The sequence below is a fragment of the Dryobates pubescens genome, chromosome 17, assembly GCF_014839835.1.
Source record: "Dryobates pubescens isolate bDryPub1 chromosome 17, bDryPub1.pri, whole genome shotgun sequence".
NCBI classification, from domain to species: Eukaryota; Metazoa; Chordata; class Aves; order Piciformes; family Picidae; genus Dryobates; species Dryobates pubescens.
In genome coordinates, this window is record NC_071628.1 from 9,044,843 (window position 1) to 9,313,874 (window position 269,032).

Sequence of the window (269,032 nt, forward strand, 5' to 3'; positions counted from 1 at the left end):
AGTTCCCAGCCTGGACATATCAGTCAAGTGCATGAGGGATCTGTGAGAACTGTTTTTAGAGCCACCAGACCATTCTTTGGTTATGGCTGTTGTCCAGTGCTTCACATTAAGGTTGGAAGAAAAGGGGGTTAATCATAATGGAAGGAACTGCATTGGTGTTTGGAGATTGAGGTGTGATGTGTGGACAGTTCTTCTTCAAGTTAAGCTTTTGCGGTTTAAATTCAGCTGTTCTTCCTCTCGGTCCATCCATTACGCTTGGGAACTGCCGATACTTGAAGGCAAATCCTGTGAACTTCAGCAGAATTGTGGTGCCTCAACAAAAACTGCTAAAGCAGCCAAAAATCACTTGCAATTAACTTTGTCCTATAAAAAGCACAAGTGCATTGGTAAAAGTTAATCCTCAAATAGATAAACAATAGGGAAAAGAGGGAGGAAAAAAACCCCAACCAGCCCCCACAAGAGGACTCAAAAGCCGAACAAAAAATACAGCTTCAAGACTTCACTGCTTAATAGCGTCATCCATTTATCTTTGATACATTTCTTCTCTTCTCTTCACTATCTCAGATATCATCAGAGGGATAAAATCATTAGTGTGCTAATCTAGATAGCTGGAGTTCTAACACTGACCTAGGCTAATCTGCCTTTGCAATTTCAAGAACTATGTTTGACTCCTCTGAAAGTAACCTTAAATTGTAGTCTTGTAAGAATTCCAGAGCTGTATCCTTCACTCCTTCTCCTAATGAGGTTATGACCAAATGCTCATTATAATTGCTTTAGACTCCTTTTAATTTTCAAGCTTATTAATCATAAGAAGAGTTATTTAAAATTGCATAAATTAATCTTAGATTAAAAGCCCATCAAAGCCTCGAAACAATTAAGAATAAGTAGGATTTCCCTGGGGCAGCAAGTTTTATTTTAATAGTGTAGTCAGGTGGATATCAGAACATTGAAGTATGGTAGTGATTAATGTATGCAAAATTTAAATGAGAGTTTTTTAAATGGCAAATCTAAATCACATATTGACCTAACTGTAGGCTTTAACTGCATTGTCTGTCATATATTTAAACTGTTTAGTAATCAAGGTTTTAATTACAGCGTGTGTTAGGGAGGCCGCGCCACAAACAAAACTCGCCACTTCCCGGCACGCTGCGTGGAACTCTTCAGCAAGGCTGGGGCCGTGCTGTGAGCTGCAAGGAATGAGGAAAGAGAGCAGAAACTTCAAGGAGACTAATGATACTTGATTTTGCTTGTTGTGGATCTTGTTCTTGTCCCTGTTTCGTCTCTGCCCAGAAAACGCCACCGATGGATGTGGTTTTCTGGCCCTCCTTGCTGCCCGCCCCCCCGCCATCTTCCATGCTAATTGGTCCTTTCCACACTCTGAGCTGGCAGAAGCTACAGGTGATGTCCTCGTGGGGATGGGGGATTCTGTGGAGATGTGACTTTCTGGGTGCTGAGAAAGACTTGAGGGTCTTAGTGGGTGAAAAAATGGAGATTAGCCAACACTGAGTGCTGAGCAGAGTCAGTTGTGCCCTGGGCTGATCCCCAGCAGTGTGGGCAGCTGGTGGAGGGAGGGGATTCTGCCCCTCTGCTCCACTCTACTGAGACCCCCACCTGCAGTGCTGGGGCCAACTCTGGAGTCCTCAGCACAGCACAGACAGGGACCTGTTGGAGCAGAGCCAGAGAAGGCCACAGCAATGATGGGGAGGGCTAGAAGACCTCTACTGTGAGACCAGGCTGAAAGAGTTGGGCGCCAGCAAGATCTTCTGGTGGCCTTTCAGTACTTAAAGGGGCTGGTAAGAAAGCTGGGGACAGGCTTTTGAGCAGGGCCTGTTGTGACAGTACAAGAGGTGATGGTTTAAACTAAAAGAGGGAGATTCAGGCTGGAAATGAGATTTTTGACACTGAGGGTGATGAAACTCTGGCCCAGGTTTCCCAGAGAGGTGAGAGATGTGCCATCCCTGGACCCATTCCAGGTCAGTTTCTTTGGGGCTCTGAGCAACCTGCTCTGGTTGCAGCTGTCCCTGCTTACTGCAGCAGGTCAGACTAGATGACCTCTAAGGGTCCCTTTCCACCCAAACCAGTCTATAACTGTATGATTCTTTCGTCTGTGCCCTCCGTCCCCCTGTGCCACCCACAGCTTTGCAGGCTCCTGCAGATCTGCTGGTGCACTGTGCCTTTGGCCCCTGCTATGGGAAACTGCACTCCAGCAGCCAGCGGGGAAGAGGCTCTCGGGGATGCTGAATTCCTCACCAAGCGCAGCGAGAGGCAGTCCTTGCCCTCAATAGTCGCTGTTCTGAGGATAAGAACTGGGGGAGAGAACTGGGCCAGTAAACACTTGGTCCCAGATCAAACACAGCCATCCAAGTACATAGGAGAAGTTGGTACTTCACGGCTAGACTTGCTGTGAGCTGACGCCTGCAGTCCCACCACTGCGTGTGCCTCATGGAAGAGACAAGCAGGCTTCATTCAAGGTCAGGTTGGCCAAGGCTCTGAGCAACCTGCTCTGGTTGCAGATGTCCCTGCTCACTGCAGGAAGCTTGGACTAGATGACCTTTAAAGGCCCCTCCCAACCTAAGCCAGACTGTGATTCTCTGGTTTCTGGCAGAGAGCATCTCTCAAAGCAAGTGTTGATCTTGCTGGTGCAGCGTGACACGAGGGACCCACATTCCAGGCACACATGCTGGGCCTCCTGGTCACTGCTGTTTCAAGCACTTCAGGCACTAACTCTTTTCTTTAAAGGGTCACCTCCCACGGTCAAGACATCCTAAAACTGCAAAAAGAGATGCACCAGCCAGATCACACTTAAATAATGTCTTGCAGTCTTTTCACCCATGTGTATATTCTGTGTCTCCACAGATCAGCACAGGTGTTTAAAGCCCTCAGACTTTTTACCCCACCTAAAGCCTTAGACATGAGCGATGGAGGAAAGCCCCTGAGGAGGACTCTGACACCTTCTGTGCCTGTGAATTAACAGTATTTGGGGAGTCAGCAAGAGAGTATTGGCCTGAGGATTCCTCACTGCTATTCCTGGCTGTGGGAGCAGAAATGGGCCTTGTGGATAGCTGGCACAGATAATTAGAGCAGCATTTTGTTTGGCTTGTCCTTGGAGGCAGGAGCTCTAGATGTAAAATTCTCCACTACTGGAGGCAGTGGTAGTGTGATGAAATCTTCTCTATGCTGAGGTGACTAGAGTGGGACACAGGGTCAGTCTGGCAGTAATTTGGGTTACTCAGCACTTTGCCTTTCCAGGGGTCCTGGGAAGATAGTACAGCACCAGAGCTGAGATTAATGTTTGTCCTTTTGGAGGGCTGACTTGTGCTCTCACTAAACACATGAATGGGCAAGAACTTCCCCTCATGTTGATTACAAGAGCTGCAAATAGCACAGAACATATCTAGCAGTGGGAAAACTATCTGGGATGGTGACTGTGGTGGGCTGCTTTACAGCCAAGTCCTTATTTTCCAGAATCTCAGGGCTTGTGCTCCTTCAGCCAGCTAGGGATGAGTTGCCACCCAGGGTCTTCTGATTTAACATGTGCCCTGTGGCCATCAAAGAGAGCTCCTGCAGTGGAGGAAGGCATGGGACATCCCAGCTGATCCAGAAGTGTAAGAATTGTCATAATGCATATCCAGAAGCATAAGAACTGTCACAATTTTGGTCATGTTTTTCACTGAGTTACTTCAGGCCCAGGCTGAGGTTCTGACAAATGGCTCTCAGATGTGGTGGGGTGGAAATGGGTGTAGCAAGCAGACAGGTCCCAGGTGTCCTGCAGGCAGTGATGGGGCTATGCAAAGCTGAGTCAGAGGATGCTGACCCAGTACCTGAAGAGGGCCTACAAGAAAGCTGAGGAGGGACTTTTTACAAGGGCTTGTAGTGATAGGATATGGGGGAATGGATTGGACCTGGAAGAATAGAGATTTAGAGTGGAGAATAGGAAGAAATTCTTTCCAGTGAGCGTGGTGAGACACTGGAACAGGTTGCCCAGGGAGGCTGTGGATGCCCCCTGTGGATGCCAGGTTGGATGAGGCTTTGAGCACCCTGGTCTACTGAAAGGTATCTCTGCCCATGGCAGGGGGTTGGAACTAGATGATCACAGAATCACATAGATTGGAAGAGACCTCCAAGATCATCAAGTCCAACCAATCACCCAGCCCTAACTAATCAACTAGACCATGGCACTAAGTGCCTTATCCAGTCTTAAACACCTCCAGGGACGCTGACCCCACCACCTCCCTGAGCAGCCCATTCCAATGGGCAATCTCTCTTTCTGTGAAGAACTTCTTTCCAAGATCAAGCCTGCACAGCTTGAGACTGTGCCCTCTCTTTCTTTCTGTTGCTGATTGCCGGGGAGAAGAGACCAACCCCCACCTGGCTACAACCTCCCTTCAGGTCTGTAAGGCCCCTTCCCAAACCATTCTGTGATTCTATGATTTCATGCTCTTCCTCGATCTCGACTCCTACTGCCAGAGAAGCCTTGCCAGTGTTGTTAGGGATTCAGGAATGGCAGGGAAGGGGAGCAGGCTTCCTGGTTTTGTTCTGTTCTTAGAAGGTGCCCCAGTGCTCAGAGGTGCCACATTTCATGCAGGAAAAGCTCTGTGTGGCTGCATGTGACGTGCCACGAAGATGTTCCATGCTACAGAGCAGTGATGTGCCGTTTCTAACGTTGCCTAATGAACTGCTGCATTGTCTTCTCCCTTCCCCCCTTTAAAAAATGGCCTCAGAATCTTGTGTTAAGCAGAGAGTGAGCTTCCCTTAAAGCAGCCTGTAGCCATCAGTAATATTTATTTTCTCTATTTGTTTTAAGCCTGTGAAGACTGTGGTTTCCTCCATACTGTCCTGATGGAGCCCTGACCAGCAAGCGTGCAATGCCCCTAGCCCTAATGTGCCATTAATGATAGGTTAATGTAGAGTATAATGTTTTTTGGACTCTGGGTTCATTACACTTCTGAGTGCAAGGTCCTTCTGCCGAGCGCCCAAGGTCCCACTGCATTATATCATGCAATAAAAATACCCTTTTCATATCACAGGCTAATAAACTGTATTTGAAACGCTGTCTGAGGGTACCGCCACCGTCTCCATCGGCGCCGGCTGCAACAGTTGGGATCTTTTTACTGTGGTTTTTGTTAGGCTGAGTTCAAGTTTGTAAAGGCAGGGCATTGTTTGGCTGTGCTCCTGTGTAATAAATCACAGAATGTTTTTGTCAGTTGGAAAGGGACAACAAAACACCACCGTGGCCGTTAAACCGTGTCCCCAGGTGCCATGGCCACAGGTTTCTTGAACACCTGCACAGGGGTGGTGAGTCCTGTGTCCAGTTCTGGGCCCCTCAGTTTAAGAAGGACATTGAGACACTTGAACGTGTCCAGAGAAGGGCAACAGGGCTGGGGAGAGGCCTTGAGCACAAGCCCTATGAGGAGAGGCTGAGGGAGCTGGGGTTGTTTAGCCTGGAGAAGAGGAGGCTCAGGGGAGACCTCATTGCTCTCTACAACTACCTGAAAGGTGGTTGTGGCCAGGAAGGGGTTGGTCTCTTCTCCCAGGCAACCAGCACCAGAACAAGAGGACACAGTCTCAAGCTGTGCCAGGGGAAGTTTAGGCTTGAGGTGAGGAGAAAGTTCTTCACTGAGAGAGTCTTTCATCATTGGAATGTGCTGCCCAGGGAGGTGGTGGAGTCCACATCCCTGGAGGTGTTCAAGAGGTGACTGGATGTGACACTTGGTGCCATGCTCTAGTCATGAAGTCTGTGGTGATAGGTTGGACTCGATGATCCTCGAGGTCTCTTCCACCCTTGCTGATACTGTGACTCCACCACCTCCCTTGGACAGCCTGTTGCAGGAAAGAATTTTTTCCTTATATCCAACCTAACCTTCCCCTGGCAAAGTTTCAGGCCAAAACAAGTAAGTTTTTATTGTGAGGCTGGGTTAAAGGGCCAATGAAACAGGCAGCTACTGACATTAGCCAGGATGGTGACATGCTACATTCCAAACCTGAAGTACTGGTCAGTCACCAATTCCTTTTTAGATCTGGAGGAGTGACAGGGTGGTGATTCCTGGCACAGAGAAGAGTGTGGCCAACAGGTAAGGCAGGTTCTCCTCCCCCTCTATTTTACACTAGTGAGTCCAATGGAGGCTATGAGATTGGTTAAGGGACTGGAACATCTGTCTGATGAGGAAAGGTTGAGACACCTGAGGCTGTTTAGTTTGGAGAAGACTTAAAAGAGATATTAGTAATATGAATATCTGAAAGGTGGGGGACAAGAAAGCAGCACCCAGGCTCTTTGCAGTGGTGCTCTGAGATAGGACCAGGGACAGTGGATACAAACTGGAACACAGAAAGTTCCACCTCAATGTGAGGAAAAACTTTTTTGCTGTGTGGGTGCTGGAGTACTGCAGCAGGCTGCCCAGGGAGGTTGTAGAGTCTCCTTCTATAGAGACTTTCAAGACCTGTCTGGGTGCATTCCTGTGTGACCTGCCCTAGGTGATCCTACTTTGGCAGTGGGGTTGGACTGGATGATCTGAAGAGGTCCCTTCTGACCCCCTCCATTCTCTGATTCTATGATTCCCTGGACCTGTGTGTGGGAGGCAGCATAAACTTTTACATCTGTATTACACTAAATAGCTAAAAGGGTTCAGGTAGCCAAGATCTGGGGCTGTGAGTGATGCACAGACCTTGTGTTAAGGCTGTGTCCAAGAGGACTTTCATCTCCCCTGGGCATCTCACCATCATTCCTACCTCAGTGCTGGTGAGCAGATCCAGAGCAGAGCTGCATGTGGTGCTGGAAAGGGCCCATGGGTCTGCAGTCCTACCAAGGATGCAATGCAGAGTCTGTTTTAATAAGCTCTGGCTGGGTTCTTACCAGAAATGAAGATTCCTCAGGCTGGAGGAGAAGACCACGAAAGCAAAATGTTGAATTTTATGGCTAGGTTAAATTAGTGAACTTTTACCCTTGAATAATGGCAATTTAATTGACTGGGCTAAATGATTGATGGTTTGTGAGCACTGAGTTTGAATTAGCAGGGCTGCATGTGCAGGGGAGGGCACTGCCCTTTTAATTTCATGTCAGATATTTAAATCATTTACATCACCCTCTGCAGGGTACTCCCCTTGGAAAAGAGTTAACCTGTCTGGTGGGACAGTGCAACGTGAGCAGTGTAGCCTTTATCAGGAGAACAAGATGAGACAAGTTCATTTTAAAAGCCTGGTTTGTCATTGTTTATCTCACTTTCAGAGTTGACAGACAAAATTAGGCTGCCTGACACTCACTCCAGGGCTATCCCTGGGCCTGTCCTGCCTGACCTTTTCAGCTCCCAGCTGTTGTGTGCTTGCTGGCTCACAAGGAAAGCAGTGCACAAGGAGTGGTGGCTTTTCAATGTCTTTTTCTGCTGCTTGAGCCTGCTGGATGGAGTGCTGGCCAGGTATTTTCAAGGCTGAGTATTTCAAAATCACAGAATCCCAGCATGGTGGGGATTGGAAAGGACCTCTGGAGATCATCCAGTCCAACCTCTGTTCTAAAGCAGGAGCACCCACAGCAGCTTGCCCAGGCTCACAATGGCCACATGGGTTTGGAATCTCCCCAGAGAAAGATACTCAACCTCCCTGGGCAGCCTGCTCCAGGGCTCCAGCACCCTCACACCAAAGAATTTTCTCCTCATCTTCAGATGGAGCCTCCTAGGTGCCAATTTGTAACCTTTACCTCTTGTCCTGTCACTGGGCACCGCTGACAAGAATCTGGCTCCATCCTCTTGCCCTCCACTCTTTAGCTCTTGCTGAATATTTAGAAGATGCCCTCTCAGGCTGCTCCTCTCCAGGCTCAACAGCCCCAGGGCTCTCAGCCTTTCCTCCTCACAGAGATGCCCCAGGCCCCTCAGCATCTTTACAGCCTCCACTGGACTCTCCAGTAGTTCCCTGTCTCTCTTGAACTGAGGATCCTACAACTGGACCAAATACTCCAGATGTGGCCTCAGCAGGAGAAAGTAGAAGGGGAGGAGAACCTCCTCACTAGCAATATAATCTAACCCTTGGGAAATCTGAGGAGTCATATTCCTAGGGAGAAAAGTGAGCATGTGAAACCCCAGGGTTTGGTGGAATCGCCTCACAAAACAAAGCAAACATGGCCAGCAGCATGGCTGGATGGTGTTTGCATCCTGGCAGAGCCTGCAGTTTCCCTCTGTGGGTTGTGAGGAGCATAAATGCAAGGATATATCCTGGGTGTGAGACATCTTCCTCTGCGGGGAGCCTCTCCATCGTAAAGGAGATTCATGGGAGGAGCGGCCTGGCTTTAATAGCTGCCTTTTAATTGCCCCAATGCATCTGCTCTTCCTTGTCTGGGGGCTCTGCCTTGTTTTTCCCTAGTTCTCACTCGTGTCCTTGACTGGTTTTTTGTTTTAGAGACAAAACAGCTACTTCTGTGCCATCTTGTTCATAATAAGCCTTTCACAGAATCCCACCATCCCAGCATGGTGGATGTCGGAAGGGACCCCTTGAGATCATCCAGTCCAACCCACTGCTGAGGCAGGGGCACCTGCAGCAAGTTGCCCAGGACTGCAGTATCCAGGTGGGTTTGGAATCTCTGCAGAGAAGGAGCCTCCACAACCTCTTTTTGGGCAACACAGCTGGAACCTCTTGAGTGCCAGTTTGTGCCCATTGCCCACTGAAAAGAGTCTGACCCATCCTCTCGCCCCCCACCCTTTAGCTCTTGCTGGTCCAGGCCTTGACAACCCTTCCACTGAAGAAGGACTCTCAAGATCTCAGACTTCTCCCTGAGAAGTTCTGGCTGAGATTTCCAGCCATCCCAAAGAGCTGAAGCCAAAGCCCCTCACTCTTCCTCCGTAACTCCTGTAGCTAATGATGTATTTGATTCCTGTGGCTCCCACCTTTGCCGGCCCTGGCCCGTGGGATTTTTTATTGCCTGGAGCCGATGCCGTGAGGATTTGCTGTGCTCTGTTTAGCCTGGGGCTGCTTCATTGCTCCACTCAGTGCCACCCTCACCCAGTCACCCACCAGCCTTGCAGGCCCCGCGTCAGCCCCGTGCTGGCTCGCTCTCGGTGTGCCGCTTGCCGTCATTCGCCGCTGCGCCGGGCCGCCTGCGCTGGCAATTCACACCACTACGTCACCCTCCCCAAAGGCTCCTCAGCAGATCTGCTCTGATTCCTGTCAGGCATTGTTTGCAAGAGCTATGAAGTTTAGTGTTGCAAAAAGTGAGCTGCTTCTGAGTGATTTGGAGTGGGGGTTTTCATCATCCGTGATGGTTTCTCCTGGCGATTGCTTTCTCTCAGTCATTTCTGTAATTGCGGTACTTGGGTTCCTGTGGATTTTTATACTTCATTTGAGATTCATCTGAAGATGGCATGTTCCCATCTCTAGGAATGTGGCCAGATTGAGGCATGAGCTGCTGAAGCCAGATGCTGAAATTGCAGGCCATATATTTCTTTCATCCTGAGCTGCTGTTTTGATTTTCCGAGGTGGCTAAGACACAGTCTTCCAGCACCTGCAGCTGCTGTTTCATTCATGACCAGGGATATTTTGTAGTTGCCCCTCTTTCCATCATACTTAATTCCCACAGGAGCTTCTCATGGAGACCTGTCTATTTTCATTTCTTTATCAGCTGATCCACAGTGTGCTCAGAAGGCAGCTAAGAAGGCCACCAGCATCTTGGCCTATGTCAGGAACAGCATGGCCAGCAGGAGTAGGGAAGTGATTGTAGCCCTGTAGTGGGCACTGGTGAGGCCACACCTCAGATCCTGGCTTCAGGTTTGGGCCCCTCACTACCAGGACATTGAGGAGCTGGAGCATGTCCAAAGCAGAGCAACAGAGCTGGTGAGTGGTCTGGAGCACAAGTCTTACACGGATAATATGGATCCAAGAAGGAGTTCACTGGTTCAGTTCACTGGTTTGTTGTGTCTTCTGTGACCCTGACCAGAGGGTGTTTCAATGTGGTTAAAAAAACAAAGAAACACAACTTTAAAACCCCAAATGTTGGGGGGGTTGCACAGGGAGGTTGTGTTATCTTGGCTAACTCTGCCTTTTCCCCTTCCCAGGGCCACCCCTTCATCGTGCAGTACAACGATGGGAATGCTGAGGTGGTGTCCATGTGGGTGTGCAGGATGCTTGAGGAACGGCGCTCAACCCAAGGACCACAGTGAGCTGGGCTGGCTCACAGCAGCCCACAAAGCAGCAGCTCCCCCTGGACTGGCAGCACCAGCCCCACACTTTGGACTCCTGGTCTCTCCAGATCGTATTTTTACTTCAACAAAACCATTTTCCAAGAAGCATCAACAAAATCTTTCAGGATATTGGTTGCTGCTTTTCCCCTCACTACCACATTACGGAATCTTCTGCCCACCTTTTGTTGCTGAGCAATTTAATGTCCTCAGATTATCTCCAGTTAAACTGTACACAGCCTTAAAGCAAGTATTTTATAGCTCTATTTTTTTGGTTATTGAATGTATTGTATATTTCCTGCCTCCAGAGTATTTTTTAACTGTTAGGTCTTTTGCTATTCTACAGATGACACAGAAGATTTGGTAAGGAGTTGTTGGCAAGTTGGCCCGCTCAAAGGTGGGTCTTTAAGTGCAGACAGCCAGAAAATGCTGAGTTTAAAGGTGAAACAAAACCAACCACCACACTGTTGTGTGCCAGGAGCCTCCATGCTCAAGCAGTGCAGGCTGACCCGTGAATACAGAAGGGTTCTGCAGGAATAGGGCTGGGATCAGCACTGGCGAGGCCACACCTTGAATACTGGGTTCAGTTTTGGGCCCCTCACTCCAAGAAGAACATTAAGGTCCTGGAGCAGGTCCAGAGAAGGGCAGTGAAGCTGATGAAGGGTCTAGAGCACAAGTCTTGTGAGGAGTAGCTGAGGGACCTGGGATTGTTCAGCCTAGAGAAAAGGAGATTTGAGGGGAGACCTTCTGGCTCTCTACAACTCACTGAAAGGGGGTTGGAGCCAGGTGGGGGTCAGGCTTTTCTCCCAAGGAACAAGTGAGGGGACAAGAGGAAAGAGCCTCAAGTAGCCCCAGGGGAGGTCTAGGTTGGACATGAGGAACAATTTCTTACCCCTGAGACTTGTCAAGGCCTGGTCCAGGCTGCCCAGGGCAGTGGTGGAGTCACCATCCCTGGAGGGGTTTAAAGCCATGGAGATGTGGTGCTGAGGGATGTGGTTTGGTGGTGATCTGGCAGTGATGGGTTAAGAGTTGGACTCAATGATCTTAAAGGTCTCTTCCAACCAAAATGATTCTGAGCTTTTAAGGTTTTGCTGAGGTGGAAGGAGGTGAAGTGAAAGAGGACAGTGCTGTCCCAGAAGTAGGGGTGCTGCAGGGTGAGTATGAGCCAGAACTGAAATGGACTGTTGGCTTCTGACCACAAAGAGAGAGCAGCCCTGTGCACAGGGAGCTGGCAAACAGCAGCTACACAGAGGGATGAGGTTCTGCTCATGCCACACCTGGAAACTGAGGACCACAACACAAGCTTACGCAGCACCTCACAAGCTTGTGGGGGAGCAGAGCCTGCTCAGAGAGGCCCAAGCCAAGCTGTGCTCTCATGGGGCAGAGAACAGGCTGCAGGACTTTAATTATCACAGCAATGCATGGCTTGCTTGGAAGCATCTTGCTTTTCCCAGTTCTACCTTGATTCTGATGTTGGAGTTGCTGCAGGATGGGTGCAGCTGAGCCACGCCAAGGCTTCCAGGGTCGCTGTCACCACGGAGGAATGAATGCTGCAAGGTCCCTGTTGAGTGGTTGCTACTCCTGCCATTTCTGTGCACTTCTGCACCACAGACTGACACAGACTTGATCAGTCCTTGGGTTAAGATGTGGATGAAAACCCACAGAAGAGAGGAGAAGGGTGAAAGGGCAAGGCTGGAGTGTGTGACAAGGGTGGAGGAGGAGGTTGGGGCTTCTGTTTGATTGTCTTTGCATTAGAAATAAACTTTTGCTAATGAAACACCCAACACAGCTCAGGTGGTTTGTTACATACCAGCAGCTTAAGAAAAAAATAACAGCAAACAAAACACAATTTGGTGAAAAATTCCTCCTGAACCACTGCAAATCCAAAATGTTCTTCTGGAAGCAGGCTGGAAAAGACTTTGTTTCCTTCCTTGGAGGGATCGTTTGTCTTCTTTTGAAGTACAGAGGTTGCAGGCATGAACTTATAGACTAAAGTTTGTCTTAATTGCTCTGATGTCACAACCTCCCTGGCAGATAACAGTGCAATGAATGAGTCAACAGCCCTCATACCTCCAGGTCCTGTTTCTAAAGTGAGACAAATTCCTTCCCTGTGAGCCAGCCAGACTGTAGGCAGCTCTTCCATTTATTTATCTCCAGCAGCTTGCGTTAGCTTGCTCTGGCTAAAAAGTCTCTCCCCTGGATTTAGTTAAAAAGTCAGTAAAGCAGAATCACAGAATGGCAGGGCTTGGAGGGGACCTCTGGAGATCATCTAATCCAACCCTTCTGCTAGAGAAGGTTCACCTAGAGCAGGTTGCACAGGATGGTGTCCAGGGGGATGTTGAGTAACTCCAGAGATGGAGACTCCACCACCCCTCTGGGCAGCCTGCTCCAGTGCTCTACCACCCTCAGTGTCAAGAACTTCCTCCTCAGGGTTAGATGGAACTTCCTGTGTTCAGGTTTGTGCCCACTCCCTCTTGTCCTGACAGTGGGCACCAATGAACAAAACCTGGTCCCATCTTCCCTGGCCCCCAACCTTGAAGTATTTGTTAGCATTGAGATTCCCCTCTCAGTCTTCCCTTCTCTGAGCTAAAAAGCCCCAAATTCCTCAGCTTTTCTTCATAAAACTAAGGCTTTCCACCTCATTTTACCTGGCAGAGAGGTTAGGAGGGGAAGACATCACCCTGAGGCTGTGTAGGACACCAGCTGATGGGGAGGTGACAAATCTGGCTAAGGGGCTGGCAGTGTCATCACTGGCACATGGATCAACCCTGCTTTCTTCACTGGTACACTCAATCCAGCAATCAAGGGCCAGCTTTGGGGCCTTTGGGGTCTTTCCTTCCCCAAGTCCTTAAATCTGGTGTGGAGAAGAGGAGGATAAGCAACCAGAGATTCTGCTGGTGGCACTTTTTCTGCCCCACTGCATTCCCAATGCTGAGTTAGCACCATTTGAGGGAAGATTAGGGCTGGATGAGAGGGTGGAGTGGGCTGGTTGGAGAAAACACTGCTTTTCCCCCATCCTGAGTGGCAGAGTCTCCCCAGATTGCCACCTCCTGCCTTGGAGATGGTGGTTCTGTGTGGTGAGTCCCCATGGGACCAATGCTGCATTGGGAGCTACTGGGGTTCTCCCAGCACAGCACCTCATTCTCCTTCCAACCCACATCCTGGCCCTGTGTGCAAACCTCTGGTGCCCACAGAGCTCATTTCAAGTATTTCAGCCCAATTCTCACCACCACCAATCAGCAGCAAGGGGCAAAAGCATGGGGAAGGGGGGAAGGCACTAAAATTGGGCCGAGATTTGAGCAGATTGGGCTCCACTGGGTATCCCCCACCCTCATCCAGCAGCTCCCTGGGCTTAGTGTCTATGGAGTAGGGACAGCAATGAGCAGCAGTGGGTTGGTGTCAACTAGGAAATCACTGGAAACAGCTTTGCTTGATCCTTTTGACTGCCAAGAGCATTAGGTCCCCTTTCCTAATGAGTGTGGGAGAGGTGTTTGTGTTTTCCTGCCTCACAGAGCTCTCTGGCCCTGCAGGGAACGTTTACCTGGAGGCATCAATAGAAAAAGGATGGACCACAGGGACCCTCTGGAGGCCTCTGCCATGCAGGAAGCATGCAAAGTAAAACCTGGAAATTTGGATCTTAGCTGGAAAAACAAATCCCTAATCTCACAAGGAGCAAACTCCACTGATGGAGAGCTCTGGGAGCCCACTGTTTGGTGACTGAGGGACTGCAGGGGGTGATGCCACGAGGGGGGACACAAGGCTTGCTCAGCTCTCTGGCTCTGATTGTGCTCTCTCAACTCAGAGCTGCCTCTGGGCAGGACAGTCCAGGGAGGCCATCAGCATCCAGCCGCACAGGAGATCCACCTAGGACCTCCCAGGAAGCTTGCAGCCTCGGTGAGTAAGGAAAAGGAGGGAGAAGGCAGGTCAGGGGGCTGCAGGAGCTGAGACTCTCCTCAGCTCAGAGAGAAGCCATCAGTGACTTTTCCACACCCTTGGTTTCTTTGTGCAGGGAATGGGAGCAGCAAATTCTTCACTTTCACAGGAATTTAGAATCATTGTGGTTGGAAAAGACCTTTAAGATCATCAGGTCCAACCATTTGAAGCAGGAGGCCATTTCACTGCTCCCTATGAAAGACTTCAATGCTGATGGGGACAAAGCATCTTTGTGCAGAGGCTCTTCTTCCTGTTCCCATTAAGATGCTCAACTAGAAGAGGTAAACACCTAAGAGAGCCTTGGGGGATAAAATGCCCCCTAAGGAAACCTGTCTTTGCTCAGCTGCCAGGTGTCAGCCCATGCAGACCTGGGTTGAGTTAACACATCACAGCTTCACAGCTGACCCCAGTTCTTGGAGAGCTGCAGAAGAAGCAGTTCTGGCCCTTGAGCTTCTCCAGAACATGCTCAGGAGACTCTCTTCAGCCATGTGAGGTTATTTGTGGGTGGCTCCTGTCCCACACATCCCAGTCTCTGCCCCACTGCTGTCGAAGGGCTGCCCCCTGTCCTGCAGGGCACTAAGTAGGAAACAGCCTGGGGCATGGTGTCCCTGTGGTGAGAGCTCCTGGGGGAGCAGAGGACCTCTCTGATGTGATGGAGGAGACACAGCCCGTTCCATGATGGTGAGATCTGGAGCTTCAGCAGTTATTTTGGAGTAAGCCATCTTCAGCTTTCCTTGGGGGATCCCTCAGGATGGAGGAAGGTGGGGGACTAGGAAGGGGCGCACAGTCACCATGGGGTAGAAACCCAGAGAGATGGAGGGGTCCATCCCCTGACCTCATCTGGCTCCTCCAGCTCTCCAGACCTGCCCAGCCTGGTCTGGGGAAGCCTAAAAGGGGGTGGGGGTTTAAAAAAAAATCTGTAACTATTGAAGTATTTTGGTCACGTTGAATAAATGGAAGGCTGTGCTTGAAGAAAAGCCAAGCTGAGATGTCTGTGCCTTGGAAGCTGCAGCAGGGAGGCTGCTGAGGAGCTGGGCTGACCCAGGGCTGCTTTACCTTCACAAAAGGGTCTGGCCATAAACTACAAGTGTGCACTAAGGAGAGGATTTATAGATTGAGCCTTACCAGCTCCTGGAGCAGCTCCTGCTCCACCAGTTCCCCGCTGTGGCTGCTCTCGCCGCCGAGTCCTGCTGTGAAAGTTCAAGGTTTATATGGAGCTGGGCAGCCTGCAAGATGTTTAATGGCAAATGGATGTCTGGGGCTTTGCAGGCATGAGGAGAAAAACTTCTCGGCAGCCACAAGCTCCACCATCCTGGAGGGCTAAAGTGCCCAGCTCTCCCCAGCACAGCCTGGCAGGAATTGCTGCCCCCAGCTCATCCTACTCCATCTCCATGAAGATGCTGGTTGAACTTAATCAATAAAGTCATGTCCATTGATTGTGGGCACTGTGGTGCTCCACGGCTGCTCTGAGAGATCAGGCAGATTTAGAGTGGGCAGGGAGGGCTTGGGTGGAAAGGGGAGCGGGGAGCCAGCACTGCTGTGGGAGGCAAAGGGGACAGGGGACAAGGTGGCAGCAAGAGGCGGATTGGGTAGTGGGGAACGTGAGGTATATTGAGGGGTGCAGGTGGGGGAGGGCCAAGATGTGTGCTGTGGGGACAGATGGTGCATGGTGGGACCTGGTGAGAGAGCCAGGGAACGCTGACATAGGGTGTGGAAGGGCACAGTGGGAGAGCTGGGGTGCATAAGCTGGGGGGAGTCTAGGGGGAGAACTGGGGTGTATAGATGGGGGGTTGCACAGTGGGGAAGTGGAGTGCATAGATGGATGGGGTGCAGGATGGGAAAGCTGGGGTTCACAGAGGCGGGTGTATTGCAGTGAGGGGCAGGCATGCGCATGCACTGCGAGGGCACCCCAAGAGGACCTCAAGGGATCCCTGGGGGGTCTCAGGGCAGGAAATCCTTTCCCCCACCACCTCGCCCTGCCCCTGCCCACCCTCCATGGAAGCTCAGCAGGCTGGGTCAGGCAGCGTGTGCCCAGCCTGCAGAGAAGCCACCACCCCACTCCCTTTGTCAATGTCCAGTAATTAAAATGTCACCGTTTAATTTTCAGGCCTCTCGGAGCAATCTTTTCCTAATAAAGAGTCTAATCGAAACACTTCTTCCTCCCCCCACCCCTCCCTCTTCCTCCTCCTCCTCCTCCTCCTCCCCGGGAAGGGCTGCAGCAGAGGCAGTGCAGGCGCAGAGGATCGATAGAGAGAAGCCCGGATTGATCGGCCTCTAAAATTAAATTTATTGGGGTCATGGTTTTATATGGTGCTGATACAACTGTTAAATGGGGAACATTCATTTCCAATAGGAGCCGTTTATTAAACTTCCACTGAATTAGACCAACGTGATTTATGTGGCAATCTCAGCACAGCCCTCCAGGAGAGAGGGGCCCTTTTGCTGCGCCCCCCCCCCCCCCCAAGCCTGATTATTTATTTATACACCCGTGACACGGCTTCTTAAGTTTTAACCTAAATTATCTGCCGGCCTTGTTTCCAGCGGCACCGGCCTGGGGTGCAGGGGCTTGGGATGGGTAGGCGGTGGTGGGTTCCCTTGGGATGGGTAGGTGGTGGTGAATGGGTAGGGGCGGGGAGTGTCCCGTCGGGGCGAACAGCTCTGCCCGACAACTGCAGGTCCTCCGGGATGATGCTCCGGGATGTTTCGGGATGCTCTGAGATGCTCTTGGCTCCTCTGCACCCTTCCGGAATGCTCGAGATGCTTAGGGATGCTCTAGGTTCCACCGCATCCCTTCGCTGTTCTCCGCACCCCACCCCACCCCCGGCTCCTCCGCGATCCTCTGGGTTCCTTCTCACCCCTCCGCGCTGCTCCAGGCTCCTCCACACCCCTCCGCGATCCTCCCGTCCCCTCCGTGTCCCTTCCGCGGCCGCGCAGCCCCAGAACGGTTCATTCGGTAGCTCCCCCCGGGGTAATGGGGGGGTGGGCTTGAAGGGGGTGGGGGTGGGGGTGGGCGGCTGTGGATCCCGCAAACGTCCCGGCTCTCACATGCGGCGATCGTTGAGCGTTAATTAGAAATTCATTACAATTAAAAGCCGCGCGCACACGCCTTAATTACATCTGATTTTTTAATTCCGAATCCGTGTTTACACAGTAAGCGAGACGTACCTCCTGATTATCCCCAATACTCTTTATACTGTACTAATTATGTAAATTAAACCTAATTAACTGACAAAAACTGCAGTCAATTCAACTGTTAAAAGCTGAGAGGATGCGGGAAGAGAGGGCCGGTTCGCGGTGCAGTCGGTACTCGCCCCGGGGTTCCGCGGTACCACTCCCGCCGTCGGGGAGAACCGGGCACACCGGGGGCACCGGCATAGCCCGGCCCGGCGAAGGGCACGGTAGAGAGGACTGGGGTGAGGGTCTCGGTGCTGAGTTGCATCCTTACAGTGCTTCCACACCACCACATTCCCGAGGAGCCGGGAAAGGGAATTTTGGGGGTGGGGGGAGACACACCGGTTCCTGGTGCTTCGCATCCCGCCGGTTCCGCAGCCGCTGTGAGTATTTAACGGGTTGGGATCAGCCCATTAAATGCCGTTAAATGCTCCGAAAGGGGCAGTGGGGGTTTTGTGTGTCCCCACTCAGCCGCTACACCGGCTTTAGCACGGGAGGGGCAGATCAATAATTAAAAGGCGAGGGATAATTAGCGGTGATCATTACGTGAAGGCCTCGCCGCAAGGCTCGGCCGGTAGTACCCCGGCTCCCTGGTTCCCGTGTCCTATTTCCCCTCCCCAAGACTTCGATGGGACGGTCCCAGGCTGGGGGGAACTGAGGCCACTTTCCTGCGTGGGTCCGTGAACTGGTTAAACCGGGAAGCACGGAGATGATGGATGGTTCCGCACCTGCGTTACTCTCCGCGCCCGTTCAGCCGCATCTTCCCGTGACGGGGAGAGGAGGGTGGGAGGGGTGGAGGAAAGGAGGGGATGGAGAAGGGGACTGGGGCGGGGGGGGACACACAAAAGTGATAGCTGGGGGCGATCCGCGCCGTTATTAACTTCTGTTTGATCAGTGTAATTGCGCCGATCGCGGCCGGACGCGATGATTAATTACAGTTTAATTAATGTGGCCGTGACGAAGGTTCCATGCAGGAACCCAACCAGGCCAGCGGACGCGGTTATTGGGCCCCCACCACGGCGACAAAACCGGTGCACACTGGAGCGGAGGGAAGACACACCCGCCCCGCTCCGGGGTCCGCCGGTCCTGTCGCCGTGGCGGGGTCCCCCGTGAGGAACGAAAAAACACGGCTAACCCGCCCCCAACCCTTTCCTCCGGGCGATTTCGTTGCCATCCCTATGTATGTGCCCCCCGTCTCACCCCTATTGCTTCTCCCTCCCCGAGAACGCGCATCCCGGTGTGGCGAATAGTGCACGGTAACAACGCACCCCCAATTTCGTTAAAACCTCTCAACCAGCCGCCCTGGGGGCTCCCTTTTTCGTTACCTCCTTTTCCCTCTTAAACTTTCCAACGAGCATCGTTCCCCAGCCCCCCCGGAAAAAAAAAAAGAAAGAACCTTAACGCCCCCTAATCTCTCCCCAGTGATTCCCACACCGCGATGGGGAGGGGGGGCGGGATGCGGAGGGGTGCGGAGCCCCTCGCAAAGTGCAACCCGGGGTTGATCCTTGCTCTTACCTCAGGTGGGTCCCTGCTCGGTAACGGTACACCCCCTTCTCGCCCCCCCAGACCAACCCCCCCTTTCTTTTTCCCAAACTCCCCTCCCTTTTCTTTCCCTCCCCGTTCTGCCGTTGCCTTAAAGCCGCGCCGTGATTGACTGGAGCGCGTCGGTGATTGACGGCGGCGGGGTCCCGGCGGCCGTTAATGTAAATATGCTGGTGCTAAGTGGGTGTGTCTTCCCGTTATTTTAGCTGTCACCGGATCAATGTGCAACGTCTCCCAAGTACGGATCCGGATCCTCCCTCGGTAACGCGCGGCTTGGTCATTCGCTCTTGTTGCATTTCAACCGGGAAGACGCGGCTGCCGTTACCGGGCGCTGGCAACGAAGGCGTCGGGTGAAGGGTACGGACTCTGCCCACCTGCCTCTGAATCCCGGTGGGTTGCCCACGGGGAAAGGGGCTGGTGGGGACGGACCACCCCCCATCCCCCATAACCCATCCCCGGAGCTGATGGCGGCCCCGGTACCGGGCTGCGGGCCCTAACCCCGAGGAAAGCCTGCACGTCCAGCCGGCCTCCTGGCGCGGTAAGTGGGAACGGGAGGAGGATGGAGGGGATGGGGATAGAGGGGAGGGGATGATCGAGGCGCATTTTCGGGATAAGCTCCCCGTTATTTTGTGTAATTACCACGGAAGCGGCTTATCACCGGGAGCCCCCCCTCACCGCTAAGCCAATTTGCCCGGCTCGCTGCTGCCCTTCTGCTGCGGGTCCTGCCCGCCCCGGCCCCTCTAATCCGCCCGCTCCTAATCGCCTACCAGCGACACGACAAAAGGGCTCCCGGCCGACCGCGCCCGACAACGGGCACCGAAAGGCAAGTTTCTCCTGGCCCGGCCCCAGGTTCGGTCCCCCCACCCCGGCCTCGCCGCTCCGGGACGCGCCGGTCGTATCCTCCGGTGCGTTTCGTTGAAGCCCGCCTGGGGCTCGTCGCAACCGGAGGTCCGGCACGGCTCGGCGAGCCGGCACAAAGGGAAAGGACGCGGCACCTCCCGGTGTCAGCCCCCCGCACCTTCCCGGGACGTCCTTGTCCCGAGGCCGCCCAGCTCCGGATCGGCCGATGCGGTGGGGCTCGGTACCGGCGGCCGCGGCGGGGAGGGATGCGCAACGGCTCCGACAAATCTCTCCGGCCGGAGTGGTCCTGCGGCATCGCTGGGGGTTGTGGGGTGGGGGTAATGGTTGGCTCCCTGCCGGGATTGGCAAGCGGAGACCAGCCGGGCCCCGGGAACGGCGGCGGGGTTCTGGGAAGGCTTCTAACCCGCGTCTTTCCCCGATTTTGTTTTTGCAGGGGCGTTTTGGGGGGGAATGGAGGCGATCGCCAGTCAGATGGGAAATGGGAGAGATGCAAGCTCCTCCCCAAATTCAAAGCAAGAGCTGCAGCCCTACCAGGGCTCCAATACCCTCAAGCCCAACCAAGTGGGTGAGACCTCTCTGTACGGCGTGCCCATCGTGTCCCTGGTCATCGACGGGCAGGAGCGGCTGTGCCTGGCGCAGATCTCCAACACACTGCTCAAGAACTACAGCTACAATGAGATCCACAACCGGCGGGTGGCCCTGGGCATCACCTGCGTGCAGTGCACCCCGGTGCAGCTGGAGATCCTCCGGCGGGCCGGGGCCATGCCCATTTCCTCCCGCCGCTGCGGCATGATCACCAAACGGGAGGCGGAGCGGCTGTGCAAGTCCTTTCTGGGCGAGCACAAACCCCCCAAACTGCCCGAGAACTTCGCTTTCGACGTGGTGCACGAATGCGCTTGGGGCTCCCGGGGCAGCTTCATCCCGGCCCGGTACAACAGCTCCCGAGCCAAGTGCATCAAGTGCAGCTACTGCAGCATGTACTTCTCCCCCAACAAGTTCATCTTCCACTCCCACCGCACCCCGGACTCCAAATACACCCAACCTGACGCCGCCAACTTCAACTCCTGGCGCCGTCACCTCAAGCTCAGCGACAAAACAGCCACCGAGGAGCTGTCCCACGCCTGGGAGGATGTCAAGGCCATGTTCAACGGTGGCACCCGCAAGCGGACCTTCTCCCTGCAAGGGGCGGCCGCCGGCGGGCCCGGGGCCGGCTCTCCGGCCGCCAAAACCTCTCTGCACCCTCCTCCTCCCGCCGGGCCAGAGCTGGCCCCGGCTCACAAAAGCCTCCGTTGCAGCGGGCAGGAGCCGGCGGGCGAGCGGGGGGCCTTGGGGCTACCGGCGGCTCACGGCGGGGCGACGGGCGGGCACGGTGGGGCGGGCGCGGTGCGCAGTTACCCGGTGATTCCAGTGCCCAGCAAAGGCTTCGGGATGCTGCAGAAGCTGCCACCACCTCTTTTCCCTCATCCTTACGGTTTTCCCGCCGCCGCTTTCGGACTATGCCCCAAAAAGCAGGAGGACGCGCTGGGGGGTGCGGGAGGCGGTGAGGCGGGCAAGGGTGGTGCGTTACCGCCCGGCATGTTTTGGGGACCCCCCCATCCACACCCGCACCAACCGACCCAACCTCCCCACCAGCCCGGAGCCACCAAGGACACAGGGGTCTACCCGTCCTTCCCCGTCTTCTGGCCGGCCGCCGGCAGCCTGCCCGTGCCGCCCTACCCGGCGCAGAGCCAGGCCAAGGCGGCGGCCACGGCCGTGGTGGTGGCGGCGGCGGCAGCGGCGGCAGCTGCGGCCGCGGAACCGCCCGGTTTGTCGGGCCGGCACGGAGAGCTGGAGGGCTCGGAGCCGTCGGGGAGCGGGAGGAGCAGCGCTACTCCCCAGGAGGGAGCCGGGCCGGAGGGAGAGCGTTGTCCCAGCGCCTTATCCCGGGCGGCGGGTGAAGAGGAGCGCTCCGGGGATGAAGCGCTGCTCCCCCCACTGCCCCTGCCCAGAAAGGGCAACTACCTCTCCGCTTTCCGTCCGGTGGTGAAGGACGCCGAGAGCATCGCCAAGCTCTACGGAACCCGGGAGGCGTACGGCGGCGCCGGCCCCCGCGGCCCCGGTTATCTCTCCCCGGACTTCCTCAGCGAGGGCAGCTCCAGCTACCGGTCGCTCTCACCCGGGGGGGACACGGCCGAGGAGCCAGAAGTGGATGTGGAGTCCAACCGCTTCCCGGAAGATGAAGAAGAGGATGCTGCCCCCGCCGCTGCCCCTGCCGAGGGACGGGAGCCGCCGCCGCCCCGGCTGCTGGACGGTACCGAGGAGCCCCCGCCGCCCTCCGCGTCCGATGGACCCGAGGAGAAGGGGGGCGAGCCAGCGGTGCAGGAGGGAGGGCAGAACCCCGACGGTAGCCCAGAGCGGAGCAGCAGCAGGGGAGCCTACGAGGTACCGGGGCGAGGGATAAGGGGGCTCTGCCCTCGGGGGGTAGGTCCACGGTGGGGGGGTTTATTGGCTCGGCTTTTGTAGGTGTATGCGCCGGAGAGGGGGGAGCACCTGCAGCCATTGAAGACCACGGCCTCGCTGGGACCCCCGCTCCCGTTCCTGTGCACCCCTGAGGCGAAGGGTAAATGGGGCCGGAGGGAGTGGGAGGTCGGTGCACGGCCCTGAGCGCTGACCCCCCCCCCGCCTGCTCAGCACCGGTGGGGTTCCCGGGTCGCCGCTTTCGTTTGTGGCATTTGGGGAGAAAAGGGAATGTTAACGGTTTCTTGATGGAGAAAGGGGACAGGGCCTCCGCCGGGCCCAGGGATGCCGCCACGGGCCGGGGCCGGTGTGGCGGGGATGGGCTGGCAGGGCCACACACAAGCACCGTGGGGCAAAGCTCTTGCCAGCAAGCTACTTTCCACCGGCAAAGCGATTAGGATGTCCGCTAAGAAGGTTTTAACGAGGGCTTTGTCCCTAATTATGTAATTAAGGATATATCAGGACCATACTTTCGTTGCTTATGGTTGAAAATCGGTTTATTAACTTTAAGAGCAAGATAAAGAAGACAATCACTCCGCGGCAGAGGATTTAGAGACCAGAAAATCCTATCAGGACCAAAGGAATGTCTCTCATCCCAGCCCTGTAAATACCGACAGAGGTAAGAGCCGATCCGTGCTCTTCAGCGGGTTGCTGCTCTGTCCCTGCGCGGGATGGTGCTCGTTCCTTCCACGAAAGGATTCTCGGTCCTTCCGTGGGATGATGCTTGGTCCCTCCACGGAAGGATGCTCAGACCCTCCGTGGGAGGATGCTTGGTCCTTGCATGAGGATCCTCAGTCCTTCCACGGGATGATGCGCGGCCCCGTTGCAGTCCCTGCTCCGGGCAAATGCGGGGTCCCTCCACGGGATGATGCGTGGCCCTTCCGCTCACCACGGAGCCCCCGCGGCCCGGCTGACAGCTCTGTCCTCCCCACCTCACCCCACAGCAGAAGACGGCCTCGGCATGGATGTCGCCGCGACGCAGCTGGTGGAAAAGGACATCGAAAATTTGGCTCGAGGTGAGGTTGGGGGGCTGCAGAGGGGGAAGGGAGGCTTTGCTGGCGGGCCACCACCCCCTCCGCCCCTCGGCCTCTCCCCGCGGCTGGAGGTATTTGTGTTGTGTGCAGGAGTGATTAACTCCTGTGATTAATGTAACGTAATGCGATTAGCGCCGCGCTCCAGATGGAAAAGTGCGGGCTCCCCCCAAACCCGCCGTGTATTTTTAAACAGATGAGTTACAAAAACTGGTCCTGGAGCAAATGGAGTTAAGGAAAAAGCTGGAGAGGGACTTCCAGAGCCTGAAAGGTAACGGACATCATCCCCGCCCCAACCGCCTTCCCCCGCCCTGCCCCACAGCGGGGAACGGTGCTGACCCCCCCTTCGCCCCCGCAGATAACTTCCAGGACCAGATGAAGCGGGAGCTGGCGTACCGGGAGGAGATGGTGCAGCAGCTGCAGATCGTCCGAGGTGAGGCGGCACCGGCCGGTCGAGATTCTGCGGCTGGGTTTTGTCTCCTTTAGATCTACCCTTGCTCATCCTCTCATTCTCCTTTTTTTTCTTTTTCTTTTTTTCCTTTTATTTTATTTTTTTTTAACTTAACCGCTCTTTCTTCTTTTTTTTTTTTTCCCTCACTCTCTTAAAAATTCTCTCTTCTCTCTTTTTTCCTCCCTCGCCTTCCTTAACTTTTCTCTGTTTCTTGCTCTCATTTGTTTTCTCACGCTTTCTTTTTTTTCTTCTCCTTTTTCTTCTCTCCCCCTTTTCCCTCTAATTTATTTTTTTTCTGTACCCCTTTCCTTCTCTCTTTTTTTTCTCTCCCTCCCCCACCTTTTCCTTTTTTCCTTTCTTAATTCTTTCCTTCATTTCTTTCTTCTCTTCCAACTCATTTCTTTCTCTCCGACTCTCTCCGTTCCCACCCTCCCCGCCGCTGCCTCTTTTGCGAAAGCAAATCCACATTCCCCGCCTCTCGCATCATTTTCCATCGGGTCTAAATTAAAAACTGAGCCGTAAAATAACCCCGGCAAAGCCGTGACCCGCTTTACCCTCCCCGTGCCCATTGTCCCAGCGCATATCCTCCCCCAGCGGCACGATGTGATGCTCTCCCCCTATCCCAGACACTCTGTGCAACGAGCTGGACCAGGAGAGGAAAGCGCGCTACGCCATCCAGCAGAAATTGAAAGGTACCGGGGCAGGACGGGATGGGGGGAGGCACAGATGTTTAAGGGGTGCCTGACCCCACCTCCCTGCATGGGAGGGGTCCTGTGGAACCGGAGAGTGCGATAGTAGCTCCATCACTTTGCAGAAGCCCACGACGCGCTGCATCATTTCTCCTGCAAAATGCTGACCCCGCGGCACTGCACCGGGAACTGCTCCTTCAAGCCGCCGCTGCTGCCCCAGTGAGACCCTCCCTGGACCCGCCCTGGGACCCTTCCCTCTATCCTCCATCCCCCGAAGCCATGCGGGCAGAGCCCACATAAGCCATTTCCACGAGGAGACAACTTGTACATAGAGGATTCGGAGCCCGGTTTTCCTCGGACTGGCAATAGGGCGGGGAGGGGGAGCCGGGACCCCCCCAAACTGCTCCCTAAGCCCCCCACCCCGCTCCGCCTACCGTTCTCTTCACTCCCCTCGCCCCCCCAGTCCCTGTGTGTCCACTTCTTCATCCCTTGTCCAGACTGGAAACAAAAGTGGCTATGTGCAATGGATATAAATGTACTGTGATTCTCTTGGTACAGTATTTGTTGGATTTTTATTTATTTATGATGTATATTTATTCCCCCCTCCCCTCTCCCCCCGGGCCCCCCCCTCCCTCACCACCTTCCCCCCCTCCCTCCCCCCCCTTGTACATTTCTGGATGTAACAGCACTTTAACGGGGCTTTATCGCGACTCTGGAGCCATCCCAACGCTCAGCCCGCTCCTGGGGAGAGACCCATGTACGGGATTTTGGTTCTTTAATAAAAAACGACTTTAAGAAGCTGCCTACTCCATGGAGCTGTCCCGGGGTGGGGGTGCTCCCCACTTTCCCAGCCCCGGGGTTGAGCCACAGCAGGGCGAGGGCTGCCTGCTCCCCTGCGAAGTTCCCCTTTTTTTCCCCCTCCCCTTCTTCCTCGCCGCAGCCGGGAGCTCATTAATGCCCATTTATATGCTCGTTTCACACATGAAACGAGCTCACACTAATGAGCTCCGGGAGTGGGTGTGGAGGTGCTCGCACACCTATTAGCCCGAAATACCTGTTTACAGCCCAGGATTAACCTAGCACAACAGGCCGGAGGGAACCTGGGGTGAGAGGGGTGGGAGGCAGCTTGCACTGGGGTCCCGAGACGCTATGGGACGACGGGAGGGACCAGTGGAGGGGGGAGCTGCACGGCTCACCGGGAGCTGGGGGTGTGGGTATGCACTTTGAACGGGGTTCCGGCGATGCTTTGGTGACCGGAGTGACTAGGAAAAGGGGAAGATGCACCTTGGACCGGGAGCTGAGGGTGGGAATGCCCCTTGCACCGGGGTCCTGAAGGGCTACGGAGCTGTGGGTACCGGGAACTGGCGGAGATACACGTTGCACAGCGGTCCTGCAGCAAAGTGGGGTTGCAGGGACCGGGAGCATTTCCGGGTACCAGGAACGATGCGGGATGGGGGGGTGTATGGGGGGTGTGTGTGTGTGGGAAGGCACTCGGGGGGCTGCCGTGAGAACCATCCGGGGGTCCCGCAGCGCTGACCAGGCGTAATCACTTTCTGGGACTCGCTAGCGGAGGAGCACCGACGGTTTCGCGGCCTCGGCCGCCACCTTGTGGACATAGCCGGGAGTGCAGCAACCCCCCACCAGCGGCCCCTCCTCTTCACCCCCCAGGCAGCAATGTGCAGTCCCCGGTCAGGCAAAATACTACAGACTGGGTCGGGTGGGAAAGGACCTCTACACGTAATCTAGACTAACACCCCTGCAGTCAGGAGGGACATCCGAAACTAGAGCAGGTTGCTCAGAACCTGAATCAGACTACAACGTTTCCAGGATGGGGCATCTCCCATCACTCTGGGCAACCTGCACCAGGGTCTCAACACCCTCAGGGTCAAGTCTGAATTTCCCTCTTTTAGGTCAACCCATTCAACCCATGACCGCTTCTCCTGTCACAACAGGACCTGCTCAAAAGTCTGTCCCCTGCTTTTGAGCCCCTTGAAGTCCTGAAAGGGTCTCCCTGAAGCCTTCTCTTCTCCAGGCTGAAGAACCCCTGCTCTGGAATAAAGAAGTTGAGTCGAGCTCTGCAGGCTGAGAGGTGGGTCACTTGAGGGAATGGGCCTCTCTGTAGCTTGTTGGGGAGCCTCTTCCCTTGCTTGTTTCTCTGTGCTTTACTGACTGGGTCGTTGCTGGCTCAATGGTGGGCTGGAGGTGACAGAGGATGACTGATGTGGAGAAGCTTGGCCTGGTTCTGGAACTGGCTGTTGGCACTGCTACAGCTCAGAGGGGTTCCCTCTCTGGTTCCCATCCTTTGGTCAGGACTCACATTCAGTCTCTGGTTCATTCCCAGCTCTGGTTTTCTGTACGCTGTGCTGCTTGGGCACCTCCCCAGCGCCTTGTTCAACCTCCACCATGCCCACCTGCTTGGGCACACCATGCACAGTGGCTGGGCTTACCAACATGTGGGTGCAAAAATGAACTATGATGTTGTATTAATATTTTCACCCTGCTTAGCTCTCATTAAAATGTACTTTGCTGAATTGAACAGGCGCCTTCGAATGACACAACGTATTAAGTGCTTAATATACTAGAAATTATGAAACTATTATAGTCAAAGTAATATGAAACAATTAGAGTGAATTAAACTTCAACAGCAGAATGAGAGAAAGGCTTCAAATTTCTTCTTCTGAAGGCGTGGTTAGTTTTTCCCCTTCCCTTCCCTTTCTCCCCTTCCCTTCCCTTTCTCCCCTTCCCTTCCCTTTCTCCCCTTCCCTTCCCTTTCTCCCCTTCCCTTCCCTTTCTCCCCTTCCCTGAAAATAAACAACCAGAGTTAGGATTTTTAGGCCTGGATTTTCTGCATTTGAGGCTGTGGTGGATTTGGAACTGGGAGAAGCAGAAGGTCTGTTTGCTCTAGCTGATGGAGTTGTTCTTTCAGGCCAGTGGCAGAGCAGCTCCAAAGAGCTGCTCACCAGACCTTCAGCCTTGCCAAGGCTTCTCCCCATATGCTGCTGTCCTCATACACAACAGGCTGGTGATTTGGAGGCAAGCAGACGTGGTGGTTCCCAGTGATGGAGTGGGGTCAGCTCTGGGTGTTGCTGCTGCACTGCCTTGGAGCTGGGATTCCCCTTTGCAGAGCAGCTTCCCTCTTAATGGGGGTGCAATCCCCTGTGACCTGCCCTGTGTTAAAATCACAGTGACCAGATGGAGCCTGGGTCTTGTTCTGAGAAATGCTTTGAGCCACCGCACTGAGGTTGGGATTGAATTGTGGGCAGCAGGGGGAAGGAAGGGGATTTTGCCCCTCTTTCCACTCTGCTGAGATCCCACCTGCAGTGCTGGGGCCAGCTCTGGGGTCCTCAGCACAGCAGAGACATAGACCTGCTGGAGTGGGGCCAGAGGAGGCCACAGCAGTGATGGGAGGGCTGGAAGCCCTCTGCTGTGAGGCCAGGCTAAGAGAGTTGGGGTTGTTCAGCCTGGAGGAGAAAAGGGTCCAGGGAGACTTTCTGGTGGCCTGTAAGAAAGTCTGGGACAGACTTTTGAGCAGGACCTGTTGTGAGAGAACAAGAGGCAATGGTTTGAACTAAAAGAGGGAGATTCATATTAGAGAAAAGGAAGAGCTTTTTGACACAGGGTGGTGAAACCCTAGCCCAGATTGCCCAGAGAGGTGGGAGATGTCCCATCCTGGGACCTATTCCAGGTCAGATTCTTAGGGGCTCTGAGCAACTTGCTCTAGTTGCAGATGTCCCTTCTGACTGCAGGGGCACTTGGGCTAGATGACCTTGAAAGTTCCTTTCCCATCCAAACTGTTTTATGATTGCATGTTTCTATGCATTGGAGGTGCTTTCCTGGCAGCACTGGGATGGTCCTGGAATGTGGGTGGGCTCAGGGGTAGCGGATGTTCTCTGGCAGGTCTGCAGCAGCGATGCAGGGTCCAGGCAGGGTATTTTGTGATGTGGATGCATGGGACCGTGTGGGACTGCACCACTAGAGCACAGAACAGAGACTTGCTCCATCAGCCTCCAAACCTCCACCCTGTCGGCTTGGATGGGGGTTGTCTTTTCAGCAGCAGCGTGGCTGGATTCAGAGGACGCCAGGAGATGGCGTTCCCAGCACCACTCTGCACAGTTCGCTGGAGTTCGTCTGGCTTTGAGCAGAGGTTCTGTGCAACTTCCACAGAAACTACCAAAATTACCTCTTGGGAAAGCAGATCTGAGCCTGGCCTTTCTCCAGCCTGCTGCAGTCTCTCCACATCGCAGCCCTACACTCCCCAGCGTGGACTGCTTCTCCCAGTTTGATGCCATCTGCCAACGCTCTGTCCCACCACCCAGGTAGCTAATAAGGACAATATTGATCCCGAGGGATGACACTTCCCCAGCTGGCTGCCAGTTGGACTTTGTACCCCCAGCACAGTGCCCAAGCCTGGCCAATTTTCCTGCCGGTTCGTATCTCGCCATTCTGGCTGTGAGGATGCCACAGGAAGCCATGCCAAAGGCCTTGCTAAAGTCAAGGTAAATAAAGCTCTTCCTTCCCTGTTTTCCCCAGAGCCAGCCCTTTCATCACAGAGGGCATCCGGGATGATTTGTGCCTGGGGACCCTGTGCTGGCTGTTCCTAATCACCATTACTTGACCCTCATGGAAATGCCTTCTAGCAGGATTTGCTCCTCAGCTTCTCGAGGTGATGCTGCTGGGACCAGCTGTTCTGTGCTGCTTTGGGTCCTTCCCCCTCAGATTGAAGGTGGGTGTCATCTTTGCTTTCCCCCAGACATCATCATTGCTGTGTCCTTTTGGAGATGATTCAGAGTGGCCTCACAGTGACACCAGTCAGTTCCTTGGGTGCTGCCCACCTGGCTCCAAGTATGTTTGTTTGTCTGGGTGGCCGAAGCGTGCCGTTATGACCAGGATGTGCTGTTGTCTGCCTCAGCCTCACCTGAGCAAACTCAAAACACTCTTTTTAGGGGAAAAATTGCAGTTGTTTCAGGATCTGCCTGGCTGCAAGGGGCTGGGGATGAGGTGAATGTCTTGTCCTTGCCTGGCTGGAGGATCCTGCTGCCTTCATCGGAAGCAGCTCGTGTAAATCAGTTTAATTTGTGCCATGAACTGGTGTCCTTTGGGTTTTATCTGAGTATCACAGAATGGTTTGGGATGGAAGGGGCCTTGAAGATCAGCTAGTTCCAACCCCCCTGCCATGGTTGGAACATGGTTGGAACTGGGGACACCTTCTACTAGCCCAGCTCTCTCAATGCCCAGTGCAGGCTGACTTTGAGCACTGCCAGGCTTGGAGCCTTCACAGCTTCTCTGGGCAACCTGCTCCAGTGCCTCACCACCATGGGGAAGAATGTATAATCAAAATAGAGATCCTTAAGAGCCTGAAGCTGGCACCCCTTGTCCTGTCACTCCATGCCTTTGTAACAAGTCCTTCTCCAGATCTCCTGCAGCCCCCTTCAAATCTGGCTGCTCTAAGGTCTCCCTGAAGCCTTCTGTTCTCCAGGCTGAACAACCTCCACTCTCATAAGAGAGATGCTCCAACTCTTGGATCCTCTTTGTGGCCTCCTCTGGACCCTCTTCTCCAGGCTGAACAACTCTCCACACTCATAAGAGAGATGCTCCAACCCCTTGTGGCGTCCTCTGGACCCAATGCTAGGGACAAGTGTGGGCAGAACAGCAAGGTATGTGAACAAGCTGGAGTGTCCACATGAAGGGGCTATGGGTTTAATTAAATTGGTGGAGGTCTGGGTGTCAGGAAGCCTTTCTGCACAAGCACAGCATATGCAGGGTAGCTCTGCCACCCTCATTTATTTTCATGTAGCAAAGTGAACTCTGTGGGCTTCTTGGAAACTTAAAACATGTTTTCCCTTTTTATTGTTGTTGGGTTTGTTTGTTTGTTTATTTATTTATTAAGCTGAGAATGCCTTCCTTTGATCTTCTTTCTGACTCTTAATGAAGTTGTGGGGTTTGACTTCCCCCCTCACTCCTGTTGTTTTTGCTTTGCTTCGCTGCCTGACTGCGGCGGAGCTGGCAAGCGTGGCCAGATCTCCTCTCCAGAGCTCTTCACACCTCCTAACACCAGCCCAGCTTCAAAGCATGCTACAAACAAGGAAGGTCCACATCCGCCTGCGTGAAGGCCAGGCTTCCACTGAAGTCCCCAAGAGCTGAATGTGTACATCCAAAGGGATAATTTGACACTAACAAATTAATTCTCACTCTTGTGCTGCGGAGGAATGAAGCTGCTGTTGCCACAGCGCAGGTGGATTAATTGGGGAGGGGGTGGGGTGGGGGAACCAGTGTCTGTGATGGAGGAGAGACATTTTCCAGGCTGCTGTGTATTGGAGGCAGGGGTGGGATGATGGATCCCCAAGAGGCTTTGCCCAGAGTCACTTCTTGTGTTGCAGTCTAACTGGTAGCTGAGGAAGGGGGTGGTGGGCACTATGCAAAGCAGAGCTTGGAGTAACAGTGTTGGTCCTGCTCTGCTTCTGGCCAACGAGTCCTACAGAGGGTCTTGAAGTCCCTGAGGCATGTTTGTCCTCATCCCCAGCATGTCTTGGTGCTTAGTGCCTTGTCACAAACCCATCCTGGTTGCCACCAGTGAGTTCTGAAGGGCTGTGCCAGCTGGGAGGACATGGGTGGGCAGTGCCACAGAAGCTCTTGCACCCAATCAGAGAATGGTTTATGTTAGAAGGCACCTTTCAAGCTCATCTAGTCCACCCCTGATGCAGTCATCATGGACTGCATGTGGTGCTCAGAGCACCACATAACCTGACCTGCAGTGGGTCCAGGGATGGGGCATCTCCCACTTCTTTTGGCAACCTGCACCAGGGTCTCACCACCCTTGCTGTCAAAAATCTTTTCCTTCTCTCCAGTCTGAATCTCCCTCTTTTAGTTTAAACCATCACCCCTCATCCTGTCACAACAGGCCCTGCTCAAATGATTGTCCCTGCAGTGCTTACAGGCAAAGCCCTTCTGGGAAGAGGTGGGAGCACCTTTAGGGAAGCCTTTGCCGCTCCTGCTTGTGCTCTCTTGGAAGAAAGAGCGAGCATCCTTCAGCTGCTAGGGCCATTAATGTCACCTTTCCCCATGCTTGCAAAGGAAGCTGCCAAGTGTAGCACATTTTAATTTGCTCTTTTCCCAAGCATTCCAGGATTTATGGCTTTGCTCAGTCTGGTTACTGCTTCTTGCAGGGATGTAAAGCTCCCTCCAGAGGGTCTCTCCACACCACGAGCTGTGTGGATCCACTGGAGGAAGCTGATGTGCTAGTCCCCGAGACTCATCCACCTAAAGAAGGGGTTTATGGTGGATTTTGCTGGAATTCGAGCTTTGAAAGCTGGTGAGGAGATTTGTCTGCTCAGTAGTTACATCTAGCAGGCTTCTGTCTGAACACTGGTGTGTTACTGTCTGTTACAGACAGGTAGGGGTTGAAAGGGGCCTCTGGAGGTCATCTAGTCCAACCCCCACTCCATGTCTTTAAATGCTAAGTTGCTTTCAGGTAGTTTGGATTTGAGCAGATATTAATTGGGTAAAAATTAACAAAAGACAAGAGAAAGTAAAAAAAAAGAAAGCAACTTAGAGACAAATGGATTTTCAGTGATGCCTGCACCAGGTTGAGAAGAATGTTTGCAGTTTCTTGCCATCTGTAGCAACTTGTCCAAAGCAAACATTACCATTTGGTCCAGCTTTGGCTGCATAATTGCCATAAACCATTGCAAGGGCATCCAGAATAGCACAGCCCTGGAACTACTTCTAGGATTAGGTCCTGCTCCTTTAAAAAAATAAACCTTGGCAAGAGCTTACTTCTCCCTAATAAAAATTCCATTTTCACAGCCCTAATCAAGTTTTCCAGAGCTCTGGTCCAAATTAGAAACTGCATGCAGGATATCTGACCCCGGAGAACAAGATGGAGCTTTGCATTTCAAGCAGTGCCAGGCTGGAAATTTCCAAAGTTCTCAGTGGCTCACCCATGGCAGAACTTGGGAGAGTGTCCCAAGAAATCTGTCCCTTTCGTGGCAAGGCTCCATCAGACCTAATCCGCTCGTCCCTGCTCACAGGTGGAAGAGTCTTCTTTGTAGGATTCTTCCAGAGGTGGCATCTCTCTTCACAGACCTGTAGATATTTCTGGACTGATTTCATGGCCAACCATTAATTATTGTTTAACTGGGGAAGGTGGTGGGGAAAAGGAGGCACGGAGGAGCTGAAGCCATCTTGCTTGGTGGGCATCGGGAGTGCCACTGGTCTCCTTAATGAACCTTCCCTGCCTGGATGGCACCTCACATCTGCCAACTTTTTTGAGATCCTCCAAAACTGTTACCTGAACAGTCTTGGCAGGGAGATGCTGTGGTTCCTTTAGGCTCCTTTCTTGAGTGGCCTTGGCAGGGGGATGCTGTGGTTCCTTTAGGCTCCTTTCTTGAGTGGCCTTGGCAGGGAGACGCTGTGGTTCCTTTAGGCTCCTTTCTTGAGTGGCCTTGGCAGGGAGATGCTGTGGTTCCTTTAGGCTCCTTTCTTGAGTGGCCTTGGCAGGGGGATGCTGTGGTTCCTTTAGGATCCTTTCTTGAGTGGCCTTGGCAGGGAGATGCTGTGGTTCCTTTAGGATCCTTTCTGGAGTGGCCTTGGCAGGTAGATGCTGTGGTTCCTTTAGGATCCTTTCTTGAGTGGCCTTGGCAGGGGGATGCTGTGGTTCCTTTAGGATCCTTTCTTGAGTGGCCTTGGCAGGGGGATGCTGTGGTTCCTTTAGGATCCTTTCTTGTGTGGCCTTGGCAGGGAGATGCTGTGGTTCCTTTAGGATCCTTTCTGGAGTGGCCTTGGCAGGTAGATGCTGTGGTTCCTTTAGGATCCTTTCTTGAGTGGCCTTGGCAGGGAGATGCTGTGGTTCCTTTAGGATCCTTTCTTGAGTGGCCTTGGCAGGGGGATGCTGTGTTCCTTTAGGATCCTTTCTGGAGTGGCCTTGGCAGGGGGATGCTGTGGTTCCTTTAGGATCCTTTCTTGAGTGGCCTTGGCAGGGAGATGCTGTGGTTCCTTTAGGATCCTTTCTGGAGTGGCCTTGGCAGGGAGATGCTGTGGTTCCTTTAGGATCCTTTCTTGTGTGGCCTTGGCAGGGGGATGCTGTGGTTCCTTTAGGATCCTTTCTGGAGTGGCCTTGGCAGGGAGATGCTGTGGTTCCTTTAGGATCCTTTCTGGAGTGGCCTTGGCAGGGAGATGCTGTGGTTCCTTTAGGATCCTTTCTTGTGTGGCCTTGGCAGGGGGATGCTGTGGTTCCTTTAGGATCCTTTCTTGTGTGGCCTTGGCAGGGGGATGCTGTGGTTCCTTTAGGATCCTTTCTGGAGTGGCCTTGGCAGGGAGATGCTGTGGTTCCTTTAGGCTCCTTCCTCAAGTGTTACTTACCTGTCCTCCTCACTAATGTTCGGACCTGAGGTGTGATTGGTGATGATTGTGCAGGTTTAGCACCACTTTCCAACCTCTCCCAATGTTGCAGCCTATTTCTGTCTTTACAAGGAGGAAATCTCAGAAGTATGAGGCTGTCCCCAGGAGTATATGAAGATCAATGGTGGATCACAGATCAGTTGGGAAAGACCTGTAAGATCATTGAGTCCAACTGTCAACCTAACACTACTGTGGCCATTAAACCATGTCCTAAAGTGCCATGTCCACATGTTTTCTGAACACCTCCAGGGATGGTGACTCCTCCAGTTCCCTGGACAGCCTGTTCCAATGCCTGACCACTCTTGCAGGGAAGAAATGATTTCTAATATCCAAACTAAACCTCCCTGGCACAATTTCAGGTCATTTCCTCTCATTCTATCACCTGATACTAGGGAGAAGAGACCAACTCCCACCTCACTCTAACCTGCATTCAGTGTGAGTCAGATGGAGTTCAGTGCTGTTAGAAGAGAGCTTCTCCTCAAGAGAACAGCAAAAGGGTTTTATGTTTGATCATTTAAACAGTTTTCTGCCATTGCCTTCCCACCTTTAGATCCAGCTGTCCATCAGGAATTCTGGGGGCAAATGGATTTTTTTCTGAAAGGAGGTGGGAGTGAGGTGAAGCTTGGTCTCTTCTCCCAAGTAACTAGTGACAGGATGAGAGGAAATAATGAAATAACCTGAAGTTGCACCAGGGGAGGTTTAGGTTGGATATTAGGAAGAATTTCTTTCCTGCAAGAGTGGTCAGGCACTGGGACAGCCTGCCCAGGGAGGTGGTGGAGTCACCGTCCCGGAAGGTGTTCAAGAAACATGTGGACATGGCACTTGGGGACACAGTTTAATGGCCATGGTGGTGTTGAGGTGATGGTTGGACTCAACCTTAGAGGTCTTTTCCAACCAAAAAAATCCAGTGGTTCTCTTCCTGTGATAAACACTCACCTCACAGAGTCTGGGGAAAAAAATCATAGAATCAATAAGGTTGGAAGAGACCTCAAAGATCATCAAGTCCAACCTGTCACCCAACACCTCATGACTACTAAACCATGGCACCAAGTGCCACATCCAGTCCCCTCTTGAACACCTCCAGGGATGGCAACTCCACCACCTCCCTGGGCAGCACATTCCAATGGCTAACAACTCTCTCTGGGAAGAACTTTCTCCTCACTTCAAGCCTAAACTTCCCCTGGCGCAGCTTGAGACTGTGTCTTCTTGTTCTGGTGCTGGTTGCCTGGGAGAAGAGACCAACCCCCTCCTGGCTACAACCTCCCTTCAGGTAGTTGTAGACAGCAAGAAGGTCTCCCCTGAGCCTCCCCTTCTCCAGGTTGAACAACCCCAGCTCCCTCAGCCTCTCCTCATAGGGCTTGTGCTCCAGACCTCTCCCCAGCCTCTTTTGCCCTTCTCTGGACACCTTCGAGTGTCTCAATGTCCTTCTTAAACTGAGGGGCCCAGAAGTGGACACAGTACTCAAGGTGTGGGCTCTTAATGTCTTAAAGAGACATAACCCAGCTAGGTGTAACCAGGGGACGAACCTCTGCTGGCTGCCACAGCACACAGGACTCCAGCACCAGATGTTGCTTTTGTAAAGGCAAAGGCAGCAGCGATCCCTGCAGCGTGGATCTAGAGGCACTTGGCCATCAGTTAAACGATGGAGGAAAACCACAGGCAGAGTTTATCTTGGTATCTCTGGCTGCCTGGGTTAAAAAGGTGTGGAGAAATATTAAAAAAAAAAAAAGAAAAGAAAAAGAAAAAACCCAAACCCCCCACCCCCCAAATCTGGGTAAAATGGTTGCTGAAAGGGTCACGTGGGCTCCTAATTGCGGCAGCATGTTGAATGATGTGATAGGATGGGGTTATATAACACCTTTTATGAAACTCTTGGCACACAAACAATGCATAAAAATAACAGATGTGGCAAATCACAACCACGTTCTGAGAGCTTGCTGTGGTTCAGCTGAGGGAAAACAATGGACTGGAGTTAAATTGGGACCTTTTTATTTGGTATTATTTCTCCTTGCCCTCTCCTCCCTCCCCCTGCCTCTAAATATCCCCAGGCGAAGAAATGTTTGAAGGAACAGTAAAAAGGCTGAAAGTGCAAATAGGTTTGCTCCTAAAGAAATCTGCAAGTGCTTGGTAGCTCCAGGGGAGGGTCCAGTCCTGCTCCTGTGACTCTTGCTACCTTCAGTGAGACTTTTCTTGCAAGTATGACATGGTCCTGAGATGAGCCCTAAGGGAATGATGGTGAATCGGTGTCCTGATTAACAGTGTGTGCAACTGCCCACAATTATCCTTCCCTAGTGAGGCCACATCTAGAGTCCTGGGTCCAGTTCTGGGCTCCCCAGTTCAAGAGAAACAGGAAACTAGTGGAGTGAGTCTGGTGGAGGCTACAAAGATGCTGAGGGGCCTGGAGCATCTCTGTGAGGAGGAAAGGCTGAGAGCCCTGGGGCTGATGAGCCTGGAGAAGAGCAGCCTGAGAGGGGATCTGATCAGTGCTCAGCAAGAGATAAAGGGTGGGAGGGCAAGAGGATGGGGCCAGACTCTTGTCAGTGGTGCCCAGTGACAGGGCAAGGGTCAACAGGCATGAAGTGCAACCCAGGAGGTTCCATCTGAAGATGAAGAGAAACTTCTTTGGTGTGAGGGTGCTGGAGCCCTGGATCAGGCTGCCCAGAGAGGTTGTGGAGTCTCCTTCTCTGCAGAGATTCCAACCCCCCCCTGGCCATTGTGATCCTGGGCAAGCTGCTGTGGGTGCCCTGCTTTAGCAGTGGGGTTGGACTGGATGATTTCCAGGGGTCCCTTCCAGCTCCCATCATGCTGGGATTCTGTGACTGTCTTTCTAGGACCATCACCTCAGCAAAACCTGAAGGGATGCCCAAGGTGAACTACAAACACACAAGGACCTCTGCAAGGGAATAACCAGGTGGGTGCCTGCCCATCTTCTCCAGGTCTCACCATCTCCAGAGTTCTCCAGGGTACTGGCACATGAAAGATTGTTTCCAGTGCTCTGCTGGAGAGGTCTGGCTGGTGGGAACATGGCTTTTCCCATGCTCTTGTGAGGCTGCAATGCTGATAGCAGACCTCTCTCTCACAGCCTGTAATCGGGGCAGGATCTGCAGGCCAGCAAATGCTCCATGACTTCACAGGCTGATAAAGGGCAGCAGGCTCCAATTAAGCACCCACAACTGACTTCTGTTTGTGGTGGTACACGGTGTCCTGGACATGGGCAGTCCATAGCTTGGAGCACCTAAAACCAGACCCAGAGCTTTAAATCATCAGGGGAAGCCATGGAAGCCATTTCTTCATGGAAGAAGAAATGGGACATTTGTGGAGGTTTTGTGGTTTGGGGTTTTTGTTTATGGTTTAAATCCCTTTCTGGCTGAAAACCAGAAGGAGTTAGAAACCAGGTGGGGGTCAGCCTCTTCTGCCACTTAAGTCCATTTTCTACCACTTGTTAAGTTGCAGCAGGTTGGATATTAGGGGAAATGTCTTTACCAAAAGGGATCACTGGGCACTGGAACAGGCTGCCTAGGGCAGTGGTGGAGTCACCATCCCTGGAGGTGTTTAAGGATTGTCTGGATGAGGTGCTTAGGGATATGGTCTAACAGGTGTGTGGAGGGATGTGTCAGGTTAGGGTTGGACTCGATGACCTATGATCTTAAGGACTACAAGTCATATGAGGAGACCTGGGATTGTCTCCTGGTTTTGTCTGTGGAAGAGGCTGAGGGGAGACCTCATTGCTCTCTACAGCTCACCAAAAGGAGGCTGGAGTGAGGTAAGGGTTGGTATCCTCTTCCTAGTATCAAGTGATAGAGAGAGAGGAAATAGCCTGAAATTGTGCCTGGGTAGTTTTAGGTTGGAGACTGGGAACAATTTCTTTCATGTAAGAGTGGTCAGACATTGGAACAGGCTGCCCAGGGAGGTGGTGGAGTTGCTGTCCCTGGAGGTGTCCAAGAAATGTGTGGCCATGGCACTTTAGGACATGGTTTAATGGCCATGGTGGTGTTAGGTTGAAGGTTGGACTCAATGATCTTAGAGGTCTTTGTCAACCCAGACAATTCTCTGATTCTAAGGTCCTTCCCACCCAGGCCTTTTACACAGCTGATTCCTCCATCAGCTCAAGCCCTGGTCCTGGTCGGCATACGGAACCATCCCTGCTATGATAGCTCCATCATAATTATGCTTCCCAGAAGTGAATTTGGCCTCCATTCTGCTCCATGATGTCCCATTAATTCTTTATTCATTGTTTGAGAGAGCCCAGATGTGAGCAGAGGAGCGACCGCTCCATCCTTTCGGAGCCGTTTAACTACGAGGTGCCAATTATTTCTCGGTATCGGTTGAAAAAGAGCTTCGGATCCCAGATGGAAGAGAGCTGCAGGACATCTCCAATGAAAAAGAGGGGGGAAAAAAAAATATATAAAATAATCTGAACAGCCTATTTTTATGAGTAGAGAAAAGAAAAAAAAAAACCTTTCAGTAAAGGGCTTCCAACTTTCAAAAATAAAAGAGGAAATTTCGACTGAAAAAAAAAAGAGAACTTACTGTTTTGAAAGAGTTTACTGGGTGGAGATGTCAAGCTGAAAGGATCTTGTGCAACTTTGCTTTTTAGGTCTAATACTACATTCACCCATTTGTTCTTTTTTTTTTTTGCTTTACCACAGGAAAATCACAGGGGAATGCTGAGGGGGGAAAAAAAAGTGACTAGCTGAAGGCATGTGAGGACACTGAACTGCTGGAGCGAGTCCAGAGGAGGTCAGAAAGATGATTAGAGGGCTTGGAGTGCCTCCCCTGTGGGGACAGGCTGCAAGAGTTGGGGTTCTTCAGGCTGGAGAAGAGAGGGCTCCAGGGAGACCTTATTATGGCCTTCTAGTACCAGAAGTGGGGCTCCAGGAGAACTGGTGAGGGACTTTTTCCAGGGGCTTGGAGTGATAGGATGAGGAGCAATGGCTTTGAGCTGGAAGAGAGGAGATTTAGGCTGGAGATTAGGAAGAAATTCTTTCCAGTGAGGCTGGTGAGACACTGGAACAGGTTGCCCAGGGAGACTGAGGATATCCCATACCTGGAAGGTCAGGCTGGATGGAGCCTTGATTAATCTGGGCTAGTGGAAAAATTCAGGAAGGATCCAGCACATCTTGTGTACAGGGTGCAGCTGTACACAGCTTTCTCTCGGCACCAAGGAGAGCTATGACTACCTCAGGACACTGGCTGGGGACAGCTGTGTGGTTAGTAGGCACTCTGAGAGCTGGAATTACCCTGAAAAGAAGGTTGTAACTGTTTGGCAGTTCAGGATTGGGCTGATTCATGGTCATCAGATTATTCCTTGGGGTGATTAAGGACATGGACCTAATGGAGCAGGTGCAGAGAAGTGCCACAGAGATGATCAGAGGGCTGGAGCAACTCCTCAATGAGGACAGAGTTGGGATTGTTCAGTCTGGAGAAAAGAAGGCTCCAGGGAGACCTTAGAGCAGCCTTCCAGTACCTGAAGGGGGCTACAGGAGAGCTGGAGAGGGACTTTTTATAGGGGTTTGTAGTGATAGGACCAGGGGGAATGGATTGAAACTAGAGCAGGGGAGGTTTACGTTGGGCATCAGGAGGAAGTTCTTCACAATGAAGGTAGTGAAACACTGGTACAGGTTGCCCAGAGAGGTGGTGGAGGCCCCATCCCTGGAGACATTCAAGGTCAAACTTGATGGGACCCTAAGCAACCTGATTTAGTTGGAGGTGTCCCTGCTCACAGCACGGAGGCTGGGCAAGATGACCGTTCAGAGTCCCTTGCACCCTGACGCATTCTGTGTGACGTGGCCAGCCTGGCGCTGCCGCAGAGGCAGCCGGGTGCGGACACTGTCATCCTGGGGGACACGCAGAGGTTTGACACCTTTGAACACTACATCGACCCAGGATCAGCTACAGGAGCCTGGAGTGCTTTGGAAATGAACATCAGCCTTTCCTTTGTACTGATGGATATCCAGGCTTCCACCCCTGTGGCTGCTGGATGCCAGCTAATTGAAAACGGCATGGAAGCAGAAAGAGTTGAGTTCAAGAAGGACGAGAGCTGGACGTTTCTGTCTCTGTTTTGTGCCTGGAGAGCTGGTATTTCTCTAGCTCCTTCCCATCCTCCAAGTCCTCTGGAAGTGTGAAGGATTTTTTGCATCCAGCAGACGGAACAATAAGGGACGACTCAATTTTCCCCATCTGTCAACAAGTCCCGAACAAACTGTACATCTTTCTCTTTGGAAAGCAGGCTTAGGTAAATGAAAATCTCCAGTGCTCATGTCCGTGGAGCAGAGGTTCTGAAAGCAATTCTGTCATCACCTTTCTGCCTGAGTTATTAACATTATGTTTTTAAAACAGATTACAAATTGCAGACAACTCGTCGTGGGCTCTCGGAGACGGTGGAGCGCAGGCTGTGCTTGCAGGCCAGGAAGCCAACTGCATCCTGAGCTGCCTGAAAAGCAGTGTGATCAGTAGGAGGAGGGAGGTGATTCTCCCCCTCTACTCTGCTCTGGTGAGATCTCACCCACGGTACTGCATCCAGTTCTGGGGGCCTCAGCACAGGAAGGACATGGATCTGTTGGAGTGGGTCCAGAGGAGGTCATGAAGATGATCAGAAGGCTGGAGGACCTCCCCTATGTGAACAGGCTGAGAGTTGGGGCTGTTCAGCCTAGAGAAGGCTCTGGGGAGACCTTAGAGCAGCCTTTCAGTACCTGAAGTGGGCCTACAAGAAAGATGGGGAGGAATTTTTGACAAAGGCTTGCAGTGACAGGATGAGGAGCAATGGCTTTGAGCTGGAAGAGGGGAAATTGAGCCTGGAGATGAGGAAGAAATTCTTTCCAGTGAGGGTGGTGAGATACTGGAACAGGTTGCCCAGGGGGGTTGTGGATGCCCACTCCCTGGAGCTGTTCAAGGCTAAGTTGGATGAAGTCTTGAGCAGCCTGGTGTAGTGGAAGGTGTCCCTGTCCATGGCAGGGGGATTGGAACTGGATGATTTTTAAGGTGCCTTCCAAACCAAACCATTCTATGATTACCTAAGGTAGTCTTGGCTCATGTCAAGAATGCTCATCATCAAAGCCCCAATTCTGGGGGAGTTGATGCCCTTCATTAAGGATGGTTAGTGGTGTCAGCAAGGGAAATTTGCATCCCAGAGGCTTCAGGGAGCTTGCTTGGCTGGTGGAAATCTTGAAGGTCAGGAGTGTGTGGTGGTGTTGCATGCTTTGCTCTGCTGTTCTGAGGATGACTTTGGTGGGTCCCAGCCTGCCAAACTGCATATGGTATAATGCTGTTTGTCTGGGCTTGACCCTCCAAGGCTGTGCTTCAGTGAGCAACATGACTGACTTTGGTTGGTTTCTGCAGGTGTGTGTGCAGACATATCATTTGAAACCACGTTGAGGTGCTGGAGCTGGTCCAGAGAAGGGCAACAGAAGCAGTGAAGCATCTGGAGAACAGGTCTTGTGAGGAGGGGCTGAGGGGACTGGAGTTGTGCAGCCAGGAGAGGAGGAGGTTTAAGGGGAGACCTTCTGGCTCTCCTACAGCTCCCTGGAAGGAGGTTAGAGCCAGGTGGGCACTGGTCTCTTCACTTTACTATCAAGTGTTAGAACAGGGGGAAATGGCCTCAAGTTGCCCCAGGGGAGGTTTAGGCTGAATATCAGAAGCCATTCACTGAAAGGATTCTTAAAGACTGCCCCAGGCTGTCCAGGGATGTGGTTGAACCTCCATTCCTGGAGGTGTTTAAAAGAGGCAGAGATGTGATGCTAAGGAACATGGTTTAGCACCAGACTTAGCAGAGTTAGATAGTGGTTGAACTCAACGATCTTAAAGATCTTTCCCAACTAAAATGACTCTCTGTTGGTGGGCTCTTGCACTTGCAGGACTCAGTGTTAACCCTGTGCAGGCAACAGAAGCTCCAGGCCACACTCTACTGATCTTCTCCCATCAAACATGTGCCTGGAGCAGTTTATAAACTAAGAGGTGCTTTTGAGTGCAGGTTTCCCTCTTATGTAGCTATAGTTTGTCCTCCCCCTCCCCCTTCCCCGGGAGTGACCCAGCTGGCAGGCTGAGATAAGAGCTGCAAGGGGAGATAAGAAGCTCCTTTCCTTCCCCTCCTTCATCTGGAGCGCCAGCAGATGGTGAGGCTCCATTTCCCAAATCCCACAAGCTCTGTTAAACACCTGGGAAAGTGGCTCCAAAACCAAGCCAGTCACACCTCCCCCTGCCAGGGTTTCTTGAGAGTCATCATGTACAAATCTTTGGTGGAAGAAGTGAATTTGGGGGGTGGGGGAATTAGAACCAGGTTGCACTTCACCTGAGCCCCACACCCTGTTTCTGAAGAAGCCATCCTTGAAGCTCCAGGATAGTTGAGCAAAACCATACAATGTGATGTGCTGTGGACACACCCTGAGATAGGCAGGTAGGAATTTGGCTCTGGAGCTATTTCCACTGGAAAACAAAAGGGTTTCTGTGATGGTTGGGAAGAGGTGCCAGTTACAGGCTGCAAACTCCCTTCGTGTTGTGCTAGCTGCAGAATGTTAGCAGCAATGCTCATACAAACCACCAGTAGCTTTTCCCACCCTTCTTAATCACCTCAGTGTGGTGTGAGGTAGTGCAGAAAATTGAGAAAACAGGGTAAATTTTTTTTTTCATGTTGTCTGCTGGCTTCTCCCTCAGTAATCCTGGCCAAGTTGTCAGCCCATGACTTGGACAGCAGCACTCTGCACTGAGTTAGGAACTGGCTGGAGGGCTGTGCCCAGAGAGTGGTGGTGAATGCTGCCACATCCAGCTGGCAGCCAGGCACTAGTGGTGTTCCCCAGGGATCAGTGCTGGGCCCTATGCTCTTTAATATCTTCACTGACGATCTGGATGAGGGGATTGAGCCCATCATCAATAAATTTATGGATGACACCAAGTTGGGAGCAGGAGTTGATCAGTTAGAGGGCAGAAGGGCTCTCTGGAGGGACCTTGACTGGCTGGAGAGATGAGCAGAGTCCAACAGGATGGCATTCAACAAATCCAAGTGCCAGGTGCTGCACTTTGGCCACAACAACCCCATGCAGAGCTACAGGCTGGGGTTGGAGTGGCTGGAGAGCGGCCAAACAGAGAGGGACCTGGGGGTGCTGATTGACATCTGGCTGAACATGAGCCAGCAGTGTGCCCAGGTGGCCAAGAAGGCCAAGGGCATCCTGGCCTGCATCAAGAATAGTGTGGCCAGCAGGAGCAGGGAAGTCATTGTGCCCCTGTACTCAGACACCCCTTGAGTACTGTGTCCACTTCTGGGCCCCTCAGTTTAAGAAGGACATTAAGACTCTTGAACGTGTCCAGAGAAGGGCAACGAGGCTGGGGAGAGGTCTGGAGCACAGCCCTGTGAGGAGAGGCTGAGGGAGCTGGGGTTGCTTAGCCTGGAGAAGAGGAGGCTCAGGGGAGACCTTATTGCTGCCTACAGCTACCTGAAGGGAGGTTGTAGCCAGGTGGGGGTTGGTCTCTTCTCCCAGGCAATCAACACCAGAACAAGAGGACACAGTCTCAAGCTGCACCAGGGGAGGTTTAGGCTGGAGGTGAGGAGAAAGTGCTTCCCAGAGAGAGTTGTTAGCCACTGGAATGTGCTGCCCAGGGAGGTGGTAGAGTTGCCATCCCTGAAGGTGTTCAAGAGGGGATTGGAGGTGGCACTTGGTGCCATGGTTTAGTAGTCATGAGGTGTTGGGTGACAGGTTGGACTTGATGATCTTTGAGGTCTTTTCTAATCTTGTGATTCTAATGCATGTTTAGAGTGACATCACTAGAACTTAAGGAGAAACTTCAGTGGTGTGAGGGTGCTGGAGCCCTGGAGCAGGCTGCCCAGAGAGGCTGTGGAGTCCCCTTCTCTGGAGAGATTCCAAACCTGCCTGGACATTGTGATCCTGGGCAACCTGCTGTGAGTGTCTCTGCTTTAGGAGGGAGGATTGGGCTGGATGATGTCCAGAGATCTCTTCCAGCCCCCACCATTTTGTGATTATATCATTCTACAACATCCATGGATGCAGCAACACATCCATAATGGGACTATAAATACTGGAGCACAAGGAAATTGTGGCGGGAATCCTTTGGGATTCATGGCTAGTGTGAGTTCTGCTGCAACACCTGCTCCCTTACAAAGGGATAGCTTCATCCCACCAGTGATAATGAAGTAGAAGAGGCCATAAAAAGGCAGCTGTCGACTGTTTTGGGTCTTCCCTGCTCTGAGCCTGGGCATCAGAAGCTGCTGCCACCACAGTTCCAGGGTCAGTATCCATAGGAAGAGCCTTAGAGCAGATCAGGTTCAAGTATTTTTGCTGGGTTGTGCTGCCTACTCAGCAGCTCGTGCTGGCAGCAGGGATAAATTATGATGTCAAAACAGAGAGAGATGTTGTCACACAACCATCTCCCCTTCTGGGGTCAAGGTTCCGCTTTATAGCCTGGAAAGCCATTAGTCCAGTTGAAAGCATATGGTCAAGAATGGACAAACAACAACAACAAAAAAAGAGGTCTTGTGTGTTTGGGTCAGAGCTGCAGACAAAAGGCTCTTTGTGCTAAGAGCTGACAGTGACAAATAAAGAGGAACCTGTTGATCTAGGAGAGAAATGGAGGATTATGGAAAGATCACATGGGGAGGGAAAAAACCTTGGCCGTTTGTCTGGGTGTCAGTCTTGCCTGTTGTTAAAATCCTTTCTGCAGATATATATATATATGTATGTTAATAGAAATTACCTCTCCTGCTCACATGGGGAGTTTTCCTAGCCTACAAAATGTTACCTGTGCCTAAATGTGCCACACTTGTGAGACCACACAAGAGAGGTGATGTGCTCTTAACTGGTTCCTCACCATGTCTTAGGTGTTATGTAGAGTAATTTCAGTACCTGAAAAGGGCCTACAAGAAAGCTGGAAAGGGACTTCTTACAAGGGTTTGTAGTGATAGGACAAGGGGGGAACTGATTGAAGCTTGAGGAGAGGAGACTTAGACTGGATAATTAGACAGAAATTCTTTCCAGTGAGGGTGGTGAGACACTGGAACAGGTTGCCCAGGGAGGCTGTGGACGTCTCTCCCTGGAGCTGTTCAAGGCCAGGATGGATGAAGCCTTGAGCAACCTGGTCTAACGGAAGGTATCCCTGCCCATGGCAGGGGGTTGGAACTAGATGATCTTCAAGTTCCCTTCCAACACAACCATTCTATTAATCTATGAGTTAATGTTTGCAGCTCTCCCCAATAGCACAAGAAACAGAGAATGCTAAAAAAAAGCAAATACTCATGTCTGTCCAGCCACACTACATAAATACAGGACACAGAGAAATAAACCAATAACAACACCTCCCCCTTATAATTCAACAAAGCTATTGGAAGGAACCCAAAATCTATGTCTAATGCTAATATTAAAGCATATTTCCCAAAGGTAACGTTTGATTTCCATCCAAACCCAAACATATTTGAAGCTCTGCCTCAGCATCGTAGAGCAGATTAACTGGAGACAGCTTAATCTGCAAATAACTTTCTGAAGCCTCCAGCCAAATCTTAAGGAGCAGCAATGGTCATCTGAATAAGACTTGGCTGGAGGCTTCAGAAAGTTAAGGAGCAGCAATGGTCTTCACAAGACTGGGCTACAAAAGACTTCCCAGATAATGTGGGGTGCTCACAGCTGGTCCGGAGAAAAGAGCGCGAAGGCTGTGGGATTGGAGCGTGCACATCTGGTGAGTACTTCTGATGGGTGTGCTGAGCAGAAATATTGGTATTGAACATTGATGGGCTGCCTAAAATGACCTCCAGAGTCTACAAAGTGCTCTATAGATTAAAAAAGAGAAAGAAAAAAAAAAAAATCTATTATAGCCCATTATGTTCTGGAATGTATCCGAGTCCCTCATCAGAGGGAGTGCCAGCAACCCTCTGTTTGCTGGAGTGAAGGAGACCTCTGGAAAGGTGTTTAATTCAGAATAAAGGGGATGTGCATGTGTGTGTTTGTGGGGAACACCAGAATGCTTTCTCTCTGTGGTGCTTTGGGTTTTTTTCTTTTTTAAAACCTTCCAGCTGTGATGGAGAAGGTGAGTGGCAAATGGAACACAAAGGGAAAGGTCCCCGGCTGTTCTTGAAGCGCTGGGTGGAAATCAATGCAGATAATGCACTTGGAAGGACTGTCTCATTTACTGGTTTGCAGTAAATTGCTGGGCTGTGCTTCCCAGTGCTAATGTGATAGTCATGCCTGTGCCAGGAAGAACACACCTTAAAGGGAAAAAAAAAAAAGAGGGGGAAAAAAAGAAGTGTAGGATTCCTTACATGCATTGCTTGGATAGTTTAGTCTGGGATGCTCTGAATTCTATAGCTGACTGAGAAATATCTAGGGCTGCTGGGTACCTCTCCTGCTGATACAGAGAGTTTCTCTGTAGCTTATTCTAAAGGCACAACAAACTCTACTTCAACACAATATCCCCCTGCAGAGAGGAATGTCATCTCCTGCTCACTACAGCCTGGCACAACCAAGGTATTTCCTAAGCACTGCTCTTCCTTCTTCTTTTGCTGTCTCGTGTTTTTTCCCCACCCCTGGTAGTCAGCGATATGTTCCCTGTGACTTCAGTGCTGCTGGATCAGGCTTAAGGTCCAATTATCCTTGTTTAAAGTACAAACTAATCATTCCTAGTTCAAAGCAGGCTTGTTGTGGACAGCACCACCAGGGATTTAGTGCCTGGTGCTGGAGTTGGTGCTTAGGTTTTTCTCCTAATAATATTTTTTAACTGGAGGCAGATCTATTTATACATGCTTTGGGAGACTAATTTTATGGGTAAATAGGATCTTTATTAATATTTTCTTTGTTAATTCATTGGTGTTAGTAAAGAGCTTTGAAGATGAAAGTGCTGTATGCAATAAATATTAAGATGATTCCAACTTATTTTAATGTTGCCAGCATTCCAGCTCCAGCATCTTTCACCCAAGAATCTCAAAGTACTTTCCAAATGTTAATTAATTTCCTCCTCTCAACAGGCCAGGGAGATATTTGTTATTATCATCTCTGCTTCACAAAGGAGCCATTCTGAGCACGTTTCACCCCATGACTTGGTCAGAAGCGGGTAATATGGCAGGAGTCTGTTTGGAACTGATCCAGAAAAATTCCTGACTCCCATTCTTGCTGCTAGACAGCATTCCCTTCTTGGGAGTGGGGTGTGACACTCACCTTCACAGCACTTGCCTGCCCTTCCTCTGGTGCTTTTATTGGTGGCTCTTCAAACAAAAAAGCCAGACAACGATAACATGACACACCCAGGGCAGGCGAGGAAATGAAACTCCTCAAAATCAGGAGCTCTGAGTTGGCTTAGGGTGGATTTTCAGTCTCTTTCAATGTGCAAGAGTACGTTTTATTTAGAGGCTGGTTTAGAGTCCTGCTGTAGAGTCAGAATCCTATAATCCATGCTCAAAAGGCGACTCGCATGGAACCATCTGCTCCAATGCAGCCCAGGTAAGGACAGAGCGTTGGTGGAGGGTGCAAGCGAGCTGCAAAGGTCTGAGCTGAGCAGCTCATGCTGCAGCTGAATCTTCTGAAACACTCTCACCAAAAGCAGAGGTTAAGTTAATGATGAGACAAGAAGACCATGTAGAGACAGCGTGACTCCGGCAATCCATGAGAACAATGCAAAGTTCAAAAATAGCAGTATTGACTGGTGGAAAAACAACATACATATAATTTTCAGGTAATTACTACAGTATAATTATCTCTGTTGTTTTCATATGAGCCATCTGAAGTGAACTCTGCTTGCTACTGGAGCTCAGTTTTATTTACAGTGTTCCCATGACTAAAGTGGTTCTTTAGAAACAGCGATTAGGTAAAAGAGAAAGACAGGAGGATTTCAGACCAGATACTGCCTCTGTGCCAGTGGGCAGAGCCCAGCTGCTGGCTTTTTCTTCAGTGCTCTATCCACCTGGACTCTGAACCCCACTGTAGGCAAGATGAGAGTTAAAATACTGGAGAAGACAGTGTAGCATCTCTCTTGTCTACATTACTTCCATGAGTAATAATCTACACCTATACTTGTCTACGTTACTTCTGTGAAACTACCTCCATGCTGTCTGTGTTACACAGAGGCCCAGCATGGTGGGGTTGGAAGGGACCTCTGGAGATTACCCAGTCCAACCCCCCCTGCTAAAGCAGGGGCAGCCACAGCAGCTTGCCCAGGATCGCAATGGCCAGGGGGATTTGGAAGCTCTCCAGAGGAGACTCCCCAACCTCTCTGTGCAGCCTGCTCCAGCACCCTTACACTAAAGAATTTTCTCCTTCTCTTCAGATGGAACCTCCTGGGTTCCACTTTGTGCTTGTCCTGTCACCCTCCTCCTGGGTTCCACATTGTCCCTTGTCCTGTCACTGGGCACCACTGACAAGAGTCTAAACACATCCTCTTGTCCCCCATTCTTTAGCTCTCAATGAGTATTGAGAAGCTGCCCCCTTGGGCTGCTCTTCTCCAGGCTCAAGAGCCCTAGGGCTCTCAGCCCCTCCTTGCAAGCCTCTCCTCATGCATTACTTCCATGTGTGGGTCCATAATGGAAACTGTAGGACAGGGAGGAGGAAAGAGACTGAAATGGTAACAAGGATTTTTCTAGATCTCTGCATGATGCAAATTTGTTATAAAATAAGCTTGTATGAAAATGTTGATATGTTAAATGTACTGTGGGAGTGGATGAAGTGGGGGAGTAACACAAAGCATCAGAACCAAGACTTACTCTCAACCAAAGTTCTGGAAAATGCAGCACTTTATGACTATCAAGGTTTCAGTTTTCAGCAGAGTTCTATTTATTAGGGATTAGTCAGTATTTGTAGAAAGCAGCTCCTAAAGCACTGAGGCCTTGAAGTTTTAGATACAATCACTATTAACTGGAATGAAGGGGTTTATGGCAGTTGAAACCTGGTTTTGTTGATGCTCTGAGTCTGTAGAGCTTAATTAAAATTCTGCCTCACCTCCTGGAAGATACTTTGGAGATAGATGTAGCTTTCTGTGATTTTTCTGCCCTTGCATCTGAATGGGTTTTGACCAATTTAAAGCATCTGAAGCATCTGTCTCTCGAGGTATTGGCTTCGATATGGCACCACGGACTCCTCTCACTGTGGATCAACAAAGGTCTGTTGCAGCTGGTTTTGGCTCTTTCTTACTGTATCCCAACATTAGAAAAATGGGTGCTAGTGACAAAAAAAAATAATTGTGATTCAGCCAAGTGGAATTTTGTTGACAAAAATGTCTGGATTTGACTCAGCCAAAGGAAATGCTTTTTAAAAAGTGTAGATAAGTATCTCAGGAATGACCATTTCTCAGGGAAATAAATATTCTAGCTATAATTGATAAAAATATAACAATTCAACTAAAAACCCAGAGAGAAGTGAACATTCAGAACTGGAGTTGTTGAACACTGGCAGTTTTCCTGGGGTAAAAGTTACAGAGATTAATTTTAGGGAGGTTAAACTACATGCTGCAAGGCCGGTGGGATGCTGCTGGCTTCATAGCTGGGACTGGCTGTAGTGAAAGCAGTGCCCTGTGACATAAACTCCTCTGGTGTAAATGAGCTCTGCTCTCAGTGCATAAAAGACGAAACAAGGCTCTGTGGAGGCATTTTGTGTGATACTTGGCCAGGAGGTTGAGGGAGGTTATCCTACTCTGCCCTAGTGAGGCAACAGCTGGAGTCCTGGGTTCAGCTCTAGGCTCCCCTGCTCGGAAGAGACTGGGAACTACTGGACAGAGTGCAGTGGAGGCTACAAAGATGTTGAGGGGAATTGAGCATCTCTGTGAGGAGGAAAGGCTGAGACACCTGGAGCTGTTGAGCCTGGAGAAGAGCAGCCTGGGAGAGGATCTACTCAGTGCTCAGCAAGGTATAAAAGGGCCTGTGGGGGGCAAGAGGATGGGGCCAGACTCTTTCCAGTGGTATCCAGTGAGAGGACAAGGAGCAGCAGGCACAAACTGGAACCCAAGAGGTTCCACCTGAACAGGAGGAGAAAATTCTTTGGTGTGAGGGTGCTAGAGCCCTGGAACAGGCTGTCCAGAGAAGTTGTGATGTCTCTTTCTTTGGAGAGCTTCCAAACCCACCTGGTGATTGTAATCCTGGACAAGCTGCTGTGGGTGCCCCTGCTTTAGCAGGGGAGTTGGAAAGGATGATCTCCAGAGGTCCCTTCCAACCCCACCATGCTGGGATTCTGGGATACCTCTGTGACTGGTTCAGAGGCAATCCAGGCACTTTTCCTTTCCTGCACCTGTGCTGTAGGAAGGTTCAAAGCCTGAAGGGCACTGTGGAGAAAGCAAATGATGGCTGCGATCCGTAGACTGTGTGGTGTGGTCATGCAGCCACAGCAGGCTGATCCTGAAGGAAGTGGGAAGACCTCGTTCTGGTCATCCTCACCTTAAAACCTTGTGTTCATCTGACATGAGTGCTACTTTATTTGACATGGTCCAAATATAGAATAGCTTAATTATGAAGGACATTAGAGGAGTGCCATGAGCAAGCAAATATCATCCATTGACAGCGGAACGGAAAAGGCAAAGCAAATAGCTGCAAAGAATGGACTAATTGTTGTGCCTATTACTATTGTCTTGCAGCTGCAACTCTTTGTGTAGCTGTGAAGTACGTAGGGAGCAGGGCTTGACTGGGAATGTGTAATTCCAGGCTGGGAATACAACACACAGGGCACTCAAAAAATCAAGGGGAAAGAGTTTGTGGCACGGCGGCGGTCGGCTTGGAGTACTGGGTGTTGTAAACCACAGTGGTGTGTGTAGAGCAGCCAGGCAAGCTGATATTTCAGAACTGAAAAAACAGGAACTAGGCAAATGAAGCTGGGATGTGTCAGGCTGTAACGCTGCATGTGTAATTAAAGATTAGAGTAACTCATTTACATATGCTTTCCATACTGCAATAGCATTGTTGTACCAGGAGATCTAAGGATAGAAAAGTGGTGACACTAGCAAAACGGTCCAGGGTCTTTCCCTCGTTTAGGGCCTCAGGTGATTAACTCCCCCTCTGTTTATTTTACTAAGGTACCAGCAAAGGTGTAAGGAATCTTCCTTTTGTGAGCAGCAGCCCTTGCTTTGGGCCAAATTTCAGATACAATATGCAATTAGTATAATTAAAAGGGCCAATAAGAAAGACGGGGACAGACTTTTGAGCAGAGCCTTTTGTGACAGGACAAGGGGTGATGGTTTAAACTAAATGAGATTCAGACTGGAGAGAAGGAAGAAATGTTTGCCTCTGAGGGTGATGAGACACTGGCTCGGGTTGCCCAGAGAGTTGGGAGATTGCCCCTTCCCTGGACCCTTTGCAGGTCAGGCTGTTTGGGGCTCTGAGCAACCTGTTCTAGTTGCAGATGTCCTTGCTGTCTGCAGGAGGGTTGGACTGGATGGCCTTTAAAGGTCCCTTCCCACCCAAACCAGTCTAGGCTTCTATGAATTTAATATAGTACTGCATGTGGATGTGTATTTAGGGGGAGATGTGTACACCAGCCAAGTCTCACTCAGTGCTGAACACACACACTGAGCAAGGCCACATACGAAATGGACTTATCTCATGTACTAGCTACCCCATTTTCTTCACATACAGTTAAGCAGTTGTCCCCAAAACGTACCTCTAGGTATTTTTCCCCCCTGGAAAAGGTTATTTTGGTGACACATCTAAATATTTTTTGTGCTTCAAACAATCTCAGGAATAAAAGATGTTTTTTAGGACTTTGCCATATTTTCCTATCAAGAAATAGAGTCCTTGTGCCTCTATCATTAAATAATATTCAAAAGCACCTCCCCCACTACTTTTGAGCAGAGATTAAGTTTGGACTATTAGCCAAAGAGGGAAAAAAAATCTTGGAGACTTGGGACTAATGAAAACAGCATGTTAGCTGAAAAAATGCATATGCTTAAAAAATGTTATTGTGTCTGAACAGGGTTTGGAGCAAATGAGTTACGTGACAGGATGCATTTTTGGGGAGGTTAAAGAATAGGAAAATAGAGGAGAAGATAGAAGGTTGGTGGTCTTAGAGATCTTTTTCCAGCCTTGATGATTCTCTGGTTCTGGAAGCTGTGCATCTCTTTGCAACATGGCAAAAAGGGACAAATGAACTTTTGAAAATGGGGAACTGAAAATATCCAAACTTTGAGTGGTTGAAGAAAATCTCCATCTTTATTTCTCTTTCTCTCCAGCAAAAGTAAAAAAACCCCACAATCTTGTAGTTGTACCTGAGAAACAAAAGTGATGCCAACTGGAAGGGTTTTTTTTGAAGGTATTCTTACCTGTTTGATTGCACCCCAGTTGCACTCCTTGATGGGCAAGTCCTGTTGAACCGAAGGCAGAATCGTGACAGATCTGAGCGTTGCCATCGCTGGCAGAGCTGCAGCAGAGCTAGAGAAACTGAGAGCACCTTGGAAAATTACTTTGTGTTGACAAAATCTTTTCTTGGCAAAGAAACCATTTTCTAAGTCTTGGGAGCAGAGAGGAACAAAATTTCATTACATGTAAATAATTGCCTAAAAATAGAAGCACAGATTGCTTTTCACATGAAATTCCTTCTTCATGCTGCAGTATACACCACACTCAAATAAAAAGGCAAAGAAGTGACTATCAGAAGTCCAGACTGAAAAACAGAAGGGTTTTATCTGCAAAAGCACTTGGGAGTGTTTAGGGTGACTTTTGAATTGAATATTCTGCACCCTCTCTTTTAGTTCACTTCCTTATTTTGATGTATCTGAAGGCATTCTTAGCCTGTGTTATTTAAAGCAAGGTTTGAAAGAGGACGCTGTGGTTTATGGCCATGTGTCAGGTTTGATAGTGTTATGCCATGATTTAGCAAAGCACTTAAGCACATGTCCACATCCCACTGAATTTGGTAGGAAGTGAAGAAGCAGAGGGAAAACTGTTTGCTATGCAGCAAGCTTCTTTCAGGGGAGAGGGGGAAAAAAAAATAATTAAAAAAAAAAAAAAAGGATTTATCTTTATACTATTATAGATCTTTTCACCAAATCCTTTCAACTAGACACAAACTCACAGATCAGATTAGATGATGATTATTAAACATATGCAAGCATTGAAAAAAGAAGTGCTCTAAACTGGGCTGGTTCAGACCACTGAAATAGATCAGCTAATTATGGTGCATGTGGGTGTACTGGGTAGTCATCTGACTTTTTTTTTTTTTTTTTCCCTTTAGATATCTTGCCTAGCACCCTGCCCCCTCCCCAAACCAGCATTTTAGGCACTATGATAAGTCTTCATTACACGCAGTATTAAGCCAGAGTATCGGAGTATTACTTATCAGCCCGTTCTAATTGCTCCTCATTTTCTGAATGCTCCATTTGCTATGCCAGTGCTGAGCACTGAGAACTGTAAAAGGAATCAATGAGAAGAGTGGCGTGTCTGCAACAGAAATGGGATGTACCCACGACCTGGAGAAGAAGGAGGAGTCCCAGAGAAAAGACGCGCCCGAGTTTTGAGTCACTACCATCCTGAGACCGAGAGAGGGAAATGTCTCTGAAAGATCCGCCTGAGTTTTCTATCACACCTTGAGCCCAAGCTAGGGAATGTTTCTGGGTGAAATGCTTTGAAATGAAATGTTTGGGAAGAGGTGTGGGTTGTTTCCCTTTGGTTAGAGGATAGACTTTTAGATAGACTTTGTCTATCTTCTGACTGATAAACAGGATGGTATCAAAAAGCTACTTACTAGAAAGATACTTTATTCCACTATCATATTCTTCCCCTCAGTGGAAACTACCTGATTTTAAATTGTGGCCAACTATTCAAATCCAATGGGAGGCATAAATTATAATTCAGTAATAATCATGAGTGGTAATCTTTTTACTGCTGATTCCCTGTGTGGCCTCAAGCACGCTTCCTTTAATCTGTAGAGCGGAGATAATAATGCTTTTTTGTCTTGCAATGCAGATAATAGAAGTGCTTGCTGAATGTGGGATGATTAATGTTACACCAGGTGTGGAAACATTACAAATTCTGTCTCTCTTGTGCTTAAAAGGGGGTACAATATTGGTCATGTTCAACAATTTTTTTTCCATTTTGTGCAGTAAGGTGGTGGGGAAAGTCTATAATCTGTAATTATGGAGTAGCACACAGGCAAAAGGAAGCTGAATCAAGCTAAGGTGTTGGGACTTAAATATTTGTATTTAAGCTGGTCAGCTTCACAGCTGATGCAGTCATCTTGCCAGGTAGCATTTTTGGCATGTTTTTCCACCCTGCTGTTGCAAGAACCCACATTTGACTCTAACATGAAACGACACTGGCCAGCTTGGATCTAATAGCTCTCTGCAGGCCCTCCTAAGAACGCTTACATTGCTTTTCCTAAAAGAAAAACCTGAACGAACTCACACCGACTGCCTGAACTTCTCCTGCAGTAGCTGAGGAAAATAAAACGTCTAATTTCCAGCTTCGTACAGGTAAGGAGCTGGAGGATGGCTGACGGCAGGACCTTGTCCCAGCTGGTCCCGCAGCCGCGGTGCCACCTGCCGGGGCCCAGCACAACGGGTGGGCCGGGCCGGGCCCCCAGCTTCGCCTCGTACTTTTCACTCCTAAGGCACTCAACGCTGCGAATTAAGTAGCAGGAAGCAGAGTTGCAAATTCCAATTTTAATCAACTTATTGAGCACAGGAATGCGTATCCACTTCTTTCCTCTGACGATCCTCTTCGAGAGGGCTCCCAGCATGCCGGCGGGGCTGAGGAGAGCCAGGGCGCGGACACCCTCAGCGGCCCGGCCTCCGGAGAGCTGCCCGCTCTCTCTTCAGGGAGCGAGCAGCAGGGAAGGCACCGAGAAGGGCCGTGCTGTCAGGACTGGGGAGGAAACTTTCCAAGTAGGGCGGATCGATGATCCCCGCGCCGGAGGCCCGGAACTCCCCGCAGCGCCGGGCAAGAATCCCACGGAGCTGCGGCCGGCAGAGAGCCCCGGCCGGGCTGAGCGAAGAGGGACAAAATGGCGCCGCGATTCAAACGCTGCGCGCTGCGTGCCGGCGGGGGGGCGGCGGGGGGGCGGTGTCCCGGCGGGGTTCACTGCGCCTGCGCCCGGAGTTGCAAGATGGCGGACAGTGCGGAACTAAAGGTAAAGCGCAGCTTCAATTCCCTTCGCGATGCCCCTCGCTGCTGCGCTCGGGGCCGCCGGGGCTGTGCTCCCTTCCGCGCTGGGGGCGAGCCAAACCGCTGCCGGAGCCTTGAGACGCTCCGCGCCGTTGCCTCGTCGGGGTGGCTGCGGCGGCGCCCCGCCGGCAGCGGGGGCTGAGGGACGGAGCGGGGCGGGGAGGGGAGCTGTCCTCCCCTCGCCTCCCGCCCGGCCGCTCTCTGCCGGGCAGCCCCACCGGGTGGCAGCGGGGGCGGGCGGGGAGGGCTCCCCTCAGCGCCCGGAGGAGGGGGGGAGGTTGGGCTCGGGCCGGGCCGGCGCAGGGGTGAGGGCGGCGGCGGCCGGGGGGAGCCCCCGGGAGTTGTCGGCGCTAGGCAGCGGGTCTCGGCCGCCCCCGAGGCGGGGGACGATTTATCGGGCTTCCCGCAAAGTTTCCAGGGGACTCTGCTGGCGGCTGCGGGCGGGAGGGGGCCCGGAGGACCGGCTCTGCCCGCCGGTGACAGGCGGCCGGCTCCGAACGAGCGCCCTCGCTGCCCGGTGGAGGGGTTGGGGGGGCACACCGGCGGGGGAGCCCCGCTTGCCTCGGCTCCTTCCCACCCCGGTGAATAAAGGACTTCAGAAGCAGATGTTGAGGAGTTGGAAGGTGTTCAACTTGCGGTTGTCCCTGTCACCCTGCGAAACGCATCGAAACCTGGTGCTGTGAAGCACCCTGGAGCGAAGTTGCAGCTCCCCGAGTGGGTCAGACTGGGCGGTGGGGGTTGGATCTTGCTGGGTTGATGTGGAGAGGGTTTAGGTTGGATTCTGCCCGGGGAGGAGCAGAAGGAGCGACTGCAAAGTGCTTTCTGTCACATATTTTGGGAGCTAGTAGTGGTGCTGTGGGGGGGTGATGAGGTGTGCACGTTGTGTACACACACACACAAAATGCTACCAAAAAAGACCTTGCCCAAAGTGATTGGAAAGTTTTTTTGGGGGGTGCAAACTGTGCCTTGCACACCCAGCAGTGCAGTTGGAGGATTTAATTGCGGTTGTCATAGGGTCGTTATTCATCAGGAGGGCTCCTGTCTCCTTTAATACAGTGGAAGACCTCAATCAGAAGTATGTTAAATGCATAATGTAAACTACAGAGTATCTAAAGTACGACTAGGGAAATACTTTATTTTGCCTTACCCTAGAGTTTCAGTGGGGCTCAGTTTTCTGTGTATCAGAGGTTTCTTGCACTTTCATTTTTTGATGCTTTTAAAGAGCTGTCAGGATGTAAAGAACTAGAAAGTCTTGTCTGTGTTCCAACTTCTTGGGGTCTCTCCCTGCCAGGCCAGGAAAAAAAAAATAGAGCTTCCTTGAAATCTTTCTGTGGCTTTTGGTTTTCTGGGTATCTTGGAGAATGTATTGCTTGAGTTGTGTTGTCCCCAGGTATTTTCCCCCCCCTCCCCAAATTCTGCTTCCTACATAATGAGATGAAGGGTTAAGATGTGATTCCAGTGTTAAACTTTTGTTAATCCTAGTGACTGACTTTGTAAGAGTTTTTGGTGCAGAGTAGCTGGCTTGGGTTTATGTGATGCCTTTATAAGCAAAATGACTCAAGTGGACTTAAAAAAAAACCCCAAAAGGTCTGACCTATGGAATAAAGTGTTCTGGGTTTTTGATGTGTATTAAGATGACAGGATGGTGGTCAAGGGACAGTGCTGCAAGGCATGATTTCGCTATGAAAATTAACAATTTATTGATCTTGGGAGCTTTGAAACCTGAAGCCTGTTGTCCATCACAGAGCCTCCAGGCTCTGGGTAAGGATACACGTGTTGGAGTACTGTTGGTCTGCACCAGCCTAGCTTAGAGGCTTCTTCTTTTCTCCTTCTCTGCAGCTTTACAGGTGGAGCTTTTGTGGAAGTGTGTTTGTGTCTGCTTGTCACCCTGGACTTCTTTATTGATCCTGAAACCTGCTTCTTGAGAACTGCTAGACAGATACTATGATGATCTTATTTTTAAAGCAGTGTTGCTGCCTCAGGGATCTGACCAATTTATTTTGAATTTCACTTTGCTGCTCAGGATACCTCCAAGCTGGGACTGTAGGATAGTTGCACAGAATGCCCGTGAAGATTTGTGGGGTGAGGTTTATTTTTGGTAGCTGTGAGAGCTTGGCAGTTTACATTAAAAGAGAAACAACCACCCCATTCACTTCCTAAGTTCATACTTTGAAAACTTCCATTTTATTTTTCTTTTCTCTAGACTGTGCAAAGAAAAAGAGGTGTGTGGGTGTGTCCTCCTCTGTCGGGAGGGAAAGACAAGGGGGGGGGGGGGCACGAAATTTCTCCTTAGGGTTGTAGCTGTCACATACTGCTTTTCCAGAAGTAGTACAGCTCGGTTGTTAGGTCCTGGATGAGGTGAGTGCTCCTTGGAAAAACGTGGCTAATGGAAAGCTGCTGGGTGCAGCGGTTTTGAGCAGTACATCCTCAGAAAGCCTGCCTTTAAATTCTTCCTGCCTTTGAGAGCTGAAAGGTAGCTAAGGGGAGACTCTGCGATGAGGACTCTGCTGTTTGAAGAATGAACGGTGAATTCCTTTCGTTAATTTCAATGTTTCGTAGGTAAAAGTTTTGTTGTGTTTCTCCTCTGATTAATTAGCAGGCGGCATCGATTTCAGATTTGGTGACCTTTAAAAACTGAAAGCCAGTGTAATGGCTGTGCAGCAGCTCGCTCGCTCACTCACTTTGCCGGATAAAGTTTGTCAGAAAAAAATGTGTTCAAGTCCTTAAAACTTCCTCTCCTTCTGTGTGAAGAACCCTGGGGTTAGGCATGGGCAGCGTGCACGCGTGTCGGTTGGGGTTTGTGATAGGACGGGCGGTGTTGCGTCAGTAAAGTCAAATTAAAGAGCTTGCTTCCCCCAGAAAAACAGTGGTCATTCTTGCTCGCCATTATTTTCTTACAGAGGTCTAAATCATGAAGGAGCACTTCCTGTGATGTGTTTTCTTACCACAGTTGAGCATTTCAGGACTTTTGCCCGTTTGGTCTGTTGGAGGGAGTGGGGTGGAAATCGGATAAGGTCAAACATACTTTGCAGACCTGAGGTGAGTAAGGATGCTGAATTCTGTGGTACCCTCGAAGGTTTGGGTGAATTGAACCAGCCTGCTTTCATTTATTGATGAAGCAAGGTAACTGGAAAGTCTGTCTGGCTGTGGGTTACCTCCCAAACTCCATAGGCTGAGGCATATGTGAATTTTCCTGAGCTTAATTACTATTCCTGTATAATTGCATACAGACTCTTAATTTATCTCAAGGTAAGCTATTTAAAGCTCTTTCTAATTGGAAGGAGTATACTTGAGTGATTAAATCTTTCCTTCAATATTTCTTACATCTCTTTAAATTGGTTATTAGATTGTTGTGATCTTTGCCTTCTACTGGAGTCTTTTGGAAATCATTACACAGTTTGCAATAATCAATTCAATTACACATGGATCAAAGAATGAAAAAGAAAAAGCTTATGTTCTAGTATTGTCATTCTTGATACTGTCCTAAGAAGCTGGTTTGGAAAGCACATGCTGGGAGGTTTTCTCCTTTGTTCTCTCTCCTTTTAAGAAAGTGCCTTTGGGGATTGAAGAGATCCCTGGTGTGTTTCTTGTTAGACACAATTTATACTTTAAAAAAAAAAAAAAGAAAAAGTGAGCCCAGAGTTTGAATGAAAATTCATAATAGCATTTCCACACAATGGTGATGAAAACAAACCATTAAAAAAAATAAATAAATACTCAGTTGGGAAATAGCCCTCCCCTAAATAGGGGGAAGCATGTATTTTGGTTTGTTGTCTGTCTGAGGGAGGGGGGAAAGCAAAGCGGCGCAGCGTTCAGGTGCTGCTGGTAATAGTGACAAATGGATCTCCGGGATGGCAGCAGGGTTGGGTTAAATTGCATCGTCAGTGCTAATAAGCATAAGCTACCTATTTCAGTGTTCAATTAGAATTTTACTCCTCTATATTATGAGCTATTTTGGCATAATCCTTTTAGAAGTTGCTGGGGTTGCATGTTTCTGTGATTGAATTCAATGTAATCTACTTTTCATTGTTATCCGAGTCCAAGGATTACGTTATTTTCATGCCTGTAATTTTGTGCATGTCAGTGTAATTGTATTTTTAACTGTATTTGGGGCTCAATACCTTTTTTCTTTTTTTTTTTTTGTGAGCTTTTGGTCTTCAGCACTGGCATTGCAGCTTATCAAATGAATAAAATTGGCAGCTGTGCATCACTGCTTAGCTGTCAAAGCCCCGATCCATAAGACTTCTTTATTGCCAATAAAACCCGACTGCACACTGTGTACACGTCAATATGGTGTCAGCACACTTCTGATGTGAGCCCCTCACGAGCGTCAGGGGCCATCCTGGAAGTGTTTGTAGCCTGGGCAAGTGGAATTCTTACTCATTACCCCATCTGAGAAGAAATGAAGGAGGGTAGAAGAACCAGTAGTTCGTAGTAGGTATCTTAATGGGTTGAATAATTGGTTTCTCTTTTGGTTATAAAGGTATTTAGAAATGGAAGTGAAAAGATTTATAAGATAAGCAGGTAGAAGATGCATCTTGCTTAGCTTTGTTCCATGAGAATAAGAGAAAAGTGCTACCCCAGGGAAGGGAAGAACTCGGGGCTGCTTGGCCATTGATAAGAATGTGGATGGATTTGAGCCACCATATTTAAAAAGCATCCCATGGAGCAGGGTGTAGGTAGTTAATGATAGAATCCTAGAATGGTTTGGGTTGGAAGATCAGCTAGATCTAACCCTGTGGTGTAGGCAGGGACCTCTCCTACTAGACCAGCTTGCTCAAAGTCCCATCCAACCTGGCTTTGAACACTTCCAGGCTTGGAGCCTCCACAGCTCCTCTGGCCAGCCTGTTCCAGTGCCTCACCACCCTCATGGGGAAGAATTTCTTCCTAATGTCTAATCCAAACTGATTGCCTTCCATTTTGGAGCCATTACCTCTCATCCTGTCAGTCCATGCTTTTGTAACAAGTGCCTCTCCAGCTCCCCTGTAGCTGCCTTTGAATACTGGAAGGCTGCTCTAAGGTCTCTCTGGAGCCTTCTCCAGGGTGGACAACCCCAACTCTCTCAGCCTGTCTTCAGAGGCGAGGTGCTCCAATAAGAGATCTTTAGATGCTGAAGTTATTTTTAGGTTCCTGGGCTGGTTTATGCTCTCAGCTGCCTTCATCTAGAGCACAAAGGAGGTGCAGACTTTGTCACTAATGTGTTTGGCAGGGTGGATTTTAGTTGCTGTAATCCGTTCTAGTAGAAGTCAACATCTGATAATTTATCTCTTTAGTGCCATTATAGTGAAAAACAAAAGAGAACTTCCAAACACTTGAGAGTCAAGTGCTCTCTGTAATTGTTCTGAGATACCCCCAGCCCTCTCCGACCCTGAGAGTTGAGCTGCTGCAGTTCTCTGAAGCATCTCTTGTAATCCTTGTTGATTGTGGTAATGCTGATGAGTGAATCTGCAGCTGAACGCCAGGGTGAGTTGGCTGGTGGACTCCATTAGCGTGGAGCATCTTGGTCTCTGCTGAAGCTACTGAATTTGAAGCAGCAGTACTTCCTTGCTGTCAGTCAGTGTTTCAGAAGGGTTACTTCCTGTGCCTTGGGACCCAGTGTCCCAGAGGACTTGTGGCTGGAAATTGGTTTAATGTTGCAGCTTTCCTCTTACATGGTGGCGTTTGCCCCTCTGGTTCCACAAGGAGAGAATTCTGTCGACGAACCTGAAGTTATCTCAGAAATGTCTGTTTACTGTTGCTGTAAAAAACTTTGGCTTTGGTGACAGATGTTACAGGTGCCCTTCTGATGGAAGGCTCTGCTCCATCACCCTCCACAAAAAAGGAGTAAAACCCTTCCTAGAGCCACAATTTTACTCAAGAATGCAAACATGGGGCTTACTCTAAAAACTGGTTGCTGTATACATTTAGAGTCTTTTTCAGTCCACCCCCAGCTTGTGCTGTCCCCTGTAAGCAGGAACTTCATCTCTGCTTGACACACAGATGTGCCTGCCACAATCACCGAGAAATGTTTGTCTTGTTCTTAAGAGGGGAGAAAAGGGGAAATGTGTTGTTTGGATGACTGCTTTGACACATGCTTGGACAGCTGAATTTCAGAATCCTCTTGATCCAGCTCAGGTATTGATTGTCTCATTGCTCTGTCACTATTCCAGCTCTGTGTAGACCAATAAACGCTAGAAGCATTGGTTTGGGCTTTCTAAAATGAAGATGATTGGATTTTTCTGGTACAAGAATTGCATGTAGTCCCTTCAGTGGCAGTCTGTTCATGAAAATAAGTGCCTTGCTTAAAAGTAGATTATTTTGCTAGTTAAAGGGGGAGATGAGGAGAAGAAAGGAGCTCCAGTAGCTTACAAAAGGGTGCTTATTTCTGTAATTTCACTCAGTGCTATCAAAGCCATTTTGAACAACTAGTCACTGCTGTAAAATGTGGCTGTTTCAAAGTGAATTTGAAGCTTTGGGGCTACAACAACACATAGAAGATGTTAAGACTTGGAAAATGAGACTATATGGAGTTGATGATGGGAGATATTTCTTTATCTGGCCTTATTCTGATATTCCATATTTTCCACAGCAGCCAGACCTAAACTAAACCAGATACCATTACATTATGTTTCTCTGTGTGCTGTGGCAGAGACCTTTCTGTGTAATTTCTTTTTTTTTCTGATTGTTTTGTGAGGCTCCTGTCTCTGTTGCAGCTGTATTGATCCAGGAGTTTGTCAGCAATCTGCTTAATCTCATTCTCCTGTTGGGATTAGGGTTGGCTATAGATTCACTGCTGTGTCCCTGCTGCTGTATTCTGTTCCTTAGCTTATATAGGACTGCAGAAAGGTAGGCATGAGCAGAAGGTGGGTTTTCTGGGGCTTGTCTAGAATATGTGAAACAAAGAAATGAAAACCTAGTGTACAATTAGACCAAAGGTCAACCTAAGCATGACCTTTATGTCTACAGGAGATGATATACAAGAGATTTATATAGGAAGTGGCATGATAATTAATGGAGAAGGAAAAGGAGCCTTTGAAAGCCATTGCTTGGTAAGGATAGAGGCAGCTCTGCAGCAGAGCAAAGACACTGAGGGTAGGCTAAAGTTTATTTAGCACAGAGGACAGAAAGATAAGTGTTACTCACTTGATGTGCATCACTGAAGATTGCTCTGTAGTGAACTTCACTTGTTTTGTTTAGGAAATGGTAATGAGCTTTCTGGATACGTGCTAATAAACATGTATGAGTTCTGCCTCCTCTCTGCTTCTGCCAGGACCTCATGGGCTGGAGGTAATGCTTCACTTGCCAGTTTCTATCCTAGAAGTACGTCTAGCAGCAGGAGAGAGCAAGGAAGGCAGAGTTTCAATCTCTACCCTGCTTTGGGGCTGATAAACAACAGCTTTCCTGGGATAGTGAACTGTGAAGCATCCTTTTATCTCTGTAGATGTTTTCCTCCCTCTGCCTTGCATGGTTTTTGTGTATACTACAAGTGCTTTTTCCCAGTTTCCAGCCCAGATACCATTTATTGTGCTGAATTCTTCAGGGGTTCAGCAGGACTCTCCTGTTAGCTTTTCTTGGTGGTGTTTTCACTTTGACACCTGGTTGCTCCCTTGATCCTGGCCCTAGATTGTTTGGTAATGTTGATTGGAAGGGACCTTGAGAAATCTCCAGTCCAACCTCCTGCTCTCAAAGCAGGATCAGCTATGAGGTCAGAACAGGTTACTCAGGACTTTATCCAGTCTGGTCTTTAAAACCTCTAAGGATGGGGACTGTACAATGTCTGTGGGCAACCTCTTTCCCTTCTTAGCTGTTCTCATGGTGAAAACAGGTGTGGTGGTTTTTTGTTGTTGCTGGGTTTTTTTCCTTGTTAATACCCAACCTGAACCTCTTATCAGGCACAAGCTGAAATGTCTCACATCTTTCTGCTGTGTGCCTCTGCTGTGCTGTGTGAAGATCATGGCTCTGTTTTCTTGGTGACCTCCTTTACGTGCTGGAAGGTTGCTATTAGGTTCCTCTTCAACAGGCTGAATGAGCCCCATTCTCCCAGCCTCTTGCCAGATCATCTTGCTGAACCTCACATCTTTGACAGTAAGATACCAGGAGCTTGTTTAGGGATGGGATTTAGGCAGATGATTCTATGCCACCAGTGTAGTTCTTGAGGAATTTTGATTCCTCTGGTTTTCTGTTAGCAGAGATGTTACAGAATCCTTGACATCCTTAGAAATGTTCCTGACACTGTCCACTGCTATCACTGGAAACAGTGAAGGTTGCTTCAAGAACTGGATCTCAAAGCAGTGAACTTGCTGAGGAGAGATAATGGCAGATGACAGGCAGAAGGTAGACAGCTTTTCACCACGAAGCTCCGCAGCTCCAGAGTCAGACTCTGCCACTGCTCTTGGCAGCCTGTTTCACTGCTCCACCAACCTCAATGTAAAGGAAGTTTCTCCTCATGTTTAGATGGAACTTCCTATATTCAAGTTTGTTCCCATTACCTTTTGTCCTGTCTCTGGGCACCACTGAAGAAAAACTGTTCCCATCCTCCTGACAATGTCTGGAGATGGAAGGGACTGGTTTGGGTTGGAAGTGACCTCCGAAGGTCATCCAGTCCAACCCCATCTGCAATAAGCAGAGGCATCCTCAACTAGATCAGGTTGTCCAGAGCCCTGTCAAGCCTTACCTTGAATATCTCCAGGGATGGTGCCTCAGCTACCTCCCTGGGCAACCTGTTCTAGTGTTCCACTACCCTCATGGTAAAGAAGTTGTTCCTAGCACCCAATCTAAATCTCCCCTTCTCTAGTTTGAAGCCAGTGCCCCTCATCCTGTTACAGTCTCTCTCCATCCTTCTAATGGGACAACCAGTGGAGAATCAGAGCTGAAACTTCATGCTTACCTTCACTTACAGCCTTCTGCAAGATGTTCTTTCTACCCCTTGGTAGAGCAGAGTCTGGCCTTGGGCTTCTCCTTTCAGCTTTTCAAATGAAAACACGATTAGTTCGCACGCACAACAGAATATAGGATGGAAATAGCAGCGAAGATAGTTTTGCTTGGCAGTTCAGCAGAGGTGCAGCTCACCAGTGTTTATTTTTTTTAAAAGCAGAGGCCAAATGCAATAGAGATAATGTGCTTGGTTCAGGTGAAACCTGTAATCTGAGCTGCAGGATCTGCTGCAAAAAGTTGTGTGGATAGGAATGTTTTCTGATACTTTTTGTCCCTCGTATTGTTTCTTTGAGTCTCCCTTGACAAAATGATCTCACTTTTTTTTGTGTGTGTGTGTGCAGATGTCGGATCTTGTTTCCCCAGTGCAAAATAAGAGCCTTTTGAAACAGTCCCAAGCATTTATGTGGATTTTTTAGCTTATTGAAAAGCCTGTTCGAGGCAAGCTCTGCTCTGCTGTCTGCAGAGCTGTTAGTGCACCTCCGAATATCTTAGTATCATAGTATCAGTCAGGGTTGGAAGGGACCACAAGGATCATCTAGTTCCAACCCCCCTGCCATGGGCAGGGACACCCCACACTAGATCAGGCTGGCCAGAGCCTCATCTAGCCTGGGCTTAAACGCCTCCAGGGATGGGGCCCCAACCACCTCCCTGGACAACAGGGCTTCACCACTCTTATGGTGAAGAACTTCCTGCTCACCTCCAGCCTGAATCTCCCCACCTCCAGCTTCATTCCATTCCCCCTGGTCCTATCACTACCTGATACCCTGAGAAGTCCCTCCCCAGCCTTCCTGTAGCCCCCTTCAGATACTGGAAGGCCACAATTAGGTCAGCTCAGAGCCTTCTCTTCTCCAGACTGAACAGCCCCAAATACCTTGCACCAAGATGCAAACGGTGGAAGCTCAGCAGAAACAAAGCTCTGTTCAGTTTCCTAGGGTCTGTGTTGCTTTAGCAGTATCTCGTCAGGGAATCTGCAGAGGCCACTCTGTGGCAGGGCTTCAGAATGATTATATATATATATATTTTTTTTTTTTTTTTTAAATCAAGTATCAGAACTGCTGTTGGCTTGGATTACAAGAGTCTCAGATAATATTTTTCTAGAGGGTGTACACCCAGGTTTTTCTCTGGCTTAATTTACCTCTTTTTGGTGTTCAAATTTGACTCTTTCAGTTGAGAGGTAATATTTTTCACGAGAGGCTCTCGACGGTGTCGCTTGGGTTTCTGAGGAAATGGCTAAAAATAAACATGCTTTATAAAGTGTAGAATGTGAAAGTAGCAGCAGTGGTAGAGACCAAGGGTCCATCTGGCCCCTAATTATCTCCTGCAGCTCTCAAAAGTGAGCATGTACAGAAAAGCAAAGCCAGGAGAAATACTTGTCGCCTCCCTGCAACATCCTCCTGATCTTCAATCCTCTGAACCTGTTGGACAAGCCACAATAAATCTGGTTTCCATTGACTCTCTGGGTTCCTCTTGACCCTCTATAAACACTTTTTGTTCACAGTATTTTGTAGGGATTTCTGTTGATCTACAGCTTCTTGCTTTATTCTAAGCCTGGTTCCATCCAGCTTCATCCACATGCTGTTCAGAGTCTGAACAGCTGACCCTTGTCTACTCTCCTTGAGCTGTTCATGATTTTCTAGGTTGCTACCATACCTGTCCCCATGTTCTGTGGTTTTCAGTTTGGGAACTCTTACCTTTTGCTCTTTCTGAATTAGGAAAGTCCTGCTGGACTTCTGTTGTCCTTCTGTGAACATTGCCACTTACTTCTATTTCATTTGTGAAGATGAGACTGCCAAACTCACCCACACTTTGGAGACCTGGGTGAACCAGGGCTTCCTAGTGTATAATGATTTCTCATTTGCTCACTGCTCCCTTCCTAATGATTTCTCACAGTGATTTGTGTGTTTGACTGCTACCGAGCTGATGTTTTCCTATGTCTGTTTATCTTGGGCCCAGGAACTTGCCCCAGTGTGGTAAAGGTCAGCTCAGAGCCCATCACTTTACATGTAAAGTGAGGTCTGACTGGTCTGCTTTTCCCCATAGACATCACTTTACATTTATACACATGGAATTGCTCAGTCACTGAGGTCTTTCAGCGATTCTTCAGTTTACCTTCATCCTTTTTTCCATGTCCTGTCTCAGCAACTTGGTCACCTCACCGATAGCTTCGTTTTCTCAGTCATTAACAAATAGGTTAAGCTTCATGTGCTAGTGTAGTGACACAGAACTCCATGCATGACCTTCCTCTATTGTTTGGGCTTGGGACAGCTTGGACACATTGGTAACAGAAGAACTTTGAACAGCAAGCTAAGGATCTGTGGCGTCTTTTTAAAGCCCCCCCATTATTAACGCTGTAAGAATCCCCAGCTTGTGTGTGTGGGCTGGATTTTCTTCCTTTCCTTTGACCTGTGCTCTTCTGTTGTTTTTAAACATATGTAGAACTCTTGAGGTGGTGCCAAGCTGGTTTAAGGGGAAGCAGAGATCTGTTGAAACTTGTTTCCTCTGTTCAGTTAACTCAAAATATTTTTTTAGAACTCTGCCTTTGTTTTTCGGAGTAGATTTGCATAACTTAGTAAAGGCCTTGAGCTAAATATTGGGTGATGGACTCCATTGACTCCTTCCTTCCTCAAGCCTGTGCATGACTGATGTCTTGATTTCTCCCCAAATATTAGACTGTCCTTTGCTTTTGATACAGAGGCTGAGTGAGGCTGTGAAGTAACACCATGGTTACAACATTCTTACCTGGAAGTAGAAGCTGTATGTTATCTCCTGAGAGCATTGGAGGAGGCAAAAGGGTGAAGACAATTCATACTAAAATGACACAGCACAAAATGAACCACTGCTTCAGCAGCAGAGAAACAGGAATCCTGTCACTTAGGGCTTGAAATTTAGAGGGTGTATTCAGGAGGATGGGACCAGGCTTTTTTCAGTGGTACCCAGTGACAGGACAAGGGGTAATGGGCACAAATTTGAGCAGAAGGAACTCCAACTGAACATATGGAGGAACTTGTTTAATTTAAAGGTGATGGAGTACTGGAGCAGGCTGCCCAGAGAGGTGGTGGGGTCTCCATCATGGGAGACAATCAAACCCCACCTGGACTTGTTCCTGGGTGATCTTCTTTAGATGAACCTACCTTGGCAGGGAGGTTGGACTCAATGGTCTTCAGAGGTCCCTTCCAGCCTCTACCATCCTGTGATGCTTTGATGCTTTGTTTGTTTGTCATGAGATCCTAAATAATCTTTATTCCCCCACTCCCCCCCAATATGTAAAAAGAGAGAGGCAGAATAAATTCATCAGTCAAAGGACATGAATGAGTTGCAGAAGGCTTGTATTCTCACACATCCTCATTCAGAGTGGGACTTGGATGAGTGGGGTTAATGAGGTGGGGCAATAGTTTGGGCAGTGGAGATGAAAAGGAGCAGTGAGCAGGGCAGCATTTTCCCTCTGCCCTGCTAGGGGGCTGGGATTCTAGGGAAGGCAGGGTAGGAAAAGCGAGGGAGGGTTTGTCTCTGCAGCCAGTGCCGCAGAACTGCTGCACATCCTTGGTCAGGATTTCCACGTGGAAGTTTTAACTTTGCTATCAAAGTTTTTTTGGGCAGCTCCCTCAGCTTGGGTTGTTCTTGTGGCTGAAGCCAAGTTAAATGCAGTATCATTTTTGGAGGTTACTCGCAATCAGTTTTGTGTATTTTAAATCATAGGTGTGGCTGCAATTTGGCTTCTAAAAACCTTCATTCCATCAAGCAGTTTGTTTCCAGGCAGGGCAGGGGTTATTGTGTGGATAGATGAAGCAAATTCAGTCTGATTGTAAGAAGAAAATACAGTGCTCAGATGGTGAGGTGGTGGAGAGGGGGACAACGGTGTGGTCAGATCGATGGCCCTGGGAAATGAAATATTGCTCTTCCCATTGAGCAAACATCATTAGTATCTTTCCCTAATGTGTGCCAGCATGACTGTGAAGGAAATATTTCTATAGGTCTTGTCTCTGCTATATGTTGGCCAGGAAAATATTGCATAGAGGATGTGCTCTGAGTTTCCTAACCTGCTGCTGAGTGTGCTGCCCTGGGATTAATCACTGTGAGCTAAGGGGTTCTTCAGCACTGCACTGTCTTTGAGCCTATAGGTAACACAGTGCAGCTAATGCATCTGAAAAAAACAAAAACATTTTCTGGTGTGGACAGTACTGGAAGGACAGAGCAGCCCAAACTCTGAGGGATGAGGGAGGACTGTGGGATGAGGATCAGCTTTGTCATGAGTCTGGTGCCTAAGATGCATCTTCTCAGCCTGGCTGCATGTTGTCATTTGAGACTGTTTTCTTTCTCCTCTTTTGAATGCTGAAGAAAAGCAGGAAGGTCTGCTTCCTCTCCTATTATTCCATCATCTTTCTGCATTTTTACATAGTGGGAAGAAACCAGGCGTTGTGGGCGATATGAAAAACTGAGCTTCCTGCTCTGCCTTTCTTTGTCCCCTTGCCTCCTTTCGATGTCTTCCCCCCAGGATGCGCATTCAGCGCTTGGCACCGCTGCTGCCCTGTTGCTCCCTTTCCAAGCTGTGCTGGTGCTTGGAATGGAATCAGTGTGATTCCTCACAGACTTGCTGATGCTTTAGTGCCCTGAGTAGCAGCCAAAGAAGTCATCCATGTCTCGTTAACTTGGCTGGCCTGGGATCCTGAATCTTCCTTGGTGGGAACTAGGTTAAGTATCATGGAATGGTGGGGGTTGGGAGTGACCTCTGGACATCATCCAGCCCCCCTGCCAGATCAGGTTCACCTAAAGAAGATCACACAAGAATACATCCAGGCAGGATTTTAAAGTCTCCAGAGATGGAGACTCTACCACCTCTCTGAGCAGCCTGCTCCAGTGATGTCATCCTTTAATTCAAGAAGTGTCTCTTCATGTTTAGGTGGAACTTGCATTCAAGTTTGTGATCGTTACTCCTTGTCCTGACAGTGGGCACCACTGAAAAAAAGCCTGGCCCCATCCTCCTGACACTCACCCTTGAAGTACTTATCAGCAGTGAAGAGACCCCCCCCACTACTTAGTCTTGTCTTTTCCACACTAAAAAGACCCAGTTCTCTCAGTCTTTCCTCATAAGAGGAGTGACATCATAAACTTTTTTAACTGGGAGATGAACTTCTGACTGTCATTATTTTCACCTGGATTTGGACAAGTAACATAACAGAAGTTACTTTCACCCACCTTTTGATTTCCAGAATAATAAATGTATTTTGGCACTTGAAAATGGATCTGTCTCAATGTGTGATGTAAATATTAATTCTATGTCATATTGTTGCATGCAGTAAGTAATTCCATTTTTACAGTTAGGAATAAATTAGGCTTTAGTGTACATTTAACTGCTCTATAAATAGTCAGACCTATAATTTGTGTTCCCTATTGTGCCATGACAGACAATAGCTCTTCAGAGTTTGAAAAACTGCTTTTTTCCTAAGTTACTGGGTGGCCACATTTGGTTCACATATAGTTTCCTTGCTGGCAGTTTGTGGCTACTCTCTACCCTAGATGCCTTGTTGAAAGTGAAAAGGTGCTAGGGGAGGTAAGAGTGATTTGACAAGGTGATGTTCTGGGTGGTTGCATAGCTCTTTCTGTTCCTAGAACAGTCATAGGTATTCATAATCCACTGACAAAACATTCCCACATTGATGCCCTCTTCTGTCCACCTCTGCCCATGTTTCTGAGGTTTACAGTGTGGATTTTGAAATTCCTTACATCCTTTTGTTTATGGCCACTGCAGTACTGATAGATAAAATAAGGGTATCAGAGAAGTGGCTCCAAGATAAGTGGTGATGCTTAAAGAATAAGTATTCAATAGTTACGGAACAGAGAAAGGACTCTTAGTCCTGCTTTGGTCTTCAGCAAACAAGCATGCTATAGGAAGGACTAGGGCTAAGGAAACAGTCAGAAGAGCTTGGATTATCTCTGCTTTGTGATGATGGCTCTGTTTCAGCAATAAGTAGAGGAAAGGCAAGAGCATGGGTGTCATCTCCTGAGAGAGGAGGAAGGCTTGAGCAAACAGAGTCCTTATCTTGCCTGAACTGTGTGAAGACCTAAAAAAAAACTGCACTGAAGGAGTGGTTTTGAAGAGCTTCCCTAGAACATGCTGGAAACCAATACTTTAGCAAAGCAGAGGCCAGCCTCAAATAATCTGTGCTATGATAAAACAGACAATCTCTCAGGAGCTGGAGAGCGGGTAGTTGATTTGTGCGGAGCATCTTACCCGATACTCTGAGGAACAGTCATGTACAAGGAAAATTTTAGTGTTGTTCAGGCTTTTAATTTGTCTTGATGACTTACAGCTATAGGACTGCTTACAAAGTGTGTACTTGGGCTTCCTTCTCTGGTTTCTATACATGAATTCGAAGACCTGATGAACTCAGTTCTGTGCAGAACGTCCAGCTTTGTTTAAACCCAGCCTCTCCAGGTGCCAGTCTGATTGTTTGATGGAATATTTGTTTTCAGCTTATTGACACCGTGGGAACCTTTGGCTCTATTGCTTATCTCTCTGATAACAATTCAGACTAATTGTTAATAATAAATTATTTTTCTCAGTGGACCAGTGTTAGGAGGGAGTAGGCTGTTTGGCCAGCGTATTTCATAGGTGTTTGTTGTCAGCAGATTTATTTCATCTGTGTTCTGTTTCTTCCTTTGGAAAGGGAAATCTTTTAATGATAAATTATTCAGCACTTCCCACACTTGAAGTTTTGTCTGCTTTCTTAATTTTCCTGTTCTCTCTTCCTTCCTCCTTTCCTTCCTGCCTGGTTTGTGTTCTAGATGTTGTGTTTTGTTGTTGTGTTTTGTATCTTCCCCTGGTTACAGATAAAAGCACTGCCTAATGCTCCTGTTGCATCTTTTGAGATGGTGTCTGAACAAGGTGATACTGGTAGCCAGTGACAAAGATGGTGGCAATGGTGGCCTGATCTGAGTCCCAGCTCTGTGCATGGATCTTTCTTTGTGTGATGGAGCTCAGCATCTTAGAATCACTCTTTTTAGGTGTAATTCCCCAAGCCTGGGGATACATGTCTCAAAATTTTGTGAGAAGAGTTGCTTCAAAGTCTAAGAGAAAACCCTAATTTTATCAGAAACCATTTGGGCTTAGCCTCCCTCCCCCCTTATTTTAAAGAGAATTGTGCACAGGTAACTTCAGTTTTCTCCTTTGCCTTCTCTCGGGGCACTAACACAGCAACTGGTTACTTTTTAAGGGAAACGAGATTCAATTAGAGACTGGCTTCTGCTCTTCAGTGCTTTGCAAGTTGGTATCCAGCTTTAATATGATTCTTAATTAAAACTTTTTGAGGTACCAGAGTAATAGTCAGTGGTGATGTAGCCTGTCTCCCGTGCTGCGTCCTACAACATGGGAGAAAGGAGGGGAAAGCAAGCTGAACATTGAAGTGTTCATAGAATCATGGAATGGTTTGGGTGGGAAGGGACCTTTCAAGGTCAGCTAGTCCAACCCCTCTGCAGTCAGCAGCGACATCAGCAACTAGATCAGGTTGCTCAGAGCCCCAAACAACCTGACCTACAGTGGTTCCTGGCATGGGGCATCTCCCAGCTATCCGGGCAACCTGGGCCAGGGTCTCAGCACCCTCAATGGCAAACATTTCTTCCTTCTCTCCAGTCTGAATCTCCCTTTTTTAGTTCAAACCATCACCCTTTGTCCTGTCACAACAGGCCCTGCCCAGAAAGTAATGCTGGGGGGAAACTTCAACCCACCACACCATCTTATATGCCCCCTTTAAGTACGTCTGACTGTGTAATCTCATATGCTGCAGTATTGTCTCATTTGAAGGTAATTAAATAGCAAAAGTTTGTTTTTAGTGGACAACTAAGCTCTTCAGCAGCAGGTGCTAACTTAGAGCATGTGGAGAATAGATCACTTTACAGTTCTGTTAAGGTACAGAAATAGAATTAAAAGGAAAAAAAAAGAATCTTTGAGGAAAGCATGCATCTATTTTCCACCTAAATTAAAGAAAAAAAACTTCTTTGGTGTTGGAGCCCATGAGTAGGCTGCCTGGAGAGGTTGTGGAGTCTCCTCTGGAGAGATTCCAAACCTGCCTGGCCATTGTGACCCTGGGCAGCCTGCTGTGGGTGCCCCTGCTTTAGCAGGGAGATTGAACTGAATGATCCCCACAGGTCCCTTCCAACCCCCACTGTGCTGGGATTCTGGGATTGTGACAATAATTGGTTTTAATCAAGCAGTGCTGAAGTTGGCTGAAACATAGGAAGAAATAATGCCTGTTGATGCAGTAGAGTATTAAAATTGCTGCAAGCAAACATCAAACACTGGATGTAAGAATGTAGGTCTTGAAATTATGTCCCCTGCTGTTAAGAGGTTCTGTAAGCTGCTCCTGGAAGCTGCTGCTTTATCCGTGTTGCAATGTGAGTACATTCATTGAATTCCAGGTGCATTCTTCTCCAGCTTTCCTTCAAAACTGACTTCCAAAAGCTACATGTGCTTCATGCAGGTATTTCAGATGTTTCAAAAGTAAGTAGAGCTTCATTCTCTGGGTTGCTGCTGGAAGAGAATGGCTGAAAGGATTCTTATTTAGTGAACTCCCAATTTAGAAATCCCTAATCAAATGATTTATGTAACCATTGCTTTTTTTCCTCCTCCCCCTCCCCCCCCCTTATTTATTTAAAAACATGTTTTCTTTTTAAAATCACTGGGGGAGGGGAAATATGAAGCTTCCAGATGCTGAGTCCTCTTGATCCTAATTTCCACCCCCCCTTTTTTTTTTTAATACAAAGAACCAATCTTTCAGACTATTACTGAGTGCTCTTTAAGTTGTTATATTTTGATTATAATGAAGTAGAGCTTTTGTGTTGCTTGTTGGAGAGATGCTAACAGGACATACTGTGTTTAGCAAGCTCCTTGGCCAGCTGTGTCTTGTGGCTGGCTTGGGCTGTGCTGAAGCTTATTGCATAGGAATTAGCTCTTCTGTCAGCCAGTTGAAAGGCTTAGTTAAGGATAAGGACATTCCTAATAAAAAGTAAATTTGTCTGGCAATGACCCTCTCCCAAATAGCTGAAAAGAATTGTTTTTGTTATTAGCCTTAGGTATAAGCTGTTTGTCTTCAGAGAGGCAGATTGTTTTGTACCCAGAGATTGTCTAAACTGGTATTTCTGCAATTACCTGTCATAAGAATCATGCTGCTGCATAGCTCTGTAAAAATAATTCCCATCTGCAAAGATAAATCCACCAGGGACAATTAAGTTTGAGCGTGGCTGCAAAAAATCTTGAGGTTCCAAGAACCAAAAAAGAAGATTACTCCTGTGTCAGCAACCTTATTTAATACCAAAAGCAATAATTCCATTCACCTAGTGAATAGAAATTCTCTTGAGAATGGTGAAACTTTTGTTATGGATTAAGATAAAAATGGGACTTACTTTAAATCAAGTACAGTGCAGCTGTGACTAAAGTCCTGGCAGACTTTCTCCAACAAATTAGTTAGATAATGGTTGGACTCAATGATCTTTAAGGTCTTGTCCAACCAAAACAATTCTCTGACTCCAAGTCTAGCTGTTGCTGGAGGAGCAGGTTCCTGCCCCAGCTGCCCACCCCACTTCTCTGCTGTATGACAGTGTAATGATGTGCAGCCAGGGCAGGACACAAGCATGGTTAAAAACAAGTAAAATCAGTAAATCCCCCAGATTGCAGTGTTCCAGCACCAAAGTGCCATTCTGGGTAGATGGGCACACGGTCTGCTCTGCTGAATCTCTCTGCCAGAGGAAATAACCTCTAGGGAAAAGGGTGGAGTGGTCTTGGAGGGCAACTGCCTACGCTAATTAGCCAGGTTAGATGTGTCAAGGCTTTGGGGAGATATTTCCCATGTATGATAGCAGAGCAAAATACCACAGGCATCTGCAAAAACCATAAGACAACTTTTAACACATGGGGTTTCTATTAAACATTCCAAACTCTGCCTGTTGTTAGGAGCAGCCAGTTCAGTGGGGCTCGAGCTGTCTCACTGTTTGCTTTTGCATTAGCCTTTCACTCTCCAGTGAATTTTGTTACGGTGCATTTTCTTGTCTCCAGTAAGCAACAGACATCTCTAAGAGCTTGGTGCAGGATTAGGTGGAGGCTTCAGAACTGTGGGCTGGAAGGACAGTTTGGATTTAGTAGTGCTCATGTGTGAAACAACATGCTCTGACCTTACTAAAACATTAAATTTGAAGATGATCAAGTTTCACCGGCACAGCAGATAGAAGCAAGCAGTGTTTGCCAAGAACAGATAAGAAGACTCTTCTTTGTGCTAGCTGATCTGTGGAATTAAGAATGAAATGGTTATGGGATACTTGGTAAGTTGGTACATGAGCTGAGTGCAGAAGGGTGGTAGGAGGAAAGTCACAGATTTGTTTCAGTTGGAAAAAACCTCCAAGATCATTAAGTCCAACTGTCAACTCAACATGACTATGGCTATTAAATCATGTCCCAAAATGCCATGGCCACATGTTTCTTGAACACCTCCAGGGATGGTGGCTCCACTACCTCCCTGGGCAGCCTGTTCCAATGCCTGGCCCCTCTTGCAGGAAAGAAATTTTTCCTGATATCTGACCTAAACCCCCCCTACCATGCTTTAGGCCGTTTCCTCTTGTTCTGTCACCTGATACTAAGGAGAAGAGAGTGACCCTCACCTCAATCCAGCTGCCTGTCAGGGAGTTGTAGAGAGCAATGAGGTCTCCCCTCAGCCTCCTCCTCTTCATAATAAACAATCCCAGTTCCCTCAGCCTCTCCTTAGCTGACCCGTTCTCCAGACCCTTCACCAGGTTCGTTGCCCTTCTCTGGACATGCTCCAGCCCCTCAATGTCTTTCTTGCAGGGAGGGGCCCAAGACTGAACACAAGATTCCAGATGTTACCTCACCAGTGGTACAGGAGCACTGTCACTTTTCTGCTTCTGCTGGTCACACTATCCCTGATGCAGGCCAGGATGCTGTTGGCTGCCTTGGCCACCTGGGCACACACTATCTCATTTAAATGGCTGTCAACCAGCAACTCCTGGTCCTTTTCCACCAGACAACTTTCTAGCAGGACCTCCTGCCCAGAAGCCCTTTAGACTCAACTGTTGCAATGTTTAGATGATCCTGAAGGTGTTTAAAAAGCTGTGTAGATGTGATGCTTGGGGATGTTGCTTGGTGGTGGACTTGGTAGAGTAGGGTTAATGCTTGAACTCCACGATCTTGAAGGCCTTTTCCATGTGTGGTTCGTCACTCCCAGAGATTCCGAGTGTTAGCAAGTGCTTGAATGTGAGCTTCATCACTTGGGGAGGTAGGTTCAAGGGTCACAATGTTTTTATTAACAGATAGGCAGCCATATCATTCACAAGGAAGTGTATTGTTTGTGAGCATGCTAAAGTAAATAACACCTGATGACTTCATCTTGATAGCACACGTTCTCTGCTGCCGTGGGAAGAGGTATGTTACCTGGTGGAAAATCAGGAACACAGTGTGGGCTTCCTTAAGGTCAAACATCCATGAAGATAGCAGCAGTTGGTCAGTCCAGGCTATTTTTGATGCTTACAATATTTGGACATCATTTTGTTGACATCTTTTTAATGGATTCAAGTAATCTTTTTGTTGCTGGTCAAATGAAGGTGTAGATTTGGCTTTACAAATCCAACATGTTCTTTATGAGCGCTGATACACTGTGTAAATAGAGGGGTTCTTTGAGTAAGAAAAATTCTATCTCCTCACTTGGATATCAAAAGGCAAATAAGATTTGTACCTGCTGTTGGTTTGTGCCTGTTCTTTTAGTGCTTCCCTGCTTGCCAAAGATCACAGAATCACAGAATGGTAGGGGTTGGAAAGGAACTCTACAAATCAGAGTCCAACCCCCCTGCCAAGGCAGGTCTGCCTAGAGAAGGTCACACAGGTGGAGTCCCTGTCCCTGGAGGTGTTCAAGAAGCTTATGGATGTGGCACTTTGGGACATGATTTAATGGCTGTGGTGGTGCTGGGTTGATGGTTGGACTTGATGATCTTCCAACACAAACAGTTCTGTGTTTCTATGATATTGTCAATATATGACTTTGTATTCATCTAGCTGGAAGTCAAAGAATTTATTGCCATTAGGGATGCCCACAGAGCAGTCATCGGTAAATAGTTGTGTTTACAAGCTTGACTTTGTACTGGCAACTTGTTCTTCTCCCAGTTTTAACCCCTTCAGCACTGCTGTCCTGAGCTGTGTATGGCAAATGGTAAATCTACAGAATGGGGGGGTGGGAGAGGGTTGGAAGTGCCATCTGCAGATCGAGTCCAACTCCTCTGCCAAGGCAACTTGTTCCTCTCCCACTTTTAACCCCTTCAGTATTGCTATCCTAAGCTATGTATGGCAAATGGTAAATCCACAGAATGGGGGGTGGGAGAGGGTTGGAAGTGCCCTCTGCAGATCACTGAGTCCAACTCCTCTGCCAAGGCAACTTGTTCCTCTCCCAGTTTTAACCCCTTCAGTATTGCTGTCCTGAGCTATGTATGGCAAATGGTAAATCTACAAAATGGGGGGTGGGAGAGGGTTGGAAGTGCCATCTGCAGATTGAGTCCAATTCCTCTGCCAAGGCAGGTCCATCTAAAGAAGGCCACACAGGAACACTTGCTGCAGGTGTGTTTTGAATGTGTACAGAGATGGAGACTCCACCATCTCTCTGGTCAGCCTGCTCCAGTGCTCCATCACCCTTAAATTAAAGAAGTTCCTCCTCATGTTGAGATGGAACTTCTTGTGTTCACATTTGTGTCCATTGCCTCTTATCCCGTTGCAGGGCACCACTGAAAAAAAGGCCCTGGTCTTATCCTCCTGACCCCCACCCTTAAGTATTGATCAGCATTGATGAGATCCCTTAACAAAAAAGCCCCAATTTTCCCAGCCTTTCCTCATAGGAGAGATGTTCCAGTCCCCTCAGCATCTTTTTGGCCGCTCTGGGAGACAGATGAGTTTTTCACTACGAATAGCAGTAGCCCCCTTAGAGCTTGTAAGCATGTTGCATATTTATGAGCGTTCTCCTGTGCCTTTGCCTCCCCCTCCATTTTGAGTTACAGTGACTTCAACCTTTGAGTGTTTTGGTTGCGTTAGACAAACGCAGGAAGTTACAGCCTGTCATCAAACCGCTTGAGCTGCCATGAATTGGGCCTTTCACTCCCTCTCGCAGGGCTCTTTTTATGCGCTAAACCGATTTCAATTTTTATCGTTTAGCCTTGATAGCTTCCTGGTGTGAGCCTTGCAGATAGGATTTAGGAGCAGGGGCATGTGCCTTTCATAAATGATGGGAATATTTGGACCTCCGTGATTTCCTAGTCTCACAAACCTCAAACGTCTGCGCACCCCAGAGTTTAGTCTGCATCGTTTGGAGAGCTCCTGGAGCTCAGGTCCAGCTTTCTTCTCCAGGAGATTTATAGCAGGGGTTAAAGAGGCTGCTCGTAGCGTGCAAGAACTCTCCTGTATTTTTACAGCTGGGTGTTGGAGGCATACTGAGATTAATTCAAACCCATTTCCATACTAATGTAATACTTCCTAGTTGCTTTCAGTAGGAAAAAAAAAACCACCCAGAACAACTTAGATTTTATTTGATTTTATTTATTTTTTCAAACTGTCCTTTGGAAGTGCATTCTGGAATTCCTCACATAGTAGTGTCTTTGTTTTGTGAGGGGCATGTTTCCACTTGCGTTGTCCTTGAGAGCAGCATTAGAACTTGGCCAGGGTGAATGTGTCCACACCGTCAGAGCAGACTGCGGCCAAAGCTCAGCCCTCCGGAGAGTCCCAAAGGTGCTGGACAGGGTGTCAGCGTGAAGGCTTCTTTGGTGGAGTGTTCAGAAGAGCACAAGAGTGTAGACAGGAGGATTTTCTGTCTCATGCAGTATCACAGTATCACCAAGGTGGGAAGAGACCTCAAAGATCATCGAGTCCAACCTGTCACCCAAGACCTCATGACTAGACCGTGGCACCAAGTGCCACGTCCAATCCCCTCTTGAACACCTCCAGGGATGGTGACTCCACCACCTCCCTGGGCAGCACATTCCAATGACGAACAACTCTCTTAGTGAAGAACTTTCTCCTCACCTCGAGCCTAAACTTCCCCTGGTGCAGCTTGAGACTGTGTCCTCTTGTTCTGGTGATGCTTCACCTTTGAAGTGACTTGTTGCAGTGCTTGACCTCTTCCCTAATAATGAGTCTTAATTTCAGAGACTGTTAGCAGATTATTGTAGCTTGAAATTGTGCCAGGGGAGGTTTAGGTTGGATACCAGGAAAAATTAGGAAGAGTGGTCAGGCATTGGAACAGGCTGCCCAGGGAGGTGGTGGAATCACCATCCCTGGAGGTGTTCAAGAGATGTGTGGCCCTGGCACTTTGGGACATGGTTTAATGGCCATGGTGGTGTTGGGTTGATGGTTGGACTCAATGATCTTAGAGGGCTTTTCCAATCGAAGCAATTCTGTGATTCTATTTCTAATCATTGTATTTCTGATACCAGAAGAAACTTCCTGTCAGGGTCTTAAACTGCTGAATATAAATGAGTGACCAACCCTCCAGTATCTGTTTTCATTTCTTCTTCTTTCTCCTTTTTCTCTCTTCATCTTTGAACCAAAATTTGAGGTGACTTTCTTTTCTCTTTTTCTTCCCCCCCTCCCCCTTAAGTTTCATGTTAATGGTTAAGAGAATTATGAAGGCCCTGTTGTCTAGCTCTAGGCAGTAAATGCGGTGTGGTACCTAGCCAAACACTCCTTGTTGTGCTGGCAGAGCTTCTGAATGTGTTTTGGAGCTTATTCACAGCTTCTAGTTATCATAAACAGCCGGAAAGAACTTGTTAAATTCGCCAGATAGATCCCGGGGCTGATTACTGGAGACGGAGAAATACCCTTTCTAGAAAGCATTCATCACGTTGTGGGGACTGTTCAAGCTGCTGTTGATGGATGAGTGTGCTGCTCTGAAGACACTATCTTGTGGTGCTGGTGCTTGAGATAAATTCTCAGTGTTGTCCATCATGCTTTCCTGGGGGACACCGCACAATTTCTTGTAAAAAATAAACAGAAGTCACAGTCTCCCACCGTCCCTGCATGGTGGGGCTTGGAACAGACCTCAGGAGATCATTCAGTCCAACCCCCTGCTAAAGCAGGGCCACCCACAGCAGCTTGCACAGGCTCACAGTGTCTAGGTGGGTTTGGAATCTCTCTAGAAAAGGAGACTCCACGACCTCTCTGGGCAGCCTGCTCCAGGGCTCCAGCACCCTCACACCAAAGAATTTTCTCCTCGTCTTCATCTGGAACCTCCTGGGTTCCAATTTGTGCCTGTTGCTCCTTGTCCTGTCACTGGGCACCACTGACAAGATTCTGGCCTCATCCTCTTGCCCCCTACCCTTTATCTCTTGCTGAGCACTGAGCAGATCCCCTCTCAAGCTGCTCTTCTCCAGGCTCAACAGCCCCAGGGCTCTCAGCCTTTCTTCCTCACAGAGATGTTCCAAGCCTCACTTTGTAGCCTCCACTGGACTCTCTCCAGTAGTCCCTGGTCTCTCTTGAACTGGGGAGCCCAGAACTGGACCCAGAATTCCAGGTATGACTGATTGTAACTATCTGCTGCCTGGTTTTTACCTCTCAGCAAGTCCTCCCCTTCAAAAACTGGGACAAAAAGGTGAAGGCTCACGGTCTGTAGTGTTGGATATCAGCAGATAACCTGTATCTGATCCTTTCTTGAGCAGCTGGACTTAGAGTTCATCTTCTGCATTCCAAACCAGTGTTTTAGCCCCCATGTATTTTTCTACTCTAGAAATGATACTCTCGGCCTGAATCCACTTAGCTTTCCAGTTGCACTTCTCTAAATGATGTGCCAGTGACACCAATCACACAGGGTTGTTGGAGGGATTTCTTACTCAGAGACACCACCACACAGATTTTATTTGTTTTTAAACTGAATTCCCAACCTTTGTAGATGAGTGAGACAAGGTCCAGTTCCTGAAAGCCCTTTTCTTTGGTCTGACCTGTTAACCTGTGCTGAGGACTGGACTCCTCTATGCAGGAGTCTGCCAGACCTGACCATCTTTCCTTGATGAGTGACATGACTGGGCTGGGGTGGGAATCCATTCATTAGATATAAAGACTTATCTCTGCTGGTTTCTTTGCAGAGAGAAATCAAAGTAAATGGTACTTCAGTTGGCTGCTTTGTTAGAAGTTCAGGTTCCAGGTAAAGTATTTATTCTGGATGCTTCAGAGCATTCAGGGAGCAGAATGGTCCTGTTGTGTGGCACAGACACATGTCTCCAACCAAACCTGCTTGTTTATTGAGAGAACTTGGTGAGTCAGGAGCTACAGAACATTCATTGAAGTTGCAGCCTGGTGGTTTTTATTTAATGGTTCTTTTGTGGATGTCTTTGAGAAAACCCTTGTTCTTTCCTTACCTCCTAAGTGTCTACATGCAATTTTTTTTTTTCTTTGAGGAACTTGAGCAATTTTTATTTCTGTTGGCTTGTAAAAAAAGTGCAGCAACTTCTTGGAAAGACAAAGCTGTAGGTAGAACATCCTTCCCTATTGGTAGGCACCAGAGAGAAGTAGGATGATGTACGATGCCACACGTAGACTCCTTTTGCATGCTTAAGCTGTTTCCTTCCCAACTTCATTGGTTGTCTGAGGTAGGTGTAGAGCAGGAAGCCATCCTTATTTCCAGGTGAGTTGCTCAAGAATGTTTCCTCAACACACAGAAAAAGGGCATGCACCTTTTTGTGTGGCTGCCGCATGAGCCCATCAAATGGTTTGGTTCATGCAACCTGGCAGGAGAAGAGTGGTGCAGATTTTGGAACAAGCAGCTGGGAGGTGGGAAAAGAAGCTGATCTCTTTGCTTTCATGAACCTTCTGCCTCCAGCCCCACCTTGAGACAGCAAAATGCCCTGATGGCTTTGGAGAGGGAGAGGCTGTGGTCAGCATCCTTGGGTGGGAGGCCCTGGGCTGAAGGAGGAGCATACATCAGGAGCCAGACAATCCCCATGACTAATGCAGCTTCTTGGGAGGAACACGTGGCTGTGTTGTGGAGCAGGAAATGTCAGATCTGTGTTTATAGATTACAGTTACCTTCTAAACTCTGAAGGTCTTTAGGGTGAGTCAAAATAGAAATACTCTCTGTTAAACTGAGATAAGGTGAGTTTCTGTAAAGCTTGTTCTTACTCTTCTGCACCTTGAACAGGTTCTCTGCTGTCCTCATCTTCTCTCTGCATTTTAAGTGTTTCCTCAGTGTGGCAGGTACCAAAATGCACAACATCTGAACGCGTGAACTCTTGGTCCTGGGCTTTGCTGGATCTGAAACTGGCTTGCAGTCAGCTTGCTGTGTTCCTCAAGCAAAGTTAGGCAGGGTGGAAGTAGCTCAACTTTTTTATAGACTCATGGAATTGTTTTGATTGTAAAAAAACCTCTAAGATCATCAAGTCCAACCTTCAACCCACCCCCACACCTACTAAACCATGGCCCAGTGTGCCATGTCCACATGTTTCTTGAACACCTCCAGGGATGGGAACTCCGCCACCTCCCTGGGCAGCCTGTTCCAATGCCTGACCACTCTTGCAGGAAAGACATTTTTCCTAGTATCCAACCTAACCCTCCCCAGGCACAGTTCCAGGCCATTTCCTCTCATTCTATCACTTGAGACTAGGGAGAAGAGACCAATCCCCACCTCACTCCAGCCTTCTTTCAGGGAGTTGTAGAGAGCAATCAGGTCTCCTCTCAACCTCCTCTTCTCCAGATTAAACGACCCCAGTTCCCTCAGCTGCTTCTCTTAAGACTGATTCTTAGAACCTTCACAAGCTTTGTTGCCCTTCTGGAGTTTTTGTAGCTAAATACCATCCATTTCTTGTACACCAGCATGATGTTTGTTGGAAGATGTAGCTGAGCACACAACTAAGCACCGTCTTGCCTGTAGCTGCAGTTTCCAAGCTCCCTTTCAGTCTGTCTTGCAGCTGTGTACATCCTCTTAGTTTTGTTTGCTTGAGATCACTTTTTTTTCCCCTTTTCTTTTTCTTTTTTTTTTTTTTTGATGTTATCTCTTTGTTTTGTTTTGTTACTTCTTTTGTGCTAGGAAGGAAAACCCCAAACATTTTGCCAGCTCTGGTAAACAACCAGAGGCAGGGGCAGTTATTTGCCTTGTGGATATTTGCTGTTGTTGGGAGCCAGGCTCTTTGTGGAAGGTTTTGTAGCTCGCTGCAGCTGCAGGTGTACTGCTGTGAGTGATCTTTTTTACTTCTCCACTTCAGGCAACAGAGGGAAAAAGAAAGAGAGCCAGAAAAAAACCCAAGACTTGTGCCCAAAGGCTTTGTGCCTTTGCCCTTCAGCTTTGCTGGTGGAACTGAGCCAGCAAAGGGTTTGAATTGTGACGAGGTGAGATGTGACAGGGGCCCAAAAAAAAAGATAAATTGGAGCGTTTTGGTGTGTATTTACTGTGTGTTTGACAGTACTCGGGTTGTTTCCCTGCTATAATTATCCCCCCCATTCTAAGATTAGGGTAACAGTGTGACACAGGCCAAAGGCTTGTAGCCTGGGTAGCGCTTGTAGAAGCTGGTGGCACTTCTGCTGGTGGAGCTGGGTTGTGGCCTCAAATAAAACACAACTGGGGTGGAGGAGGGGAGAGGAATTTCCACGTTCAGATTGCAGTGACGTGGTGCCAGCACGGCTGTCTGTTGGGCTCTGCTTCCCCCTGCCACTGATTGACATGATCCACTGGCACAAGCCTAGGGATGGGGGGGTGTCCTTGTCAGGAATTACTTCTTTTTTGTTTGTGGAAGAAAGATTTATCAATGAAGGATGAAATTGTAATAAACTCACAAGCCTTTATTACTGGGTTTTTGCCTGACTGCGTTTTTGATCTGTGTAAATTCGTGCCCTTAACGCTGCAAACAAAAACAGAATCACAGAATTGTTTTAGTTGGAAAAGACCTCTAAGATTGTTGAATCCAGCCTTCAGCCTGTGACTGCCATGGCCACTAAGCTATGTCCCCGTGTGCCATATCCACACATTTCTTTGGCACCTCCAGGGATGAGGTGAGGCATTCGCCAGGGTGGGGTTTTGGTGGTTTAGTTCCAGTTTTGGGCTACATGATGGACCCTGCTTGCTTTGTGCTTATTTCTACCTTGCCTATACCTTCAACAAATGGAAAACACCTAACATGTAGCAGGAGCTTTGCTGGTAGATCAAATATTTCTCAGTCCTCTGTGTTTTGTGCACTGTGGGTCTAGGAGTTTATTGCAAAACAAGAAGAGAGTGAAGTTCTCAGAGGTTCTGGCTGGTCAGGAAGTGACTTTTAATGGTGATAGTGGCAGGCATGAAAGCTTTCAGCTCTAACTACTCATTCCATTGAAGGAATGTTTGTAAAACATTATAAATAGTGTTGTTCCATGTTTCAGATCTATTTGTTTCACTTTCCTTTCAGCTGTCAACACTTCAGATTGTAGCTGAGATGCCTTATTCTTTTAAGACGTCTCTGTTTCTCACGAAGTACCTCATCTGTTCTCATTAGTAGCTCTGTGACAGTCCCCTAGTTAAAAGTGTGAAGCAGGTTCTTGGGATATTCAGAGAAACAAATGCCAGCAAACTCCTGTTAAATCCAAAATGTTTGTGGTGATCTGCAGCTAGTTTTGACTAAGGTTTGCAACAAGTTCTGTTGGAATGATTCAAGAGAGCAGAAATCTTGTGGCAAATGTAGTTAAATCTATCTGGGTGCCACATTAAATAGATGAATCATCTAATTTGGGGCTTTTAAATGACAGGACTTATTTCAGCAGGGGGAAGTACCCCTCGTGGATACCTCTGCATAGAAGATCTCTTGCAGGTGCTGGAGGTTTGAGGAAGCAGCAGGAGGTTTGGGCTGGCTTTGCTAAAGCCAGAGATAACCTTCTAATAGTAGCACTTCTTATAGTGCCTTCTAATATTAGCACTTCAGGTTCAAGAATTAATGTGAAAATAACTGGACTAATGTGTGAGAGTGAAAACTTTGCCCAGCTCAAAGAGCTGGAGAGGGTGGGAGCATTTGTACTCTGGCAAATAGTAAGTCATAGTTTGGTTATTCCCCCTTTGGTGGTTAGGATATTGCAGAGCCCTGGCATGCTGAATTAGCTGGTTTAGTTCCAATTGTCATAGAAGAACAAACTGGTTTGGATGGGAAGGGCTCTGTAAAGGTCATCTAGCCCAATCCCCCTGCAGTCAGCAGGGACATCTGCAACTAGAGGAGGTTGCTTAGATCCCCAACCAACCTGACCCGGAATGGTTTCAGGTGTGGGACATCTCCTAGCTCTCAGGGCATCCTGGGCCAGAGTCTCACTACCCTCGGTGTCCAGCATTTCTCCCTTCTCTCCAGTCTGAATCTCCCCCTTTTAGTTTAAGCCCCTTGTCCTGCCACAACAGGCCCTAATAAAAAGTCTGTCCCCAGCTTTGTTCTCAGCGCCTTTAAGCACTGAAAGGCCATCAGAAAGTCTCCTTGGAGCCTTCTCCAGCCCTCCCATCATTTCTGTGGCCTCCTCTGGTCCCATTCCAACAGGTCCATGTCTCTGCTGTGCTGAGGACTCCAGAGCTCGCCCCAGCACTGCAGGTGGGATCTCAGCAGAGCAGGAGGGGAGAATCTTGTCCCTCCCCCTGCTGCCCATGGTGCTGGGGATCAGCCCAGGACACAGCCAGGGCTGGGCTGGGAGTGCTTGGTGCCAGCTCATGTCCAGCTTTGCACTCCCAGCACCCCTAATTCCTTCTCCACAGAGCTGCTTTCCATCCCTTCATCTTCCAATGTGGCTTGATACTGGAGTTGTCCCAACCAAGGTGCAAAGCCTTGCACTTGGCCTTGTTGAACCTCATGAGGTTCATGTGGGCCCACTTCTCAAGCTTGTCCAGATCCCCCTGGGTGACATCCTCATGCATGTCAGCTGCACCACTCAGCCTGGTGTCACCTGCAAACTTCACATGTATATACATATATACTTAAAAAGTGATTTAGAATTTGAGCTTTGAGGTTGACTACAAAATGTTCAGGGTGGTTAATGGTTTCCTACAGAAGATCTTGATAACCAGTTGTGGCAGTGGGTTCCAGCCATGTCACTTGCTTGTGATTTCTTGGGAATGCCAAATTCTGCAGTGGTATCATTTCAGCTGCTGTCACAGGCCTTGTGATGGTGAAGGAGCTGCTGTCAAGCCCTGAAATCAGTGGAAATCAGGCTTGTGAGTTGATTTTCTGGCTCCTCCTTGACTGATGGGGCTGTACTTGGTGCACACCAGCTGGTTTCACTGCTTTGCATGGTGTTTTTCTCCCTTCCTGAAGAGGTGAAACCATTTACAAGTCTTACCAGTTTAATTCATGAGACCATATTGGGAGAGTAAAAGACTGTGTAAATGAAGGTGCTAATTAATAGAAGGCAAAGCCCTACTCCCCCATCCAAAACAGAACATGCAGCTGTGATATGAGAAGGGAGGAAGTGGAAGCAGAAGTTTCCTTTAACTCATTCATGGTCATATAGGGTTGAACACAGGTGGTAATTTTTCAGTCTCTTGTTAACATTAGTCATTTCTCTCCTTTTCTTTCAAACTGTGGGGATTAGTTATGCTGCAAAAAGTGAGGCAGAAGCTTGAAGTGAAGAGGGTTCTACAGTCAAGCATTGACACAGCTTTGACATGAGCCAGCAAGGTGCTCAGGTGGCCAGGAAGGCCAACAGCATGCTGGCATGGATCAGGAGTAGTCTGGCCAGCAGGACCAGGGAAGAGATTGTACCCTTGTGCTCTGCACTGGTGAGGCCACAGCTTGAATCCTGGGTTTAGTTTTGGTCCCCTCACTCCAAGGTGGACATTGAGTTGCTGGAGCAGGTCCAGAGAAGGGCAGCAAAGCTGGTGAAGGATCTGGAAAACAGGTCTGGTGAGGGAACCAGAGTTGTTTAGTCTGGAGAAGAGAAGGCTGAGGGGAGACCTCGGTGCTCTCTGCAACTCCCTGAAAGACAGTTGGAGTGAGGTGGGAGTTGGTCTCAGAGAGGAAATGGTCTCAAGCTGCACCATGGGAGGTTTAGGTTGGGTATTACAAATAATTTCTTTCCTGCAGGAGTGATCAGGCATTGGAACAGGCTGCCCAGGGTGGTGGTAGAATCACCATCTCAGGAAGTGTTCAGGAAATGTGTGGATGTGGCAGCTGGGGACGCATTTCAATGGCCATGGTTGTCTTAGGTTGAGGGTTGGACTTGATGATCTTAGAGGTCTTTTCCAACCCAAACAATTCTGTGATTCTATGACATTGTCAGTAAGAAGTCACTTATTCATCTAGCTGGAAGTCAAAGAATTTATTGCTGTTAGAGATGCCCACAGAGAAGCCATCAGTAAACAGTGTGTTTGTGAGCTTGACTTTGCACTGGCAACTTGTTCTTCTCCCAGTATTAACCCACTCATTACTGCTGTCCTGGGTTGTGTATGGCAAATGGTAAATCCCCCAAGTCAGAGAATGGTGGGGGTTGGAAAGGCCCTCTACAAGTCATGTTGAATCTCCCTGCCAAGGCAGGTCCATCTAAAGGTCACACAGGAACATTTCCAGGTGGGCTTTGAATGTCTCCCATGATGGAGACTCCACCACCTTTCTGAGCATCCTGGTCCAGTGCTCCATCACCCTTCCATTAAAGAAGTTCCTCATGTTTAGATAGAACTTCTGATCTTCAAGGTTGTGCCCATTACTACTTCTCCTGTCTCTGAGCACCACTATAAAAAAAAGCCTGGTCTCATCCTCCTGACACTCACCTTTGAAGTATTGATCAACATTGATGAGATCTCCCTACTTAGTCTTCTCCTCCCTTGAACAATAGTTCGTTGCAGCGTTCGGAAGCCGCTCCATCTCTCTGAACTGGTACTGGTTTTACTGTAGAGACCAGATAATCAGTGGGGCAAGAGGGGTGGCGGATGGTGTGCCTTTAAAAACCGTATGCTTAATGGGATTTAGCTAGTTTCTAATGTTAGTGGTTAAGATGCTGCCTCTGGAATACTAATTATGATATTTTTTCCCCCGCTTTGTTTCTTTCAAGCAAATGGTTATGAGCCTTCGAGTTTCCGAACTGCAAGTGCTGCTGGGCTACGCGGGGAGGAACAAGCACGGCCGAAAACACGAACTGCTGACGAAAGCACTGCATTTGTTAAAGGCTGGCTGCAGCCCTGCTGTCCAAATGAAAATCAAAGAACTCTACAGGCGAAGGTTCCCCCAGAAAATCATGACACCTGCAGACTTATCTATCCCCAGCGTACACTCGAGCTCCATGCCAGCAGCTTTGTCTCCGTCTACCATTCCACAGCTCAGTTACGATGGCCACCCAGCCACGTCACCATTGCTTCCTGTTTCACTTCTGGGACCTAAACATGAACTGGAACTCCCCCATCTCACATCTGCGCTCCACCCTGTCCATCCTGACATCAAACTGCAGAAATTACCTTTTTATGACTTGTTGGATGAGCTGATCAAACCCACCAGCCTAGGTAAGGCTGCAAACCTTCTGATGACATTTCAGCTCTTTTGGGTTTAAAGAGTAACGGATGAATTCAGCTGCTAATGCAGCAACTGGTTAAATATTGCATCACAGCAGTGTTTAGAGAATTGCTATTTTTGGTAACTTTTGGAACAGATTGTTCTAGATGGAGAGACATCTTACGTAACACTCATTAGTTGCTTTAGCTGAGCCACTAAATATGCCTCAAAGATCCTTTATATTGAAGGGGTGAGTTTGACAAGAAACAAACTACACCTTAGAAAGAGGAGAAAACTTGTCTGCTTTTAGTAGTTCTTATAACCCTTATAGAGTTTAATGACTTAAATACCAAACAAAACCCATCCCTAAATCCCTCAAGCCCCTACAAAAGCTTCTCATACATGCTGGGAAAGAATGCCGGGCTGGATATTTGCTGTGCTGAATGCTATGAAGTTGAGGAAAGACTTGTGGTTCTCTTGCAGTTGTGGCTACTTGTCTTTTAAACTGTCTTTTTGTGTTGAAGGTTTAAATCACTTGTGTAGCTGCTGAGAATAATCTGCTGCTTACAGAGCATTATGTAAGAGTGCGTGAGTTTGCTGGCTCTGACTCCATGCAGCACTTAACAGCGTGGTTAACTTTTAATACTCTTAAAGACTGCCAGAATACAATAGTCCTGTTGATTTCTGGAGGGGCTGCTTGTATGTTGAAACCTTCTGTTGTCTTGAAAGCCTGGGAGAGATTCACTGTGTGAGAATTAGCTGGGAGGTGGAGATTTGTGAGAGTAGATAGGAGGAGATGGTGGGTGAGTGAAAACAACTCCTTTGCAAAAGAGATCTCCTGTAAACAAAAATGAGCAGGTATTACACACCAAGAGTCTGAACAGCTACAGGAGTGGAGGAGGCTGGTACAGAATCATAGAATTGTTTTGGTCTGAAAAGACCTTTAAGATCATCAAGTTCAACCATTCTGTAGCTCTACCAAGACTGGTGCTAAACCATGTCCCTCAGCACCACCTCTCTCTGGCTTTTAAACACCTCCAGGAATGGGGATTCAACTGCCTCCATAGGGAGCCTGCTCCAGGGTTTGAGAACCTACCTTTTCAGTGAAGAATTTTCTTCTATTATCCAACCTAAACCTCCCCTGGTACACCTTGAGGCTGTTTCCTCTTGTCTTGCTACTTGTTACTAGGGAGATGATACCAACCCCCACCTGGCTCCAACCTCCTCTCAGGCAGTTGTAGAGAGCCAGAAGGTCTCCCCACTATGTGAGTAGTGATGGTGGTCTACAGATGTCTGAAGCATGCTGCAGAGTTGTTTGCATATATTTTTTGGTTGGTTTAGCTGTTATAACTGAGACATTGAGGGAAAACCAGCTTTTGGCAATCCCATCTTCTGGTTCAGGTATTTTTAAGAGGTATTTTCTGTCTGTTTCGCTTTAATTTAAGCCTTAATTGATTAATAAGCATTCCATGCAATGCTGGTGGTATAGGATAATTAGGTACTTGGGATGTATCTCATCACTTTTACATGATAAATACTTAACAATAATGCTGCAATTTCACTAAGACATTCCAATGCAGGAATTATGGGATGCATTTATCCCTAGATGTGGTAAGAACCCTTTGCTGTCAGTTCCGTGCCTGACAAACTGGCCCCTAGTGAAGAGATCATAAGTCACAGTCTGTCATGTCTTGTTGCTTGAGGAGTTTATATACAATGGGATGGTTTTTTATTCCCCTCTTTGTGGATTTGGAATGTCAGGGTAAGAAAATAGAAGTGGATGAAATTCCAACCAGATTAATTTTTAAGCAATTTTTGTCCTTTCAGGGTAGGTGGAATGGGGGGAGGGGGTATGTTGTTTTGCATGTGAACCCTGTCTGAAGATGACTTTCTGTTTGTCTGAAGCAGTGCTATTAAAAAGCTATTTTTCTTGTGCTTTTTGGGTGAAGACAGAGCTTCAGTGTCCGTGCATATGAGAAATAGAACAGAATAGAATAGAATAAACCAGGTTGGAAGAGACCTTCAAGATCATTGAGTCCAACCTGTTATCCAACACCACCTCCAACCTGGTCTGGTCTATTCTGTTCTATTCTATTCTATTCTAATCAACTAAACCAAGCACCCTATCAAGTCTTCTCCTCAACACCTCCAACAATGGTGACTCTACCACCTCCCTGGGCAGCCCATTCCAATGGGCAATCTCTCTCTCTCTGTAGAACTTCTTCCTAACATCCAGCCTAAACCTCCCCTGGCACAGCTTGGGACTGTGTCCTCTTGTTCTGCTGCTGATTGCCTGGGAGAAGAGACCAACCTCTGCCTATCTACAGCCTCCCTTCAGGTAGTTGTAGAGAGCAATGAGGTCACCCCTGAGTCTCCTCTTCTCCAGGCTAAGCAACCCCAGCTCCCTCAGCCTCTCCTCATAGGGCTGGTGTTCCAAACCCCTCCCCAGCTTGTTGCCCTTCTGTGGACACACTCCAGCAAGTCAACATCCTTCCTAAACTGAGGGGCCCAGAACTGGACACAGGACTCAAGGTGTGGCCTAACCAGTGCTGAGCACAGGGGCAGAATGACCTCCCTGCTCCTGCTGGCCACACTGCTGCTGATGCAGGCCAGGATGCCACTGGCCCCGTTGGCCACCTGGGCACACTGCAGGCTCATGTTCAGCCTACCATTGACCAGTACCCCCAGGTCTCTCTCTGCCTGGCCGCTCTCCAGCCACTCTGACCCCAGCCTGTAGCACTGCATGGGGTTGCTGTGGCCACTGTGCAGAACCTGGCACTTGGATGTGTTCAATCTCCTGCCCTTGGATTCTGCCCATCTGCCCAGCCTGTCTAGGTCCCTCTGCAGAGCCTCTCTACCCTCCAGCAGATCAACTCCTGCCCCCAGCTTGGTGTTGTCAGCAAATTTACTGATGATAGTTTGTTGTTTCCTTTTGTAGTGGAAAATAATGTTGCTACAGTGCAAAACTTCTGGCTATAAATGTCATGGAAGTATTTGAGAGTAATAAAGATATGTACATATGTTAACAGAAAAACTCTTGTGCACTGGCAGTGATACACAGCTTTATACGCTGCCAAAACAACGTGGAGCAGTTGTGCATACAGCTTAAGAGTTTTAAATGCAGGTATGGGGCAGACTTGGGTTCATTTTCTCCATTTATGCAGTTACTCATACTCTTAACTAAAAATAATCTGAGGGGATTTGGTGAATCTGTGCCCCAAGTGGTCTGAGCATCCTAGTTACGGCTGCAAACCGTGTGGGTTTCCTCAAACGTCAAGTTTCTAGGTTCCCTGGCTTTGTTTTCAAGGGCAGATGCATGTTGCAAACACTCAGAACTTCTCCTTGGCATCTGGCCAGCCTTCAAGCGTCTCCTGTGTGCTTTTTCCCATCAGATTCTTCATGGGGTAGGGATAAGAAACTTTGGCATTTACTCTGGTTGTCTCCACCACAAGAATGAACTGATGACCTGATCTGGGGCTTTGAGCAGTGATCTCCCTGCTTAAAATGGAACTTACTGTAACAGGAAAAAATGGGTGTGAGAGAGAGAGGATAAATGTGATCTCCACTGATTTGAGGATCTTTAGCTGCTTCTGATTGTCATTACTACAGTAAAAGTTGGGCCCAGCATATCTTTGGATGTGTTTCTCCTCAGTCTTTTGTACGTCATAGCATCACAGAATGTTTTATGTTGGAAGGGACCTTTAAAGCTCATCTATCTAGTCCAAAACCCCTGCAGCCAGCAGAGATATCTTCATTTAGAGCAGGTTGCTCAGAACCCACCCTGACCTGGAGCAGTTCAAGGGATGGGGCATCCACCAACTCTATGGGCAACCTAGACCAGAGTGTCACTACCTTCAGTGCTAACAATTTCTTCCTTCTATCCAGCTGCTCAGGTCAAGGTGGGATTGGTTGGGAGGTTTGCTACATTAGACTCCTGTCCCATCAAGATGTGATCATTAATTAAAAACCCAGTAATTTAAGCAAGCCTCGGGGCAGGGAGTTGCTGCTCAGCAGGGCACTTGAACACACATTCTGTACCCAAATATCTTGTGTAGGTGGGTAGCATACAAGCTAATGTGAATAACAGCCAAGGAAATTAAAGTTGCTAAATCTTATTTTTAATGTCAGGAACAAAAGCAGGAAATGGATGTTACCTTCTTACACTTGCTTCCTCAGAATGTAGCTCTCTGATTAAACTCCACACGCTGACTGCTGCCTGGGCAGGATTCGTGGTGAGGGCAGAAGGCAGTGCTTTACCCATCCCTACCCTTCTCACTGGCAGCTATGGAGGATCTTTGTTGAGCATGGCTGGTTCAGCATGCTTCAGCATGTGTCCTGTGTCCAGCTATGGGACTCCAAGCACAAGAGAGACATAGGTCTGCTGGAGTGGGTCCAGAGGAGAGCCACAAAGATGATCAGAGGGCTGGAGCACCTCTCCTGTGAGGACAGGCTGAAAGATTTGAGGCTGTTCAGTCTGGATAAGAGAAGGCTCCAGAGAGACCTTAAAGCTGCATTTCAATATCTGAAGGGGAGCAAGGCTGGGGGGGGACTGTTTAGAAGGTCCTGTGGTGATAGGACAAGGGGCAGTGGTTTGAAACTGGAACAGGGGAGATTTAGGTTGGACGTTAGAAGGAAGTTCTTCACAATGACAGTGGTGAAACACTGGAACAGGTTGCCCAGGGAGCCCCCATCCTTGGAGACATTCAAGATTAGACTTGATGTGGCCCTAAGCAGCCTGATCTAGTTGGAGATGTCCCTGCTGACTGCAAGGGGAGTTGGACAAGATGAGCTTTGAGGGCCCCTTCCAACCTGATGCAATCTGTGAGGAGCTAAGGTTAGATGGCATGTAACTAACTTCTTAATTTTATTACCTATCCGTGGCTCACAGCAGCTCCTACAGCTTGTAGCAGTGAGTAGGATGCTTACGGAAGAGCAGACTTGCCTAGCTAGTTGAACTTGTAAACTCAGCCTGTGCTACCTCAACCTGCTCTTGTTTGAAGAACTGAAAATAGCAGCCAGGCCCTGCTGACGGCTGGACTCTTCTCCTGCTGTTCCTCTGCTCAGATTGCAGAGTCTCTCGCTTCCTTCTGAGTGTTTCAAGTACTCAACTCCTGTAGCTCTCTCAGAGCCCTGTGGCTACTACTGACAATTACAGTTAAGCTGGCTGGGTTGTCAGCCTTTTCCATACTCCCAAGAAAACTGTCAGTGGGCTTGTTTAGCTGAGGCTAAGAGCTATCTGTCCTTGTTCAGTGGAGCTGTCGAATTTGATCCATATTTTATTAGTCATCCTCATTGCAAAATCAAGAAAAGCATCTATATTGGATGTTTTTGTGTATGAGCCAACTGGGAGGGCTCTGTGTTCTGAAAATGGCTCGTGGTGGATGAGTCTGTGCACTGAGCTCTTGCAGCACCAGTGAGAAGTCTGAGCCCCCTGCCCCATGGTTAACCACAGCTTGATGTACCTTGAATATTGTGTCCAACTCTGGGGCCCTCAACGTAAGAAGGACACAGATCTGCTGGAGCAGGTGCAGAGGAGGGCCATGAAGATGATCAGAGGGCTGGAGCACATCTCCTACAAGGCCAGGCTGAGAGAGTTGTGGGGGCATTGAGCCCAAGAGAAGAGAAGGCCCCAGGGAGACCTTGTGACCACATTTCAATATCTGAAGGGGACGTACAAGAAGGCTGAGGAAGGAGTGTTTACAAGGTCTTGTAGTGACAGAACAAGGGGCAGTGGTTTGAAACTGGAGCAGGGGAGATTTAGATTGGACATCAGAAGGAACTTCTTCATGATGGGAGAGGTAAATTACTGGAACAGGTTGCCCAGAGATATGGTTGTAGCCCCATCCCTGGAGACATTCGAGATCAGACTTGATGTGGCCCTGGACAGCTTGATCTACTTTCAGTGTCCCTGCTGACTGCAGGGGGATGGGATGAGATGACCTCTGAGGGCCCCTTCCAATCTGATGCAGTCTGTGAGTCTGTGATGTGGTTCTGTGACTGAGTTTTTTGGAGGAAAAGCTGTCCAGTTTGGCTGGAATGGATCAAAGTTGCTTTATTATTGTGAGTGTTGTTTTTTCACTCTTTTAAATAGGAGAATTTGGGTTGTCGGTTTCTCAAGTGAAGCTGCAGCTTTCACTTGATTTCCTCCCCCCACCCCCTGTTGTCAGCCCCTGGTGCACAGGCACTAATTGGTTGTTTTTTAACCATAGGGGCAACTTTCTGAAAGTGCAAGATAAGATCTGTTTTGTGTGGTGAAATGTTTACTATGAGATGAGTAACAGATACCAGGAGCCCTCCAGATTATTCTGAAAAGAGCATCAGATAGTTAAGCAACATCTTAAAAATACTTCTCCTTACAGCCTATGTCATTCCTAAGTGCTTGAGCTGTGCTGTTGTTTCCAAACCACCCATTTTTAACTAGATTACGGGTCTTTACTGACCTGTAGTAGGAAATTAACCTCTTCCATTTAAAGGGCTAAAGAGGCTGTGGGTTAGGCTGTTCTCTAACACTCTCATAGTGGTGTATGGATAATCACCCTACAATTTATTTGCTCTGCTTCAGGGTTAAGCAGTATGGAACACAACTCTGAAATGCACATTTGAGCCATGGAAATGAGGATTATTACCTTCAGGTGTCACCCTCTTGGAAGGAAGAGACAAACATCCAGCTTTTGGGGAGCCATAGTATCACCTAGAGGTCTCTGTGTGCTGCCAGAGTCCTGATACTGGCTCCATCAGGAGTTTCCAGACAAGCTACTGAGGCTTAGTTTAATTTCTTCATCTGTGGACTCTAATGACAGGGCTTCCCCAAACAGCAGAATTTCACTCCCTCAAGATTTATGTGCTTACAAACCAGCATTTGCACATCTGACTTTCAGTGGAGAGGGACTGTTTATAAGGGCATGTGGTGATAAGGACAGGGGGCAATGGATTTGAACTAGAGCAGGGTAGAAGTGAACATTAGGAAGAAGTTCCTTACAGCGAGGGTGGTGTGACACCAGGATGGGTTGTCCAGAGAAGTTGTGAATGCCTCATCTCTGGAAGCATTTAAGACCAGGTGAGATGAGGCTTTTTGCAACCTGGCCTAGTGGAAGGTGTCCCTGCCCATGGCAGAGGGGGATTTCAGCTGGGTGATCTTTAAGGTCACTTCCAACTCAAACCATTCTGTGATTTACCTTGAAATTTTCTGTCTGACTGTGACTGCTCGTGGGGCCATATGATCCTTGGGGGTCCCTTCTAGCCAGGCATTCTGTGATTCTGTGTGCTGCCTGCTTGAAAACACAACTTGCAGCTGATCTGGCTAAAATCTTGAGGTTGCCTGTAGTTCAGGGTACAGCTATTAAATAATGAAACAACTCCCCGCACTTAGAAATCTAGGTTGGAAACTGGAGAAGTTTTGTTTGGCAAGTGTTTCTCCCTTTCATGTATCAGCAAGCTGATCTGTTGCTCTGTGCAGTCAGTGCCATGGTTGATATGAAAGTCACGCTTTTACTGTCTCCTCTGTTTGTTATTTTTTTCCTTTGTGGGAGGAAGTTCAACAAAATGCTTTATTCTCAGCTCAGGCTTCAGCTTTCTGACTTCCGCCTTGACAGCTTCTAATTGTGCAAGAATAAGCTGAAATATTTGCTCTGTGCTGCTCATGTGCTGGAGCTGAACTAGGATTACAGTGCACTTTAAGTGTCTGTTTTTGGCTTCAATTTGTATTTGCATGTGGTTTGCCTGGAGTTCATCTATAGAGAGTCTTTCCAGAGTCGCTTGAAGTATAAGAGAGCTTTAACCAGCCGGGTAGCTCCTGTGCTGCGAGGGAAGGACTGCAGTTTATTCCTGCTCTCTTCAGCTGATTGCTCAATCCCCTCATGTGTACAACTGAGATCACCCAAACTCCAAGGTTCTACAGGGTTTGGATATTTTCAGACACTGCCTCTCTGATGTGAATGGGAGCCACTTTGCTTCCCAGTATCAAGTTAGGATGTCTTTTTGATGATTGTAGGCAGCAGGCTGAGGGAGGGAGTTCTGCCCCTCTCCTCTGCTGAGACCCCACCTGCAGGTTTGGTGCCAGCTCTGGAGTCCTCAGCACAGCAGAGGCATGGACCTGTTGGAGTGGGGCCAGAGGAGGCCACTGCAATAATGGGAGGGCTGGAAGCCCTCTGCTGTGAGGCCAGGCTGAGAGAGTTGGGGGTGTTCGGGGTGGAGAAGAGCAGGCTCCAAGGAGACCTTTTGATGGCCTTTCAGTGCTTCAAGGGGCTGATCAGCAAACTGGGGGCAGGCTTTTGGGCAGGGTCTGTTGTGGCTGGACAAGGGATGATGGTTGAAAACTAAAAGACAGAGATTGAGACTGGAGGAAAGGGAGAAATGTTTTGACACTGAGGGTGGTAAAAGCCTGGCCCAGGCTGGCCAGAATAGTGGGAGATGCCCCATCCCTGAACCCGTTCTAAGCCAGGCTGTGTGGGGCTCTGAGCAACCTCCTCTAGTTGCACATGTCCCTGCTGACCTAGAGTTGAACTAGATGATCTTGGTCCCTTCCAACCCAAACTATTGCATGGTTGGTGATTTGATCAGGAGTTGGGCTCGGTGATTCTCATGGGTCCTTTCTAACTCAGGATATTCTACAATTCTAATTAAAGCTTTTAGTAGAAGGAATTATGGCAAACCATGTGGCTGACTCAGAGCATGTGAGTAATCCATTAACGCTTGGTGAGCCAAGCTAAACTCAGAGTGGTGTCCCTTGTAGTGCTGGGAGAGCTCGAGGCCTGCCTGTGGAGCTTGCAGAGCATGAGGGAGGAAGCTCTGCTATTGCAATATGTATTTTTTTAAGATTTCCTCTTGCAACCAAGACACTGAGTTCACTTAGTAGTTGTTGGCAATGCTGCTGGAAGTCTTCAGTACCTTGGAGTCTTTTAGAGATACTTTTCTCCATCTTTCTAATGGCTTCTAGAAAAGGATGGCCTGGGTTGTGCTGATCCTGGTAGAAAGCTTGCTAGGGACTCTAATCATGAACTTTAAACTTATTTTTTTTGCCTTTCCTGTTAGCCTTGTAAAACCTGTTGCTTTCTTGGTGAAAGTAAAAATACACTAGAAGCAGCATGGCCCGTGTAGGGATATAGCAGTACTGGCTCTTCAGCACTGCTCATTTCAAGTGCTGCCCAGGGAGGTCATGGATGCCCCCTCCCTGGAGGTGTTCAGTGCTAGCTTGGTTGGTATTGCCTTGAGCAACTTGGTCTAGTGGAAGGTATCCCTGACCCTGGCAGAGGGGATGGAAGTAAATGAGCTTTAAGGTCTCTTCCAACCCAGACCATTCTGTGATTCTGTGCAGTTATGCTCCTTCCCTCCGGCAAAATGGAGTGTAGTGGAGGGCTTGTGGGCTCAGGATGGGCAGTGCAAGAAGAGGTCTGGAGTAGGTGGGGTGGTTACCCCACAGAGGTAGGTTGGGAGGGCAGAGAGTTGTGGCATGAAAATGTCTCTTCAGAAATCCTCGTGGCTCAGAAATGCTCTTAATACAGGTTACAAAAAAGAACCCAGCTCTAAATGTCTGTCCAATTGCACAGAATTTCCAGCTGATCTGTTTATACTATGCATCACAGAGTTATAAAATACGTAATATTTATGAATTAATTGTAGCCCTTGGAAGATTTCCAGGCTATTTTCAGATATATATTTAGGCACTATTTCAAATGAGCTCCTTCGTGTCTCTTCTGCTTCCCGCCTTTCCCACCCCCACTGTAGCTCTGCCTCTTCTTTCTGAGCATTCATTTAACCGTTTAAAGCTTAAATGGAACAGAGTCTAGAACTGATCTGAAGTGATGAACGCTGCAAACTGACCAGAAAACGACCAGTTTTTCATCTGGTTGAGGCTGAAGGGGCCTGGCAGTGGCACTTTGCAGCACCCCAGTGTATTTTAGGGTGTAGTTCGGTTGTAACCTGGGGAGAGGTGGGTTCAGAACTAGCCACCACAGGCAAGGAAGGAGTGAGTTGTATGTTTACTAAAAGGCTTCCCTTCAAGTAGTTTTGAAGTAGTTTTGGCCTTCCAGTATCTGAAAGGGGCCTACAGGAAGGCTGGGGAGGGACTTCCCAGGATCTCAGGTAGTGATAGGACTAGGGGGAATGGAATGAAGCTGGAGGTGGGGAGATTCAGGCTGGATGTGAGGAGGAAGGTCTTCCCCATGAGAGTGGTGAAGCCCTGGAATGGGTTGTCCAGGGAGGTGGTTGGGGCGCCATCCCTGGAGGCTTTTAAGACCAGGCTGGATGAGGCTGTGGCCAGCCTGATCTAATGTGGGGTGTCCCTGCCCATGGCAGGGGGGTTGGAACTAGATGATCCTTGTGGTCCCTTCCAACCCTGACTGATACTGTGAAGTGCTTTGAAATGCTAAGTTTATACAACATCCATTGGGATCAGGGATTGAAGTGAAATTAAATGGCCAAGGTGTCACAGCCAGTGACAAAACAGAAATGGGAGATTCCAGAGTTTGTCTTGGTGTTGGACATGAGCTGGGTATGGATGAGCTCCTGAAGCCCATGGCTTGTGCAGGGCACAGCATTCAGCCCTGCTTTTAGAGGTCACTCAGGGTGAAGAGTCCAGCTTTGGCTTTGTCTGACAAGAGGGCCTACAGCATCCTGGCTTGGATCAGCAGCAGTGTGGCCAGCAGGAGCAGAGGCAGGGATTATCATCCCTGTACTGGGCACTGGTGAGGCCACACCTTGAATACTGGCTTCTGTTTTGGTCTCCTCTCTGCAAGAAGCACATTAAGATGCTGGAGCAGGTTCAGAGAAGGGCAGTGAAGCTGGTGAAGGGTCTGGTGCACAAGTCTTGTGAGGAGTGGCTGAGGGACCTGGGATTATTCAGCTTGGAGAAAGGGAGGGTGAAAGGGAGACCTCATTGCTCTCTACAGCTCCCTGAAATGAGGTTGGAGTGAGGTGAGGGGTTGGTCTCCCTAGTGACAAGTGATAGGACAAGAAGAAATGGCCCCAGGTTGCCCCAGTGGAGGTTTAGGTTGGACATGAGGAACAATTTATCCCCCAAAAGGGTTGTCAAGGCCTGGCCCAAGCTGTCCAGTGCCGTGGTGGAGTCCCCAACACTGGACTCCACAGTGAGATGTGGTGCTGAGGGACATGGTTTAGTGGTGGTCTTGCAGTGCTGGGTTAGTGGTTGGACTCAATGATCTCGATGGTGTCTTCCAACCAAAACAATTCTGTAAGAAGAAATGTTGGAGGCCTTTGTGTTTGTAGTTCAGAGTGTGTTGAAGGCAACTAACCAGTGTCCTCTCAGCCCCAAAGCCTTCCTCCTGGCCTTTTTCATCTCCTGTTTCTATGACCTGGCTCTAGCAATTAGAAAGAGACTTTTCCTTCTTTGCAGGGGAGAGGGTGATTGAGGAGGGGTCTGGCTGGGACTGACCTAATATTCACACTGAAATGCATTAATGGGCAGCGGGAAATGAAGGATATGACAGGCTGTCCTTTAAAAGGTCCTGCTACATGAATCCAGAAGAAAGGAGGAACTTGGTGCTAAGAGGTTGTGGTTAAGAGAAAGGAAGTGTTTATGTGTAAACATTTGCTTTACCCAGGAGCTTCATCAATTGTGGTGGCTTTAAAAGGGCTAATGATCCATCGGTGGTGGTGTAGATCTCCCATTAAGGTGCAGCCTCTCTCGGGTAGCTGCTTGGTTTCTGCTAACATACAGATGTTGCAGAGCACTGTACACAGGCTTTTGACCTCACATCCAAAAGCAGTTGGATAAATGAACCCAGCTGAGGATTGATAGAAGAGGGTTTTGGCCAAATGACATTGTGAGGAGCTGTGTGGATGTAGTATTGTGTGACACATGGCCTGGCTTCTGCTGCAGCTGCACATAATTCAAAGCCTGTCTGAATGTTACCTTTTGAAAAGGTAAATGTTTTCTGTGCCTTCATCTAAATGCAGTAAATTTGGTCTAGCTTGGAGGCAGAGTATTAAATCTCCAGCAGTGATATTTGAAAGAGGATTGAACGTAAATTGATACAATGCCTTCTGTTGTTCAAAAGCAAAAAGCAAAATGCCTGTGCTGCAACAAAATGAGGTGTCTTCCCTATGCAGGAAAGATAAGCAACAATTACTTATGTGTTGGGTTGACAACTTCTACAGTGTTTAGGTTTTCCTGGTTAATATTTTGACAAATTGAAATCCCAGAAAACCCTCCTGAAACCGCAGCTGAGCCAGCTCCCAAGGAAGGACCATCCTCACCCACCCCTGGGCAGGGGATGCAGGGCATGGATGTGGCTAAACCTTCTGGGTTCCAGTTTGTGCCCATTGCCCCTTGTCCTGTCACTGGGCACCACTGATGAGAGTCTGCTCCCATCCTCTTGCACTTTATTTCTTGCTGAGCATTGAGCAGGTTCCCTCTCAGGCTGCTCTTCTCCAGGCTCAACAGCCCCAGATCACAGAATCACAGATCCCTCAGCCTTTCCTTCTCCCGGGGGTGTTCCAGGCCCCTCAGCATCTTTGTAGCCTCCACTTTGTCCAGTAGTTCCCTGTCTCTCTTGAACTGGGGAGCCCAGAACTGGACCCAGTGCTCCAGCTGTGGCCTCACTCTGCACTGCCCTAGGTTAGTGAATAATCAGTTAGATATCTCTTGTTTATCTTACACCATGTAGCAAAAATGTGCTATAGTCTTGCTACTCTCACTTAACTGTTTCTGCCTTCAGAAATAAAGATACTGTTACAGGAAACCATTGGTACTAGGCCAGGTCACTGATAGCTTTACTCATGGCCTGAACATGGGTAGTTACTGCAGTCTAAAGTGCAAGTTTAATTTTAGTCTGCATTTAATTTTAGTCCATGTATAATTTTAGTCTAAGTTTAATTTTAGTCCATGTATCTTTCTTTGTTAGAAGGTAATATGTTCCTGTCACTATTTAATAAGCCGGGTTTGGAAGGACATGGAACTGTTGGAGTGGGTCCGGAGGAGGGCCACAAAGATGGGCTGGAGCACCTCTGCTGTGAGGACAAGATGAGGGAGAAGAGAAGATTCTGAGGGGACCTTAGGGCTGCCTTGCAGTACCTGAAGGGATCCTACATGAAAGCTGGAGAGGGACTTTTCATAAGAGTGTCTAGGGAGAATGATTTTAAGCTGAGGAGAGAGTAGATTTAGACTGGATCTTAGGAGGAAGCTCTTCAGCATGAGGGTGGTGAGACTCCAGAATGGGTCACCCAGGGATGTTGTGGATGCTTCTTCCCTGGGGGTGTTTGAGGCCAGGTTGAATGAGGCCTTGAACAACCAAGTCCAGTTGAGAGGCATCCTTGCCCGTAGCAGGGAAGCTGGAGTAGGTGCTCTCTAAGGTCCCCTCCAACATAAGTCATTCTATGATGGTTCTGTGATGATGATGATGATGAAGATGGATGGAAAAGATCAACCTTCGAGTTTGGGCAGTGTGATGGTCAACTGCTGCTGGGTTAGGAAACATCACCCCCTCTACAGTGCGATAACTTCAGATTCATTAAAGATTTTCAGGTGTCTCTTTTTGAATGGAAATTGGAGAGACCAGCTCTTTCTCAAGACAGCAAGAGGTATTTTACTGCAGAAAGATTGTGTGGCTATTTTTAGCCCTGGGTACTGGTGAGGTGGAACAGAGTATTTTTAGAGCTGTAGAGAATGCAGCCACTCAGAGCTGGGTTTTGTTGTTTGGTTTTTATTTCTTTTTTCCCCCCACTTTAAGTGCTGTAGGGTTTTTCCAAAATAAAGAACAAAAAGTGGTAACAAATGGGTTTTATCTGTCATTATTATTACTTATAGAAGAATATATTTGTCATCTCTCTCTCTCTGTATACACATTTATGTAGACATTCAGCTAGAAATGGAAGTGTTTTGGGCTTCTGAATGATACTGTCAGGGATTAAAAGAATTTGTACTAAAATGCTGACAACTCAGGTGGAATGTTTAAAAAAAGAAACAACCAGCAAGGCAGAAATGGGTGATTCTAACAATATATACCAAACCCATAGGCTGTTTGGATCACTGCTTGAATGAGGTAAGCATCAGTTGGGGCTGTTCAGCCTGGAGAAGAGAAGGCTTCTGGGAGACCTTAGAGCAGCCTTCCAGTACCTGAAGAGGGCTACAGGAGAGTTGGGGAGGGACTTTTATCAAGGGCTTGTAGTGATAGGATGAGGGGCAATGGCTTTGGGCTGGAAAAGGGGAGATTTAGACTGGAGATTAGGAAGAAATTCTTTCCATTGAGGGTGGTGAGACACTGGAACAGGTTGCCCAGGGAAGTTGTGGATGCCCCCTCCCTGGAGGTGTTGAAGGCCAGCTTGGTTGAGACCTTGAGCAACTTGGTCTGGTGGGAGGTGTCCCTGGCCATGGCAGGGGGATTGGAACTAAATGATCTTTCAAGTGCCTTCCAACCCAAACCATTCTATGATTCTGTGAAATAATTCAGGAAACTGTGGTGATTGTGACTTGGTCAAAATAAGAGTTTTGATGAAGCTACTCTGCTCTGTAACAGTTTTGTGATGTTTTAAAGCATTTTAATGTGTGTTGTGCTAATGTTGGGGACTTGAGGAGCAATGGACCTGAGCTTGTGCTGCTGTATCTATGTCTTCACAAGAAAATGTGGGGTTTTCTCATTGCCTTTCCTGATTTAAGCTGGATGAATGAAAAAGTAGTAAATTCTCCCCTCTACCCCTGTACCCCCCTCTTCAGCCCCCCCCCCCCCCCCAAAAAAAAAAAGGTGAGATTCTGGTAAAATGAGAAGTAGATTTTAGGCAGCTTGCCTGAAAATGTCTTGTTGACACTCATTTAACTACATAAATCTGCTTGAAAAGCTTTTCATTGTGCTTTCAAAACCTGCTCTTTCAGATTTGTGAATTATTCAGGGAATTTTTTAGAAGCAAGGTAAAGCCAAGCTTCTAACTCATGCAATATTTTCTTTAATTACTGTGCCTTTGTTCTTAATGTGTAAATTAAAACCAAACTAAAAGTCACTGTATGTCTTCTCTGAGATTGCAAAGAGGACGAGCCCTGTGAACCACTCTTGACTGATCCTTCAAGCTCTTTATAGAATCCCAGCATGCTGGGGTTGCTAGGGACCTCTGGAGTTCAGTCCCTTTACTGAAGTAGGGGCAGCTTGCCTAGGATCACAATGTCTAGGTGGGTTTAGAAGGTCTTCAGAGAAAGAGACTCCTCAACCTCTCTGGGCAGCTGGCTCCAGCACCCTCACACCAAAGAGTTTTCTCCTCATCTTTAGATCGAAACTCCTGGGTTCCAGTTTGTGCCCATTGCCCCTTGTCCTGTTGCTGGGCACCACTGAGAAGAGTTTGGCCCTATCCTCTTGTCCCACATGGGCCCTTTAGGTCTTGCTGAGCATGGAGCAGATCCCTTCGCAGACTGCTCTTCTCCAGGCTCAACAGCCCCAGGGCTCTCAGCTTTTCCTCCTCACAGACATGCTTCAGACCCTTCAGCATCTTTGTAGCCTCCACTTGACTCTCTCCAGTTATTCCCTGTCTCTCTTGAACTGGGCAACTCAGAACTGGACAGAGCACCCCAGCCCTGGCTTCACTGTGGCAGAGCAGAGCAGGAGGAGAGCCTCCCCTGACCTGCTGGTCACACTCTCCTTAATGTACTCCAGGATGCCACTGGACCCTTGGCTGTGAGGGCACATTGCTGGCTCATGGGGAATTTTTTTCACCAGCACTCTGAGGTCCTTCTCCATGCCTTCCAACCTATATTGGTGCAGGAAATAACCATTCAGAGTGTGTTAAAGAAAAGGTCTAATCATTCAGAGTTATGAAAAAAACACCCCAAACCCCACCCCCCGAAACCATTCCTGGACTCTGCTGTCCTGGCACGATTCCAGTTTATAAATGATGTATAAATCCACTCAGTTTTCAGTTGGATATCTGGGGTTTGGGTGGTTTTTTTTTTTGGCTGTTGTTAAATGATACTGGTTATTTGCAGGGCATGGTTGCATGTTTCTAGCCATCAGAATGAATGCTTTTTTCCCCCCTCCTTGTATAAAATGATGTATTTGCATATTTCTGGTTTTAATCATACCCCGGACCTTGAGCAGGAGATGATGTGCTTGACTTGCCAGGATCTGGTTGGTGTTCTTAAACCCACCAGATGAATTAGTACAAATCTCTTTGCTTTCTAAACTCTGAAATTCCAGATTTCCCATGTCTGTTCCTTGAGAAATCTGAACTCCTTAGGAACAGAGGAGTTTGTGTGGTCACAAATGAGCTTGGGAGCTTGGTGTTTCGTAGTAAAGCTGCTCAATTAGCTCCCTTTCATGTGTTTTGTGGAAGTTTTTCATGCATTGTTTGTAGGATAAAAGGAGCTAGAAGGGATAGATATGGGTGTAAAAAGATTGTGGGGAAACATATGGAAGAAGATTAGAGAAAGGCAGAAAGGGAAAAAGCATTTCTCATCTCCCTTCCAGGGGATGCTTTTGGGCTTGCTGCATTTTTCCTAGGCAAGCCCTAGACACACAAAGCCCTTGTCCCTAACTTGCTGCTTCTCCATCTCCTGTCCCTGTATTGCTGATCAATAGCTAAAGGCTTCAGGGCAAGATGATGTGGCCAGAATGTTCTCAGTGGTGCCCAAGGACAGGACAAAGGGCAATGGGCAGAAACTAGAAACTTGGAGAGGAGAAATTTCTTTAGTGTGAGGGCATTGGAGCCCTGGAGCAGGCTGCCCAGAGAGCTTGTGGAGTCTCCTTGTCTGGAGAGATTCCCACCTGGCTATTGTGATCCTGGGCAAGCTTGTGTAGGTGCCTCTCCTTTAGCAGGGGGGTTGGACTTGCATGATCTCCAGAGGTCCCTTCCAAGGGCCACCACGCGAGGATTCTGGCATTCAAATTGTCTTTATGAGCAGCTGAATCATGCCTGATCATAAAGTTTAGACTTCCATATGGTAGCACACACTGAACTGGGCAGCTGGTGATGAAATTTGCTCATTCCCCTGTTGGTAGTTACACATCAAAGAGGCAGATCTGTATCCTAGGGGTGGCTGAAGAGCCTGACCGTAACTCTCCTGTACTCTAGAGTAATGGAGCTTCTTGTCTGTCTTCCTCTGCACTGTTCAATCTGTCAAGAGTTTGGATGTCTTCTGACTGGCTTTTGGATCATCTTTGCCTAATTGACACGTTCCTTCTCTGGCAATTTGGCCGGGCTCCCGTGGTAATCACAGTGATTGCTGCTTGTACACAAAGGCAACGTATTGACAGCGTGTTCTGTGGGTGTCAGTGCTGCTTTACAACTAAGAAGGCACTGAGCAGCATGGTCATCTCCTATCACTGGGGACCAGTGATCTGTCTGTTAATAGCCTTTAGGTTATTAGGTGGGTTATTAGTTATTAAAGTGAGTACATCTGAAGTTAATAGCCAGCTCCAGGAGGGACACTGAGGTGCTGGAGCAGGTCCAAAGAACAACAGTGCAGCTGGTGAAGTGTCTAGAGCTGAAGTCTTTCCTGGCCTGCATGAGGAACAGTGAGGCCAGCAGGAGCAGGGAGGTGATTCTCCCTCTGTACGCTGCACTGGTTAGGCCACGCCTTGAGTACTGTGCTCAGTTCTGGGCCCCTCAGTTTAGGAAGGATGTTGACTTGCTGGAAGGTGTCCACAGAAGGGCAATAAAGCTGGGGAGGGGTTTAGAACACCAGCCCTATGAGGAGAGGCTGAGGGAGCTGGGGTTGCTTATCCTGGAGAAGAGGAGACTCAGGGGTGACCGTATTGCTCTCTACAATTGCCTTAAGGGAGGTTGTAGACAGGCAGAGGCTGGTCTCTTCTCCCAGGCAACCAGCACCAGAACAAGAGGACACAGTCTCAAGCTGTGCCAGGGAAGGTTTAGCCTGGATGTTAGGAAGAAGTTCTACACAGAGAGAGTGATTGCCCATTAGAATGGGCTGCCCAGGGAGGTGGTGGAGTCACCATCACTGGAGGTGTTTAGGAGGAGACTTGATAGGGTGCTTGGTGCCATGGTTTAGTTGATTAGGTGGTGTTGGATGATAGGTTGGACACGATCTTGAAGGTCTCTTCCAACCTGGTTTAATCTATTCTGTTCTTGCGAGGAGCACCTGAGGTGTCTGGGGGTGGGGAAGAAAAGGAAACCCAACAGATGAAGTCCACATTGAACCATGTGAATATACAGAGTGACTTGAATTCATCCATCTCTCTGAGCTGCTTCGCTAATTCCTCTTACATTGATTGCAGTGTGTAGTTGCAGTGTTTCCATTTATACCTAAAAATAGCTGTAAAATTGTCTTAAAGACCAAATACTGCAACAAGTTTTCATTGTTAATTGTAAACATTGTGTTTCAATATCCTTACATTGTGATAACATGGCTGGCTCCCATCTGAGGCTCTGTGTGTTCCTCCTTTGACCAAATGTAACTGAAAAATGTATTAGAATTAAAATAGATGCTGGGTTCTGTAGGCACAAGTGTTTAAAACATGAGTTTGAGGCTGCATCCCAGCCCAGATGGTGCTTTTGGGGCTGCACCCCAGCCCAGATGGTTCTTTTGGACATTACAATCAAACTTGTTATGGGAAGAAAAGGAAATGTGTGAAATGGCTCCTCAACACAAGAAAAGGAAATATGGGCTAAATCTCTTCAACACAAGAAGGACATGGAACTATTAGGGTCCAGAGGAGGTCATCAAGGTGATCAGAAGGCTGGAGCACCTCTGGTGTGGAGACAGGCTGAGAGAGTTGGGATTGTTCAGACTGGAGAAGAGTAGGATCCAAGGAGACCTTAGAGCAGCCTTCCAGGATTTGGAGGGGGGGGGCTACAGAAGAACCGGAGAGGGACTTGTTACAGAGGCATGGAGTGACAGGACATGGAGTAATGGCTTCAAACTGGAAGAAGCTGGATTTAGATCAGACATTAGGAAAAAATTCTTCCCTGTGAGGGTGGTAATGCACTGGAATAGGTTGTTCAGAGAAGCTGTGGAGGCTTCAAGCCTTGAAGTGTTCAAAGCCAGGTTGGATAGGGCCTTGAGCAACCTGGCCTAGTAGGAAGTATCCTTACCCATGGCTTGGGGGTTGGAACTAGATGGTCTTAACAGTCCCTTCCAAGCCAAACCATTCTATGATAAAAAAAATGATTTATATGATTTAATGCTTTAAAAAGGTTGTCTGTTGGTAGTGCTTGACAAAAGCTGCTCCTCGGTGTGCGCTAGCTCCTTCTGGCCCACCTAGCTGTGCAGCAGCTGATAACGAGCTGTGTGTGCTTGTTGCATCTAGTGTCATAAACTGCAGAGATTCCTGCAGCATCCTCAGAGGAGAAAGCTCTAAATGTGATTTAGTGAGATGGCTGCTGTTAATATTTATACTACCTCAATGTCTATTCTATTGTTGGTTCCAACCTACCACATGCTGGTTTTAACACAATATCGGAGGTATCACCCTGAAGTGTTCACTCATCTGTCACTCAAGGATGAGTCAGGAAGTGTGGTGGAGTAAAACAAAAAATGATAAATTTATTGAGTGTTTAACACACAATATAGTTATTCATAACCTTCTAAAACCACAAAGAATAATGAAATTGAACAGCAGGCCTCTTTACAACTTTCACTTCAGTGCACGTGTTGATGAGCATGTTGAACAGTTCTCTGGGGAGAGGTTTCTCTCTTTTATTTAAATTTAATCTTATTTCCTTTTTCCAAGCCATTTTCATTGCTGTTGTGTGTGGTTCTGCACTGCAGTGCTGCCTGTAGCCCTGCTGAAGGGATGTGCTTGTGATAGAGGTGTTGTTTCGGAGGTGTTTAACATAGAATCTTAGAATCATTAAGGTTGGGGAAGATTTTTAAGATCATAAAGTCCAACCCTTACCCCAGCACTGCCCTGGTCACCACCAAACCATGGCCCTCAGCACCACATGTCCTTTCAAACCCCTCCAGGGGTGGGAACTCCACCACTGTCCTGGGCAGCCTGGGGCAGGCCTTGTTAGCCTTTTCCATGAAGAAATTGTTCCTCCTGTCCAACCTAAACCTCCCCAGGGGCAACTTGAGGCCATTTCCTCTTGTTTCTTGGGAGAAGAGACCAACCCCCATGTGGCTCCAACCTGCTTACAAGGAGTTGGAGAGGTCTCCCCTCAGCCTCCTTTTCTCCAGGCTAAACAACCTCAGGTCTCTCAGCTGCTTCTGTTCGCCGGACTTTTCTTTCCATCAGGTACATTCATTCTTCCATTGTGTTTTTGTTGTGGACCACTATGGCACAGGGTCCATGGACTTCAGAACCAGATTTCACACTTGAGTATCTCATGAGTTGTGTTTTGTATGTTTGGTGCATTTAACTCCATAAATTACGATAGGATAGGATAGACCAGACCAGGTTGGAAGAGAACTTCAAGATCATCGCGTCCAACCTATCAACTAATCCAACACCACCTAATCAACTAAACCACGCAACCAGGCACCCTATCAAGTGTCCTCCTGAACACCTCCAGTGATGGTGACTCCACCACCTCCCTGGGCAGCCCATTCCAATGGGCAATCACTCTGTGTAGAACTTCTTCCTAACATCCAGGCTAAACCTTCCCTGGCGCAGCTTGAGACTGTGTCCTCTTCTTCTGGTGCTGGTTGCCTGGGAGAAGAGACCAACCTCTGCCTGTCTACAGCCTCCCTTAAGGTAGTTGTTGAGAGCAATAAGGTCACCCCTGAGTCTCCTCTTCTCCAGGCTAAGCAACCCCAGCTCCCTCAGCCTCTCCTCATAGGTCTTGTGTTCCAAACCCCTCCCTAGCTTCATTGCCCTTCTCTGGACACATTCCAGCAAGTCTCTGACAGGTGAGAAGTTCCATGTGTCATAGTGCTCAGTCACTCTGTGTACTTTTACAGGCCATGAGCTTGTTTCAGAAAGGAAATACAAAAGTGATTGATGAGAGTTCTTATTTTTTTTCTTTGATATCAAAGAACATTCAGCCATGAAGTTACCATGGCTGATAGAAAAACCTCTCCAGCTCCAGTCTCAACTTTGCTGTTCTCTGGAGCACTTTGGTTTTCTTTTTGCAGTGTATAATTTATGTTTCAGTGCATAATTTATATTTCAGTGTGTACTTTATATTCCAGGGTATAGTTTGTGTATTTTTTAACAGTTTATAATTCATATTCCAGTGTATACTTTCTATTCCAGGGTGTACTTTACTTGCATATAAAGCTTGTTTATTACATTTTTATTTACAGAAGGGTTTAGACGACGACTTTTCTTGGCTCCAAAATTGTTTACAGCACCAGACATGCGTGGGGCTGTTGGGCTTGCTATAAAAATGTGTGTATTTATGTGTAGACACTTTAGTGAAATGAGCTGGTTCTGTTAATGGTTCTCTGTTTGCTGGTTTTAAAGTGATGATCTCTTGTTCTCTTCTAGCATCAGATAATAGTCAGCGATTTCGAGAAACCTGCTTTGCATTTGCACTGACGCCACAGCAAGTGCAGCAAATCAGCAGTTCCATGTGAGTGAGTTTGATCACTAATCTAAAGTATTGCCATCAAATGAATCAACAGGGAAACTAGTTTATCATAGCCTCCCGTTTGAAATGTCATCTGGAGGGATACAGTTGTGTGTGTAGCGCCTCAGAGAATAGTTTCCTGGGGAATGTTCTCCTTTGTGTGCGTGCTGATTGAGAGGAGCAAGGTGAATCACAGAAAACATCTGCTTGGGAGAGACCTCAAAGATCATCCGGTCCAACCCTCAAGCCAGTTTAGGGTCAATCCTAAACCATGTCCCTAAGCACCAGCTCCACACACTGCTTAAACACCCCCAGGGACGGTGACTCCACCACTGCCCTGGGCAGACCATTCCCATGTTTCAGAACCCTCTATGAAAGAAATATTTCCTAACATCTAGCCTGAAGCTCCTCTGGCACAGCCAGAGACCATCTCGTCTCGCCCTCTCACTTGCCACCAAAGAGAGGAGGCTGCCCCTTCCTTGCTCTAACCTCCCTTCAGGGAGTTGTAGAGGGCAATGAGGTCTCCCCTCAGCCTCCTCTTCTCCAGACTGAACAACCCCGGCCTGTCCAGGTCCCTCTGGATGATACCCCAGCCCTTCCCATCATTCCAATCCTGTGTCAGGTTCTGTGTTGATTCATTGTGAAGGCAGAATCATAGAAATGTTTTGGTTGGAAAAGACTTCTAAGATCATCGAATCCAACCTTCATTCGTAGTACTTCATAGTGACCCATCAGAATTTCCTTAATAGTAGACAAAAAAGGGAATGATAGAGTTCAGCTGAGAAGAGAATTGATTTATTTCCCTTAAAAAATGCAGAGTGTGTCTTGAGAGAGTGGTGGTTTGACTGACCAGAAAGAGAAGAGTGTGGTCTAGACTATATACACCACAAAGTGTGGTTTGCATACATTGAATTAACAGCAGACTGAGGTAATATTGATGAAGTTGTTGTGCAAACAATACGTTTCAACCTGTGTTCTCTTGTTTCCAGGGATATTTCTGGGACCAAATGTGACTTCACAGTACAGGTCCAGCTAAGGTAAGTGTTTGTATCACCTGTTCTTGATGCTGCCGCTGTTTGAAATACATCAGCTATACGTTACCCGCTAGGTCAGGCTTTCCTTCATGGAGAAGATTCTCATCCTGTTGTTTTCTTGTAAAAAGCAAGCTGTTGGCTGCTTTGAAAAGGGCAGATTAACTTCTTGTCCTTGTTACATGCAGCTTTCCTGAAGTTTCTGGTGGCCTGATGTCTGATGTGTCAAAATCCTGCGAGTATTTAGCTCTAGCCAGCTGGTTTTCTTCAAGTGGTTATTTCAGTGTATGCTCCTTTCTTTAACTCTACACCTGTCATATTCCAGGGGCCTGCACCTTCAACATGTATTTGTAGGGAGAGTTGTTTTTCCTAGCAGAGATGTCAAACACAGAGATGTCCTGGGCATGGCAACCCAAGGTCTATTCTTTTGTGGGCAATGGGAGGCAAGACTTTATGGGAATCATTGGCCTGTTGGTTATTTTAGAAGGTTTGATAAATGCATCATCTGTTGATTAAATTCTGTATATATCTCTGTAATTCTGCAGGGTTGTGAGCAGAGCTGGCTTAAGAGCTTGCTTCTGTCAAAAATGGCTGTCTTGCCTTTATCCCCCTGGTCATAGAGTAGTTTGGGTTGGGAGAGACCTTAAAGATCTTTAACCCAGCACTGCCAGGTCTCTACTAAACCATGTCCCTCAGCACATCTCTATGGCTCTGAAACCTTTCCAGAGATAGGACTCCACCACTGCCCTGGGCAGCCTGTTCCAGGCCTTTGCAACCCTTTTGGGGAACAAACTGTTCCTCATGTCCAATCTAAACTTACCCTGACCCTGTTAACTCACCAGACAGAAAGCAATTGCTTTTGGCTCTTCCTTGTTGGGACACCTGCTGATCAACAAGTTGCATTGGCTTGGTGTGGGGTCAGGTGGACAAAGGGATGAGGGGAGCATGAGGACAGAAGGTAGCTCCCTCCTGTTAGGTTCATCCCAATGTGATGGTGCATTCATGTGGATGGAGCAGGTCCCTTGGAAGAAATCCAGTGGAGCTGAGAGGCTCTTTCTGGTCCTTTGAATGCCTATTGTCCACACGCTTGACCTACACACATTTTATAGCACAAGGAAGGGTGTGTCTTATTTTGGTTCCAGAAGCAAATAAACCTGTCTGTACTTGAGGAAATAAAACTCTCTGAACTTAGGAAAGAGGCTTGACATAGACATGAGGGTAGCATTTGATTCTGTGGCTGAACAGCTCTCTGGTTTGATGGAGGAGGGACAATTCAAGAGACTTGTCCTCTGTGAAACCCTGGTCGTGTTTCGAGAGGTCAGGCTGGAGAAACGGTGGGCAAGACATTCAGGTCTGTCTTCTGAAAGAGAAACCTGCACATCTCAATGAGTCAGAGTTGGTCTGAGGGATTCAGGAAACCTGAGGAGGAATCTACAGACATCTTGTTCCAAACCTGTCACTTGGGGGGAGGCCTTTCCTGCTTAATGACCTGTACAGCTAATTTGAGCACTGAGTTTAGCAAGATCTGTCATGCTTTCATAACTCAGTGGGGAGAGAAAGAATCCTTCTAGGAAGAGATGATCTTTAAATCACTTTAGAAGTGAAAGGTGATGGAAGCTCTTTGCTTTCAGGTTTTGTTTATCAGAAACCAGTTGTCCACAAGAAGATCACTTCCCACCCAATCTGTGTGTGAAAGTAAATGGGAAACCATGCAGCCTTCCAGTAAGTAAGATGTTACTTTGATATGTGTATTTGGATAGCATTATTTGGAGCTGTCTGTCAGAAAGTAGCGTGAGAATTTCTCCTAACCTTTGTTTTGGATTGTTTGAATGAAGATGGATAGATGCCTGGAAAAGATGGTAGAGTAAATAGATGCCTGAAAAAGGTGGCAAATTGTTTCTCAGGACACCAAGCAATATAGAATCATGGAGTCATTAAGGTTGGAAAAGATCTCTGAGGTCAAGTCCAACCTTCTACCCAGCACCTCCATGACCACTAGACTGTATCCCAAAGTGCCACATCTACTAGTTGTTCCAACACCTCCAGGGAGGAGAGATCCAGAAGATCCAGAAGATTAGTTTTCAAAGCATGTGGCAATAAATTGCTATGTTTGACAAAGATTTTTGTGGTCTGGCTGTAGTTGGGACTCATTTGGAAGTCCTTTCTGCAGGGAATAAACCATCACTGACCATCAGGCCTAGGGAGCCAAAAAGCTTGGTGAACTGGGGCAATGCACAGGGTTAGGCTGGGTGATATAAGGCAGGCAGGGGAGACAGGAAAGGTGACAAAGGTGCCTTTCAATATTCCTTGGAAAAGGTGAGGCTGTGTGTAAGGAGAGGGGGCTTGTAAAACACCCACTCTTTTATTGCCTGCTAGATAGCTAGATAGGAGCCTGGTTCAGGTGAGACACAGCTTCTACTGGGGCGAGGTTGTGATGAGAGGGGAAGGAGGCAAAAGCAGTGTGTCTGTTTCTTTCTTACTGAGGGGACAAATACATTGATTTCTAGGGCTATCTTCCACCAACCAAAAATGGTGTTGAACCAAAGCGACCTAGCAGACCAATCAACATTACCTCACTCGTCAGACTCTCTACGACGGTACCAAACACAATCGTTGTTTCGTGGACTGCAGAGATTGGAAGAGTAAGTAACTTTGGTACAAAATGCTGTCTAAAGCTTCTTAGCTTCTGCTTTGGCATCTGTTTGGAAGATCTGAAAGATAAGTGAGTTGAATTGTGCAGAAAACACTTCCTGGTTTAGCAGTAAACTGCTCCTTCTTTTGATTGTATCTGCTCGGCAGATACGCTGTGGCATCTAGGGCAGGTATGCTCCATTAGATCACTAGCTCTCACTTCTTTTTGGTGTGATCTCTCTCACTTGATCCCCCCCCACCATTGATACATTGAGGGCCCAGATAATAAGATCAAGACATCCCATAAAACTTTTTTGTCTGTCACAACTTCAGACTTCAAACTCCACCCCTGATTTTAGGGTCTTGACAAACCCTATCTTGGCTTCAACTTGTAACTAGCATGTGACATGCAGAACAGAGTGGGCTTTTACCACAGCAAATGTGGGCATGCTCAGCAGGCAGGGCCCAGGAGATTTAATTTGCCTTTTATTACACTTCTATCCTCACAACTGCTGTCCTTATACTTAATATTTTAGAAGTCATGTGTTTGTAACTTCTTTCTGTCTGTGGGGAGAACATTACAGTTGGTATTACAAAGTTGCTGCTGTTCCACTGGGCTAATTAAATCTGGAACATGCTGCAAAAAGATACTTCAATAAATTAGCCTCTGAATTAGTGCACTGCTTTCTGATGGCAAAGAATCCTATTGGATGCACGTTACAGAGTCAACATGTGCTTGGAAAACGGTGGCTATGCCACTGCAACCAGCCAGCCTGCTTTCAGAAGCCCTGAAAATTGTCCTGAGGTGAAACCTCGTCCAAGAATTTGTCAGTGTGCAAATCCTGGGATTCCTGAGCCAGGGTGGAAAAATGCTTACAGCCCAATCATGCACAATAGCTGGTGATAAAGCATCACGACGCTGTTTCACGATGGATTTCTTGTGGAGCGTAAAACAGCCTCCATCCAGGTTATGGAATAAATGATGGCTGAGTGATTGCTTTCAAACCTCCTTTTATCTAATGAGAACTGCAGGTATCGGAAATAAGTGTTGAAAAATGAACCTGGTTTGGGTTATGTTGCTGAAGTGCCTGTGTGCAAGCTGATGATTCATAGAATCCCTGAATCCCAGCATGGTGGGGGTTGGAAAGGACATCTGGAGATCAGATGCAGGGACACCCACAGCAGGTTGACCAGGATCACAGTGTCCACGTGGGTCTGGAATTTCTGCAGAGAAGGAGAACCTCTCTGGGCAGCCTGCTCCAGGACTCCAGCACCCTCACATCAAAGGCATTTCTCTTCCTGTTCAGGTGGAACCTCCTGGTTTCCAGTTTGTGCCCTTTGCCCCTTGTCCTGGGCACCACTGACAAAGGTCTGGCCCCATGCTCTTGACCCCAGCCTTTAGCTGTTGAGCAGATCCCCTCTTAGCCTGCTCTTCTCCAGGCTCAACAGCCCCAGGGCTCTCAGCCTTTCCTCCTCACAGAGATGGTGCAGGCCCCTCAGCATCTTTGTAGCCTTCACTGGACTCTCTCCAGTAGTACTTCAGTTATAAACCCATATTGGCTTGCAGCTTACAATACAGAACTGAAGAGAGTGGCAGATTCTTCATGCATTTCATACAAATCAGATGCCAGTCAGGACTTCCCTGCTTGTGTACTGCTTTCCTAAAGTGATTGTTTGAGACCTTGACAGTTAAACGTGAGCGATTGGATATCCCATACACCATTTGAATTGCCCTCCTCCCCTTCCCTTCAGAGTCAGTTGCATGTCCCAACTGGTTTACTCTACCTTTCCTCAAGTCATACTTGTCATTTATTTTTATTTTATATATATATATATAATTTTTTTTAACACAATCTGTTTCCAGAGCCTTCTGTACGAGCTGCCTTGGGCAAGTTCCTAGCTTTGTAGATTCAAGCTGTCGGTAAATAATTTCACAATGTTAATTAGCATTTTTCTAACTTCTCTCCTAATTGAGGCATTAAACAAACAAGTTAAAGCAGTGTAGTGGCTTTTAACGACGGGAGAAGCCTTCCTGGTAAGAAGGAAATGTTTCAAATGTGGCATTTTTGGATGCTGCTGTCTTCGATTTGGGTAATATTCTGAGAAGATACACGACTGAAATCCCATCTTGGGATCCTGGTGGCATCCTAAATAAAAGATGGAAGATGTCACAATGGTGTGGATTAATTTTGCTTTGCTTTGCTTTGCTTTGCTAGTGGAAACACACATGGCAGTTGTTAGGGGAAGCCTTTCATTTTTCAGAGTGTATGAAAGCAGCTACAGGTTTAGGAAATGCTGCTTATATCCAAATATAATTGATGTACCCTGGTGTGAGAGCACAAATCTTGTCCTTTCCATTTTGAAGGTGGAAGGGAGAGAGGAGTGTTGCTGCTGGATGTCACATTTTTAGAAAGACAGTTACTACCTGCTGCTGATAGTAGCTAACAAGAGAAAAAGAAAAAGAAGAGAGAGCTTCAGGAGTCTCAGGCCCTGGTTTGAAAGCAGTTAGTGATGCCAGGAAGAGCTCTGCCGTTCCTACTTGTCCCTTGAGGGAAGGCTTACCCTGCATACAGGGGAGCTGGCAGAGTTCTTCACTCTGCATCTGACCTGCTTGTACACCAGGTTATTTTCTGTAGTGGCAGAAGTGAACGTTCCTGGCTTCTGGCTGAACGTTGATGGGGAGAAGTGACCTAACCTCTTCCAGCAGGGAGAAGTGACCTAACCTCTTCCAGAAGGGAAGAACAAGACAGTTGGGAGTGGTGACTTCTTGCCTGCTCTGGTTAGATTCACTAGAGTACACCTCAGCTTTGCTGAACTCTTGAACTGCCTTACTTCTGGTAAGCCTTGGCAGTGAAGTTTGCATTTCAGAGACAGCAAGGGCAGGAAGATAAGGAAAAGTGCATCCAGGCTGAGTGGGGAATGCTGCAAGCAAGGCATCTCTTCATGTGTTGCTTTTGAAGAGGCATTGCTGCTGATTGTCCTCTTTTAAAAACAAAAGAGACTTCTATTTAAAAAACAAACCCAAAGAGTTTGATCACATTTGACTTGACAGCTTCCCTTAAATGTAGAATCTGAAAATCATAGAATCTTAGAATCAGTTCAATTGCAAAAGACCTCTAAGATCACTGAGGCCAACTGTTGACCTAACACCACCTTGGCCACTAAATCGTGTCCCCAAAGTGCCATGTCCACAGGTTTCTTGAACGCTTCCAGGGATTGTGACTCCCCCACCTCCTTGGGCACCCTGTTCCAATTCCTGACTACTCTTCCAGTAAATAAATTTTCCCTAATATCCACCTTAACCCTCCCCTGGCACAATTTCAGGCCATTTCCTCTTGTTCTATCACCTGATACTAGGGAGAAAAGACCAACATCTGTGACTGACGTAAAATTACCTTTCTGACATGAACTGGAGGCTGCATGTCCCAAGTCAGACATAAAACTTCCAGAGGTGTCCTAAATGCTGTTTTAATCCCTTGATTTACAGCTAAATCTACCCTCAGTGAAGCGTGGTGTCACTTTTGTTGCCTCTCTCAAACTCCAGCCCGGGTGAAGCGCGATGGTTTTTTTTCCCTAGGCTGAAAACTTTGCCATCTAAAGTCTTGTAACTGCTTTGGGAACAGAGTGCCCTGTAATCACACAAATTGCATAAGCAGTGTATAAAATGAAAGCTGCCTTTTTGGTTAACCCAGTGCTGACTTGAATTTTTGTTGTGTTTTCTAGACCTATTCCATGGCAGTCTATCTCGTCAAGCAGCTGTCCTCCACGGTGTTGCTGCAGAGGTTGCGAGCGAAAGGAATACGGAACCCCGATCACTCTAGAGCTCTGAGTATGTCTGATGTGCTGCTTGCTTAAAAAAAAAAAAAAGAAAAGGGAAAACAGCTTTTGTAAAAGGAGATTTGAAATAGGACTGTACTGACTGAGGTTTGGACTTCCTACAATTCTCTGGGTTTGGAGAATCTGATAGTGGTGTGCTTTGTATTCAGTTCCAATTCAAAGACTCAGAGGCCTTTGTTTGTACTAGGAGCCAGTCCAGGAACCCTGTTGACACTGTGAAGGGGAAAAATGCAAGAGAATCTCTTTTCAGTTCAGCCATACTGGCTTTGTTTCCTCAGAACAGAACAACTGTATTTATATAGTTAACTGAGTAATTCAGTACCTCAAGCAAGCTGACCTAAATGCCTGATACTGAACCTTTATGCTGACATGCTGGAGGAAAGTCTCCATCAACACAGTTTTTTGTTTCTTTGGCACAGTATTGTGGAGTGAGCTCCTGGAGAGAGAGTGTCTAGCACAATCCTCCTCCCAACCCCCTTCAAACTGAAGTGTGAGCTTTGCTGCTTTATTGTTTTCTCTGACAAGCACATGTTGGTATAAGTTTGTAAGCTGAAACGGCTGCATGTTTCTTTATCGAGGAAAGGGGTGAAAATACCAACACCTGATAGCTGTTGGTCATCCTCTTCAGTGCTCAGATGATGTGTGTTGTAGCCAGCACAGGACCTTCTCCAAATGGGGAGAAATTAGTCCACCAGTAAAAGCTCCAAAGCCAGTGGCATTAGCTTGTGCTAATGCAGTATGATGATTTTAATGCCCAGAAATCTAGATTGCTTTTAGGTGAATCGTGCTCTGCGTGTACAAGGTGAGACTGAGGGTGTATCACAGATTCATAGAAGGGTGTGGGTTGGAAGGGACCTTAAAGATCATCTAGTTCCAACCCCCCTGCCATGGGCAGGGACACCTTCCACTAGACCAGGTTGCTCAAGGCCTCATCCAGCCTGGCAGTAAACACTTCTGGGGAGAGGGCATCCACAGCCTCCCTGGGAAACCTGTTCCAGTGTCTCCCCACCCTCATTGGAAAGAATTTCTAACTAATCTCCAGTATAAATCTCCCCTCTTCTATCTCAAAGCCATTGCCCCTCATCCTATCACTACAAGCCCTTGTAAAAAGTCCCTCTCCAGTTCTCCCATAGCCTCCCTTTAGGTACTGGAAGGCTGCTATAATGTCTCCCTGGAGCCGCCTTCCCTTGAGGCTGAACAGCCCCAGTTGTAGGTCCAGCTCATAGAGCAGGAAGAACATGGAACTGACTCATTCATTTAACCAGTGACTTCTTCTAAAACAGTCCTTATGAGTAAAAGTAGAGGATGGGTAAAGGTGAAAGCCTTCTGAAGTTCTAATATTTCACAGCAGTTGTTGAAAACTCAGATTTTTCTTGGGGTACTTCTGATTTCTGCTGTTCAGTGTTGAATCACAGGATGGCTTGAGGAGTATTTCAGAGGGTTGCAGTGGTGCTTGTCCATCTGAGAGTCCCTCACCCATTTTTTTAATGTGCTTGAAGTTAACAGTCAAGTCAATGTGGCTCATCTTGTCTGTAGCTTTGAAATGACTGTCAGGTACAAAGTTGCATGTGAATGAAAAGAGACATTCCTGTATAAATACATTTTTAGTTTCAGATGAGCTTATCCCACTTTCCACTTTGTTAAATCTTGTCATCATTTATGAGCTTTCTAGAGGGTAAAGACTGCTTTGTGTTACGTGTTTATTGTGTGAGTCTGAAACAATAGTCTCTGCTGCTTGCTTCCAGTGGATGTGGCAAACTGAGTTTAACACACAGTTTCAGGCTTGTTTTATTTCTCTATCATCCAGTTTGTGATTAAAATCAACTCTAAAATGAACCTTTTCTTCTTCCAGTTAAAGAGAAACTGACCGCTGATCCAGACAGTGAAATTGCAACAACCAGCTTAAGAGTGTCTCTTCTTTGTCCAGTAAGTTTGGGGTTTTTATTCCCTCAAAACTGACTCTGATCAAAATGTAGCTGTTCTCATAGAGGTTAGCTTGTGCTTACCTGTGTATTAACGTTATGGGGCTAGGATCCAGTGCAGAAGTTAGCTGTCACTGTGCTTAAGTGTGTGATACAGCCCTGAGAACAGCACTGTTTCATGAGCTTGAAAACACTATTCAGAATTACTGTAGATTCACAGAATCATTTTGGTTGGATAAGTGCTTTAAGATCATTGAGTCCAACCATTCTATAGCTCTACCAAGGCTGGTGCTGGGCTATGTCACTCAGCACTACATCTCTGCCTCTTTGAAGCATCTCCAGGGCTGGGGATTTAGTCACCTTCCTGGAGAGCCTGTTCCAGTCTTTGGGAGCCCTTTCAGTGAAGAAGTTTCTTCTGATATCCAACTTAAACCTCCCCTGGTGCAACTTGAGGCTGTTTCTTCTCATCCTATTGCATGTTCTCTGGGAGAAGATACCAGCCCCCACCTTGCTCCAGCCTCCTTTTGGGGAGTTGTAGAGAGCCTCCTTTTCTCCAAGCCAAACAACCCCAGTTCTCTCATCTGCTCCTCACCAGGTCTGTTCTCCAGACCCTTCACCAGCTTCATTGCCTTTCTCTGGACCCACTCCAGCCCCTCAATGTCCTTCTTGGAGTAAGTGCCCCAAACTGACCCCATGATTCAAGGTGTGGCCTCAGCAGCGCTGAGTACAATGTTGATTATATGTAATCATTCACTGAAATATGTCAGTAGGTTTTCTGAGTGTGCAGTTTGGGTCCTTGAGTGTGGTACAACCACTCTCAGTGGAAAGGTAGGTGAATCTGATAATCAAAAAAGCATTTCAGCCCTTGTCTGCAGTCAGAGCACTGAGCATCTTTTAACTGAAGTTGGCTGTAGGCTTCTGTACGCTCGGAGCATTTAGCAATCACAGATTGTATCGAGTTGGAAGGGACCCTCAAAGGTCATCTTGTCCCTTCAGCCAGCAGGGATATCCCCAACTAGATCAGGCTGCTCAGGGCCCCATCAAGTTTGACCAGTGTCTCCAGGGATGGGGCCTTCACCACATCTCTGCACAACCTGTTGCAGTATTTCACCACCCTCACTGTGAGGAACTTCCTGCTGTCCAGCCCTGCTGCGGTTTAAAAGCTATTGCCCCTCGTCCTATCACTACAAGCCCTTTCAAACAGTCTCAGCTAATCTCAGATTAATGTAATAATTTTAGATTCAAAACAATGCAGTGTGCTGGAGGTTGTTAGAACAGAATTTATTCCAGTTTTGAAGTGGGAGAAGACAGTTGTAGTTTATGTGGTAGTGGCAGGGATGTGCCTTATTTTGACCCACTCATTGTTTTTCAACCAAGCATACGCAGAAATAGTTCAGACCTGGGTTTCTTATCATTGTTATGTGACTCAGCCTTAATATTTGTGCTCTTGTTTTAATTCTGAGGACTTGGTGCTCTTGTTTCAAGTACCACCAACCTTCTCTGTATTGATTGAAGCAGTATCTTTATTGCAGTGTAACTTTTTAACCTCTTTTCACCATTAAGGATACATCTGTTTCCTGCTTTGGCTCAATCTGCTCAAGCTTGTCAGGAAACTTGCAGTGTTGAAATCTACAGAAGAGAACTGCCTTCATCCTTTCAAAACTGCAGTTTATTTCTCAAGTTATTCACTGTGTTCTTAAACCCTACCAATGTAAAGATCAACTTTTTTAACAGATAAGCTTTGCTTCCTAAGGAAAAACAAGGCACAGTTGACATTGTGGTTCCTTTTTGTATGTGCATGAGGTTACTGTAAATCTTTTAAATGTCTTTTCATCATCTTCAGTCTGAAGCCTTTCTCCTTATCAACACTGATGCTGACTAACTAATAACACATTTATAAGGAAGATAAAACCCATCTGTAAGAAAGATGTAGAGATTACACTGACACCATAAAATCCTGCTCTGTAAACTTAGAACCTCATAACCTGTAATCTTACAAATCTCTGAACTTCTGTATGACATCAAAACACTGAAGGATTTGGGGTCCACACCTGCTGAGTTGAATTTTTGTTGTGCTCTTAGTACTTTTATTATTCTAGAAAGCACAACAGTCCTGTTGGGGTTTTGGGTTGTTCCTTCAGGCACAATATCCTTACCTCTTAAAATTAGTTTCCAGTACAGACAAAAATAAGCATCCCTCAGCAGGAATGAAATGGCTGTCAGAGATTAGATGTGCCTCTGTGTTAATTCATTAGTTGGAGTTAATCTTCATGCATTCCCTGGACTTAGAAATTTTTACTTGATTTGTCAAAACCACCTTTTGGGGCAGTTCTGTTGCTTTATAGACCATTCCATGGCAATTTTCTGACCTGCTTCTTTTTGCCCTGCTTGCCTCCACTGCTGATAAAAGTCCTACAGTGCTTTTAGATACATTTTTTTTTTCCTTGATGATTGTGGTTCAGATGAGTTGATGTTACAGTAGGAATATTTTCTACAGCAGAGCTTTTATATCTGCAGGTTTGCTGTACCTAGAGATGTCACATTCTTTTCTTCTTTCTCAGGGTTCTGCCAAGGGTAGAACCAAAACAACAATCAGGTATTAGGTTGCAGCTCCTCAGAACTCCTACCTTTGCCAGTATTTCCTCTTTAAAATCACTGTCCTGACTGACACACAAAACAAAGTCTACAGCAAAATTATTTGGAGTGTCTTTGCCTGTGTCATTTGAACAGTGTCTGCAAAACCTACAGACTTGACTTCTTCTCCAGTGTGTTCCTCATTCAGTGCTGTCTGATTTCACTGGAGCTCTTGGAATAATCCAAAGGTTTGTTGGGGCAGAGGCTGCACCTTTCAGCCTCTCCTGTGAACGAGAAAGGTTATTAGCACGATTCAAACAATCTTCAGGTCAGAATGTGATTTTTATTATTACAGCCTCCATGTTTTTTCCTTGCTAGCTTGTAAGCATTTGGCTCAGGGAGAATTCTTTTTTCTTGTAAGTATTTTGTGCTTACTCTCTAATGCTTGGAAGTACACATTGCAAATGCAGAGCCAAAACCGCAGGAAGGCTGCCTCTTCAGCTCTGCTACTGTGAAGGTGCTGTTCTCCCATCTCATTCATGTCATGGGGACGATTCTCTCCTGTGTCCACTTCACTGAAATAGATGGAATTGGCTGTTGGGGTGAGGGTGGCAGGTTTAAACCTGATCACCTTTCTTTCACCCTCCCAACAGTGCAGAGCAAGGCAGCTTCCTCTGCATTTGTTTTGGATTGCTGCTGAGCTTTTTTTAGCACAGAGGCTTGCTCTCCCTCCGAGATGATGGAGTACAGAGGGAAAAAAAAAATGCTCTCCTTAACTATTGGCTGAATCTAGCCAAGATACAGCAGGCAAATGGGCTGGACTGAGCCTGGGTTTCAGGAAGAGGCTTAGGGTTTTTTTCTTCTTATTTATTTATTTTATTTTTATTTTATTTCCCCCCTGAAAAGAAAAATAAATAAATCCTCAGGCTCTGCAGCCAGACCAAATGTTTAACTGAACAAAAATTCCAAGTGTAGCCTTTTACTTGTAGGTATTGCAGCTTTGTTTACAAATCCTTCCCTCCTGGTTTGGGTGCATAATTAGCATGAGGAGATAGGGAAGGGTTGTGTGCTTGCAAGAAGAAATTAATGCAGCGTTTCTTTGGCTGCCAACGAGCAGCAATCGAAGCAGTAAGTGCTGGGAAACAGAGTTTTCCCCAAAGTTAGGATGCATCCTTTTCTTCTATGACCTTTTCACTTGTCAGCTCTGCCACAGCTTGGCCAGTATGGCAGAGCTGATCCAGGAGGTTCAGTGCCAAAAACGGGAACGGAGACATCAAGTTGTTATCGCTGAGCCTCGCTGGGTCTGTCTGCATGCGTGTGGCAATCCTACTGCTGTGTAGAAATCAGAGCCCCAGTTTTTATACCAAAAGCCTGTCAAAATGTTTCTGCTTTAAATCTGCCTCTTTTTTTGACTCAGGGGATAGGTATTTATGTGCTTCCTGCAGCACGTGTCTTCAACCTTCCTTACTTTGATTTTGCATCACGCAGAATCATCCCAGGTTTTCTTTCCAGTACCTTTACTTAGAGCTAGGAGAATCTCATTGTGCCCAAAAGACAAATGAGCCATTGACCTACCATCTGGGAGATAAGAATTCATAACAGACATGGATCAGGGGGCCTTGCTTTGTTGGGGGTTGATTATGTGACAGAAATAATGTGCTTGGTCATGGATTTGGGGGGGAGGGGGTGCCAAACACATGGCACAGCCAGCACCCCCTGCAGTCTGAGCTCCCCAGCACCATTACTGCAGGCTCCCCAGGGAGTTCTTTGCTCCCCTCCCATCTGGTGGTGAGTTTTGTGACAGTGACTGAGGGTCAGAGGGAAGAAAAACAAGCAAGATCCTGCAGTCTAGCTGTGAATTCACGGGGGATGGGGTGGAGGGATTTCTGCTTACGGGGGATGCAACAACAACAACAAAAAAGCATCATGGAGGAAGTAGTGGACTGTGAGTAGAGCCTTTGTTCTTCATACTGTTTTTAGTTTTCTGATATTCTGAGATTGAGTGCCATCCTGTGGCACCCATCTTGTACTGCTCAGAATCAGTATGCATGACCACAGTGCTGGCTTAAGCCCTACTAAACCCAGTTCTTCCTACTACCCACTGGAAAACCTTCAGCCAATGCTAGCAGTGAAATAATTGTGCATGTTTTAGTCAGATTTATCTTAACTTCAAAATACTCAATATAAATAGTCCTTAGATTGAAGACACTTAATAAATAATTGTTTTGTTGGTTTTCAATGTGGGAAAGGTCTTGCTTAGACATCCCTGCTTTTTACCTCTAGTGTGGTCAGTCAGAGCCTCTCCTAAACTCCAGCATAAGCACTTTGCCAGAAAACAACTGCTTGGGATTTTTGAGGAGAGGAAACTTTTAAATTTTAATTTCAGGTGAACATGAAACACCTTTCACTGTCTAATCAGCTTTGCTTTCATCATACCTTCATGTTTCATGGTCTGGCTTAGCATTGATTTATTGAATCTGAACTAAGGTGTTGCCGTTCCACAGTTTAGCCTGAACGCTCACTGTATTGAGCTCTCCTATGTTATCTGCTCCACTTAAGCACTCAGCTATGATTTCTTGTGTTAAACTTGTGGAAGCTTTATGCTGGCCTGCAAAACCTCACTGTCCTGACCTTGTACTCTTGAAAGAAGGGATGGTCCCCTTCAGAGCTCATCCTCTGTCTTATCTTCCATGAACATTTGCAGACCCTTTGCAGTCTTGGAAAGGAGTAGTGGTATTGTAGGAGATGGTCAGATAGAGAAATGCATCAGGAAATTATCTGCAGTCCTGCAAATTAATTTTCTGTGTGCTTGCTTCTGTGGCTGTAAAGTTAAAGTAGCAGCTCTGGTAGTGCCCTGATGAGATTTAGACAGCAGGTTGAACTGTGAGTAGATAGGAGAGGACTGACCCACATTCATCAGCCTTTCAGATATTAATGAAGAAGAATTCTTTTTTGTGGTTCATCCAGGAAACTTATATGCTACAGGTGCTTAGTGGAGTGTGGAAGGATGTAGTCTTCAGCTTCCTTGATCAGATGTAGCTAAACATGTGATTTATAGTAACTTACACAATAATCAAGCCTACAGGAAGGAGGAAGCAGTGTTTGTGGAATGTGTTTTAATCAAAGCATGAATTTATGAGAGTTCTTCTTAGAGTAAAATTCACCCTGTTGTGGTCTCTTTTCAGACTTGGGGAAGCTCTGTTAATATCATACCAAGATGATGTAATCTTGTCTTGTTTTTGTTGTTTGTTTTTTCCTTTCCTTCTCTTGAAGCTTGGCAAAATGAGGCTAACTATACCATGCAGGGCCTTGACTTGTTCACACCTGCAATGTTTTGATGCCACTCTGTATATTCAAATGAATGAGAAGAAACCAACTTGGGTTTGCCCTGTCTGTGATAAGAAGGCTCCCTATGAACACCTCATTATCGATGGGTAAGTCAAACCTGCAGTCAAAAAGGATGTACCTTCCACACTCTGCTTACTGTCCTGGTGCTGCACAGAAGAGAGTGCTCTGAAATCTTGGCTCTCTGGCTGTGATGTCTTTCAAGTTACACTGTCATTGAATTTCCCCACTGTGGGTGAGGAGTTACTAAACAGGTACCTCTTCATCCAGTATTTAGAATTGTGGTCATCAAACTACTAAAGTTAATGACGACAGAAGGGATTCCTTCAATCCTAAGTAAATTTTTGAGCTGTCTTGCCTGAAATGGTTGTGTTTTTTTAGTTGCTTTTTCTCTTTTCTTCAATATTACATAGTGCTGGATCCTCAAGTGAGAACAGCACCTCTTGGCCTGTCTTTTTATGAAGCCACTACACAACCCTGGCATAGTTGATGGCAGACAGTCATGATGGGTCAAATAAATACTGCCCATCCTCCAAATACTTGTGACATTCCATGTACAATTCCACTCTTGGGGAGCTGGTGTATATAGAAAGGGATAGGAACTGATTCCCTGGTTCTGCCTACCTGCAAAACATTCAAAAACTAAGGAACTCTGGGGTTAGTTCCCATTAAGAAATGCCAAATATGTGTTCCTGGCCTTGCATTTTAATTCCTTCTATAGGAATCTTTCCGAAGTGTGATAAAAAGGTAGAAAGCAAATAGAGTCTTCTGCAAATGCCCTCAGAATGTTTTACTCGGCCAACAAACAAAATGCCCAACCAACCAAACCACCAGAAAAAGCAAAACTGAACCCCTTGAACTAAACAGAACCCCAGAAAACCACCTCACAAATGACTGAGTCTTTTTCCAGTGAGTGTCTGCTTCATTTTGGTGAGCTGTCAGTGAAGCACTGTGAAGGATGGAAAAGACCTCTATGAATATCAAATCCAGCCTCCTACCCAGCTCCATGGCTGTAAGACTGCTCAGGATCACCTTTAAGACCTTACAAAAGGCACTTAAGGAGGCACTCAGGGCTCGTAAAGGCTGCTTTGGAGACCTGGACCCTAAGATTTCCACATCTTCTGCTTTGGATCAAAGAACTGGGGTTTCTTGTTCTGGGTTTCAGCCTGCAATAGGAAAGATTAAGAGAAGTCTTAATTAAACCAACACATTATCCTTCTTTCTTCTTGTGTTGCCAGGTGCGGATGTTGGAGGTTAGGTGATACAATTATAGCATCCCATAGAAAGAAAGTTGTTTCTAGCAAATGTCTCATTCTGGGAAAGAGTGAACTTTCTCACTAATTAAAGCAAAGCTCTTTCCTACACAGAACCACATGAATAGTCTTGGTCAAAAGCTGGAATTCCCACTGGGAGTGATGTGGTGCCAGGATCCTTAAAGGTTTAGGAGGCGCAGCTAGGAGGAGAGGCTGTAAGTTTAGATTCCCATGCTCAGCTTTTCTTAGGAAGTTTTGTGCTTCTAAAGAGGTTTCAGACCATACCTACTTACATGCTCAGCTGTATGGGCTCCTTTAGGGACAGGAGTTTTCTCCCTTAAATGTTGCCAAAGATACATATGGAGACGGAGGAGAGTTAAGTAAAGTTTTTGAACAATTCTTTCTTTGTTTTGGAATGAAAGGGAGAATGCTCACATTCTTCCTTTGTTTTGGGAAATGGAGATTTCATCAGCTCTGCAGGATTCCACTCTCTAGTTGTTTTAAGTGAATGTGCAGGCATTTATTTTAGATATTTTACATTTTTCACAGATTCCTTTTTATTAAGGAAACACATGAGGGAAGGGTGGAACAAGGAAAGCTTTCAACTCTGAAAGCACTAATTCCAACTTACACCGAATAATAAAGGTTGTGGAGGGGGGTGGAAAAAGGAGTTAAGCTCTGAGGAGTGATGTTCAGTGTTTTTGATTGCCAGGTTGTTCATGGAAATCCTGAAGTATTGTACAGATTGTGATGAAATTCAGTTTAAAGAGGATGGGTCCTGGGCTCCCATGAGATCGAAGAAGGAAGTGCAGGAAGTAACTGCATCTTACAATGGAGTTGATGGTGAGTTTTGTTTTGAGGTGGATGGCCTGAGTGTCACACTGCCAAACTATTCAGTAGTGATGTGTCTCTAACTTAAAAGGTTTATTTTTGCATGGATCTTGTAGCTTTTAAAGACTTTTTGTGAAAAAGATTAATTGAGTTATAGTATCCCCAAATCTCAGCGTGGAAGGGGTTGGAAGGGACTTCTGGAGCTCATCCAATCCAGCCATCCTGCTAAAGCAGGGTCACTCACAGCAGGCTGCCCAGGATCACAATGTCCAGGCAGGTTTGGAGTATCTCCAGAGGAGGAGTCTCCACAATCTCTCTGGGCAGCCTGCTCCAGGGCTCCAACACCCTTACACCAAAGAAATTTCCCTTCATGTTCAAATGAAGCCTCCTGTCACCACTGAAAAGTGTCAGACGTTCATAGAATGGTTTGGTTTGGAAGAGACCTTAAAGATCATCTTTTTCCAACCCTCTTGCCATGGGCAAGGACACTTTCCACTAGATCTGATTGCCTAAGGCCTTGTCCAGCCTGGCCTTGAACAGCTCCAGGGAGGGTGAATCCACAGCTTCCCTGGGTGACCTGTTCCAGTGTCTCACCACTCTGACTGTAAATTATCTTGTCTCTCCTCAAGCTTCAATCCATTCCCTATTCTCCTATCACTACAAGCCCTTGTAAAAAGTCCCTGTTAGGTTTGTTTGGGGCTGATGGCACTTTTTCAGTTGCCATTATGTGGTTCTGTTGTTTTTTATTTTAAGCTGTAAGCTTTGTAAAGGTGTGTAATAAGCTTTGATGTTATGGTGATTGTAGTGTAGTGCTACAGCTTATAATGTTGACTTATTTTGTACAGGATGCATAAGCTCTTCCTTGGAACATCAGGTGTCTTCTCACCAACAGTCAAATAAAAACAAGAAAGTGGAAGTGATTGATTTAACCATTGATAGCTCATCAGATGAAGAGGAGGAGGAACCATCTGCAAAGAGAAGCTGTCCTTCCATATCTCCAGCATCACCATTAAATAATAAAGGGTGAGAAGAAATACACAGGCCAATGCAGAGAGAATACACCCATGGTGGGGAGTAGTAACACACTTCAAAAGAAGTAGTATCTAGAAAGTTGTGTGTGTGGTTTATATCCTGTTTTATTAGCTTGCAGCAAATGGATTTGATCTCAGGTCACAGGGCCTGAGAAGGCTGGCATAACAACTTTGACTTAAGTGTGTAAAAACAAGGGGGGTTTTCAGCTGTGCTTGTGAACATGAGTATCAAAAAGGCTTGGTCTTCTGCAAATCAGGAAATGTTTTACTTCCATAGAGAAATATAAACACAGCATGTGGAGTGAGAAAGAGAGAGCAAGGGGAAACATGAGTGTGCTTTGGGAGTGTGTGGGGTTTGCTGGTGCTTGCTGCCGGGAGTGGAGTAATCAAGAGTGCCAGAATAACCTGATCACACCCAGGCAGCCAGGCTGTTAATAGCACCCTGCTTGCATAAACATGTGGGGATGAAAGCTGAGGCTGAACCCAAGGGATCCTGGTTTTGAAGTGACTACACCTCCAGTGATGTAACTTTAAGTGATCACCTGAAGCTCCTCAAGACCTTTTTAGCTTGTCTTCCATGGCTGATTCCTTGTAGAGCATAAATACTGTGTTATTATGCAGATTTGCACCTTTTTGAGGGATTTAGGGTACCTTTAGGATTGTCTGGCCCTGCTTTAGGAGTATTTGTAACATTTTTATAGCAGAGATTCCAATCCCATTTGTAGACAGAGTCCTCAGGTTCTGTTGTTTGAGGCTGAACTTGCCTTTGCTTTCAGTTTTGTTAAAGTTCAGTTTCTTGGACCGAATTAACTTCTCTGATAAAATGTTATTGTGAGAAGAAAGCTTGGGGAACATGTGATGGCTTTTCCTCTTACCTCTTCCAGTTCCTTTGAGACATTGTGGCATTGCAATGCTTTGTGATGCTTTGAAATCTAGTTGCATACCCATCATCACAAAGTGCTTAATGTGTATTGAGAGGCTGACTTGTGTTAAATGTGAAAACAGGCAAATCCTGCATGGAGCAGAGCTAGAATCATGCAATTATAGAATTGGGCTGGAAAAGACCTAGACCAACCTTCAATCTAAGACTGCCATGGGCTCTAAACCATGTCCCCAGGTGCCATGTCCACATGCATCTTGAACACCTCCAGGGATGGTGACTCCACTCCCACCCTGGGCAGCCTCTTCCAATGTCTGACCACTCTTGCAGGAAAAATTGTTTCTCATGTCCAACCTAAACCTCCCTTGGGGTAATTTCAGGCCATTTCCTCTTGTTCTATCACCTAACACTAGGGAGAAGAGACCAAGCCCCACTTCACTACCACCTTCTTTCAGGGAGCTGTAGAGAGCAATGAGGTCTCTCCTCAGTCTCATGTTCTCCAAACTAAACACTCCCAGTTCCCTCAGCTTCCCATAAGAGTTATTCTGTTGACACTTCACCAGCTTTGCTGCCCTTAGCACCCTTCAAATGCAGTTCTTTTAGCCTTACTCTTCTAACAAGCCTTTGTTTCTTCCAGCATTTTGAATCTACCCCATCAAGCATCTCCTGTGTCAAGAACACCCAGCCTTCCTGCTGTAGACACCAGCTACATCAACACATCACTTATCCAAGACTACAGGCATCCATTCCATATGACACCTATGCCTTATGACTTGCAAGGTGAGCTTCTGACTGCTCACGGCTGTAAGTACAGCTTTCCAAGCACTGCTCATAGAATCATAGAACAGGAGGGCTTGGAAGGGACCTCCAGAGATCATTGAGTCCAAGTCCCCTGCCAAAGGAGGATCACCTAGTGCAGATCACACAGGAACACGTATTAAATAGGCCTTGAAAGTCTCCAGAGAGGGAAACTCTATAACCTCTCTGGGTAGCCTGCTCCAGGGACCAGAAAAGGATTTAAACCCACAGTTACTTGACAATCCAGTAGTGCAAAATAGTATTTGGTATCAATAGAGGATGAGATGGTATTAAACAAGAGGAAAATTTACATTGACACTGTAAGTCTTTTAAAGATGGATGTTTTTCAAGCTCCAGTAGAGAAGAGAAAAGTCATCAGTGTTATACTGGGTTTATTTCAAACTAAATAGTGGGAAAGTTGAGAGCTGTTTCTTGTGGTTTGAGAAGTTTAATTTTTTTCTTTGCCTCTTCACAGGTTTAGATTTCTTCCCTTTCCTGTCAGGAGACAATCAGGTAAGTCAAGGAAAATCAAGTCATATGGCAGATAGTCTTTTCTGAGGACTTGCTGATGTGGCTGTGTAGGCAAGGAAGCAGCAGATGTATGTTGGAGCTGTAAATGCAGGCAGGCTGCAGCTTTCTTCTCTACACACACAAAGTCTGACTGAACATAAGCATTCTTTAAATATGGTTGTAGGACAGGACATAACAAGTGGTAAACACTGAAGTCTCCAGGGGTTAGGTGCAGGCAGCCACTGTTATACTGTGGAGTGGCCCTTGGTTGTAGCTGAAGGTCCACCAGCCACCTCCTTAGTTTTTTAGTCCTAAGGTCTGACTTGGGCCATCTGACTGGGCTAGGCCCCACCACTGGGACTCTTGACAGTTCTTTACACAGTTGGTTTGGTGGGAAGGGACCTTTAAAGGTCACCTAGTCCAAGCCCTGTGCAGTCAGCAGGGACTCCTGCAACTAGAGCAGGTTGCTCAGAGCCCCAAACAGCCTGATTTGGAGTGTTTCCAGGGTTGGAGCTTCTCTGGCTAACCAGTTGAAAGTTTTGGGAACTAAGGAGGTCATTCTCAAGAGGAATCTGGGTTGGCAAGGCCTCCCCCTTGACCACTTTTGCTCTTGTGCATCCAAGAAAAGCAGGGGGCTGTAATGGCTCTCCTGGCCTTTGTCTCTTCATGTTTGTTGTGCAGTCTCAAGGAGGAGAGTTGCACTAATTGTAGAGGGATACTTCTGTATCATAATTAAGACCAGATCCTGCACTGGAGAGTTTGGATTCAGAAAAGCTCTCTGGATATTCAGTAAAACATAAAAAGGAGAACTAGTGTGAAACAGATAGCATGGAAGTCTTCTGCTGCACTCCTTAGTTAACTCCATAGTTAACTCCATAGTTAATACCAGCACACAGATACTGGGTAGCAAGGACTACCTTGCATATGTGATTCATCACAGCAGAAAGAACCATCAAGAGCAAAATTTCCCTACAGAGAGATTATATTTAAAATCTGATCCTGGAGAGAGGGAGTTGTTGCCTTTTTAGGGACTGCCCAGCAGAGCCTAACTCAGGACAGCCCTTGCTGCCACCTGATGGGACTAAGCTTGCTGGTTCTAGATATGCTTTCCACAGAAGTCTACTTTTCTCTGCTAGCAGTGGTTATTAGCACATAGTTTCCCCAGCTTTGGTTGCTCTTTTGAGCAAAGGAGAGGGATGGCAAAATGTTCCTTTGAATTTGGGCGGGGGGGAGAGGGGAGGAAATTTTTCCAGCCAAGAAATTTCTGGGAAGAGGTAAAAGTGCTGCTCCTTACCATTCCTCACTGGTTTGGTACTGTTTGCTGTCACTAATAATTAGTATTTCCAATTTCTTTTGGCTTCAGAACTCAGGGGGCCGCAGAGGTAAAAGTAGTATCTGAAGGGGGCCTACAAGAAGGCCGGGGAGGGACTTTTCAGGATATCAGGTAGTGATAGGACTAGGGGGAATGGAATGAAGCTGGAGGTGGGGAGGAAGTTCTTCACCATGAGAGTGGTGAAGCCCTGGAATGGGTTGTCCAGGGAGGTGGTTGGGGCGCTGTCCCTGGAGGTGTTTAAGCCCAGGCTGGATGAGGCTCTGACCAGCCTGATCTAGTGTGGGGTGTCCCTGCCCATGGCAGGGGGGTTGGAACTAGATGATCCTTGTGGTCCCTTCCAACCCTGACTGATACTATGATACTATGACTGCATCTGTCCACTTACCTTACAGAGAGGTTGAGTAGACAAGCTGGTGGAAAAACCACAAGCTGTCAGAGCTTTAGCTTACAAATACCTTCTTTTCTTTTTTTTTTTAATCTTCTAATTTTTAATTATTTTTTTGTGTGTGTGCTGCACTGAATCAAAAGTCTGAAATGTAACTTGCAAATGTTGTTTTTCCCCCCCCAGCATTACAACACCTCCCTTCTTGCCGCTGCAGCCGCGGCAGTTTCCGCCTCAGATGATCAAGAACTCTTACACTCTCGTTTTTTCCCATACACTTCATCTCAGATGTTTCTCGATCAGCTAAATGCAGGAGGAAGCAGTTCTCTGCCAGCCACAAATGGTAGCAATAGTGGCAGTAACAGCAGTCTTGTTTCCTCCAACAGCCTGCGAGAGAATCATGGTCATCCAGTTGCAAGTAGGAGCAGCACGGACACGGCGTCTATCTTTGGTATCATACCAGACATTATTTCCTTGGACTGATTTTGTTGGGGTTGGTTTTTTTTTTTGGTTGGTTTTGCTGGTTTTTTGTTGGTTGGTTTTTTGTTTTTTTTTTCTTCTTCCTCTGTTTTTTTTTTTTTCCCCCCTTCTCTTTTTCTCGAAGCAAACGAACTCAGCAGGAGGAAATCTTTGTGCTTGGTTTTACTTTCTGTTAGAAAACGTTAGAGGAGTCGGTTGTCGATTTCTTTTTTGCCCCTTTGTCGTTGTCGTCGTTTTGGTTTTGGTTTTCTTTTGGTTCCCTTTTTTTTTTTTTTTGGTTCCCCTTCCTTTTTTTTTTTTTTTTTTAAAGGGGGAAAACAACAAAAAAACCACAAAACAAAAAAAAAAGAAACAAACTTTATGTGTACAGAGAACAAAAGTATATTTTCAGTTTTACTTTTGTATATAAACTTAAGATGGCCTCGCTGGTAAAAATTAAGAAAAAAAAAAAAAAAAAAGGTTAAAAAAAAAAAAAAGACACAAAACAAAGACAAAAAAAAAAAAAAGAAGAAAAACAAGGAGCTTCAGTTGGTTTTTATGGATGCTGAAGATTTTACACCTGTGCATTTGTCATGTGAGTTACTTTTGGTTTCCTCTCCCCCCCCACCCAACCCCACTCCCCGCTCTCCTTGCCCTCTAGTTTGGACACAAGTGGCATTTTTGTTTTATTTTTTTTGAATTATTTTTTTTTCTTCACAGTGACATAAACAGGAAAGGAGCTGAACTTTGCAAAGTTCAAACTTGTGAGAGGGTTTTTGTCTCCTCTTGGAGGCATTTAAAGTCTTTTTAAGTGGTGGAATCTTGACTCCCCACCCCCCCCACCCCGTCCCGTGTTTAGTGCTTAAAGCGGACTAAACCCCACCCGAACTGTTCACAGCACCCCCTCTGTTTGCAGGACAGAGCCTTGCAGGAGTGGGTTTGGTTTTTTTCAGGGTTTCTTTGGTCATTTCTGGGTCTCTGTGACCCTCTCAGCAGACGATGTGTGTTGGTTTTTTTTCTGTTCCATGCTTTACTCAAGCATGTGGCACAAGCTCATTAGCACACCAATTACTCTCGAGGGCCAGACTCAATCAAATCTCAGGCTGAGGAATCACTCAGCTGTGCTTATGTGCGGGGACAAGACAGAGAAGTTTTAGAGCCTTTAGCCCCAAGTGAAAGCATCACCACATTGGAGTGCAGGGTTTTGTTTTGAAGAACTTACTGTAAAATCCTTTTAAAATAACTTCAGATCCTAATCAGCAAAAATATTAAGCATGTGTCAGCTTTAAATCCGTGGAAGTGCTTGTGCTTTCAAGTTAGCCACGTGTGTATAAACAGCCTGTTGAATCCAGGCCTGTCTTCTTCTGTCTGGGGAAAACCTACTTTCAGCAGCAGATCAAATACCTGCTTCAGTTTCTGCTTGGGGTTCACACTTCCAAGTGTGAACTTGTCAACAAAAACAAGGAAGAAAATCCGAACACCAACATGTCGCTCTTGCATGGTTTGTGCAGCTGGTAGCAGCCTTGGTACGTTGTCTTCTGACTTCACAGTCCTCCAAATCAATAGCAAATGTTCAGTGTGAGTCTCTGAAAACCAAAAACCAGCCCAATCACCAAGCCCCCACCATGCAGCCCTTGTACTCAACCCTGTTGCTACCTCCTCTTAGGGGTAGTGGGTTTCAAAATCCAGTTTCCTCTTTTTGGCCTTGGAATGAGTTTGATTTCCCTGATTAGTGTTTTGGATTCAGTACACTTCTGTTGAACTTTGAGCCATACTGACTTCCTGGTTTCTTTTTCTCTGTTTATATTGAGATTGTGCATGACATAGGAAAATCTTCTCTTTTTTTTTTTATTATTATTTTTTTTTGTAAGAACTGATGAGTCATTTGGGCTGATCTGTTCTTTTCTTGCAGTGTGTAAATAGCTGGAATGCAGTTTTTCAGGAGATTAACCTTTAAGAGAAAAGGGGGGGAGGGAAGGAAGTGATTCTCACGTGTCCCAAAGTCCATGTCAGAGAGAGTAAATATTTCCTCTGGCGTGAAAAATATTTTTCTAACTGGTTGAAAGTGCAGGTAACAAGTTTTATCAGGAAAGAGTGTTAAGGAATACTAAAATTAACAGATTCTTGTCTTGAATTTTTTTTTTCATGTCCAAGACTGTCTGACTGCAGCTAAGTTGCTTTGAGCATTGACGAGGGCCACCTTTTGCCTATGAAGTTGTCTCCGAATCGTGCTTTGATTTAAAAAAAAACAAAACACATAAAAAAAAAAGAGGAAAAAAAAAGAAAAAAGAGGAAAAAAAAAGGAAAAAAATAAAAAAACCACAAACAAAATATGGGAGAAAAAAAAAAAAAGGAAAAAAAAAATATAAATCTTTAATCCAAGTAGCATTAGGTATTGCTGTATGATCAGTCGTATGGTTATTTGAGAGGTTCACATTACGTGGCATCAAAATTGTTTTTAGTGTTTTTACAGCATCCCTCTGCCACTAAATAGTTGACTTGAATTTTGACAAACAGCTGTTTTGTGTTTATATGTATATGTGTGTGTATATATGTATTTATAGATCTGTGTGTGTGAGTTCAAAAGTGAGTTAAATAGTTTTTTTTCCCCCCTCCCTCCCCTCCTCCCTCCCCTCTTCCCCCCCCCCCTTCCCCCATGCATGTGTATTTCATACATATCTGGCTGATATATATATATAAATATATATATTTCACCATACACCAATTTTATAATTTATTAAATGTCAGTTAAAAAAAAAAAAAAAAAAAAAAGGAGAGAGAAAAAAAAAAAGGAAAAAAAAAAAAAAAGAAAAAGACAATAAAATAAAAAAGGCTAGAAATGGGGAAATAGTTATTTTTTAAACTCAGTCTGATTTTGGAAGCGATTAAACCTACACTTAGGGAATATATCTCAGACCTTTTTAGTCATGGATACTAACCTGGTAACTTCAGAGCGTACCCTTTGCTGTACTACTCCTCCTCCACCACCTCCTCCTCCTCCTCCTCCTCCTCCTCCTCCCACCCTTTGTAAACCTGGAGTCCAGCTGCCCGTCGGTGTAACGGGGAAGCTTCTGAACCCCCCCCCGGAGAAGGGCTGGGAGAGCTCGCGGTGGCTGTTCTATCAACGATTGTGGCAACGGTTTGTTTTTTTTCCATTGACTGTGTTGTTCAAGATGACCTTGAAGAGCCTCATTTGTGTCACTTCTGACAATGGTATTAAAATCTTGTTTAATTCACGTCGAAACTGACATCTGGCCAGTGTCTGGTAACACCCAACCAACCCGGCAACTTTTCTTGCCTCTCCTAGCTTTCGGAGAGTGAGGTCAGCTGATGGCGTCTTCCATTTCCTCACCAGTTACCCTGAAGGGGGAGGAAGGCTGTGCAGTTCACCACTGTCCTTTGGGTTCTGGGTTTCTTTTTTGGTGTTTAACCTCATTGCTCTGCAAAGAAGGGACAGAAATGTTCTGGAGGCCTCCTTTGTGGTGTTGCGCTCCCATGTGCTTTGTGAGTATTCCTGTTTCACGCTCGGGTGTTCTTTAGAGCTGACGAATCTCTGTGCCTCTGACCACAGTTAACATTGCTTGGTAGAAGTCTCAGTCTGAGTTCTCAACAGGTTCCCTGCAACTGTCACTCCAAAACTCAAACCTCCGTTAGTTGGCACACGCGTTCTCCGAGATGCAGTAAGAGCGGCCAAAGGTGGCCTGGTCTGTGGTACTTCTCCATCTGCTCCTGTAATCCTTACACTATGGTCTCTTGTCCTCCAGTTCTTCCAGCAGGGGAGTGGGGTGTGCACACACGCGTGTCCGTGCTGCACGTGGTGCTGCGCGCTTTAGGTACACACAGGGGTATGAGTACAGAGTATTGGAGCAGCAGGGTGGAAGTGGCTTTGCTTCGCCATTGACGGCGATACAATTGACTGATACATCCTTTAGAAGATGAAAACCCACCCTAAGCTATAATCTTTATGTGTTTAAAGCCTTGTAGCACTTCCATAACATAGCTGTAACAGCGGCTCCAGGCTTGCCCCTTCCTCTCATGGCAAGGATTCCCAAAAAGCCTTTCAAAGGAGGAGATGACCAATAGATTTTTCTTTGGACTCTCTTGGACCTGCCTCCCACCGCAGAGCTTAAGGACTGCGAGGAGAACATTCTGGAAGCAAATCCTCCATGGCAGTTTAACAGTTTGTAAGCACATTGGCAACAGAACAGATTTTTGGGTTGTCCATAGAACTTCCTTTTTTTTTTCCTTTTTTCTTCTTTTTTTTTTTCTTCCTTTTCTTTTTCCCTTCTTTTTTTCCTTCTTTTTTTTCCTTCTTTTTTTTTCCTTCTTTTTTTTTCCTTCTTTTTTTTCCTTCTTTTTTTTCCTTCTTTTTTTTCCTTGTTTTCCTTCTTTTTTTCTCCTTTTTTCCTTCTTCTTTTTCCTTCTTTTTTCCTTCTTTTTTCCTTCTTTTTTCCTTCTTTTTTCCTTCTTTTTTCCTTCTTTTTTCCTTCTTTTTTCCTTCTTTTTTCCTTCTTTTTTCCTTCTTTTTTCCTTCTTTTTTACTTCTTTTTTCCTTCTTTTTTCCTTCTTTTTTCCTTCTTTTTTCCTTCTTTTTTCCTTCTTTTTTCCTTCTTTTTTCCTTCTTTTTTCCTTCTTTTTTCCTTCTTTTTTCCTTCTTTTTTCCTTCTTTTTTCCTTCTTTTTTCCTTCTTTTTTCCTTCTTTTTTCCTTCTTTTTTCCTTCTTTTTTCCTTCTTTTTTCCTTCTTTTTTCCTTCTTTTTTCCTTCTTTTTTCCTTCTTTTTTCCTTCTTTTTTCCTTCTTTTTTCCTTCTTTTTTCCTTCTTTTTTCCTTCTTTTTTCCTTCTTTTTTCCTTCTTTTTTCCTTCTTTTTTCCTTCTTTTTTCCTTCTTTTTTCCTTCTTTTTTCCTTCTTTTTTCCTTCTTTTTCCTTCTTTTTTCCTTCTTTTTTCCTTCTTTTTTCCTTCTTTTTTCCTTCTTTTTTCCTTCTTTTTTTCCCTCTTTTTTTCCCTCTTTTTTTCCTTCTTTTTTTTTCTTCTTTTTTTCTTCTTTTTTTTTCTTCTTTTTTTTTCCTGCTTTTTTTTTCCTTCTTTTTTTTTCCTTCTTTTTTTTTTCCTTCTTTTTTTTCCTTCTTTTTTTGTCCTTCTTTTTTTTCCTTCTTTTTTGTCCTTCTTTTTTTTCCTTCTTTTTTTGTCCTTTTTTTTGTCCTTCTTTTTTTTTGTCCTTCTTTTTTTTTGTCCTTCTTTTTTCTCTCCTTCTTTTTTTTCTCCTTCTTTTTTTTCTCCTTCTTTTTTTTCTCCTTCTTTTTTTTCTCCTTCTTTTTTTTCTCCTTCTTTTTTTTCTCCTTCTTTTTTTTCTCCTTCTTTTTTTTCTCCTTCTTTTTTTTCTCCTTCTTTTTTTTCTCCTTCTTTTTTTTCTCCTTTTTTTTTTTTCCTTTTTTTTTTTTTCCTTCTTTTGTCCTTTTTTAAAACAACAGAGCTTAGATTTCTAACAAGGGAAAATTGCTGGTGGTCCCCGAAAGTGCTGCTGTTAATTGTTTTAATTAACAAAGGGGAAAAAAAAAAACCACAAGGAAAAAAAAATTTAAAAAAAAAAAAGTACAACTGTATATAAGCAGAATATTAAAATTACCATTAATTCCATGAATTTTAAAAAGATGTCATTCATTGCCTTAAAAAAATTTTCTTAAAGGTCTCCACACGGCATGCCAAACCAGTAAATGGCTTTTAAAAATGTATAGTAGACCAATGTCAGTTTGTATAAAAGTACCTAAGTGAAAATATTTATTATATGCATTGGGGGAGGGGGGGGGGGAACAAACAAACAAACCCAAACAAACAAAAAACACCACCACCCCCCCAAAAATAACCACCCCAACAACAACAACCACAACAACCACCCCCCGACAAACAACAAATGGTTTAACCTATTGAATGTTACCTGTTTCTGTAGAAATCTTTAGATGTAATAAAAAGCATTCAGTTATGTTGTGTTTCCTGAGGTGGGACAAAACATCAAGGGGAAGGGAGGAGGAGGGGCTTGGGGTTTGTGGTTGTTTTTTTTAGCCTAGAGAAGAACCAAGGGAGGTTTGTGGATGCCCCCTGCTGTATGTTGTTGTTGTGAGGGTCGGTCTCTTCTCCCAAGGAACAAGCAGTAGGACAAGAGGGAACAGCCTCAAGTTGTAGCAGGAGAGGTTGAGGTTGGAATTTCTTCCCCCAAATGGTTGTCAAGGCCTGGCACAGGCTGCCCAGGGCAGTGGTGGAGTTCCCATCCCTGGAGGGGTTTCAAAGCTGTGGAGATGCGGTGCTGAAGGATGTGGTTTGGTAGAGACCTGACAGTGCTGAGTTGATGGTTGAAGTCAATCTTAGAAGTCTTTTCCAAGCAAAACAATTCAGTGATTCTAAATTCCTCACCGAAGGACCTCAGCTAGGGTGGCTATGGGCATTGAGGTGCTGCAGCGTGTCCAGAGAAGGGCAGCAAGGCTGGTGAAGGGCCTGGAGCACTTAGCCTGTGAGGAGCATCTGAGGGAGCTGGGGTTTTTCAGTCTGGAGAAGAAGAGGCTGAGGGGAGACCTTGTTGCTCTCTAAAACTATGTGAAAGGAGGTTAGAGCAAGCAGGGGACAGCCTCTTCTCCTTGGTGTCAAGTGTCAGGACCAGAAGAAATGGTTCCAAGCTGTGCCAGGGGAGGTTCAGGCTGGATGCTAGGAAATAACTTCTTCACAGAGAGGGTTCTCAAACACTGAAATGGTCTGTCCAGGGTAGTGGTGGAGTCACCATCCCTGGGGGTGTTCAAATGTGAGGACATGGTTTAGTGTTGACCCTTCAGTGCTGGGTTGGACTGGATGATGTTGGAGGTTTCTTCCAACCAGGTATATTCTGTGGTTCTGTGAAAGTGGTTTTGGTCAGAGATGGAATGTGTTTTTCCTGTTGAAGAGAAGCTTCATTTTCCTGCTCCTGTTTTGTTTTCTCTGCCAGGCTGTCTCTAGGAATGTCTTCTGGGCAGCCATCCCAGAGCCTGGTGGCAGAGCCATTTACCCAGCACAGCATTTTCAGTGTCTTGCCTTGAAATGCAGACACAGCTGAACTGCACAGAGGCCTGAGGTTGAAGATGTTGCACCTTAATAAATAATGTGACAGAAGTGCCACAGTGCAGAGATCTTGTACTTTGGAGGAGCAGAAGAGGAGGAGAAATGAGTGAGCACAGCCTCTTCCTGTGCTTGGAGACTGGGAATTGTCTGCAGCCAGTGAGCATCACTAATTGGGGGGAGCTGGAGATTTCCTGACTGCTTGTCTGCTGTCCCTTTGGGTAGTCAGCAGGGATACAGCCACTGTGCAAGTGGAGCTGTTGACTTTACAGCTTCATGACAGAGGACCATCTGGTTGGGATCACACCAGAGATCCAGGGAATACTGTGGGGCTGTGGACAGTTACATGAAATTTGCCATTGTTATGACATAGTCAAGCTTCCCAAGGAGCCTGTTTCTACACAAAGAGATGTGTCTGGGCTCAGGGGTGTGGAGGCAGCAGATCATAAAATGGTTTGAATTGGAAGGCACCCTAAAGGTCACCCAGTTCCAAGCCCCCCTGCCTTGGGCAGGGTCACCTCCCACTAGCCCAGCTTGATCAAAGCCTTATCCAGCCTGGTCTTAACACTTCCAGGGATGACATGTCCACAAGTTCTCTGAGCAGCCCATTCCAGTATCTCATCACCCTCATTGTAAAGAACTTCTTCTGAAGTCCAATCTAAACCTGCCCTGCTCTAGTTTGAAACCATTGCCCTTTGTCCTGTCACTGCAAGCCCTCGCCAGCTTTCTTGTAGTCCCCTTTAGGTACTGGAAGGCTGCTATAAGGTCTGCCTGGAGCCCTCTCCAGGCTGAAAATCCCCAACTCTCTCAGCCTGTCCCCATAGGAGAGGTCTTCCAGGCCTCTGATCATCTTTGTGGCCTCCTCTGAACCCTCTCCAACAGATCCATGTCCATCTAGTGCTGGGGGCACCAGAGCTGGACACAGTACTGCAGATGGGGTGTGACGAGAGCAGAGTTATGGGTGATGCTTAACTAGAAGTGAAACCCTAACTACAAGTTGTCATTTATGGCACAGTCTGCAGACTGAAATGCAATTTTTGAGGTTAGAGTTGGGTTTTTAAGCAGGACACATTACACAGGGGGATGTTACATTCAGTTTATTGAATTAACAGAGAGCTCAAGTTCTGTGGCAGCGGTTCTCCAGACGCGAGGTGAGCACCTGCATAACCATGGTGTAGGAAGGCAAAATTAAGGCTTTTTGAAGGCAAACGATGATTTCCATGAGTATGAGTGGCAAGCAGGGAAAACAAGTCAAAGTTTCAAGTCCTGCTCCTACCAAATCTCTTGGGTCGAATCTTAGTAGTCAGCAGGAGGAAGACAAATGCTGCGGACAAACTCTTCATATTTGATCGTTCCCTTTGGTCCCACTTTGGCTTCTTTCAGCAGGTCATCAACTGAAAGAAAGAGTAAAAGGTAAACCAGGAGTTTGAGTGGTAAAAGAAAAAGATTGAGTGGTTGATTGAGTAGGGATGTTGTGATCTTCAAAATGCAGAATTGGAGTTTTCCGGTCATTTTTGTTGGGAGCAAGAACTTCTGGGCTCACTTGGAGGCCCCAGCTGGATTGTTGTTGTAAATTAGCATCCTCTAACACTTTGATTTTGAGTTCCATGCCTAACTTCTGGAGCATAGGTGGTCATCTCTTTTGAGTTGTGCGTGGCAAAGATCCACACATTTAGTCCAAACTGGCTTTTGATGGCTCGTGGTAGGGCCTGTCCTGATTCAAGCAGGACAAAACTATGTGCCCATGCAAAACTATGTGTGCCTGATTTTAAGTAGATTTGTGTAGCTCTTGTTAATACTGGTGTTGGAAAATGAAGAAGACCACCTCAGGCAGGGCTCTAAGGGCTGGAAGTACTTGCACAGAAGTGGTCACCCTGCAGTAGTGATGGCTGTCCCTCCAGCTTTGGGAACAGCTTGGCAGGGACAGCAGTTGCCTAACTCAAAAGTCTCTGGCTAAACCATTAAAAGGGATTTTTTCCTGTTGAGTAACGTCACTAAAACAGAAGGAATGACATGTGAAGAGATGTTAGATGTTGCTGAAGGAAGCTGCTGCTGGGAATTACATGGCATCTTCCTTCGGGAGACAGGAGAGGAGGCAAATCCTTCTTTACTCGTAACAGAGAGAGGGTTGGTGCTAAAGCAAAGACCAGAGAAACCCAGCAGCTTCTGTCTATTGTTTTGGGCAGCAGTGTCCTTCAGTAAGGCTTCTAATACAGCCCAGGAGAGGGTTTCCTGGTGTGCTTGCTGGTGTTGGGGGGCTGTGTCCAGTTTCATGAGCATGTTGGGGGGGAATGGGGTAGGTGGGCTGTGGGAGTGAAAGGTGTTGTGCTGTGGACCTCCATTTATCATTTGGTAACGCAGGATCATAGAATCCTTAAGGTTAGAGAAGACCTTTAGGCTCATGAAATCCAACTGTAACCCAACACCACCATGGGCATTAAACTGTGTCCCCAGGTGCCCTGTCTACACATTTTCTTAACACTTCCAGGGGTGGTGACTTCACCACCTCCCTGGGCAGCCTGTTCCAATGCCTGACCATTCTTGCAGGAGAGAAATGTTTCCTAATATCCAACCTAAACCTCTCCTGGCACAACTTGAGGCTGTTTACTCTCATCCTATCATTTCTTGGGAGAGGAGACCAACCCCCACCTGATCTAACCTTCTTTCAGGGAATTGTAGAGAGCAATGAGGTCTCCCCCTCAGTCTCTTTTTCTCCAGACTAAACAACCCCAGGTCCCTCAGCTGCTCCTAAGCAGCCCTGTTCTCCAGATTCTTCAGCAGCTTCATTGCCCTTCTCTGGAACTGCCTCAGCTCCTCCATGTCTGCCTTGGAGTGAGGGCCCAAAACTGACCCCAGGATTTGAGGTGCGGCCTCACCAGTGCCCAGTACAGGGGAGCAATCAGCTGGAAGAGCCTAGATTCAACAACAGAGGAAGATCAGGAGGGGAGTAAGAAGGTGGGAAACATTTGGTTCATCTTTGGTTTGCAGAGTACCTTCTTCCTCAGAAAGCTTTTCTCCTAGTCTGGTGAGTTTAGCTCTCAGCTCGGAAACCGCGATGACACCTTCCTTCTGCCTGTCTATCATGGACAACGCCGTGAGGATCTCGCTCTCGGGCTCCTCCTGCTTCATCTGCCTGTACATGATGTTGAGGAACGTGGAGAAATCCAACTCTGCATTCCTGTCTGCAGAAATAAGAGCAGATTCCTTAGGGAGGGCTTGGGTTTTAGTCTGGATCCAGACCTCAGTATCCTCCTCTCCCAACCAGTTCCCCTTTCCAAGGGCTCCTTCTCCTTTTTGCCTGACTCTGGTGTGGACCACGATGGACCCACTGCTGGGGGCTTTCTCCTGGCCACAAAGCCCATGTAGAGCTTTGCTAGACTGATAGAATCATGGAATTGCTTGGGTTGAAAAAGATCTCTAAGATCATTGAGTCCAACCTTCAACCTAAGACCACTGTGGCCATTAAACCGTGTCCCCAAGTGCCATGTTCACGTGTCTTGAACACCCCCAATGGACCACGACTCCACCACCTCCCTGGGCAGCCTGTTCCACTGCCTGACCACTCTTGGAGGAAAGACATTGTTCCTAATAGCCAACCTAAACCTCCCCTGGCACTATTCCAGGCCATTTCCTTTGTGTCCAAAATTTTTAGCCCAGGCCACCCTTCTCTCCTGAATCTTTGGTCTTTGTGCTGTGAATTCATTTGTACAGGCCTGTAGAGGACTATCTGGTGGTGGTGTTCTGCCTCTCTGGGTGGACTGCTCAGTCCCCTAGCCTCCAAATCCATAATCAACCTCCCTTTCTGCTTTTGAAGTTTTTCTGGTTTGACTTTGGATTGACTTTATTCAAAGCACATCAGACTAGTTTTGGTGACTGCTCCTGGTTATAGAATCATAGAAGTATAGACTGGGTTGGAGTGGAAGGGACCTTCAAAGTCATCCTCTTCAAGGGCTTGTGATGATAGGATGAAGGTCAATGGATTGAAGTTTGAAGAGGGCAGATTTAGACTGGAGATTAGGAAGAAGTTCTTCCCAGTGAGGGTGGTGAGGCACTGGAACAGGTCACCCAGGGAGGTTGTGGCTGCCCCCTCACTGATGTGTTCAAGGCCAGGCTGGATGAGGCCTTGAGCAACTTGATCTATGGGAGGTGTCCCACTAGGGAGTTGGAACTAGGTGATCTTTAAGGTCCCTTCCAGACCAAGCCATTCTATGAATCTGGTTCCTGCTGCTTTGTCTGAGTGAGTATTGTCTCCTGGGCTCCAAGCAGCCTCCTTGTCTTGGCACGTGGTCTCCTGACCGTGGAAAGGTTGAATTTCTCCCTCCCTAACCCAGAGTGGGTTATTTAAGGGCTGCCACTGCTCTTTGCTCACCGATCTTGTGCAAGTGCAGGTGCCTCTGCACCTCTCCTGGCGTTGGGCTGGCTCCCAGGCACCTCATCACTACCATCAGGTCAGAGGCTTTGATCTTCCCTTTTTGTTTCTTGTCGTAGAGGGAGAAACATTCCTTGAACTCTAATTAAAAACCGACACTCCGTTAGGCCATGTAAGCTCACATTCAGCTACCAGGGAGGTTTTCTTCTCCTGCTGCCCGCTTGGGCGGCGTTGGGAGAGTTCCAGCAGGGATATTGTGTCTGCTTCGGAGTGTCTCCTTTCAAGGAGGATGATGGACAGTGGGGGAGGACCCTGGGTAAAGTGCCAAAGGCAATTAAAATCCAGGCTTGTGAATAGCGAAGCTAATTGGGGTCCTTCAGGCTGATGAAGCGAGTCTGAAATGGGGGTCAGGCTTCTGAGGGTGTTAGAGCACTGTGAAAAGGGCTTTTCTCTGCTTCCTGGAGTCACAGGATCGTTGGGGCTGGAAGAGATCTTTGAGATCATCGAGTCTAACCATTAACCCAGATCACCACTAAACCATGGCCCTCAGCTCCGCATCCCCACGGCTTTGAAACCCCTCCAGGGATGGGGACTCCACCACTGCCCCGGGCAGCTTGGGACAGGGCTTGACAACCCTCAAGGGGAGCAAATTGTTCCTCATGTCCAACCTAAACCTCTTCTGGTACAATTTGAGGCCATTTCCAGTTGCCCTGCCGCTTGTTCCCTGGGAGAAGAGACCAACCCCCACCTGACTGCAACCTCCTTTCAGGGAGCTGTGGAGAGACAGCAGGTCTCCCCTCAGCCTCCTTTTCTCGAGGCTGAACACCCCCAGCTCCCTCAGCTGCTCCTCACAAGACTTGATGGGGTGTGAGAGAGCATGCTGAAGGGCTGAGCTGCGGGGAGAGGTGCAGGACTCTGGGTTGGCCCCTGCCATGATCCTTGCAGCCACCGACTGGGTTTTGATGAGACCGAGCAGCTGAAAATGTCACATATGATGTCTGTGCTGGGACAGGAGGTGAGATCAGGTGAGTCCAGCAGAGGCTGTGCCTGCCCTGCCACCCTCCCACTGCAACATCTCTGCATCCTCACCTCCCTCACCCTCTCCCTTCCCCCCACAAACAGTTCCCAGTTCTCAGATAACCAGCCGAGGCTGGGAGCTGACCTAGATAAAGCTGCCATCTCCCAGCCTCTTACTGGGCACACTGAGTGCCCTGGATGCAGGGCAGGAGGGGAAAGAGAAACGAGTTTGTGCTGGTGCCACCACCCTCTGCCACCTCCTCATCCTCTCTGTCCCTAGGACTTGCTGCACTGGGAGTGCTGGGTGTCCTATGGGTGCTGTGGTGGGTGCTGTGTGCTCTCTGGGTACCATGGTGGGTGCTGGGCACTCTCTGGGTGTCCTGGTGGGTGCTAACTGCCCCGTGGGTGCTGTAGTGGGCACTGGGTGCTCCATGGGTGCTGTGGTGAGTGCTGGGTGCCCCATGGGTATCATGGTGGATACTGGATGCTCTCTGGGCAGCATGGTGGTGCTGGCTGCCTCGTGGGTGTTCTATTGGACACTGGGTGTCCTATGAGAGCTGTGGTGGGTGCTGCCTGCCATATAAGTACCATGGTTAGTGCTGGGTGCCCTGTGGGTGCTGTCCTGGGTGCCCCACGTGTACCATGGTGGGTGCTGTGTGCTGTGGTGGGTGCTGGGCATCCCAGGGGTCAGCACCCCACGGGTGCCATGTCCTCCCCGTGCCCCAGCCGCCACCCCCGCCCTGCTCCAGCGCTGCCGAGCTGCTGAGCCCCGGGCTGCAGATTAACAGATTTCAGTAATACTCTTATTTCAGCTTTCTTCTGCCCTTCTCCCAGCAAACCCTGCCAGCCCCAGCCCTTCTCTTCCCCTGAAGGACTTTATTCTTCCTTCACCCTCCTCTTCCCCCTTCACCTTCCCCCATCCTCACTGCTGAAACCTCCAGCACTGCCAAGGGGCACCTGAAATGTCTCCTGGCCCCAGGGCTGCTGTGGGACCCCCTGAAATACCTCCTGCTGTGGTGGTGGGACTGGGAGGTTACTGGTTAACCTCTGCTGGTCTCCATGCAGTCCAGTTTGAGGGGCTGGGGTAGGGAGGGGTTCAGCTCCTTGCCCGTGCCCATCAACTGCTTAATGAAGTTGGGGAGAATTCTCTGGGTTTAGGGCAAGGAGATGCCCTGGAGGGCTGGGAGGAGGGGAAGGGGTTGGGGGGGTGGGGTGGGGGGGTGGGTGGAATACAAGCCCAGCTTGGGAGGTTGGGGAGAAATCCCATTTGTTTAAATAGAGATGGGAATAAAACCCCATCTAGAAGTGTCAACAGCTAAATACAAATACAGGTAGATAGTAAAAAAAATAACACCTTTAAAGATGTCTAAAAACAAGAATGTAGCTAAAATTAAACGTGTAGGAACCCAAATATAGAGAGACCCAGATACAGAGAAACCCAAATATATAGAAGCTAAAATATATAGAAGAATAAATACATAGGAACATAAATATATAGACACTTAAATATATAGAAAAACAACTATATAGGAACCCAAATATGTAGAAGGTAAAATAGATAGACAAATAAATATATAGGAACCCAAATATGTAGAAGGTAAAATAGACAAATAAATGTATAGGAACCCAAATATGTAGAAGCTGAAATAGATAGACAAATAAATGTATAGGAACCCAAATATGTAGAAGGTAAAATAGATAGACAAATAAATATATAGGAACCCAAATATGTAGAAGCTGAAATAGATAGACAAATAAATGTATAGGAACCCAAATATGTAGAAGCTGAAATAGATAGACAAATAAATGTATAGGAACCCAAATATGTAGAAGCTGAAATAGATAGACAAATAAATGTATAGGAACCCAAATATGTAGAATGTAAAATAGACAAATAAATGTATAGGAACCCAAATATGTAGAAGGTAAAATAGACAGACAAATAAATGTATAGGAACCCAAATATGTAGAAGGTAAAATAGATAGACAAATAAATGTATAGGAACCCAAATATGTAGAAGGTAAAATAGATAGACAAATAAATGTATAGGAACCCAAATATGTAGAAGGTAAAATAGACAAATAAATGTATAGGAACCCAAATATGTAGAAGGTAAAATAGATAGACAAATAAATATATAGGAACCCAAATATGTAGAAGGTAAAATAGATAGACAAATAAGTGTATAGGAACCCAAATATACAGAAAAATAAATATGTGGAAACCCAAATATATATGAAAATAAATAAACAGACACTAAAATATATAGAAAAATAAATACATAGGAACCCAAATATATAGAAACTTAAATATGTGGAAAACCAAATATATAGAACCCCAAATATATAGAAAAATAAATATATAGAACCCCAAATGTTTAGAAGCTAAAATATATAGAAAAATGAATATATGGAAACTAAAATGTATGGAAAACCAAATGTATAGGAACCCAAATATATAGAACCCCAAATACATTAAAAATATATATAGAGAGAAAAATAAATATATAGAACCCCAAAGAATAGAAAAATAAATGCATGGAAACCTATCCCCACAGCTAAATAAAAATCTTCCCAACATCTAAATGAGAAAAATAAAGTTCCCCCAAATAAAAATATATCTGAAATGAAATCTGTAGGAAAAATGAAGGCCTAAAAATAAAGACAGAGAAAAATAGACATATAGAGAGATCTAGCAACATCTGGGGTAAAATATATATATATCAGCAGGTAAATCAGATGTCAGCATCTCAAATAAGCCCAGGCTGGATGAGGCTCTGGCCAGCCTGATCTAGTGTGGGGTGTCCCTGCCCACGGCAGGGGGGTTGGAACTGGATGATCCTCGTGGTCCCTTCCAACCCTGACTGCTACCATGAACGATCTCTATGTGTATAAATATCAAAATACCTAAAGTTCTAAAAATAGATCTAAAGTATATGAAGACAAATAGGCCAAGAAGCATCTCTGTAAAATATGTATCAACATATGAACAGAATATATATCAACATCTCAAAGTATGTCAGTAGCAACCCCAACCCCCTTAAATTAGAAAGAGAGCTATAATTAAATCCATCAATAAATCTGGAGAAGGGAACACCTGTGGAAAAAGAGATGTGAAAGGAGCTCAACATGCAGGTGAAAATGCACAGCAGCACCTCAGACTAGTAAGTGAAAATACAGAGAGAGCAGCATCTGGAACTAGGCATCTGTAGGTGTAAAAATAGAAATGAGATGCAAAACTTAAGAGTAAAAATAGAGCTTAAATTAAAAGTATAGATATGTATGATAAATATAGGGAGAAATACATGTGTATATGTACATATATATATATATATAAATGAACATGGAGAAAATGAAACAGAAAAAAATAAACAGCTGGAAAAATAACCATGTATTGAAACAGGTTAAAAACAAGGCATATAAAAATCTACATAACATGGAAGAGAGGAATAATAAACATATGTAATAATAAACCTATGTCAATTATCTGTATAAATAAATATATATATAAAAGCAGAGGCATGTGTTTAACTAAAGTGTATATCAATACAGGGATATATATAAATGAATATATAGAGACACAGATATATATATATATATATAAAAACACAGATCTATATATATATATATGAGGTGTTTAAGCCCAGGCTGGATGAGGCTCTGGCCAGCCTGATCTAGTGTGGGGTGTCTCTGCCCGTGGCAGGGGGGTTGGAACTAGGTGATCCTTGTGGTCCCTTCCAACCCTGACTGATACTACTATGATAAAAGCACAGATATATATAAACACACACACATATATATCTCTATATATAAATTAGCTAAGCTACTTTTGCTAATTAACCCCCACCCCAAGCCAGACCCCAACTCTCCTTACCATTAATTTGATCCTGGGACAGAAATTTTGCCTGGTTCGTGGAAGCAGGGAAGGAAAAGGAGATTGGGGGCGGGGGGGGGAAGAAAGAAATATTCAGCTTGAAAATCAGGAGGTGGGGAGCAGAAGGGAGCAGTTTTCTATCAACCCAGCCCCTTTCCCTCACCATTGTTTTGGGGCCTTCCTGGTGCTTGGTGCTGCTGGTTGGGTTGGAAGGTGTCTGGAGCTACTTTTCTTCTCGATTAAGGGCTAAAGTCCTGCAGCGTGGGGTGGAGCGTGGCCAGGCTGTAATAAATACCCCGCTGCCATGGCTACCAGACCTGATCCCTGCCAGGGCTGGATCCTGCTGCCAGGGCTGGATCCTGCTGCCAGGGCTGGATCCTGCTGCCAGGGCTGGATCCTGCTGCCAGCACAGCTCCTGCTCCCACGCCCTGCTGCGAAGGGCTCTTCCCAGCCTGCACAAAGCCTTGGGACGCTCTCAGCAGGACTCCAAGCAGTGATGTGGACATGGTTTAATGGGCATAGAATTGCAGAATCACAGAAACATTCAGGTTGGAAAAGACCCTCAGGATCACCAAGTCCAACCCAGAACCCTACTCTGCAAGGCTCACCCCTAAACCATATCCCCAAGCACCACATCCAAACCACCTTTAAACACATCAGGGGTTGGCGACTCAACCACCTCCCTGGGCAGCACATTCCAAAGCCTGACCACTCTTGCTGTGAAAAACTTCTTCCTTATGTACAGTCTAAACTTACCCAGTCACAGCTTGAGGCTGTTCCCTCTTGTTCTGTCACTAATTACCTGTGAGAAGAGATCAGCACCAACCTCTCTGCAGTTCAGGTAGTTGTGGAGAGCAATGAGATCTCCCCTCAGCCTTCTCTTTTCCAAACTAAACAGCCCCAGCTCCTTCAGTTGCTCCTCACAAGATTTATTCTCCAGGGCCTTCACAACTTCATTGCCCTCCTCTGCACTGCCAGGGTGGTGTTGGACTTGATGATCATAGAGGTTTTTTTCCAACCAAAACAAGTCTATGGTTCTATGATGCTGTCTGAAAGGAGTGGAGCGTGAGATTCCTGTGGTTGGAGTTCAGGGGGTTTTGGAGTCATTTCGAGTCTCATTTTGGGTCATTTCAGGTCAACCAGATGAGCTGGTTGAGCAGAAAATGTTTGATCATAATACCATAAACATCATTGAACGGTTTGGGTTGGAAGGGACCTCCAAAGGTCATTCAGTCCAACCCCCTCTGCAGTCAGCACTAGATCAGGTTGCCCAGAGCCCTGTTGAGCCTCACCTTGAATATCTCCATGGGGCCTCAACCACCTCCCTGGGCAACCTCTTCTCAAAGAGCTGCACACCTCTCACAAAGCTTTGTTGCTGGAAGACAAATGTGAGGAGACTTCATTTCTCTCTACAACTCCCTGACAGGAGGTTGGAGTGAGGTAGGGACTGCTCCCTTCTCCCTGGTATCAGGTGATAGAATGAGAGGTGCTAGAACATGTCCAGAGACGAGCAACAAAGCTGGTGAAGGGTCTGGAGAAACAGGTCTGGTGAGGAGCAGCTGAGAAAACTGGGGTGGTTTAGTCTGGAGAAGAGGAGGCCTCAAGTTGCACCAAGGGAGGTTTAGGTTGGACATGAGGAACCATTTCTTTCCTGCAAGAGTGGTCAGGCATTGGAACAGGCTGCCCAGGGAGGTGGTGGAGCCACCATATCCCTGGAGACATTCAAGAAACCTGTGGCCATGGCACTTTGGGGCACGGTTTAGTGGGCATGGTGGTGTTGGGTTGATGGTTGGACTGGATGATTTTAGAGATCTTCTCCACCCCTAATGATTCTGTGATTCTAAATCCACTCTGGCTGGCATCTGCTGAGGGTGCAGCTTTGATGTTCCCTGCTGGACAGGGGGGGGTTACTGGAGGCAAAGCAGTAGAAGTGAATCAAGGCTTGGCATGATCCTGACTGAGCTTGGTGCAGGGTGATGGGCACCACTGGCATCATCACTGTGGGGGTTGGCAGGGGAAATGGGGGTGTTAGATGTGCCCACTGCAGATGTGGAGGTGAGACACAGATGGGGGTTATGGGGTGGTTTAAAAGCTCCCTAGGGCCTGAGTTTTCATTGGTTACCATTGGGGACACTGGTAGGGGTTTGGGATCCCCCAGGTCTGAGTTTTCATTGGTTACCCTTGGGGACACTGGTGGGGGTTTGGGATCCCCCAGGTCTGAGTTTTCATTGGTTACCCTTGGGGACACTGGTGGGGGTTTGGGATCCCCCAGGTCTGAGTTTTCATTGGTTACCATTGGGGACACTGGTAGGGGTTTGGGATCCCCCAGGTCTGAGTTTTCATTGGCTACCATTGGGGACACTGGTGGGGGTTTGGGATCCCCCAGGTCTGAGTTTTCATTGGCTACCATTGGGGACACTGGTGGGGGTTTGGGATCCCCCAGGTCTGAGTTTTCACTGGTTACCATTGGGGACACTGGTAGGGGTTTGGGATCCCCCAGGTCTGAGTTTTCACTGGTTACCATTGGGGACACTGGTGGGGGTTTGGGATCCCCCAGGTCTGAGTTTTCACTGGTTACCATTGGGGACACTGGTAGGGGTTTGGGATCCCCCAGGTCTGACTTTTCATTTGTTAGCATTTATTGAGCTAATCTGCTTGGGAACAAATGGCCTCCAGAACTGCCAGGTCTTGTTGCAGCCCTCAGAAAGAGGATGCCAAGGAAATTATGCTGAGGAATAGGGAAGGCTGCAGTGAGCCAGAGAGCTTCTGAGGTTTGAACTGGGGGGGGGGGGAAGAAGAGCCTCCAGTTGTTGTGGAGTAGCTCAGCCAGCCATGTGTGCTCATGTCTTCTGCTCCCTTCCAGCACTACGCTCAGCTGACCTTCAAGGCCCATGAATCTAGAGTTTTATCCCATCCTGTCCTCTACAAAAAGATCAGAGAATCCCAGACTGGTTTGGGCTGGAAGGAACCTTAAAAAGGTCATCTAGCCCAACCCCCCTGCAGGGACATCTGCAACTAGAGCAGGTTGCTCAGAGCCCCAACCAACCTGACCTGGAATGGTTCCAGGGATGGGGCAGCTCCCACCTCTCTGAGCAACCTCACCAATTTCTCACCACCCTCAGTGTCAAACACTTCTTCCTTTTCTCTTGTTGAAAGAGCTGAGCCAGCAGCTTGGCTGGGGGGGTTGGGTGTGGAACAGGTGATGTTCTGCCTCTCCAGATCCACCAGTGCTTGAGTATCCTGAAAAGAAACCCAGCATCTGTGTAGCCAGGGCTGGCACGTGTGTGTGAGACGAAGCACCTGATGCCAGGCTGTGCTGGAGAGCCAGACCCAAGAACAAAATACTTAATGGCTGCAGTGACTATAGCATGGACCAGACCTTTCCCAGGATAGGTCCTGCCCTGTGACAGTGACACAGTCAGGATCCTTCAACAAGGAGCTGCTTGGGGAAGCAATGTGAGTCACTTGTTTTTTGCCAGATGTCTTTCTTCAGCCACCTGGATTCCATCACGCTGGGCTTCCATACACATTTTACAGCACAAACCATCACAGGGCTGCAGGTGCAGGAGCTCAGCACCATCACCTAAAGCTGGAGAAGTGGTGAGTGGGAGCAGCAGCCCACACAGAACCTATGTGAATGAGGCTGGCCCGGGAGTTCACCCCCAGCCTGATGCTCTTTTTGGGGTGTTTTGAGGGGATTTGGCCCTGCCTGCACTCCACAGTGAGGGCTCAACCCCAGTGCTGATGACCAGGACCACAAGACTCTGTGAGGAGTCACAGCTGAGCAGAGCTGTGGTGAAGATCCAAGGTAAGGAGGCTTAGCCCCTTCCCAGCATGTTTACTGGGCTGAGAGCAGCGTGGGAAGAGCAGAGAAAGCTCTCCCTGCCAAGACATGGGGAGGGTGAGAGCTCTCAGACTGCCTGGCAAACCACTCCTGTTAAAGGCTGGGATGTTTTCCAGGATGCTGCTGGTGGGATGGGGGTTCAACAATGGTGTAAGTCTAGAGTGCTGCAGCCAGCTCCAGTACAGGAGGGGTTTGGTGCTGTCCTGTAAGCACCTGAAAAAGTCCAACATGGAACTGTGCAGGTGTCAGGGCTGGTGGGTGGAAAGGAGTCTTGTGTCCAGTTCTGGGCTTCCCAGTTCAAAAGAAGCAGGGAACTACTGGACAGAGCCCAGTGGAGGCTACAAAGAGGCTGAAGGGCCTGGAGCATTTCTGTAAGGAGGAAAGGCTGAGAGCCCTGGGGCTGTTGAGCCTGGGGAAGAGCAGCCTGAGAGGGGGTCTGCTAAATGCTCAGCAAGAGATAAAGGGTGGGGGCAAGAGGATGGGGACAGACTCTTCCTGTTGGTATCCAGTGAGAGGACAAGGGGCAACAGGCACGAAGTGGAACCCAGGAGGCTTCCCCTGAACAGGAGGAGAAAGTTCTTTGGTGTGAGGGTGCTGGAGCCCTGCAGCAGACTGGCCAGAGAAGCTGTGGGGTCTCCTTCTCTGGAGAGCTTCCAAACCCCCCTGGCCATTGTGACGCTGGGCAAGCTGCTGTGGGTGCCCTGCTTTAGCATGGTGGGGTTGGACTGGATGATCTCCAGAGGTCCTGTCCAACCTCACCATGCTGGGAGGAAAACCAGACTAGAAGCAGTAAACCCAGAGGAGACAGCCTTCCCACAAGCCTGGCTTTAAAGTGTTAAGCCACAAAGACTATTTCCCCCTGGGGCTGGAACACCCCCTGGCTAGGTGGGGTGTAGCTAACAGCTGACACCTCTTGCAGCTGATGTTGGTCAGGAATTTATTTGAAATACATCTACATTAGAAAAACTAGATAGATATATATATATTTACTCTTCTTTTTGCTTCTTCTTTAAATCACTCTAAAGTATCAAAACTTAGAAACTTTCCTTTGCTGCATGGAGGTTGCTCATGTGCAGGGTGTAAAATGCCCAGGGCTCAGGGATATAGATGACACCAGGGTACTTCTTCCTGAGGATTTTGTCATTCCATAGCCAAACCACCCAGAGAGCAATGAGGACCAATGTGATGATGAAGGAGTAGAAGAGAAAGAGCCCATTGCTGTCCAGGACAAGTCCTTTGCGTTTCTGGTGCATCACTAAAGCCATCATAGCAAAGAAGGTGAAGATGTAGAGGATGAAGATCTGACCCTCTGTCACCAGATACCTACAAAGCAAAAAAAGCACCCATCTGTTAGTGCCCACCCTGGGAGACAGTATGGAGTTCAGCACTGATTAGGCCACACCTTGGGTACTGTGCCCAGTTCTGGGTTCCTCAATTTAAGGAGGACATTGAGACTCTGGAATGTGTCCAGAGAAGGGCAACGAGGCTGGGGAGAGGTCTGGAGCACAGCCCTGTGAGGAGAGGCTGAGGGAGCTGGGGTTGCTTAGCCTGGAGAAGAGGAGGCTCAGGGGAGACCTTCTTGCTGTCTACAACTACCTGAAGGGAGGTTGTAGCCAGGTGGGGGTTGGTCTCTTCTCCCAGGCAAGCAGCACCAGAACAAGAGGACACAGTCTCAAGCTGTGCCAGGGGAGGTTTAGGCTGGAGGTGAGGAGAAAGGTTTTCCCAGAGAGAGAGAGTGGCCATTGGAATGTGCTGCTCAGGGAGGTGGTGGAGTCACTGTCCCTGGAGGTGTTCAAAAAAGGATTGGATGTGGCACTTGGAGCCATGGTTTAGTTGTCAGGAGGTGTTAGGTATTGGGTAATAGGTTGGACTTGATGATCTCTGAGGTCTTTTCCAAGCTGGTTAATGCTGTGATTCTGTGAGTGAGGGCAGCTCCCAGCACTTCCAGCTTCAGCCGTGGGGAGCATCTCAACATCCAAATAATCTCTGCTGCTTTCTCCTGCCAGCTCTGAAGCTGTGATTTGTTTTCATGTTTCTTATCAGTAATTTAACTGCTGAGCTATGGGGAGAATGGCTAAAGAGATACATGCCCAGTATGGGACTGGAAAGGTGCTTGGGCTCAGGTTGTGACTGGGATGCTTCAAGGCAGAACCAAAGCCAGAATCTGGCTCTGGTCTGTGGATTTGTGCTCATTTAGCCCCCAAAATCCACTGTTCTCCCCATGCTGTGCCAGGCAGTGGGTAGGTGTTAGCAGGGAGGAGGAGGAATCACACTCTATGCTTCTTAAATCTCAGAGACTCAGAGCTGGAAAGGGAGTGCAGTAACTGGGAACTGACCAAATCATCTTGATGATTTTGATGATCAAAAATTAATTTACTGTGTAAAAATGGTCTCAGCAGGGGGGGGCAAAGCCATGGGCAAAAGAGAGAACATCCCTGCAGAGGAATGAAAGAGTTGTTTGGCTGCCATCAGGGAAAGCATTTGGGAAGATGGAGCTAATGAAAATGGGAAATAAATAAGACCTCTCTCAAAAGGCCATTTGGAGCTGCAGGGCAAGCTGAGGAGGCAGCTTCTGAGCATCAGGCAGGCCTGGGCTCTGTGTAAAAGGCCTGGGCAACTGGTGAGTGCATCCTCATTGTCACCAACAAGCTGAGACCTGGTGGAGGAGCTGCAAGCACCTGGTGACCAATCCAAAATTGTCAAGGAACAGTGCAAGGAACAGCAGCCTTGGAAGGGATGCACATGGCAAGGGAAGGCTGGAAGCTGGAGCTCTGGCAGTAACAATATGGAATCCCAGACTTGTTTGGGTGGGAAGGGACCTCCAAAGGTCATCTAGTCCTACCCCTCCCTGCAGTCAGCAGGGACATTTGCAACTAGAGCAGGCTGCTCAGAGCCCCAAACCTGGCCTGGACTTGTTCCAGGCATGGGGCTTCTACCACCTTCCTCTCTCTTCCCTTGCCATCACTTATTTAAGGTGGAGAACCTGGGGGCAAAGCTGTGGAGGTCTCATGGGGAAGCCTTTGAGGAGATACCCTTGAGACAAGGACTGCTGTGATGTACTGGTGTGAGTAACTGGTACCAAGCAACCTGGACCAGGGTCTCACAACCCGCAGACATTTCTTCCTTCTCTCCATTCTAAACTTCCCTTTTAGTTTAAACCATCACCCCTTGGTCTGGCTATGGATGCAGAAACACCCCAGGCAGGGAGAGGAGTGCTGTGGGGTGCCCCTCAAGTTGTCCCACCTTGCAAAGGCTGCAAATTTCAATGGGATTTGATTTGATTCTCCAGACCTGCTCTGGGGACTGGAGAACCCCTTGGCTGCTTGGGCTGCTTGTGGTTCTCCCTCTTCATCCCTCACCCACCCACACTGGCAGAAGCCACTTACCAGTAATAAAGGCTGCTGGGCCCCATTAGAAGCAAGGCAGCCACTGGCATCCTGCTCTCCTCTTCAACAGGGGTGAAGCAGCCAGTGAAATAGATAAAGAGTATCAGGAAAAAAGGGATATACCTGGAAACAAACAACTCCAATGGGTGGTGTGACCTTGGAAGGTGTTTAACCCCCCCCCTCCAAATCCAAAATAGGTTCCTAGACAATTCCTGTGCTGAGCTGGGAATTAATTTGGTGACCTACCCTGGCCACACATCCTCAGGCAGGTGAAGCAGCAAGTAACTGGGGTGCTGTGAGATCACAGCTCTGGCCATGCAACACAAGAAGGGCTGGTGGTGCCTTGTGCAGGGCTAGGGCACGTCCTGGCTGCACCAAGTGCTCCTGCAGAGCATGAGTCCTCTGGGATCTCACAGGAAGAGCCCAAGTTTGCTGATGAGGTCACACACTGGAGCTCAAGTGCTCCATCAACCAATTGTGTTTGTTACACACCCAGGCTCCGAGAGGCTGCGTGGGAGCACTGGGTTGTGTCACAAGCTGCACTGCAGGAAAGCAGGATGTGGACCAGCATTTCAGTGACCTAACAGAGGCCTTATTTTTATTTAGAGTCACAGAATAGTTTGGGTTGGAAGGAACCTTTAAAGGTCATCTAGTCCAACCACCCTGCAGGGGAAAAAGAACAGGATTTGCTTGCTTCTTGGTGCTCAAGGGAGGGGATTCTGCCCCTCTGCTCTGCTGAGACCCCACCTGCAGTGCTGGGGCCAGCTCTGGAGTCCTCAGTACAGGAGACATGGACTAGCTGGAGCATCCAGAGGAGACCAGGTCCCTTCCAAGCTGGTATTCCATGGTAATGTGAATCTAGCCCTTTATATGCTGCCAGATAACCTTGAGCAGAGGGAAGGCTCTCCCCTGCTGGGCTTTCCTGGTTTATTTGCTGTTATGGCACCACAGAACCCCACACTGGTTTGGGTTGGAAGGGACCTTTAAAGGTCACATCTAGTCCAACCTTGCTGTAGATAGCAGGGGCAGCTGCAACTAGAGCAGGTTGCTCAGAGCCCCAAACAACCTGACCTGCTATGGTTCCAGGAACAAAGCAGCTCCCACCTCTCTGGGCAACCTGGGCCAGGCTCTCACCACCCTCAGTGTCAAACATTTCTCCCTTCTCTCCAGTCTGAATCTCCCTCTTTTAGTTTCAACCATCACCCCTTGTCCTGTCACAAGAGGCCCTGCTCAAAACTCTGACCCCAGCTTTATCAGCACTGAAAGGCCACAAGAAGGTCTCCCTGAGACAGAGACACATCGAGGGGGACCCAGTGGCTTCCCAGGGAGAAGATCACTCTAATCTCTCTGGCTATCAGAACTTTATCCCCTGCCAGCTTTCCTCAGCTGTGCTGTATTTTTTCCCTAGCTATTAAGCTCAGATCAGATCTGCTCTGCCTTTCCTTGTGCTCTGCTCTGAGGCTGCACATGGGCTGCCAATTGCTTACCACATGGAGTGACCTAAATATTCATCGTAGTAGTAGAGGAGCTCAAAGGAATCAATCTGCAAGGCAACCAGAAGAGATTTAAAAGGGCAGAGGGAACAGGAAGTTATTAAATGAGAACATGCAATTACTGTGGGAGGTTTAAGTGCTTGTATAGAGAGATAAATAAAAGCCTCTTTACCAGGGTCTCTGGCTTCAGGTTCTTGATGATGGGATTCTCTCTCACAGACAGGTGATGCTGGTAGCCGCTGAAAATCAGGCGATGGTTCACCGAGTCTCCCACCAGGTGGATGCTGGCTCCCATGACAAACATGATGATGCTGACATAGATCATGGATCTTGGTAAGGTCTTGGGGGATCTCTCAATGAGCTAAAAACACAGAGATGGAAGCTCTTCACAGAAAGAGAGATTGGCCACTGGAATGTGCTGCCCAGGGAGGTGGTGGAGTCGCCATCAGTGGAGGTGCTTAGGAAGAAACTGGATGGGGTGCTTGGTGCCATGGTTGAGTTGATTAGATGGTGTTGGGTGATAGGTTGGACTTGATGATCTCAAAGGTCTTTTCCAGCCTGGTTTGTTCTATTCTATTCTATTTTATTCTATTTCTTATTCCATTCCATTCCATTCCTTTCCATTCCATTCCATCATCATCGAATTGTACAATGGGTTGGGTTGGAAGGGACCTTAAAGATCATCTAGTTCCAACCCCCCTGCCGTGGGCAGGGACACCTCTACCAGACCAGGTTGCTCAAGGCCTCATCCAGCCTGGCCTTGAACACCTCCAGGGTTGAAGCCTCCACAATTTCTACCCTCACAGTAAAGAATTTCTTCTTTATATCTAATCTGAATCTATCCACTTCCAGTTTAAACTGTTACCCTTTGCCCCATCACTACACTCCCTGATAAAACAGTCCCTCCTCTCTCTCCTGTAGGCTCCTTTTGAGTACTGGAAAGCTGCTTTAAGGACGTCAGGCTGAACACCCGCAACTCTCTCTAAGCACATCCTCATAGGGGAACAGTAGCAAGACAAGAGGTAAATGGCATAAATTTGAACATAGGAAGCTCCACCTAAACATGAGATAGAACTTCTTTATTTAGAGGGTGGCAGAGCCCTGGAGCAGTCTGCCCAGAGAGGTGGTGGAGTCTCTGGAGACTTTCGAGGCCCACCTGGATGTGTTCCTGTGTGAGCTGCTTTAGGTGACCCTGCTTTGGCAGGGGGAGGTTGGACTCAATGATCTTCAGAGGTCCTTTCCAACCCCTGCCATGCTGGGATTCCCTAAATGCATCTCAGGTGCATTTCCCCCAGCCTACCTGGCTTCCAGGTTTGAGCACACACTTTTGTCCCTGCTTACAACACTCCAGGCTTGGGGCAGAGTGGCTGGAAAACTGCCCAGCAGTAAAGGACCTAGTGGGGGTTGGTCAACAGTCAGCTGAACATAAACCACTGTGTGCCCAGGTGGCCAAGAAGGCCAAAAGCCATCCTGGTCTGGATCAGCAATGGTGTGACCAGGAGGAGTAGGAAGTGATTGTGCCCCTGCACTGGGCACTGGTGAGGCCACAGCTCGAGTACTGGGTTGTTTTGGGCCTCTTGCTCCAAGAAGGACATTGAGGTGCTGCAGTGTGTCCAGAGGAGGGCAACAAAGATGGTAAAAGGTCTGGAGACCAGGTCTGGTGAGGAGCAGCTGAGAGAACTTGGTTTCTTCAGGAAAGGAGGCTGAGGGGAGACCTTCTGGCTCTCGCCAACTCCCTGAAAGGAGGTGGGAACCAGGTGGGGGTCAGTCTCTTCTCCCAAGGAACAAGTGATAGAATGAGAGAAACCAGGCTCAAGTTGCACCAGGGGAGATTCAAGTTAGACCTTAGGGGGAAAAAAATCTCTTTCCTGCAAGAGTGGTCAGGCAGTGGAACAGGCTGCCCAGGGAGGTGGTGGAGTCACCAGCTCTGGAGGGGTTCAAAAAGTATGTGTGGCCATGGTACTCTGGGACATGGCTTAGTGAGCATGGAGTTGTTGGGCTGACAGTTGGACTTGGATGATCTCAGAGGTCTTTTCCAACCTCAACAGTGCTATGATTCTATGAAACCCACCATTTCTTCCCTTGTTAAACCTCCCTGCAAAGCAGCACCCTGCCCTGCGTCGGTGTTTGGACCTAGTCAGTGATCTGCTCCAGAACTGCTTCATGTGCTCAGAAAGGGTGAATGAGAAACCAGAAGGCTGCAGCCTTCTCTGCTGAGCAGATCTGCAGGGCTGGCTGTGCCCTCCAGTGGTGGGAGAGCCTCCAGCAGCATCCAGCCCAGCACAGGCACTTCACTCCCTGGCCAAGAGACCCCTGCTTCTTTCTAGCTCTCTGCTGGGTGATTTGCAGAAGGCTCTGGTTGAACTGGTTAGGCTTTTCTTCTTTCTTTCCTCCTCAAGGAACCAGACTCACCTCACTGTGTCCTTGCTTCTGAGAAGGAAGCTGCATTTAACCCCCTGTCTAGAAATATCTCCTGGCCAGCAGAACCGGTTGAGGCAACCTTTGGAACACCAGCTTCAGTTACAAGCTCTCCCTATCCCTTCTCATGGTCTCCTCAGGTCTGGGTGGAGGCATAGAGGTAAGGTTGGCAGGGAGCCTGGTGTTACTCAGAGCCTGGAGCAAGCTCCTGCAAGCCTGGCTGGGGATGAGGAGCAGGAGTTCTCTCCAGCAAGATGCTCCTCACTCTGCTTGCAAAGCTGGGAAGACCTCAGAAGTAAATCTCCTCTCCAGCAGTTCAGGGCTTGGAGATGACTCCAAGCCAGGCAGGCTTGGGAATCACAGGTCAGGGGGGGACACATCAGCCCAGCCTGAGGATCAGCTGGGGCCACCTTCACCTCCCTCCTGCCTCTGCTGCCAAATCAGCTTTGCAGCTCTTCATAAAACAACGAAAAGCTCCTTATTTGTGTTTAATTTTGAGGCTTAACTTTCCCTTTCTCTGTGACTGCCAGAGGAGGCAGAGAAGACAAGGACAGCTCTCATCTGATGGAAAAGGAGGGTGGGACATGCCCTTTGAGAGGACACTGGGCAAGAGCAACACACCCTGAGTAACAAATGGCTTTGGTTATTTTTTGCTGTGGACCAACTCCTTTGTGCTGTCCACACACCACTCCTTAGTGCTGTGCTGCCAGGGAAGGCCAAGCCAGCAGATTTGAAGCTGATGAGATCCCAGCCTGCAGTAATGGGCTGTCAGATGGTGAGGGGGCAAACCAAGCTTCAGAGCTTCCACACTCCCCAAAGGACCAGATCACAATCACAGCATCACAGAACGTTAGGGGTTGGAAGGGACCTCGAAAGATCATCCACTCCAACCCCCCTGCCAGAGCAGGACCACCTACAGTAGGTCACACAGGAATGCATCCAGGCAGGTTTTGAATGTCTCCAGAGAGGAGGAGACTCCACTTCCTCTCTGGGCAGCCTGCTCCAGGGCTCTGTCACCCTCACAGTGAAAAAGATTTTCCTTATGTCCACGTGGAGCCTCCTCTGCTCCAGCTGGCACCCATTCCTCTTTGTGCTGTCAGTGGACATCACTGAGCAAAGCCTGGCTCTGTCCTCCTGACACCCACCCTTCACATCTGTATCAACATGAATGAGGTCACCCCTCAGGCTCCTCTCTTCCAAGCTAAAGAGACCTGGCTCTCTCAGCCTTTGCTCAGCAGGTTCCACTCCCTTCACCATCTTTGAATATTCCTTTTTGGCCACACCAGCATTTATAAAAGCACAGAACCAGTACTGTTGGAAAAAACCTCTAAGACCATCAAGTCCAACCTTGTACCTGCCATCTCCATGACCACTAGACCATGTCCTGAAGTGCCACATCTACTTGTTTTTTGAACACCCCCAGAGGTGGTGACTCCACCACTTCCCTGGGCAGCTTGTTCCAAGGCCTGACCACTATCTAAAATCTCCCAGACAGACTCAGGAGAGGGAGAATCATTTACATCTTGGGCCATAATACAGTTTCTAGCTGATGAGGGTTAAAATCTAATTGCTTTCTCCTATCTTCTGGCAGCAAAGTATTTAATAGAAGACTTCTGATGATGTGTGAATCCTTAACCTCATCAATAGTTTACACCATCCAGCAGCTGACAGCTGAAGCAAGGTAAATTCAAGCTAAAGACACAATTCAAATGTCAAAGAGCAAATGTAATTAAGCTCTGAATGATTTAGAATGTCTACTAAAGTTCCAGCTGGCTCAGGAGGTCCATGGGTGGATGTTGTCTTAAAAACACCACACTGGGCATTGGTGAGGCCATACCTTGAATACTGTGCTCAGTTTTGGGCTCCTCACTCCAAGAAGAGCATGGGGTGCTGGAGCAGGTCCAGAGAAGGGCAATGAATCTGGTGAAGGGTCTGGAGAACAGGGCTGGGGAGGGACCTGGGGTTGTTTAGTCTGGAGAAAAGGAGGCTGAGGGGAGACCTTCTGGCTCTCTACAACTCCCTGAAAGGAGGTTGGAGGCAGGTGGGGATTCTCCCAAGGAACAAGTGATAGGACAAGAGGAAATGGCCTCAAGTTGCCCCATGGGTGAGGAACAGCTTCTTTACTGGAAGAGTGGTCAGGCATTGGAACAGGCTGCTCAGGGAGGTGGTGAAGTGACCACTCTGCAGGTGCTCAAGAAACGTGTGGACATGGCACCTGGGGACATGGTTTAGTGGCCATGGTGGTCCTACAAACAAATAGTTGGAGTCAGTGATTTTAGAGATCTTTTCCAACTGAAAGAGTTCTGTGATTCTATGAAATAGGGTCCTGACTCCTCCTGATTTCAGAGTTCCCATGGGAAGCAATTTGCTTTGTAGATGGAGCAAATTGAGTTGTACAAAGATGGTTGCTGGGTGCTCTTCAAAATATGGCCCCAGATGGCTGGGGCTGGCTCACTTGTAGGGGCTTGTGCCCAACCAACATTAGGTCTCCAAGTTCCCAACCTCCATGCCTTTACAAACCTCTATTTTCTGCCCTGCTTTAACACCCATCATCACCTCCAGCTTTTACCTTTAGCAGAAGAAACGGTGTGATCACGTTGTAAGCCATGTGGAAATAGTCTCCAGCGCTTGGTTTGTTCAGAGGAAACCACTCCAAAGGTAGGATGATCTGAGGGAAAAGAAGGCACATCAGTGTCTCTTCATCAGTGACACAGACAATGGGATCAAGGGTACCCTCAGCAAGTTTGTAGGTGACACCAAGCTGAGAGTTGAGATGTCAGCCAGAGGGACCTGGAGAAGCTGGATGGCCCAGGTGAACCTCATGAGGTTCAACAAGGCCAAGTGCAAGGTGCTCCTCAAAGGCATCCCTTTGGGGTAGAAACCAGCCTAGGGGTCTACCCCATGGGACCACCACAGCTTTGCCCCCCCTCTATCTTCTACCCTAAATAAGCTGATTGCAAGCAAAGAGAGGTGGTAGAAGCCCTACCCTGGAACCATTCCAGGTCATGGAGTCATAGAATCACTAAGGCTGGAAAAGACCTCTAAGATCATCGAGCCCAACCATAACCAACATGTCACGTTGGACAAGGCTCTGAACAACCTGCTGTAGGCTGGTTGGCCTAGATGAGCTTTCAAAGTCCCTTCCCACCCAAACCTGCCTGTGATTCTATGATCCTAAAGCACTGGGCCTGCCTCTGCCCCACTGACCATTGCAATGGGACGTCCAAAGTCCAGCACCCAGTTCTGCAGGGTGAAGTAGAACCACAGATCCAAATGAAACGGGGAGGTCTTGAAGGTGTCCTCATTCTTGACTGCTCCATGCCTAGAGATGACAGAAGTGACAGTGTCAAGCCTTGTGTCATGTAACAGGTTTCTGAGGAGGCAAGGAGCAGACTCCAGGTGTGTATCCCCACCCAGAACCTGCGCTCCCCTGGATGCCATCGCATCTCCAGGCTTTGGGATCTGTGGAATAAGCGCAAAGTCGAGAGGAGGAGGCAGCAGAGCAGTAAGGAGGCTCTTCCTGGCTGAGAAGTGAGCACAAAAGTGAGCTGGAAAGCTTAAGTGATGAATTAAGTGCAACTATTTTTAACTTTTGCATGACAAAGCAAAATTCAACTCCCGTGGTACCTCTGCCGAGCACTAAAACTGCGCCGGTGCCTGGTGGCACTCCAGCACAGCCTGCTCTGGAGGCACTATCACCTTCATCTTCCACGCTGAAGAGCTTCTGCCTCTGCAGAGCAAGGCCTGATCCAACCCCCTGCTGAAGCCTTTCCATCAAATAACCTTCCAGCACCACCAGACCATCACCTCCCTATGGGAAGAGTGGGTGAATCCATCTCCTGTGGTGCCCAGACCAGCATCAGCTGGATCAACCATGAGCTTGTGCTACCTGAGCCCCAGGTCCAGACACAGTGGATGGAGGAAGAGGATGGTGGAACCCCTGGACAAGTCAGGGTGTCCTGGATGAAGCTGGGAGAACTGCAGCTGTCAAACCCTGGACCAGCTGAGGTAAACCAGGATGCTGTGGACAAGGGCAAGTGAGGGAACCCTGTATGAGGCTGAGAGATCCCAACCCCCCAGGATACTCTGGACAGCTGCAGCATCCAGGATATGGGGCTGGTAACCAAGATGGGGCTGGGGAGCATGGGATAGGGTGGTGGTGCCTGGCATGGGGCTGAGGGGCATGGTACTTGAGGATGGGGATGGGGGGGATGGGGGGGATGGGGTGGGATGAGGTGGTGTTACCTGGGATGGGGCTGGAGGGCATGGGATAGGGTGGTGGCACCCAGGATGGGGCTCGGGGGCATGAGATGGGGCTGAGGTACCTGGAATAAGGTGATAGTGCCCAAGGGGGGGTCTCGGGGGCACAGGATGGGGTAGTGATACCTGCGGTGGTGTAGTGGTAGCCAGAATGGGGTTGGAGGAGCACAGGATGGGGTGGCAGTACCTGAGTTGAGGTGGTGGGAAGCTAGGATGGGGACTGGGGGTACAGGATGGAACTGGGGGGCACGGGATAGGGTGGTGGTACCCAGGATTGGATTCGGGAGCGCGGGATGAGCTGGGGGGCTGGATGGCGCCGGAATATCCTGGGGGATCTTGGGGCAGGATGAGCCTGGGGCTCAGTGGATGCGTCGGGGACCCCCGGGGAAATGGGGAGGGGGTTGTCGGTGGCGGCGTCCCAGTCTCATTCCCGTACCCATTCCCATTCCAACCCTCCCCGCTCCCTTCTCCCGCCGCTCACCTGCCCGGGTAGAGCGTCCCGGCGGGCTGGGGGGCACCCGGGGCCACCGCCGGGAACGGCCGCCGCCGTGCCGTACCCTGCATGTGCCCGGCCCGGCTCGTCCCGGCCCGCTCGATCCCGGCCCCACTTCTCCCGGCTCGGCTCCGCCCGCGCCCCGCCTCGGAGCCGGGGAGCCAGCAGCGGCTGCGCGGCCGCGGGCTCCGGGACCGCCCCGGGAGAGGCGGCGTGTACGTGTGTGTGAACGTGTGGGGGGGGTTGGTGGCTCGGGTCGGCCCTGCACGGCTCGGACTAGCCCAGCACGGCTCGGGACGGTCTAGCGCATCTCGGATCGGCCCACTATGGTTTAGCACGGCTCGGATTAGCCCAGCACGGCTCGGGTCCGTCTAGCACATCTCGGATCGGCCCACTATGGTTTAGCACGGCTCGGCTCAGCCCGCCCCTGTATGGCTCCGCTCAGCTCGCGTCGTCCCTGCATGGTCCAGATCAGACCAGCTCGGGTCAGCCCAGCCCAGCGCGGGTCAGCCCGGTTTTCCCACCCCCGCACCCAGTCCAAATCCTTCTGCAGAGGAGCGGAGGATAATCCTGGCTGGGTTTAAAATAGAGGGACAGGAGAAGGCAGATTTTAACTCTTTCGTTGCTCTTGGCCCTGCTGGGCAACCAATCTCAGAGTCAGAGAATCCCAGGTTAGAAGAGCCCTCAAGGATCATCTGCTCCAAGTTTTCTTGGGAAACACACAATCTGAACAGGATGTCCCAACACCCTGGAATCCCAGAATCCCAGCATGGTGGGGGTTGGAGATCACCCAGTCCAACCCCCCCTGCTAAAGCAGGGCACCCACAGCAGCGTGCCCAGGATCACAATGGCCAGGAGGGTTTGGAAGCTCTCCAGAGGAGACTCCACAACCTCTCTGGGCAGCCTGCTCCAGGGCTCCAGCACCTTCACACCGAAGAAGTTTCTCCTCATCTTCAGAAGGAAGCTCCTGGGTTCCAGTTTGTGCTCATTGCCCCTTGTCCTGTCACTGGGCACTAATGAGAAGAATCTGTCCCCATCCTCTTGCCCTCCACCCTTTAGCTCTTGCTGAGCACTGAGCAGATCCCCTCTGGGGCTGTTCTTCTCCAGGCTCAACAGCCCCAGGGCTCTCAGCCTTTCCTCCTCGCAGAGATGCTCCAGGCCCCTCAGCATCTTGGTGGCATCTGCTGGACTCTCTCCAGGAGTTCCCTGTCTCTCTTGAACTGAGGAGCCCAAAACTGGACCAAATGTTCCAGCTGTGGCCTCACTAGGGCAGAGCAGAGTTGAGCCTCACTGAACCTGCTGGCCACACTCTTCTAACTGCACCCCAGGAGAACATTGGCCTTTGATATGAGGGCACATCACTGATCATGGTGAACCTGTCCAGACTTCACTTAGTGATAGCTTTGGCTGCAGTGAGCACTATAGGGTAGAGTTTGGGATCTATCTCAATACCAGTCAGGTTTATCTCAATACCAGGCCTCACCTGGCCAAGAAAATGAGATTCAGAAGCAAGGAAAGGCCAGCAGAGAACGAGATGGAAAGTAGAGCTCATTGCATGCAATCACTGCAGCATTCTAAGCCCGAGGTTGAATGGAAATGAGGTGTTGAAGCACAGCTCTGCCACAGCTTTGGCTTGTGGCCATGGGCAGATCACTATGTGTGGCAGGACTTGCATGCGTTCCCCTGGCGAGAAAGAACTCATGTTCTGCACCCACATGGTGTATAGCAAATGGACTCTGAGGAGTCAGGAGATGTGGATTCTCTGCTCTGCTGCCTCTCTGCCATTTTGCCTGGATAAAAGCCACCAAGTTGGCGTAACTTGTGGGCAATTAAGGTGTGAGGCCAAGGATTTGCACTCCCTGGGACTTGTAGTTTAGGGTCTAAATCAGGAGATACATCTTATTTGAAACATGCAGAGCTCCTCAACTGGAGATACAACTTCAGATGTGCTCCTGGACAGGGGAAATGGGCATTTAATAGACTTGGTGGATTGATGCACTGAAACCCTTCTGATCCTGCTGTTGGGTGGCTTCAGGATGCTGATGATGAATATGGTGGAGCTCAGGGGCTTACACACACTCAGGTACCCTCAGGATTGGCACTAACAGGTTCAAGGCCAGGCTGGATGAGACCTTGAGCAACCTGGTCCAGTAGGAGGTGCCCCTGCCCATGGCAGGGGGGTTGGAACTAGATGATCTTTAAGGTCCCTTCCAATTCAAGCCATTAAGAGCTATGTGTTGAGAAGGTAACTGGGGATAATAACTTGAAGTTTCACCATAGCTTTCCACCCAGAAATCATGGTCCAGACTGCAGTGACCTGGATCCACCAAAGGTTCAAGAAGCTGCAGAATAAAGGCTTTAGTCTCTCTGCTCAGTGGTGCTGCCAGAAGGGATGGTGACAGCATCAGTACTTCCTCAAGTGACCTCTGCACTGCCCATGTTAACATATGAGGGAGCACCTGGGCACCATTTGCTGGACAAAACCCCATCCTTGAAAAGCAGAGGAGATCACTGAGGTAATGGAGACAGGTTCCACTTAAACCTACCATGACTCCTACGTGTTGCACTCCACCTTACACGTGTACATGGCTGTTAAAAGCTGACCCTCACTGACTGAACACCATCAAGCTGACCATGGCCTGACTTGTGTCCCTCTTGCTTCTCCAGGGCTCCCTTTGGCCACAGTGACCATGTGGCCAGGCTGCTGCTCCCATACATAATGCACAGGCCAGCCTGCTTGAAACTTTCCACAAAGAGCTGGAGCTCCAGTTGCATGATTTTGAATTAACTATTCATATGGCTGACACTGGATCCCCTTGAAAAGAGCGGCACACAACAGCCGGCGCTGCGAGTCGGGCATCACGTTTCGCACAGTGACCTTTATGGGTCTCAGGTAACTGGTCACAGAGTGGGACAGCTCCTGAAGATCTCTGGGAGACGATCTGTCAGAGGAAAGGAGAGGCGACCAAGCAGGTGGGTTGTGTTTAGTTCTTGGTTAAGCTGATACGTGCGCAGCAAGGCTGGTAATGATGTTGCTGAAAGCAGGGATGAAGCTCCTGCGTGTGCTGAGACTGGGCACGACAGGTTTGTTGGGGTGGAGTCACGGCTGAGGTGATGAAAGCTGCTGGTGCATTCATTGAAATAAGAACAGAGCCAAACAAAGCCAAACCCAGCCCAACTGAACCGACACAGCCTAACCCCGCCTGAGCCAGCTAACCAAATCTAACTAATCCAGTCCCATCTGACTAAACTGAACCCAATCCAAACTAATCCAATGCAATCCAACTGAGCCACACCCAACTGAGCCTAACTCAACCCAAACCTAACTAATCCAACCCAGTCCAGTTGCACCAGACCCAACCCACCCCACCTGAACCCAGTCCAAACTAACCCAGCCCAGCCAATCCAGGCCAACTGAACCAGACCCAACCCAGCCCAGGCCAACTGAAGCCAACCCGATTTAACCCAAGCAACCCAATCTAACTGAATCAGACCCAAACCAACTCAGTCCAAATGAATCCAACCCAACTGATTCCAACCCAACCCATCCCCTCAGCCCAATCCACTTCAGCCCGACCCAACCAAAGCCAGGAGGGCGCAGCCTAGCACCAGCCCCTTCGAGGAAGCCAGGCCAGGCCAGGGCAGACGAGCCCGAGCTGGCCGGTGTCCCCGGGCCCCTGTGCCCCTCGCCTCCTGGAACGTCCGTGCGCCGGCGCCGATTGCCGGGGGGACGCGGGGAAGGACGCGGCGCTTCCGGTTTCGCTTCCGGAGTGGGCGGGAGGGGAGGAGCGGCGCCCGGCAGGGCCCTTCCGGCGACCCGTAGCGGTGCCCCCGCGCGCCGTGCCGGGCCCTCTCCGTCCGTTGCCGCTCTCCGGGTTTCCCCCTTCCCAGCCCAACAGGGTGGGCCCGGGGCGGCCGGAGCCGCGGGTTCGCGTCCCTTCGTCCCCCGCGCTGCGGCGCCGGGGATGGGCCGCGGGCCCGGGGCGGGCGGCAGGGATTCGCGGGGCTGGTGAAGGCGGAGGTGGGCGCTGGGGCTGCCCCGTCTCGCCGCTGGCCCGCAGGGGCTGGCAGGACCCGGGGGGCAGCTGGCCCCGAGGGGGCCGCATGTGCCCTCCGCCGGGCACCGAGGCAGGACGGAGGAGGAGGCGGAGGGAGAGGCCGCCCCGGCGGCGGGGCAGGCCGGTAGGCCCGAACGCGGCCGTCTCGGTCGTCGGGGCCGAAGTCGGGAGGAGGAGGAGGCGGCGATGGAAGGCCTGGCCGGGTACGTGTACAAAGCGGCGAGCGAGGGGCGAGTGCTGACCCTGGCCGCGCTGCTCCTCAACCGCTCCGAGAGTGACATCAAGTACCTGCTGGGCTACGTCAGTCAGCACGGCGGGCAGCGCTCCACCCCGCTCATCATCGCCGCCCGCAACGGCCACACCAAGGTGGTCCGGCTGCTCCTCGAGCACTACCGTGTGCAGACCCAGCAGACCGGCACGGTCCGCTTCGACGGGTATGTAGAGCTCTGTGCTGCCCCACCAGAATCGAGCAAGAGGATGGTCTGGTGGGAAGGGACCTCTAAAGGTCATCTAGTCCAGCCTCTCTCAGCAGGGACACCTGGAACTAGAGCAGGTGGCTCAGAGCTCTAAACAGCCTGACCTAGAATGGTTCCAGGAATGGGGCATCTCTTGCTTCTGCAGGTAACCTGGGCCAGGCTCTCACCATCCTCAGGCATCAAACATTTCTTCCCTGTCTCTAATCTTTTAGTTTAGACCATCACCCCTTGTCCTGTCACAACAGGCCCTGCTCAGAAGTCTGTCCCCAGTTTGCTTCTCAGCCCCCTGAAGTCGTGAAAGGCCAGCAGAAGGTCTCCTGGGGGCCTTTTCTCCATGCTGAATAACCCCAGCTCATCCTGGCAGAGGGTTTGCAGCCCTCCCATGACTGCCGTGGCCTCCTCTGTCCCTGCTCCGACAGGTCCATGTCTCTGCTGTGCTGAGGACTCCAGAGCTGACCCTAGCACTGCAGGTGGGGTCTCAGCAGAGAGGAGTAGAGGGGCAGAATCCCCACAGTGTTGGTGAACAGTCCAGGACACAGGGGGCCAGAAAGCAGAGGTGTTGGTACCTGTGTGATGCAGGGACTTGGGTCCCCACCTCTCCCCCAGCTGGTGCTGGGACAGTTGCTTTATTAGCCATAAAAATGCCTTGTCTGACATCTCCCACCTGAGGCTTTCTGAGTCGTAAATGCTTTTGCCCTTCTGAGATTCCCCCACCTGAAACTGGAGACAAGATTCTTTACAGTCTAGAGAGCTCCTCACTGAACAGGTCACCTTGCTCTCTCTTGCTGTGCCAGAATGGCCTTTTCTGTGATGTCCTTTGCTGCCATGAGTGACAGGCATCAGATGAGGGTAGGGTGATACCTGACTGCTGGAACCAGGCCTTGCTTTACTTAAATTGAGGGTTTTCCAGTGTCCAGTCCAGACACCCTGAGGAACATCCCTTCCTCGCTGCTGGGAGGCGACATGGGATGGCTGGGGGTGAAATGTGACATCTTAGGATCGGAAGAAAGGGATGGAAGGGGCTGGGATCTGGTTGGGGTAGTGGAGCTGATGCCTCTGTTGATGTCCAGATCCTTGGGTGATGTGTTGCCACAGCAGAATCCCAGCATGGTGGGGGTTGGAAAGGACCTCTGGAGATCATCCAGTCCAACCCCACCCTGCTAAAGCAGGGGCACCCACAGCAGCTTGCCCAGGAGCACAATGGCCAGGCAGGTTTGGAATCTCTCCAGAGGAGGAGATGCCACAACCTCTCTGGGCAGCCTGCTCCAGGGAAAGAAGGAAGGAAGAAGGTTGTTTTTCAAATTCCTTAAGCAGCTCTTGCCTGTGTGTCACTCTTGAACGTCAGGCTGACTAATGGTGAAGGCAGATGGCTCTTTTGAACAGCTTCAGGTTTTGCAGGTAGCTTGTGCAGAGGGAAGAGCTCACATCAGATGCCAGGAGGGATGGTAATGGGTCCCCAACTGATATCTTTCATCTGGTTCCTGCTTGATGAGCTGGAGTTCTGCCTTGTGCAGCTCCACCTGGCCCAGGGAAAGATTGTCTCAGCTCTTCTGTGTCGAAATAATGGGGAGGAACCAACTTCCCTGTGTGCTTTGTGGTTTTCTTGTCATCTTCCAGCCCTTTTTTCCTACAGGTAAGAACTGGTTGAGAGAACCTAGGGTGAGACCTGCCCCAAATTCAGTTAGAGGAAGTGTCTGTGTTGTCAGACAGTAACAGGAGGGGACTGTCACCCCGCCTCTGCTGCTGCATTTTCTTGTGCTGTGCTTTGATAGGGTGGTGCCAGAGCCTCTGCCTGGGGCAGATTAAAGGAGGTGTTGTGTGAGGGACAATGGGCACAGTGGAAGTCACAGTCTGGAGAGGAGGAGCGTGACCCTGCGTAACTCTCATTCCTCTGGAGATAAGGTGGCACAGCAGCTCCCCTTGTTTGGCCTCCAGGCTTTTGACTTCAATGTCATAGATTCACAGAATGGTCTGGGTTGGAAGGGACCTTAAAGCTCATCCAGTTCCAAAAACCCTGTCATGGGCAGGGACACCTTCCACTAGACCAGGGTGCTTAAGGCCTCAACTCAGCCTGACCTTGAACACCTCCAGGGAGGAGGCATCCACACCTCCCTGGGCAACCTGTTCCAGTGTCTCACCACCCTCACTGGAAAGAATTTCCTCCTAATCTTCAGTCTAAATCTCCCCTCTAGTTCAGCAATCAATTGCCTGCTGCTCACTAACAAATCCTAGCCCCTGTGTTTATACAAAACCATTTACATGTAAGAAGGTCCTTCATCACTCTGAATAAAGGTGGAGATGTCTCTGCACCCCACAGCTCTTAGGCAGCCTCCAAAATGTTGTCTGGAGGTGCTGGGTTTGCAAACAGTCAAGCAAGTTGTTTGTGTTTGTTATAAAATGATAAAAATGGCTGTTCAAGTTAAAATGAAGCCAGTGTTTTATGTGGGTTTTTACACTGGGACCAAAACATGGGTTTTTCCTTCAGGAAGGAGGCTGAGGGGAGACCTCATGGGCCTTTTTCCTTTGGGAAGGGAGTGTAACAGCTTTGAGGAGGTCTGGAGAACAGGTCTTGTGAAGAGCAGCTGAGGGAACTGGGGGTGTTCAGCGTGAAGAAAAAGAAACTGAGGGGAGACCTTCTGGCTCTCCACAACTCCCTGAAATGAGACTGGAGCCAGGTGGGGGTTGGTCTCCCAAGGAACAAGCAACAGGACAAGAATAAATGGCCTCAAGTTGCCCCAGAGGAGGTTTAGGTTGGAAATGAGGAGCAATTTCTTCAGTGAAGGAGTGGACAGGCATTGGAACAGGCTGCTCAGGGAGGTGGTGGAGTTGCCATCCCCTGAGCTGTTCAAAAAGTGTAGATATGGCACTTCAGGGCTTGGCTTAGTGGGCAGGGTGGGTTGACAGTTGGACTATGATGATCTTAGAGGTCTTTTCCAGGCCTAATAGTCCTATGATTGTATGAAAACCGTTGTATTAGGAGAAGCTTCTTCACTGAAGGGGTTCTCAAACCCTGGAACAGGCTGCCCAGGGAGGTGGTTGAATCCCCATCCTTGGAGGTGTTTCAGAGAGGCAGAGATGTGGTGCTGAGGGACTCCAGACTTGGCAGAGTTGGAGAATGGTTTGACTTGATCTTAAAGATCTTTTCCAACCAATCCCATTCTGTGATTCTGTATGTAACTCTCTTTGAATTGTTACTTACCTGGGAAGTGTGGCTGTTTGGACACAGGGAAATCAGATTCATGGCCCCCAGGCGATCTGAGTGTGCATCAGATGCCTGTTTCTCCATTGAAGTGCCTCTTGGAAAGCCAGGGAAGGATCTCAGCTTTGTCTTTGCAGTCACACACAACATGCTGGCTTTGGGAATGATTTTTAGGAATGGAAACATGTCATGAAGCTCCCACTCTGCTTTGCTGAAGTTAACTGTCCCCTCTTCTACGAGCGCCAGCAAGCTGTCTGCGAGGGCTGCGATGGAAACCAGACCTCTGAAACAGGCCAGCTCAGCGCTCGTTCTGCTTTAGAGAGCTTTGATTTTATTCCTGGAGTTCCCTCAGTGGAACCAGGCTGCTGCTCTGGAGGCTTTGGAAGGAGAAGGATCGGTGCAGCGGAAGCAGGAGCAGTTTTGCGGCTCTTAGGAGAGGACGGGATGTGAAATTCTTAAGCCAGCTTTAGTATTCAGCTGGAGGTTTTTGTGTCACTCTGCTCCTTTTAACTTTTCTGCCTTTCTTCAATGTGCCAGTTTCTGGCACGAGGCATCAAAGGAGACGTAACCCTTGTAACAATTCTTCCCCAGACCTCCCCAGGCTGAGGGCTGGAGCTTGCAGGTGGCATCTTCAAAGCATGTTCTAGTGCACAAGGTGGCTAACTCCCCAGGCTGCTTTGAAGTTTCACCTTCCAGTGCTTCTCTGGGAGGTCAGTGTGCCTGAGAAGTCTCATTCTTTTGCCTTGGTCATCCCAGGAGGTTCTTTCAAGTGCAAAAATAGGATGGATGGATAGAAACCAGCTTTTGCTGGCTGGGTATGTATGTGCCTGCTGTAGGCAGCATGGGTCACAACCATTAAGACTTCAGGCTTGGAGCAGAGTGGCTGGAACCTGCTCGGTGGAAAAGGACCAGGGATGGTCGTCAGCAGCTGAAGATGAGCCAAGGTGTGCACTCAGGTGGCCAAAAAGGCCATCAGTGTCCTGGCCTGGATCATGAAGAGTGTGGCCAGCAGGAGTAGGGAAGTGAATGTCTCCCTGTACTCAGCACTGGTGAGGCCACACCTTGAATCTTGGGTTCACTTTTGGTCCCTTCACTCCGAGGAGACTGAGGTGTTAGATCAGGTCCAGAGAAGTGCAACAAAGCTGGTGAAGGGTCTGGAGAACAGGTCTGGTGAGGAGCAGCTGAAGGAGATGGGGATGTTTAGTGTGGAGAAGAGGAAGCTGAGGGGAGACCTCATTGTTCTCTGCAGCTCCTTGAAGGCAGGTTGGAGCCGGGTGGGGGTTGGTCTCTTCTCCAAGGAACAAGTGACAGGACAAGGGGAAATGGCCTCAAACTGTACCGGGGGAGGTTTAGGTTGGACATGAGGAATAATTTCTTCACAGAAGGGGTTGTCAATGCCTGGCCCAGGCTGCCCAGGGTGGTGGTGGAGTTCCCATCCCTGGAGGTGTGTCAGAGCTGTGTAGATGTGTTGCTGAGGGATATGATGATGTAGTGGTGCCGTGGCAGTGCTGGGGTAATGGTTGGACTCAATGATCTTGAAAGTCTTTTCCAACCCAAACGACTCTGTGGTTCTGTGCTGGTGTGGTTTCTGACTGCACGAGCCTACGATTCATGCTGCTTGGCTGTCTGTAGCAGACCCCTCTGGCTGGACCTGGTGATCTCTTGAGGTCCTTTCCAACCGCTAGTGTAGCGATACTGTGCAGGCAGGTTGGTTTAACTGCTTCTCCCTGCCTTGCCCTTTCCAGCTTCGTGATTGACGGAGCCACGGCCCTCTGGTGCGCGGCGGGGGCCGGCCACTTCGAGGTGGTCAAGCTGCTGGTGAGCCACGGTGCCAACGTCAACCACACCACGGTGACCAACTCCACCCCTCTGCGGGCCGCCTGCTTCGACGGCCGGCTGGACATCGTCAAGTACCTGGTGGAGAACAACGCCAACATCAGCATCGCTAACAAGTACGACAACACCTGCCTCATGATCGCCGCCTACAAAGGCCACACCGAGGTGGTCAGGTACCTGCTGGAGCAGCGCGCCGACCCCAATGCCAAAGCGCACTGCGGCGCCACCGCCCTGCACTTCGCGGCCGAGGCAGGGCACCTGGAGATCGTCAGGGAGCTGGTCAAGTGGAAGGCCGCCATGATGGTCAACGGCCACGGCATGACGCCCCTCAAGGTGGCCGCCGAGAGCTGCAAGGCCGACGTGGTGGAGCTGCTGCTGGCTCACGCTGACTGTGACAGGAGAAGCAGGATCGAAGCGCTGGAGCTGCTGGGTGCCTCGTTTGCGAACGACAGGGAGAACTATGACATCATGAAGACCTACCACTATTTGTATTTAGCCATGCTGGAGAGGTACCGAGACAGCCAGGACATCGTCGAGAAAGAAGTTCTTCCGCAGATAGAGGCGTATGGAAACAGGACTGAGTGCAGGACTCCTCAGGAACTAGAGGCTATCAGGCAGGACAGAGATGCCCTGCACATGGAAGGTCTCATCGTGAGGGAAAGGATTCTGGGCTCGGACAATATCGACGTTTCTCACCCCATCATTTACCGGGGGGCTGTCTATGCCGATAACATGGAGTTTGAACAGTGTATCAAGTTATGGCTCCACGCCCTGCACCTAAGGCAGAAGGGCAACAGGAACACTCACAAGGACCTCCTGAGGTTTGCTCAGGTCTTTTCTCAGATGATCCACCTAAACGAGCCGGTTAAGGCCAAGGACATCGAGAGCGTTTTGAGGTGCAGCGTCCTGGAGATAGAGCAAGGCATGTCCCGCATCAAAACCACCCCGGACTCCGATATCCACACGGCCATGGACAACTACGAATGCAACATTTTCACCTTCCTCTACTTGGTCTGCATCTCCACCAAGACCCAGTGCAGCGAGGAGGATCAGTCCCGGATCAACAAGCAGATCTACAACCTGATTCACCTGGATCCCCGCACGCGGGACGGCTCCAGCCTGCTGCACCACGCCGTCAACTCCGGCACGCCGGTCGACGACTTCCACACCAACGACGTCTGCAGCTTCCCCAACGCCCTGGTCACGAAGCTCCTGCTGGACTGCGGCGCCGACGTCAACGCCGTGGACGGCGAAGGCAACAGCCCTCTCCACATCATCGTCCAGTACCACAGGCCCATCAGTGACTTCTTGACGTTGCATTCCATCATCAACAGCCTGGTGGAGGCTGGTGCTCACACGGACATGACGAACAAGCAGAAGAAGACCCCTCTTGATAAGAGTACGACTGGGGTGTCTGAAATCCTCATTAAAACTCAAATGAAGCTGAGTCTCAAGTGCCTGGCTGCCCGAGCGGTACGGATCTATAACATCAGCTACCAAAACCAGATCCCCAGAACTCTGGAAGAGTTTGTCAAGTTTCACTGAGCTAGGTGAAAACTTTTCGTGGCGGTGCTAATCCCGGGACAACGTCAGACAGCAGGGTGCAGATGGATATGTGGAGGTGTTTGCCTCTCTTCTTTTGGTTTTGGGTTCCTCTGGGTGCAATCTGCAGCCTCAGTTCTCATCTTGGGAGATGAGGTCTTGGGGGCAGGTCTTTGGGGGTAGGTGGGGAGGGAGGAGGGGGAGGGAAAAAGCTCCCTAAACCTAAGCCACATTGTTTTCCTGTCGTCAAAATGAGTTTGGTCATTTCTTTTGATTAAAAGAAATTGCTTTCTTATCTCTTTGTTTTTGTAACCAAAATGGAAAAGAGTCTCCGCTGTAACTGGTGCAGGATGGTTTTGTTGCCACTCCACATCCCCACTGGTTTGCAGCTAAGTGCTTGAGGCGGTGGTTTTCCCTCTACAAAAGCTCCTCCCTCCCCGCCTCCCCCCTCCCCCCTTCTATTTTTTCACCAGTAGCTTTGCAAATTTGAGAACCTGTTGGGAGTGAGGTGGGGGAAGAACAGTTGGAAATCATGTGGTGGCTGGTTGGGAGTCATGTCTTGACATACAGAGCAGTCTGTTGCTCTCATACCTCACTGTCTGCTTTTTTCCTAATGCCTCTCAGTTGATGCTGAAGATGTTGGTAACCCTTGAAGAGTTTTAGGTCTGTTTTGTTTTGTTTTGTTTTCAATTCCATGTTGAACAGCAGCTATCAGCAGCTCCAGATGTATGGAATGCTCTGTTAGGAAATGCAGGTTTCAGTTCAGCTGTGGTATGGCCATCCAGTGATAGCTGAGCTGTCAAGCTCTTCATTTACACTACTCTGGGAAAGCAGGAATAAAGATGCTGAAAGAAAAGGGGAATGCTCTGTTAGGAGGAACAGGTTTAAACTCAGCTGTGCTGTCACAGAGTCACAGAATGTTAGGGGTTGGAAGGGATCTCAAAAGATCATCCAGTCCAACCGCCCTGCCAGAGCAGGTTCACCTAGGGCAGGTCACACAGGAATGCATCCAGGCAGGTTTTGAATGTCTCCAGAGCAGGAGACTCCACAACCTCTCTGGGCAGCCTGCTCCAGTGTTCTATCACTCTTACAGTAAAGAAGTTTTTCCTTATGTTCACATGGCCTCTTCTCTGCTCCAGCTGGCACCCACTGCCCCTTGTCCTGCCATTGGACATCACTGAGCAGAGGCTGGCTCTGCTCTCCTGACACTCACCCTTCACATATTTATCAACATTCTGTGATTCTGATGAGCTCACCCCTGAGTCTTCTCCAAGCTAAAGAGCCCCAGCTCCCTCAGCCTTTCCTCACAAGGGAAATGTCCCACTCCCTTCATCTTTGTGGCTCTGTGCTGCACTCTTTCAGGAAAAGGTCCTTCTTGAACTGAGGGGCCCAGAACTGGACACAGCAGGGCAGAGTAGAGGGGGAGGAGACCCTCTCCCCACCTACTATCCACACACCTTCTAATGCACTCCAGGATGCCATTGGCCTTCTTGGTCACAAAGGCACGCTGCTGGCTCATGGTTATCCTTCTGTCCACCAAGACCCTCAGATCTCTTTCTGCTACACTGCTCTCCAACAGATACCCCCCAGTCTAGCTGGTCCCATGGGGTTGTTCTGTCCCAGATGCAAGACTGCACACTTGTCCTTGTTGGAGTTCATTCACTTTCTCCCTGCCCAATTCTCCAGCCTCTTCAGGTCTCTGTGAATGGCAGCACAGCCTTCTGGTATGGCCATCTACTGAGAGCTGAGATATCAAGCTCTTTATTTATGCTGTTCCAGGAAACATGGAATAAAACTTCTGGGGAGGGGAAAGGAACTTGCACATTGCCAGAAGTGAACCATGGTTTGTTTTTCTGTAGCTGAGTCACTCCTATGTAAAGCCCATGCATGGATACCTGGGGGGGGGGGGGGGGGGGAAATGGGTAGGGCCTTTGTGGTTGTGTTTGTGTGTGTGTGTCCCAACATTTCAAACCTGCTTTTTAACTTTTCCTTTTCTTTCTTTCTTTTTTCTTTTTTAATCCCTGTTGTTACAAACATGTACCTTTTTAAACTCAGAAAAAAAAACCCCAAAAGTATGTCAGACCTGCACTCTGGAATTCCAACTGCTGTCTCTTCCTGATGGAGTAGGCTGCCACCAAAGAGAGTCTTCCTTCAAACTGCTTGCAAATGGCTTTGCCGATGAGCGGTGGGGGTGGGGGTGTCTGTGCCTCCCTGCTTTGACCTCGAGGATATTTTTGTTTTGTTTTGTTTGTTGTGATTTTTACTCCTTTTTATTTTTGAGACTCTCCTACAAACCCCTTGAGTTTGTCAAGAAAACCAAACCCCAACCCCCACAGTGATCCTAGCATCAGCTCTTCTGTGCTGAGCCGCTGATTGTACCCTAACACCGTTGCTTCAGAGAGCGCTTCTCCTTGGTAGAAGTGGCAGGTACTCCTGGCAGTGAAAAACACATGTCACTTCTTTTGACAGGCTACTGAAAAGAAAACCAACCCCAACAAACCTCTCTCTCTCTCTCTCTGATGTGCTTTTTTAACTGTCAGATGATGAAAAGAATGTTCTGTAGGTCTTCTCTTTTTTGGTTGTTTCTAAACGAGCTGGGTAAAACTTTTAAGGCAAGGTTTTTTTTGGGGCACACCTTTCTATTTGTATTACAAAGAAATAAACATTGAATGTGGAATTAAGTAGCTTGGAGCTCTCCAGTTTTGGTGTGGTGTTTTTTTTTCCTCCACCCCCCCCCCCCCCCCCCCCCCCACCCCGGTCTGGTGGCAAGCAGGACAATGCTGCTTAGGTTAGCTGGTGTCAAAAGTTATGGTAGTGGCTGTTGGGTCTCCTGGTTTGGTTGGAAGGGACCTTAAAGAGCTTAAGACCTTAAGTTCTTAATATTTTTGACTGGATAGTAAGAAGAAATTCTTTCCAGTGAGGGGAGGGTGAGACACTGAACCAGGTTGCCCAGGGAGGTTGTGGCTGCTCCCTCCCTGGAAGTGTTCAAGACCATACTGGATGGGGCCTTGAGCAACCTGGGCTAGTGGGAGGTGTCCCTGCCCATGGACAGAAGAGGTTTGAAAGTAAATGTTCTTTAAGGTCCCTTCCTTGTATGTTTCTGGGGTCATCAAAGTGGGAATAATGTGACCATCAGGACCAGGGATTGGAAGAGACATTAAAGATCACCAAATTGTGACTGCTGTGACCAGCAGGACTGAGGAAGGGATTTTCACCTCTATTGGGCACTAGTGAGGCCACACCTCAAATACTGGGTTCCATTTTGTGACCCTCACCATCAGAAGGACATTGAGGTGCTGGAGTGGCTCTAGAGGAGGGCAACCAAGCTGATGAAAGGTCTGGTGAAGAGCAGCTGAAGCACCTGGGGTTGTTCAGCCTGCAAAAAAGGAGACTAAGGGGTGACCTGCTCTCTACCATTCCCTGAAAGGAGGCTGGAGTCAGGTGGGGGTTGGTCTCTTCTCCTAGGGAACAAGTGATAGGACAACAGCACATGGCCAGAAACTGCTGCAGGGGAGGTATAGTTTGGACATGAGGAACAATTTCTTCATGGAAAGGGTTGTCAAGTCCTGGCCCAGGCTGCCCAGGGTAGTGGTGGAGTCCCCATCCCTGGAGGGGTTTCAAAGCTGTGTAGATGTGATGCTGAGGTTTAGTGGTGACCTGGCAGTGCTGGGTTTACAGGTGGACTCAAGAAAATTCTTGACTGAAAGGGTTCTCAAAGCCTGGAACAGGCTGCCCAGGGAGGTGGTTGAATCCCCATCTCTGGAGGCGTTTCAAAGAGGCACAGATGTGTTGCTGAGAGATACGGTTTAGCACCAGCCTTGCTGGTCTCTTCTCTCAGGCAAACCAGCACCAGAACAAGAGGACAGAGTCTCAAACTGCACCAGGGGAAGTTTAGGCTGGAGGTGAGGAGAAAGCTCTTCACAGAGAGAGCTGTTAGCCATTGGAATGTGCTGCCCAGGGAGGTGGTGGAGTCCCCATCCCTGGAGGTGTTCAAGAGGGGATTGGAGGTGGCACTTGGTGCCGTGGTTTAGTAGTCATGAGGTGTGTGGTGACAGCTTGGACTTGACGTTCTTCGAGGTCTCTTCCGAGCTTGGTGATTCTGTAAAGCTCTCAGCCACACCCCAGAGGGGAGTGAGCTGCCCACCCCCCACCCCCTCCATCCCACAGCTTTATGCCAGCAGAGCCAAGCAGCAGAGCCCGTTCCTTCGTAAAATACTTTTATTTTCAATCCTTTAAAAAAAAAACAACCCCAAACCAACCCCAAAACATCCCAGCACAGTATTTACCAAACACCCCTGGCGGGCAGACCCCTTCCTTTGGCCTCCACAGCAATTAACATTAGCATAAATAAAGTTCTGCTGATGCAAATGAGGAAAGATTCTTGTCCAGAAACAACAGCACCGACCGGCCGGGTTTGCTCTATGTACATCTATCATACACGACCCACGGCCCCTTGCTGGCCACCAGCTCCTCCCAACTGCTCTGGGGGGGGGGGCAGAAAGCACTTCCAAAAGTAGGGGTGAAATTGATTAGTTTTTACCACTTCTGAGTTTGTTGTTGTGTTGTTTTTTTTCCTCTGTGTGTTCTCCTTTAGTTCAACAAGTTTAGAGTAAGTATGTACAGCTGGACACTGGAGAGTTGCAGTTAAGGTGCTTTAATTTGCTTATTTCAGTGCATTGAGAAGGTCCCTGGAGGTCTTTGAGAAATGTGTGGGCCATGGCACTTGGGGACGTGGTTTAGTGGCCATGGATTTAAGGGCTTAGATTGGTTCATAGAGTCATAGCATGATTTGGGGTTGGAAAAAGGACCCTAGAGCTCATCTAGTTCCAACACTGCCCCATCCCCTACCCCCCCACCCCCATGGGCTGGGACACCTCCCACTAGAGCAGGTTGCTCAAGGCAATGGTTGACTGTGTCCAGTTCTGGGCCCCTCAGTTTAAGAAGGACATTGAGACACTTGAATGTGTCCAGAGAAGGCCAACAAGGCTGGGGAGAGGCCTTGAGCACAGCCTTACGAGGAGAGGCTGAGGGAGCTGGGGTTGTTTAGCCTGGAGAAGAGGAGGCTCAGGGGAGACCTCATTGCTCTCTACAACTACTTGAAAGGTGGTTGTAGCCAGGAGGGGTTGGTCTCTTCTCCCAGGCAACCAGCACCAGAACAAGAGGTCACAGTCTCAAGCTGCACCAGGGGAGGTTTAGACTCAAGGTGAGGAGAAAGTTCTTCACCGAGAGAGTCATTTGCCATTGGAATGTGCTGCCCAGGGAGGTGGTGGAGTCCCCATCCCTGGAGGTGTTCAAGAGGAGATTGGACATGGCACTTGGAGCCATGGTCTAGTCATGAGGTCTGTGGTGACAGGTTGGACTCAGTGGTCCTCGAGGTCTCTTCCAACCTTGGTGATACTGTGACTTGATGATCTCAGAGGTCTCTTCCAACCAAACCAAGTCTATGGTTCTATGATCTCCACCCAATTACTCTGGGTTAACCAACCTAACACAGTTTGAGAGCCATGGCCAGCAGAGCCCAGGGAGGGGGGGTTGCTGCAACCCTCTCTTGTTTTAAAGGGTATTGTTTTTCACTGGGTTTTGCAGCCCCACTGTCTGGGGCGTGCTGCTTCAGTGGCCCTGCCATCCTTGCATCACTGCCACCTCCTTGCAAACCCAGTTTGAAGCTCCTCTAGGTGTGGCCCAGAGACCATGAGCAGAGGTTTGGGGTCTTTGGTATGAGTAGGGTTGGATTTCGTGGCGGGGGGGGAGGGAGGATGGTGGTGTCCAACCTATTGAGGTGATTTTGCATAAAGGGGGTGTAGGCTCCACTCCATACAATCCCAGCTTCACCCATGGTGTTGAGGTCAACCTCTGCTCCGTCACCAGCGAGGGCATGAGAGGGGACCTGGGGATGGGGGGGACCTGGTGGCCCCAGCAGTGTCACTCCAGCCCATGGGCACTTTGCTCCTGTTCGGCTGCTCGCCTGCGGCTCCCGCTTTTAAAAAAGCCAAGCTGTAGGGTGGAAAGAGACAAATGAAGAGCCCCACTGTTACTCCAGCTCATTGCTCTGACTGGGACAGTGCCAAGGCCCTGCAGATAGAAGTGGTGGAAGCTTAAATCCGAAATATAAAAAGCATGGAAGCAGGGAGAGGTTGGAGAAGCTCCTTGTGATGCATGGTGGTGCCAAGGGGCTTGCAGGGCTGTGGAGGTGGAGCTGGGATGTCCCTCCAAACATGGAGGTCTCCACCAAGCCCCTGATGTGTGTGGCTGAAGGGCTGCTCACCTTCCAGAGTGCAAGGACAAGCAGGGCCAGGAGCAGAAGACCTCCTAAAGTGCTACCCAGGATGATCCAGATGGGGATCTGCGATTCCTCCGGCTTGGAGATTTCAAATATTATCTGCAAGGAAAGAGCATCCAAAGGTACTGCTGGGGGAAGAGCAGACTGGAGGGCATGGCATGATGGTGGGAATGGTGAGCAGCCCCTCTTCTGGGAGGATGCTGGAGCTGCTGGACAGGATGACCACCCTATACACCAGGAGCTGGCTCCATCTTGCGCTGCTGAGACTGGAGCTGTTCAGATCCAGCCACGACTGCACCAAGGTGCTCCAGGCTCTGTAGAGCTGGCTCACTGCAGCCCTTCTGCAGGGCTTTCCCCACTGGGGTTTCTGGGTGTTGCAGCATTCCCAAAGCTGTCCATGTGTGACTGCCCTGCCCAGGGGGTCACTCACCTGACGGCTGGGGTCCTCCTCGCGGAAGATGAAGGGGCTCCCAAAACGTCGCTGGAGAGCAGCGTTTGTGGTGAGCTTCAGTGACTTGAACTTCAGCTGCACAAAGAGAAGCTGGAGGTGAGCATCGTGCCACACAGTCACAGAGTCATTTGGGTTGGAAAAGGCTGTCATGATCATCCACCATCAACCCAGCACTGCCACATCACCACTAAATGTGGCCCTCAGCACCACATCTGCATGGCTTCAAAACCCCTCCAGGGATATGGACTCCACCACTGCCCTGGGCAGCCTGAGCCAGGCCCTGACAACCCTCAACGGAAAATAATTGTTCCTCATGTCCAAACTAAACCTCCCTCAGGACAACATGAGGCCATTTCCTCTTGTCCTACCACTTGTCACTAGGGAGAAGATACTGATCCCCACCTGGCTCCAGTCTCCTTTCAGGGAGTTGTAGAGAGCTACAAGGACTCCCCTCAGGCTCCTTTTCTCCAGGCTGAACAAACCCCAGGTCCCTCAGCTGCTCCTCACAAGACTTGTGCTCTAGACCCTTCACCAGCCTCGTTGCCCTCCTCTGGAGATGCTCCAGCTTCTCACTGTCCTTATGGTGAGGAGCCCAAATGATTACCAGACATGGGAAAGGATCTAGCACCCTGTCAGGGTTCTCCCCACGGCTTTGCTCCCCGAAGCAGCTTTGCATCCGTGCTAGGGCTGCTGGGTGGTGCATCCATTGAGAAGGACAATGCAGGGAGTGTAGCTAAGCTGCAGTGAAAAACCTAACTGCTCAGGATCCAGTTTCCCAGGATGAAGTTGATGTGCAGAAGGTTGGGTGCTCACACCCAGCCAGGAGACCAGGACGTGCACCCTGCACATGCCTGGTCTCCTTCAGCAGGTAAGTGTGAGGGCTGCTCTGGGAGGGCTTACTGCTTTCAGAGACTTCATCCACAGGTTGCCACGCAAGTGCAAGTTCATCTCCTCGTTGGGGGCTAGCTTCACATTGCAGTCGATGGACACCACGTCAGAGTTGCTGTGGTTCTGCAAGGGGAGAAGTTGGTGGTGTAGGAGCTTCACTGCCTTGGAAAGGAGGTAAGACCCACCTGGGCTTCTCCTTTGGCACACACTGAGAAGAGCAAAGGCCAAACCCTGGTGGAGGAGCCACCTGTCCATCCTCCCCCATGACAACTCCATCCTGGGTGCTTCCCAGACTGACGGAGCTCAGCTCAGAGCCAAGGTCAGGCTCAGGATGCTCCATACCAGGTGGGGGGTGCGGGAGAGGTCCTCCTCAGCAGGTGTCCTCCGGTAGTCAGTGGTGTTTCCCCAGATGTGGCAGGTTGTGTTCTCCTGAGGGAAAAACCAGTGGGCATGGGGACCACATTGGCCACCTCACCACCTTGGCCACCTCACCACATCCTTTCCCATGCTCAACATCCATCCCGGTGGAAGTGGAGGGTCCCAGCAGCCCTCTGGACTTTGCTAGTGCTAGGGACTGAGTTTGGGTCAGTGTGGGATGCAGCTGGGTCCTGCCCCAGGAGGAGTTCCTCCTTCCTACTTTATTAAATTGCTGGGGTTTGTGCCCCTCCCCACTGAACCCCAGCCTGGCAGAGGCCAAATCCAGCTGTAGACACATTGTCCTTTTGTTGGGCTCTTTCCACGTTGACTCCTCCATGGCTGTAGGGGCAGTGGGAGACTCAATGTGCCCTTGGATCCATTCCCAGTCCTCTGTCTGCTCAAGCCTCCACCCCAGACACAGCAGATACTTTCAAGACCCTGAAGAATTCATTACATGCCAGAGGGAGGTCTAGCTCAGAGAAGTATTTGGACTGAAACCCTTTGGCTGCTTCCATTTTCCATGTTTCCAGCCAAGGGAGAAGCAACACAAGCCAAGAGCATCCAGGCAGGTGTGAGCATGGGGGGGAGGGGGGGGGAAGGTTTGAAAAAGGATGGGATGACCCACCATGGGATGTGTTTCTATCCCTCCCTCCCTGGTGCAGAAGGGACCCACATGTGCTTAATGGGGCTGAAAACCCCTTCCTACCTGGTCCACCACAAACTGAGTCAGGAGCAGCAGGCGGTTGCCCGCCCGGGTGGCCACAGGGATGGTGAGTTTGATGGTCACCTCCTCCACAGGGAAGAAGCCAAGGTTCTGCAGCTGTGAGGACAGAGGACAGGGATATTCCAAGGGTGCTGGCATCTCAAGGGATGGGGACAAGCAGGGTGACCATGGCACAACCTGCCTCCAGGATGTCACTTGATCTGACCCTAAGCCAGTTGAAAACCTCCTTCTTACCTTGAAGGTGCAATGAAAGGGGGGACCAATGCTGTCATATCTCTCCAGGGAGCTGTTGGACCTGATTTCATAGTAGTCCAGGCTTGAAGCCCTGTCATGGCATAGGAGGACAAGTCTCAAAGCAGGCTTTGAGCGAAGAGAGCATGAAGCAGCCCCACATCCAGCTGTCCCAGAACCAGGTTAGGAAGCCCCTTCCCAGGCCTTCCACAGACAGATTCTTCAAGCAGAGGACTTTAGGTCTGTCTGGCCCCATTTTGGATGGAAACAACCACCTGGCTCCCCCTCATGCAACCAAAGATGGGTGACTTTCCTGCTGCTCTGCTGCTGGAGTAGTTTCCATTCTTGTAGAATTTTTTTTTCGGGGGGGAGCCTATTTAATTTAACAGAGACATCCAAGACCTTGGTTGAAGGTTTGAACATCTCAGAGGAGATAAATCACATCTCTGTTTTGCAGATGGAAAGGAGGGGAAGGAGCCAGGACCATCTGATGGATGCTGTGAGAGCCTGGCTGGGATGTCACACATGCTCATTGGTGTCACAGCACGAGGTGACCCTCCCCCCAACCTCAATTTATTTCCATCCCCTCCCCAGAGTGCTCAAATGTGATTTTTTCTTCTGCTGTTGCTTCTCCTCCAAGTTCTCCCTTCTCACATAAGGCTCTGCTGATCTTTATTAAACAAATAATTCCCCCACTCCCCATAAATTTTAAGTATTAAAGTGGTTTTACTTTCAGTGCTCCACTGCCTCTAAGTGTGAAAAAAAAACACACCAAAAGCAAAGGAAAAAAATACCAACCAACAAACCCAACCAAAGATAAAATGACTGAAAGTCACAAAAATCTGCTCAGAATCAGAGCTGGGAGTGCCAGGAAATGTGCTTCTGGGGGCCATGAGGGCTCTTCCTTTTCAGCAGGTTAATAAATTATCAGCAGGTGGATAAATTCTCCTCTCTGCTTGGGCTGAGGATTCTCCTTGCTTGAGTTCCTCCTCTTGATGCCCAAACTCTTCCACACACCCCCACCTCAGCTGAGCTGCTGGAGGGAGGATTTTTAATGGGGTGGCCACCAGCCCAGAGGTTGGCTCCTGACACATGGCATGAGTAGAATAGAATAGAATAGAATAGAATAGAATAGAATAGAATAGAATAGAATAGAATAGAATAGAATAGAATAGAATAGAATAGAATAGAAAGAATTGACCAGGTTGGAAGAGACCTTCGAGATCATCATGTCCAACCCATCATCCTACACCACCTAATCAACTAAACCCTGCAACCAAGCATCCTGTCAAGCCTCGCCCTGAACACCCCCAACGACGGCGACCCCACCACCTCCTCGGGCAGCCCATCCCAATGGGCAATCACTCTCTCTGTGTAAAACTTCCTCCTAACCTCCTGAACCTCCCCTGGTGCAGCCTGAGACTGTGTCCTCTTGTTCTGGTACTGGTTGCCTGGGAGAAGAGACCAACCTCTGCCTCACTACAACCCCCCTTCAGGTAGTTGTAGAGAGCAATAAGGTCACCCCTGAGTCTCCTCCTCTCCAGACTAAGCAACCCCAGCTCCCTCAGCCTCTCCTCATAGGGCTTGTGCTCCAAGCCCCTCACCAACCTTGTTGCCCTTCTCTGGACACGCTCCAGCAAGTCAACATCCTTCCTAAACTGAGGGGCCCAGAACTGGACACAGTACTCAACGTTATGAACGTTATGAACCTCCAAAAGAAAGGGCTTTTTCCCTCTTGAAAAATGAAATAGCCCTCACAGCTATTTAATAACGTCGGTGCGTTTGAAGGTTACTGAAGGCACAGAATCTCGCCGCTCCTGGCTGCTTTTGAAGGACCTACCAAGCTGGATGCCCCTGGTTTGATGGTTCCTACAGCTCCTGTTCGGAAGCAATCCCTCAAACAAACCTCGGTTTGCACCGGATTAGAATCACAGAATCACCAAGGTTGGAAGAGACCTCAAAGGTCATCCAGTCCAACCTGTCACCACAGACCTCATGACTAAACCATGGCACCAAGTGCCACCTCCAAGCCCCTCTTGAACACCTCCGGGGATGGGGACTCCACCAACCCCCTGGGCAGCACATTCCAATGGCTAACAACTCTCTCTGGGAAGAACTTTACAGATTCTCTTTGGATGGAACTGGTTAGGCCACACCTTGAGTCCTGTGTCCAGTTCTGGGCCCCTCAGTTTAGGAAGGATGTTGACTTGCTGGAGCGAGTCCAGAGAAGGGCAACAAAGCTGGGGAGGGATTTGGAGCACAGCCCTGTGAGGAGAGGCTGAGGGAGCTGGGGTTGCTTAGCCTGGAGAAGAGGAGGCTCAGGGGTGACCTTATTGCTCTCTACAACTCCCTGAAGGGAGGTTGTAGCCAGGTGGGGGTTGGTCTCTTCTCGCAGGCAAGCAGCACCAGAACAAGAGGACATAGTCTTAGCTGCACCAGGGGAGGTTTAGGCTGGATGTTAGGAAGAAATTCTTCACAGAAAGGGAGATTGGCCATTGGAATGTGCTGCCCAGGGAGGTGGTGGAGTTACCATCACTGGAGGTGTTTAGGAAGAGACTGGGTGGGGTGCTTGGTGCCATGGTTTAGTTGATTAGATGGTGTTGGGTGATAGGTTGGACTCGATGATCTCGAAGGTCTTTTCCAACCTGGTTAATCCTATCCTATCCTATCCTATCCTATCCTATCCTATCCTATCCTATCCTATCCTATCCGTTTCTGTAATTCCATGAACTCTCATGGGACCAGCACATGGTTTTCCCAAAGGACTCTTCCTGGAAGTGGTCAAGGCTGGGTTGGCTGAGCTTTTGAGCAAACTAGTCTAGAGGAAGGTGGCCCTGCCCATGGTCTAGATGATCTTTAAGGGCCCTTCCAACCCAAACCATTCAATGATTCCATGATGAGTCTTAAAACTTAAGGAAAAACAGAACTGGAGGAGAAATTTCTTGACTTTGAGGGTGCTGGGGCCTGGGAGCAGGCTGCCCAGAGAAGTTATGAAGCTTTCATCTCTAGAGAGCTTCCCACCCCACCTGGCCATTGTGATCCTGGGCAAGCTGCTGTGGGTGCCTCTGCTTTAGCAGGGAGGGTGGAGTGGCTGATCTCCAGAGGTCCATGCTGGGATTGTGTGAGGACACCCTACAAGCCAGATACCCTCAAAAGCTTCACCCTCTTCCAAACCACTCACCTGGTGAAGAGCAGGTCAGCTTCATACTTCAGGTGATAATTTAGGTGCGCAAAGTTGTCCTCCTTGGTGGTCTCCTTCTCCTCACTGTCACTGAAACAGCAGCAGGACAAGTGAGGGGTGAGGCAGGAGCTGACTCCCCTTGTATCTTTGAAAGGAGGTGGGAAAGGGCTGAAATTTTGCCTTTTTTGGCCAAAACATTATGAGAAGTAACTTTATTCTGTAACATTTATTAACCCATGGCCATAAAAGCAGATCTTTTGGAGAGAGGTTTCACACCCAGTGTTCCTAAAGGGGTGCAGCCGCTCCCAGGACAGCTCCTCAGCTCCCAGCAGCTCTTCAGCTGCTCCCAGACACCAAAAATGGTGAAAATGGAAACTATCCTAATGAGATCTCACTCAGCTGATGGAAAACTTCACCTGTGCAGGGCAAGTGAATGAGGAGAAATTAGCAAAGCTCTTAGGAGATGTTTCTCCTGTAGGTATTTGCAGTTGTGAAGGTGGGTGGGAAGCAGTCTAAACCCTTACTGTGCAGTATAGAGCTTGGCAGTGGCTGTGCAGCCTCCACATGGACAGAAAACAATGACTGGAAACATCTAGCTTAGAAAAAGAAGCCTAGAGTGTGACTGCAGGGTGAGGACTCCATAATGGCCCATGGCAACCAGGGGTCCTTAAGATTGCTCTCTGAATAAAGCCTTCAGCATCACTCATGGGGTGGAAGAAGAAAACTTCCATTCTGTAGAGAAAGACCTGGAAGTGCTGATGGACAAGTTGTCCATGAACCAACAATGTGCCCTCATGGCCAAGAAAGCCAATGGTTTCCTGGGCTGCATGTAGAAGAGTGACCAGCAGACTGAGGGAGGCTCTCCTCCCACTCTGCTCTGCCCTGCTGAGGCCACATCTGGAATCCTGGATCTAGTTCTGGGCTCCTCATTTCAAGAGAGAGGGAACAACCAGAAAGAGGCTCTGAAGATGCTGAGGGGCCTGGAGCATCTCTGTGAGGAGGAAAGGCTGAGAGCCCTGGGGCTGTTGAGCCTGGAGAAGAGCAGCCTGAGAGGGGATCTGCTCAATGCTCAGCAAGAGATAAAGGATGTGGGGCAAGAGGATGGGGACAGACTCTTGACAGTGGTGCCCAGTGACAGAACAAGAGGCAATGAGCACAAACTGGAACCCAGGAGGTTCCATCAGGTGAGGAGGAGAAACTTCTTTGGGTGCTGGGACCCTGAAGCAGGCTGCCCAGAGAGGCTGTGAAGTCTCCTCTGGAGAGCTTCCAACCCCACCTAGCCATTGTGACGCTGGGAAAGCTGCTGTGGGTGCCCTGCTTTAGCATGGTGGGGTTGGACTGGATGATCTCCAGAGGTCCTGTCCAACCTCACCATGCTGGGAGGAAAACCAGACTAGAAGCAGTAAACCCAGAGGAGACAGCCCTCCCACAAGCCTGGCTTTAAAATGTTAAGCCACAAAGACTATTTTCCCCTGGGGCTGGAACACCCCCTGGCTAGGTGGGGTGTAGCTGACAGCTGACACCTCTTGCAGCTGATGTTGGTCACCATGCTGAGATTATAAGAAACCCAAGTCAGCCCACATGCCCAAGGGAGCAAGCAACCAGTCACCTGTTTGCTATCAGGTGGATCTCCATGCTCTGAAGGAAAATCAACTTGCTGAATTCAAAGTCCAGGCGAAAAGCTACCTGGAAAGAGAGGGGAGAAAACATTAGGGGTGGAAAAACAAAACCCTGAGGAGCAGTGTAGGGGCTTGATGGGCGAGACCATCCCCCTTCATCCCACCAGAAGATGCTGCCAGGCTTTGGGCAGGACCTTAGCTTTCCAAGGAAAGAAACGCCCATGCTGGAGATAGGCAGGATTCACTCCCAGTCCCTCACATAGCTTTCGTGGTTTGTTTTGCACTTTGGTTTGGTTTGGGTGGGTGGTTTTTTTGTTTGTTTGGGGTTTTTGTTATGTGTGTGTGTGCTCTGAGCTCAGAGAATCAAGCAGTTGGAAGAGAAACCCTCCAGGGGACCTGCAGCGAGAAGGCTGCTTGCTCCCATCTGCGGCACGGGGTGGGAAGGCAGCCGGAGAGGGGCCAACAACAATAAAATGTGATAAATGTCACATCTGCAAGGGCTGTGGCAATGACCTCAAACTGTCTGGGACTGCACAGCTGAGGAGAATATTAAAGCTCCTGCTGCTCTCCAGCCAAATTTCCATTTCCAGCTTGTCTTTGTTTTGGCAGGACCTGGGCTACCTGATGCCACGCAGATGCATTCTCAGCCCCTGTAGGTCATGGGGAGTTGGGGCTGCTGAGCTCTTTGGACAGCCACAGGCATCTGAGAGGGTTGGGTGGGTTTTTTGGGGGGGGAGGAGGGAGGTGGCAAGCCTAGTGAAGTGCTTGGAGCTCATCCATCATTACCAAGCTTCTGACAAGGGAAAGCTTCAGATGGATGTGGAAGTTCAAAAGATTTTCTCTCGGGTCCTGCCTGTATTGGCCTCTTTTCCCACAGAGGCGCAGGATGGGCAGGTGGGATTCCACATGGAGACCTGGTGACTGCAGAGTGGCATCCCCTTGCTCTTCCTTCCCCGGCTTAATGCTACACATAACATCTGAAAGGGTTTTGGGGTGTAGAAAAAACGATGCTCACCGGCCCTGGGCTTCCCCTGAGTGCTGGGAACCACTGTGAGCTATGGTTTGGGGGATGCCACCAGGCTGGGCAGGCTTGAGGGATGGTCTACAGGGACCTAGGATGTTCAGAGCAAGCATAAACTCTCAGGCAGGTAAGGATGCCTCATCCCCTGGATGTCCCAGTCCTGGAACCATTCCTGGTCAGGTGGTTTGGGGCTCTGAGCAACCTGCTCTGGTTGCAGATGTCCCTGCTGACTGCAGAGGGGTTGCACTAGATGGCCTTTAAAGGTCCCTTCCAACTTAAACCATCTGATGATTCTATGATCCTGCGAGGAAGTCACCATCAATCATTTGAGGACAACATTAAATGTCTTCAAAGGATTGGAATCAAGTCTTTTTGGCCTAGAGGAGCTGAGTTTGCTTTTGGTGCTCTCCTAGGATCAAGCAGCATCCTAACCAATGTGACTTTTGACCACCAGCAATGGAGAGAGAAAGGGAAGAAAGCAGATGTTGATCTTTCAAAATCCTGCTCAATGCAATCCAGCCCAAAGATGGATGGATTGATGGGATGGGGAGGCAAGGCACAGGGAGGGAAGGCAAGGCAAGGCACAGGGAGGGAAGGCAAGGCAAGGCACGGGGAGGGAAGGCAAGGCAAGGCACAGGGGGGGAAGGCAAGGCAAGGCATGGGGGGGAAGGCAAGGCAAGGCATGGGGGGGAAGGCAAGGCAAGGCATGGGGGGGAAGGCAAGGCAAGGCAAGGCATGGGGAGGGAAGGCAAGGCAAGGCACGGGGAGGGAAGGCAAGGCAAGGCAAGGCATGGGGAGGGAAGGCAAGGCAAGGCACGGGGAGGGAAGGCAAGGCAAGGCAAGGCATGGGGAGGGAAGGCAAGGCGGCCCATGGCCCATGCTGAGGTCAAAGGGCTCGTGCCTCATGGGTGAAGCCTCACTTGGGCTTTACCTTGGCCTTGGCTCGGAAGAAGGGGTAGCTCACGTTGCACACCTTCTTGTTGGGGTTCTTGTCCTCAGTCATGCAGTCAATGTTGATGTCTGTGTCATCCTAAATGGGACAGGAAGCGTCCATGACACCGGGCACAAGCCCCATGGCCTGGCTCACGGCGAAAGCAGCAAAACACACCTTGAGGGCTCAAAAGAGGCACTCAAAGCAACCAACCCACCCACCCAGCAATCTGGGACTCCTTCCCATGGAGCTGACTTTCTAGGGCTGTTCCTGAAGAGGGCCATGTCTAGCAAGAAACTCCCACCTCCCTGATTGAAAGCCTCTTTAGAAGTTTAACTGCAGTGGTGAAAGAATGAGCTGAATTCTTCTTGGCACTGTACCTGGGAAGAACAATGGGTTTCTTCTGTGCTCAAGGGAAGCCACCCCCTAAGCAGTGATACTTAATTTTCCTTCTCTCAACAGTTAAGTTCCTGCTCCTTGAACACCTTTCCAGCTCATCAGGCAGGCTGGGGAAGTGGGAAGCTCCTGCCCATCACACAGCCCAAGCACAGGCTGGGGTGGGATGGGACATTGATCCTGCTCTGCCTCCTCTCTTGCCAAGATCATAGAATTGATAAAGTTGGAAAAGACCCCAAAGATCATCCAGTCCAACCTGTCACCCAAGACCTCCTGACTGCTAAACCATGGCACCAAGTGCCACGTCCAATCCCCTCTTGAACACCTGATGTAACAACGCTACAAGAGGTTGTATGCTGGTTGTGTGCAGGTGTCCATCCCCATCACTACACCCCAGAATCATAGAATTGTTTTGCATGGAAAAGACCTTGAAGATCATTGAGTGCAACTGTGGTGAGTGGGGGAGGGACATTTTGTAGGGGCTTATGGTGACAGGATGAGGGGCAATGGCTTTGAGCTGGAAGTGGGGAGATTTAGACTGGAGATGAGGAAGAAATTCTTTCCAGTGAGGGTGGTGAGACACTGGAACAGGTTGTCCAGGGAGGCTGTGGATGCCTCTCCCCGGAGGTGTCCAAGGCCAGGCTGGACAGGGCTTTGAGCAGCCTGGTCTAGTAGAAGGTATCCCTGCCCCTGGCCAGGGAGGTGGAACTAGAAGATCTTGAAGGTCCCTTCCAACCCAAACCATTCTATGATATTTTAGGTTTGGCTCTTTGACCCTGTGAGGGTCTCTGTTTGAGCTGTTGCCACCAAATAAGCCCTACCTAAGAGGTGAAACATCCCAGCACCATCCAGACAAAACACCTTGACAGCCATCAGCAATGTCTCACTCATCTGCTGACACCATAGAATAGAGTAGAATAGAATAGAGTAGAATAGAATAGAGTAGAATAGAATAGAATAGAGTAGAATAGAATAGACCAGACCAGACCAGACCAGGTTGGAAGAGAGCTTTGAGATCATCAAGTCCAACCCATCATCCAACTCTATCTAATCAACTAAACCATGGCACCAAGCACCCTATCAAGTCTCCTCCTAAACACCTCCAGTGATGGTGACTCCACCACCTCCCTGGGCAGCACATTCCAATGGCCAATCACTCTCTCTATGAAGAATTTCTTCCTAACATCCAGCCTAAACCTCCCCTGAGACTGTGTCATGGGCCACAAGCTACATTTTTTTGGGGGTCTCTGTGCAACATCTGACCCAAACATCCACCCTCTCCAGCTGGTCCTTTGGACAGGAACCCATCAGCAATGCTTCTCTAAGAAGCTACAAATATTTTGTACAACCATTGCTGCCTGATGCTTCCTGTCAGCCAACATTGTTGGGTTTTTAATTCCCCTCCTCACTCTCACTGGAGAGATCTCTCCTAAAATAAAAATGCATTTTTCCTAGCTTGTGGGCAAGGTGCCCCACAGCTTTCCCTTGGCACAGCTTGTAGAAAAATAAACACAGGATCTGTGGGCAGGAATGATGTCATGGGGGGGGGGGGGGGGGCTTGGGGGGGGGGGGCTCAGCAGTATCAGCATATTTCCCAAACCTCACTGGGAAAAGGGAACAGTCACATCAAGAGTGAGTGAGTGAGAGATGGGGGGATGACATACTGTGGAGGGTGGGAGTGGATGGAGCATGATGAGCTCTTCTCTGGTGCAACCAGCACCACAACAAGAGGACACAGTCTCAAGCTGCACCAGGGGAGGTTTAGGCTGGAGATTAGGAAGAAGTCCTTCACAGAAAGAGAGATTGGCCATTGGAATGTGCTGTCCAGGGAGGTGGTGGAGTCACCATCACTGAAGGTGTTTAGGAAGAGACTGGATGGGGTGCTTGGTGCCATTGTTTAGTTGAGTAGATGGAGTTGAGTGATAGGTTGGACTTGATGATCTCAAAGGTCTCTTCCAACCTGGTTAATTCTATTCCACTCTATTCTATTCCACTCTGTCCTGTCCTATTCCACTCTGTCCTGTCCTATTCCACTCCACTCTGTCCTGTCCTATTCCACTCCACTCTGTCCTGTCCTATTCCACTCTGTCCTGTCCTCTATGGTGCTCAGAAGCAGGATAAGGGACACAAACTGGAACCCAGGAGGCTCCATCTGAACAGCAAGAGAAACTTCTTTGCTGTGAGGGTGCTAAAGCCCTGGAGCAGGCTGCCCAGAGAGGTGGTGAAGTCTCTTTCTCTGGAGAGCTTCCAAACCCACCTGGATGTTGTGCTCCTGGGCAAGCTGCTGTGGCTGCCCCTGCTTTAAGAGGGGGAGGGGGTTGGACTGGGTGATGTGCAGAGCTCCCATCTGCCCCTCACCACTCCGGGATTCTGTACAGTGGCAGCAGCTTGGTGCTGAGCTGTGGCCACATTCACGTTATCTGCCCATGCTTCCAGGAGTTACATCTCAGCTGCAAAAATCCACCCCTGACAGGGACTTGGCCCCGTGCAGCAGCAAGTATTTTTAAACTGCTGGAGTAGAAAAAAGTAAAGAGAAGAAAAAAAGAAAAGAAAGGAGGAAATAATTTCATCTGCCCTGGAACCTTCTTCCAGGCTCTTAAAAATGCAAACCTTTTGGTATTTCCAAAATAAAGAGCTGAGAGGGCTGCAAGTGCTTAGGGACTGAGCCCATAAACATGTCTGATTTATGAGGGAGGGAGATATTTCTGGGCTCCGGTTTAGGACACAGCTTTCTCATCCGGCTCCTCCGGAAAGCCCTGCGCCGCCCCTGCGCCCAGCCTCACCTTGGGGATCAAGCTGGCAAACTGGAGGTTCCTGGAGAAGGAGATGTTGAGGACCGTGCTGTAGGCGTTTTCACCTCGGTTCTCCAGCACCGCCTCCACAGCCACCCTCCTCCTGCCGCTCTCCACGACGAAGACGGAGGTGTCGAAGGAGAGGCTGAAGGCTGAGCAGTCTGGGGGCGCCCGCCGCAGCGTCCGCCAGCAGTAGTCCCTGCAAGAGGAGGGCACAGGGCGTAGCATCATAGAATCCAGAAGCTTGGAAGAGACCTCAAGGATCACCAAGTCCAACCTGTCACCCAGCACCTCATGGCTACTAAACCATGGCACCAAGTGCCACCTCCAATCCCCTCTTGAACACCTCCAGGTGTGGGGACTCCACCCCCTCCCTGGGCAGCACATTCCAAAGGCTAACAACTCTCTGGGAAGAATTTTTTCCTCACCTCCAGCCTAAACTTCCCCTGGCACAGCTTGAGACTGTGTCCTCTTGTTCTGGTGCTGGTTGCCTGGGAGAAGAGACCAGCCCCCACCTGGCTATAACCTTCCTGCAGGTAGCTGTAGAGAGCAAGAAGGTCACCCCTGAGCCTCCTCTTCTCCAGGCTAAACAACCCCAGCTCCCTCAGCCTGTCCTCACAGGGATGTGCTCGAGGCCTCTCCCCAGCCTTGCTGCCCTTCTCTGGACACATTCAAGTGTCTCGATGTCCTTCTTAAACTGGAACTGGATACAGGACTGGACACAGGACTCAAGGTGTGGCTGAGTACAGGCGCACAATGATCTCCCTGCTCTTGCTGGCCACACTATTCTTGATCCAGGTCAGGATGCCATTGGCCTTCTTGGCCACCTGGGCACACTGCAGGCTCATGTTCTGCCTACTATCAACCACTACCCCCAGGTCCCTTTCTGCCTGGCTGCTCTCCAGCCACTCTGACCCCAGCCTGTAGCACTGCCTGGGGTTGTTGTGACCAAAGTGCAGCACCTGGCACTTGGACTTGTTGAATGCCATCATGTCCCTGCAAGTGCTGCCTGCAGGACCACACCCAGACCTTGTCACAGAGACTTTATGGGCTTGGAGAGCCCTGGGAGATCCCTGCTCCATCGTACTGCATGGCTATGGAAGAGGGATCATGAGTGCCTCCCAGGGACCATTGTTTGGGAATTTTGGCTAATGGTGCCCAGTGTTCTCCAAAACCAGTTCAGAGCTCTGGTTGACCTGCTGGGAGGGAGCTCTGCAGAGAAGGAGCTAGGAGTGCAGGTGGACAGCAATGTGTCCCTGTAGCCAAGAAGACCAGTGGTCTCCTGGGCTGCATGAAGAAGAGTGTGGCCAGGGGGGTTCTCCTCTTCTCTGTCCTGGCGAGGCCACAGCTGGAGTCCTGGGTCCAGTTCTGGGGTTCCGAGTTCAAGAGAGACAGAGAACTAATGAAGAGAGTCCAGTGGATGCTGTGAAGATGCTGAGGGGCATGGAGTATCTCTGTGAGGAGGAAAGGCTGAGAGCCCTGGGGCTGTTGAGGCTGGAGAAGAGCAGCCTGAGAGGGGATCTGCTCAGTGCTCAGCAAGAGCTAAAGGGTGGGGGGCAAGAGGATGGGGCCAGACTTGTCAGTGATGCCCAACAGCAGGAAAAGGGGCAATGGGCATAAACTGGTACAAGCTCCACAGGGTTCAGGAGGAACCAAATTAGGCACCCCAGTAGAGCACATGCCTACCTCTTCAACCTCCCATAGCACCCTCACCAGGGGTGCTGGGTGCCTGGGACCCCATCCTGGCCGAGCCCCAGACCCCTTTCTGAACAAGCCCCAGGTCACATCCTCAGGACTAAGAGCTTTATGGAAGACATGGAGCAATAAATGCTGAATTACAAGTAATCAGGCCATGAGCTTGATCCAGAACCTTCTGCCACGTATGGAGCAGGAGGCTGAGGCTCCTGTGCTCCTGGATAACCTTTGGAAACTCTTGAAGGAAGGAGATGCAGGGTATAATTATTTCTGCCGCGTGCGTCAGACCCCTAATTGCCAAGGGGGTGATGCCAGCCTTGTGTTTCCTCCCCTCTGTTATTTACTGATTTGTCTCCCTGGGGCCTGTCACCATGGCACCAAACAGCCATTTTTTTTTGTCATGGATTCCCTCAAAACCCACCCATTCATTCCAGGCAGAAGCTCAGAAACCAGCTCTGAGCAGAGGTGCTGAGGGGCACCTCACGGTGGTGTTGCATGAAGGAGCCAATATGATGCTAGAAGTTATAGAGCGTGGGTTAGGGCTGGGGTTTGGAGCCCCCCTCCCGGTTTGTTTTGGGAGGGGCTTTGAATGACCTACTCACATGGCACTGGGCACGTCGCTTCTGGCATCCAGGACCAGGTCAGGGACACAGTGCTCATCCTCATTGCACCCATTCCAGAAAGGGACCTGAAGGGGACAGCAAGAGCAGCTTGGTGATGATTTGAGCCCCAGGTTGTAGTCCAAAGAGAACAGGCATGGCTGGTGAGAGCAGGTTGTGGGTGAATGCCCAGGACATTGCTGCCACGTTCATTGGACTTGATGAACTTAAAGCTTGGTCTTTTCCAACCCAAATGATTCTATGGTTGTTGGATCAAGTCCAGAGGAGGCCACAGCAATGCTGGGAGGGCTGGAAGCCCTCTGCTGTGAGGCCAGGCTGAGAGAGTTGGGGTTGTTCAGTTTGGAGAAGAGAAGGCTCCAGGAAGACTTTCTGGTGGCCTTTCAGTACTTCAAAGCTGGGGACAGGCTTTTGAGCAGAGCCTCTTGTGACAGGACCAGGGGTGATGGCTTGAACTAAAAGAGGGAGATTGAAACTGGAGAGAAGGAAGAAATGTTTGACCTGAGGGTGGTGAGACCCTGGCCCAGGTTGCCCAGAGAGGTGGTAGATGCTCCATCCCTGGACCCATTTTAGGTCAGGTTGTTTGGGGCTCTGAGCAACCTGCTGGAGTTGCAGATGTCCCTTCCCATGGCACAGGAGTTGAAACTAGATGACCTTTAAGATTCCTTCCCATCCAAACTGTTCTGTGATTCTGTGATGATGGGAGGGCTCAGGGACTACAGACAAAGAAGCAAATGTGACCTCCAGAGTTAAATCTGCTGACTGAGTGCCTGATAAAAGGCACCCTGGGAGGTCAGTGCTGCTACCTACCGAGACCCTGAGCGAGGTGGGCCAGCCATCATCCAGCATGGGACCGTTCTCAGGGTGCTCCAGATCATAGTTGATGGAGAATATCACTGGCTTCACATAATCAGCTGTGTCCTGTGGCGGGCAGAAAGCATTGGACAAGGTTCATGCTTGTGGTGGAACAGCACCAGGGAGCCAGGTAAGGCAGAGCTACAGCCATGTGTGATTACCTTCTGAAAGAAAAGCTTTGCAGCTTTGGTGTGCAATCATCCTGTGTCTCCAACTAACCTTTACCTAGGGACAGGGGCAACCCAAGCTCGGGTGCTCAGCAGCCATGCACACCTACATGTCTGATGGTGCTGGAAATTTCTCACCATGGGGATGCTTGCTCCAAAAAGTGGATGCTCTGGGGAAGGGCTGTTCCCAGGGTGATCCAGAGTTGTCCTGCAGCCCCTACTCAAGGCTCACCCACCTGATAATGAAGCTGCACCACTACAGCAGCTCTCTGAGCCCTCACCATGCCTTGGCCCAGCAGCTGGATGCTCTGAAGCTTCTTGGGCTAATTCACAATCTCCATCTCAAGCTCCAGACTTGAATTTCCCAGAAGTTCACGCCAGTTCAGGCTGGGGCTTGGGGCTGGGCCAGTCTGGCAGCTCAGCCCTCCCTGGCCTCCACAACATCCTCCTCATTCGCTGGGAATGTTTGAATTTGGCCAGATTTGTGCCTCAGCTGTTCCCCGTGAGCGATGCAGAAGGGTTTGCCAACCCCTGCACCCAAGGACGAGGACCTTGATGGTCAGAAAGTGACAGCACTGGGGACTGGCGTGGAGGAATTTGGTTCCTAATGGAAAAATAACCTCCTAATTTTCACCAAATGGGGAGCAGGATGACCAGCCTGCCCCGGGGGTCAGGAGTGCATGCCCTCCCTGAGGGCACAGCTAGCAGCTGAGGGAAGCTGGGGCTGTGATGAACTCATTGCTTGGGGACCCAGCAGCTGCTGTGCACCAGCAGCTCCATCCTTGACCACATCAAAGCCAATGTGAAGAAATCCAGACATGGAGATGAAGCCAGTTTCAGCCCCATGAAGCCACTGAGGCTCCTCTGACCACATCCCAGCACATTACTTGCTGGAGAAGGAGACCCCAGCCTTGTCCTCCTCCATACTCACCAAGACATGAAAGTGGAGCTTGTCACAGTGCTCCTGGCCAGCCAGTAGCAGCAGCCTCTTCTGTGTGTGCCTCTCTCCACTCTCATCCAGGTGAGCCCGGGACGTGTACCTGCGCTCATCGATGGTGGTGTTGTACCGCAGCCCTGCAGGGACAGCACAGCCCTCAGGGCTCCCTCTCACTAGAGAGCTACCCTGGGCCAAAAATGGGCTCTTGTGCACCCAAGCCACTGGAATCACACAACTGATTGGGTTAGCAGAGACCTTTAGGATCATCAAGTCCAACTGTTAACCCAGCACTGCCAGGTCACTGCTAAACCATGGCCCTCAGCAACACATCTCCACGGCTTTGAAACCCCTCCAGGGATGGGGACTCCACTACTGCCCTGGGCAGCCTGGGACATGCCTTGACAAACTTATTGGGGAAGATATTGTTCCTCATTTCCAATCTAAATGTCCCCTGGCACAACCTGAGGCCATTTTCTATTGTTCTGTCACTTACTCCCTGGGAGAAGAGACCAACCCCAACCTGGCTCCAAGCTCCTTTCAAGGAGTTATAGAGAGCGATGAGGTCTCCCATCAGGCTTCTCTTCTTCAGGCTGAAGAGCTCCAGTTCCCTCAGCAGTTCCCCAGACCTTTCCCCAGCTTCATTGCCCTTCTCTGGACCTGTTCCAGCATCTCATTGTCCTTCTTCTAATGAGTGGCCCAAAACTGAACCCAGGATTGGAGGTAACCCCAAGCAGGGTGGGATTTGCAACTGCTGCACCAGAGGAAAGACCAACTATCAGCCTTCAGCACAGTGTCCACTGGGTGGATCTTCTGGGTAGAAATAAGTGTAACATTAAAGCAGTCAAGGAATTCCCTCTCAGCTTCTGATCCTGCAAGTTCTGCAAAGCCAGCAGGGAGGAGGAGGACTCTGGGTTGGAGAGCACAAGGCAAAAATATTGCTCAGGGGAGTGGGAGTTTCTCCTTTAGCTTCATTCTTGACCTAATTTTCTCTTTAACATCTCCTGCTGGGTTGCAGGGACAGTCACCGTCATTTTCCTCTGTCTGGAGCTGGGTTATGGGCAAGAAAGCAAGTGTGGGGTCCTGCATCTGGGAAGAAACAACCCTCTGCACCAGTACAGGGTGGGGGTCAAGAGGATGGGGCCAGACTCTTGTCAATGGTGCCCAGTGAAAGGACAAGGGGCAGTGAGCACAAGCTGGAACCCAGGAGGTTCCATCTGAACAGGAGGAGAAACTTTGCTGTGAGGGTGCTGGAGCCCTGGAGTAGGCTGCCCAAAGAGGCTGTGGTGTCTGCTTCCCTGGAGACCTTCCAACCCCCCCCTGGCCACTGTGGTCCTGGGCAAGCTGCTGTGGGTGCCCTGCTTTAGCAGGGGGTTTGGACTGGATGGTCTGCAGAGATTCCTTCCAACCCCACCATGCTGGGATTCTGTGATCCACTGGGTAGACCCAAGATCACAGCAGCATGGAAGGGTTCAATAGCAGAGCTGGGCAGTAACTTCACAGAGATTCCTCAGGACAGTAGGAAACAGGCACAGATGGTCAGCAGATGTGTCCTGTCCCTGGAGCAGGGAGGCTGGATGAACTCTGCAGAGCACGGTCTGGGCACGTACTCTCTTATCCCACTGGTTGGTGAGGTGGTGGTGACACCTCCATCACATGCCCCACCACAAGATGAGCTACAGAGGAGCTTTGCCCCAGGGTGTAGGTGAAATCAGAGGTTCAATAGACAGCAGGTGGTGTCCTCCTTGAGCTGCTTCTTGGCACTGTTTAACGCTAGAGCCACCGTCCCTGCTCCTTCTGCCAGGACATAGACAAAACTGTGGGTAAAAAGGGATGTGGTGGGTGGCACTGTGCACGCCTCCAGACATGCCAAGCTCCTGGGTGGCTTCCCTTGGCAGAAGGTTGGTGATCCAGCCTGGCTGGAGACCCAAATAACTTGGATGACTCGGAGTTTGTGTCATGCGTGCTACGCTGCTTACCCACAGTGGCTGTTTGGAAGTGGGATGAGAGGAAGATGGCAGTGAAGCAGATGAAGGCTGACATGCAGGTGGCATCCTTCCCGTTCCTCTTGCAGTCCTTGGTGAAGATGTTGATTTTGGCGGGCTCGAAGCGCATGCTGGCGTTGATCTGCACCACGCTGCGGGACCTGCGGGGCGAGCGAGGGTCAGGAGATGCGCAGTGCAATGGGACACCGACATGCAGCTCCAGCATCCTCCAAAAGCCACCAGATTCACCCTTTTCACACCTTTCCCGCCTGTTTTCTCAGCATCAAGAACCATAGAAGCATAGATTGGTAAAGGTTGGAAGGGACCTCTGGAGATCACTGAGTCCAACCCCGCTCCTGCCAAAGCAGGATCACCTAGGGCAGGTTACACAGGGATGCATCCAGGTAGTGCCTCCAGGATAAAAGCCTCCAGAGAAGACGACTTCACAACCTCTTTGGGCAGCCTGCTCCAGGGCTCCAGCACCCACACATCAAAGAAGTTTCTCCTCATGTTGAGGAAGGTGCTGAGGAAGACCAAAGGCCACCACAGTGTGCTGCTCTGCTCTCAGCTCCTTGACACAGCGTTTGAAGAACAAAGTCTCTTGCAAATATTTGCCTCCTGCTCACGCCAGGGAAGTAGCTCAGCACCAAGAGCAGGATTTGACCACTTGTGTGAATATAGCACCGTTCAGGGCAGAGCCCAGGATGGCCCATCTCTACTGGGCACACCAACCCTCCATCCTACCAGCTGCCAGGGGACTTTCTGAGCGCGAATCAATATTTAAACACATGAAGCTGTTATTAAGTAAGAGCAGAGGGAGCCTGGGCAAATCACCACCATCCAATTAGCTGGTTTGAAACTCCTGGGGAACTAAGGATGAAATTCAAGGTAGAAACATCTCTGGCATCTTTCTAGAGCCCAACAGCACTGCAATCCCATGGCCTCACCAGACAGGGGGTCATCATTGTGGAAAGATGGCTCAGATTATTGGGAGATCAGTTCTCCCCCCACCTCCCCTGCCCCACATGCCCAAATTGCAAGAAGCTTTGGGCAGAGGAGAGATACAAAGGAGACAGAGCTAACCACAGCAAGACAGCGTTGCCCAGAGAGCCGACAGCCAAGTCCACGAGCCCATCCTCGTTCAGGTCCAGCTGCCCATGGATGCTGCATCCAAAATACATCAAGCCTGGCGCGAGGTCGGCAGCTGCTATCCGCTGGAAAGCAAAGAGGAGAATCCAGGCTGGCTTCCAGCACCCCTGGAGGGCTCTGTCACACACACACAGCCTCCACCACACCACTGAAGATGGCCCTTTCCAAGTGACTGCACCAACCATCGCTTTCCAGGGAGCTGTTTACAGAATCATAGAGGCCAGAAAAGACCTCTGGGATCACGGAAACCAGAACAGACCTCTGGGATCACAGAGGCCAAAAAAGACCTCTGGGATCATGGAAACAAGAACAGACCTCTGGGATCACGGGGGTAAAGAAAAGACCTCTGGGATCATAGAGGCCAGAAAAGACCTCTGGGATCACAGAGGTCAAGAAAAGACCTCTGGGATCAAGTCCAGCCATCAGCTTAACACTATGATGCCCACTAAATCATGTCCCAAAATGCCATTTGTCTCTGGAGACACCATCCAGAGAGTTCTGCTGGATTGACTCTGCATTTACTTCTTCTCCCAAGTGTAAGATCTCATTTTTTTTACAGTGAGGGTGGTGAAACACTGGAACAAGGTTGTCGAGGGAGGCTGTGGATGCCCCTTCCCTGGAAGTGTTAAAGGTCAGGCTGGATGAGGCCTTGAGCAACCTGGGCTGGTGGGAGTCCCACGGTGGGGTGTTTGGAACTAAATGATCTTTAAGGTCCCTTCCAACCCAAACCATTCTGTGAATGGATGAAATAGTTTATCTACAGCATTCTGTTGCACCAAGCTAAGCATCCAAGGATTCCAGCAGGTTTTCCATACCCTGCATCTGTTTTGTCTTGGATCCCTCACAAGAGAAAAGTCACAGAATTGTTTGGGTTGGAAGAGACTTTACAGATCAGCTAGTTCCAGCCCCTCTGCCATGGGCAGGGACACCTCCCACTAGGTCATGGTGCTCAGAGCTTCATCCAGCCTGGTCTTAAATACTTCCAAGGATGAGGTGCCCACAGCTTCTCTGGGTAAGCCATTCCAGCACCTCACCACCCTCAGAGTAAAGAACTTCTTCCTGCTGCCCAATCTAAATCTACCCTGCTCTAGTTTAAAACCACTGCCCCTTGTTCTGAAGGATGAGGTCAGCTGAAGCACCTGGGTGTTGTACCTGCTTGTACTTCTTCAGAATGGTCTCTCTGAAGCCAAGGAAGATGTATATTGCTCCTTGGTGCTCATCCTCCAAAGGTGCCCCCACCACAAGGTCGTTGTAGGAGTCCTGGTTGAGGTCGGGCACCGCCGCGATGCAGGAGCCGAAGCGAGAGTTCTGGTAGCTCTGCAGATCCATCAGGGCACCACTGGAAACGAAGTGGTTCTGCTGGGCCAGCCAAAGAGAAAAGGCAAAAAAAAAACCCCAAACCCCTTAATCATCAGCAGCAAAACAGACAAGAGGAGAAAGTCCTCAAAGGTGCAGAGAGAGAAGACTTTAAGGAAGAAGGTGAGAGCCTTCCTGGGACTTTCTGCTCAGCACATCCTTGGCCCCACACCAGCCCCACACCTACTCTGTCTTCTCTTCATAGCAACCTACAGAAATAATGGCATAAAAAGTTGTGCTGTAGATGTGGGCCTTCCCTTTCTCTGGTTGGGCTCTGTACTCTTGGATGTAGATCATGACTTGGTTCCTGCCCCACATGTCTGGAGACTGATGCATTTGGCTCAGAAACTGCCTTTTGAGCCCAGCTTGAGGGCAGGAAGGAAGCTTGTCCCACCCCAGAGCACTGCTGGATGCCAGGGCAGGGATTGGGAGTGACACATGTCCCATCTGTGCCCTGAAGTGATGATGGTGAAGAGCCAATCTTGCTTCCTACAACTCCATGCCTGGTCCAGCCTCCAGGCAGGAGGGTTCCCATTGGAGGGAACAGTATTGAAGGAGCAAAGTGAATGGGGACTGCTTCACTAGAGAGACACCCACGCTCCAAAGGCCCCACTTTGTGCATCATCTCCTTGCAGTCAGGAGCACTGGGACCTCTCCTTGCATCCTCTGCATTACCTCCTCAAAGCTGGGAAGCTTGCCTGGCTGGCAGCAGTAAAATCTCAATATGAGTTGGCTCTGCTCCAGCATAGGCTGGGCTCCCTCCATTGGCAGTGAGCAACCCCCCTGAGATACTTTATAAACAAGGAAAGCAGACATCCACCTCAACTCTCACAACAGCCACATCAGGCTGCCCAGAGATGTGGTGGAAGTCCCATCCCTGGAGACATTCAAGGTCAAATGTGATGGGGCTCTGAGCAAGTTAAAGATCTAGCTAAAGGTGTCCAGGAAGTTCCTCCACAACATGAGATTCACAACTGTGAAAGTGCTGGAGCCCTGGAACAGGCTGCTCAGAGAGGTTGTGGAGTCTCCTTCTCCAGAGACTTCAAGACCCATCTGGGCAACCTGCTCCAGTGTCTCACCATCCTTGCTGGGTTACTTCAGTGGAAGCTGGGGGCACATGGTTCCTGTGGCATCCCCAGCTTGCCCAGTGGGTGCTGCCACATACCTCTTGCAGGGTGTAGACATAGACCTTGCCCCTCTCCCTGCCCTCGCTGAAGAACATGGGGGCTCCCACCAGCAAGACATCGGTGATGCCGTCACCGTTGACGTCCAGGGAGTTGATCTCGCTGCCATAGTAGGAGCCAATCTAGAGGACAGAGAGGAGAGGAGAGGAGAAGAAGCATGGGGACAATGCTCTCGGTGTTCTAGGGAACTGCCACCCACCCTGGTGGGGACCACGGGGGCATTTCAAGCCCTGTCCTAACTACAGCCATGGAATTTGAGTTGCGAGTGCATGGACAGCCAGAACATCCTGTGGGTGTGTTTGCATCCTGTGGATCTGTTTGCAAAGTGAAGGGAAAGGACTGATGGAGCACATGTGCTGGGGGGAAAAAAAAATCCATGCAGCATCTTTGAGTGCATGAAGAAGAGTGTGGCTAGCAGGTTGAGGGAGGTTCTCTTGCCCCTTTCTCCTAGTGAGGCCACAGCGGGAGTGGGTCAAGTTCTGAGCTTCCCAGTTCAAGACATACAGGGAACTAGTGGAGAGAGTCCAGCGGGGGCTACAGAGATGCTGAGGGGCCTGGAGCATCTCTGTGAGGAGGAAAGGCTGAGAGCCCTGGGGCTGTTGAGCCTGCAGAAGAGCAGCCTGAGAGGGGATCTGCTCAGCAAGAGTTAAAGAGGGTGGGGGGCAAGAGAATGGGGCCAGACTCTTGTCAGTGGTGCTCAGTGGCAGGACAGGGGCAAGGGGCACAACCTGGAACCCAGGAGGTTCCGCCTGAAGATGAGGAGAAAATTCTTTGGTGTGAGGGTGCTGGAGCCCTGGAGCAGGCTGCCCAGAGAGGTTGTGGAGTCTCCTCTGGAGAGCTTCCAAACCCTCCTGGCCCTTGTGATGCTGGGCAAGCTGCTGGGGGTGCCCTGCTTTAGTTGGTCTGGGTGATCTCCAGAGGTCCCATCTGAGCAGCACCACGCTGGGATGCTGGTGTGTGCCCTGCTGTTACCTGCTCTCCCTTCAGCGCCTGGTGGATGGTGAGGTTGCGGTTGCTGTGCATGCTGAAGAGGATGACTTTCCCTGTGTGGTTGAACCTGGGCGCCCCTGCCACGTAGATGCGCTGGTGCTGGGTGGAGATGACGGAGGAGACAGTGTAACCTGCAAGGCAGGAGGTGGGGGGCGCGGGGCTGAGCACGGCCAGGCGGCTCCCAGCCTCTGCCTGCTGATCTGCTTTCCATTAGCCCCCAGCTGCCGACAGAACTCTGGCCACCTCCCAGCTCTGGAAGCTAGAGAAGCAGATTTCTTCACAGATAAAAGTCATTCAAACCAACCTCCACCGCCGGGACCTTGGGCTTGGAGCCACCTGCTCGTGTCCTACCTACACCCTGAGCCCTGAGCCAACAGCTTTGGCTCTGCCTAAGGCAGCCAGAATACCCCGTGCAAAATCCTTCTTCCCTCAACATCAAATCCAGTTCTTGGCCTGAGTAGTGTTTTACTTCATGGCTCACATCAAGTTCAGCAAACACTAGCAAGGTGCAAGCCTTCAGCGCTTGCTGGTCCACTCCTTGGAGACCCCCCAGCAACACTGTGTCCCAAACCAGGTGTGAAAGACTTTGCTGGTGCTTGATGTCAGTGTTCACAGCCCAATAAAAGTTGTGAATCCATCAAGATGGTCACTCAGGAGTCCTTATGGAAATAAGCAGTAAGTGACCCTGAGCAATCCTTCCTTCCCACCCAGATGGGTTATTTCTGCCCTGGGATCACCACCACCACATGTTCCACACTGCACTGTAGCTCTCGGCCATAGAATCATTAAGGCTGGACAAGACCTCTAAGGTCAAGTCCAACCTTCTACCCAACAACTCCAGGACCACTCAACCATGTCACAAAGTGCCACATCTACTTGGGTTTATTTTGAACACCTCCAGGGATGGTGACTCCACCACCTTCCTGGGCAGCCTGTTCTGAAGCCTGACCATTCAGTCAGGAAAGAAATTCTTCCTAATATCCAACCTGAACCTCCCCTGGTGCAGCTTGAGGTTCATGTGGGACTATAACCCTGGGACTGCAAGATTCCTACTTTTCAAAGCCAGCTCCAGGTTTCTGAACATTCACAATCAGTTTTAAATGCTACTTAAGTTGTGAGAAGCTCAAAGCATGGTCAGCCATGGAGCTGGATCAGGTCACTTTGGGGTCATGTCCAGTTGGATTTTCAGTGTCTCCAGGGATTATTGGGGTTTGTAGGCTCTTTTCCCTGAGCATTTGCCTTACTTTGGGTCCCTGGAGGTGTTCAAGAAGTGTGTGGACATGGCACTTTGGGGCATCTTTTAAAGGCCATGGTGGTCTTAGGTTGATGGTTGAACTCAATGATCTTGGAGATCTTTTCCAGCTGAACAATTCTTTGAAACAATCCCCTTTTGGGGGATACTGTGGTCAGCACTGGACTCTTCCCAGGGAAGGATGCTCATGGATCACATGAGCAACACAGATCTTGCACTGATGTGAGCTCATGAACAGTCAGCAATGGGGCCACCAGTGCTGGGAGCACTGGTTGCTATTAGCTGCTTGATATTTTGTGCTTCCTATTATTAAGTGTAAAACCATTAATTCAGCCCTGGCAGCAGACCCTCATTTGTCTTTCTCACCTAAATATGCTCCATGGTTTTTCAGCTCTTCAGGGAACTCCTGGAGATAAGATTCCCTCAGGGGAATGACCTTCCCACTGTTGGTTTCCTTCAGGACAGCTCCATTCCAGTCATAAGCACCCACTGCCCCCAGTAAGATCCCATCCTGTGGAAGAAGAGAAGCAGTTTGAGGGTTTCTCTTGCCAAATGTAGACAATTCTGCATATGGGCAAAGCTGATTCAAACTGAGGCTGAGATGGATGAGGGGACATGAAGAAAAGAAGAGGAGAGAGGAGGAAAGGAGAGGAGGGAGGAGAAAAGGAGAGGAGAGAGGAGAAAAGGAGAGGAGAGAGGAGGAAAGGAGAGGAGAGAGGAGGAAAGGAGAGGAGAGAGGAGGAAAGGAGAGGAGAGAGGAGGAAAGGAGAGGAGAGAGGAGGAAAGGAGAGGAGAGAGGAGGAAAGGAGAGGAGAGAGGAGGAAAGGAGAGGAGAGAGGAGGAAAGGAGAGGAGAGAGGAGGAAAGGAGAGGAGAGAGAGAGAAAAAAAGAAACAGACCCTTCTCCAAAGGAAAGATGGAGATAGTAAAACATGCTGGAATGACATTTCCACCCCATCAATGTCTTCTCAGCATGCTTTTCTCCCCAGAAAAACTCCAAGATGGGTTTTTCACTAGGACCTCCCAGCCCATAGATCCCATGGGTGGAAGGAGACTGACCACACTCTGCTCCCCACTACCACCAAGCACCTTCCTCCACAGCACATCCCTTCAAAGAGGTTGTAGCACTGGGAGAAGCTGTGGCAGGCTGGTCCTAATCAGGAAGTTCTCCCAGCAGCTCCTTTTCCTATGGGATGAATCAGCACCAGCAGCATTTTCTTCCTGATGCTGGTGTTAGTGATTTAGCTTCATGGCTAAGAACTTGCCCCAAATGCTTCTCTCCCCACCTGCAGCTGCTGGTGATGCTAAAAAGCCTGAGACACATCCTTGCAAAGGCAGGAGCAAGAAGTCCCATCACATTTAATCACTTACTTCCACAACATGTGATGAAAATCCAGTTTGGGACATTTCCAAGCCAAAGGAGATTTCATTCTTGTTGGTTCCTTAAAAGAACAAACAAAACCCAAAACAACAGAAGTTTGTATTTCATGGAGAGCTTTGGTGTGCTGGAGGAGCTGAGTGGTGTCTGGCTCAGAAAGGGGTCAGCATCCATCTCTACTCCACCTGGAGCACCAAGGACCTTGGTTGCCACAAATGAGCCTGTTTCTCCCTAAATCACCAAAAATTACAGCAGGAGCAGGGAGGTCATTCTGCCCCTGTACACTGCACTGGTTAGGCCACAGCTTGAGTGCTGTGTCCAGTTCTGGGCCCCTCAGTTTAGGAAGGATGTTGACTTGCTGGAGCGTGTCCAGAGAAGGGCAACAAAGCTGGGGAGGGGTTTGGAACACAAACCCTGTGAGGAGAGGCTGAGGGAGCTGGGGTTGCTTAGCCTGGAGAAGGAGGCTCAGGGGAGACCTTCTTGCTCTCTACAACTACCTGAAGGGAGGTTGTAGCCAGGTGGGGGTTGGTCTCTTCTCCCAGGCAAGCAGCACCAGAACAAGAGGACACAGTCTCAAGCTGAACCAGGGGAGGTTCAGACTGGGTGTTAGGAAGAAATTCTTCAAAGAGAGAGTGATTGCCCATTGGAATGTGCTGCCCAGGGAGGTGGTGGAGTCACCATCATTGGAGGTGTTTAGGAGACTTGATAGGGTGCTTGGCGCCATGGTTTAGTTGATTAGTAGATAGTATTGGATGATAGGTTGGACACAATGATCTTGAAGGTCTCTTCCAACCTGGTTTATTCTATTCTACTCAAGTTCATTCCAGTTCAGATTGTTTGGGGCTCTGAGCAACCTCCCTAGTTGCAGAAGTCCCAGCTGACTGCAAGGGAGTTGGACTAGATGGTGTTTAAAGGTTCCTTCCCACCCAAAACAGTCTGGGATTCTACGATTCTACTCTAATAGCTACTGGGAGCTCTGCTCTGATGTGGTTCTCTCCTTTCCAGGGTTTGAGATCACACAAACCCATGGATTTAAAGTATTTTGTGTCATAACTGCAAATGGATGAATCAAAGAATCCCAGACTGATGATCCATCCATGTATCCATCCATCCCATCCAACCATCCATCCATCCTTGGGCTGAGTGGCGTTTTGGAAGCTCCACATCTGGTTCCCTCACTTTCACTCTCTGTTGCTGGTGCTCAAAAGTCACATTGGTGGAGCCAGGATGGTTAGGATGCTACTTGGTCCTAGGAGAGCACCAAAAGCAAACTCAGCTCCTCCAGGTCAAAGAATTTGACTCCAATCCTTTGGAGAATTTTAATGTTGGTTTCAAACCACTGATGGGGACTTCCCCAAGCTCCTTCCTCACAGGATTATAAAGTCTTCAAGTGGTTTGGGTTGGAAGAGACCTTTCAAGGCCATCTAACCCAACCTCTCTGCAGTCAGCAGGGACATCTGCGATTAGAGTAGGTTGCTCAGAGCCCCAAACAACCTGACCAGGAATTGTTCCAGAGATGGGGCATCTCCCACCCCTCCCCACCCTAGGGCAGCCTGGGCCAGAGTCTCATCCCCCTCACAGGAAAGAATTTCTTCTGTATTTCTTCTTTTTCTCTGGGCAAAGCTTCTCCTCCAGGGAAGCTTTCTTCCATAGAGAAGTGTTGGAGCCAGGCTGGACCAAGGCAACTGGCAAATTGGTGGGGAGTTTGTGAGGTGGTTTGACCCAAATTCCTCCAGACCTTCAGATGTTTAGCTTTGAGTGAAAGCTCTCCATCTTCTCTGTCAATCCTTGCTTATGAAATGTGGATAAATTTAGGTTTGGAGTCCAGCAACCTTGTCACAGGGTGGACAGAAGCACTCTCATTCCCAACACAAATATTTCCTGGTATTTAATTTCAGCCAATAATCCCCCCCCAAAACCTCACATTATTCCCATTGTTCCCATTCCTGCCACGTCTCCCACCCCAGGCAGTCCCTGGCAGTCGGTGTGTGGGTTTTGCCTATTTATAGCCCAGCTGGCTTTGAGTGGAGTTTGATGGGCAGAAAGAGGCAGACCAACCCCACACCAAACTTCAAAGGTTTTGCTGTGAATGATAAAACCACTACAGTTCTGCAGATAATCCCAGCATGGTAGAAGCTGGAAGAGACCTCTGGAGATCATCTAGTTCAAGCCCCTGCTAAAGCAGGGCACCCACAGCAGCTTGCCCAGGATCACAATGGCCAGGGGGGTTTGGAATCTCTCCAGAGAAAAAGAGACTCCACAACCTCTCTGGGCAGCCTGCTCCAGGTTTCCAGCACCCTCACACCAAAGAAGTTTCTCCTCATCTTCAAATGGAACGTCCTGGGTTCCAGTTTGTGCCCCTTGCCCCCTGCCTGCCCCGTTTCTGGACACCACTGACAAGAGTCTGGCCCCATCCTTTTGCCCCCCAGCTTTTAGCTCTTGCTGAGCATTAAGAAGATTCCTTCTCAGGCTGCTCTTCTGCAGGCTCAACAGTCTCAGGTCTCTCTACATCTCCTCCTCACAGAGGTGCTTCAGGCCTCTCAGCATCCTTGTAGCCTCCCCTGGACTCTCTCCAGTAGTTTCTTGAACTGGGGAGGCCAGAACTGGACACAGATCTCCAGCTGTAGCCTCACTAGGGCAGAGTCGAGGGGCAATAGAGCCTCCCTCAACCTGCTGGCCACACTCTTCTTCATGAACCCCAGGACACCATTGGTTTTCTTGGTCACAAAGGCACATTGCTGGCTCATGGTGACCTTGCTGTCCACCAGGTCCTTCTCCACACAGCTGTTTTCCAGCAGATCAGCCCTCACCTCTATGGATGCAGTAACCCTTCACCTGTACTGCCTGCAAGAGGAGGGGGTCACCTTTTGAGGAAATGGGACCTGTGCTCCTGATGCTTGAAGGATGAAAACCACTCAAAATCAAGACATTTCTTCCTATAGAAAGACCTCCAAAGTGTGACTTTCAGACTCTTTATCAAACAGATACCAGGGGAAGCCCCTGCATGACCAGCTCAAATTCAGCATATTGTGGACCAGACCCACATCTCTAGCAGCGCACTGTAGCCTGACTGACTGGGATGTGTCAAGGAAGAGCATCACTCACCTTCCAAGCTAAATATCCTCTCTCCAAGTGCATCCACAATGTCTTTGAGGGCTGCTTCATCTGTGACATTGAAGAAATGCTTGTCGTCCGGGTCGCTCGCTATGAATTTGATCTCGTTCAGAAAGGCTTCAGGGTTGATTCCCCTTCTGTTGTAATAGCCCAGCACCTGGGGTTGAAATGGGAATGCAGTACTCAAGGGGTTTGATCTGATGGACAGAGCTGTCCCAAAGCTCCTGAGGGATGTCCATATGGAAAGAGCCCCACAGCCTTGGCGTCTGACATCCCATTGTGGGAGCAATGCATTTCTTCCAGGTACCCACCATGTGACTTGGATCCTTCCTGTCCCCAGATGTGGTGCCTGCTCTGGCAACCAGATTCAGAATCAAGCATCCCACCAGCCCCTTTAATAGCAGTCCAGCAACAAGAACCTCTACCAGTGTACTGGGAGTGGTGGAGGTGGTAGTCCCATGGCATGGGAGTGCACAGGGCACCGCTAAGCTCTGGATAGCTTTTGAAGGTATTTGCTGCTGAAAGGGTCATAGAACCATGGAATCCCAGACTGGGTTGGGTGGGAAGGGACCTTTAAAGGTCACCTAGACCACCCTCACTGCAGTCAGCAGGGACATCAGGAACTAGAGGAGATTGCTCAGAGCCCCAAACAACCTGACCTGGGACAGTTCCAGGGATGGGGTGTCTCAGAATCACAGAGTGCATCAGGTTGGAAGGAGCCCTTGAAGATCATCTTGTCCAACTGCCCTGCTGTGAGCAGGGACATCCCCAACTAGATCAGGCTGCTCAGGGTGCCATCAAGTCTGACCTTGGATGTCTCCAGGGACAGGACCTCAACCACATCTCTGGACAACCCATTCCAGTATTTATTTCCCCACTCTCTCCCAACTCTCTCTCCCCTCTCTGGGCAACCCAGGCCAGGCTCTCACCACCCTCAGGGTCAAACACTTGTAACCCTTCTTCTCTCCAGCCTGAATCTCCCTCTCCGCGTATAAACCGTGCCCCCTCGCCCCGGCCCCAGAGGGCGCCCCCTCCGCTTACAGCCACGGCGTATCTGGTGACGTTGTCCTTCTCGCTGTCCTCGATCACCTTCTCCAGGTCTGGGCTGTCGTGCGACTCTCCATCTGTGATGACAATCATTACTCTCTTTGCCCCTTTCCGGCCACCTTTCTGAAACGCTTCCGAGCTGCAAGTGAAGAGATGCCCTGGGCTGGCTCAGCCTCGCCGGGAGCCGCGCGGACCCCGCCGCCAGCGCCGCCGCCCGGCCTCCGCTGGGCTGCCAGGCCTTGGGGGAGCTGCAGCCGGCTGCGAGGCTCTCAGGAAAGGTTTTGGGACTTTAAAAGGGGATATTTCCCACCCATGGAGCTGGCTTCTTGCAGGAGAGGAGGCTTTAATTAGGCAAAATGCCTTAAACCTGCAGCAGGAACATTGGGTGGGTGGCAACAAAGGACACGGAGCAGGTACGAGTCCCAGATAGCAGGGGAGATGGTGGGTTGTGGCTGTACCAAGCTCCTGGGGGCCTATAAATGGTCAGCAGAAGAGCTCTGGTGCCTGGAAGAGATCTGGGGACTCCCCTTGGGACTGAGAGCTCCACTCTGGAACCCAGAGCTCCACTCTGAGTGCTTTCAGAAGGAGGATTCATTTTCAGATCCCTCCTTCTGCACCTCCCTTCTGTGTCAGCTGCCACTGAGGATGGAGCAGTTTTGTAAGGCATTGTTTGGGAAACATCAATTAAAAATTAATTAATTAATTTTGCTAATAGCATTTTTTTAGCCTCCTGCTTTCTAAGCAGAGGGGGAAAAGAAGAGGGAAAGAGGGAGGCAAAAACCCCAAGGAGGAGGAGGAGAGGGAGGCAAAAAAGCCAAGGAGGAGAGGGAGGCAAAAAGCCCAAAGAGGTAGAGAGGGAGCAAAAAACCCAAAGAGGAGGAGAGGGAGCAAAAAACCCAAAGAGGAGGAGAGGGAGGAAATATGAAGGAGAGATGGAGGAGAACTGAAGAAGAGGAAGAGAGGGAAGGAAAATAAATAGTGATTTCCAAGTGGTTATCAGGAGGAAGAGGAAGGTGAGCGATTTTTACCGAGCAAACTCTATCCCATAGGCAGTCCTGGTTTCTGTGCCTCCTCTTTGCTCAATGTGACTGGCAGCTGCTACCACATCTTTTACAGACCTGTAGTCATTTAAATGAAACTCATGGACAACATCTTCTCCATACTGAACGACTCCAACCTAGGGATTAAAGGAGTATCACAAAGGACACCAACAACCCTCCACGGACCAAGCACCTACAACGCAACAAACCAGATGAAATAGCAGCCACCATTAAAAGGCAATCCCTTTGTCCCCCTTTGCTCCAGTTTCCCCTCTGTGGCACCATTGATAATGCTCAGTTTTCACTGAATCATAGAATTATTGAGGCTGGAATAGACCTCTGAGATCATCGAGTCCGCCCTATGACCTAACATCACCACATCGACTAGACCATGTCACTAAGTGCCACATTCAACCTTTCCTTAAACACATCCAGGGATGGTGACTCCAGCACCTCCCTGGACAGCCCATTCCAGTGTCTAATTCCCCTTTCCATGAGGAAGTGCTTCCTAACATCCAACTTAGCCCTCCCCTGGTGCAGCTTGAGGCCATGCCCTCTTGTGCTGTCACAAGTTGCCTGGGAGAAGAGCCTGACCCCCACCTTACTACAACTTCATTCTTTACTTACTATAAAGGCTTAGGGTGTGACCCACTGGGGACCAAGAGCACCTCCAGACAGGGCCCAGGGAGGAGTTATTTGTGCAGATTGTTGAGGGTATCCCTGTCCAAATCCATGCCCAAATCATCTCGTGATGGCTAATAGGAAGTGGAGCATTGAGCAGATCCCCTCTCAGGCTGCTCTTCTCCAGGCTCAACAGCTCCAGGGCTCTCAGCCTTTCCTCCTCCAGTCCCCTCAACATCTTTATAGCCTCCACTGGACTCTGTCCAGCAGTTCCCTGTCTCTCTTGATCTGTTTTACTCAGACCTGGACCCACCACTCCAGCTGTGGCCTCACTAGGGTAGAGTGGGAGGAGAACCTCCCTCAACCTGCCTGCCACACTCTTCTTCCCAGGCCCCAGGAGATCATTTGTCTTGTTGGCCATGAGGGCACATTGCTGGCTCACAGGCAGCTTCTTGGCCTCCCCATGCCTGGTTGGGGTGTGGGGTGCTGGTTTCTCCATAAGACTATAAATATGGCCAATTTTTCCATGGGCTCAGATTTACAACCCATACTGTTTAGGAGAAAAAGGGGATGTAGAAAAAGGCCCTAAGAGGGGCTGGGGGGGGACACAAGAGGTGTGCAGACCCTTACTTGTATCTGTCCAGGGCCAATATAAAACTTTTTCAAGATGTTTATCAGGAAGTGTTGAACTTCAACCCAAGGGTATATGCTGTTGGATCCATCCAGGACTATGATGATGTCCATGTAGGTCTGGCACCCTGTGGAAAACAGGCAGGGTGTTACTGAAAGAGCTTGGCAGTGCTTGCAAAGAGGAGATTTCTGACTTCATTCCTTGCAGCCAGGTGAGGAGTGATGATTTGTTGGAAGAACAACAAAAAAACCCCCCACCCTCATTTCAATCCTTCCTGAATACCTCTGAGCTTCAGTAAGGTGGGGAGAAGCCACAAGCATCCTCTCTGCTGAGAAAAGACTGGAGAGCACCCTAAAAATAACCCTCAGTGGTGTCCTTCCTGATTCACATTCAGACTTCTATCCTCTCTCATCTCGTTGCATACTTCAAAGGGTGACCCACTGCAGGCAGGACCCAGCCTCTGCCCCTCCCGCAGAGTGATGCTTTACCCCTGAGTCACCCCTCAGCCCTGCCTTCCACTCACCAGCCAAAGCCAAGCTGGGCATTTCCTCCCTTCCCCAGGAAATCCTCAGTGAGGAGGCAGCCAAAAACCCCCAGTGAGGACCCCAGGGCTGAGCCCAGCAGGATGAGCCGTGAAGGATTTATGCAGTCGACTGGTTTTCAGCAAGGAAAATTGCTCAGGGTTGTCTCTCTCTCTTGCTTTTATTTTAGAATAGAAGCAGAAAAGCTGCAGAACCACAGACTGGTTTGGGTTGGAAGGGACCTTAAAGATCACCCAGTTCCAACTCCCCTGCTATGGGCAGAGACACCTCCCACTAGAGCAGGTTGCTCAGGGCGTTGTTCAACCTGGCCTTGCACACCTCCAGAGAGGGGGCATCCACAGCCTCCCAAGGCATCCTGTTCCAGTGTCTCACCACCCTCACCAAGAAGAATTTATTCCTAATCTCCAGTCTCAATCTCCCCATTTATTGCTCAAAGCCATTGCCTCTCATCCTAACACCACAAGCCCTTGCTAAAAAGTCCCTCTCCATCTTTCTTGTAGACTCCCTTCAGGTATGGGAAGTACTGGGAAACCAGAAGATGCTGAATGTATTCTCTACTCTTTTCATCTGCTGGGGGCATTTATGGGTTAATGCATCCACAGAGTGGAGCCACAGGTGGATCACTTCATCACTGTGGTCCTCAGCTCTGTGCTGCCATAGACTCATTGAATCACAGAATGGTAGGGGGTGGAAGGGACCTCTGGAGATCATCCCATCCACCATCCCTGCCAAAGCAAGAGCACCCACAGCAGCTTGCCCAGGATCACAATGACCAGGAGGGTTTGTGACATCTCCAGAGGAGGAGACTCCACAGTCTGCCTGTACAGCCTGCTCCAGGCCTCCAGCACCCTCAAAAGAAGTTCATCTCAGACCCCAGGGAGAGAAGATGACCCTCTGCATCCCAGCCACTAACTGATAACACTCATTTCGTTAATCACCTTCTCCTCTAAAAACCCAACTACCCTTTGCAGCAGGGGCTGAAATCATCTCCTGGCCATAGAGAGGGATGGGACACTGAGGAGGTGGTGGTGGGCTCTGCTCTCTTCCTTTGCTCCCTAAAAGTCCCTTTTCCTTCCCACACTCTATGCTGCAAGAGTGAATTGGCACCCAATGGTGAGGACCTTCTGGGAGCCCTGATCATAGAATCAGAGAATCATGAGGCTGAAAGAGACCTTTGAGATCATCAACTCCAACCACTCACCTAGAGCTCACAATGCCACCACTGCTGCTGAGCCACTACCACTAACCCAAGTCCCTCAGCACCACATCCATGCAGGTTTTAAACCCCTCCAGGCATGGTGACTCCACCACCTCCCTGGGCAGCCTGTTCCAATGCCCTGACGGTGCAGGCTGGGCTTCTGCAGTTTCTGAGCAGCTACAGAAGAGCCAGGGAGCTCAATTTGATACCTCAAAGTACAGTCACGTAGCCAAAAGTGCAAGTTTGGGCCAAACCAGTCAGCTTTCAGTCAATGAGCTCTTTGTCCTGGGCAGCCAAGCTCCGAATTCTTTCCCTATTTTGCCTTCCTAGCTGCACTGATAAAATATTTGGGAGACTTTTACTCCTGGTTTTGGAAGAATAAGGTGGATTTTGCCTTCCCCCAGCTGTCAGTCAAAAGGAAAACCTTTTCCAGATGTCCATGGACGTAACCCCCTTGGAATCACTTCCCTGCAACCATTTCCTCTGCTCTCTGACATCACTTTGATTTCTCAATGAAGAGAGATTAGGGACCAGAAAATCTCTCTGACTTCAAAGGCAGGGTTAGAGCCTCAGGGCAGATTCTTTCTCGTACTCTGCAGAGCTGGAGCCACTGTCTTGGAGAACCTGAAGTTGGAGTTGACTCGGGAGCACATGCCCGTGGTGTAGTAGGAGCTTCCACACTCGTGGGACCAGAGTGGGCTGCAGGCCTGGGGTGGGGGTGGGGGGAAAACAAACATAAGGGATGAGTTTAGAGTCATGGAATCATCACAGAGTCATAGAAAGCACAGAACTGTTTTGTTTGGAAAAGGCCTCTAAGATCATTGAGTTCAACCATCCGCCTAACACCACCAAAGTGAATCATGGAGTTGTTGGGTTTTTTTTCCTGGCTGGAAGAGACCTTTAAGATCATCCAGTCCAACTGTTAACCCAGCACTGCCAGGGCAGCATTAAAACATGACCCTCAGCACCACATCTCCATGGCTTTGAAAATCCCCAGGGATGGGGACTCCACCGCTGCCCTGGCCAGCCTGGTACAGGCTTTGATAACCCTCAAAGGGAAGAAATTGTTCCTCATGTCCAACCTAAACCTCCCCTGGAGCAACTTGAGGCCATTTCCTCTTGTCCTATCAATTGTTATTTAGGAGAAGAGACCAACCCCCACCTGGCTCCAACCTCCTTTCAGGGAGCTGTAGAGAGCCAGGAGGTCTCCCCTCAGCCTCCTTTTCTCCAGGCAGAACAACCCCAGCTCCCTCCGCTGCCCTGCACAAGAGTTGTGCTCTAGACCCTTCAGGAGCCTTGTTGGCCTTCTTTGGACCTGCTCCAGCACCTGAGTGAAGAACTTCCACCTCCTAATTGCTGCTCTTCGGGGTTGTCCTCCCCTCTGGCATCTTTTTCCCCATGGCAGGTGAGGTTTCTGAGCCCCGGGGTGCACACAGCATTTACACAAAGGGCAGCACCTGGCTGCCTTGACAAGCTCAGAGGCTTGCACCTGTTTCTGCATGCTAATGGTCACGCAGAGACCTCCCCATGCCAGCAGACTGGGCTGTGCTGAGGCCCTGGTTGCTCACCAGAAAGCTGTTGTCCCTGGGGTTGGTGGCCAGGCTGAGGCCCAGGCGCATGTTGTCCTTCCTCTCAGAGACGTTGGAGAGCGTCACCCGTCCTGTGGAGAGAGGATGTGGTTAGGGACAGGGATGCTGGGCAGCCAGCCCGTGGCCCCATGGTGCTCCCTGCCATCTCTGGAGCCAAAGGGGAGCCAGCTGAACGCCAGAGGGGAGTTGTCTCTGCCAGCTTCATGCTTTTGCTTTTCGCTGGAAGCAGCTGGCGAGATAAGAATTGTTTGTTTTCCTTGATACCACAACAAGAACGAGAGAAGACTTCTAGGGAACCCAACTGGGAGCCAGAGATGACATCTCTCATGAAGTCAGTCATTAGGAAGAAACCTCCTGGAACAGCTCTAGCATCTCATCTTTGATTGCTGGGCCAGCAGGCGTTTTAGCAGCTGATTTATCTTTGTGCTTCGCTTTTCGTTTCTCATGTCACAGCCCCAAAACTGGGAGCAGCCCCTGGGGCAGTCCTGGCTTTCTGCTCATACCCCAAAATCATCTGAGCTGTGACATTAATGCTGCCTGACCCAGCCATCCTTCCACTTCAGGGGACAGCACAGCTCCCTGCCACCCAGGGCTCCCCACTTTGGTCTGAGAAGGACAAAATTGGGCAATGAATGGTAAAACTGGTGTGTGTGTGTGTGTGTGTGTGTGTGTGTGTGTGTGTGCCTTCATTGCCTGTGGCCTTGAGGAGTTTCTTGCTGAGGTTTAAATTGAGCTCTACAATCTGGAGCTCAAGGGACCCCTTGAGCCTCCAGCAATCCCTCGCTTCATCCCTGTGGGTCAGCTCTGGCTCTCATCCTGAGCTTGCTTCCCCTCACTGCTTGCATTCATCTCAGATTTGAGAAGGGATTTATCACACTTTTAAAATCCTCCAGGATGCTGGCTGCAAGTGCTGGCAACCCCCTGTCCTGCTCTGGTATACTCAGGTACCCAACAACTGCAGCTCCTGCATCCTGCTCCCCACCAGCAGCTACTTCATCTTCCTTCCTGCCAGCTTCTGTTCATCAGCAGCTTGTGCTCCCCACCAGCTCAGCATGGTAAGGTCCCCCATCATCTTGTGCTTCCCCATGCTATGGTCATCTCTGCTGCAGGCTTGCCATTCCATCCAGGGCATGTCCATGTCTGGTTTTACTCAAATGGCCTCAGGGGATCGTGCTGTTTAGACAAGTTAATTGAGAGGGGGAAAAAAAGCCTAGGATTTGCTCATGGAAACTCCTTTCCAGTGGAACAAAGATTGATTTATTTTTTTCCCCTTGATTAACCCAAGAAGAGATTTATTTCCTTGAAGAATCTTGATGGTCTCATAGGAAATAACAACCAAAAAAACCCCAAACCCCGCCAAAACCAAAGGAACCCCCCCCAAAAAAACCCCAAACCAAAAAGAAAGAAACAAAAACCCCCCAAATCAAACCCCAAAAACAAAGGAGAAAGAAAGAGATCAATGCTAACACCCCCCCCCCCCCCCCCAAAGATTTGGAGGCAATCAATCAAGTATTGCAGATGATCCAAAGTTCCTCCACTCTTATCAGCTCTGGTAGAAGCCCAGGATAGCTTCAATTCATAATGATGAAAAATGAAGTGAGAGCTTCTGCTCCAGCCTGAAAACATCCCAGACCTGGCCCCCAACCCCAGCCATGCTCCTCAGGACCATGAGAAAGTCCCCAGCTCTCCCATTCCCCACCAAGACAAGGACATGCCTGTTGGGTGACCTACTTTGGGCAGCAAAGGGGACTGGTTCCCCCCTACCTTGCATATCCAACTGGTGCTGGACTAGCCTGAGAAACCTCAAGAAAGATCTCACTCTCTCCATCTAGGTTGTTTGTGGGACTGGAGCACCCCTGGGGTCTCTCCTCCTGTGATGGCAGTGATGAGGTCTGGGGTAGTAATCCTCCAAATAACAAAGCCATGGGTGGAGGTTGGATGAATCACAGAGTTGTGTTTGTTGGAAAAGATCTCCAAGAACATTGAGTGAAACCATCAACCCAAGACCACCATGGCCATTAAACCATGTCCAACACCTGGCTGCCCCCAGGGAACCTGCTGTGGCAGGGCACATCACCTGAGCATCCCCTGGAGAAGGAATGCAACCCCCACCATGTTGGGACCATTATTGATTGACGTCTCTCTTGGTCCATTCACAAACCAGTTTAAGCTGCAGTCAATAATGTGCTTGATTTAACCCTAATGTAGCTCAAAGCTCAGCACCAGGAGTGACATCAGTCATAGAATCCTGGAATGGTTTGGGTTGGAAGGGGCCTCAAAGACTACCTAGTTCCAACCCCCTGCCATGGGCAAGGACAGCTTCTGCTAGCCCACATTGCTCAAGGCCTCATCCAACCTGACCTTGAACTCCTCCAGGGATTCTCAACCTCCCTGAGATATGTTCCAGTGTCTCACCACCCTCACTAGAAAGACCAAACATCTGAAACAGAATCACAGAGTCACCAAGGTTGGAAGAGATCTCAAGAATCATCCAGTCCAACCTGTCACCCAACACCTCCTGACTAAACCATGGCTCCAAGTGCCATGTCCAATCCCCTCTTGAACACCTCCAGGGATGGGGACTCCACCACCTCCCTGGGCAGCACATTCCAATGGCTAACAACTCTCTCTGGGAAGAACTTTCTCCTCACCTCCAGCCTAAACTTCCCCTGGCATAGCTTGAGACTGTGTCCTCTTGTTCTGGTGCTGGCTGCCTGGGAGAAGATACCAACCCCCTCCTGGCTACAACCTCCCTTCAGGTAGTTGTAGACAGCAATGAGGTCTCCCCTGAGCTTCCTCTTCTCCAGGCTAAACAATCCCAGCTCCCTCAGCCTCTCCTCATATCCTATCTATTCCTTATCCAGAAGTCCTCCTGGAACATGCAGTCCTCACTCTTTTGGGGACAATCTGGACAATGCAGAAAGTCCATCATTACAGTCCAAAGCAGTGACAAAAAGCCCCATGGTGAAAATGCCCAAGTCCCCTTCCTGCCCCATGGGTGTGCAGTACCTAGGTTGAGTTTGGTGCAGTTGCTGTGGGTGTCACTGGTCACTGGGCACTTGTAGACATCTCCTGTCTTCTGCTGGCCATTGGTTTCATAGGGAGCTCCCACCACCAGCCTGTGGGAAAGAGGAGTCTGTTAGTGAGGATGGATGGGAGGGGGATTGGAGCATCTCTGTGGGGAGGAAAGGCTGAGAGCCTTGGGGCTGTTGAGCCTGGAGAAGAGCAGCCTGAGAGGGGATCTGCTCTGTGCTCAGCAGGAGCTAAAGGGTGGGGGGCAAGAGGATGGAGACTGACTCTTGTGAGTGATGTCCAATGACAGGACAAGGGGCAATAAGCACAAACTGGAACTCAGGAGGTTCCATCTGAACAGGAGAAGAAACTTCAGAGGTCCAGCACCCTCACACCAAAGAAGCAGGCTGCCCAGAGAGGTTGTGGAGTCTTCTCTGGAGAGCTTCCAAACCTCCCTGGCCATTGTGATGCTGTGCAAGCTGCTGTGGGTGTCCCTGCTTGAGCAGGGGACTTGGACTGGATGATCTCCAGAGGTGCCTTCCATCATGTACCATGCTGGGATCCTGTTGGAGGTGGTGGAACAAACCCGCAGCAGCGGCGGCAGGGGAATCAATGATTCACAGCCCACACCCCCAGTCTGTGTGTCAGGAGGTGTCAGGAAGGGCTCCTCTTCTGGTGGAACACCATCCTTCTCCTGACTTGGTGCAAGCACCAAAAGCATAATTCCCACTTCCCCTTCCCATGCCAGCAGCAGTAAGTGAGGGATGATGACTCACTGCTGCTTGGAACCGATGCCCATCAGATGCAAGGCGGGGAAGGAACGTCTGGCAGCCAGCGAGGTCTGCAAAACCATCTGGTGGGAGGAATAGGAGCGAGGGACCCCCATCAGCACCTTGGCTCAGGGCCAGCACCAAAACAAAACCTTCAGCATCCATCTGAGCTCCTGTGGGAGCTCAGCTGGCCCTAGGGAGCGGCGACATGGAGGTATCCCTTCTCACCGCTTCTTCAGGTAAGGACCTGTTTGTGACAAGATTGTCTCCACCAGCTTCTTCCTCCATCCATGTCCTGCCTCAGGATACTCCAAAGGAGCTGCTATAGAATCATGAAAACCCAGACTGGTTTGGGTTGGAAGGGACCTTTCAAGGTCCTCTAATCCAGCCTCTCTGTAGACAGCGGGAACATTGGGAACTAGGGCAGGTTGCTCAGAGCCCCAAACAACCTGACCTGGAATGGTTCCAGGGATGGGAGGCATCTACCACCAGCACACCCAAGCTCTTCCCCACAGGGCTGCTCTCAGTTCTAGCAGTGATGCCAACTCACACTGGCATCCTCAGGGAATTTTCCCCACTAAGAATCTGCAAGGGGGGTGTGAGGGGTGTGGGGGGGTGGAATCTAATAAGTTCCAGGAGTTTTGCCCCAACCTGGGGCTGTTCCCTAGCAAGGATCTGTTGGAATCCTCAGCTCAGTGGTGGGTGAGGACATTGGGCATCTCTGTTCTTAAACACGAAGAGGAGCTGATTAAAACATGCAACCACCTCGGGTGCAGGCCACCAGTCAGGATGTATCTGGGACATCACAAACATTTTTGTCACTTTTCCTCATGTGGTCTTGACCAGAATAGGACAAAAGCGACCAACCAAAGGAGAAGGAGTCGAGCAGGACTTGAGGAATCTGACCATTCCTTCCAGGCTGGTTCAAAACTACTCCCAACCCCAACTTAGCGGAGTCTTCTGCTCCCAATGTGTTAAGCCCGAAATAAACCTGCTTCGTGGCTCTTCTGCTTGCTAAATCCAACCTGTGGATGCAACCACCCAAGCCTGGACCACCAGGTAAGCAGGACCTCTGCAGACCAGCAGATTAAAAGCAGGATTTCTTTTGTTCTTCACCAGCCTGCCCAGCAGCTGGCAAAGCCACCCTCGCTGGCACAGATGGTCCCTGTTAGACCAGAAATGGTGTTTCTGCAAAGGCACAAACCACTCCTCCTTTCATTCCATCACTGTGAAACAGAAATGCTCACCAAATGAAAAGCTCCAGAGCCCAAGCAGTGTTGAAGGATTCTTATGGAAATACTTCCTGCCTAGGAGGAGATTTATTAGGGGGGAAATAATAACCATCTGGAGATGTCCTCAGTAGGACATCCAGAAGCTCAGAGAAGTAGGGTGCCTTCTCTCTGCTCTGTCCCAAGGGTTTGCTTGTGTCCCCCTCTCTCTACTACACTATGGATGCTGATGGTCAGAGATGAGGAGAAGGTGGAAGATAGGGAATATAGAATCATAGAATCATTAAGACCTCTAAGATCATCAGTTCCAACCACCAATCCAAGACCACCATGTCCCCAGGTACCATCTCCAGGGATGGTGACACTCCCACCTCCCTGGGCAGCCTCTTCTCATGCTTGACCACTTCTCCAGGAAAGAAATTTTTCCTCACAACCAACCTAAACCTCCCCTGGTGCACCTTGAGGCCTTTTCCTCCTGTCCTATTGCTTGTTCCTTGGGAGAAAAGGGGGAAGAGCTGATAAAAACCACACCTACAACCTTGAGGATGAAAAGAAATAAAAGCTGAGACACCTCAGACGGTGACGTCCTCATTTTCTAATTCAAGAAGACTTTACCCTGTAGAGGATTTAACAGGAACTTCTCAGAGCAGCTTCAGCTTGATGTATCCATCCTGTCCCACATCCTCACCTCACAGAGAATTCTGTCAGAGGCTTTCCCATCACAGAAACAGTCAGGTTGGAAAAGACCCCCAGGATCACCAAGTCCAGCTGACAATCCTACTCTGCAAGGCTCACCCCTAAACCATATCCCCAAGCACCACATCCAAACCACCTTTAAACACATCCAGGCTTGGTGACTCAGCCATCTCCCTGGGCAGCACATTCCAAAGCCTGACCACTCTTGGCATGAAAATTTTTTCCCTAATGTCCAGTCTAAACCTACCTCATAGCTTGAGGCCATTCCTTCTTCTTCTATCACCAATTTCCTGTGGGAAGAGACCAGCACCAGCCTCTCTACACTGTCCTTTCAGGTAGTTGTGGACAGCAATGAGGTCTCCCCTCAGCCTCCCCTTTTCCAAGCTAAACAGCCCCAGCTCCTTCAGTCACTCTTCATCAGATTTATTCTCCAGGCCCTTCCCCAGCTTCCTTCTCCTCCTCTGCACTGGCTCCAGCACCTCCACACCTCTCTTGTCTTGAGGTGCCCAAAACTGGACACAATACTCCAGGTGTGACCTCCACAGAGCTGAGTACAAGGGGACAATCACAGAATCAACAAAGTTGGAAGAGACCTCAAAGACCATCAAGTCCAAGCTGTCACCACAGACCTCATGACTAAACCATGGCACCAAGTGCCACATCCAATCCCCTCTTGAACACCTCCAGGGATGGGGACTCCACCACCCCCCTGGGCAGCACATTCCAATGGCTAACAACTCTCTCAGTGAAGAACTTTCTCCTCACCTCCAGCCTCAACTTCCCCTGGCTACTCCTACTGGACACAGCATTTCTAATCCAAGCCAGGATGCCACTGGCTTTCTTGGCCCCCTGGGCACACTACTGGCTCATATTCAGCTGTTGGTCGCTTCATGAATATTCACAGACCAATATTATCACCCAACCCATGAAACACCTCCTGAGGACCAGCAGTTCTTAGGTGGAAGCATCTCTTTCAGCTGCAAGATGATGATGAGGGCAAACCACCCCTTCCCCAGCTGCCCATCTCTGCATCAGGGCTGGAAGCTCCAAGCCAGCTCAACTCTTTGCAGTCGCTGCCGTGAATGCAGCGGGGTGGTGAAGCTCATGAAAGCAGAGTTTTTTGGGCTCCCAGAGACAATGGCATTGTTATTTCCTTTTCAGTTAAACTGAGATGATTAATTGTCTGAAGCTGTCAGAGTCTCAGGGAAACTTGGCAGCTCAGAAGCAGGCTTTTCCAGCTGGTTGGAAGGTGCTGGGATGCTGGAAGCCTTCCCTGAAGCTGCCTCTCAGAGATGATGCTCTGCTCCCCACCTCACAGGTTGCTTCCAAACCTTTCTTTACTTTGTGGGTCACAAACCTGTGCTTGAAAGGGTTTGTTGCCTTAAAAAAAATATAATGGTAGAGTCCTAGAATGGTTTGGGTTGGAAGGGACCTTAAAGATATCTAGTTCCAAGCCCCTGCCATGGGTAGGGACACCTCCTATTAGACCAAGTTGCTCCAAGACCAATCCAACCTGGCTTTGAAGACTCTCAGGATTGGAGCCTCCACAGCTTCTCTGGGCAACCTCTTCCAGTTCCTAATGACCCTTATGGGGAAGAATTTCTTCCTAATGTCTAGTCTAAACTGAGCTCCCTCCAGTTTGAAGCCAGCCTTCAGAAGAGGAGGCTGAGGGGAGACCTCATCACCCTCTACAGTTCCCTGAAAGGAGGTTGGAGCCAGGTGGGGGTTAGTCTTTTCTCACATGCACTGACAGGACAAGATGAAACAGCCTCAAGTGGTACCAGGGGAGGTTCAGGTTGGATACTAAGAAAAAATTCTTCCCATAAATGGTTCTCAGGCACTGGGACAGGCTGCCCATGGAGGTGGTGGAGTCACCATCCCTGAAGGTGCTTAAAAGCCACATGGATGTGGTGCTGGGGGATGTGGTTTAGTGATGGTGGCTTAGCAGTAGTGGTGCCATTGTGAGCTCTAGGTGAGTGGTTGGACTTGATGATCTCAAAGGTCTCATCCAGCCTTTTAGGCTGGATGTTAGGAAGAAGTTCTTCACAGAAAGAGAGATTGGCCATTGGAATGGGCTGCCCAGGGAGGTGGTGGAGTCAGCATCACTGGGGGTGTTCAGGAGGAGACTGGATGGGGTGCTTGGTGCCATGGTTGAGTTGATTAGATGGTGTTGGGTGATAGGTTGGACTGGATGATCTCAAAGCTCTCTTCCAACCTGGTCTGGTCTGGTCTGGTCTGGTCTATTCTATTCTATTCTATTCTACTCGCTCTGTGATTCTATGATTAACCCTTGTCCTGTCACTGCATGCCTTTGAAACAAGTCCATCCCCAGCTCTCCTGTAGCCCCTTCCAAATCCTGAGGGTATGGAAAAGAAAATTCCCTCCCATATCACCTAAACAACCCAAATCCAATCAAAGCATCTCCAGCTCCATCCTCAGTCTCTCCACTCACTCTTGGGTCACCTCAAATCTCCCTCACCGTGCTCATGGGAGGGTTGCAATCTCTACCCCTCAGCCCCAAGCTGAGGCTCACCAAGCAAAGCTCTTTGCAAAGAATGAAACAGCAAAATCCTTGCATCATGGCTTGGCTAGAAAAAAAATATAAGGAAGCTTTGAAAGAAAATGAGAACCAAACCAGCCCCCCCCCCCCGCCCCCGCCTCTTGCCTGCCTTTTCATGTGTGCTTCTGGGGAAAACAAAAGCAAAGCCAGAAGGGGAAAAAAATGAGGGCTGAAATGTGGAAAGGGCAGACTGCTCAGAGCAACGTGTCTGAGGAGGTATTTTTAACTTTCATCCTGGGAAAAAAAAGGAAAAACCAATTAAAAAGAAGGCAAAGCAGGCTGGGGTTGGAAATGCTTGAGGAGCTTCAGCTCAGCCTGTGCAGAGAAGACAACTGGGGTTGTTTAGCCTCAAGGAAAGGAGGCTGAGGAGGGACCTCATTGCCCTACTCCACCACTGCCCTGGGTAGCCTGGGCCAAGGAATTGTTCCTCATGTCCAACCTGAACCTCTCCTGGGGCAGCTTGAGGCCAATTCCTATTGTCCTACTGCTTATACCTTGGGAGAAGAAATCCCCACCTGGTTCCAACCTCTTTTCAGGGAGTTGTAGAGAAACAGGAGGTCTCCCCTCAGCCTTTTTTTTCCTCCAAGCTCAACCCCAATTCCCTCAGCTGCTTCTCACAAGTCTTCTGCCCCAGACCTTTCACCAGCTTTGCCCTTCTCTGAACCTGCTCCAGCACCTCAATGTCCTCCTGAGACTGAGGACCCAGAAGCACTACAACCCTGGCTGGGAAAAGACCAGGAAACAGCCAGCAGCACTTTAGGGGCAACAGATGAAAATTAAAACACAAGTCCTGTGAGGAGACTCAAAGAGGATATCAGAAGAAAATTTCATGACTGAAAGGGTTGTCAAAGCCTGGAACAGGCTGCTCAGGGAGGTGGTTGAATCCCCATCCCTGGAGGTGTTTCAAAGAGGTAGAGATGTGGTGCTGAGGGACATGGTTTAGCACCAGGCCTTGGTGGAGTTAGAGAATGGTCAGATTTGATGATCACTTTTCCAACCAAAGTGCTTCTATGATCAACATCTTTGCCTGGACATAGCTCAGCCCCTCAGCTCATACTCTTGATGGTCCCACACTCCAAAGACCCCCCCCTTGGCCTTTTCCCGTCCAACATATTCCTGCCTTTTTCAGGGAATAGCCCCTCCTATCTCAAGCAGACTTCCCTGGCTCCCTTACAGAGAGGTCACAAAGCTCATTTGGAGCCTGCAGCTATTTTGATCAAATGGAAAGGAAGGGGGAGAGGAAGGTATGTCCCGTTGGTGATCCGGGAATGTAGGGATTAGGGAAGAGTGGAGAAGGAACGCTGCTTTTCACAGCGTTTTTCAATCAATGGGACACTTAATCTCCTGCAAAGCAAAATTCACTTGCACTTAATTTATTCAAGATGGACCTGGCTGAAGAAGTGATTAAGGAGGTTCAGGAAAGGCAGAGTTGAGCTGTGGAAAACTTTCGACGGGATCAGCGCTCCTCGGAGGGAGTGCGACAGAGGAACGGACTTGGAAAGGTTTTCTTCTGCACGTTGGCAACAGTGGGGGAAAGAAAAACACCTAGTGGGAGGCCAAGGAGAGGAAGAAATGGTGGAGGAGTCAATGAGGTGGTGGCAGAGGACCTGATAATGAGTTCTTGGGCTGACAGCAGCATTCTGCACATCCTCTAGCAAATTATTTTATCAGTCTCGGGTGCTTATTTGCTCCTTGAGCACGAGCCAGCTCTGCTGATGGTGAGGAGCCCCTCACCTTGCGTGGCCACTGGCTACTCCAGCAAGTTCTGCCCATGTGCTGGTGACCAAAGGCCACCACAAACACATCTTTGGGACAAATAGCTGTGGCCAGGCACCAGAAGACCTCCAATGTGGTCTCACAGACAAAGTCTGAGTTGATGGCTATTGCGTTATTGAACCCAGAGCCATCCCTTGGCAGTGCCCAAAGCTTGTGCTATCTGCATCAGGTTTCCACCACCCTTTGTGAGGGACAACGTCCTCCCCCTCCAGTGAAGCCATCCAGGAGAGGATGTGCATTTCAACCACAGCTGTTACATCCACACTTTTCTCTCCTGTGGGTAACACCATCCCTGGAGAGCTTTCAAAGCTGTGCGGATGTGGTGCTGAGGGCCATGGTTTGGTGGTGAGCTGGCAGTGCTGGGGGAATGGTTGGACTTGATGATCTTAAAGGTCTCTTCCAACCTAAATAATTCTGTGATAAACCATCCCTTTGGTGGAGTCATTAGAGCCATGTCTCCCAGTGCTCCCCTTATTACACCATTTAGTAGACAGCCTGAAAATGACAGCAGGTGCAGAGCTCCATCCTCACATTCAGTCAGGTTGAAGACATTTCCCATCCCAGGACACACCCCAGACTTCTTGTGAGGTTTGGGTCCCACTGACTCTGCAGTGCCTGGAGCAGCCAGCCAGGTCTAAACCCTGACCCATCCTTAGGTATGAGCTTTGTCCCCATCTCATAGATACACCTCCTCCAGCAGCACTTCCAAGGGAAATTGGCTCAATGCAAACCAACTACCAAAGGACGAGAGTTTTAGGGGAACTGTTGAAAGCAGAAGCCACATCACATCAAGCACCTAAGGAGCCAACATCATGGACTGGGATTGAAGGGGAAGAAGAGCATAGAACTGTAGAATGGTTTGGGTTGGAAGGGACCTTAAACATCATCTAGTTCCAACCCCCTGCCATGGGGAAACACACCTCTCCTGCTAGACCTGGTTGTTCAATGCCTCATCCAACCCTGGCCTTGAACATCTCCAGGGAGAAGGCATCCACAACCCCCCTGAGCAACCTGTTCCAGTGCCTCACCACCCTCACTGGAAAGCATTTCTTTCTAATGTCTTGTCTAAATCCCTGCCCCTTCTTGCTTGAGGAGTGTCTGCAGGAGGCTGTACATCTGCCACCACCACCAAAAGAATACCAAACCCTCTCAACTGCAAGCCAAAACATAGACACCACTGAATTTAGCCAGCTCTGGACACTCCTAATTACACATCTCCTTCCCACCACATGTCTGCAAACCCCTCCCACGGCTGGGGAGGACCTGTTGGGCCACCTCCCCCCATGTCAAGTTGCCACATTGCTGGCAGAGCCCTGAGAGGCCCCAGCAGCAGGAGGAGGAGGTGGAGGGAAGCAGGGTCTGCTCTCCACGAGCAGTCACGCAGCCGCGGCAGCCAGCAAAACGCTCCGCTCAAAATAGCAGCTGGCGGCTCGCACAACACGTCTGAGGAGCTCACAGGACCTTGTGGTCAGCAGTAATGAGACTTCCCTGGGTTGTTCTGCTGTCATTTTTTCCCCTTTTGCTTCAGGATGTTGTACTGAAGAGGTGTTTACAGGAGAGGCCCATCAGTGAGTTCTTCGCTTGGCCGTGGGTTGCCGCCGCAGCGTGGGGAGCTGCAGGACGATCCACCCTGTAGGCTGCACGTGTTCAGCAGGACCTGGGTGACTGCTGCTTTCTTCTGAAGTGTGGTAGTTTTAGGCTGTGCCTTTAAGATTTTCCACAGATCTTGAGCAGAAAAAGTAGTAAAATGTAAATAAAGCACTACTGGGTGTAAAAAGGAAAACAAAGAGAATAGACAGGATAGAATTAACCAGGTTGGAAAAGACCTTTGAGAAGAGGCCAACCCCCACTTGGCTACAACCTCCCTTCAGGTAGTTGTAGACAGCAAGAAGGTCTCTCTTGAGCTTCCTCTTCTCCAGGCTAAGCAACCCCAGCTCCCTCAGCCTCTCCTCACAGGGCTGTGCTCCAGACCCCTCCCCAGCTTTGTTGCCCTTCTCTGGACACCTTCCAGCAACTCAACATCTTTCCTAAACTGAGAAGCCAAGGACTGGACACAGGACTCAAGGTGTGGCTTCACCAGTGCTGAAGCACAGGGCACAATGACTTCCTTGTTCCTGCTGGCCACACTGTTCCTGATGCAGGCCAGGATGCCCTTGGGCTTCTTGGGCACCTGGGCACACTGCTGGCTCCTGTTCAGCCTACTATCAACCACTACCCCCAGGTCCCTTTCTGCCTGACTGCTCTCCAGCCGCTCTGACCCCATCCTGTAGCACTGCCTGGGGTTGCTGTGGCCAATGCGTAGAAGCCTGCACTTGGATGTGTTCAATCTCATGCCCTTGGACTCTGCCCATCTGTCCAGCCTGGCAAGGTCCCCCTGCAGAGCTCTCCTACCCTCTAACAGATCAACACCTGCCCCCAGCTTGGTATCATCTGCAAATCCCACTGGAGAGATGTTTACCATAAGATCTCATTCCCAAACCAATTCTCTTCTTGCTTCTTGGCTCTGGGAGAGATACTAACTTCCTTCTGCTTGACCTTGGCTGCATTGTTTTGGTATTAACTTCCCTGCTTCTGTCTCTTCTCCCTTTGTACAGGGGGGGTCAGGTGGAGGCAGGGAAGGAGAAGCTAGGAGCTTCCCCTGGTCTTTGACCAGGGGGGTTCTTGTGTTGTGTATTAATTGCACATACCTGTCAATATTGTATGCTGGTACATATTCAGTGTATGTCATTGTAGACTGTAGTTTTGGCTTGTAAATACAGCTATCATAGAATCAGTGAGGTTGGAAAAGACCTCAAAGATCATCAAGTCCATTTCATTCGCTTCCAGCTGAGCTGGTCTGGCAAATTTAATGCTGGGGGAGGGTGGTGGTGTGGAATTTCAACCCCCCACATGCAGGTTTCTAAAGCAAACATTAACCTGTGATGCCTCTCAGCAGGTGTTCCTCGCTGTCCTCAGTCACCCATAACCACCAGCTAACGGTGTTTGGAGGGCTCCCCCACCCCACACAGTTCTGCATTGAAGGCACTGTTGGGTTACCACCACCTGTCTCACAGCTTCATCCAGCTCTCCTTAGAGAATCATTCAGCTTGGAAAAAGACCCCAAGATCATCAAGCCAACCAGAACCAGAAGCCAACACCACCATGCCCACTAAATCCATGTCCCCAGCTCACACAACTACGTGTTTCTTGAGCACCTCCAGGGATGGTGACTCCACCACCACCTCCCTGGGCAGCCTGTTCCATTGCCTGAGCACTCTTGCAGCAAAGAAATGGTTCCTAATATCCCACCTAAACCTCCCCTGCTGCAACCTTAGGCCTCCAATGCTTTGAGACAAGGGACTCAAGCCTCCAACCCTAAATAATGAAGATGTGGTTGCAAAGCTCTTTTACAGATGGATGAGCAATATGGGACTGGAAGCAGCAAGACCTCCTTCCACCATGGAGAGCTTCATAACTAAGGCTATAGATATTTCCCAGCACAACTATTGTGGTGGCACAGGCACCTAGAATGGTTTGGGTTGGAAGGGACCTTAAACATCACCTAGTTCCAAATCCCTGTCATGGGCAGGGACACCTCCCACTAGATCAGGTTGCTCCAGGCCCCATCCAACGTGGCCTGAACACCTCCAGGGAAGGGAGCATCCACAACCTCCCTGGGCAACCTGTTCCAGGATCTCACCACCCTCACTGGGAAGAATTTCTTCCTAACCTCCAGCCTAAATTTCCCCTTATCATAAAAGGTTTCTTCCAACTGAAATGAATCTTGTGATTCTGTGATCTGCCCCAAGAATATTAGTTGTCCCATGTAGAGTAGAGTAGAGTAGAATTAACCAGGTTGGAAAAGACCTTTGAGATCATGGAGTCCAACCTATCAGCCAACACCATCTGATCAACTAAACCATGGCACCAAGTGCCCCCTCCAGTCTCTACTTAAACACCTCCAGTGATGGTGACTCCATCACCTCCCTGGGCAGCCTGTTCCAATGGCCAATCTCTCTTTCTGCGAAGAACTTCTTCCTAATGTCCCCCAGTGCAAACCTGGAAGGTGCCAGACAAAGATAAAGCAACCTACAGAGCAGCCTAGCAATGCTTAGTGCACAAGAAGCCCCCCCAAAAGGGACAACCCCTTAAATACAGGAGGTGGGGTGGGCTGCTAGAGCACCCTACACCCAGCCCATGCCTGCAGACTCGGCATGGTGGGAGGGAGAACTGAGAGCAGACATGAGCCCCATGCTGCAGGAATGCTTTGCAGTTGTGTCCCCTTTCACCAAAATAATCCAGGCTCTGGGGTCCTGGCCAAACCACAGGAGAATTCCAGCCAAGAAAGCTTCTCGCAGTAGTAGGGAAATAGCAAAGCCCTTCAACTGTTTTTCCAGATCAGCACAATTACAGCTTCAAATCCACCCAGCACAGCTTGCTTTTTCTTTTTTTTTCCCCCCTTCCTCTCTTCCCCCTCCTCCTCCTCCTCCTCCTCCTCCTTTTCCCTTGGCTAAGCTCAGACTGGAAACGTCACGTCTGTGCTGGAAGCAGACATGGGGATGGGGGGCTTGGGGCTGCCCTCTTCCAGGCACCCCTGGAAGAGGAGGTGACCCCTGGGGTGCTTGCAAAGCTGAGGGTGGTGGGGAACTAGGGGAGTTTTACAAGGGGGCAAACCCTACACTGAGACTTCACAACACCCCCTTGCTGCAAAGTGGGGTCTTCTTCTCTGGAGAGCTTCCAACCCCCCCTGGCCATTGTGATCCCGGGCAAGCTGCTGTGGGTGCCCTGCTTTAGCAGGGGGGGCTGGAGTGGATGATTCCCAGAGGTTCCTTTCCAACCCCCACTAAGCACAAGTCACAACCTCAGGAGGAAGAGAGCAGCTAGAGAGCATCCAGCACCCAGAGTGCTCAACCCTTTGCCCCTGAAGCCCATCCAGCTGCCAGCACAGCCAAGGACTTGCTCCCCAGCCATGCCACCCTGCCAGGAGCATCAGTGAAGCCCTGGCCTCAGCCAGCTCGGGAATGTTGGATTTATTATTTTTACAGCTTCTGAAGGCTAATGGATGTTTATTCCCAGGGTTTTTCTTCCACAGCCAGTTCTTCTCAAGCTTCATTTTTTTTTGCATAGCTGGAAACTTTCAATCCACAGCCACAAGCTGGTGCGGGGCAGCGGTCCCAGCGCTCACTGCATGGCCCATCGCAGCTGCTGCTGCTGCTGTCTTCCCCATGGAGGCAAAGCTCACCCCCTGGCCCACTTTCCCTCTCCTGCTTCTGCACTGGAGCAATGGAAAGCTGAGGGAAGTGGCTGGTGTGGCCTCCTGTGCCCATTGTGGAAGGAAGGAACAGGTCCTTCCTTGGGAAAAGACACAGCTCCTGCTTGATGGGGAGCCATCAAGAAAGGCAGTTAGGAGATAGGAGATGAAAGATGGAGTGAACTTTTTTCCCCTTTTTCCCCTCATGATCTTTGACTTCAAAGAACATTTTTTTGCCCCAGCTCAACGTGATTCCTGTTTGGTTTTTCTTCCACAAACAGCCAGGAGCAGCATGAGAAGAGCACGCGTGGGGATGGGAGCATCCACATTTGAAGGTCCCACCTGTGGAAACCCTTTCCATGCTTGAACACACTTAATTTCCCCATACAAATCCATCCACAGCAACAAACGTGCCTGGTCTCATCCCACTCACAACTTAAACACCCCCCAAAACTGCACAGACCAAAGTGTGACTTGGGGCAGAGGAGCAGCTCCAAGCCAGCTCACCTCAACACCACCATCACGGTGATGTTTCATTGGCTTTCTAACAACCTCTCCTCCTACCTAAACTCCTGCCAGGCCACCTTGTCCCAAGCACAGCAGCATGGGGAGCTTCCATTTCCACCCAGGTTTTTCAGAATCCCAGAATGAAGGGGGTTGGAAGGGACCTCTGGAGATCATTTAGACCACCCTAAAGCAGGGGCACCCACAGCAGCTTGCCCAGGAGCACAACATATAGGTGGGTTCATAATTTCTCCAGAGAAGGAGACTCCACAACCTCTCTGGGCAGCCTGCTCCAGGGCTCCAGCACCCTCATACCAAAGAACTTTCTCCTCTTCTTCAGATGGAGCCTGCTGGGTTCTACTTTGTGCCCATTGCCCCTTGTCCTGTTGCTGGGCACCACTGAAAAGATCCCAACCCCACCCTCTTGCCCCTCACCCTTTATCTCTTGCTGAGCATTGAGCAGATCCCCTCTCAGGCTGCTCTGCTCCAGGCTGAGCACCTCTAGGTCTCTCAGCCTCTCCTCATTTCTCCCAAGATGCACAGCCTGAGGACTGGAGGTGCTCAGAGACCATCACACTGGACACCACTTCCCCTGCCTGCACTGGGAACGCTCCAGGACAAGGCAGCCACTGCCTGACTCCAACTGAACCAAGCCACATTTCCCCCTTAGGATGAATTTCAGTAGCCTGTTGTCATTTTTTCCACTCACATACTTGGTGAAGCCACTTGGGTTGCACCTCCAGCTTAATGAAGAAGGGAGAGAAGGTGTTGAGAGGAAGATCTGAAAGCCACTCGCTGTTCTGGAAATCAGTGAGCAGAAACCCCCCTCCACAAATCCATGAGGGGGCTGGGGGTGGGTTTTTTGAGTAGTATAGATCCAAGTGGTTTTTCCCCTGGAATTTAATAACCTGAATTCCTTCCTCCCAGATTTTCCACTATCAGGGTTGAGGTTGCAAAACCCCCACATGAATATGATCTGGCTCCAACCTCACAAGGTGAGAAGGGGGGGGGGGGGTGGGGAGGGGGAGAAACAGTCCCAACTAAAAATATACCTAGAAGAAAAACATGTTTGTATACACTCAAATATACCTTCACACATGGATACCTGCATAAAAGCTGCTTTGAAACCCTTCTGGAACCCTCCCCACCAGCCAAAAGCAGCACAAAAAGACTCAGACTGAAGGACAGGTGCCAAAGGCCTCAGATTCCACATTTGGTATTTGGCAGCTGGGTCTCTGCACGTTGCTGGAACCATCCCTCCATACTTCTGAGAGAACAATTTCGTTTCTCTGAGCTCTTCTGCATCTCACTGGAGTTCATTGGACTCAAGGATGCTCATCTGGCATCGGCCTTACCACCAACTCGGGGTTTCATCTTAACATCTCCATTTCTCCTGCCAGCTACTGGGGTTGGCTGATGCTCAGCACAATCATTATCCTGCTCACTCTATATGTCCTTGGCTTGGACTATAGCTGTTTTGTTGGCTCAGTCATTTCTCCTTTAACCAGGGTGAGTCATGGTGGCTTCATTTCCAACAGCATCTTTAACAGACATATTTTGTTCTCCATAATTGCAGGTCCCAGGAGACATTGTGCTCCTGGGCACACAGGCACTCATTCTACGTGGAGGACTTACATAGTTTGCATGCAGAGGAACCAAGAGAAGAGAAAACTACAACTGTGTCCTGCCTGATGCTGGCAGGACAGATCTAAGAAAGCCCAAACCCTGTTTTAGCAGGAGGGTTGGACTGGATGATCTCAAGAGGTCTCCTCCTACCCCCATCATGCTGGGATCTGGTGTGACTGCAGAAAGCAAAGTGAGCTGCTCCTTGCTCCAGAGACCTGCTAGAAAAGGAGGAGCAATCCTGCCTTTGCTGGTCACCAGGGAAGTCCTGGCTCACCTCATCAGTGGTGGTGGCAGCTTGAAACCATAAGGCGGGGGAAAAAGCAGAAGAGCACCCAAATTTCAGGAGAGTTGAGGTTCCTCTGGTGAGGTGTAGCCAGGATCATGCCTAAACCAGTGTAATTCAGTGCTGGTTCCAGTTCTGGGCTCTCCTGTTCAAAAGAGAGTGGGAACTACTGGAGAGAGTCCAGTGGAGGCTACAAAGATGTTGAGGGGCCTGGAGCATCTCTGAGGAAAGGCTGAGAGCCCTGGGGCTGTTGAGCCTGGAGAAGAGCAGCCCCAGAGGGGATCTGCTCAGTGCTCAGCAAGAGCCAAAGCGTGTGGGGCAAGAGGATGGAGCCAGACTCTTCTCAGTGGTGCCCAGAGACAGGGCAATGAGCACAAACTGGAACCTAGGAGGTTCCACCTGAGCAGGAGTAGAAAGTTCTTTGGTGTGAGGGTGCTGGAGCCCTGGAGCAGGCTGCCCAGAGAGGTTGTCTTGCAGGGGCCACCACAAATGCCACCAAATTTTTTGGGTTTGGATCCATTCCTGGCAGAAAATATGGCACAGCAGAGCTCTGTGCAAATGAAGAGTTAGAGTGGTCTGAAGCATCAGATCAGCATGGTCCCCATCCTGCCATCTTGCAGACACACCTGGACTCTTCCTGGGCTCAGCTAAGGGATGGGGACACCAGGGTGGGCCTGAGATCCCCTGAGAAATTAAGCACAAGGTGCCACCCAGACATGCTCCAGCACTGAGCGGAGGAAGGTGAGGATGGAAGCCTTCACACCAGGCAGAGCAACATCATCTGTTCCCCATGAGCCATCACCACTCAGGTCTCAAGCAGGGGATGCAGCAGCAGTTTGCTTTATTTACTGGAAGTGCTCAACAGCCCTGTTGATGACGTGCTCTGGTGGCCTTGGCCAGGAGCAGTTGTGTTGTCAGGCTGCCTAAAATTCTTTACCCACCCCCCCAGAGCCAGCATTCCTCTGGGTAAATATCCACGTTCTCAAGCAGAAGGGGTGGAGGACTGTGTCCCATGCCAGATGTTTCTGGCTTGTCAAGTGTAAGCTGGCCAGCTGGGAAACAGTCCCATAGCTCAGGTTCCTGGATAGCAGAGATGAAAAGCATCTTGAGATACCACCCAGTCCCCAGCACAGCCCACACAGGGTCAGCTCTAGGAGAAAGCTCTTCGACTGCTGCGTGCAAAATCTGCTCGTGGACCATGGAGATGTCCACCTGCAAGGATGCTCTGGTGTCTGGTATGATCATTCTTCTAGGGAGTCTCAAACCTGGCTACAAGCAGCCCTGAGCTTGGTCTTGAGTTGAAGCTGTGGGAAAGCTCATGACTGCCATGTAGATGTGACTCTCTGGACCTTGGAGGGGTCACTAGGTGCCCAAACACCTGCTAGGGACCCATCTCTGCAATGGAGCAGAGACAGTTGCACCACACACAGTCCCATCTCTTCCCAGCCTACCCCAGAGGACAAAGCTGAGCCTTAACTCACCCCTCAAAGCTTTATGAGTATTAACTCAGGTCTCTGCTGAAAAGTGGAAGGAAACAGGGACCCAGAGAGCAGCAACATCACCGTGGATTGAATTGCTCCTCAGAATGCAGCTTGGAGCACCCTGAGGGCTCCTGCATACACAACACAGCATCAGCATCACTCCCTTAACTGGATGCATGGAACCATTTGGGAAAAGCACACTATTCCTGTGGGAAACTGGGACTCAGATGTTCTCCACACTGCCTGCCTGGGTGGCTGTCCTCAACCCTCCATGAAACAGAAGAGAAGCAATAAGCAGAGAGGCTTCAAGCCAGACGTCAGCTGAGCAAAGCAAGGTCAAAGCCAAACCTCCCTGTTCCTTGCAGTGAAATCTTAGCTCAGCTTGAGGTGTCAGGATAGGGCCCAGCCCCTTGCCCACCATCAGAACCAGCAAAGGCAACACAGGTCCAGATTTGGAATTTCAGAGGTGTCCATCTGTTGTAGTTTGGTGTTTGGATGCTGCCTTCAGCCTGGCGCTCATCCACCCCGGGGTAGCTCCTTCAGTTGGGCAGTGTTTAAGTTGCAGGGAATTTCCAGGTGCTTTTGAGCTGTCTTTATCACTGCAACATCCAGATGTGCTCCTGGAGAGCACCAAGGAGTCTCTGCCAACATCTGTGCAGGATCCCCCAGCAGGGATCAGTGCAGATGAGGAGCAAAACCTGCCACGAAACCCAAAACCTGAGCAAAGCCCCTCTGAGTCTCATCTTGCACTCCTGAGGGACCCAGGCAGGTCTGAGCACTTCTGCAGACCGCAGCTCTTGGGTGGAAATGATATGAAATGGCCTCAACCCAAAACCCAGATGGTTTTCCAACAAGTGTTGGAAGCTGAGACACTCCAGGGAACCCTGAACCTGCCTGAAGCGAGGCACCTGCTACCAAGAAGTCACCGGGCAGGAACCAGAGCTCAGCACCTTCCCTACACTCCCAGCCATGGAATACAAAACATGTTGCTGTCCTCCACCCAAAACTCCTCTTTTTTGAAAGGAAAAGGGCCTTTCCTCTCTGCTTCACCCATGCTGGCTTGGCACCAGCATCATCAAGAGCAAACCTCAGTTTCCTTTGGAGCCCCAGCCCTGCCCACCCCAAACAGGTGGTTGGGTGGAGCAGGAGGAGACACTCAGCATGTTAGACAGGTTGCTTTAGTTGTGGTCCCCTTCAGAGCTCACTTACCATTTCTTGCCTCCAATGTCATGCTGCTGCACAGTGTAGCCAAAATAGGCTTCCTTGGAGCCAGCTATGATTTTGGGCCTCTTGGTGTCAATGTTGAAGGTGTCGCTGAACCCTGAGGGGAGAAAAGGAGGATTCCATCAGCCAAGGCACTGAGGTGGTAGGGGGGAAATGGTCTGACTGGGGCCAGAAGCCAAAAAGCTCACCCTAAGAGGTTGTGCAGGCTTCCTTCATGGAGATATTCAACCCCCCAGTGAACACAGCAACCTATTCCAGGTGACCTTCCTTGAGCAGGGCTTGGACTAAGGTATCTCCAGCCTCAACCATCCTGGGAACACTGCTCCCTCAAATGGAATAACCTGCCCCAGGAAGGTCCAGCATGAAGCAGGGGTGGTTTTATCCCATCACAGCAGCTCTGTGGCACAGTATCCCCACAGCCAACCATGACAGAAAGGAGCATGACATCTCCAGCTCACCTGCAGCCACCCAGCACTCCATCTCTGGGCCCCCAGGGAGTAGCCAGCCCCAGGGCTGCAGCTTTAAGGTGGTTCATTTAGGGTTGAGAGGTCACACCCCTGGTCCTCAGCCCACCTGCAAAGGGGCTCCACCCCAGCAAGGGTGTTTCTGATTTATGAGAAAGGAAAAGGTGAATCAGCTGAAGCCAGGATGGGCATGGGAAGGGGAGACAAGGGCATCCTCCTCCCCTCTGACATCTCCTCAAGCTTTCTACAATGGGTGATGCTGCTCTGCAATGCTTTGCTCCTCCAGCTGTGGAGCAGCAGCTGCTGTTAATGGTGATTGCCACCACCACCATGTTCTCCAGGGTCACAACAGGGACTGGTGTCTGAAAAATGCTGCAGCCACCCATGTCCTGTGGTCCATGTTCCATAGCCAGCAGGTTCATATCCTATCACCAGCAAGTCCAAATGACCATTACCAGCTCCCTGTCCTGTCACCAGCTGATCCCTGTCCCATCACAAGCAACCCCATGCCCCATCACCAGCAGGTCCAGGTCCCACAATATCCCAGTATTCATCCATGGATAGAATAGAATAGAATAAACCAGGTTGGAAGAGACCTTCAAGATCATCGTGTCCAACCTATCATCCAACACCACCTAATCAACTAAACCATGCAACCAAGCACCCCATCAAGTCTCCTCCTGAACACCTCCAGTGATGGTGACTCTACCACCTCCTCAGGCAGCCCATTCCAATGGGCAATCACTCTCTCTGTGTAGAACTTCCTCCTAACCTCCAGCCTAAACCACCCCTGGTGCAGCCTGAGACTGTGTCCTCTTGTTCTGGTGCTGGTTGCCTGGATAGACAGACTTTGGATGAGGCCAGCACCATGTTCAAACCCTCCATGGCTGCATGGCTTCCACAGGGAGATGTTTGTAACTTACAGCAGCATCTCCCCATGGGCTTGCTCAAACCTAAAGTGGCATGGCCCAGATTCCAGTAAGGAGATGGTGCTCCAGGGAGGGATGTGGGATAGCCAGGAGATCACAGAATCATTAGGGTTGGAAGAGACCTCTAAGATCATCCAGTCAACCCAACACCTCCATGCCCACTAAACCATGTCCTAAAGTGCCAGATCTAGGTGTGTTTTGAACCCCTCCAGGGATGGTGGCTCCCCCACCTCCCTGAGCAGCCTGTTCTTTCAGGAAAGCAATTTTTTTTCCTACTCTCCAATCTAAACCTCCCCTGGTGCAGCTTGAAGCCACATCCCAGCTCTTTGTTTGCCTGCAGGGAGAAAGAAGCTGTGGCTACACATCAAAGGTCCTGGTGCCCCCACCGAGGATCACAGAATGCGATCATCACAGGGCGACTTTAAAAGCAGCAGAAGGGTCACTTGGAGAGGTATAAAGGGGGCCATCCCCAGGAGGGATTAGAAATACTGCTTCCCAAGTGGAAAACAAAATCAGGATGCAAAGTGTTTTGATAGGGAGGAATGTTAAGGATAAACCTGAAGGGTTGGGGGCTTTTTTTTGCAGTGACAGGAATAAATCTGCAGCGTTGGCTCTGGAAAGAGAGAACCACAGAGCCTGGCCAAGGAGAGCTGAGGTAAGGAGCTTTAAACCCTAGGAAAAGAAATTCTAGAAAGCAAGGGGGAAGGGGAGGGGAAAAAAAAAAGGAGGCAGGAGGAAGCAAGCCAGCATATTTTGTGGTAGATTGACCTCATTTAACATCACAAAACAAATTAAAACCTCCTCGGAGTTAACCGTTGCCCAGCAGAGAAATAGGAGGGAGATTAGATCAAAGGGAGAAGTTTTTAGCCCTAGGCATGGTGAGAGCCCAGCCCTGGTTGCTTAGAGGAGAGCTGGGGAGATGCCTCATCCCTGGAATCATTGTAGGTCAGGTGGGTTGGGGCTCTCAGCAACCTGCTCGGGTTGCAGATGTCCCTGCTGACTGCAGGAGGGTTGGGTTAGATGACCTTCAAGGTCCCTTCTCCAGAGAAGCCTTGTTGGACAGCCTGCTCCAGTGCTCTGGCACCCTCACAGTAAAGAAGTTTCTCCTCACACTGCAGTGGAACTTCCTGTGCTCCAGTTTGTATCTGTTCCCCCTGTTCTATCACAGGACACCACTGCAGAGAGCCAGGCCCCTTCTTCTTGATACACCCCCTTCAGATACTTGTGAACATTAAGGAGATCTCCTCTCAGGGAATGTGCTGCCCAGGGAGGCGGTGGAGTCACCATCCCTGGCGGTGTTCAAGAGGGGACTGGACATGGCACTTGGTGCCATGGTTTAGTCATGAGGTCTGTAGTGACAGGTTGGACTTGATGATCTTTGAGATCCCTTCCAGCCTTGGTGATTCTGTGATTCTCCAGACTAAACAGCCCCAGGTCTCTCAGCCTTTCCTCATCAGACAGATGCTCCAGTCCCTTAATCATCCTCATAGTTTCTGTTGGACTCTCTCTAGTGTTTCCCTGCCTCTCTTGAACTGGGGAGCCCAGAACTGGGTGCAATACTCCAGATGTGGTCTCACCAGGGCAGAGGAGAGGGGGAGGAGGAAAACCTCCCTTGCCCTGCTGGACACACTCCTCTTAACGCATCCCAGGAGACTGTTTGCTTTCTTGGCCACAAGGGCACATTGCTGTCCCGTTGACCCCAGATGTGGAAGCTCTCGAGGCATGGGGGTGGGGAAGAACTGCAAGGAAGAACTGGAGAATCTTTAAACTTGGTTGAAACTGCTGGGAGCTTTTAGAGAGGCTTTCAAGGAGATTTAGCAACCCAAAGAGCAGAGACTCTCATTTTCTTGTCAGGAGTGACATCACTCTCATAAATAAGTGACCAAAAGCCACATGTTTTGCTTGTGATGCAGCCAAGGCAGGAAGCCTCAAATACCTCCCTTCCGAACTGGAGCTTCTGTGGAGTCCAAACTTTTGATCCTTGTCAGATCAAATATTAAAAAGGGGGGGGGGGGGGGATTAAAAAAAAACCCAACCAAAAAAGCAACACCAAACAACACAACAAAACACCCCAAAACACATTTGGGAAACAATAGTGGGAAGAAAAGCCACTTTTGCTGCCAAGAAGAGGAAAAAGAAGTCATGGATTCACAGAACGGGTTGGGTTGGAAGGGACCTTCGAGATCTTCCAGTTCCAACCCCAATGCCACGGGCAGGGACACCTCCCACTAGCCCAGGTTGCTCAAGGCCTCATCCAACTTGCCCTTGAACACCTCCAGGCAAGGGGCATCAACAGCCTCCCTGGGCAACCTGTTGCAGCGTCTCACTACCCTCACTGGAAAGTCCTCTCTGTATGGGAAACCTTCAGGAACTGGAACTCTCTTGAGGTCCCACACCTCTCCTCGTGTTTTTACCTTTGCTTGTGCCTCTTGCTTCTGCTGCCTTTGTGATTTAAGGAGACACCAATTGGGAACTGGAGCTGCCAGAAGAATTCCCTCTCTTTTTTTTTTTTTTTCCTTCCCCCCCTTTTTTTTCTTTTTTATTTTTTTTTCTTATTTATTTTTCCTCTTTTTTTCTTATTTATTTTTTCTCTTTCTCCTTTTTTCTTTTTTTTCCCCTTCCCCCCCCCTTTTTCCCATTTTTTCCTTCATTTCCCCCCTTTCTTTCTTTTTCCCCCTTTTTTCTCCATTTCCCCCCTTTTTTCCTTTTTCCTCCTTTCCCCTTGCTTTCTTTTTTCCCCTTTTTTCTCCATTTCCCCCCCTTTATCCTTCCCCCTCCTTTTTCCCTTTTTTCCCCTCCATTTTCCCCCCTTATCCCCTTTTTTCCCCTTCATTTCCCCCCCTTTTTCCCCCTTTTTTTCTCCATTTCCCTCCCCTTTCCTCCCTTTTTTCCCTCCCCCCCCCCCCCCTTTTGTCCCCTTTTTCTTTCTTTTCCCCTCCCCGCCCTTTTTCCTTTTTTCCCCACCTTTTTTTCTTCTTTTCTTTTGGCTGCAGGGAAACCTGGGCTAGTGGGAGGTGTCTTTGCCCATTGCAGAGGAGTTGGAACTAGATGATCTTTAAGGTCCCTTCCAACCCAAACCATTCTATGATTCTATGCTTTGAGGTTTGGTTTTTTCCCCCCTTCCCCCCCTTTTTTATTTTTTGGACTGTATCATGTTTTGACTTCCATCCATTGAGGATGTGCTGAGATGTGAGAACGTCCTTTGTGTCAGACCATGCATCTCTTTCCCTTCATTGCTTTTGTTTTCCAGAGAGGGTCCTCATAGAATCCTAGCTTCATAGAATTGCTGGGAAAGAGCTTTAAGATCATCAAGTCCAATCACTGACCTAACTTTGCTAAGTTAGAATCATAGAATCAATAAGGTTGGAAAAGACCTCAGAGATCATCAAGTCCAACCTGTCACTCAACACCTCATGACTAACTAAACCATGGCTCCAAGTGCCACCCCCAATCCTTTTTTGAACATCTCCAGGGATGGTGACTCTACCACCTCCCTGGGCAGCACGTTCCAATGGTCAGCCTCTCTTTCTGGGAAGAACTTTTTCCTCACCTCCAGTCTAAACCTGCCCTGGCACAGCTTGAGACTGTGTCCTCTTGTTCTGGTGCTGCTTGCCTGGAAGAAGAGACCAACCCCCACCTGGCTACAGCCTCCCTTCAGGGAGTTGTAGACAGCAATAAGGTCTGCCCTGAGCCTCCTCTTCTCCAGGCTAAGCAACCCCAGCTCCCTCAGCCTCTCCTCACAGGGCTGTGCCCTAAACCCCTCACAAACTTTGTTGGAAAAACCAAATTTAGGTTGGAAAAGACCTCCAAGCCCATTGAGTCTAATCATGAACCCTACTCTACCAAGTCCACCACTAAGCCATGTCCCCAAGCACCACACCCACATGGCTTTTAAACACCTCCAGGGATGGTGACTCCACCACCTCCCCTGGGCAGTCTGACAACACTTCCAGTGGAAAAAACTTTGTCCAGGAGAGGCCTGATAAACCCCCTTGAGAAGCATGGAGCTCTGAAAAGCCAAGTCCTCCTCCATGCCCCCCCCCAGCTCTTCCCTTTCCTGGTGTCCCCCTGAGAAAGGGGTGGGCAGAGATCTGTCTCTGTTGCTGATGCCATTGGTGTTTGATCACTAATGAATGCCCAGCAAATGTGGCCATCAAACAGCTTCTCCCCAGCTTTTGAGGGCCCAGAGAGCAGGAGTTATGGAAGCAGAAGGTACTTGTGCAGCTAAGGCCCTGGAGCTGTTTGTCAGAGAGCTTGTGGGTAACCAGGAATGTTGCAGCATGCCGGGGATGACTGATCCTCTCTTCATCCTCAGCATTCCCTGGCTCTCCATCCACCACTGCAGCAGCCACCAAACCCCAGCCTGGCTCCTAATAGCTGATGACAAATGCTGGCTCTCAGATAGTGACCTGGGGAAGAAGTTGGTGCTTCCAGGGTCTCATTTAGTGAGTGTTTGATAGGAATTAAAGACAGAGGTCTGATGAGGATACAAACTGGGAGGAGAGGTGACACCCCAGCAGGATGTGCTGCTGTTCAGAGAAACCTGGACAGGCTGGAGAGCTGGGTGAGGGGAATCTCATGAAGTTCAACAACCTGGAGAGGAATAAGCCCCTGCTCCAGTACAGGCGAGGGCTGACCTGCTGGAGACCTCTGCAGAGAAGGACCTGGGAGTGCTGGTGGACAACAAGGTCACCATGAGCCAGGAATGTGCCCTTGTGGCCAAGGTGGCCAATGGTCTCCTGGGGTGCATGAAGAAGAGTGTGGCCAGCAGGTTGAGGGAGGTTCTTCTGCCCCTCTACTCTGTGCTAGTGAGGCCACTGGAGGACTGAGTCTAGTTCTGTGTTCCTCAGTTCAAGAGAACAGGGAACTACTGGGCAGAGTCCAGTGGAGGCTACAAAGATGCTGAGGAGCCTGGAGCATCTCTGTGAGGAGGAAAGGCTGAGAGCCCTCCTGCTCTGGCAGGGGCTTTGGACTAGATGGTCTTTTGGGGTATCTTCCAACCCCTAAAATTCTGTGATTCTGTGAGCCCTGGGGCTGTTGAGCCTGGAGAAGAGCAGCCTGAGAGGGGATCTGCTCAGTGCTCAGCAAGAGATAAAGGGTGTGGGGCAAGAGGATGGAGACAGACTCTTGTCAGTGGTGCCCAGGGACAGGACAAGGGGCAGTGAGCAAAAACTGGAAGTCAGAAGGTTCCATGTGAAGATGAAGAGAAGCTTCTTTGGTGTGAAGGGTGCTGGAGCCAGCTGCCCCAGAGCAGTGGTGGAATAGAAACCCCTGGGGGTAGAAATCTTCATGGAGAGAAACTGCTGTGGGCAGAAATCTTTGTGAGAAGAAACCCTTGTGGGAAGAAACATCCATGGGCAGAGAGACCTGTGAGCAGGAACACACGGGGGGAGAAACCTGACTGGACAGAAAGAGCACCCACAGGCAGAAACCTCTGTGGGAAGAAACCCCCTTGGGCAGAAACCTCTGTGGGAAGAAACCCCTTTGGGTGGAAACCTCTGTGGGAAGAAACCCCTTTGGGTGGAAATGTCCATGGGCAGAAAAATCCATAGGGAGAAACATCCACAGGCAGAAACCCCAGTGGGCAGGAACACACGTGGGAAGCAACTTCCATGACTAGAAATTTTTCAGGGGGGGATGGGGTGTGTGGAACCCTCCTCGTGGGCAGAAACCCCCACGGGCAGAAACATCTACAGACAGAAGCCCCCGAGGAGAATTGCTGCTCATCCCAAGGCACCCTCACTGATTTTCCACCTCCCCCAGCTACGCTCCACAGCTCCCATCCCTCTTCCCACCACCAGCAGCTCTCTGAGGGGATCCTACCCCACAGGCTCTGTCCCTCCGTGGGGCTGTGCCACCACCTCCGTGCTGCATCCAGCAGCCCCACGTCCTGCCCCGCTCGTTGCCGCCATGCAAAGCTCCTGCAGATGGTCCCCATTAAGCACAGCAAGGCAGCTCCAGCCACGCTGCAATTCAGAAGTTGGGGGGGGGGGCGTGGAATGAAAGACGCTAAGAAAACATCCACCCTGGCATGGTTGTCCACCAGGATGTTCAGAGACGGCTGGTGGAGAGGCGTGAGCCTGTGGCGGTGCTCCTGCTCTGGGAGAGGTTTTTCCTCTCCCCCTCCAACCCCCGCCGCCCTCTCCCGTTTTGCAGCACCCAGCGGTCCCAGTTTGGCAGCTGGGCTGAGTGTGGGAGGGTTGCAGATGGGATCGCAACAAAAACGAGCGCTGCCGGGGAGCCTCTTTCTGCAAGAGGACAGCCTGAGTGGGACAAGCAGCAGCAGCAGCATAACCTCCCCTACACCAACCCCCTCCCCTTTTCCTCCTCCCCCCACCGAGCTCCCAGCAGAGCTCTTCCCAGCACACAGAGCCCTACGGGGGGAAGCTGGAGCTCGTCTCCCCCCAGCCAAACTTTCAGCTAAAACCTCGTTTTAAAACGTATTAAACACCAATAAAGTTTCTCTCCCGCAGCCCCTTCGTGCTCTGGGACAAGCCACAGAGGGGGCTCAGAAGTTAGCTTCAGGCAAAAGGAGCTGGCTCTATCCGGGGGGTGGGGGGGTGGATTTCCTCCCCCCCCCCCCCCATCTGATGCTTCAGCAAAAGCACTAAATAACCCCACACCGACTGCAGCCCGGCTGAGGAGGGGCAGCTGGACGGACACCATGCTGCTCACCCCCTCGTTCCTGGGGAGCCCAGCAAAGTTCCTCAACCCTGGGGAGCCCAGCAGAGATCTTCAGTTCTGGAGAGCCCAGCAAAGGTCTCCATCTCTAAGGAGCACAGCAAAGATCTCCATCTCCGGAGAGCCCAGCACACATCTCCAGTCCTGGGGAGCCCAGCAAAGTCTCCGATCCTTTCAACTCCTCTTTGCCCGCCTGGCTCACTCCTTCCCTCCTTCTCCCAGCAAGACTCTTCCAGAAGCCTTATTAACCTTTGGCTTTTCCCGGCATTTTTCCCAAAGAAGCCAAAGTTACTCCGTTTCCCCCCTTGCTCTTGCCGGAAGGGGAGCAGCTGCTTACCGGGCAGGAGGCAGAGGGAGCAGGCGAGGAGCATCCCGCTGGGAAGGTCCATGGGAGGTCCACTGGCTGCCCTGCTCTCCGTTCCCGAGCATCGGTGGGAGGCAGCTGGCCAGACTGGTAGCTCCACTCGCAGAGCCCTTTCCTTATTCCCAGCCTTTCCCGGCTCCCTGACAGAAGAAGGAACATTGGGAGGGAGTGGGAGGGACGAGAGGAACTGGTAGGAGGTACAGCAGGAGAGGACGGGAGAGGGGACAGCCTTCGGATGGCCGCAGCACCCTTTAGGGATCGGCTTCCCAGTAGGGCTGTGAAGGTTGAGAGCTTCAAACCCCACATCAGCACTTGGGGCTTCTCTCTGTAGTACCCTGCTGGGGGCCCTCACGGACCCCCCCACCCCAGAGGGGTGTTGGGGATGGCAGCTCTGGACAGGGTCACCGATGGTCGTGAGGTGCCACCTCTGGCAACGGCTCCTCTGGTGCCAGCTCCCCTCAGGCGCCACCTCTGTTTGGATGCCACTTCTGCCTAGGTACCACTTCCACTCATCTCTGCTCAGTGCCACCTCCACTTGGATGTCACCTCCCCCTGCCTCCACTTTTACTCAGGGGCCACTTCTGCTTGGGCAGTACCTCTGCTCAGAGGCCACCTAAGCTTGAGTTCTACACCTACTCAGATGCCACCCCCACCTGGCTACCTCCACTTGGGTGCTGTCCCTGCTTGGATGTCACCTCCACTCGAGTGCCATGCCTGCTTGCACATGCTGCCTGAGGTGCTAATTCTGCTCAGATCCCACCTCCAGCTGAGCAGCCCCTCTGCTCAGTGCCATCTCCACTTGGGTGCCCCTTCTGTGTAGGAGGCACATCAGCTCAGGTGCCACCTCTTCTTGCACAGGCATGGCTTAAGCTTGGGTCCTACATCTGCCAGATGCCACCTCCACCTGGGCACTGCCTCTGCTTAGGTGCCACCTCCACTTGGATGCCATCTTTGCTTAGGTGCCACCTCCACTTGGGTGCCACTTCTGTTCAAATACCACCTCTACTTGCCCAGGTGCCACCTAAGCTTGGGTGCTGCATCTGTTCAGATGCCACCTCCAGCTGGGTACCCCTCCTGCTCAGGTTCTATCTCTGCACAGATGACACTCCCAGGGTGGAAGAGAGTGAGACAGGTGCCCAGGGAGGAAGTACCCAGGAGGCAGCTGCAGCAGGAGCTCAGTTGCAAACCTGGTGAGGCTTTGGGGCTGGGACACAGCCTGGAGCACCCATGGAGGACACCACATGATCCTGCTGGGGTGGCTCTGATGGCAAGGTAGGACCAACCACAACTTTCCTTCCTTCCTTGGTTTATTTTCCTACAGTGGATGTGACCCAGGAGATCCTTCCTGACCTGCTTTCCAACAGGAACATCTCCACATGCAGCTGCTACCTGCAGTGATCAAGCTTGGTAGGACTGACCTTGTAGCAAGGAGAAAAGCAAACCCAGATTGGTCTGCCCACTGCTGCCAACACCAGGGTGCCAGCTCTCCTCCCCTTGAAGCAGAAGAGGAAGAGAAGGTCCTTGATGGGATTTTTTTTGTTCCTCTTCCCACCCATCCAAGAACAAAGACCTTTTGAGATGGGTCCAGACACCACTGTCTCTACCTACTGAGTGTCTGTCAGACAGTTTGGGGTCTGCAGCAGGCAGATAACTGCTCCTTGAGACACTCTTGGATGGAACAGAGTGTCTGGGAGATGTCTTCTCTCCTGAAAACACACGTTGGGGTTCTGCAGGCGAGAAGAGGACGTACCTGGAAGGAGATCAAAGCAGCACTAGGATCCAAAGCGGTGCAGAGATGCAGATGCTCTTCAGCCTGTTTGTAGGGTGGCTCCTTCCACCAGCAAAACATTGGTGGGCAGAAACTTCCAGTCCTTCACTACATTTCCCAACTGATTTTTTTCCTCTGTGTAACCCTGGAGCAAACAGCAGGATCTGGGGAGAACAGCAGCAGCTGGAAGGGATAATATGAGGGTGGCAAGACCCTGGACCAGGCAGGAGATGCCCCATCCCTGGATCCATTGCAGGTCAGGTTGTTTGGGGCTCTGGGTGACCTGCTCTAGCTGCAGATGCCTCTGCTGACTGCGGGGGGGTTGGTGTAGATGCCCTTGAAAGGTCCCTTTCCACCCAAAGCAGTCTGGGATTCTATTTCTGGATTGGTGAGAGGAAAACCAGAGAGATTTTAGGGAGTAAAAGGAATTATTGAAGAGCTTGGGTAGGAAGCTCAGGTAGGATTTAAAGCAAAATAAGCAGAGCACAGAGGGAAAGAGCCCTGAGAAGTGGATGCTTGGAGGGGAAGTTGGAAGCTCACTGCTCCTGCTCTTGACCTGTGGCTGCAGACAGGGCACTTGAGGGGAAATCCCTCTCTGGGAACGAAGCTCTCTCATGCAGCTGGAAGCCAAGCTGGGTTTTATGGGAAATAACAAGAAATAGGTTAGAAAAGGCCTGTAAAATCCTGAAACACCAACCTTGCCTCAGTTTTCAGGGAGGTGGTTTGGAAGAAAGTCTCTGGAGCCACCCAGCTTGAAGGGCTTTGGAGGAAAGCTGGAGAGAACACCACCAGAGTCACAGAACCATTTTGGTTGGAAATCCCCTTTAAGACCATGGAGTCCAATCATTCTCTAGCTCTGGTGTCTTCTCCCAGGCAACCAGCACCAGAACAAGGGGACACAGTCTCAAGTTGTGCCAGGGGAGGTTTAGACTCGAGGTGAGGAAAAAGTTCTTCACTGAGCGAGTCATTCGTCATTGGAATGTGCTGCCCAGGGAGGTGGTGGAGTCGCCGTCCCTGGAGGTGTTCAAGGGGAGATTGGACGTGGCACTTGCTGACATGATCTAGTTGTGAGGTCTGTTGGAACAGGTTGGACTTGATGATCCTTGGGGTCTCTTCCAACCTTAGTTACTGTGATACTGTGATACTGTGATACCAAGGCTGGTGCTAAACCAGCCCTCAGCACCACATCTCTGCCTCTTTGAAACACCTCCAGGGATGGAGATTCAACCACCTCCCTGAGCAACCGGCTCCAGGGATTGAGAACCCTGTCAGTGAAGATGTTTTTTCTGATGTTCAACCTCAGCCTCCCCTGGTGTTATGTGAGGCCATGTCCTCTTGACTCATCAACTTGTTACTAGGGAGAAGAGACCAACCCCCACCTGGCTCCAGCCTCCTTTCAGGAGTTGTAGAGAGCCAAAAGGTCTCCCCTTAGCCTCCTTTTCTCCATGCTGAGCAACCCCAGGTCCCTCAGCTGCTCCTCACTAGCCCTGTTCTCCAGACCCTTCAGCAGCTTCATTGCCCTCCTCTGGACCTGTTTCAATTCCTCAACGTCCTTGGTGAAGTGAGGACCCCAAAACTGAACTCAGGATCTGAGGTGTGACCTCACTAGTGCCGATTCCATGGCAGACAATCACTTCCCTGGCCTAGAGAGAAGGTCCTGGGCTTTGTGTTGTCTCTACCTCCCCAGAGAGAGCAAGTGGAGTCTCCAACCCAAACCCTTCAAGGATTCTATGATTTCAGCAATTAAAAATCTCCATGGAAAACCAAGCTGCAGCAGCTGCCTCCTGCCTCCAGCTCCCCAACCTGGAAACCAGTGGAAAGACAGATTTGCAAGGACCTGCTGCCAAAGGGCTGGCCTCAAGAGGTTCCTCTGTGCTGGGCATGGTTCCTACACGGCAAAGCAGCAGGAGGAACCCCTGGGAGCTGCTCTAGTTTCACGAGTGATGCCCATCGCTCCCCTCCTGTGGTGTCTGTCTTTGCTGGCCATCTTGCAAAGCCCTGGGGTGTTCTCATCAGGCTCAGCTGGACCCCCTTCTGGAGGTGAGGTTTTACTCAACTGACCCTTCAAAAGCTGATTTCAACTGCAGAGTCACTCATGACCCCACCTCCGCCGAGCTCTCAGCGCCGGCCTGGGACATCTCGAGGCGTCTGAGCCTCTTCGCAGGGCCGAGGAACGCCAAGAGTTCAAAGGAGAAGAGCTGCTCTGTGATAATATTGATGTCATACTTCCACAATGTAAACAGCTGTCTGTGGCAGTGATGGATGGAGGCACACACACACAAAAAAGACAAGGGGAAATAACAATATTTCAGCTCCTTGCAAGAGGTTTTTCTGAGGACATCTGATGATACCCAGCAGAAAACTCCAGAGCAGGGCTCCTCCGTGGCTACAAAGCCAACAGAAGATCATTTCCCTGTATTCATCACATGCTATCAGCCCTTTGTGAAGGGGGAAAAAAAAACCAACCCAGCCCAGCTGGGTGCATGTTAAAAGCTGCCTTCCCACTTCAGTTTTGGATCAGAGCTGCCTCCCCGATTCAGTTTTGGATCCTGCTCCCACCTCTGAGCTGCTCCATCCAGCAGCTTTCCAAAACATCTCTGCTTGCAGCAATGTGGAGCTGGCAGCAGCCAAGGAGACCCACATGTGCTACCATGGGGTGAAACCCAAACTCCCAGCACCCCAAGGAGGCTTATCCTCTTATTTTTAGCCCACCTCTCACCTGCTGACTGCAGCAAGAGCAGCAGCTTCCCCTCCCCGTTGCAGGGGATGAGGACCAACAGGACACGTGCTGACCATCTCCAGTAGAGACTGGTGTGGCTAAAAATGAACAGCTTGGGGTTTGGAAGGGTGGTAGGAAAAGATGTGCTGAGAGCCCTGCCTGGCCCTCAGCGAGCCTTGGGATGGATTTCCTTATGCTGGGTTTGGCTGGGGGACGTGGGGTGATGCTCGGAGCCAGCATGCTGGGCTTTTGAAGATGCTTGCAGGATCTGTCCCCACCAGTAAATCAAGCATCCCACTGTGCTGCAGACTCAGACTGATGAGAACAAGATCAAGCCCTCAGGGTCCTTCAGCAGCCAGGAATGAACTGGTGGAGAAAGTGAGAGACAAACCCCCTGCACCAGTGCAGGGTGGGGGGTGACCTGTGGGGAAGCAGCTCTGTGGGGAAGGACCTGGGAATGTTGGTGGACAACAAGGTCACCAACAGCCAGCAATGTGTCCTTGGGGCCAAGAAGGCAAGGCCAAGGTTGGACTGGATGATCTCTGAGGTCTTTTCCAACCTTATTGATTCTATGATTCTAAGAAGAGTGTGGCCAGCAAGTCCAGGGAGGTTCTCCTGCCCCTCTACTCTGCCCTGGTGAGGCCACATCTGGAGTAATGGCTCCAGTTCTCTGCTCTCCAGTTCAAGAGAGAGAGGGAACTACTGTAGAGAATCCAGTGGAGGCTACAAAAATGTTGAGGGGCCTGGAGCATCTCTGTGAGGAGGAAAGGCTGAGAGCCCTGGGGCTGTTGAGCCTGGAGAAGAGCAGCCCCAGAGGGGATCTGACCAATGCTCAGTAGGGGCTAAAGGGTGTGGGGCAAGAGGATGGAGACAGACTCTTCTCAGTGGTGCCCAGGGACAGGACAAAGGGCAATGAGCGAAAACTGGAAGCCAGGAGGTTCCATCTGAAGATGAAGAGAAACTTCTTTGGTGTGAGGGTGCTGGATCCCTGAAGCAGGCTGCCCAGAGAGGTTGTGGAGTCTCCTTCTCTGGAGAGCTTCCAAACCCACCTGGGTGTTGTGCTCCTGGGCAAGCTGCTGTGGGTGCCCTGCTTTAGCAGGGTGGGGTTGGACTGGATGATCTCCAGAGGTCCCTTCCAACTCTCACCAGGCTGGGATCCTGAGATTCTGTGGCTCTGTGGGGACAGTTTTCTCCTGAAATCAGAGCCAAACAACAGCTTTCGGTGGGGAAGGGCAGCCCTCGGCTCCTGAGCCCACCAGATGCTGGTTCCTGAGGAAAGTTCCTGCTCATGACTCACATATCAGAAGTCTGTAACCAAACCCCTTCATATTTTCCCTGCAAGCCTGAACATTTCCAAGGAAACTGTTAAGGTACAAGCTAAGGCTTGTTGCACATTGGAGATCATCCATCCTCCATGGCCAAACACCCTGGGGCTCGAACAACCCTGCAGCAGAAGCAAAACCCAGGAGCTGAAATCTGCACCTGAGCCCTGGGCACAGTTTTTACCTTCCTGACCATCAGTATTTTCTGCCAATGCCAGCACAAGCTGGCCAAAAGCAAGGAGAGAGCAGGCAGGGATGCTTCTGACCCCAGCAGCAAGTTCATCTGGCTGCAGATCTGGTCAGAGAATTACACAAACCATTCCTGAGCCGTTCCCAAGGGGAAGATCTCATGTCTTCCCCAGATTAACATCCTTGGATGAGCTTCTTACAAAATCTGGATGAGGAGAACAGTGCAGTGAGCATGCCCTTGCATCTTGCCTGAGAATGACCCCTAAGCTGAACCTTCGTGCCCCACTTAAATAGAAAGGCCCAGGATGGTTTGAGTTGGAAGGGACCTTCAAGATTCTTCCAACTCCAACCCCCTGCCATGAGCAGGGAGCCCAGCTTGCTCAAAGCCTCATCCAACCTGGCCTCGAACACCTCCAGGGAGGGGGCATCCACAACCTCCCTGGGCAGCCTGTTCCAGTGTCTCACCACCCTCATGGAAAGAATTTCTTCCTCATCTCCAGTCTCAGTCTCCTCTCTTCCAGCTCAAAGTCATTGCCTCTCATCCTATCACCACAAGCCCTTGTAGCAAGTCCCTCCCCAGCTCTCCTGTAGCCCCCTTCAGGTACTGGAAGGCCACCATAACTTCTCCCTGGAGCCTTCTCTTCTCCAGGCTGAACAGCCCCAAATCTCACAGCCAACTAACTTCCATCTGGGTGTCCAAGCCCCACCTCAAGCTCTCATCCCAACACCTCCAAACCCTGCCTGATGTTGTGCTGCCCACTCACCATCTGCCCTGAGCTTCCTCCCCAGCATTTTGATGTCATCTCAACAGTACTCTGTAGGCTTTCCCTTATGGGGTCATTTTTTCCCTAACTCCAGCCTTTCCCCCATGGCAGATCCTTCCTCCTGCCTGACCTTTCTGAGGGTGTCATGTATTGGATGCCCTTGCTCTTGGAGTTTTGGAAGAATGAAACTAGGATACAAGGAATGTAAACAGAGGCCTGGAATGAAAACAAACCTCCTAATTCACCATATAAACGGAGCAAGAGCTGAGGGTGTCCCATGGGCAGGCAATCACGAGATGCTCCAAGGTGATGGTGCTCAAGAGGGTCTGAGATGCACCTAGTGTCCCCAGGGGTTCTTCTCCCATAGTTTTTTGGGGGGGTGGATGGGTGCAGGTTGGATGCTCAGGAGCATCCCCCAGCTCAGCAGCACTGAATGCTGCCCAAAGCCTGGGTTTGGGGTCAGGATCACACCCACAAGCAGCTCGGTAATGGCAGGAAGGGAAAAGGCAGCGGGGAGCTGGACCACCAGCAGCATCCTACCAGAGGGACCTCAACATGCTCAGACCCCTGGGTGGGCCTGAGCAGATTTGCCCCAGATTTGTCACCCTGGGGTGATGGGGAGCAGCTCAAAGCCATCTGCTGAGGGGGAGAGTGGGCCAGCAGAGCACGTGGAGCCTGGCCATCACACTTGGCCGTCCTGCCTGGCCATCACACAGCCTTGCTGAGCTCAGAGCTCTGGAGACTTGGTTGTCCAAAACAAAAGCTGATGTAAACAGAAAGCCAGCCTCTCCCTGAGACTGTCAGCTCCATGCAAAGCCAGGAGATGTCATGTCTCTCCAGAGCACAAGACTGGGAAGGTGAGAGCCTGTCCTGCCCTGACAGCTCTCCCTGTCACTCCTGCTGTCCCAAAGACAAGAGCAGTATTCCAGCAGGGTTCATCCTGATCCAGAGGAGCAGAGGGAGATCAGAGCTTAAGAAAGGCTTAACCATGAGGAGAAACTTCTTTGGTGTGAGGTGCTGGAGTTCTGAAGCAGGCTGCTCAGAGAGGTTGTGGAGTCATCTTCTCTGGAGATTCCAAACCCCCCTGGCCATTGTGATCCTGGGCAAGCAGCTGTGGGTGCCCTGCTTCAGCAGGGGGTTGGACTGGATGATCTCCAGAGCTCCCATCCAAGCCCCACCATGCTGGGATTCTGTAAAGAAGAGAAAGATGCTGAGCCAGGACCCAGGACACCCATGGAAGCAACCCTGAGTTATGCTAGAAGGTGGTTGGACTTGATGATTATAGAACTGTAGAATGCATAGGGTGGGAAGGGACTCCCAAAGCTCATTGTGTCCACCCCCCCTGCAGGGAGAAACAGTTTTATGAAGAGGGTTTTAAGACACATCAGGAAGCAGTCTGGAGGCTGCAACATCTTCTCCTCAAGGTCTCTTGATTCAATCTGAATGATCTGTCATTCTAGGTTCCACAACTGCCTCCTTGCCAGAACAGTTTGATGTTCCTGCTTTCAGCATCCTGGGTCAGCTGCAGGCTCCTTGCCCCTGCAATCACCTTCCTGGTGGACACAGAGCCCTCACCCACCTGGTTCTCCAGGAGAACTAAGGAGGAGACAGCCAAGAGCAACACCCAGCTCCAGCAGCAACATCAGGGATGAGGTCATGGATGGCCCCTTCCTGGGGAAAAAAAAGAAGGCACTAGGGAGACCTTAGAGCAGCCTTCCAGTACCCACAGGGGGCTACAGGAGATCTGTGGAGGAACCTTTTGTAGTGATAGGGTGAGGGCTTGTAGTGATAGGATGAGAGGGTGTGGATGGAAGCTTGAGGGAGGGAGATTTAGACTGTCCTACTGAGACAGTAGGAACAGGCTGCCCAGGGAGGTTGTTGATGCCCCTTCCCTGGAGGTGTTCAGGGCCAGGCTGGATGAGGCCCTGAGCAACCTGGGCTTGTGGGAGGTGTCCTTGACTGTGGCAGGGAGGTTGGAACTGGATGATCTGTAAGGTCCCTTCTATATGAAGCTGTAAAATATGCACACCAAGACAAGAGACCCTGCTCTAGTGAAGTGGTGCAGCAGAACCCCACTGGCCTTTTTTCCCCCTCTCTCCTCCAGAAAGAGGACAGTCCTTTAACCTCCAGAAAGCAGCAACTTGGCACCCCCACTGTGTTTGGAAGAACTTTGGCCCTTAGCTCCCAGCACTCAATTAACATAAGCTGTATTTATTAGTCCTCTCCAAAATGCTGCTCTTCCTTCCTCCCATGCCACCAAAGCTCACCCTGGGGCCAAATCCTTTTGCAGCTGGACTGATGCTGGGGGCAAAGCCCCACCCCCAAATGGTTCATTTTGAACATTCTATATGGAATTCCATGGCTGAAACCTTCCTTGGTGTATGTTTCTTGGTGTCTTGGCAATGGGCACCCAGCTCTAAACATCCACCTCCAAAAGAGGAGGGACAAAAGAAAAGCCAGTGGAGGGCTGCAGCACCACTTCCCCAGAGCAGGGGCTCTGCTCTTGGGGTCTAGTTCATCCCTGATGTTGCTGCTGGAGCTGGGGGTTGCTCATGGCTGTCTCCTCCTTAGTTCTCCTGGAGAACCAGCTGGATGAGGGCTCTGTCTGTGTCCAGCAGGATGGTGAATGGAGGGGGAAGGAGCCTGCAGCTGACCCAGGCTGCTGAAAGCAGGAACTTCAGACTGTGATAGCAGGGAGACAGATGTAGAGCCTAGCTCACAGAATCACAGGTCTCTTAGTTTAAATCAAAAATGCCCTGAGCAGATGACTTTGCAGCCCCAGGGCTGCTTTTGGAGGTGTGTTAAAACTCTGCCCATGGAACTGTCGGAGCCCCAAAGCCCCAAAGTAAGGGCAGGGAGCTGGGAGAGCTGCAGCAGCAGCCCTGGGATGAACCCTGGGGTGCAGGGAAGTGAGGAAGGAGCTGTGGGTTGGGGTCTCCTCTATGTTTAAGGTCAATCATCTCCAAGGTGGACCCCAGATGCCAGATGTGTGGTGCTGCCACGACTCAAGCAGCCTTCCCAAACCCCACATTTACAGACCACTGACCTTCAAAAGGAGCTTTTATTTTTGTTACCCAGGAATGCCTTTGTTTACTTACCCTGCATCATTCCCCCCCCCTATTTATTTAGTCTCTCCCTGTTTATTTCTAGCTCTGAGCGAGCAAACATCCACCCCAGCCCAGATGATGAATTATTAAACTGAATCCCCTGGGGCAAAGCTTCTGCTGAGGAACTGTGGTCTGAATTCCTTGCCTGACCCATGGCAGAGGCTCTCTAGATGAGTTCCCAGGTACCTCAGCTTGGAACCTTCTCACATCTCCTCCACACATACCCCCAAAATCTTATGGTTAAGGGGTTTTACCCCTGATCCAAGGTAAGCTCAAGGGTCCAGGGGTGGCTTCTGCATCCTGAGTGCATCACCTGCCCCTGACCATGGGGCAGTAACCTGTCCTCATGGCCAAGAAGGCTGCATGGGGGTGCATCAAGGGAGGCTGAATTAAACTGGGGGGGGGGGGGGGAAGGAAAAGAAAAACAAAACCAACCCCCACCCCCAAGTATTTAAACCCAAACTAAATTCCTGTTGCACAGCAGTTGCCTCCAGAGGGGGAGGAATTGGAGGCAGCAGAGACCTGCAGCTGTGAGAAGCACTTCTGGGGAGCAGGAGATAAAATAGCATCCAGAAAAGATAGCTTCAGAATAGTTCTAGAAGAGGATTTGTTTTCTTTTTTCCAACAGGGAAAATGTTGCCAGGGGGGAAAAAAAGAAAAGGAGGTGGTCGAGGGAGGCTCTCCTACCTCTCCCTCTACTCTGATGAGGCTGTATCTGGAGTGCTGGGTCCAGCTCTGGGCTCCCCAGCTCAAGAAGGACAGGGGCTTGCTGGAAAGGGTACAGCAAAGGACTACAAAGATGCTGAGGGGACTGGAGCATCCCTCTGATGAGGAAAGACTGAGAGAATTGGGACTTTTTAGGCTGGAGAAGAGAAGAGAAGACTGAGGGGGGATCTGAGCAGTGCTTATAAATGCTTCAAGGGTGGGGGTCAGGAGGATGGGGCCAGGCTTCGTTCAGTGGTGCCCAGTATCAAGACAACTGGTAACAGGCACAAACCTGAACAGCAGAAGCTCCATCTAAAGATGAGGAGGAACTTCTTGAATGTGAGGGTGATGGAGCCCTGGAGCAGGCTGCCCAGAGAGAGGTGGTGGAGTCTCCATCTCTGGAGACCTTCAAAACCTGCCTGGACCACGTTCCTGGGTGAGCTTCTGGAGGTGAACCTGCCTTGGGGAGGGGGGTGTTGGACTCAAAGATCTCCAAAGGTCCATTCCAACCGCTACCAATTGGGGATTCTTTGCATCCTGAGCTGCACTTAACTCCTTCCCAGCCCAAGAAATGAAATATGTCCCTGACAAAAACAGAGACAGAGCTTTTCTTTTTTCCCCCCTGGCAACATTTTCCCTGTTGGAAAAAAGAAAACAAATCCTCTTCTAGAACTATTCTGAAGCTATCTTTTCTGGATGCTATTTTATCTCCTGCTCCCCAGAAGTGCTTCTCACAGCTGCAGGTCTCTGCTGCCTCCAATTCCTCCCCCTCTGGAGGCAACTGCTGTGCAACAGGAATTTAGTTTGGGTTTAAATATTTGGGGGTGGGGGTTGGTTTTGTTTTTCTTTTCCTTCCCACCCCCACCCCCAGTTTAATTCAACTGAGGTGACAGAAGAAGCCCCAAACACGAATGGTAAAGCCATTCAAAGCTTGATGTGTCAGAGGAGGTGCCAAACTGGCTGCCTGCACTTGGCAGGTCCTGAAAAAAAAGTCAGGGGAGCTTGATGGATGCACTGCTGAACCTCCTGGAAGGGAAAATATGCAAGGGGAGAAGTAACTCTAGGCATGAAATCATGTGTGAAGGAGGAGGGAGGGAGGGGGGGGGAAAGGCTTTTCAAATGAGCTTTCCTTCTTGTGGTGTGGAAAAGCACAAGGAGAAGGATGCTGAACCCAAATCCTGTGCATCCATCCATCCATCTCATGTGCACCACCACCCTGAGCCCACAGCTTTCCCCTGGGAATTAAATAAGGCTTAGCACTTGAACCCACACAGCTCCACTGGCTCTACCAAGGTGGGAATTGTGTGAATGCAGTCAAAGTAGGAGACAACCCCCCCCACCCCTCCCCATCTGATGCACAGCAGATTGGGAGGGTGCCCTGGCAGCATCATAGAATGGTTTGGGTTAGAAGGGACTCCAAAGATCATCTAGTTTCCACTCTCCTGCCATGAGCAGGGACGTGCCCCACTAAACCAGGATGCTCAAGGCCCTGTCCAGCCTGGCCCTGAATGATTCCAGGTGGGAGACATCAGCCAGCCATCTCCTGCAGAGCTTGGTGGTTCTGCTGGATGTGCTTCAGGGCAGGTGAAGGAAAGGATGTGAGGTTTTACACTGAGACCAAAATGTGAGGGTTTTCTTCTGAAAGGGAAGGAATCCAACAGTCTCAGTGCAAGATCATAGAATCAGTGAGGGTTGGAAGGGACCACAAGGATCATCTAGTTCCAACCCCCCTGCCATGGGCAGGGACACCCCACACTAGATCAGGCTGGCCAGAGCTTCATCCAGCCTGGGCTTAAACACCTCCAGGGATGGAGCCTCAACCACCTTGCTGGACTACTCATTCCAGGGCTTCACCTCTCTCATGGTGAAGAACTTCTTCCTCAGAGGTGAAGGGTCTAGAGCACAGGTCTTGTGAGGAGCAGCTGAAGAAACTAGGCTTGGTCAGCCTGTAGAAAAGGAGGCTGAGGGAAGACCTTTTGGCTCTCTACAACTCCCTGAAAGGAGGTTGGACCCAGGTGGGGGTTGGTCTCTTCTCCCAAGGAATAAGCAATAGGAGAAGAGGAAATGGCCTCAAGTTGGCTGAGGGGAGATTTAGGTTGGAAATGAGGAAGAATTTCTTCCCCTTGAGGGTTGTCAAGCCTTGGCCCAGGCTGCCCAGGGCAGTGGTGGAGTCCCCATCCCTGGAGAGGTTTCAGAGCCCTGAAGATGTGGTTCTGAGGTTCATGGTTTGGTGGTGACCTGGCAGTGCTGGGGTAAGGGTTGGACTCCATCACCTTCAAGGTCTCTTTCAACCAAAACAGTTCCATGATTCTTCGGTTCAAAACCTCCAGAAGAGGGAAATACAAATCTGACCTGAGCCTCAAGACCAACAAGACAGGAATCCCACCAGCTCCTCCTCACTGCTCACTTCCACCCCAGCTTCCAAAGCACTCTCCAGACAAGCAGCACCAAAAGGCTGAGCCCAGCCCTCCCATGTTTCTTACTGGGACTTCTTGCTCCCCTCTACACCAGCTGAGGACTGAATATTTTTGGTGATCTCTCCAGAACTGCAGAGAATAAGCACATTGCCCACTCCAAAACACAACTGGGTCACTCCAACAAGCCTTTACACTTCCACAAAACACTTCCCCTCCCCCCCAAGCAGCCCAAGTGTCTTTCCAAACCAGAAACACCACTGGGCAGCAAAAAGGGATCCTGGCTCCCCCTTCACCTGACCCCAAGGGCACTGGCTGCTGGCCTTTTCCAGGCAGCCCTCTCTGTAACAAGTCAGGAGGAGCCATTTTGACATCCTGGAGATAGATTTAACAGATTCCAGGTCTCTGGAGAGTGCTCTGCTTTGTTCTCCATGCTCTGGTAAGGCCATTACTGCCCAAGTGCTCCTGCAGAGGATGAGTGCAGTGGTCTTCTGCCTTGCCGACACTGGTGCCCAGCAGCCAGCCACATCCCCGTGCCGAGGTGGCAACCTGGGGTATTGCCTCTGCCAGAGGGTTTGCAGAGGGATGGAAGAGTCAAAGACTGGAAGAGGCTGCCCAGGGAAGTGCTTGAATTGCATTCCCTGGAGGGATTTCAAAGCCATGGTGCTCAAGGGTAGGGTGTAGTAGCCTGGAGAAGAGGAGGCTCAGGGTGGTTGTAGCCAGGAGGGGGTTGGTCTCTTCTCCCAGGCAACCAGCACCAGAACAAGAGGACACAGTCTCAAACTGCACCAGGGGAAGTTTAGGCTTGAGGTGAGGAGAAAGTTCTTCCCAGAGAGAGTTGTTAGCCATTGGAATGTGCTGCCCAGGGAGGTGGTGGAGTCACCATCCCTGGAGGTGTTCAAAAGGGGACTGGACGTGGCACTTGGTGCCATGGTTTGGTCATGAGGTCTGTGGTGACAGGTTGGACTGGATGATCTTTGAGGTCTCTTCCAACCTTGGTGATTCTGTGTAGTAGTGGCCCTGATAGAGTTAGAAAATGGTTGGACTTGATGATCTTGGAGGGCTTTTATAGCTCAAGTAATTCTGTGTTCCTCACTGCCCTATGATTCATAGTATCATGGAATGGTTTGGGTTGGAAGGGACCTTAAATGTCATCCAGTCAAACCTCCCTGCAGCCAGCAGGGACATCTGCAACTAGAGCAGACTGCCCAGAACCCCCAGACACCCTGGCCTAGAGTGGTTCCAGGGACAGGTGGTCTACCTCTCTGGGCAGCCTCACAGCCCAGCCATGGTCAGGTGTTGGATCAAGACAGGGGAAAAGCATCATCCTGAAGGCATCCTCTCTCAGTCTGCCTTGCTTCAGATGTAATGCTGAAGTGCAACATCTCCTGCTTCTGCCAAAGAATTTCCTGCATTCATAGAGTGGTTTGGGTTGGAAGGGACCTTGGGGATCTATTTCAACCCCCACTGGCATCACCAGGGACACTTCCCACCGGACCAGGTTGCTCAACACCTCGTCCTCAACCTGGCTTTGCACACCTCCAAGGGAGGAGGCAATCCACAGCCTCCCTGGGCAACTTGTTCCAGTGTCTCACCACCCTCACTGGAAAGAATTTCTGCCCCAAACCCCAGTCTAAAGCTGAAAGATGCATTTTGTTTGAACTGAGGACCAGCCAGCAGAAGGTGCTTGCTTTGTTATTGAAATCCAAGCTTTTGCTCCATAGCTGGGTGCCAGCACATTCTCAGATTGGTTTTATTTCTGGAAAAACAAGAGGGGGGTGGGGTGGGGAGGTGGGGTGGGGGGAAACATCTATAGAATAATAAAATCCAAGGGTTGAAGATCTGAAGCCAGCCAGTTCTTTATAGGGAAAGCTGACCCTACTTTTCACCCTCCCCTGGCTGCCTGTGCTGGCTGTCCCTGCCATGCAGCATTGTCTGCAGAGCAGGAAACCCCATCCCAAGGCAGCCAGCTCGTGAAACCCGGGGGGGGGGGAAAAATGCACAAAAAAGGCAAGTCTGAAAGCCTCCAGCACCGCAGCTGGCAGCCTGGCTCGCCCTAAAGCCCAGCCTCAGCGGCTCAGCAAGTGCCTGCTGGATTCTGGAGGGGACAGGAGGAGTATTTTAGGGTGAGGAATTCATTACCTCAACGAGCAGGTGGCTTCCTTGCCTCCCTCCAGACCACAAAAACCAGCCCAGGGACAAGAGTGCTCTGGAGCCGCCGGAGCATCGTGAGCTGGGAAAGGCACCAAAGCTTTCACTCCATCCCTTGCTCAGAAACAAATCACACCACAGCGTGGCAAAGGGTTCTCCTTGCCTTTTGCTGGGCTTTTAGCTCCTTCCATGGCTTCTGCAGTGAAATGGGCTGGGGAAGAATCACCCTTGTTTTGGTTTGGGTTTTTTTTTGCTACAGCAGCTGCAGGAAAGAAATTCCCCAGCTCCCTGCTTTTCTTTTGCCCTAGTTCAAGCTTCCAAGCTTCAGCTTCCTCTGACTTCATCCACATTCCCCCACAGGTTATTTTAGAGTTATTAGTATTATTTTTCCAAGGTGGACCCTCCTGCAGCTCCAGCTTGTGGCACATGCAGAAACCTTGCCTGCAAAGGCTAAGTGGAGCTCCTGCAGCCTCTGCTGCCTGGTGGTGGTCCCAGATCCGTTCTCCCCTTGCTCATTTTGTGAATCACACCACCCTGACCATCTCCAGATGATGTTCCTGGAGGGAGGCAGGCAGGAGCAGGAGATGGTTAAATGATGGCATTTGGGCAAGCAGGGATGAGTCAGTGTGACAGAAACTCCAGCTCAGGGGAAGGATGCAGCATAAGCAAGAAACCTGCCCTGGCTTGTAATAGAAAAATGATGTTTTGCTGCCCAAACCAGTCCCAGGCCTGGGACAGATTAGGAACAGAGGAAAAAATTCCCTGCCACTGTGCACCAGGGACATACCAGTGGCTGCAGAAGCAGCCAGATCCTGCTGCTACTGGTCCTCTGCAAGTGTGACCCACAGCTGGGGACATGCCCTGACCTGACATGGGGGTGGTGGAATCACCAAGGCTGTGGGGACAGGCTGAAAGAGCTGGGGTTGCTCAGCCTGGAGAAAACTAGAGCAGGGTAGGTTTAGGTTAGACATGAGGGGAAAGTTCCTCACAATGAGGGTGGTGGAACACTAGAACAGCTTGCCCAGAGATGTGGTGGAGGTCCCAGCCCTGGAGATGTTCAAGGTGAAACTTACTGGGCCCCTGAGCAGCTTGCTCTAGTTGGAGATGTTGGACAAGATGATGTCTGAGGGTCCCTTCCAACCCTGTGCATTCTATGATTGTAAGCTCCAGGGAGACCTTCTGGTGGCCTTTCAGGACTTCAAAAGGGAGAGAAGAAAGTGGGGGACAGACTTTTGAGCAGGGCCTGTTGTGACAGGACAAGAGGTGATGGTTTGAACCCAAAGACAGAGATACAGACTGGAGAGAAGGAAAAAAAGTGTTTGACTCTGAGGGTGGGGAGACCCTGGCCCAGGTTGCCCAGAGAAGTGGAAGATGCCCCATCCCTGAACCCACTGCAGGTCAGGTTGTGAGCAGCCTACTCTAGCTGCAGAGGCTGACTGCAGGGGGGTTGGTCTAGATGACCTTTGAAGGTCCCTTCCAATGAAAACCTATGATTCTGTGGCTCTATACTGCATGGGGAGCCCACCTTAGATCAGCCCAGGCACCCCTAACACTCTCCACCACTGATAAACCCCATCCTAAAGAGATCCATTCATCAGGGTGCAATAGAAGTGAAGAAACTCCACTGCCTGCTTTGCCCTTCCTGAGTTCTGGCAAACACAGAACCATTCCATTCACAAAAGATATTTATACCCAACAGGGAACTTTGATAAATGAGCACCTTCCTAAACTGAATAAATCTGTCAGGGAGCAGGGTTTGAGGTCTTTCTTTTCACGGAAAAAGAGATATTATTTCCCCCCACCCCCCCATGCCATCTGCATGCCATATTTGTGCTGGAGTCAAGTGTGGTGTCTAAAAGCATCTCTTCTGATGTCAGGATGCTGCTGGGATGGGATAAAGCTGGCCAGGAAGTGCAACCCAGTGCCACAAAGGTTGATATCAGTGGCTAATGTGCAAAACAATTTGGGGTTAACAGCAAATCTGAGTCTGAAGATTCCCAAAGTCCAAGGAATCGATGCCCACATCTGTTTCTGTCAATGCTCTCAGGTTCAAAGCAGCACCAACTGCTTAGCATGGAATGGTGTGGGTTGGAAGGGACCTTAAAGGTCACCTAGTTATAACCCCATCACCAAGGGCAGGGACACCTGCCACTAGACCTAGTGGAAGCTTCATCCAACCTGGCCTTGAACACTTCCAGGGAGGGGGCATCCACAACCTCCCTCAAGAACCCCTTCCAGTGTCTCAGCACCCTCCCTGGAAAGAGTTTCTTCCTAATCTCTAGTCTAAATCTTGCCTGTTCTTCAATCCATTCCCCCAAGCCCTTTTGCAAAGTCCTTCCCCAGCTCTCTTGCAGCCCCCTTCAGGTACTGGAAGGCTGCTGTAAGGTCTCCCTGGAGCCTTCTCCAGGCTGGACAGCCCCAACTCTCCCAACCTGTCCCCATAGGGGAGGTGCTCCAGCCCTCTGATCATCTTTGTGGCCTCCTCTGGACCCACTCCAACAGACCCATGTCCTTGTGTTGGGGGCATCACCACTGGATGCCCAGTGGGGTCTCCCAAGTGCAGAACAGAGGGCTGAGAATCACCTCCCTCATCTTTCTGCTCATGCTGCTTCTTACAGCGCATCCCAGTTCCCTCTCTTCCATCTCAGCTGCTGCTTGGTAAAAGGCCACTTTTCTTTTTTTTTTCAAGCCTCTCCACATCTTTTGGTGCAGCTAGAGCTTTAAAATAGCTTGAAATCATCCTTATAAACCTGGAGCTTTAATTATTTCCACATCCTTTGCTTTCTCCAGCCAGCCGTTGCTGGGGCGGGCTGGCTCGACGCAAGCCGGGGGGGGGGGGGAGGGTGAGGGCTCTGCAGGAGGGACCCTCAGCTGAACGTGAACGAGCCCCAGCCAGCCCCTTTGTTTCCTTTTTAATTAAGCATGTAATTAAGGGCAAAGCCAACTTTCATCACCCCCCCCCAAAGCCCTCTCAAGGCCAACTTTCTCCCGTCTCCAGCTCCGTTCCCAGCTGCCGCCAGCGCCGCGGCACATCCTAGCAGCAGAGGCCATCCCCGCCCTGACTGGAGGAGGTTCTGCTTAGTTAAAAAAAAAAACACCAAGCTAGAAATCAAATCTAGAAATCACTAGAATTTTGCAAACTGTAACTAGAAGAATATGTCATTTTTAAATGGGGTTTTGGGTTGGTTTTTTTCACAGACATTTTCCTCCAGGCCAGACTGCTGGGAAAACATGTGTTTCATTAGGAGCAGTAAGTCACGCAGGTGGTCAAGGCAAAGAGGAGCCAGCCCCCGTGGTGGATGTGTTTGTTTATTTGCTTAAAGTGCCTCAAATGATGTCATCAAATCCACCCCCCCCCCACGTCACTGCATCCCTTCCTGCTCTAGAAAAGGAGGAAAGGGTTGCAAGCCTTTTTCTCACCCCCCCCCCACCAGCGCCGTCGGAAGTGGGAGCGCTGCACGAATGCTGGCTGGAGGCTGCAGGGAGATGGGGAGGCTGGGTGGGAGATGAGCTTGACTCTGTGGGCTGGTGATTGTGTGGGACACCAACAGCCTCATGGGAGCAAGTTATGGAGCCCCAGTATCCCAGCATGGTGAGGATGGAAAGAACCTCTGGAGATCACCCACTGCTCAAGCAGGGGCAGCCGCAGCAGCTTGCCCAGCATCATAGTGGCCGGGGTGGGGGGGGGTTGGAAGCTCCCCAGAGAAGGAGACTCCACAACCTCTCTGGGCAGCCTGCTCCAGGGCTCTTCACACCAAAGTAGTTTCATCTTCATATGGGAGCTCCTGGGTTCCACTTTGTGGCCATTGCCCCTGGTCCTGCTGCTGAGCAAAACTGAGAGGAGTCTGGCCCCATCCTCTTGGCCCCCACCCTTTAGCACTTGCTGAGCACTGAGCAGGTCCCCTCCCCAGGCTCAACAGCCCCAGGTCTCTCAGCCTTCCCTCCTCACAGAGATGCTCCAGTCCCTCCCTCATTTTTGGAGCCTCCACTGGGCTCTATCCAGTAGGTTTTTTCCCTCTCTCTTTTAGAACTGGGTAGCTTAGAATTGGACCAAATACCCTAGATGTGGCCTCAACTACTAGAGGGCTAGAAGAACCCCCCAAACAAGGGCTAGGGTGACACTTCATCCTGCTCCACAGCCATCCCAGCACAGGACAACCCAACAGCACTCAAAGAGCACAACCAACATCTACCAACTACTGCTGGCAGCGAAACCACCCAGGCCTGGGCATCTCCAAGGCTTCAACCCCTGCAATAACCATCACTGAGGGATCTCAGCTGCAAAATTACTACTGCAACTTTCTTTCCATGCTCCTATCACATGAAATCCTCCTGGGTTCTGGAGCCAAGTCTCTGATTACTCCTAAGCCTGATGTTTTGTTAATACATTTACGGCCATGCCTTTCATTTAGCCTCAGAGCCCCCTGTTTATGCTACCTGCTGACACCTGAAAGCCATTCAGAGCAGCTCCAAATTCTTGTTCTGCTGCTGTGCTCAAGTCTGTTACAGCAATCAGCCCAGAGCTGGTGGACTGGATTCTCCTCCACAGCTCTTGGCAGCTGGTCCCAGGCCCCCGTTTCAGCTGGAGGGATTTACAGAAGAGGAATCTTTTATGGGGTTTTGCACTTCACACACATGCACAGAGCCCCTTTTCATCACCTTGAGAAGCATTAAGTGGACCCAGACCAAATGTGAACGCCTTTGATCCAAGCCCACGCTCACCCAAGCTGTTTTGCAGTCAGATCCTCTCCAATCCCAGCACGGTGGGGGTTGGAAGGGACCTCTGGAGATCATCCAGGCCAACCCCACTGCTAAAGCAGGGGCAGCCACAGCAGCTTGCCCAGGAGCACAATGGTCAGGTGGGTTTGGAAGCTCTCCAGAGGAGACTCCACAACCTCTCTGGGCAGCCTGCTCCAGCACTCCAGCACCCTCACACCAAAGAACTATCTCCTCCTCTTCATGTGGAACCTCCTGGCTTCCAGTTTTTGCTCATTGCCCCTTGCCCTGTCAGCAGACACCACTGACAAGGTTGTTGCAAAGCTGCAACACCCTAAAGAAGATGTTTTGGCAGATGTTTTGGGTATTTGGGGGCTACTCTGGGCTCCCCAACACCAGAAGTGAACCTGCCAGATGCTGGAAGTTAGGCTTTCACATGCTCAGGCTGGGGGCTAGGGGGACAACGTGTGAAGATGGCAGTGGCCAATGCTCCAGAGAAACAACCTCTCCCTGAACCTCTTGCCAAGGATCACAGAATGGTTTGGGCTGGAAGGGACCTTTCAAGGTCATTTGGTTCAACCCTCTGCAGCCAGCAGGGACATTTGCAACTAGAGCAGGTTGCTCAGAGCCCAAAACAACTTGACCTGAGCTCCCTCTCTCCCTTCTCTCCAGTCTAAATCTCCATCATTGAGTTCAAACCACCACCTCTTGTCCTGTCACAAGAGACCCTGCTCAAAAACCTGTCCCCACCTCTTCCAACCCAAACCATTCTGTGACTCTGTCATTTGGTGCCCCTCTAGGATACCTGCAGCACCAGGAAAGGCAGCACTCCACAGCTCCTCACAGCACCAGGGAAGGCAGCACTCCACAGCTCCTCACAGCACCAGGGAAGCAGCACTCCACAGCTCCTCACAGCACCAGGGAAGGCAGCACTCCACAGCTCCTCACAGCACCAGGGAAGGCAGCACTCCACAGCTCCTCACAGCACCAGGGAAGGCAGCACTCCACAGCTCCTCACAGCACCAGGGAAGCAGCACTCCACAGCTCCTCACAGCACCGACAACCAACCACTCCTGAGTCACCTTCAGCCCTTTTAAGCAAAAGGTGCTAATTAGCACCTGCATCCTAATGAGCTCATTTATCTTTCAACTCCTAGCTGACAGTGGGCTCCTGCTGCAACCTCAGAAGGCATCACTGGGGTGCTGAGGTTCTGCTTCAGCAGCCCTAGGGATGGAGGGAAGTGACCACAGGGGACAGAGAAGAGGACCTGGTGCTGTCCCCTGGGAGAAGGCAGCAGGAGCATCCTTGGAGGTGTTGGGACATGGTTTAGTGGGCATGGTGGTGTTGGGTTGACAGCTGGACTTGCTGATCTTCGAGTTCTTTCCCAACCTCAATGGTTCTATGATTTGGGAGCAGCTGTTGCTCCAGCAGCTGCTCTGCTGGCTCAGACCCAGGTGGCTCCAGCGCAGCCGGGGCTGAGCATGTGAACCTCCAGAGCTTGTGACATGCAACCAGGTTTCAGCATAGCTGCCCCAAACCTCCCTGTTGGAGCTCTCTGATGGGGTCACTCCCAGCACCGAGCGCAGCAGAGGGTGATGGAAAGGAGCAGGGAAGGGGAAGCAGAGCCAAAACTGGTACAAAGTAGCGGCAGAAGAACCTTTTGGCCGCAGCGTTTGGCTGAGCTGTGCTTCCAGCCTGAGTCACCCCACGGAAGTCACCCCCAGGCTCCACCTCCAGCCCCAGGTTTCCACCAGGACCCTGCTGACATTTGCTGGAGGATTAACCCAGAGCAGCACAAAATGTGTGCAGCATGTGTGGGTGGGTGGGCTGGGAGCGCTTCTGGCGCTGGAGAAGGGTCAAAGAGCCTCTTAAAAACCACCAAGAGAGGAGAGCTGATGAACTTTCTCCATGTGTTGTGCATGAAGGGCTGTCCTGCTTTGCTCCTCAGCTTGGCAGTGCAGGCATGTGGGGATGACCATGGTGAGGTGATCCCAGGCTTAAAATGCTGTGATGCCCTCTGGGCTCAGTCCTCCAAAATGGTGGAGTGAACCCTGGGTTCAGCCAAGATGAAGGGCCACAGGGGTGACACACGAAAGCCGCTTGGAGAAGTGTTTGACTCGAGACTCCTTCCTCAGCACTTTCCTCCCTTAGCACATCCTGGCAGGCTGGGTGGGAACAGCAGATGGGGGCAGGGGGTGGTGCAGAGCTTGGGGGTACTGGAAATAGCCAGGATCTTTGGTGGGACCCCATCAGCTACTGCTTCACCGGCCCCTTTCCCAAGCACTGTGGGGTGGTTTTCCAGCTGGGGAGCAGATCTCATTTCTGATGACATGATGAAAGTGGGGATCCTTGGCAGGTTGCCCAAGCAGATCCGCAGGAGGGGCTGGGGGGAAATGGTCATTCTGCCCACCCTGATGGTATCACATCACCCCTCCCTGCCTCCCCCACAGCCAGGGAGGCTTGGGGGTGCTCATGCTGCAAGGGGGAAAAAAGCAAGTGGGCCAAGCGTCTCAGGTTTGCCTTTAAAATGCATGTTGGAGGCAACTGCCAAACACATCCACCAAACAACAGGCTCCAGCTATGGAAAACCCTTCTTCAATTGCCTGGGCTGGCTTCCCACAGCCCAGGCTGCTTGCCAGGATGCTCTGCTTAAAATGGAGTCTTGTTTCCATGCCCTCCGTGCTGGGAGGAGAGCTCCCGAGTCTGGCCACCACCTTCCCATCTGCCGCGGCATCCGGACGCAGCCTCTGCTTCTGCCCGGCTGGAGGTGGGACCCTGCAGCCTCCAGCCTGGACTCCAGCTCAGGCACGTGCCTGTCTGAGCAGGGGTGCTGCAGCCAGCAAGACCCAGGCTGGTGTGGGGTTGGCAACTGAGCTCCTTGCACGGTCCCAGGGGCTCAGCTTGGGTCACGGAATCACAGGATCGTTGAACCGTAAGACTGGTGGAATCGAAGCAGGGAGCTGCTGCCATTTCCTCCAGGCACCTCTCACAGGACTTGGGTCCTGCCTGTTCCAGACCACAGCACCTGCTCCTGCAGGCAGATCCAGAGCCAAGCGTCCCACTCTCTCCTAGAATAGCAGGACCAGCAACAAGGGCCTCTACCAACAAGCTGGGAGTGGTGGAGGTGGCAGTCCCACAGCACTGGAGTGCACAGGGCACCACCCAGCTCTGGATGGCTTTTGAAGCCATTTGCTGCTGGAAGGATCACAGAATTTCAGACTGGTTTGGGTGGGAAGGGACCTTTAAGAGACCAACCACTCTGCAGTCAGTAGGGACATCTCCAACTAGAGCAGGTTGCTCAGAGCCCCAGACAACCTGCCCTGGAAAGGCTCCACGGATGGAGCATCTCCCCCTGTCTCATGGCATCCTGAGCCAG

The 269,032-nt window shown here is 49.6% G+C and overlaps 8 protein-coding genes across 11 annotated transcripts in view; 5 read left to right on the forward strand and 3 right to left on the reverse strand.

The window, feature by feature from the left end:
• The window catches only part of MAP2K5 (mitogen-activated protein kinase kinase 5), a 173,366-nt gene extending 161,440 nt beyond the window's left edge, over positions 1-11,926 (forward strand). For all 3 annotated transcript variants that reach the window (XM_054168818.1, XM_009903871.2, XM_054168817.1), the window contains one exon: positions 10,032-11,926. In XM_054168818.1, coding sequence (XP_054024793.1) covers positions 10,032-10,136 — 105 coding nt within the window. In that variant the 3' untranslated portion in view covers positions 10,137-11,926. The remainder of the gene's footprint in view (positions 1-10,031) is intronic.
• Positions 11,927-19,597: 7,671 nt separating this feature from the next.
• SKOR1 (SKI family transcriptional corepressor 1) lies at positions 19,598-24,938 on the forward strand. Its single transcript, XM_054168963.1, has 9 exons — positions 19,598-19,705; positions 20,095-22,082; positions 22,164-22,260; positions 22,669-22,776; positions 23,102-23,173; positions 23,385-23,459; positions 23,547-23,621; positions 24,266-24,331; positions 24,454-24,938. Exons 2-9 carry the CDS (start codon positions 20,112-20,114, stop codon positions 24,549-24,551), a joined length of 2,562 nt encoding a protein of 853 aa, XP_054024938.1. The 5' UTR covers positions 19,598-19,705; positions 20,095-20,111; the 3' UTR covers positions 24,552-24,938.
• Positions 24,939-26,754: 1,816 nt separating this feature from the next.
• On the forward strand, positions 26,755-39,849 carry LOC128898041 (vacuolar protein sorting-associated protein 29-like). Its single transcript, XM_054169204.1, has 3 exons — positions 26,755-26,887; positions 38,828-39,037; positions 39,506-39,849. Exons 1-3 carry the CDS (start codon positions 26,755-26,757, stop codon positions 39,847-39,849), a joined length of 687 nt encoding a protein of 228 aa, XP_054025179.1.
• Positions 39,850-54,440: 14,591 nt separating this feature from the next.
• On the forward strand, positions 54,441-131,391 carry PIAS1 (protein inhibitor of activated STAT 1). Of its 2 annotated transcripts, none has more exons than XM_054169129.1 (14): positions 54,441-54,750; positions 86,698-87,142; positions 108,455-108,539; positions 109,526-109,573; positions 111,199-111,289; positions 112,075-112,209; positions 115,922-116,027; positions 117,888-117,961; positions 123,805-123,965; positions 125,842-125,972; positions 126,806-126,983; positions 128,509-128,651; positions 129,145-129,182; positions 131,081-131,391. In XM_054169129.1, exons 1-14 carry the CDS (start codon positions 54,625-54,627, stop codon positions 131,375-131,377), a joined length of 2,058 nt encoding a protein of 685 aa, XP_054025104.1. In that variant the 5' UTR covers positions 54,441-54,624; the 3' UTR covers positions 131,378-131,391. The 2 variants fall into 2 exon arrangements, with proteins under 2 accessions (XP_054025104.1, XP_054025105.1); XM_054169130.1 differs by having other exon boundaries at positions 131,281-131,391.
• An 8,138-nt stretch (positions 131,392-139,529) lies between these two features.
• On the reverse strand, positions 139,530-148,031 carry CALML4 (calmodulin like 4). The gene is made up of 5 exons (XM_054168972.1): positions 147,857-148,031; positions 147,694-147,724; positions 142,803-142,943; positions 141,427-141,615; positions 139,530-139,827 (listed from the first exon to the last, which is right to left on the reverse strand). Exons 1-5 carry the CDS (start codon positions 147,857-147,859, stop codon positions 139,730-139,732), a joined length of 462 nt encoding a protein of 153 aa, XP_054024947.1. The 5' UTR covers positions 147,860-148,031; the 3' UTR covers positions 139,530-139,729.
• A 4,429-nt stretch (positions 148,032-152,460) lies between these two features.
• CLN6 (CLN6 transmembrane ER protein) lies at positions 152,461-163,807 on the reverse strand. The gene is made up of 7 exons (XM_054169206.1): positions 163,576-163,807; positions 162,042-162,156; positions 161,404-161,502; positions 156,589-156,777; positions 156,411-156,466; positions 154,924-155,046; positions 152,461-152,860 (listed from the first exon to the last, which is right to left on the reverse strand). The coding sequence occupies exons 1-7, from the start codon at positions 163,656-163,658 to the stop codon at positions 152,572-152,574; spliced, it is 954 nt and encodes a 317-aa protein (XP_054025181.1). The 5' UTR covers positions 163,659-163,807; the 3' UTR covers positions 152,461-152,571.
• Positions 163,808-167,420: 3,613 nt separating this feature from the next.
• Positions 167,421-174,900, forward strand: FEM1B (fem-1 homolog B). The gene is made up of 2 exons (XM_009903869.2): positions 167,421-168,079; positions 173,066-174,900. Exons 1-2 carry the CDS (start codon positions 167,832-167,834, stop codon positions 174,699-174,701), a joined length of 1,884 nt encoding a protein of 627 aa, XP_009902171.2. The 5' UTR covers positions 167,421-167,831; the 3' UTR covers positions 174,702-174,900.
• A 5,199-nt stretch (positions 174,901-180,099) lies between these two features.
• Positions 180,100-245,922, reverse strand: ITGA11 (integrin subunit alpha 11). The gene is made up of 30 exons (XM_009903868.2): positions 245,775-245,922; positions 237,349-237,460; positions 219,982-220,091; positions 216,952-217,043; positions 215,976-216,090; positions 213,643-213,770; positions 212,380-212,528; positions 211,346-211,490; positions 210,296-210,461; positions 207,184-207,254; positions 206,180-206,324; positions 204,544-204,692; positions 203,553-203,693; positions 202,184-202,387; positions 200,966-201,096; positions 199,877-200,043; positions 197,895-198,037; positions 196,752-196,862; positions 195,927-196,012; positions 193,621-193,828; positions 190,442-190,540; positions 188,480-188,556; positions 186,871-186,960; positions 183,693-183,783; positions 183,441-183,554; positions 182,660-182,746; positions 182,330-182,440; positions 181,409-181,504; positions 180,964-181,077; positions 180,100-180,692 (listed from the first exon to the last, which is right to left on the reverse strand). Exons 1-30 carry the CDS (start codon positions 245,824-245,826, stop codon positions 180,621-180,623), a joined length of 3,576 nt encoding a protein of 1,191 aa, XP_009902170.2. The 5' UTR covers positions 245,827-245,922; the 3' UTR covers positions 180,100-180,620.
• Between the last annotated feature and the right edge of the window lie 23,110 nt (positions 245,923-269,032).

Bases quoted from the DNA above. Each gene is read 5' to 3' on its own strand.
- SKOR1 (XM_054168963.1), top strand. From the start codon at position 20,112: ATGGAGGCGATCGCCAGTCAGATGGGAAATGGGAGAGATGCAAGCTCC. The intron at 22,083-22,163 runs GTACCGGGGCGA...CGGCTTTTGTAG, and splicing joins GCAGCAGGGGAGCCTACGAG to GTGTATGCGCCGGAGAGGGG. The intron at 23,174-23,384 runs GTGAGGTTGGGG...ATTTTTAAACAG, and splicing joins CATCGAAAATTTGGCTCGAG to ATGAGTTACAAAAACTGGTC.
- FEM1B (XM_009903869.2), top strand. From the start codon at position 167,832: ATGGAAGGCCTGGCCGGGTACGTGTACAAAGCGGCGAGCGAGGGGCGA. The intron at 168,080-173,065 runs GTATGTAGAGCT...TGCCCTTTCCAG, and splicing joins GGCACGGTCCGCTTCGACGG to CTTCGTGATTGACGGAGCCA.
- LOC128898041 (XM_054169204.1), top strand. From the start codon at position 26,755: ATGCACAGTGGCTGGGCTTACCAACATGTGGGTGCAAAAATGAACTAT. The intron at 26,888-38,827 runs GTATTAAGTGCT...GGAAAAATTCAG, and splicing joins GCGCCTTCGAATGACACAAC to GAAGGATCCAGCACATCTTG. The intron at 39,038-39,505 runs GTGATTAAGGAC...GACGCATTCTGT, and splicing joins TCATCAGATTATTCCTTGGG to GTGACGTGGCCAGCCTGGCG.
- PIAS1 (XM_054169129.1), top strand. From the start codon at position 54,625: ATGGCGCCGCGATTCAAACGCTGCGCGCTGCGTGCCGGCGGGGGGGCG. The intron at 116,028-117,887 runs GTATGTCTGATG...TTCTTCTTCCAG, and splicing joins CGATCACTCTAGAGCTCTGA to TTAAAGAGAAACTGACCGCT. The intron at 125,973-126,805 runs GTGAGTTTTGTT...TATTTTGTACAG, and splicing joins ATCTTACAATGGAGTTGATG to GATGCATAAGCTCTTCCTTG.
- ITGA11 (XM_009903868.2), bottom strand. From the start codon at position 245,826: ATGGACCTTCCCAGCGGGATGCTCCTCGCCTGCTCCCTCTGCCTCCTG. The intron at 202,388-203,552 runs GTATGTGGCAGC...CTGGCCCAGCAG, and splicing joins ATGTCTACACCCTGCAAGAG to AACCACTTCGTTTCCAGTGG. The intron at 186,961-188,479 runs GTGACTGGTTGC...CTGCTGTTTCAG, and splicing joins ATCCACCTGATAGCAAACAG to TGACAGTGAGGAGAAGGAGA.
- CALML4 (XM_054168972.1), bottom strand. The intron at 142,944-147,693 runs GTAAGGAGAGTT...GTTTTTAATTAG, and splicing joins GTCCCAGGATCAAATTAATG to AGTTCAAGGAATGTTTCTCC. The intron at 141,616-142,802 runs GTGAGCAAAGAG...TTATTTCTGCAG, and splicing joins CCTGCACTTGCACAAGATCG to ACAGGAATGCAGAGTTGGAT.
- CLN6 (XM_054169206.1), bottom strand. From the start codon at position 163,658: ATGCAGGGTACGGCACGGCGGCGGCCGTTCCCGGCGGTGGCCCCGGGT. The intron at 162,157-163,575 runs GTGAGCGGCGGG...TGTCATCTCTAG, and splicing joins GGGACGCTCTACCCGGGCAG to GCATGGAGCAGTCAAGAATG. The intron at 155,047-156,410 runs GTAAGCAATTGG...GTTTGTTTCCAG, and splicing joins TATTTAGGTCACTCCATGTG to GTATATCCCTTTTTTCCTGA.